This window comes from Cheilinus undulatus, linkage group 6 (assembly GCF_018320785.1).
Source record: "Cheilinus undulatus linkage group 6, ASM1832078v1, whole genome shotgun sequence".
Taxonomy (NCBI): Eukaryota; Metazoa; Chordata; class Actinopteri; order Labriformes; family Labridae; genus Cheilinus; species Cheilinus undulatus.
Window position 1 is genome coordinate 32,382,367 of NC_054870.1, and position 284,996 is coordinate 32,667,362.

General features: G+C 38.5%; 6 protein-coding genes and 1 long non-coding RNA gene across 16 annotated transcripts; 2 read left to right on the plus strand and 5 right to left on the minus strand.

Moving 5' to 3' along the window:
• Window positions 1–26,855: 26,855 nt before the first annotated feature.
• Window positions 26,856–27,903, minus strand: tex36 (testis expressed 36). The gene is made up of 4 exons (XM_041790370.1): window positions 27,853–27,903; window positions 27,614–27,754; window positions 27,386–27,457; window positions 26,856–27,279 (listed from the first exon to the last, which is right to left on the minus strand). Exons 1-4 carry the CDS (start codon window positions 27,901–27,903, stop codon window positions 26,956–26,958), a joined length of 588 nt encoding a protein of 195 aa, XP_041646304.1. The 3' UTR covers window positions 26,856–26,955.
• Window positions 27,904–28,285: 382 nt separating this feature from the next.
• si:ch1073-143l10.2 (uncharacterized protein LOC565165 homolog) lies at window positions 28,286–36,941 on the minus strand. Its single transcript, XM_041789809.1, has 7 exons — window positions 36,645–36,941; window positions 36,496–36,559; window positions 36,327–36,411; window positions 35,647–35,720; window positions 32,684–32,935; window positions 32,471–32,592; window positions 28,286–29,048 (listed from the first exon to the last, which is right to left on the minus strand). Exons 1-7 carry the CDS (start codon window positions 36,730–36,732, stop codon window positions 28,975–28,977), a joined length of 759 nt encoding a protein of 252 aa, XP_041645743.1. The 5' UTR covers window positions 36,733–36,941; the 3' UTR covers window positions 28,286–28,974.
• Window positions 36,942–38,162: 1,221 nt separating this feature from the next.
• On the plus strand, window positions 38,163–53,370 carry edrf1 (erythroid differentiation regulatory factor 1). The gene is made up of 25 exons (XM_041789999.1): window positions 38,163–38,640; window positions 39,194–39,402; window positions 39,685–39,751; window positions 39,847–39,972; window positions 40,063–40,187; window positions 40,272–40,416; window positions 40,571–40,672; window positions 40,760–40,881; window positions 42,775–42,886; window positions 43,031–43,178; window positions 43,261–43,372; window positions 43,821–43,932; window positions 44,014–44,289; window positions 44,398–44,469; window positions 44,566–44,713; window positions 45,133–45,324; window positions 45,643–45,843; window positions 46,004–46,222; window positions 46,408–46,634; window positions 48,298–48,456; window positions 48,662–48,811; window positions 48,988–49,141; window positions 49,224–49,339; window positions 49,435–49,607; window positions 52,535–53,370. Exons 1-25 carry the CDS (start codon window positions 38,542–38,544, stop codon window positions 52,698–52,700), a joined length of 3,732 nt encoding a protein of 1,243 aa, XP_041645933.1. The 5' UTR covers window positions 38,163–38,541; the 3' UTR covers window positions 52,701–53,370.
• A 3,815-nt stretch (window positions 53,371–57,185) lies between these two features.
• dhx32b (DEAH (Asp-Glu-Ala-His) box polypeptide 32b) lies at window positions 57,186–71,030 on the minus strand. Of its 5 annotated transcripts, none has more exons than XM_041790295.1 (12): window positions 70,906–71,030; window positions 68,613–68,926; window positions 68,079–68,272; window positions 66,344–66,719; window positions 65,301–65,537; window positions 64,934–65,027; window positions 64,697–64,846; window positions 63,774–63,965; window positions 61,215–61,355; window positions 60,910–61,100; window positions 58,100–58,290; window positions 57,186–57,590 (listed from the first exon to the last, which is right to left on the minus strand). In XM_041790295.1, the coding sequence occupies exons 1-12, from the start codon at window positions 70,922–70,924 to the stop codon at window positions 57,416–57,418; spliced, it is 2,274 nt and encodes a 757-aa protein (XP_041646229.1). In that variant the 5' UTR covers window positions 70,925–71,030; the 3' UTR covers window positions 57,186–57,415. The 5 variants fall into 5 exon arrangements, with proteins under 5 accessions (XP_041646229.1, XP_041646231.1, XP_041646228.1 ...); XM_041790297.1 differs by having other exon boundaries at window positions 68,613–68,742; window positions 70,906–71,017; XM_041790294.1 differs by having other exon boundaries at window positions 68,613–69,066; window positions 70,906–71,008.
• Window positions 71,031–72,664: 1,634 nt separating this feature from the next.
• Window positions 72,665–239,496, minus strand: adam12b (ADAM metallopeptidase domain 12b). Of its 6 annotated transcripts, none has more exons than XM_041789975.1 (30): window positions 239,426–239,496; window positions 236,461–236,560; window positions 235,718–235,824; window positions 234,307–234,389; window positions 226,913–227,008; window positions 224,134–225,232; window positions 220,192–220,355; window positions 210,859–211,039; window positions 172,576–172,694; window positions 168,141–168,214; window positions 139,803–139,881; window positions 135,573–135,649; window positions 134,562–134,751; window positions 131,354–131,419; window positions 130,564–130,635; window positions 129,963–130,132; window positions 128,022–128,106; window positions 124,546–124,694; window positions 106,921–107,098; window positions 101,421–101,510; window positions 97,761–97,956; window positions 97,534–97,642; window positions 96,877–97,075; window positions 92,700–92,777; window positions 89,950–90,058; window positions 89,453–89,591; window positions 86,922–87,030; window positions 84,226–84,477; window positions 76,285–76,460; window positions 72,665–74,449 (listed from the first exon to the last, which is right to left on the minus strand). In XM_041789975.1, exons 5-30 carry the CDS (start codon window positions 226,970–226,972, stop codon window positions 74,383–74,385), a joined length of 4,287 nt encoding a protein of 1,428 aa, XP_041645909.1. In that variant the 5' UTR covers window positions 226,973–227,008; window positions 234,307–234,389; window positions 235,718–235,824; window positions 236,461–236,560; window positions 239,426–239,496; the 3' UTR covers window positions 72,665–74,382. The 6 variants fall into 6 exon arrangements, with proteins under 6 accessions (XP_041645909.1, XP_041645907.1, XP_041645908.1 ...); XM_041789973.1 differs by having other exon boundaries at window positions 89,453–89,639; XM_041789974.1 differs by lacking the exons at window positions 235,718–235,824; window positions 236,461–236,560; window positions 239,426–239,496 and having other exon boundaries at window positions 89,453–89,639; window positions 234,307–234,408.
• Window positions 206,547–209,180, minus strand: LOC121511335. Its single transcript, XR_005992037.1, has 3 exons — window positions 209,055–209,180; window positions 207,118–207,181; window positions 206,547–206,588 (listed from the first exon to the last, which is right to left on the minus strand). It is a non-coding gene; the product is annotated as an uncharacterized LOC121511335 (long non-coding RNA).
• Window positions 239,497–277,540: 38,044 nt separating the features above from the next.
• LOC121510772 (indoleamine 2,3-dioxygenase 2-like) lies at window positions 277,541–282,137 on the plus strand. The gene is made up of 10 exons (XM_041788991.1): window positions 277,541–277,633; window positions 278,332–278,427; window positions 278,529–278,648; window positions 280,356–280,474; window positions 280,627–280,641; window positions 280,766–280,865; window positions 281,010–281,127; window positions 281,244–281,295; window positions 281,472–281,620; window positions 281,776–282,137. The coding sequence occupies exons 1-10, from the start codon at window positions 277,544–277,546 to the stop codon at window positions 282,135–282,137; spliced, it is 1,221 nt and encodes a 406-aa protein (XP_041644925.1). The 5' UTR covers window positions 277,541–277,543.
• Window positions 282,138–284,996: the final 2,859 nt, after the last annotated feature.

Genomic DNA, 284,996 nt, shown 5'->3' on the forward strand with positions numbered 1-284,996 from the left:
GAGATAATCTCAGAGCTGCCATAAAAAAGAAAGCAATCATTTTTCCAGAAAAACATTCTGACTCCAGATAATCAGCTAATAAAATGAGCTGATGCTCCTTCCAGAGCTATTAGAAGTAGCACTCAGACAGCATGCCTGCATACTGAAAGTGTACTGCACTACTCCAGACTGAAACATCCTATTAGCCTGCACATTCACAGAGCCATTAGCATTTAAATATGCAGGAGTTGTGCGCCTTTCAAAATGCCATTTTTACTCTGCTACAAGAAGAGTTCTTCAGTTGTCATAAACAACTTTTTTTTCTTTATTCAAGGACCTTTTCAAATGTCAGGGCCAATCAAACACAACACGACAGGTCTCCGGGTGGGTTAAAAAAAAAAAAAAAAGAAAAAACAGCTCAGGGGGCAGAGAAGAAGCGCAGACTTATCATGCATATTCATGTGGTTGGAAGGTTCAATGACTGTGTCTCCGAGAAGAGCGAAGGCAAAACAGTTTATGTGGAGAAAAAAAGGTATGCTTTTATCGCTTTTCTCCCCCCACCTCACCATTTCCAAATGTCAATGTCTTAGACCAACAATGGGCAAAGCTCTACGTGCCCACAAGTGACTCCCTTTTTTTCTTTTTTTTTTTTACACCCTCTTTCTCTTTGTCAGCAAATTTGGAGAGAAAAGTTTTCTCTGCGAAGCGGTGCTCAGCAGAATGGCAAACAAACAGAACCATCTCTCCGCTGGCCAGGGCACACTTCAGCATTTTAGACATCTCTTTCACTTTACAGCTTGCCTAACATCAGCAGGATGGATCCTCCTGACACAAGTCTATGTCAGCTGGACTGGAAAAGGGGCTCTGCAGAGACACAATGGAACTCTTCCTCCTCCTCCTCCTGCTCCTTTTGCCACCTCCCCCCTGAGACACTGAGACAGGAGAGAGTGAGGAAGGAAGGGAAAGAGGAAATAAAACACAATACATATGCCTGTACTTTTAGTGTGTGTAATCTCTCTTCAGGAAACTTTGAACAGAGAGAACTGCATGCCCCACTGCTATTTTCATCTCTATCTGTCTCTCTGTTTTCTCCTTCACTCTCTGCCTCTCTTCATTAGTCTGTCTCTTCTCTCTGGCTACAGCAAGGCACAGTCATCCAGGGGGACATTATTAGCTGTCAGCATTAACAACCAGTGTAGCAGCAACAGCAGCAGCAGTGTCGGTTTCATAACAATGCTCATAGAAATGCCTCTCTTCTCAGCCCCAGCGAGAGGAGCAGGCAGTCAGGACAGCCTGCTGTGTGCAGATGGTGCTTTGTCTCTACTAGTTCCTGCAAAAAGTGACACGCAGACACAAGCGCGAGCACACATGATATACATGCACACAGAGTTGGAAGACGGAGCCACTATTCATTCCTTAATCCTCTGTGGTTTGCATGAAAGTTAACGGCAGCTCTGGCTGTGCCAAAGCAAAAAACAAAGGGGAGGTGAGTGGGAGAAGATCAACACTGTTTTTTTCCAACCTGGCAAACACACACTGGGTTTTCCATGTTAGAAAGATGGTGTTTAACATCCCTTCATCCATCCTCATCGCCCCCTCCTCCCAAATCACACACATCTATCTCTGGCATCAGGTCCATGCATGCAATTGAGAGCAATTAGGACTTCTCTGGATGAAAATGGGACTCCAAGTGTGATGGTTTACACCAGGTGGGAGGCTATTAGACAGCCAACTCCCCTGATCATAAATACTGTGACCAGTAAACATCCTCTTCTGGTCTCCCACTGCTGCTTCTGCAATCATATAATGACTTAATAATTTAGAGAAATGCTCATTAGAGTATTCACACACTCTTACTATATGAAGGCTACAGTCATTTAGGTGTACTTATTACATTAACAAAGCCTAGTTTAATTAGAGTGTCCCAGTAAGACTCTGTTTATACTGTCCTTTAAAACATATCTAAGTAATCTGAAACACAAGTGGGGCACCAAGAACTGTTGATCACACAAGTTAAAGATGGTTTTTGAGGGTGTCTAGTTTAACTCTGAGCACTGTTTTTACAACAGCAGATATTAAATTGCTAATATTTACCTTTTGCCTCTCTAAATAGTCATTAAAACAGATACAGATAAACTGCATGTAGTTTATTGACTCCAAACTGGGAAACTGTGAGGCCATGTAAAATCTCTCGAGATTCTCTCTCTTGGATACTTCACTGTGTTATCCACTTTCTCCCGTCAGTCTACTTATCTATCAGCATTTATTTTAGATTATTTGTGTTCTCATTCTTATGTGTAATGTATTTCTTATCTGTTAGGTGCTCTATAGAAACTGCCTATAGTGGGTAAAGTTGTTTCATTGATTGATTGATTGGCTGGCTGTTGCCTACACCACTTATGATGTAGAGGGTCAGTTTGCTCCATTCACAATTAGACACAAGCTTAAAGATACTGTGTCTGACAAGGGCCAGCTTTTTAAAGTATGGTCTAGGTCAGTGGTTCCCAAACTGGGGTCGAGACCCCCTGAGGGGTCGCAAGACACTGAGTGTGGGTCGTGAGATGCCTTCCAAGAAACAGAGAGTATTTTTAAATGGGTTTAAATTGTATATTTTGCACACTTCTGTGAACTATATGCATAAAATAGGTTAGATTAAAAACAAAAACATTTCGTTCTTTTGGTTATTTGTTGAAATTTATGCTGAAATCCAAGCAATGTTAAAAAACTCCTGCACACGACAGTTCTCAGATGTGCATGGCTGTGTTCAACTATGCAACAACCGATCTTCAGGACAGTGGGGGTCCCCGGTCTTCGTCACCATTGTTTTAGGGGTTGCAGGCTGAAAAGTTTGGGAACCTCTGGTCTAGGTCATTGGTTCCCAAACTGGGGTCTACCCCCAACCCCTGCCAAGGGTGGCTTCAAAGACATCAGAGAAAGTGGGGTGGGGTTTTGAGACTTTCTGTTCTTAAACTGTCTGTTAGATCTACTTTAACTTAAATCATGATGACACATTTATTGGATATTTTTAGAGAAGTTCCTTATGTAAGATCCAGTCTTAAAGTATCACCATTTTTTTCATAAGGGGTTGGTGAATTATCACGATATTCAGCATTTTGCTGATTACCTGTATCAGCATTTTATTTTACCAATCACTGATAAAATCAATAATTTTAAAGTGCACTATTCTGACTCCTCTGCAATGTGTGTCTTCCCATTGGCTTTATTTTCATTCTCCATAGTCATGAAAGGGGTCTGGCTAGAGACCATACATCTCAGACAGCCCCTCTTTCAGACCGTTCATGTGACACACCATTTGTCAGAACAGAAATACCAGGTAACCTGCAATTTCCACATACAGCAGGTGCGCTGTGATCCGCCAGCCCTCTCTGGCCAATCAGAGCAGTTCCACAGCCCGACCTCAGTCCGGCACTGACATGTCCCTGAATCGCCACTCCACTGCACTTCACTGGGAATATGCTGCAGGTCTGTGTTCAGCAGCTGGCCACTGCCAAACCACATCAATTCCTGTTGATCAGCAAGCTCAAAACAGGAAGTTGTAAGCATATGATATCCGGTTCTTTCATAATACAACACAATGCACAGACTGGACTCCCGATTGTAAATCATCATTATATCAACTAGGGCTGTCAATACTACATCTACAGTCCCATTCGAATTTCATTTATTATTTTTTTTACAGACATCGAATTATATTTGACTATTTATGCACATTTTTTATTTATATGTATTTAAAGCATTCAGTTGCTTTAATCACTGACCCTCCAATATTACATTACAGATTTCAATGAAAAATAATGAGCTAAAAGCAGAAGTAGTTCATGTTCATTTTTATGTACTTTTTTAGTACAAACACAAACACCTGCACCATTTAGAGGCCTTTAACAGGTATTTTGGCACTGATGGTTAACTGTAAAACAAACAAATGGGTAACAAAATGGGTAACAACAAAAATAACTTAAATTGTGCTGCTTATGGCGGTGATGACATCATGTTTATAATGAACAAAACAATTAGCCTAAAAAATGTTGGTACTATCTTGTCCCTACATGTTTTTACCTAAAACACAAGGCAATCCACGTCTTCTGAATCAAGAATAGAGCTTTTTTTTGTTCACTATAGTCCCAGCCTTGGAGAAAACACTCTTTGCCCTGACGGAGGTGCCCAGGATGCACAGGTAATGGCGTGCCAGCTGGGACAGGAGAGGATACCTGGACCAGAATGTTTTTAACCTCGACAGTGGGTTATTGTCGTTGGGCGTTGTGGTTTTACTCTCGTGCATCAGCATCTCTTGATGTACGAAGCCTCACTTGCCAAATTACCCCCAGCGTGTGCACCACCTTGTCGAAAAACATCCCAAATGTCCCAAATGGCTTCCATTGCTGTGCCTCTGTGTTTTGGTGTGAAAACTTTATTGTTCATGATGTCACGTGACAAACATTTGGTTCCTACACCTACATATGAGTGAAGCAGAGGCCAAGGAGAGAGGGGAGAGACACGCTTTTGAATATTGATGAGTTTTTAAATATTCAAATTATATTCCAGCCCCGAAATTTGTTCCAACAGCCTTAATATCAACATTACGTCTCATCCTGCAGCGAGAGCAAAGGTTCACCGGGAGCTCAGTGGGTCACAGAGCTACAACGGCGCCATCGACGAGGACAAATTAACTTTTGAGAACATTTAGCGAAAGAATTTTACATAAAACCACACATCCTTTAAGCAAGCATTAACCTTTTAATTTCCTAATGTGCTCACCCAACGGCTGAAGCAATCATATTATGGACTCAAACTGGAATGAATGATAACACCAAAAGGTAAAATAGTCTGCTGTTGACATACTATTCCTGCATGAGCTTGCAGCTCTCCCGTGAGCTTTGCCCGCTGCGGAGTGCGACGCAGACGTTCTATGTGGAAATTAAAAAAACAAACAAAAGATTAAACATCTGTTTAGGGTAAATTTAGGAAGTTTAGGGGTTAAAGTGAGGGTTAGGAATCCAAAAGTTAAAATTTAAAAACCTGACCTGCAAAATCTGATTACAAAACATTTAATGAAGCTGGGTAAACAGTCTGCTTTCAGGAAAAAAAATCTAAAGCAAGTCACTGTTTATGTAACATTATCTTAAATGGGTCTATACATCATTCCAAATTAGACCACTGATCTTTTTCTGTTTAAGAAAATTTCACTTAGTCTTTAAAGTCTGTGATGTGGTCATTTCATGAATGTAAGTGCCAGACCTTGTTTATGAAAAAGTTTTTTGTTTTTTTTTTTAATCTAAATATGGAAATACGTTTTACCATCAAATTAAGGCACTTCCATTCTGACAGAGACAGTGTCTTACATAGACAATCTGCAAAAGGGGGCGCATGAGATGTACAGTCTGCAGCCAGACAGTCTTGATAGTCACACCAAACGTCCCACCTATAACACTGGCTAGAAATGTACACATGTACTACCAAACCAACACTGACGCTTTGGCGCCACAGACACAGTCAGCATATGGCATCACTTCCTGTTTTACTGTTGCTATTGTGTCGATTTGTGTTGTTTCACGTGTTAGAAGAGCTACTACCAAACTGAACTACTAAACTGAACTACTTAAAATCAGTATCTTTATCAGCCTAAAAACCAAATCAGCATTGACCTGCAATTATTTACTACCTCTGCCAAGGAGGTTATGTGATCAGCAGGGTTTGTTAGTTTGTTTGTTAGTTTGTTAGCAACATAACTCAAAAAGTTATTGAGGAATTTTGCTGAAATTTTCAGGAAATGTCAAAAATGGCATAAGAAAGAACTGATTAGATTTTGGGAGTGATCCAGATCACCGTCTGGATCCAGGATTTTTTTTTAAAGGATTCTTTACTATTGGGAGATGGAGCTAATGGCGGAGGTCTGCGCTCTACGAGTGCTTTTCTAGTTTCTAGAATTACTACCCAGGCTTTTCTTCTTTTAAGTTATAAATAACTGAATAAACGGGTTAAAAAAGCAACAGTTTCAGCATGTAGCATAGGGAAGCTTTTCTTTGTTGTTGCCACAAAGGCGACATAATATGAAAACTGAATTTCTGAAGGGGTCTCAATTTTGTTTCAAGCATTAGCATGCTGTCACCCCACAACCACCATTCCTGTAGTGATGATGTATTTTGCCTTGATGTCGTCCTCAGCAATGCCTGTAGATAATTAGTCTCATTTACTAGCGAAAATGGGAAACGCATGCTACACATTCCTTTTCCATGGTTTCAAACTTACTGCTACACTTAATAATTAAAAAAAAATACCGTATCAGTTACCAGCATAAACATTATACTTGCAGTACTTTCTTGTTGGATACCTCTTCATTTTGGCTCAAGGAGAAAAGTCCATAAAGACCAAAAGACTGTGATTAACTTTGATCAAAGCTTTATCTTAATTTCCTTCTCTACAGCAAAGACAGAACTCTGTAAGCATGAATATCTACACAACTCAGTGCCACTGTGCATGTATTCCCTCAAGAAAAATAGTGAAATAACGCAGCAATCACAAAATTATAAAAAGAAATTTTAAAAAATAAAACTTGTTTATCACTTTGGACTTCAGATTTGGCAACAAAGTAGGGATATGATTCCTTATTTTTATGTTTGATTTACTCAATTAAAAACCTTGGACTATAATTTGCCTGCTCTCTGGTTGGTATGCCAGTTGAACCTGTAAAATACATAATTTGAGATTGGCAGCATTCACAAACAAGCTTGTCTGATGCCAACATGGCAACCATGGAGATGGTGAGTTTAAAAAAATGACTTCTGCTAATTTTAATAAATAACTAAGCAAGTATCTATTTCTCTAAAACTATATAGTGGTATTACACATCAAGGCAGACAGAGAAGTACAAAGAAGCAGAGAGCTTCAGAGGGTCCAGTGTCTTTTAGTGCAAACACACCTTATCAGTGAGGAGGATCAGACACCTGCTGCTGTCTGCTGCCAACCACATCCAAGCTCCCAAAACTATCCTTCAAAACCACAAGCAAAAATGACCAACTCAGACACAACAAAGCAAGTCTAAACATGCCAGAAACAGGTGCAGGAAATGTGTGGAGAGATCCAATTACAGAGAGCACAGAGAAGATTTTAAGATGTCTGTTCTTTGAGACAAAACTATCACCAAGCAGTATGACACAGTCAAACAGTGGCTTAAATAATGGCATTTATATCGTAAGAATGGCATGCAACCTGAGATCTCCATATCATCATAGCATCTCGCTCTGTTGATTTTGTCAGCCATTTCCAGCTTGTTCATTTTACATCATGCCCTGTCTCCTGTGACACCCACCCCCTCCTCCTTTGAGGTGCATATGTGAACAACAACCTAAGGATGATTTCAGGTTCAGCCTAGCAAAAATGACATAAGGACTTGATAACATTTCTGAGCAGTTCTTCTGTAAGGCTGACATTTTTAAAATCTTAATGGGTGATTTGACTTTAAAAACCCCAAATGAAGAAATACAAATAACCAAGAGTCAGTCAAAAGAAGATTATTTGCACACACATCCTGTGGTGTAAATCCTCAATCCTCCTCCTTGTGTCATTTCACAAACCAATACGTCTAAGAGACATCAGGCTGTGCATTTTCGGCCTCTTTGCAGATGGCACAGTGTAATTTCACACCCATTACCTCCTCTCCACAATGCACAGCACAATCACATGACAGTAAAATCCTCTCAAACCGACTCCTATGGGAACTCTTAGGAGACGTTAGCGGCCCCACCATTATGGGAATTCTCAGAAGAGTTCACAAGAGCTATTTCAGCAGCGTCCAAATTACCGTGTTAAATGGAGTATTAGGCTCCGAGAATATGATTAACCAATTGTAATTACTTTGCTTCTGTGACTTCAAAACAAGCAGGCAGTGACTAGTTCAGACTCTTTTTTGTTGTTGTGTTTCTTGTAAGTCATGTAGACAAAGAAGAATACGTGGGAGGAATAAAAGGCAGTAGTTTCCCAGAAAAACCTGTCACAATACCAGATTTTTAAGTTTGATAAAAAATATTTTGATACTGAGGCAAAAAAAAGTCCTAGGCACCTTATATTGGGCAAGTTTTAGCCACAATCATGCAATTCAGATCTAAAATCAGTGAGTTATGTTTAAAATGATGATCTCAATATCTATCAAAATAATCATAACAATGATTTTTGCCATGACTGATATGTAAAGTTAGTAAAGTCAATCTATAATTGAACAGTTTTTGTTTATCTGATGATATGACACTTTCTCTGTTCCTTGTGTTTCTTTACAAATAAAGTACTTTTTAATTCTTAAGCTGTGATGTTAGTGATTCAACAGTGAGAGAGATAGCTCTCTGCTGGTAAAACATACTGCAACATGTGATTTTGTCAAATCAGTTTGAACTGTCCCTATTTATATTGATTTCTAACTGTATTGTGAGGTACTGTTATATCTCTACCAAATAATGCAGGCAAACTCCTGCATACTGTCTGCACAAACACACTGTGATTGTATGCATCTGTAGAGTTTAGACAGTGTGCTCTCTCTTTGGCTTACATCATTTTCAGACTGGGTGCATGTTCTTTCTGCATGCAGCTGCTGCACATGCCTTCTCTGGCTTGCTCCATCACAGCTTTTATACCAGGCACATATGTGCTGGTCTGCATGTGTCTGTCTTCATGAGTTTACTACATTAGATCTCCCAAGTCACTTTATTTATCATGCTGTTTTTTTTATTTGCACTTTGTGTATTTAATTGTTTAATTTTTAAAAATCCTTTTTTTATTATGACCATTTTCTCTTCATAAAACAGTTATTTTTCTGAAATTTCTATTATTGGCCTCTGGTAGTCTGTGTTGCTGTCTTTACTTTGTAAAACATGATGTATTATGTTTTTTTTTAACTATTATTATTTTTCATTGTCATTATATATTTTTTCTTCTTCACCTCTCCCTGTCCCGTGTGTCCTACTTTTATGTCACTAATCCGTTTCTTTTGTTTCTCATCAATAAAAGACAAAATAAGGAAGATCTCCAAAGTGACTTGATTTATTTTATAGCTGAACTGAGATAGGACAAAGTCAGAATAAAAGTATTCTGTGTGAACACGGTGAGTTTCTTTATCTTGCCTTTGGTTTTTTTATTATTATAGAAACAGAAAGTTTCTCCAAATTGCTTGTTCACATTGTCCTTTACAGTATGAAGTTTTCTCTGTCAGGCAAGGGTGGGAAAAAAATACTAGGGGGCTTGCTGGAAAAAGTCTGTAGGGAAAAATTTGGTTGTTTGTGTTCATACATGCAGCTCACTGAGGAAAAAAACATCTGGGAATTTTCAGGCGCTTTGTGCATGTGTGAATTGTGCTTCTGACTGAAGAATACCACAGTAAGAGACAGCACCTGAGCCTTCAAAACCCAATGTCTCTCCTTGCTCTCACTCCCCTGCTCTCATCTTGTGACTATCAGTGTGTCATAATACAGCAGAAACACACAAACGAGTCCCTACACCAGCATGTAGCACAGCAGATCAGCCGAGTACAACAGTGCCTTCTACAAGTACAAATCATGTTCGTAATCACAGCACACAGACTCCACCAGTCACCAGGGAATATCTGTTGAGGCAAATGAGACTTCTGATTTCCAATACAAACACATGTATCAACACATGTATCAACACTGATAGCTACTACCATCAAGCACAAGCCGTATGCACGATTAGCATGAATATTAAAGCAGTGGTTTTGCATTTTCTTGGCATTTTCCTCCTCAGCGGTATGTCAGAAGGCCTAAAAGGAGCTGCCATGTATATTGTGATGCTGCCTGTGATGCATCTGCCTTTGGAGGCTGGCTTTCATATCTGAACACACAAAGACATGAGGAGAAGTTCAACCCCCTAGAGAAATGAGAAAGGAAGAAGCAAAAAGAGAGAGTGGTGGAAAAAAGAAAATCCAAGTAAGAAATGACAAAGTAATAAGTATGCATCAGGTGCATGATCAGATATATATTTGCGGGGAAGAACCTCCATAATCTCAGGCTCAAAGAAGCTCCCTTGAGATGATCAGATATCCTAATAAACATGGCGTTCCAGGGTGCGGGCCACGGCCTCCACATCCTGCACAAAGGCCTTTCTCTGCGGGCAAGCTCCACTCTAAGTTCCCCTGCCTGTTGTGACAATGCCCACGGGGGGAGAGCAGATGTCCGTTGCCAGCAGCACATCTGCATACAGCCTCAATCCCCACCCCTTCACTGGCCAGACAATGGAGCCGCCCTCCTCCTCCTCCTTCTCCTCCTCCACTTGAAGCTTTCCTCCAAATGCAGTAAGATAAAAAAGAAAGAAGGAGCGAGTTGCCTTTTTCTGAGAAGCAAGCAATGCCCCTTCTTCCTGTCAAAACTGTGAATTCCAAGGATTATCCTCCTGTTTAAAAATGTTGCAGGTGCTCATATGGAAGCCTGATTGGATCACTAATTAAGCATTCATTAATTAGTAGGCTACAGATGACAAGTGAAGTTCAAACTGGATATGTTTGGTTGCACACATGCTGGAAAGAAATGTTGCAGCTGCACAAAAAAGCACGTGTACCAAACTTTTCATCAAACTCTTTAAGTTAACCCCACTCTGGTTTGTCGTTTTAATGCATTAGAATTAGCCGATCAATATACACAAAAGTGCTCATCATTGGTTGATCTTCCCCACTACTTTATACCCTCTATCATTTCTTAACAAAAGGTATTCCAACATCACTAAGAAGTGGAGTATCGGCTTATGTCTACACCCACCCTCCCTGTCCCTCCTTGCTGATGGCGCAGGGACACATGGACAGCGACGCGAGTACAGCTTTCAAAACTACACCCCGGTGGAGCACACACTGAAACATTTCACACCACCTTTTCAATAATCTTGAATCCTACCTCGACTGGATGTTTACTGTGAGTTCAAACGTCGGCTTTAGGGGCTCCAGAAATAGCATCGCCGGCTACGCATTTCAAATTCGCTTGTTATCTCGGATTTAGATAATGATCCACCTTTGGATGACATAAAAACTTAATCCTGAACGCAACGGGACAGTCTCCGGCGCTGTGAAACGGTGCCTGGTGTCGGTTTTAACGGGGGAAGTAGCCGCAGCTCTCGGTGTGTCTGGTTATCCTGCTGTTTACTTGTACGCTTCATAAACACTCCTATTCTTTTCCTCCTGCCAGAATTGAGAGGTGTGTATCAGTTTGCTTTTCCTTTTTTTCTCTCGCTTTTTGAGTGAGGCGGAGCCTTTGCCCACTTCTCCCTTCACACACACGCATACACACACACAGAAACACGCGGGCCCGCGCGCGCACACAGCACAGATGAGAGACACTTTGATGGAGATGGGACAGTGAGAATTTTCGAGAAAAGCGAGCTGTGATATGTCGTTAAGGCTACATTATGGTTTTAAACCACTTGTAATTGTACGTGTCCGCCATTCCTTTAGAAAAGGTTTTCAGAATATTTTTGTAAGAGTTAACAGGATAGGCTCGTCCTGATGTCATTGTACCTCAATTCAACAACGCTAGAGGTCATTTTAATTTTTGCTCTTTACAAACTAAGAAATTACTAAATCACGTTGCGACAATAATATCAAGTTCTTCATGCGACAAAACACCTGAAATACTCAGTTTTCTAAAGTCAGCTGCTAACTTATGCAAGCTGATGCTAAAAAGTAAGGCACAACACAACACTGTTAGCAAACTTACTTTGATAGTTAGCTGCCAGTCAGCTACTTTTTTCTTGGTATTGTTCTTAATTTATATGCTCTCCACGTTAAAGGGAACATAAATTTGACAATGGCTTTCACCTTAGCTAAAGTAGCCTAACCCACAATTTCCACATAGGACGACTGCGCTGCATACCAAAGCGCGCGGGGTTGGTCTGACCGAAGGCAAGCAACTTTGCCCACTGAAAGTGAGTCCAGAGCGCTGACCCTGATCAGCAGGAAGAGATCACGGGAGAACTGCGAGTTCACACAGGAATAGTACGTCAACAGCGGACGATTTTACCTTTTGGGGTTAATTTATCATCCTTCCAGATATAAGTCCATGATATTATTGCTTCTGCCATTGGGTGAGCACATTAGGAAGTTAAAAGGTTAATGTTTGCTTCAAGGATCTATGGTTTAATATAAATTCTTTGGCTAAATGTCCTCAAAAGTTAACTTGTCCTCATCAATGGCACTGTTGTAGCTCTCTGTTCCACTGACCTCTCGGTGACCCTTTGCTCTCGCTGCAGGATGAGATGTAATGTTATAGTGACGATTTACAATCAGGAGTCCATGCATTGAGTCGTATTTTGAAAGAACCGGATATTCTACGCTTGTGACTTCCTCTTCTGAAGCTTTCCAATCAATGGGTATTGACACAGTTTGGCAGCAGCCGGCGCTGAAAATAGATCTGCAGCGTATCTCGAACGAGATACTGGTTCGTGGCACTTTCGCTGTATGTGGAAATTGGAGGTAACACTCTTGTCATGACAGCATTTTAGCAAGAAAAGGCTAGTGGAAAGAGCAAGAAATAGGGATAAGAGAGCGCAGAATGACATGCTGGAAAGCGGTTTTGTTGCACATATGGGACGTGTCCAAACCGCCAGGCCATCTGCACTCCAAAAAGGCTATTTTAACTCCTGTAACTTAAGGTGCATTCCAGTAAATCTTAGAACATGGAAATTCCAAGTTGCCAGTTGGATACATCATTGCAAATGCCTCCTAGAGTTGGAATTCCAAATCGGAAGCTCTGAAGAACTTCAGCACTGGAGTTATCCACTCATAACACAGTCAACTTAGATTTGAAGGTATTCCAAATTTATACACAACAAAATCTGCAGTTTTAGAGTGGGTGACTCTAGTCAGTCGTCCTGCAATCGTTAGGTTCTGGATTTGATCCTCAGCTCCTGAAGTCACATGACAATGTGTCCTTCGGCGAGAAACTAAATCCCAATTTGCACCCACTGCTTTGTCTGTGGCGTGCAAATGGGTATGGATTTTTATGAAAGTATGGAGCATATGAATAGTGTCAGCCAATTCTTCATTGCAACCTCTGCCATCAATAACAGCAAAAACATTGACTCTCACAGTATTAAATTTGACTCTTTTTCTGAGTTTATATAACACAAAAAAGTAAGGTGTCTTATAGCAACATTGCAGCAAAGACAGATGCAGAGCTAGATTATGCCTTGAGTAGGAAATCTGCACTCCCCCATTTAGTGTTAACCATCTCCTACCACAGGCAAGAAGTGAACAACTTAATGGAAACCCCCAGCAGTTGGTGAAGTGGTGCAGTGCTGAACATCAAAAACAATAATCCACCACAAACAAGAGAAAAGGGAATACCAGCACTAACCACTGTACAACATGCAACATCTAAATAAGGGCTGGGCAATTACTCAAAATGTATATTGAATTATAATATGGCCTGAATATGGCAGAAGATTCTTTAACCTGAAATGTGTATCAAAATACAAGTTTAAAACTTTTGCAAAACTTTTTTGCTGTGGAGATATTATGCACTTCACATCACCATTCAAGTGTAATTTTTTTTAGAATATTTTATAAAAAAAATCCAGTTTCTTCTTTTTTGTAGATGTTTTTCTTTATTAAAATGAGAATTACATAAAAAGTGATCATTCTCTTAAAAAAAAACAATTCATATTGAATTTGCAATATCAGTTTAAATAATGGCAGTTAGATATTTAGAGTGTTTTATTGCTTGTGTTTGTTGAAAAATATCTAAGAGGAACTAAAAAATAACTGATATTAAATTTCAATCACATTGTTAGGGGAAAAATGTTTTTTGTGTTATTTTACTTAATTGCTCAGGCCTAATCTAAATACATCAAAACATATCTATAACACATCTAAACACACTGCCCAATGACATGATGGAACAACCCCTGAAATGGCAGTGGGTGGAGTTTAGATCAAATGACACCACAGAATTGAATCAAAACTGTCATCACTAAAGCCCATCTAACTCAGAATGAAGTTGAAGTTACACTTTTGGGAGTTAAAATTAACTCTGAAATGTTAAACACTAAATATTCAACACTCCATTTTTGCTGTGTAGACTTTACTAAATCACTTTAAATAGTGCATTTGTACTCACGACTAATGTAAAGTTAAGAACCGCAAAACTAGAAATACCTTCAAATCAAAAGCACCATATAGGCTAAGATGACCTGTTAAGAAAAACAAACTCTAAAGTCAATCCATTATGCCAATCTTTGACCTTCTTTTTCAAAATTACACTTAACCTTTGGTTCTCTGTAAAAGAATGCAAAAATCACATGGTCTGCATTCATTTACACAATATCCCTCGCTTTCACACAAGCATCAAGACACAATAGACACCTGAAAGACAGGTAATCTGTGTGTTACGACTCCCAGGGTCAGTCCAAGTATTTCTTGATCCATTCACCTCCTAGGCCTATTGTTGAATTCAAAAGGTCCTCAGCAAAGCACAACTACACAAAAGGAAAACTTAAAGTAATTTAACTGACAGGCAGTTCAGGTAATGGCCTCAGTGTATCTTCTATTCATTAATCCAATTGACCAAATCACTATTTTAGAGTTTCAAAGTTTTTAAAACCTCTACGATCAGTTGACTAAACTCTTTACCATTTGCTTCTACTATCCCTTCTATATAGCTCATTCCTCAATATCCTGTTAAGAAAATATTATCCTAAGATTTTTATTCATCACCTTTGATAGAAATGTAAATTAACATGAGATTTTCACAGATCTGAAACCTGAAAATGCTAGTTTCACCATGGTTCTATAAATAAACTAAATGATGGCCTACGCAACCACCATCAGGGTATTTCTACTTTTGAAAGAAGGTTAACATACTCTGTTTGTTTCAAGTTGATTTCTAGTTTTGAGGGCTCAAGTGTAAATTGGCTACCTTTAGGCTGATAATTAAATGGATAAATGGTTGAACGAACAACTGATTTTAAACATTTTATGCCGACAGTGGAAGGAAAAAGTGTAATTAGACCTTTAGGGAAATAAAATATTACTCAGTTAACTGAATGAATAAAAAGATTTTCAAAAATCTAACAGTTTTGCTGTGTAGTCAAGTTTTATAATGGAGTTATGTTGTGTTTAGGGGTCATTGCAGTCATCCTCTTTATTTTAAAAATTCTGCCTATGGCTCTGGCTACAGTTTTTCTATGCATTCATGAAAACGTGTGGATAGATAGACAGACATTTAGTTAGGTTTGAGGCTCAGTTTCATGTTTACTTGTACTAAAGCCACAGGTGCACATAGCAACAACTGCAGCTGTGCTCTGGTGTCATGCCTGAAACACGCAATCTATATTCTCCCCTTTTAATTCACACAGTAGTGCTGGCCAGATGGCAGAAAGCGTCTTTGGATTTCCTGTTCACTTGAGTCTCTGCATACTTTTCTGGCAATTCCAGCAAAATTATAGTCTTCAAATGGAGCTTCCCACAAGGACAAATAAATCACTGTTAACGATGGCAGAATCATTTACATATCCCCTACTCTGTATATTGTCATAGGTTCTGTACATGTTCCCCGTGTGTGTGTGGTCCCAGGCCTGGGGGCTCTTGGCCCTGTCCACGGCATCTTCCCCTGTGGTCATTTTGTCATCAGCACAATGTAACTACCGGGCATGAACCCAAACTCTCCAAAGACCAACACCAGCCAACTTGGGACACCAACTGAAGCATATGTTTGCAGTGGCAGCAGAGTGCATGGTTGGCAGGATGAGGAAAAGACACAGGGAGCAGTGGGAATCACGGCTGTGAGGTTGAAGTTCCAAACTTGATATAAAAGGAAGAATTTCTGTCTTCTAAATAAAAAATCTGCAATTCAAATTCACCTCAGCTACTACTAAGCAGATGCATCAAAACCTAAAGAGGGAACACAATGAGAATGAAGCAATAGTCTAATTAATGATGCAAACTGATAGGTAAGATGATGCAACTTAGTTCATTACATTTGAGGTTGAATGTTTTTTGAAATAAAACAATTGTTTTAAAAGCAGCTTTCTTGATAGAAGCACAATTTTACAGAAGATTGTTCTTTATTAAGAGAAAAATAATAACTTAAAAATAGTTTTGGTAATTTAAGAGTATTAATCAGCTTTATTTGCTCAAATAGAATAATGTTATATACATCAGGAATAACAGGGTAACTGTTAAGATAGCATTTGATACGATACAACAGGACAGTGGTCATCAACTGATGGCCCAAGGGCCACATCAGGCCCTCCACTTCTTTTCATTCGGCCCCAGAAAAAAATGTATATTCAGAAAATATGAGGAGGAATTTGAGGCCTCTTTAAAAAAAAAAAAAAAACAACTCCTTACAGCTATTAAAACAACCATTATAACAATTGAGATTGACACAGTTTCAAAGTTAATGACTTAATTATTCGCCTGTTTTTCAGAGATCCACCTGTCAGCTATTTTCAGCAAATATGATGCATGTTACCTAGTAACTCAATTCTTGATTAAAGAGCTTTTTGGTAGTGCAATTTTCCGGTTTTGTTTTTTCACCAATCACTTCACAGCATGCTAGAATCAAACCCAGTGATGAAAACATGACAGCCCCAGAAATTTTCAGTTCAAATATCTTAATTGACCCTTGTGGCTGGCAGCAATATGGGGCCTGATCTCACTGTGAGAGGCTACAAATTATGTAAGAGGCTAAAAATAAAGATATGTAAACACAAATATCTTAATTAGAACAAAATATTACTTTAAATCTTAATTTTCATAAGAAGTCTGACCCCAAAAGTGTCTATCAAGGAAAAAGCTGTCCCTTGTTCAAATGTAATTGGTGACCCTTAGAATAGGATATATCACCCATGAAATTAATAATATCCCAATACAGTGATTCTTTGATGATTGATATACAATTAGGTCCTGATAATAGAGGTACTCTGAATAAAAGGCTGTAATTTCTAAATGGTAAATGCCGTGTTTTTGTGAAAGCTCTTTAATTAAATTTGAAAGTCTACACATAAGTCACATATTGATTGATTTACTTTGAATCCTTAGTAATGGTAATTAGAAGCAGAATTGTTGGGGAAGCACAATATTGGAATTTTTGCTGATATTCAATATGCAATACAAAGAAATGTGAGACCTACAACTTTAGTCTTTACAACACACTTCAAAGTTTAAGGAATGAGGAGAACAAAAAAAGCTGATATAAGTCTCTTGGTCTGCCTAAAACTCCACAAATGTATTACTACACAGAGCAGATATTTATAGCTGATACAGGCTTATATTAACAGCTGGTACATTAGTTGTAAATATCAGCAGAATTTCCATTCCTGCTGATACTGATAAACTTATTTAATCTCTGCAGATACTCATGCCAGTGATATCCTGCATCCCTAAAAATTATAAAGAAAATGTTGCTGTTCAAATACTTATGGACCTAACTGTATTGCAAGACAATTAAATGACACATCACAATATCTTCTTAACTGCAAAAATACAATATACCACTACAAGATAAGTTTCTGGTTTAATGTATTCATCCACTGCTCTGTGGGGGGTATCTTGTACCTTTTTCTTAAAGCCATTCAGCATTATTGCATTGAATTTTTCTTCTTTTATCCCGCTGGGATCATCTCCTTTTACCAATTAACTTCTGTTCATGACAGGTCATAAATATGTGCTGTCATACTGGTGAGGAACAGTGTTTGGAACATAAAAATTATGTGTGTTATGTCAGTATTAATGCAATAATGATTAATTCCATTCTTGATGCGTTAGTTCTTTTAAAAAATCACAATTAATCTCATGCTTTATTGTAAGTTTTGGGACATTTAGTTAAGCCCCAGCGTCTCACTACAGCCACAGTCATGTAAGATAATAGACCACTGCTTCTTAATGTCTCACTTTACCTAAAAGAAAAAAACTCATAGATGGAGCAGTGGACAAGACAAAAGTCATCTGCACTTAATGTTATCAAACATTTACCTTTATAATGTTCATGGTGTTTCAGTTCATGCCATAATCTTTGATCTACCGGAGTTCCATATTTTTTATTGCTCTTGGTTTAAGACAGTAAATAAGTTCAAAATAAAACAAAAACAATTTTGAACGCAAAACTGTGTTTTTCAAAATGGGACAAAAAAGGGACATTAATCACAATTAACTGCAGAAATCCTGAAATTAATCATGATCAATAAATGTACTTTTTTTGATTAAATGTTGATATTGCCCTGGCAATTTCATAATTGGTTAATACAAGTAAGGGTGATGATAAATTGCTGTATGTATATTTTGCCCTATCACTAATATCATAAGACTTACCCCTTGCTTCTTTATTTCTTTGTACCCAAACCACCATCATGAATCTGACTGTAATAAATCACTATCATACTGAAATGGATTCAAATATTTACCACTCTCAGAAGGGATCCCTTAACCCCCTTGTTTTTGTTTACGCACTAGCTGTTGGACAGTAAATGCACACACACACCACTGATCTCCTCACTGTACACTGGGTATTTGAGAGGATCAGTAGTGTGCAACTGCATATTTCTGCAGAGACACATTATTTCTTCCCTCAGTTCCTCCTGGCAGAGATCTGAGTGTTTGACCTTTTTAAAATGCAAAGCGATTCTTCTACTCCAGAGAGTGAACGGCAGGCTCATGATTGTGCCACTAAATTTGAGGGACTTAATGCAGTAACTCACAGAGAGGGAGAGCTGTTCTGCACCTGCTGAAGTCAAGACTTTGTTACGGGGATACAATAACATCTCTGAGGGTTATGTTAATCTTTAAAGACGGGTTATTCTTATGCTCCTCTGTTCTTTTTTTCCTTTCTTCCTCATTTGAATGAATATTTCACTGCAACCTTGAATCAGTCTCTCATGCTTGAATCACCTTATTGAATAGCATTTTCTTTTCCTTCAGTCATACACTTTAAAGTCTACTATCAAAATAAACTGTGATTAATCCTTGTTCACTCTTTCTAACCATTTATCTCTTTCTTATTCTGTCAAACAATCCATTACAATTCCAAACAACCTTTAGATTACCCAGCTACCTCTAATATGACCTCACTCGTAATTTCATATTTCACATCACATCATATCTTTCCTTCTATTTGAGAAAAGGAAATGCAGCTAATTTAACTTACTTATGATCAGCAGAAGCTAAAAACTAGACATCCTGTTAAATTGAGAATTTAACAACTTACGACACATAGTACATGTGGGATATTGTAATGAGCGGCTCATGGGATTGTAATTTACATTTGATAATAATGTCAGACTGTTAACAGTGTTTTCTATTGTACTGCATGTACCTCCTCCACTCAGTATGCCTACAGTACAAGCAGCAGAATTTCTTTTAACTTTGCATTTAAAACGGCATAATATGATCCAAACAAAGGCACACAATAATGCCACTCTGACCACACTCACATCTAATTATACTCCACCGCATAAAGGACTGTGACTCATTCATAGCAGCCTTTAAAAGACATTCATTGGCTTGTATTTATGTCTCAAACAGAATGCAAATGAGGCAGATTTACCCCTTTAAAGGGAGAAATAGTGTGAAAACAGTTAATTAGACTTGTTGTGAGGTCTATGGGTGTTTTTGCTTCCTTCATATCAAGAGACAGAAAACGAAGTGTATGAGGGAGATGCAGTTTTTAAGGCTGATGGCAAAAGTTGTCAATATGGTGTGTAATGGAGGTTAAATTAGGAAGTTAAGCTGAAAACAAGAGCAGTCACTGTGTTGTGAGCACAGAAAAATGGAAGAAATCGAATAAAGCAAAAGTGTCACTTTGTTTCAGCTGCACTTGTCTTCTCCAATTTTAGGCCATGTCTATTGCAGCTAACTAGCAAGCATATTTTTCATCAGCTTCATGAAACTATGACCCCCTTTCGGTCAAGTGAAAGTGACAGCGTAAAGAAGCGGATTGATGGGATGTGTGGTCCAGCCTGCTTTGTAAATTATAACAGATTTATCTCCTTTACCTAATGAGATTAAAATGCTGTGGAGCTCTGGTTGTGAAGGATGAGACTACATGAAACTAAGAGGTGGAGCTTCTTAAGTAGTGATGAAATACCTAGTAATCTTGTGCAAATGTGGCAAGACAAACTGAGCCACAGTTTGAAAGCAAAACTAAGAAGTGTCAAGAGAAGTGTCCACTCTTGTAGTCTCATGACAGCGTCTGTATTGTCCTTTACTCTAAAAACAGCACAAGAAATCAAAAAGCATGATCCAAACCAGATTAAGGACATATATAAAATCATTAATTCAAAAGTGGCAATATTTAACCAATAAACCTTATTTTACTGATATTTCTCATAATACTATTTAATCACAGCTACACTCTTACAAACTGATACAGTCCGAAATACAATTTTCTTCTCATAAAGTATGCATGATAAATCCATCTATCCTTGAATAAACTATTCCTCTTTCTCTCTCGGGTGGGTTACTTAAACAGACTGCTGCTTGTAGGTCTTTGTTTAGAACCAGCCTAATGTAATTACACTCACCACCTACACACAAATTAGCATGCAAACTGTGTCGGAGGTTTGAAAAAACACCGCAAGGAATGTTATTTAGTACAAGGATAGGTCTGACTTCTGAGTTAGTGTTTCCGCAATGCACAGCTCCTTCCATGCCTCGATGCCAGGCTGACAGACGTTACAGTAAGCAGGCCAGAGCAGGACTCAGTTTAAACACACGTGTGCGGTGCAAAGGCACACACAAATACACAGCCCCAAAGAGCTCAGTGTAGCTGAGCTTTAGCATGGGAGCTCTTATCTCCACTGAACAAACTCCTCGAGTGATGGGGAATGTTCTCAGGATGTTATCTTGTCCTCTGTGGAAATGAGATAGCCAGCCACCTTTATCACCACGCTCAGACTCTGGAGGGGCCCTGACCATTACTGGAACAAGGACCACTCAGCTGCCAGGGGACACAAACCAACTGGACATCTGAAAAAAGAGGGACTTCCAGGGAATTATAAGTAATGAGTGAAATGACTGACAGGAGATTGGAGAGGTCTTACAGTTCAGTATATTAACCCAGGCAAATTATGAAGACAAATCTTTGACTACAGTTGATTAAGAATATTTGAACAAAACATAACATTACTTATTAAGGTTAGTACAAAAGATGGATATAGCTATAATGCTTCTTGACTCACTTGATACTGGTATCAAAGCGCACATGCCAAATATCTTTATTTATATTTTACATTTTAAAAAATACATTGTTGTCATTAGACTTCCCTGGCAATTTGACTCACTTGTCAATACTTCATGTCATCTCCGAGAGACATTATAAAATAAATAGGAACAGGACTTTCTATAAAAGCCAGCAGTCAGCCAAACAGCCAACTACTCACTTCATTACAGCCAGCTACTTTTTTTCGATATCACTGATTTAATAAAATAGACTAACAAGTTGTGACTCACTTTTCCTATACATTTAGAATTTAAACAATACTTAAAGTATTTTCTGATTAAACATGTTTCTTTGCAACTTAAACATAAAAGCAATTCTTGTTGAGAAATCACCCATATATTTTCATGTGTGGCTGATATGTAAGGTTTGTGATAGGTTTGACTCTAAAAGTCTTCATTTCACAAGTGTTTATAGCAGTAAACAACTAAATTTTCTCATGAAAACTATTAGCACTCATACTTGTACTAACCATGTGAAAAGTATTAGTTAATCCCTGTTATCTTTTTGCATAATTGAATTCCCGATACAAATTGTTGCCTAAACATTGACCAGATTGCGAGGAATTTAAGTCCTGGATGCTCAATTTTCCTTTTATGTCTCACATTGTCTAATAAACTGACAACTGCCTCACAATCTGAACAATCTGAACTGAAGAAGACTTTTGGAGGAAAAGCAAAACACGTTCAAGAAGACAGTGAATAGAGACTAGACGCTGTACACAGCACTGCCAATTTAGACACTGTTTTTGGTGTTATTTCCTAAACGTGCCTCTGCACATTGCAAATGTACAGTATGTCTGTCTATTTTGAATGTTTATATAATTACATTACATTAAAACGTGTGTGTGTGTGAGAACTGTCTGTGTAAGCAAGCGTCTGTGTTAACGAAGGTATGCATGTATGTATTTATGTGGTTAATCATGTGTTTGTTCTTATTAGCCTAGTTTCTTCTATACAGTTAGTTTTAGCTTGTGGTTGCTTATTTAGCTGTTTCAGTATTTATGGAGACCTCTGTACTTTGTTTCGTTCCTGCTCATGTAATCACAGGTGGATTGGAATGAAATTAAAGAGTCCTTGAATCCTTAAAGAGCATCAATAAAGGCCAGTTTCCCTCTTGAGGAAGACTTGGACACACTGCAATACTATTAAAAATCTGTACAAATATGGACAATTTAAAGTGATTTGACAAAATAAATGGCAATACTTCATTTTCACCAGCAGAGAGTGTTATCTGCCGATAGCTTCTCTTGACAGACTTGGCACAAACAAGTGAAGATTGTCAAGTTTCGAATGCCTGTTGTTCATAATTTTGCTGTCAAATAAAATAATCATGGATGTCAAACACTTACACTGCATCAATAGCGATTAATCTCAGTATTTTTGTGGTTAATCACAATTAATATCCCCGTTTTGTTGCATTTTGAAATCCCACAATTTTGCATTCAAAACTGTTTTTGTTTCATTTTAAGCTCGTCTTAAACTCAAAATACCTTCCTGGTACCTGCTTTTGTTTTAAAAGAAATAAGGAGCTTTGTGTGGATCAAAGATTAGGGCATGATTTTAGCATAGAAAAAGGAATCTGATATTGATGGGGGAGGAAAATAGGGAAAAATAAAAGGGAAATGTTTGATAAAACAAGGCGCAGATGACTTTTGAATTGTCTACTGAACTGTTCTGACCATATTTTTAAAATTGAAACAAGATATTAAGCAGCTGTTGTGGCTGAAATTGCAGTGGCTTAATCAAAGTGTAGCTACTTAGGGGGACAAAAAACAAGATTAATTATGATTTTAAAAATAATTTATACAATCTAGGGATGTACCATTTTGGATTTTAGCCAATATCGGATATGCTGACATTAACAACTTAATTTTAGTTGGTACAGGTATCATTATCTTAGCGTAGTTCAGTCCTTAAACCTCAGTCCTCAAACACACATTAATAAGGAATGATGAACAAAGAAAATGACTTAGACGTCTGTTGATCCAGTCTGAACTCCACTTACTTATTTGTTGATACTGCCTATATTTACAGTTGATATAGGCAGATTTTCACAGCCAAAAGATTGGTTGTAAATATCAGCCAACATTTTTATATCTGTCTATGATGATATTCAACTTTTTAGGCTAATATCTGCCAATACCAATATCATGCAGATAATACCTTGCATCCTTAACACACTCATTATGGACCTTATCAAGACAAATGCAATGATGCTGACAGCCCTACAAATAATCTATCATTTACTCAGTTAACTTAAATCTCTTGTCTTTCTAAACATTTAAAAATCACCCTTAATAAACATTGAAGAAAAGTCATACTGCAAGCTTTGACATCTTATAAAACAGCATATCAGAGAAAATAATAAAGAAACAGGGGAATAAGCAGTAATAGGCAAAAGAATATTCAAATGTAATAAAGATGTTGAGATGTATATTTTAACTGCAGCATCTCTGTGGCAACTCTCCTTTCAAGTAATATCTTTAATGAATAGGTAATGGAGAAAATGCAAGATGCACAGCTTCATAACATCAGAACAGATGCCAAAACTGACAAGAGGAAACAAAAAAAACGGTTTGATTTGGTTTGACTGAAAATGCATTTTGTGTTCACACAGAGTATGTCATAAAAATTCAGCAGCCCTTTGAAAATAGAACACAGAAACGTGCGCAAAAACAGGCCAGTACAATGTACTACGGCAACACAAATCTTCCTTCTGTTGCTGTCATTTTGACTGTCTGGCAAATCCACCTCTTGTTTTCAAAGCCTTTTTTTTCCCTCTAACAGGTGCAAAACCTCTCAACACAACACATCAAAGAGACATGTGCACCTGCGAATAAATCACAGCAAACGGTAAAAATCCAGACTAGGGCCTCCTAACACCAAAGAGGTAGGATTCAAAGTGTCTGATTTAATATTCATGAAGTGCAGGGCTTCGGTGGTTGAACGCTTGTTTACTGAGATGTGTCTTTTGTCATTGGGAGAAGGTTTGATATTCCACCAAGTGACTCTATTTACATACATTTGTGTTTTTACCTCTATAAGACATAACATACATATCATCCTTTACATGGGACATAAAGTACATCATAGCAGGGGAATGGTTAATAAAAACCTGAGCTCCCCTGTGAAGTTTTGAAAGCTGCACTTCTATTTTGATATACTTAATGAGACCTGCTGTGAAGCTTTTTACAGGGTTGTTCAAGTTGTGGCAGGTCAAAAGAAAACCTCACCCACATGGGACAGAGGTGACAACCAGTCCAAACCAGACAGGGCCAACTGTCAAACACAGCTAGAGGTTTTTTCATTTCTTAACACCTCTCTTACATTTGTCAACACCCCTGCACCTCTTTCAAAAGCATTTTAGACTCATTTTGGTCCAAAAGCAACCAAAAATGTTGTGCAGTTTTATTAATCAGGCTTCTCTCTTGTGACAAGGTAAGTATAGGGTTAAATAGCTGATTATCTGCAAGTTTCCATGCCTGCACCTGCATTTTTTCTTGCGTAACAAGAGGTATGGTCGTTACAAACCCCGCCCCAGGTTGGTGTCAGTTTTGCACCTGCAGGCTGCAATATGCGAGTTAATCTAAGTGAGGGCAGCAGATTCAGGTGCTCATCTCGCTCAATAAAAATTGCAAGATGTGCATTGCCTTTTGAAAGTGAAGCAAACCCCTACAAGGTTAGCGCCGTGTGTGAATCAACTAATTGCAATGGCTGAAAGTGAAGCTTGTGAGAAAAACTCATCTCCCCAGTGGGTACTTAAAGGAAGAAAGCAGCTGGTCATAACATACTCTTGAGAAATCATCAGCTATCACAGAGAGTGGTTGGGGATACTCTTCTCCTAAGTGCCTTTTCTGTGAGCAGTGTTCTCTTTGACTGGCTCCCACGCTTTCTTCTCCTCTCATCTACAGACAACACACACATCCTCCATCCCTTTCATCCCCAGGGGTGAAACATAACCATGCACTATGACTCAAATTTAGCTTAATTTATTTCACATGCTCTTGTTTAATGTCTTCGTGCTGTTAAGCATTTAATAAAAGCAGCTCATTTTCATTTTCTAATTATTTCAAACCACATTTTTCCCAACATACCCAGTGCAGATTGGTTGTTAGCTTTTTGATTTTTCACACAACTAGACTGTTCAGTAACTCACTGAATCCTTAAAACAACAGATAACTTATGCAGGCCTGCTGCCCTCTGCTGGCAAACCTGTGAACTATATGATGTCCATACACTTGTCACATAATTGACATCATTATCTATTTTTTATAACTATCTTTTGTATTTTAGAGTCCATTATCAACATTTATATTGGGCCTATTTTTCCCAGCCTGGAAATATTAAACCCAGTTTTACAGCAGTTAATATTTCTTTGATATTGTTCCAATGTACTAGGTTAATTTGCTGAGAAATACATTTTTGACATATTAACATTGCTCTCAATCTACTATTAAAATGAAATCAAAAATTCATTTTCTTTAAGAGCAACCAGTCATACTTCTATGAGAACCCGTTAAAGATAAACTGCTACAGCGTCTTTTCGACTTTGAAAACTTTATCAAAAATTGGTTACTTTTATCAGTGCATAAAGTTTTGTCCCTTGACTCTTTGTAAATCCTGTTTTTTAAAAAAAAAACAACAAAAAAAAAACAACAAATTAAATAAGAAATACGGGCCTTAAAGCCTACCTGACCTCTTTTTCCGCTTCTTTTTCTGCTTGAAGCCTTCACGAAGGACAGGTAGCACTTAGCAAAAACAACCGTTAGTAGCAGAAAAGCTACTAGCATAACAGCTACTAGCATAGAAGACACTGCTATTCGGCAGTTATCGTTCGTCATGTTGCATTATGGGAAATGCAGGTATTGGGTTTACACCGGGAGAGATACTTTAACCTGAATGATGGTCTTATTTTTCCAAAAATGTGTGTGTGTGTGTATATATATATATATATATATATATATTTTTTTTTTTTTTATTTTATTTTTTTTTTTTTAAGCATTCATAGGTGCTTAGCCATCAGAAAAGTGTTCTTTATCATCATACTAAGGTGTCATCAAAAGTTAGATTTCATACAATTTTTCTTACAGAATAGGTACACTATTTATCATTCACATTTAATAGTAATTTTTCTTTTACGTTCAAAGACTCAGTTAACTTGTCACCAGAAGTAATATTCAACCAGCTAGGCTACCCAAGATGTATTGCCTGTACCTGGCCTGTTTTCTCAGGTCTCAAAAAATAATTTTGCTAAGGTTTGAGATGTAACATAACCTTGGGGACTCAATTTCAAAAAAATTGTTGAAATTGAGTCCCCAAGGCTTTTTTTTTTTTTAAAAAGGGAACCACTTGATCGCAGTGCAACTTAAAATTCCTTCAGTGTTGGCTTGTTCATGCCAAGTAATTAATTTAATTCACTGAACTAAAAACTTGAGTCAGAGTATAAGCATTCAAATGCATCTGACAAGCTAAATACAACTTACTCAGTCTCAAAATTGCACCCTTAAGTTCCCTTTTTATGTGGTAAAATATGATATACTTTAAAATGACATTACATGGGTTGTAAAAAGTCCAATTAACAGTGATAAGAAACTATTCTTATTGTCTATTTACACAGCTCTCAAAATGCTTCAAACTTCTCAAAAGACAAAATGCTATCTGAAGTTTCTTATTCATTTTTATTATATCAAGAAGGTTCTACGGACATTCTATGTGCTATGCCCACCTAACAATGCCATCCAGAGCATTAAATTAGTACTTCAGAGCTTGGCAGGTGCTGCACTGGTTGTCTCTCCCGGTACTTGCAGTGTCCCTGAGAAGGGGCTCAAGTCATGTCTCCCAAACCAGATATAATGCTGCCCTGCCTGTGCCAGGGCTGACTCTGCAGACTTCTGCTTGTGGTTTCTAGGGAACATTCTGTTGTTGCTTGGACCATCGACTTCCTTTTTCCCCATAAAGTCAGCGTTGTAAACAGTGGTGGTTCTCCCCATTTCTTCTGTGTTGCTGTGAACCCCATCATGGCACAGGCAGAAGTTGGAGTTGAACTGTCTGCGATCAAAAGAGCACTTTCTGCGTCCTACACTCTAAAAGTGACAGGATAACATGGAAAAGATATCAATTTAAAGGAGTAATGTAGTGATTGATCTGATGATTTCCAGCAGCTCTGAACTGTCTACAATACATACTCACTTGAGTGGAAATTGAGATGTTGTCCTTTAATGCATGCTTGTCATAGTCTGAGTATAGAAAATCTCTTAAACCCTGTAAAGACATGCATAGGACAGCTTAAAAGTGATGTGAGATAAATGAGGGGGTACTTTCTTGTTTGGTTAGAGGTGCAATGAAGTCTGAGGCCATAACTACACAATTAGAAAGCAGGTCATACCAAACACTACATTATCTAATGTGCACACTCACCTGCTGAGTCCTCCACTTAGGAAAGCGCTCCAAGTTTAAAGCCTGAGGTAAAGAAGATTTTACCTGACTCAGCATGATCCCTGTGCTTGTACAAGTTTCACGATTCTTTGGCTGATTTTCTGGTAGAGCTGGGGGAGCAAACTGAGAGAGAAAATGCCAGAAAAAAGCCAGTTACAGGTTAGAGTTGAAACACTGATTTTTCAAGATCTGATATTGTAATTAGATCAACTTCTTTTTACCCATTTTGCATCATTCCTCACTGAGTAATGCCGTTTTCCACCTTTCATCATGTTGATACACTTGGACAAGTTCATGCAGTGGTTTCACTAGCTCTTGACACACACTGTCTAGCTTTACAACAATGCAAACACTGTTTCTATGGAAACATGCTGCCAACAAACAACTTGAAATGTGATCTCAATCAGGCAAAGAGCTGGGCAGAACTCTGACTGTCAAAGAAAAATGTGTGGCTTGAACAAAAGCAGAATTAGTCAAAGAAGTACTTTTGTTTGATTACAAGTTCCAGGTAGGTTTATTATACACTACGGGATCCAAAAGTGCTATGAAATTAATGTGTTCCCACTTCTGTATTTGAGGATTTAAAAAGAAAATCAAGTCCAGAAAGTTTTCCAACATGAAACCCACAGAGTTACAATTCACTAACAACAAAAATAGTTCATAAGTGACTTTATTTTTCACAGAAATCTCATAGAAAAACAAAAATACTACTCGTACACAATGACATACACATCTTCTTCTGGGATAGAGACATGTTCATCATCAAAGATGGTTAAAATGTGTTTAAAAGTAAGTTTTAAGACCACCTTCCTTTAATTATCTCAATACAAGTTCTGATCTAGTACATACAAATGTGGCTTATTTACATGATTTTCTTTGCAAATAAACAAAAAAAAAGTTGAAATACAACTGTAGTCATTTTTACTCATGAAGTTTAAAGGATGTTTTGTAGGTAGGCAGGGATTGTTCAACTCAAACTCCTGAGTTTGAAGACAAAGTCCAGGAGAAATCAAGATTGTAACTAACTTTACTTGACTTGGGAACTTTGAGTTAAAGCACAAAATGTCAAATTAGCCAGCATTGTCAAAAAAAATCAAAGTAAATTATATATAGACATAATTTGACAGAATCTCCAGTTAACTACTTGAACGATAAAAAAAACAAGTTTAAAAAAAAAACACATTTTTCATAATACTTCAAGTTATCAGGTCTGCTACTAGGTTGTCAGTCTTACATCTCATACAAGCTTTTAGTTTTAGTTTTTCACCTACAGGCACCAAGGAAATGGACATGGAGGTAATCCATGTGCTAAGAGCTGATGTCTGCAGAAGCCCATGGGAACATTAGACTTGTGTCACAGTTGAGACATGGTCACTTTCTGATTGTGTCCGACGAATCTCTGTTGTATTGTTGATCCCTGAGGACAATTGAGAATGCATTAAGGTTTAGCAATATGTTTTAGGTTTAGCGCAGCACTTAATTCTACCATCTACAAGTACATCTCAAAAAATTAGAATATCATGAAGAAGTTCAATATTTTTTGTCACTCATTTCTGAAAGTGAACCCCATATATTATATAGACTCATTACACATAGAGTGAAATATTTCAAGCCTTATTTCTTGAAATTTTAATGATTATGGCTTTCGGATAATGACAACCCAAAATTCAGTGTCTCAGAAAATTAGAATATTGTGAAAAAGTTCAATATTGGAAAGTCATGATGTCACACCCTAATCAGCTAATTAACTCCAAACACCTGCAAAGGTTTCCTGAGCCTTAAAATGGTCTTTCAGTCTGGGTCAGCAGGCTACACAATCATGGGGAAGACTGCAGACTTGACAGATGTCCAGAGGACAGTCATTGACGCCCTCCACAAGGAGGGTAAGCCACAGAAGGTCATTGCTAAAGAAGCTGGTTGTTCACAGAGTGCTGTATCCAAGCATATTCATAGAAAGTTGAGTGGAAAGAAAAACAGTGGTAGGAAAAGGTGCACCGGCATAAGGGAGAACTGCAGCCTTGAGAGGATTGACAAACAAAATCCATTCAAGAATTTGGGGGAGCAGCGTGCCGGTAGTCGAGTGGTTAAGGCACACACCATATATGCAGGCGACCCGGGTTCAAATCCGGCCTGTGGCACTATTGTGTGTGTATATGTGGCATGTCTCTCCCCGCTCTATCCCCTGTTTCTGACTCTATCCACTGTCCTATCAAATAAAGGCAAAAAGGCCAAAAATAAATCTTAAAAAAAAAAAAGAAAAGACTTTGGGGGAGCTTCTCAAGGAGTGGACTGAGGCTGGAGTCAGTGCATCAAGAGCCACTACGCACAGATGAATCCTAGACATGGGCTACAAATGTCACATTCCTCGTGTCAAGTCACTCCTGAACCAGAGACAATGTCAGAAGCGTCTTACCTGGGCTGTGGAGAAAAAGAACTGGACTGTTGTGGTCCAAAGTCCTCTTTTCAAATGAAAGTAAAATTTGCATGTCATTTGGAAATCAAGGTCCCAGAGTCTGGAGGAAGAGTAGAGAGGCACAGAATCCACATTGCTTGAAGTCCAGTGTGAAGTTTCCACAGTCAGTGATGATTTGGGCTGCCATGGCATCTGCTGGTGTTGGTCCACTGTGTTTTCTGAAGTCCACAGTCAACGCAGCCATCTACCAGGACATTTGAGAGCACTTCATGCTTCCTTCTGCTGACAAGCTTTATGGAGATGCTGATTTCATTTTCCAGCAGGACTTAGCACCTGCCCACACTGCCAAAGGTACCAAAAGCTGGCTCAGTGACCATGGTGTTGTGCTTGATTGGCCAGCAAACTGGCCTGACCTGAACCCTATAGCGAATCTATGGGGTATTGTCAAGAGGAAGATGAGAGACACCAGACCCAACAATGCAGATGACCTGAAGGCCGCTATCAAAGCAACCTGGGCTTCCATTATATCTGAGCAGTGCCACAGGCTGATCGCCTTCATGCCACACCGCATTGATACAGTAATTCATGCAAAAGGAGGCCCAACCAAGTATTGAAGGCATAGAAATGAATATACTTTTCAGAAGACTGACATTTCTGTTTGAAATATCCTTTTTTTTTATTGATCTTGTGTAATTTTCTAATTTTCTGAGACACTGAATTTTTGGTTTTCATTATGTGTAAGCCATAATCATCAACATTTCAAGGCTTGAAATATTTCACTCTATGTGTAATGAGTCTATATAATATAAATAAATAAATAATAAATTAAATAAAATATATAATAAATTAAATAAATTAAAATGCTGATATTTTGGTGGTCAAAGGTGAAAGTCTTACACCATGTGGAAAAAAAAAAAAAAGTTTAATAAGCCAACTTTAAGTCTACCGATCCCTTAAGCCAGAACTGACTGTTATGTAAGAAAGGCAAATGCCAAGTTACCAAAGCTGACTCTGGCTAAGTCATTATCAGGCTAACAAACTAGTTTACTGTAGTGCTCCTCTGAATAACAATGTTTTTTGTGGCAGCTTTTCAAAGTTGTTAATTAGAATGGAGAAACTACAAAACTACAAAAGCATGGCAATCTTGTCTCTGTGGGGAGCGTGAACATCAACTGAGTGACACAAACTCAGTTTATTACAACAACTTTAGGACTTATAAGGATTTGCTCCCTTTCTCAATACAGTCTAGCTGCGGACCGTTCATCTCTGATAGCCACTCCCGTTCATCTGAGATACTGTACATCTCAGTAAAGAAATATAATTTAAACTTTCAAATAAAATTGGATTTAACTTCTATTTAGGATAAGGGTAAGGGTTAAGGTAATGGTTAGGATATCAAAAGTTTAAAGCCTGGCCTGAACCAGATTACAAAACATTTAATAAAGCGAGTAAACACTCTGATTACAGGAAAAAGCTCATCTTCAATGAATGTACAGACAGAATGTACAACACTTTCATCTACATAACTACGTAAGCTTTAATGTAGCTGCGTTTGCCTAAGCTCTTGTTGCTACAGCTAACAGCTACATTGGTTTCTGTACTAGCATTATGTAGCTAGTGTACCTATGTTAGCTTTAGCTAAGGTTAACAAAGCTAAAGCGAGCCACTGTTTGTGTTACTGCTTCTCAAATGCGTCTATACATAATTCAATCCCCAATAAGACCTCTGACCTTTTTCTGTATTCTATTCATGAAATGTTGCTTTGACTGTATTGTTTGCAATGTGGTTATTTTATAAATGTAACTGCCAGACTTTGTTTATAAATAAAGTAGAATTTTAAATTAAAAATTAAAACTGGAAATACATTGTACCAGCAAGTTATGGCACTTCCTTTCTGAGATAAACAGTGTCTTGGATGACATGGTGTGCAGCTAGACCCCTCTCCCCTTTTTGGAGCAAGCCCTTAAGTGGCCACAAAAGGAACTGTAGCTTTTGGTACACCTTTCTAAGGCCTGAAGGCTGTTGCTTGGTCAAAAGTCAAAGGATGCTGTGAATGTAATCCCCCACTATGCCTGAAAATACTTCTGGGTTATTTAATATTTTTTCACAGCTGCACTGATGTATTTAAACTGCCACTTCACTAGCTGATAGAGACACACACTGCAAGCCACTAATTCTGTTTTTATGAAGGCTTAGTTGGCCTTCATCAGTGCCTCTAGAGCTTGGTTGATTATGACAATTCAAGCTAAAGAGCCCTTTGGTTTGACCTTATGAACAGAACCTTTTGATTAAAGGGTAGTGTTGATGAAGGCCAATGGTAGAGTCAGTGGGTGTAGCAGTAAAGGGAAGTAATTGTGGTAAATTAAGAGGCAGCCATTTGTCGACAGCTACAATGTTATGGATTGATATTTCGAAGCGATACTTACAGCGAATGGCAGTGGGAAGCATTTCTGTCTGACCACTCCAAGTGTTCGTCACTATGGGAACATACTCTTTTCCAATTTCAATTCGAAGCTGCTTCTTCAGCTGTTTTGCCAAACGTTGCCATCTGGAGAAGCCCATCAATCACCAACTATTTAAAGTATTCAGTTCTCTGGTTGTGTTATAATTCAAAGTAAGGACATGGTCACTTCTCTCACCTTTCTTGTGTGTCATTGTATTTGTTCAGTCGGTCTGCCTCCACCCGCTTCTCCTCCATCCAGCGTTGTACGAGTTCTTCTTTCTCTCTCTGTGCCTGTGCCAATGCTTTTTTAAGTCCTCTCACCTCAGTGTGCAGATCTGCCAACTCTTTGGATTGACGCTCAATTGTGTGCTCTAATTCTGAAAGAGCCGCCCTTTGGGTGTTACTTCTTCTTGCCAGAGTAAGAGCCTCTTGGCGGTAGAGGGACACACTGAAAAAGCCAAGAATGCAATGGTGTTGATCCGACATTCTCAAACTTTCATGTGTCCATCACAAGTTATTTGAAGACATTGAGGAACGCCAAGAAATTTTCCCTGGATTGCAACAAGTATGGAAAATAAACATTATCATATTAACATTTTTGCCACTGTCGGCATACAGGGAGATTTTGTCAATTTCCTGGTACACAACAGTTCTAGATCCTAAAATACGGGCTGACAAAAATATCTCAAAGTAGGATTATGTAAGGGACTAAATGAAAACGTGGATGGAGATGGAAATAGAATCTTACACAGAATTTCAATATACGTAGATCATTCCTCATTTTGAGGAATGTGCCAATCCGATCATGGTATAAGGTATGGGTCTGATCCCCATTTAAATAGCTTGATCAGGGACTGGTTTTCCATGAGGCTGATCAATATACAGTTGTCAGTTTACTGCCATCCTATGCAGATATGCGGGGCATTTCTGTCACAGCACAGTGCAGTGCTACAAGCTAAAATCATCCATGGATCTCACACCAGCAACTGGATCTCAACTGCCATAAATTCCTTATCAGTTAACTAAAGGGGAATTAATTTAAATGACAATGCTAACAACATAAAAAGTAACAGACAATTGGAGTTCACAACTCCTACTGATTCAACAACAGTTCGCTGTGATAGCAGAGAACGTGGGGTAGATTGTACCAACAATTACAACTTGTATGCATTATTTAGAGTTTCTATGTACAGGTGCACCTCAATAAATTAGAATATTGTGGAAGTTAATTTATCTCAGTGGTTCAATTCAGAAAATAAAACTCATTTCATATAGAGTCATTACAGAGTGATACTTTTAAAACATTTTCTTATAATTTTAATGATTATGACTTAACAGTTTATGAAAACTCTAAATTCACTATTTCAAAAAATAGAACATGGCATAGAAACAATTAAGAAAAGGATTTTTTAATACAGCAATGTTGGTCTTCTGAAAAGTATGTTAATTTATGCACTCTGGAAAGAAGAGAGCACTCGGTTGGGGCTATTTTGCTCTTTTTGCAAGACTGACTGCATCAGTGTGGTGTGACAAGGAGGTGATCAGCCCATGGCACTGCTGAGGTGTTATGGAAGCCCAGGTTGCTTTGATAGTAGCCTTCAGCTCATCTGCATTTTTGGGTTTGGCATCTTATCTTTCTTTTGACAATACCCCATATAGATTCTCTATGGGGTTCAGGTCTGGCAAGTTTGCCAGTCAATCAAACACAAGAATATCATGTCATGTAACCAGCTTTTGGTACTTGCCGTGTGGGCAGGTGCCAAGTCCTGCTGGAAAATGAAATTGGCATCTCCATGAAGCTTGTCACCAGAAGGAAGCATTAAGTGCACTGGTTATTGTCTACCTTGACTTTGGACTCCTGAAAACAAAGTGGACCAACAGCAGCAGATGACATGGCAGCCCAAATCATCACTGAGTGTGGAAACCTGATACTGGGCCACAAAAATCTTGGATTCTGTGCCTCTCTGATCCCCCTCCAAATGAAATGCAAAATTTACTTACATCTAAAAAGAGAACTCGGGAACCACTGAGCAACAGTCAAGTTCTTTTTCTCTTCAGCCTAGGTAAGATGCTTCTGATGGTGTCTCTGGTTCAGGGGGGCTTAACATGAGGAATGCCACATTAGTGGATAAATTCCTTGATATGTCTGTGCGTGGTGGCTCTTGATGATCTGACTCCAGCCTTAGTCCACTCCTTGAGAAGTTCCCCCCAAATTCTTGAATGGGTTTTTCTTGAAAATCTTATCAAGGCTGCCGTTATCCCTGTCATTTGTACATCTTTATCTACCACACTTTTTCCTTCCACTCAACTTTCTATGAATATGCTTGGATACAGCACTCTGTGAACAGCCAGCTTCTTGAGCAGTAATCTTTCGTGGCTTACCCTCCTTGTGGAGGGTGTCAATGACCATCTTCTGGACAACTGTCAATTTAGCAGTCTTTCCCATGACTGCATAGCCTGTTGATCCAGACTGAGAGAATGTTAAAAGGCTCAGTCAAGTCAATTAGCTGATTTGAGTGTGACACCATTAGTTTACAATACTACATTTTTTCCACAATATTCTAATTTTCTGAGATATTGAATTTTAGGGCTTTGTTAGCTGTAAGCCATAATCAGTACAATCAGAAGAAATAAACACTTTAAATATTTCAATGTGTGTAATGACTCTATTTATTAAATGAGTTTTACCTCCTGAACTGAAGTACTGAAATAAATGAACATTTTCCCAATATTCTACTTGAGATGCACCTGTACAAAGTTGGGAAAACCTGATAAGAATAAAACCTCATATAAATGATTCCCAGTCTTATTGTCACAGGTTATTTGTTAAACTTTGGCATTAGATCAGCATCTGTATTGGCAGATACTCACAGCCCAGGTATCTGATCAGACTATAAAGCTTAAAAAGTTGGAGCAGTTTCACATTACTTGTGTGCTTTTAAAAAAATTGAAGACTATCCCTGGCTTAAGAAAAACTATCACCCGCCCCTTAATATCCCAAGAGAGTATATCTAGGGCAAACTAAAACCACTAGGACACATACTATTATGACGGGTTTTTAACAATTATTTTCAGAAATAATCCTTTCATACACGTTTATTCCTCCTTTAGACTAACATCTTTGTTTGATGGAGCAAAACAACATTTAAGTTGAATTACCGGGCCTGTCTGTACTGCAGTTCAGCTTCTTTCAGGTACAGGACGGTGGTCAGGTCAGAGACAGTCTGAGACAGCTGGTGAGACAAAAAGCAAATGATGTATGGGTAGAATACAGAATAATGGGAGGATCTTACAAGATGCTTGAAATAGTATGATTATTTTAGAAGGTAAAAGAAAACTAAATAAATCTATCTGATAGTGCAGAGTATTTCATAGCATGCTCAGTGAATGGTGAATGGATGTGGGAAAAGTACAACAATAGCTTTTGATATGAAGAGGAAGCAGTTATGAGTAGTTTGAGTGCTTCTCAAACTTGTCCAGAGTCACAAACTAACAAATGCCTCTGGACCAACCTTTCACTTAGTGTTTGGTATGGCGTGAAGTTTGGTCAAACTGCACTGTAGCACCATTTTGGCTCATTTTGGGTTTTAAGAGCCTGAAATAATCATAATCCTTTGAGCATGCAAGAATTGGGGGAGAAACAAGCAAGTGGACTGGGCAGCGTCTAATTCCAAAAACCGTCTGAAGAAAAGCCAACAGTCTTAACCTTTGAAACAGTATTAAAGTATTTTTCCATCAGGTATGTGTGCGGATGCTGCTTTCTCCAACTCAATGATAGTCTTAGCTTATTTGCTAAGTCAGAGGGTACCGCTGTGATGTTTATTACTGTTTTGACCCACCTTTTCTTGCATGTGTTCACTTTCTCTCAGCTGAAGTTGAAGGAGTCTTGAGTCTTGCCCCACGTCAATTCCACCTCGTCCTAAACTGTAGATTCGATACAAATTCATTTTTTTCGACACACATAAGTTTGCAAATTGTGTGAGTTTTGTGAAACTCCGAATGTCTAACCTCTTACACAGAACGTCGTCCAAGATTTGTTGGCGGATTTCATAACGGTCTTCCAGTTCAGACACTAAAGGGAAAGAAACAGATGTATAGACTTGTGCGGAAAATTCTTCAATATTGCAATGGTTGAAATCTAAGAACATTCATTTTACAGCATGTGAAAACGCCGGCGAATGGGACTTTCTCCTTTTTGTCCCTCTGGTGCAGACTTGTGCGCACGTGATTCCTCCAGCTGGACATTGTAGTAAATAGTCCGATTCGTCTCGCGCTAATGGTCTCTGAAGTCCCGAAGCTGGCGTGTGTTGGATATCTCTCCTCGTACTTATTTGTTCACGCTTGGTCGAAGTAAAAGCCGTTGTTAAACCGTTATCAAAAACTTTTAAGGCACTCTATGTTCCGTCTGTCAGCTGCTGAATAATACCTCCAATCCGATCCCCTGAAAGTGGGCATAAAGGCGCCCCCTGCGAGACTAAATTGTATAATGTTGCCTAATAAAAACTGCTATGGAAATCAAACTAAGTTTTTAATGTGTTCCTCTTTAGCAATATTTTCCAGTTTGCAAATCAAATTTAAAGATAAAGTTTTCTCCTTTTTTTTTTTTTTTTACAAAGACACGGTGGTCAACAATTGCTTTCCATGAACATAACATTGTCTACTTGAAAATATATAGATAAAAGGTGTGACAGTTACAAGTATGGAAATCCATTTCCAAACAAGAAGACACCAAGTTTTTGCCAATTCTTTGGCAACAATTATGGAATTTTAAAAAGTGAGATTTAGCGTAATAGTCATAATTTTAGAAGTCAAGTGTAATATATGATGTATTAATTTAAAAAAAAATTTTAACAGAAGAAAAAGTTGAGATTGGGAGATAAAACGCAGCATTATAAGATAGTATACAGTTGTAAATTTGGTTAAGGCAAAAGTATGCAGACAAAAAAACGCAAAAGCCTGAGTTTAAAATTCTCAAATGAGCAGAGGGTATAAAAAATGTAATAAAAGTTTAAAATAACCAGATCAAAAGTCAAATTTATGAGTCGAAAAGTCTGGGACCCAGGTCATACTTATGGCAAAATTCACAAGTTTTTTTTATGTGGTGATTTTTACATCTTTCTAATTAAGATTTACATGTCTCCTAATTTTGACTATTCATTTACATTTAGACATAAAAATACATAATTAGGTTTTATTTGTATTTTTTGTTTTTAATTAGTGCTAGTCGTTTATATATTTATGGCGTTTATTATCTTCCATATTTAACCTTATAATAATATAATATAATAATTTCTCAAACGATATTTTAACCCCACAGTCTCAAGGCAACACCTTTTATAAACTTTTAACTACGCTACTCTTGGTAATGCAAGCCCTTATACTTTTTGGTAAATCCTTTCAAAATCAAACACCCTAGAACAAGAGAGAAGGTGCTGCACTTTTCTGGAAAGACGAAGGGCAGTCTTATTTTGAGAGTACTTCCGGGTAAAATATGGTGAGAATAGATATCGACATAGCGAAATGTGCTCTTTCTGGATTGTGCACAAGCTAATGCCCACGTTAGAAACTTAAAAAAACGACAGTAAATTCAAATGAAAAAAAAAAAGAATGAAATTAAGACTACTCTTGGAGTGGGTCTCACCGTGAACCCGGAAGTTGTTGTTGGATTACTAACGTGTGCTCTGACAACAACATTCAGGCTCTCTGCTGGTGGGAAGAGAAGAAGCAGTTGATTATTTAACTGCCTTAGTGAGGTCCGGACATAGATTAATATAGCAACAACATCCTCTTCGTACGTTACGTTTGGCTTAAATTAGATATCGTCTTTGTATTGTTATACTCTTTACAGCCTTAGGAACAAGCGCTGATTTTTCGGGGAGTTAGCCAGTCAAGCTAGCAAACAGCAGACATTTTCTAACTTTAATGATTTAACCGACGTGTCTCACGTGATGTGTCGCTAATCGATGGATAGCCATTGAGTTGTTAGCCATGGGTAGGTAGTCAGGTGGTTTATAATTGCCAGTGTTTGGTGGTCTTAGCCGTCCTGTGATCAGTATGAGCGCATCGGCTGGGGGCAGAGAGTCTGGGACCCCCTTGGATAAAGTGAAGGAGGATACCGGGGGTCCTACCTGTACAGGAGAGAACAACAAACATGTAAGTATCAAGACTGCACAGAGACAACTGAGTATCTATTATCAGGGGTGGAAAGATTGCAAAAAAGGGGCATAGTTACTTTGATGCAGTTTAACTTAAGTAGAAGTCAAGTTGCTCCTCTATGAATCCAGCCTTGTTAGAGTTAGTAGTACCTCTGTTAATTTCCTAAAGTACTGAAGAAATTAGTGTCAAAAAATTAAACAAAGTACAGTCTCTCTTTTTCAGAGAGCAACAAAGGAGAACTAATCTCACCCGTTTGTTTCATAGAATTAACACACCCACCACAGAAAGTTCAATTCAGTCACAGATGCTGCTCTTCACAAACTGTTGATGCACAGGCAAAGTTATTTACCATATAAGTTAACTGACCACCTTTAAGTTATGCATACAAACAAAACATGGCATCTGCTGCAGTTTTTTTTTTTTTTTTTAAGGAACAAAATAGATAAAACTCCAATGCCTCTGATTCTTAATTATGAAAAATAACTTAGATATAGATAATATAGAGACATAAAAGTATGTTGCTCTTGTTGTCTATATTGTTGTCTTGCAGGACTCTGCAATTTGCACGGGTAACACTGAAATTAAGAGTCGTGCTGTCGTCAAGTATTCGGCTGCTCCACCACCTACCAGCTATGCCCTGCTTCAGGAGAAGACTGACCTCAAGCTGCCGCCTGCCAACTGGTTGAGAGAAAACCCCCAGCTAGGCAGTGCTGGTACCACCATACTGGGGTCTAGCAGTAAGAGCAAACCTTTCTCCAGGTATAGTATCATAAGGAAAAAGAAAATCCTCTACTGACCTGTTGCTATGGTGTGAAACTGTGGTCCCTAAAAATTTAGCTCATTGAAGGGAAGATGCTGTTTGTTTTTGAGGTGAAATAGCAAACGTGTTACAGTCTGAATTGTACCATATGGTTTCACATAACTTGAGCTCTGAATTGATGATGATATATTGAAGCATCACAATGATGTATGTGGTTAAATAAAAAATACAGAGTTATTTGCATACACAGTCATGATGACGTTCCTTTACTCATTCTGCAGTTTTGGGATGGCGTATGACTTCATAGACTGCATCGGAGATGATGTGGACGTGGTGTCAGACTCAGAGGTTTGTGAAGCTGTCAGGGTTAAGCTTTCAAACACTCTCTTTTCCTCTGTAATGTGCACCTCAGTGATTTCTGTGTTGTTTTCTTTTGTATCTAGAACATCAAGAAGCTTCTGAAAATTCCCTACAGCAAGTCACACGTCAGTATGGCAGTTCATCGGGTGGGGAGGACGCTGCTTTTGGACGAGCTGGACATTCAAGAACTCTTCATGAGATCCTCTCAGGTACAGCAGGGCTCTCCAGCCATTTTTATTAAGATAACCTTCAATCATGTAGTTATGTAATGAATGCTCCCTGCTGTTTGTGTGTTGTAGACAGGAGACTGGACATGGCTGAAAGATTTTTACCAGCGACTGATAGATCAGAAGTGGCAGAGGAAAAAGAAAAGTAAAGAGCACTGGTATCAGAAAGCAATTCTGTCAAAGTTCCTTTACTACAGGTGAGTACTTGGTGTAGACTGCTTGTGGAAGCAAGGGTACGTCTTTTCTTCTTTATCACTTTATATCCTCTTTATCATTTCCAGTGTTAATGGGGATGGGGCTGCAGAGCCTGTATCAGACAGTCTGAATGAAGGTGAGGAGGAGGACAGGGCAGAGGAGTTCAGTTCCTCATGGCCAACCACCTTCACCAGTACGTCTGATGCAGAAGAACCAGACACTCCTAAGCAGGTACAGCATTTTGACGTTTTAGCAATTTTTCAGAACTGCTGGATGGGAATGGCAGACCTGCAGCAGAATAAACATAACTGTAGTTTGGCTACTTGTCTAACATGTGTGACATTTTTGGTGTGCACTGACTGTGCTGCTTACATCACATGTGCAGGAAAGTGTTTCCATGGACAGCAAGTTTGCTCTTGGCCAGGTGACATCTGTACCTAAAGAGCAAAACATGCCTATGCTCTTCAACGAAGGGGAGAACAGTCAGGTAAAAAAAGAACATTCCAAGCCGCATCACTAAGTTAAGCCTGATGACTTGGATGTACTGTTTTAAATGATATCATGTGTTTGACAGGGATTGAGGAATGACTTTGTGCGAAACATCATGTGGACATTTGAGGACATCCACATGTTGGTTGGGTCCAATATGCCTATTTTTGGAGGAGGTCGCTATCCTGCCGTCAGTCTGAGACTCAGGTTGGAATCCTAACCATTTCCTTCAATGTAGCTTATAAAGTTAACACTTCTTTAGAGAGAAATTAGTGCTGTAAATGTGCAGTTTTAACTGTATAACACCTAATGATTCTGTTGCCTTCTTGTGTCTCTTTTAATGCTCAGTGTCTGTGTCAGAGAGATAATGCTTATTAGTCTATAGCAAGAGTGTCCAAACTATGGCTTGGGGGCCAATTTTGGTTTTTGGTTGCCCTGCAGCAAATCCTAAAAAAGAAAATGAGATATGGCCCACATTAGATCATAAAGCTTTTGCTTAAAGGGATACTTTAAATGGATGAATTGTACTACTTAGTTTCAGCACAAGGCATGGCTAATGTGCTCATTCTGTAAGCAAACATTTTGTCAAGAAGAATTTATTGATATGTGTTTTGTGATGAAATTGAGACAACACTGTAAATGGTAAACATACTGGCAACCAAAATTATAACAGTCGCTTGTCTTGCCCTGATAGCTTACAGCAGCAAATAGCAGTACGGATAGCATTCCAAGGGTGGAGCCAGTAGTAGCCAGGGCTGACCAGGGCCCCTAAAATTTGATTGGCCTACACAAAATCCTTCAAACAATTGCCTATTTGCCTTGTCAGCCATATCCAATTAGCCAGTATCTTAGCATGTCAGACTGGTTTTACTAACTTTAATTTTTCAAGGTAAAGTATATGAAAGTGACCCCAACATACTTATATTTTTTCTATATATGGCCATCAGTGGAAAACATTTGGACACCCCTGGTCTATAATGTCTGGTGTATGTTCTTGGAATTTAAACTTTTTTCCTGATGAAAAAAAAAAGTATTTTGCAGTTTTGTTTTAATAAAAGCAATCTGATCTCAAAATGGTAGGGCTGTAGCCAACCAAAGAAAAACTTGGTCATCTAAAACCGCACCAGATCGTCAATTAATCATTTGGTTGTGGGACAGACAAACAAGAAAATAAAAACTTGGATTTTGGTTGAACATGAGGTCATCGACCAATTAATTGACCAATCGACTTGAGGCTGTCAGCCGTACAAAATGGTGGCCTGCACTAGGTTGAACTGGCTGTGTGTAGGTAAATCAAGGATGCACAATATTATCATGTGAGATAAATTTCAGCACTGTGTGTCATCAGGTTGTTACAGTGCTGTTTGTAGCTCTCAAATAGGCAAATGAAGTTTGGCTACAATGTTACTTTTGAAAACAGATTTTGTATAAAGAAGGCATGAAATCTAGTGTTTTTTGTTGTTATTATTCCTCAGTTGTTATCTATATTTGCAAAATTTTAAGGGTATGATATAGTATTGGCAGATATTGGCTTAAAAAGGTGAATCATCTGTATCGGCAGAAATGTAAATTTCTGCTAATATTTTTATAAACAACATTTTGGTTATAAAAATCTGGCTATATAAACTGTTAATTTTGGCCATACAAACAAATAATTGAGTGGAGATTTGGGGAGGACCAACTGATATATGTTGACTTAAGTCTTTTTCTTTATTCATCATCATTCTTCAAACTTTGAAGAGTTTTTTTAAGGACTGCAATTTGTTGGTTTAACTAGCTACAAACCTTAAATTGCGTGTTTAGAGGAATAAAGTTGTTGCTCTGAACTACATTTAAAAGTCAGTATTTATATCGGTATCGACTAAAAATAATTTGTAAATATCGGCATTTCGGATAGTAGCAAAACCTCAATATTGTGCATCCCTATTTTTAAATATCACAACATCACATCAGTTACAAACTAGTTTCATTTTAGCACAGACTTTACAATGTAACTGAATACAGAGCTTGTACAGAGCAGGTGCATCATTGTCAGACATTGGCTCCACTACAGTCTTTATTTTTTCCTAACATCCATCTTTTTTAATATTTGTATTTCAGGGACAACAACAAACCAATTAACATTCTGACAGGTATCGACTACTGGCTTGACAATCTGATGTGTAATGTCCCAGAGCTTGTCATGTGCTTTCACGTCAATGGAATCGTCCAGGTAAATCCCCACTATGTTGCAGCATGTATTGGTATAATAGATAATACCTGTTACAATTTTTAACAGTCAACCATATTCTGTATTTTTAAATATATATATAAGTAATGTAATTCTGTTTTCTGTTTTTTTGCTTTTTGTTGGCAGAAATACGAGATGATAAAAACAGAGGACATCCCTCACCTGGAGAACTCCACTTTCTCTACGAGGGTGGTGAAAGACATTGCTCAGAATATCCTCTCCTTCCTAAAGTCCAACTGCACCAAAGAGGGTCACACCTACTGGCTTTTCAAAGGTGGGAGAGGAGTGGAATGGCTTTAAAACTTTAATAAAAGATTGTCTGTCTTAATGTTTTGATGGTATTTTTAATTCCACAGCAAGTGGGAGTGACATTGTGAAGCTTTATGATCTAACCACTCTGTGTGAAGAGGCTGAAGAAGAAAAATGTCAGAATCCCTTCACGCTTCCTGTAGCTGTGTTACTTTATAAGTGAGTATCTGGGATATAGTTAGGGTAAGGGCTTGTTTGTGCTTCAACGTTGAAGGTTCAGGGGTAAACATATCTTGATTTTTTCTTTTGAGCTTTGACTTGCAAAAAGAGAGTTTGTGAAATAGTTTGGCTAATATATGTATATATAGTTAGTGTTGGTCCAATCTTTGCATTTGTAGTCAAACAAGGTTGGTATATAATGCTGAAATGTTAAAAATTTGACAACAATTGGGGCAATCCAAGTATTAAAAAGCCTGTGAAGTCAAAGTAGCTGTTTACACAGTACTAGTGTGTTTTTAGTTTCATAATGAAATATTTTATAAGGCCAGCTATATTCAACTTACTCTTGTCTATTCAGAAGATTTTTTATATTGATTGATGCTTAAATGAGATTAAAAAAAAGTGTAAAACTCTAATGTTCTTGGTCTCTTTTTATTTTGTGGTGCAGAGTCGCTAGCAACTTGATGCTGAAAGCGAGACAAAACAGAAAGCACTATGGCACAATCAGAACATTACTTTTAAACTGCGTCAAACTTCTGGATCAGGAGAGGCATCCCCAGGTAGGTCTATCATTTAACGACCAAATGACTGATGAACAGCTCTGACTGATTCTGATATCAGTCCTTCTCTTTTCTGTTCAGATCATCGCCTCTGCTCACTACATGCTCTCAGAGCTATTCCAGCTTGATGAGCCTCCTCAGGAAGATGGAGGGGAGTCGCTTCGGGCCGGGGGTTCTGAGGACAGCTACAGTGATGAAGACAGGGAGGAAGAGGAGGAGCTGATGGAGGACAGTGATGATGACAGCTCTGATGACTCTTGCTCCAGATCTCAAGATGACAGTAAAGCTGTGGCAGTGATCCGCTCTGTAGGGGAGCTGTCAGTACCAGAGAAATACAAATCAACTCACCAGATCAGAGTGAGTCTATGACCATTTTTTTTACCCAGACCTTAAGGGCACAGAGTTAAATTTCACGAATAATGTATAAAGGCTAAAGAATAGTCTTCCTAATCTCTGTCTTTGCAGCCAAGTGGCCCTTTCCCTGTTTCTCAAGATAAAGAGGAGAGATGTCGACACGTCTTGAGCTACGTACTGAAGGTGAGTCCCTGAATAATGTGTGTGTTAAGAGCACAAACAAAGTAAATCTTTTATTGCCACCTATTATATTAACATAAGCTGTTTTACACCACACAGGGGCTGAAAGCAGTGGATGGAAGTATCAAGAAGGAGAGTGATCTCCCTGCTGCAGACCCAAACACACCCATTCCTCTCAAATATGAGGACAGAAGTGCAGCTGGAGCCTGTGCTGCTGAGACGGGCATCTCACTGCTTCTGGAAAGAGGTCAGTCAGAAAACCAGGTTAAACCAATTTAAGCAGATCTTCATAGTGTCTCAGTAATGCTAGGTGGAAGAAAGGGATCCTATGACCTCTTGAAATTCCCTTTGATCATGGACTGTAGCAAAAAAACAGCACCACCTTTGTCATTGCAGAGTCATATTTTGATATAATGGGATTTTCTGTCTGGTCTTTAACTAGTCATGGTACTCTAAGTACTATTAAATCTTTGCACTTCTCTATGTATTCTAATACAGTCTGAAGAAAAGTGTATAAGGTTCAACACGTTTACAGCCCCAAATTGCATGTAAAATGTTCCTGTTCCTGACATTCTAACAGAAATCCTGTCTGCTAGAATATTTTCCATGTTTCAGCTCCACCATTGTCTGTCTTTTCGGGTTTTACAATGTTTTGTATGTCACCAGTGGGGCCTTTACAGGCGGACCAGAAGCACCCGACTCGCTCAGGGATGATCCCCGGCTCTTGGCAGCACCGAATGAAGCTGCAGCTCTTCCTCAAAGCCTCCAAGGCGTACTATGTCCTATCTGACGCAGCCACTAACCTGCACAAGTACGGACGAGCCCTGCGTTACATCAAACTATCTCTACAGAGCTACGGTAGGTTTTTTAGCTCTGCAATTCACTATTAATATCAACTAGCGATATTAATAGTTATCTTAATAGAAATCTTAAATCAAAGGGGGTTTCAATGGTTTTGCAATTCATCACAAATTGTTTGGGTATCAATTGCACACAGTGCTCCAGTGTTTTAGAAACCGAGGTTGTAATAATAAAAAATAACAAGAAAATAATGACTTTGACATTATTTTTTGGGCTAACAAAACTTTAACTTTGATACAGATTAGAAACTTGCCTTTTGGTGATGAAACACAATAACTCACCTTACTTTCCTTCTCTCTCTGTTGTTTCCTGCAGATGCTTATTGTTCAGTGAGCGGCACTCTGCATCCACAGGTGCTGCAGTTTCACAGCCAGTGCCTCTCTCTGTGCGGGGACATCCAGCTGATGTTGGCCCAGAATGGAAACAACAGGGCTGCTTACCAGGAGGAGTACAGCTACCAGACCAAAGAGGACCAGGAGATCTTGCACAGCCTGCACAGAGAGAGCAGCTGCCAGGGTCGGTAACTAAAGACAGACAATGATGATGATATTCATGCACTGATGAGGTCTTGTCTTATGTATAGGAATTATGGGTATTTGGCTTTAATGGAAGTTATTTCTGGGTATTAACGTTGTTTTAATAGTTCTTTATCATGCTTTTACTCTCCACCCACTAGCCTTTAACATGGCGACAGACCTGGCCATGGATCCGGAGTACCAGCTCTTTGTTAGCAGTAAATGCTATGAGGCAGCGTATGAACTGCTTGTCTCTGAAGCTTTGGCAGATCATGACTCTGATCAGCTGGCCCAGGTGCTAAAAAGGCTGGGGAACATCCGCAATGAGATGGGAGTCTATTACATGAACCAGGCGGCAGCCATGCAGACTGAGAAAGAAGGTATACTTGAATAATAGATTTATCTAAGTGAGTTCTAGCCACCACAATAGCAAATCAAAAACATTTATTTTTAATGTGTCGACACAACCTCTGGTGTGTATTTGTGTTGGAGGCTTTGCAGTGAAAAATAGTGACAGAAAAACTGTCCCCTTGAGAAAAACATGTTCCTCTCTTCTACCTTCTAGTGAAGAAGTCTGTGTCAGTAGCAGAGCAAGAGATGTGGAAAAAGAGTTTCGCCTTCTTTGAGAAAGGCATGAAGGACTTTGAAGCCATCGAGGACAGAACCAACACGGCCTTATTGCTGTGTAACACTGGCAGGCTGATGAGAATCTGTGCTCAGGCTCACTGTGCCGTCTCTGCCGACCAGAGCAGAGGGGAGTTCTCACCTGAGGAGACACTCTACTACAACAAGGTGACATGATAAACTCTTATCTTGAATTTACTAATGTCTGCAAGCAAAACCAAACTATCTCTCAAATGTTTGATGTTAATCATTAATCCATGCTGCTACATCTTCATCCTTTTGTGGTTTCTTGTAGGTACATATTTTCTGTTTTGCTTTTTAGGAAAGTCATCTATTTTACATTAAGAAACATATCTAGCAACATATCAGTTTAATTGTTATTTAATTGGAACAGCAAAATAAACATGGAAAATAAAAAACATGCAGTTAGTCTGAAACCTACTGTACAGCCTGGCTCTTCGCTGAGATAGGTTGATACTGTTAAAGCTCTGTGGGCCATGCAGTAAGATAGGTAAGATGATGTCTCCATGTTGGCATGGTGGGTAGGGAGAGCTAGCATGGAGTTATGGGGCACAGGGATGCTAGAGATCACTGTTCAGCCCTCTGGAGGGGTCGTGGGACTAACTTGACAAAACACCAATGAAGGAGGGTTCCTACAAGTAGTAATGGTTTAGGGATTTCTGCACTGAGTGCTAATTATTTTTGTAGGGCACAAGTGTCTGGGTTTATTCAGAATTCTAGACTTTTTCCTCCAACTTAAACTCACTAAGATTTACTTTTGGGCTGTGTATACCTTTATTTATTTATGGGGGAGGCCAGTTAAAAGAAGGAAATAAATGGCAAGGAGCCACAAGCCAGATTCCGACCAGCTAGGCTATCCATGCCCCCTTCTAGCTTAAGCTTAAATAAGTGAAAAATTATTTGGAGGGTTTTAGTTTATATACTAGTTTAAAATATAAAGGGGTAAATGGATTAAAGAATACAAATATGAAAAGAAATGTAATTAAAAAGTGGTTGAGATCCCAAACATTAACACAAATGATATTGTAGTGTTACAATTTGGTTCTAAAAGTTATTTTTTTCTTCCTTTATGTATGAAAATAGATATGTGTTTTTGGACAATATACCTGTAACTACCCATACACTCCTGTAAGATGGAATGGAGGCAAACAAAACGTCTACTCCAGTCTCATAGCGACTTCCACTTCTCCTTCAGTATCATTAAACTGAGTTCCTGTCCGATCTCTGCACAGCTGTTATATTTGTAGTTGTCTTTTTCTGTGCCTAGGCGAGTTGTTTGTAACCAACTCACTCAATCTTTTCTAAAAAGCTCCTCCTTTTTTTTTTTTTTTTTTTTAAAGTATTCTCCTTCCTAGAGGTTTGCTGAACTGGCTTGAACTGCTGGACACTGCTTTGTCCACTTCCTGTATAAGTTTATTTTTGACTTTGAAGGAAAATGACTAGAAAATGCTTCAATTATAAAAATTAGGGTTAATACGATATCAGTGCTTTTTTTTTAATTCTTATTGTACAAGTCTCCTAGTATGTCAACATCTTCTCACATTTGACCATGAAATCAGAGAGAGAGAGTTTCCAACAGGTCCCTTTTTCCTGCCTTGTAAAAGTGTTTGCAGCATAAAACTGATTGAACACAACAGATAACTATTGATAAGTGAAACTTGTTCATGCCAAATAATTTGGCCGATGGCAGATGTTTGTAAACAGGGCCGTTATTAGCCAATACCTCTGTAAAACCAATCCATCCTTGCGTCCCTAAACATGCCCGTCCAATACAAAATTAACCCATGTTCTTGCTTATTTTCCACAATAGGCAATAGACTACTACCTAAGGGCAATGAAATCCCTTGCAAGCCGAGAGTGTCACCCAGCAGTCTGGGACAGTGTGAACTGGGAACTCTCCACCACTTATTTCACTCTGGCTACACTCCTGCAGGACTACGCCCCACTGTCCAGGAAAGCACAGGAGCAGGTGGGTTTGAGCTCTAATATTCCACATAATAATTACCTTTAAGCCTCTCAGAATGTTTGATAATTTTACATTTCTCTTTCAAGTAAATACTACATTTTCTCGCGATAAAGCCAGCTGATTACCCGATCATCTGCAAAACCTATGTGAGTTGCATTACCAGTGTTTACATCGGTTACACTTAAACATGATCAAACTTTTAAATCAGATTGAGCGTGAGGTTACCGAGGCGATGATGAAGTCCCTGCGATACTGTGACCTGCAGACTGAGTCGGCTCGTCAGCCACTCTACCAATACAGAGCTGCCACTATCCACCACCGGCTGGCCTCCATGTACCACAGCTGCTTCCGTAATCAGGTGAGAAACCATGTGAAAGCAGTGAATGACAGAAATTCTTCCTTAAGCTCATAACATCATTAAACCATGTCATTTACTGTTAGAATAAAGAACCAGTCACTTGAACACTGCTAATGGCTGGACTTCATACTTACAGCAGTATATTGTGTGTGTGTTTGTGTCTAATTGTGTGACAGGTTGGGGATGAACATTTGAGGAAGCAGCATCGCAGTCTGGCAGAGCTTCACTACAGTAAGGCTGTATGTCTGTTCCTCAGCCTTAAAGATGCTCCCTGTGAGCTGCTGCGCACGCTACTGGAGAGGGTGGCCTTTGCTGAGTTTACTATGGCAGGTGGGAAGCTGTTGATCTTGATTGGTAATGTGGTGTTGTCATAAGTGAAACACTGATGAACATGCATGATGTTTTTCCACAGGTCAGAGCAGCAGCGCAGCAAAGCTGAAGAGTCTGACTGGAGCGTTGGAGATCATGACAGAAACTCGCTTTGCTTTCCAGATAATTCACAAAGAGCTGCTGGAGGAACAGATAGAGGTAGATATCTCTCATGTCTATTCAGCCTCACAAAGCTCCCTGTTCTTTGCCTTTTCTCCACACTTAAACGTCTCCAATCACTTGTTGTTCTTCAGCCAAGTGAACAACAGCCTGCTGAAGCAGCAGAGTCTCCTGATGTGACCAGCGGCCCGGCCTCAGGACTCAACCTCCAGGAAGTGATGAAGCTGATCGGGGTGTTTGAACCAAGTTTCTCTTTCTTGCTCCTGCAGTTGGTCAAAATGATGACCACGATAAAACGGAAACCAAGGTGAGCAAAATCTTAAATCTTTAATGCAGTTCTTTTCAAGTGACCTCAATCTGGCACTTTTTTCTTCATAAAAGTTCATTTCAATATGAAAAAAGCTTAAAGGAACATCAAACAAGACATTTTTAAGAAAATGATGCAATTCTATGCAATGCTGTGTTTAAAAAGAAAAAAACATACTTCAAAGATAAAAGAGGTGCACTGTAAACACTCACATGTTAAGCTTTAGGCTTTTAGTTGGTTTTCTTTCTTTCAAAGTAATGATTGCTCTTTGGGCAATTTAACAGAATAAATGGAGGAAGGAGACAAGGCAGCAAAGATGATGGTCTGGGCACTATTGTTTCTGTAATCATTATCGAACAATCAACAACTTGTGATTTCAAAACTTCATGAAAATTTGACAATGTTGTAAATTTCACTTGAGGGAGGTGTTCATATGGCCTCGTCCTCTCATGAACACAATAATACAGAAGGCCGAGATTAGATGATTTGAGCAGGTGAGGGGGAATATATGGAACATAGAGGTCAGAAATGTAACAAGGAGCAAGGCCATGTGGTGCTTTATATGTGAGTAATAGGATTTTTTAGTTGATTCTTCACTTGAAGCCAATGGAGAGATGCAAGAGTGGGTGTGATGTGGGACCGGTGGCTGGAGCTGGTTAACAGTCTGGCTGCAGCATTTTGAACTGATTGTAGGCGGTTTAGGGAAGACTGCATCAGGCATGTGTATAGAGAATTACAACTAGACAATTTCCACGAGCGGAAATCGCAAGAGGGACTGGGGGGGGGGGGGGGGGTGCAGGTGCAGGTGCAGGTGTCATCTCAAGATCATTCCTGACAATAGACCCGACTTGTCATTACAAGGTCATGTCCAAGTCCAGGCTGAAGCAACATGTAGCTGCACAATGGCACGGTGAAATGGTTAAGAAACACTGTACATGTCAGGAGGCTTCATTCATGTGTTTTAGTCATGTGTTGCCTGATTAGCTGAGGCTGATCACCTGGCACCTTAGCTTCAGCTGTCTTCTTGATATACCTGGTGCTGTTGGCCCTCCCTATGAAATAGAGTCCTTTAATTGGATTTTATACAGACATGTAGTTCCCGTCAAGGTCTTGATGAGAGCAGGTGCAGAAGAGATGAATTTGATCATTTCCAGCTCTATTTGAACACATTAAAAACTTTTATTGAGAAAGGATTGTGGGTTCTTATTTTGACTGATGTCACCAAAGTCAAGAGAACACACAAGCACACACGCATGTGCGCTTCGCGCGCTAACACCCACACAAATGCACCATCTCTCCCATTCACTTCATATGGGATATATATGTGTGGCTGTCTTTGGCAACTGACGTCGCCAAAGACTTGATGGTGGACTGTGTGTGGATGAGAAACCACCTACAGTGTCCCACCATCCTGTTAAAGCATTGTTTAAATGGGTTGCTTTATTGGAACAGCTCCATGTGCGGAGGCATGATCAGAGCTCATTGAGGGCAGTATGTGTGTTAATCAGTGATGACATCATCATCAATGATCACAGAGAGCAGTTACACCTATGAGAGAAGAGAACAGTTTTGGGTGATTTTGCTTGTGAACACAGTCTCTTTCCCCTCTCCGTGTGCAACAACCGTACATGCTATCATGAAACAGATTTAGGCGTGAGCATCTGTAGGCCTTGAACTATCAGTGATGTTATTTTGGTGTTGATTGTGCAAAAAATGAGGCCGGGGGGGTGAGCTAAAAACGGGCATCTTTCTGACTCTGAAGGCAAAATTATCTGATTCGGTAACATTGCAGCAGATGAGAGAAGTGTCAGCGTACTTGGGACAGTTGGTCCTCTCACACCAAAACTGCAAATGATTTGGCTTTGGTTCTTGATTTGACAGTAGCGGGACAAGATTTCCTCCGTTTTGATATATACTTTATGTGTGTGGTGTTAGATTTGTGGCTGTAGTCAGTAGTTGTTCGCAAAATTGTCAGCTGATGTGTCAGCTCTACCAGCCTCTGGGGTGATGACATCACCCACTCTAGCAGGGGGATTTTTAAGCATTTTCAGTCAACTCAGTAACTAAAACTAGAAGATCCGAGCACATTTCTCCAATTTTATCTTCCCTACATTGGCTCCCAGTATGTTTTAGAATTGATTTTAAGATTTTACCGGTAACTTTAAAGCTCTTAATGGCCTGGCTCCTATCTTCATTTTAGATCTTTTAATTCCTTACGAGCCAGCACGTACCCTGAGATCCTCAGCCAGGGGTCTTCTAGTTGTCCCGGGGACCCAGCTGAAATCTAAAGGGGACAGGGCTTTTTCGGTCAGGGCACCGGGGCTCTGGAACTCCCTGCCTGAGGAAATCAGATTAGCTGAGTCAGTGACTTTTAAATCTCTTCTTAAGACATACTTTTATCAAAGAGCCTTTCTGGATTTCTCTTAAATTTTAACTTCTCTTATTTACCTGATTTTATCTGAGTTTGACATGTCTAGATCTTTTTACCTGTACCCACTTTGCTGCCTGACTACTGGTATTTTATTTGCATTTTAATTCCTTTATTGCATTGTGTTGCTCTTTCTTGTGAAGCACTTTGTAACTTTTGTTTTGAAAAGTGCTCTATAAATAAATAAATAAATAAATAAATAAATAATAACACACAGGAGTTTGGAAGACTCGAAAACCGTAAACCCCATCATCATAACAAGGACATTCCTGAAGACAGGACAAAAATACCTGTGTTTTAAAGTTTGAATGATCTCTGTAGGTGAAAGTATGGCGAAGCACTAGGGGTGGTAAAAAACCACCAACTAGTTTTCTTTCCAGAGTCCATGAAACCTACTTCTGCCATGTTCATCTGACAGCGGCGGGACGTGTCCTGGTGGTAAAGTGACAAGAACACCCTCTGTTCTCCTTCCTGATCAGTATTTTTCTGTTTATTGCAGCAATAAGGACGAGGAGTTGTTGAAAACCTACAAGAATGTTTACTCCAAGCTGCTGAGAGCTGAGAAGAATGCTCCTCTCCTCAGTCGTGTCTCGCACTACATCGAGCTTCTGGAGCAGCTGACTCCACAAACACAAAGTGACGACAAAGCTGCACAGTCGTCATAGTAACAAAATCAAGACCGTCCATACTTCCACAATTGGCTCTCTCTGGGGAACACCTGGATGCCATCATTACCAACAGGTCCATGCTCAGGCAACACACAGAATGACAGTTTGAAAGCTAATTCACCTCCTGCGCCTTTAAACAAATCATTTTCTAACATTTGCATTACAGGTTTTGAATTGTACATTTTTGTTAAAAGACTTGTATATTCAGAAGATATTTAATTTTCTTATTGCTTAGACCTGTATTGTCACATGTAAAGCTCCTATGTGTCAGATTCATTGTACACAGTTGCAGACATCACCTGGGTTGCCTCATTTTTTTACACACAGCAAGAGAAAACCGGTACAATCACACAGAACTTCTACTCATAGGGGATTTATAATGAGAAATAAATCATTAAGCACATTCTTAAAGAGATTATTGCATTTAGTAATTGGTGTTTTTGATATTCAATAATACCAAAAAGCTGTGAATAAAACAGATTTGTCTGAGGGCTTACAGGATGAACTAAGCTTAAAGACCATGTTTGCTTTCAAAGAAAAAATGTGCAATAGTTTGGCAACATTCAGTGCAAACTCAGACTTGTGTGTCCACGTTGCTGTATGTGTTGATGTGAGTTTATATCGGCATGGTTTGCTGTGACATGAGAATAAAAAGTTTTTAAGTATGTGTACTGCCTTTTCAATGTTTTTGCTGAACAGATATGTACATCTCTCAGGCATGTTAAGTTAAAAAGGTTTTCATCAGATCTTTGCGCTTCAAATATACAGTTGATGAAACATAAAGGACTTTTATCAATTTAACTCGGTAACTATGTGACAAATGTAGAGCTAACATGCAGATACAATGCTGTGAAAAAGAACCTTCCCCCTTTCTGATTTCTTTTTTGTATACTTGTCACACTTAAATGTTTCAGATCATCTAATAGATTTTAATATTAGAGAAAGATAAACTGAGTAAAAAAAAAATGCATTTTTGAAAAGATAATTTCATTTATTAAGGGACAACACACCCGAACCTACCTGGCAGTGAGACTTTCACAACGCTGCGGAGGAAATTTGGCCCACTAATCTTTGAAAACATTTTTTAATTTAGCCACATTGAAGGGGTTTAGAACGGCCTGTTTTAGGTCATGCCACAACATCTAAATAGGACTCAAGTCTGGACTGTACAAATATGCACAAAAAAAACAGGAAGGGGGCAAAATTTTTATTCACAGCTCTAATTCCATGAAATGTTAAAGGTGCCGTGTACAAAATACTGTATTGTATTAAGAATAAAAGTTAAAAAATAAAAATCACAAATAAATGGCACTAACTTTACCTAACAAACTTTAGGGAATGGAAAGAATTTAAAAAAATTTGAATGGGGAAAAAATACTTTCTCCATGAGATTGTAAGGAGGCATTTTTATCAAAACACTGGAGAAATGGACTGTCTTTACTTCTGGACTATGAATAAAAATAACACATTGAGGCCCTTTTTGAATATAAAGCAAAAACAAAGCCTGACAGTGGGTAAGACAACTCTAAACTATGTTGTGGCTTTTTTTACTCACTGCATTGCTCTGGGTGACATTTGAAGTGCAGTTTTCAATGTGAATTGGGTCACTCCACTGTTACTGAACTGTATCCACACCAGATGGAGCTGCAGGCAGAGGACAAACTGAACCTCATTAATCAGGCTGTACCCTTGCTGCTTTGGGTGACTGACCGGTGGACACTGACTGGAGATAAAATGTAAAAATGAGGAGCAGAAGTCACACTCATTTAAATACTTAGCCCAGAAATTGATAAACCTAGTAAAAGTGGAATGCCAAGAGTCATCTATGAGGACATTATTAACATTAAGCTACCTTCTTTTAAATTCCATTGGAGACATATATAAGTAATTTTCCCTTGATAAAAAGTACTTCTCAATTTCTATTTTATTTTCAAAAATTACCACTATATATAATTTCTTTCTTTTTTCAAAGAACTTGTTACTTAATTACTTATAAGCTTGTTTTCATCAATATTTGCAAAAATAATGCTGAAAAGTTACACCTGGCTGTTAGTTACATTGCTCTTAGGGGACATGAACCATAAAAACTTCAAAAATAATGTTTTTAATGTTATCTAAATTTAGAAATGTTATTTCTGTGGTAATTTTGTACTTGCAGAAGTTAATACATGCAGTCTCCATTCACAAACATTTGTGAAACAAAATGGGTCGTTCTGAAGAGCTCAGTGACTTCAAGCGTGGTATTGTGATGGTTTCCGCCTTTGCAATAAGACAATCCGTGGAATTTAATCCCTGCTGGGTATTCCACATTCAACTGTAAATGATATTATGACAAAGTGGAAGCATTTAGGAACAACAGCAACTCAGCCACGGATCAGAAGACCACGTAAAATCCCAATGCAGGGTAATGACTGCTCAGGCCTATGGTGTGTAAAAGTCACCAACGCTCTGCTGATTCCATAGCTGAAGAGTTCCGAACTCCCACTGGCATTAATGAAAACACCAAAACTATGCAGCAAGGCCAAGCAGCTGCATGCAATCCTCACATCACTAAGTCCAGTGCCAAGCGTCCGATAGAGTGGTGTAAAGCACACAGACACTGGACTGTGGAGCAGGGGAAATATGTTCTGTGGAGTGAACACATTTTCACTCTTCTCTGTTTGGCAGTCAAATTGGAGAGTCTGGGTTCGGCAGATGCCGGGAGAACGTTACCTGCCTGACTGTGAAGTTAAGTGGAGGAGGGGATAATAGTATGAGGCTGTTTTTCAGGTTTTGGAGCTAGGCCCCTTATCTCCAGTGAAAAGTGTTTTCTTAATGCTTCAGTATACCAAGACACTTTGGACAATGCTATGTTTCCAACTTTGTGGTGTTACAGCCCCGGTCTAGGGAAACCTAGACATAACATGATATTGCCCCAATTCTCCATCCACTCCCAAGAGAGCCAGCAGCACAGTTCCTCAAAAGTTAAACAGTGGTCTATTTGCTAACAAACCGTACAACCAAAGATCCACCCAAGTAACATAAAATCCGCCCCCCGCCCCCCTCCTCCCCTTTACCAAACTGGGGTATTCAAATGTCAGTTAACTCAAAGTGTGGTGTAGCAAATCTCAATCTAAGCAACACACAATTTAAGTTTAACAAACGGTCGGCTGCTACATCATTTTAAGCAACTTAACACTATGAAAGTTGAAATCTAAAAGGTAGTAAAATGTTTCGCCTTTAACAGTTTAAGCACAAAGCACACTACAGTTGGAAGTCTGAAGCTTAAAGGTATTATAGTTAAGTTCTGGATACTATGACTGACTTCTGAGATACTCACTTAATGGTCAAAATTATACACAACACACAGAAGCTACAATTCACAGGCTGCTTTGTTGGAAGTGGCTGGAGTAGAGAGGAAGAGCAGGCTGCAGCAGCAGGTATTTGTAGACTTGCTGGAGTTCCTCAGGTGGCAGCAATCTCTGCAGCAGCCAATCAGCCTCAGCACCAGGACCTAATCAAAGTCACCAACTTAAATCTGACAGGCACACTCACTGAGACAGCCACAGTCATTGACAGCCACACCCACTACTCACACTCTGCAGGAGTGTAGGCAAAGCCACATTTACCAACAAGTACAACAAAACATAACACAGGGTCATTATAATGGCAACTGTTTGAGGAAGGTCCTTTTCTATTCCAACATGACTGTGCCCTAGTGCACAACGCAAGGACTATAAAGACATGGTTTGATATATAAAAATAGGTATTTTTATTTAATTGACATTACTTTGTAGAAATGTGTTTACACTTTGACAGTAAAGAGGGATTTTTTGGGCAAAAAAGGCAAATTATATTGACAATAATTTATTTATAAAATCAATAAAAGGGTAAATGTCCAAGGGGGTGAATACTTTTAATAGCTACTGTACTTTCCAACCCTGGGTACTGATACATGGTCAGTCAGGGTCTCTGTGCAGTAGAGGATTAGGGCCACAATTTGCTTTCTTTTCTTGAACTGTAACTTTTTTCCAACTTTAACTTTAATTAATTGTGGCCCTGGTGCTCTCCTGTAAAAAAACAGAGGACATTCTGTCCTTTTTTTTTAAGATATATTTTTGGGTTTTTTAGTGCCTTTATTCGACAGAGGAGGACAGTGGATAGAGTCAGAAATGGGACAAGAGTGGGGAGAAACATGCAGCAAAGGACCACAGGCTGGATTGAACCCGGGCCGCCCACGTACATGGGTCGCACCTTAGACCGCTAGGATATCTGCACACCCGACATTCTGTACTTTTTAAAACAAGGTTTCAGGTCTCCTTGAATCTGTATACATATAACATTTGCAAGAAAAACAATCATTTTTTGTACACAAAATGTCTTTATTGTCACAATTTGATTAAGTAGGGTTGAAATTTGAAAAGTTAAAAGTGTGACTTTTTCTAAAACAGACTTTTTGTTGAGAAAGATTTAGCAAAAACATAAGTGATTGGACAATGAAAATTAACATTAGAACAACAGTAACTGTTTATTTTTATACAATAGTGCACTTTTAACGAATATAAACACAAGACATGTTGTAATACTAAAACTGAGGGATAATGGGCAACAGATGGAAGGGACGAGCTGGTTAAAAAATGAATGGATAAATGGATAAGCTGTGCAACTATCCAGACTATGTGCTATTTTGAATTTTTGCTTCATGAGTACCACTGAAACAATGGTTCAGTCAGTCACTGAATGACACAGCGGTCGTATGTCTGCTCCTCCCGTGGTTCTTCTTTAGAGGTTGGATGTTCCTCCTCTTGGTACCGAGCTGCTCCATGCGTTAAAATGTTTTGGAGAATGTCTTTGCTCTCACTAGTTGGAAGATTGTAGAAAAAATACTGTGGTGCCATCTCAATGAACCTTGCAGGGAAAAAGGACAGTATACAGTTATAGGTATGAGCAGTAAAAAATAAAATGATGCTGAAACAAAAGGACACCCTTTTGTTTTCTGCTTGCAAACTTGTTTTCAATTTGGGTTGGTTTTGAGTGGCACCCATTGTTGTTTAGAGAAGATTTACAGTATTTAAAGAGACTTACAGTATCTGCTGCTGACATTCTGTGATCTGCATTAAAACAAGTCCCATAGTTTAGCATGTGAAACCTAAGAGAGCATGACAAAGTCTGCACAGCTTTCTCTTCTTCATTAATCTGGTGCTCCCACATTCCCAGGGATCTATGCACTCCATAATCCCCCCCAACCAGCTGATACTCACAGACAGGATTATGATACCTCCCTCACAACCAGCATGAACTCGGTATTTACATCTGCTCCAAATGGGAGAGGGAATGTGTCTGTCTGATTACTTTAAGCTCCGTCAGTCCACATAAAAAGACTGCATGTGAAAAATGTTAACAATGCTGAGACTTACTGGCTTGCTGTGATGTGAGATACGGTGCGGAGGCAGTTGTCCTCAGAGAACGAGTGCTCGTGGAACAGCACCCACTCCGGCAGGCCCAGTTTAGGACTCTTTGCTCCGTATCCTGACAGAGGATGGATGGATGCTACGTGCTTATGGGTTAAAATAAAGTAATTCCCAGATCCATCAACGTCCCGAGCCACCTGAAGGAAATCACATCAAGGAAAAGTCAGCTGAGTTATGTTATTTCATCCATTTAGCTTTATTTCAGGAAGTCCCATTGAGGCTGAAACTATATTTCAGAAGACAGACCTGGCTGAGGTTTGTAGCCCTCCAAAATCACCAAAATTAAATATTCTAACATGAGAAAGTCATATAAAATGTAAGCTCCTAAATGAAGAGTGGCATGCCAAGAAAAACAACTACATCACTTTTTCACTCTGATCTTAAATTTTCACAGTGATGTCAGTGACTCTAATTTTAGGTCTTATTTACATGTCAAGATGCATTATAGAAAACAATTTTAGTTTTCCTCAAATCTGTTAAACATGAGGTACAATGAGCATGGAATTAGAAGACTGTATCTGGTAACCAGGGAAACCCCAAGACTAAACTTGGAAGTAGGCCACACTTTAATTTTCCTTAAAGCTCCTGTAAGGAGTTTTTATCTGGTTATGAAACATAAAACCCTTCATGAGCTACAACAGCAAATGAGATCATCAGTAAGTCTGATCATTTCTTTCTAACTTTTTTAAATGACTGAAGTTGCTTCTTGGGAGTGGGTGAAAAATTGATTAAGAACATAAATACAGCCACAGTTTAAAGCATAACCATCTACATTTTCCTATCTTAGATGGCACACAATCTTAGTGAACACACAGGTACAGAGTGCAAAGAGTCTGAATTATGTGACTTGATTATACACTACTTATAAAAAGCATTCACCCTGCTGGATATTGTATCCTGTTATTGATTTTATAAATCAATCGTGGTCAATATGACTTTGGTTTTCTGACAAAAAGACTACAAAAAAGCCTCTTTAATGTGAAAGTGAAAACAGATTTCTACAAAGTAATGCCAATTACACAAAAATATGTAATGTAAATTAGTGACTGTATAAATATTCACCCAAGACACCTATGACTACTCTGAAGGAGTTAGAAGCTTCAGCAGCTGAAATGAGAGAGACTCTGCATACAACAACTGTTACCCGGGTTTTGGAGAGAGGTGAAGAGAAAGACTCTGTTGAAGAAAACTCAACAAATCTCAACTAGAGTTCACCAAAAGGCAAGTGGAAGACAGTTCTTTAGTCTGATGAGACCAAAATGGTGATTTTTGGAAATCATTTGAGGCACTATGTTTGGTGGACACCAAACACTGCACATCACCAAAAGTACTCTCCTCACTGTGAAGCATGATGATAGCAGCATCATGCAGTGGGAATGCTTCTCAGCAGCCAACCCTGGAAGGCTCATAAAGATAGAGGGTAAAATGAATGTGGCAAAATATAATTTGAAAAATCCAGGAGGAAAATCTTAAAAAATGATGTTATTCAGTCTGCAAGAGAACTATGGCTTGGGAGAAAATTGTTTTCCAGCAAGACAATGACCCGAAGCATACAGCAAAAGCTACACAAAAATGGTTCAAACGGGACATATTTGACAATTTTAAGATAAGTTTATATAGGTCTCAGAGGTCCCCAAAACATGCCTGTTAAGTCTGTTGCAGAAAAAAACCCTCCAGTATAAGATTTTTGCATGTCTAAAACCACCTCTGTTTCAGCCCTGCTCAGAACGAGCTGTTTCTGTGTCTGTTGCCTTAAATGTTAATGAGCTGTCTGACTCCGCCCCTCTCAGGAAATGAATGTGGCTCTCCTGATCCTCCTCTTGGCTGGCAACTGAGAGGAACTTTCTTCCAAGCAGGAGGGCCAACTGAACCTGGGGGCAGTGCTAACTCCCCACGACATCATGAGGGAAAAACCTGACAACGGCTTGTTTAAGCACACATTTTCTTAAAGGTGGAGAAAGAAAGGGGGGGAGGGAAAGGATTTTTCTGGTACTTGAGGGGATTGTGGACAGGCCAGGGGCACATATTTTTGTTAGAAAAGCCTGAAAAAGTGATTTTTGCATAATATGTCCCCTTAAAAGACAGCAAGGTGAATGCTCTGGAGTGGATGAGTCAAAGCTCGGACCCAATTCCAATAGAAAATTTATGGCTGAACTTGAAGATCTGCCCTCATGCAACCTGCAGAGCTTGAGCAGTTTTGCAAAGAAGAATGGAGTAAATTTCAGTGTCTTCATGCACATGCCAGATTGAGATGTATCCACACAGACTCAGAGCTGTGATTGCATCCAAAGGTGCAGCTACTAAATACTGACTTGAAGAGGGTGAATATTTATGCAGCCACTTATTTTACCAAACATATTTTATTGAATTGACATTACCTTGTAGAAATCTGCTTTTAGTTTGACATTAAAAGTTTTTTTGGTCAAAAAAGGCAAATTATATCGACCATGGTTGATTTATAAAATCAGAAAAATGGTACAACATCCAATGGCTGATCAATCATTTGAAGAAGCTAAAATACAGAAAGAACTTCAAATGAAACAGCTGTGAATTCTTAAAATGATACTAAGTTGATATGTTTTCACCCTGAATAAAAGCTCTTTGATCAAAATCAAGAAACTAAAGTTGCATTATAATAACCAACAATGAAAGCACATCCTGCCTATTGAAGCAGTTAAATGTTTGAGTTCTTTGTAGGCTGAAATAACTCTATTGTGTTTTGTGTAAAGAAATTAAAGAGAGTTCTGTTTTCTGACCTGCATGAAGAAACCTGCCAGCAGAGCTCTCTTAATGTTGAGGGTGTTGCTGCGTGAACCAAAAGCAGGAACTGAGACAGGCAGCTCAATCCTCTTCAGAGTGTCTGAGAGCTCAGTGCGAAGAGCGTCAGCCATTAGCAAAGCCGAGTGGTTCAGATAGAAATCTTGACACCACTTCTTCACATCACAGTCTGAAAAAAAGAGATTAGTAATGAACAGAGCCCACGATGAAGGATGCAGACATTCACCTCCATATCTCTGTGTGAATTTGTTTGTCTCCATGAAAAAAACATCTCAAGACTCACATGGATCTTCCTGGCAATGTTTAAAGGCTTTGAAGATATTGATCAGGGTGAAGTGGTCGCCCTCTGGGTGCTGGAACTTCATATGGCACTGTGCTGCCTCTGGCTTCAGGTCAACAGAGGGAACCAGGAAACAAGTTGGTGCTAAAAAAAACCCCCACAACAAACAAGAAAAAAAAGACTTAGCAAACAACCCCAAGACAGGGACATAGAAGAGATAATTTGAGGGGTTAGGTTCACAGAAAGGACATCTCAAACTTTATTTGTAGCTTCTTTTTAAACACTTTCAGAAGAGGGAAAACACTCAAAGGGCTGATAAACAAAAACAACAACTGTTCCCCTTCTCCCCTTTAAAACAGAGGGGGAAAAATACTACAAACTGCATTTAAAGACAATCTATAAGGAACTCTTGTTAAAAATTTCCTATTGTCCAATTACACTGCATTTTCATGAATGCAGGGAAACTAATGAACCACAGATATGTCCATATATAGTCAACTTAAGTAAATACTAGAGAACTCAGAAAGATAAGTTCCAAAGCAGCAGCTATCTCTTTTTCAATTACCATGTATGGTTGCACCTTTCATAGTGGAAAAACCCAGATCTTCACCTCTCAGTATGACTGATTGTGCACTCAACATCTCTATGTTAACCCCATCTCAATCTTCTGCAACCATTGATTCCTAATGATGCATCTCCATATGTGATACTGGCTCCACTCAGCTCAGCTCAGTTTTGGTACCGGGCACTTAATTTTCAACTACAGCATCTCATAGTTCCTCCTCCTCATAAGTGAGATGGTCATTGCATGGCTCTGCGAAACTGCTGTAATGTCCACCAACGAAACCAATGGAGGATATCAAGGTGATGGTGCACCTGAAACTCTACTCAATTTGTCACAGCAAGGAGACACATTTTATGGCTAAAAGCAGCAAGAGAAAACAGTCACCAAAGGAGAGTTTCAGGAGTTATACAGTAGTATGAACATGAGGATGAGATGTGTTTGATTTTTGCGTTTGATATCCCACTTGTGACACCCTTAGTGGTGATACTCTCTTACTACCCAGCGGAAGTGTCTTACACAACATTTTAGTATCAGCTCAGCTTGCAGGACTTTCCAGAGGTGATACAAAAAAGCACTAGTTACCAGCAGGGACTGTCCCAGGGTTACGACTTTGGATGGGCCCATGTAATTTTGACTAGGTCAGTTAATTTCAAAAGCTAGGACTGTTTTTCCTTCCAATAGGCTACTATATTCCATAGTTTTTTGTAAAGAAAATGCTAGAGATGTTCCTCTAAAACATTTAGGCTTCGATAGAGCCAGCCTTTTTTTTTAGTGCCGGACCACCCGAGTAATTTATTCATGTATTCTGGTGCAAGAAAAACATGCTCTCTGAATGCCTTACACAGAAAATATGATCCTTTTTATTTCTGCTATGCTAAAGACACATAAATCAATGTTCAGAACATGATTCTTTATACATTTGTGAAAGCAGATCCTTCTGTTTTGAAGGTAGAGATGAATTTGTCTGTTGTTTAAAAAAAAAAAAAAAAAAAAGCTGCGCACTGTGCTGTCTGTCTGAGCTCGGATCATCAGCACCAGTTTCTTCTTTTAAGGCAATCAACAACAATCAGATCAGACAAGTTCTTTTTTTTTTTCGGTTTGGTTGGTTTTTGTCTGGTCATTAAGAAGCGTCTATCTAGTTTTGAAATCAGATGTGAATCTCTCATCAGGAGTCCTGCAAGTCACTTTGGGCTGGAACAATGAGGGACAAGTGTTGAAAAACCTTGTGAAGCTGTCTGACTTTCACGTGGTGACAGCTGAGTCCTTGTCCTTGACATGTAGCTCTTGTTCTGTCCCTCACTGATCCATTTGCTGCTGAGCTGTACAAGTGCACTCATGCTAGTTTTACAAGCCTAGACAGGGTAAGATGGCACAATATGGCAGCTATGACTTCACATTTAATAGATGCATAATTATAATACCTTCATTTTATAAAAGGGGAAAACTGTATTAAAGGTGTTGAATAGCACTCAAATACCAAATAGGAATTAATAAAGGTAACAGAAAGGAAAGCATATTATCTCCCAATAATTTGGGGTAGACCAGCTGTACAAGTGGGGTCCACCCATAATGCCACATCTGGGTACGAGTTATAATCCCTAATGGAATAAAACAAACAAACAAACAAACAAACAAAAAAACTCGACTGGGGTTGAGCCAAGTTGAGCCACTAATGCAAATTGGAAAAGCACCATTAAGTTTGTATTTCTGTAATTTAGTTAGTGCATCACCTTTTCTTCTTCCAGGTTACTGTTTTCTAAGTCATATTGATGCTAAAATTGTTTTTTCTTTGGTGGAACATATTTCCATGTGGGATTAGTGTCAGAGCTGTTCATCATATTGAGGAACCAAATTTAACATCTGGCCAGGGACTGCAGATGGAAACTAGCTTTTTGGGTAACTATCATATTCACAAAAATGCTGATTAATATGCACTGTCCCTGTAAAATAAATAATTAAATAAAACTTAAAATTGTCATGTATTTTGCACACGTTACCTGTTAGCATGGCGGCTATGATGACCACCTCGCTGACACAGTCAAACTCACAGGAGGCGAGCAGAGTTTTGGCCATCTGAGGCTCCAGGGGGAACTCTGACATGATGATGCCCATCTCAGACAGATTTCCATCATTATCCAGAGCTGCCAGGTAGTCCAGCTCCTCCAACGCCTGCATGAGACCTTCGGGATCTGGAGGAGAAATCTTGGTTTAAAATTCAAGGCCACTAAGAATCAAGGACAAATGAGCATCTAGTATTTAGATTATTAATTACAAATAACCTTTGACTACACACGTTAGGATTATTTTGATGCTTTAAACTATAATCCCAAATGTTGACCCACTGGGACAATCCCCCCTCCCACACTGTACACTGGCACCCGGGTGGGCACGCTCTGAGTAAAAAGGCAGCAGAAGATTAGGATTTTATAATCCTCACCAACATCTGCCATGCATCACTATGCAAAATGAAGAGCCTCTCATGATACAAATTAGATTTTCTGTTCTGCTTTGCAGCAAACATGTTTTTATTTGGATGAACAGAGCAGGGAAACAAAGAGACTTGGACACTCACACACCAACATTATCTTGTTCTCTGATCAACTAATGGGAGGCTCAGTGTGTGGGAGTATACGATTGTGTGTGTTTTTGTAAGTGGGGGTGAATAAATCCAGGGAAACAAAAGCACACGGAAGCAGGTCAGCTCTAAAAGGATTCTGGCAGAACATGAGCTGTCAGTTCAGCTGAGGCACGGCTCACTACCCTCCAATAAAAAAAAACAAAAAACGTCCTGTCTGTCTGAACACAATTGAGCGAACTGAATGAACCCTGAATTTGTCTCATTATCACAGAGTATGTGGCTAAAATGAATCACATTGGAAATATTGTCTTTGTTTATTTGGTCACTTTACGTAAATCTCACCTGGTCTGTCCATGAAGTCACACTGACGCAGTCCAGCGATCTCCATCCTCTTCAAGAAGAGCACCGTCGATGTGATGTCAGACTCTACAATATGAGGGCGGATCTCAGCAGGAAGCTGTCTGTCCCCCGGGTAAAGACAAAAACACTTCCCTACAAGAGCCAAAGATCATTTCTTAGACAGGATGACAGCAGAGGAAGGAATTTGTCAGTGTGAAGTTTGATTTTGTATCCTCTCACCTGTAGGACCTGCCAGCTGTCTGCGGCTCTGAGCCTGACCTGAGCTGATCGGCTGAATGATGACTGAGTTTGTCCTGATCCTGGGGTTGTAAACCTGTCACAACATCACAGTTACTTCACACAAAAATAATACAACTCCACTCACCTTTTCATGCATAAGAAATGTCTGACAATAATTGAATTTCTGATAAACAAATGTAGTCTGAGAAACACGAAAAAATTAAGTTAAAAAAAAAGTAAGTAAAAAGCGAATTCTACAATATGATTTCATACATGACCCATTAAATCAGTATGTCAACTTATTAGTGCGTTTCAAGATTTATACACTAGTTTTTTTTTAAAATAACATTAGATAAGGCTGACTTACATATCTTTTCTCAAGTCCTGCATCTATGACAAAGCTTATTGAGTTAACAGCCCAGAAAAAGTCCTCATTTGGGCTGGATGTGAGGAATACTCTACGACTACGGCAGGTATCCTCCTCCCCTTGGATCGGTAGACTCCCAGACTGGCCAGGATGCAGAGCAACAGGCAGGAGCTCCCCCAGAACAGCAGGTAATCCGTGCCCCTCGTGACACAGGATGTCATGAGCCAAATTTATTTCCTAAAGGAGAACAAAGAGAAAGGTGCAGTTGGATACAATAAGATATGATTCACTGTGATACAATAAGGTACTATGCAAACTGTATGAAAGGATATAAAGATACAGCATACAATACCATAGGTTATCACTAGGGCTGGACAATCAATAGAAATTTAGATCAAATCAATATATGGCCTGCTGCAATATTCAAATGGCAGAAGGAACAATGTTTCTTTATCTTGGAATGTGTCAAAATACCAAACTTTTTTGCAGAATGTTACACCCTACACATCATGCAATCATTTAAGGGTATATTTTTAAGAAAAGTTCACAAAAAAATCATATTTTTCTTCATTTTACTATACGGTTTTCTTAATCAAAATGAGAATGATAATAAATAATAAGATATTTTTTCAAAATTGTTCAGCCCTTGTTTAATCTAATATTATTTTGCTCAAAATGTAGAATGATTTATTTCTTGTTTGTTGAAAAACGCATAAAAACTTTCAAGCCACAGTTATAAGGTATCTGTGGTTATGATGCAATGCACTGCAAAATGATAAAGTAAAATTCCAAACTTTAACATAATACAGAGATCGATAGGGTATGAAACAGTTTAATTAGCTGAACACTATAAGATATGAAACCATACTATATGATTATAAAGGATGGGATGCCATCGGATTCATGTGGAAAGACTATGACTGGATGCACTACTATATGATGCATTATGTAACTAATGACAAAACACAATGTACACCAAATATATGATGCAATACAATAAAAATATCACAGTATATTCCCTCAGTCTTGTTTTACCCTCTCACCTGTGCCGTCACCAGGAACACAACCACATCCCCATCTTCTCCAGAATGGTGGATCTCAAGCACCAGACGAAGAGCGGCACAGAAGTAGCCGTCACCTGTGCTGCTGTACACCACCTCACCAGCACCCGGGCTCTCCAGGTGAATCAGAGGAACCGCAGACCCGGTGAAGTGTTTCAGCTGCTTGGGGCTGGGTTCAGCAGCAGTGAGGAGGACCACACGTAGCTCTGGTCTCTGCAGGGCAATGTCTTTCAGCAGACCCTGGAGAACATCTGTGGCTACAGTCCTCTGGTGAGCCTGGTCCACGACCACCACACCGTAGCGCTCGAGCAAAGGGTCTGACATCATCTCTCTCAGGAGCATGTCATCTGTGCAGAACCTGGGGAGGGGCAAATAATGCTTTAATGCCGCTCGCATTTCAAACTTCACTTTCATATAGGCTACTGAAATACACTTATTATTCCTTTTTTGTAACATGCTTTTCATTTTCACTTTTTAAATTTATCTGTATTTTGGTCGTTATCCCTCCTTTTTTGTCATTTTCTTTTTTCCATGTTTCTACTTCATATATTCAATTTTCATCATTCACCTTTTAAAGTATTTTTCTTTTTCCATCTTGTTTTATCTATCCTATGATTTTTTTTTTCTTTATTGTTTTTTTTTTTTCTGTTTCGTTTAACTGGATCACCTCTTTTTTGTTTTTTCAGTTCAATATTTTTTGTCTGTTTTGTTTGTCCCCTGGCTGTTTTTCTTTCCTCTTGTCCCTCTTTTTCTTGTTTTTGTTTAATCTGTAAGTCCTTCCTCATCTTTTTATTTTTTTGTCTATTATTTATTTTTTATCTCTGCATTGATCGTTTCCTCCTAAGTTTTGTTTTTCTTCTTTATTCCACCTTTTTTTCTCTTTTTCTCTGTTCTGTTTGTCCCCTTGCCATTTTTGTTTCCTTGTCCTTTCTTGTGCTTTTTTTAATTTCTAAGTCCTTCCCTATTTTTGATTTTTCTTTATGATTCTGTATTCTTGCTTTTTTTGTTAATCTCTGCTCCCCCCCATTTTCTCTTTCCGTTTGTATTTTCTTTTTATTTGTTTTCTTCTGCTTTGACATATCCTCCCTGTGTTTTCTTTTGTTTTTACTCTTTCATTTATTTTTCATTGCTTTATTGATGATATCTCTTACTTTTTCATCCTCCAATATCATTCACTGGTATCAAATCTACATAGAATAAAATAAAGAAATCTGAATATCCTGAAGTAAATTGTCAGATCTCTTTTTTCTGATGGTAAACCTCAAGGGTGAAGAAAAGGAACAATAAATCCAGGAGATTCATTCAGCACACCACAGAATGGCACCTTAATGAAAAACGCTCTGTCAACTCATCAGCCCGGTCCCTATTAGAGTAATTTACTTTGATAATTAGAGCTGGGAGTGGATGCTGTCCTACTCGCTGGCAGCCTGTTCATCTTATCCGCCTCTCCTCAATGTGCTGAGCTTTCTTTGTTCCCAAGCTGACTTATGAGGCACCCACATGAGGGAGGGAGACATATGGGCAGACTGGGAGCCGGGCAGCTGTGGAGGAGCCCCCTGAAAAGACCCCTGAGCCTATTGTTCACTTCTCTCTTGAGAATGAAAAAAGGCGGGGTGATTTAGCGCTGCGTGTCATGACTGTGCTTTATTAAACCCTGCAACAGAAGCAATACTCACATAGAGAAACACTAACTTTTGGAGGTATTTCTTTAATTTACCTGAGGACTGTATCGTTGGCAAAACATGTTTCCAAAGGGATGCTGTAGCCGACCTCATGGCCGATGTTGACATCCATCTCGTCAGCCACTCTTAAGGCCAGATCCACTGCCTGCTGTGAGTGAATCTGGGTACAAACCACCATGCCGTGCTGGAACTGGACTGACAGGCAGAATTCAGCACACCACTGAGGAATCTGGTGGGAAAGAACAGCAAGAGGCACAATGCCTAATCACCAAGTCTGCAGGCATGTGTAACATCACATCTCCCTTATAAGCTCCATCTATGCTTTTCATTTAACAGAATAGTAGCTAATAATATGATGTTGTACATTTATTGCCTTGTACAAGTTATAATTGCTGTCCTTCTTTACTCTTCTTGCTTGTATAATACTTCTTTGTCAATTAAAAAGCACAAATAGAGATGCTAATTATCTTTTTATGATAGCATTAAATGTTTTTAAATGAACTAGTGTGAAAGATACAACCTGTCACATAAAGTTCAATCGTAACTGTCAAATCCCGTTCATTACTCACTTGAGAACTCCTCCCAGTTTCAGCAGAGCCACTGACAACAACGAACTGTCCTTTGGCCAAAGTGTCCATGAATTCAGATTTTGCCTTCCACACTGGCAGCTCTTTTCTTTCTCTGAGCAAGTTGTAAAACCTGGAGGAATATGGCAGTCCATCAAACTGATTAAGCTCCAAAATGTCATCATATTCTTTGTCTCCCTGAGTCAAACCCTCCGAAGCTGAGCAGCAGGCTGATGCCCCCTCAAAAAAGTCCTCTTCAGTTAAGCTGGTGGTGTCCTGCGCCATCTCCACTGAGCTCCCAGTCCGTATGGTTGAGACTTCATTTACAGATCCACAGAAATTGAAGAGTGCAAATCTCCAGCTCTCAGTAAACTGTTGGACAGACACACTGCTCCTCTGCCAGTGAAGCCAAATGAAAGGCTCGCCAGGCGGCCAGCCCAGTGTTGTCATGTGGCCACTAATCCCATAGAAGTGCAGTCATCAACAGATGACTCACACCCACACAGATGTAAGAACAGACATAGATGGGCAGACGCTCACAGGGGTCTGCTGTTTACAATGGGGACTGGCTCAGATATTAGACACAAGCTGTACAAAACCTAAAACACACTTATCCATCAACTGGTTTTAATTAAGTAATTGGGAAAATGCTTGTTTGTGGTAAACTCCTAAATCTATCTTTGACAAAAAAGTGAAAAAAGAGTAAGTGAAAAGAAAGTTCTGTATGTTGAGAAAAAAAGATGTCTATTTCCTTAGTTTTCAGATAGTTCTGAAATAATTAAGTAAGAAAATGTTATTCAGCTTATGAAGTGATGGGAAAAAACAGTTTTATTTAAAAAATGGCTGGAATTTGTTTCTCAAAGTTTAAAACCAAAGACAACATTTTTTTGGTATTACACAGACACCTGAGCAAGATATTTACATCATATCTGACATTATTTCTCCCTTTTAACTGTTATAAGTGTATAAGAGAGCATTCTGTGTTTATGACCCAAATATATGGAACTTACTCCACCTGGGCATTAAATTTGTCAGCTGCCTTAATGTAAAAAAACAAAACAAACTGAAGACATATCTATTTAATCTGGCTTTTAATATGGTGTATTTTTTGTTACCTGTTTAAATTGTCTACCTTTCTTTTATCATTGTTTTATCTTGAGTTTTTATTTTGTTTTACTTTAACCAATTTAATGTATTTCACTGACTTTTTAATAATAATAATGTTTATTTATATAGCATATTATATGTTATATATCATATAGCATATTTAAAAATATGTTAGTCTCTTAACTGTATTAGTTGTATTTTATAACCTCGTTCTTGATAATCTTGTCTCTTTTGCTTTTATTGCTGTCTGCTGTTCTTTGTTAAGCAGTTCAAGCTGAATGTTTATTATGTATGAAAAATGCTATACTAATAAATTTTAGTTGCATTTATCTTAATACTTTGTATAACCTTTATTTAAAATCTCTTCATGCATTTTGAGACTCATTGAATCATCCCTTTTATTAACCACAGTTGTGTTTCCTGCTGACAGTAAGACAAAAATGTATTTAAAAAAAAAAAAAAAACAGAAAAGAGAATGCCAGTATTTTTTACTATAATATATAAACTAAGCTTTATTGATGCATTTTAAGATGAAACAATATGGAAAAAAGTATGTGATATCATAAAGTAGCAGAATGAAAGGTCTTATTTTTCTACGAAGTGGCCTTAAAGTAGTTGTACTACAGTCTAGAAGTACTACTTTTGCACTGCAGTTAAAACTAAAAGTTGAACAACCGACAATCACATTTTAAGAAACAAAAATGCAAAATTCATTTCAGAATCCTTATAATGTTTCATTCTGATTATAGAGCTTTGATGTGAGTCAATAATCCCTTTACTGTTGCAGCTGACCAAGTGTGACCACCTCAAGTGTGATTAAATCTGAATTAAAAAAGAAAAAAAAAGCAACAAGCTAGCCTACAACCTGTTTAGAGGAATAGGCTGTGAAATTATGATTTTTTAAAAAACGTACAAAATTTGAGACCTTAAAACAGCGGACACCCACCTGAAATTGAGGTATGTGGTTATAATGACATGAAATTACATTTCTTCTTAATAAACTGTTCAGTTTCTGACTTTTCTGGATTATAAATCTACACTGTCTGACTGCACTGAAAGTATGGCAAGTAGCTACAGCTCAATGAAAGCAGACGCTGCTCAAACGCAAATCTACGTCATTTAAAAGAAAAAATAAATAACACATTAAAATGTAGTAAAACATTTTCTCCAGCCAAAAGTTGAAACTTACCGAACATTTTTGTTCGCATTGAGCCCAAATGTTGCGCTGCAACTATTTCCAGACGGTACTTGTACACACCTGTTTTAGTCCGGGATAATCACTGTTAGCTTTTGTATTCTTTAGCACATCTTAATGCTAAACGAAGCATGCTTTATAACAGCAAACCTTTAAACATAACAACGGCAAAGTAGTTAAATATGATGATTCAACTACTGGGTAGGTAAGAAACAGCAAGGTTGATAAATTTAATATTTCCTAAAAATGTCCAAATAATTTTCGTCTCACTTTTTCGATTCCAACCAGTTGTCTTTGCGCGCCACCTAGTGGCCACAACCACTTTGAGAAGTTTCAATATATCAGCCTTCCAGTAATCCCCCGAGATTTAAAAGCTCAGTGGTACTTTAGTAACAGAAGACACTCTTTTGATGATTTGATTCCCTGCTTCCCTTCCTTGCATCAGTTTATCATGAAAGAAGGCTAACTTCAATTTTATCCTTTTGAACCATGTGTAAAATTGTTGAGTTAAGTTTCTCCCTCTGATGTAAATCCACTGGCTTTTATTTCTTTCCTACCCCAAATATGGTGTAAAGGTTTACATCAGATAGGATTTTTTTTAATTCAGCATAGTAGGTTAATCAAGTGAAGAGGAACGTGAGTGGTGGGGGCTTGTGCAGACCAGTGCTGTCCACCAGGTGGCAGTGTTCAACAATCTTCACAGGCAGCTGTTTCAGTTCTTCAGTGTACAGAAAATCTGACATTAATGCAATGTAATACTTTTGAAGACCCTCTCAGTATATTCTGTCCCCATTACATTTTCAATTTCTAACCATTTACATTGGTGATATATTTATGTGCATGTTTGGTGCAGATGGGAAGGCTGTCTTTGAGGTGCTAGAAGTGCTATATTAACAGACTCTGTGCTAGTATTACACCAGGTTAAGCTTTGCTGCAAAGCTGGTTTTTATTTTCAAATTACTGCATCAATATAACATGACATGGAGCCAATCAGTCTGTGGCACTGCTGGATTGTCATGAACTTTTACATAATATTCTATCTTTTTTAAATGCACCTGTAGTTAATTGGCTAGCTAGGGGAGATTTAAAGACGCACTGACAGCTCAACAGGCCAGAGAAAAAAAAAGCATGCAGCATGCACACTGAGGGTGGATCTGATGGAGTTTAATCAGAATCTCACTTGTGCTTTAAAGTAAATGTTAAACAAAAACAGAAAAAATAGCCTACAACTTTTTCCATTTAAGACTTTTCAATAGCCTTAATATTTGATGATTGATTTATAAACTTTTAAGACCCTGCAGACCCTTCATAGGGAAAATGCTCTGTTTTCTTTGACCATTTAAAAAGTTGTATTTGAGAAAAGGACAGGAAAAGACTTGTTTTTTCCAACCTTTGTGTATTCATCCCATTTTTAAGTATTTCTTGTAGTTGTTTGTCTGCAGTAGGATAATGACGAAAGCTGCTTCTAAATAGAGAATACTTTAAATGATCAAAGTCCTTGTTTGGTGGCTTTGTTACAGGCTCAGTTACATTTTGCAGATTAAGCTTTAGGCTCACTCATATCAAAAGCCAAAAAACAACAAAGTGAGTAACTTATTCATAAACATCAAAGGGTTCAAAATTTATACCCTTGTGAACTCATACTGACCTCTTCAGCAAAACGGCTGTGAAAACATTTCTCATCTATTTTTTAAGTTTTATGTTTTTAAACTTCAAATTCCAAGAGAGAATGAAATGAAAACAACGTGTTATAAACAGTCATAAAGGATCTTTTATTTGACCCTGATTTCTTTCAATCAGTTTCAGTTTTTTTCTCTTAAACACTGGTCTCTGAAAGATTCAACCTAGAAGTTAAAGGTTGAATCTTTTCACAGGTAAACCTTGGGTTTAGCCTCAAAGCAGTTCTCAGTTCTTTGCTGTGCATGTAAAAAAAAGAACAAAAAGAGAAATTGTGACAGACAATATTTACACTTTACAATGGCTTTAAACATGTTACAGACATAGAAATAAACACAGTACATTAGGGCTTACAAATGGAATAAACATTTAACAATTAATCGACACAGCACTGACAAATATTTTCAATCGGAGAGCTGTTACACCAACTGTCGGACAAATCTGAGCACGTCCAAAATATGACACGCGAGGCAGCGTTTTACCGACTTCCATCATTCTGCACATGTGAGGGGACCAGGGCTGTGTTTTGGATATGCTCTAAATATGACATAAATTATCAAAAATGAAAACTGACACGGGGAAAAAAAAAACTCTGCTGTAATATTCAAATCCCTCCTATATGTCAACAACAATGAAAGAAACTGCTAAAATAAAAGTGCAACTCTTGAGCTCTGAATCTGGTAATAGATGCCATCATACATTTATCTCAAGAAAAAGACAAAAAGGAGAAATACAAAATCATATTGGAATGTTATGAAGGCAGAAAAAAAACAAAGAAGACAGGAGAGAAATGGTAAAACATCTTGTTAGAAGCACAGCCGAGGGGGAGCTTGGCAAAGCTCACAACGCTGAAGTCATTCTCCTTGGCTCGCACACTTAGAAATAAAGTGAGCGTAAATGTAAAACATACAAACACCAGAGTTATTATTGAATCATTTGGTGTTGGTGTAATTCTCTGGAACACAATCAGTCTGTCGAAACTGTGGAGACTCTGCAGCATCTGCCAGCTATCAGGAGAGCATGTTGGGCGTCCAACACGTGCCACGAGCAGTGTGTCAGAGCCTCAGAGTCTGAAATGTGTGAAATATTTCTGCAAACGTGAACTTAAAAGGGAATAAAAGAGTCTGGCGGTGAGACTTTAAAGTCAAGCTGATCATATTAATGCCACATTAAAGATGTAATAAGCGGCTTTTGTATAAGAGCACTGCATTTAAACCATAAAAAGACTTGAATATATCTACTTAGTAGAACCTTGGCAGCATGGATAGAAAAGATGTATTTGGTATTGAATACATACATGATAGAAAATCTAAATAAACTCCCATCTACAGCCCATCAGGTGTGCTGCCAACTTAATGAGTTGTGCTCCATTTCCCTTTATCACCACTTGAATCCAAACTTACTTTTTTGGTGCTTTAATGGTTTAAGCAACTTCACTGGCTATAAAAACATAGATTTCAGCATTTCATTTGAGGAAATAAAAGTATAAAAATCATTAAAATTGCAAAAGAAAACATCCAAAACACGAGTCTTTCTTTTCTAAACTTCTCACTCTCAATCAGAGTGCTCTGTGCACGCATTGTCAAAATCCAAGTTAAATAGTTAAATAGATAAATAGTTCATTGGTACCTGAGTGAGGACAACAAAGCACCTTTTTAGGGGTGTAGCACCGAGATGTGGCATTACCTCCCCATCATGAGAGACTCTGTCTTGTGTCCAAAATCCCACAGAGTCTCAGTTATTAGTGCAAATCAAAAAGTCTCCACCTGTTTGCAGATCTACTCATCCACAGCATTAGGAATTAGGAGCCCCGTAGTCCTTGTGAATCTTTGGTGGTCTGTACGGTAACACTGGCACAGGTCTGGAATGAAAAAAACAAGAATGAAAGCTCCATATTAGTTACTCTATGATTTTGTTACACTTCTAACCAATACAAATCAGAATTAAGTGCTTATTTCAGGGGAGAAGCACAAAAAATATCCTATGACAATAATCCTCCCCTTTCTCCTATTATTAATCACAAGCTACGTTGGATTTTGAAACACAACACCTCTTACTGATTGAAAAAATCATTCAAGATCAACATAATTTGGCTTTTTTGACATTTTATTAAACTAAAAAAAACTTTTTAATGTCAGTGGCATTAGAATGCACATGGGTCCTGGATTATTCTTGCATTTCAGTGGATGCATCTGTCCATTTACGTCTTCGTTTTCTTTAGTGCACTCCCTTGAAAATTGTCCTCATTTTGTGTTTTGTAAGAAGTTTGAAGTGGAAACAGATTTCTACAAAGTAATGTTGACCAAAAGAAGTAAGTAATGTTAAATAAGTCACTGCATAAATATTCATCCCCTTTAAAGTGACAGAAGTCTAGCCAATTGGTACTAGTAGTCTCACAATCAGTGAAAAGGGGATCATTTGAGTGCAGTCAATGCGTCTCAGGTGACTATAATATGTAGACACCTGTCTCTGGAAGGTCCAGTCACTGGTAATAAGTATTCCTGGCTACCATTACACCATGAGGAAAAAAGAACACCCCAAGACACTCAGAGAAAAGGTTATTGAACAGTATAAGTCAGCTTGATGGATACAAAAAAATACCTCTGGGGCACCAAACATCCCCCAGAGTTCAGCTAAATCCATCATCAAGAAATGGAAGGAAGGGTTAGGGTTACATGTGTAAATCTCCTCAAAAACTGAGTGACCGTGCAAGAAGGAGACTAGTGGGGGAGACCACCAAGACACCTATGACTACTCTGAAGGAGCTTCAGCAGCTGAGATGACAGAGAATCTGCATACAACAATTGCTGCTCAGGTTCTTCACCAGTCAAAGCTTTATGGGAGAGTGGCAAAGAGAGAGCCACTCTTGAAAAAAATCTCAGATTAAATTTTGACTAGGGTTTGTGAAAAGGCATGTGGGAGACTCCACACTCAAGTGGAAGAAAGATCTTTGGGTTCATGAGGCCAAAATTATGCTTTTTGGCCATCATTTGAGACACTATGTTTGATGGCCTTAAGGGGGTGAATATCTATGTAGTCACTTATTTCACCTCAGATTTCTTTTGTTTTTCATTGGCATTACTTAGTAGAAATTGGTTTTCACTTTGACATTAAAGAGTTTTTTGTAATTTTTTGGTCAAAAAAGCCAAATTATATCAACCATGACTGATTTATACAATCACTAAAACGGTTATACATCTAAGGGGAGAAAACTTTTCATAGGCACTGTATGTAATCTGGATATGTCCTGATCTCACATAAAACTCACATATAGAGCAAATTTAAATGGCTACTTTGTCTTATCCATCTAATATTACAAAGCAAAGCACAAACAGAACCTGTCCTAAAAAAGAAAAAATGGTTTGAATTGTACACTTAACTCCTTTTCAGGATATCAACTACTAAAGAGCCACATTAAAACAACTAGAACAGCATCCCCAAAGAAGTGTAAAATAAAATAAAAATTGTTTTGACAAGGAAATGCACTTGCAGGATTCCCAGATGTAAAGTTAGATGATCATTAATCAAGGTTTGACAGAAAAAAAACTTTAATATATAAAAAACCTTGTTTCTTGACAAGGCACTCTGAAAGCCTCAAATCTACCTCAGTACAGGTCCTATCAAGTCTAAAAGCCAACAGCAATACCAAGAAAAGGGCTTAGAAGAAACTTGTGATTCCTGTCACGTTGTACCAACCTGCTGGGTAAAGGGATGGTGGGTGGGGGTCTGGGCACAGTGGGGATTGGTATGGGGAGGGGTCCAGTCCCAGGGAAGTGGACTCCTGCTGCTGAAGGACGGTGAACCAGCCGAGAGCTCCTCCCTAGGGGGTCTGCAGGTAGGGGTTTCTGGGGTGGACTGGGCTTGTCAAAGTCCTGATTAAGAAAAAACAGCAGTCAGTCACTTCATATGTCCTCATTTTAACATGTTTATAAAATGAGGTTTATGGTTTGTTGTATTTTGTTCAGCTGTGAAGTCCTGTACTAAAAATCTCAGTCTTTCCTGAAAAGACCAGTGGGATCAATATTTATCAGACTTTCATTTTTTTTCAGGATGCGATCACTCCACTAGGCATGCAATGAAGCATTACTGAAAATCCCTGTTTGAGAGTTGAAATTCATTTAAAAATCACCACACAGGACATTACTGTTATCTCAAGACACTGTGAACAGAAACCGGAATTATCCAGGACCTTCTGCATCCTTTAAATATGCATTAGCATTTAGCAGCTATCAGCTGACAAAAACAGACACGTTTCACTAGAGGGCACTGTGTTATCAGCTTCTCCTCTGAATCCCACTGCTGACATGAGATGAATCCCAACCATCCCAACCTCCTCCTCCTCCTCCTCAGCCTCTCCACCACCTCTGTGGCAGTGTTGTGTGTGTAGAAGGTTATCGGGATGAGGTGCCATCATGTGTTACTAATCTACAGTGAGGAGGAGGCGAGCAGTGATAAACACCTGCTGCCAGAAGCACTGCTACCTGTCCTCAGACATGTTCAAAACCTGCCCTCTAACACACATCAGGACCACCATGCACACTCAAGGAAAAACATTAAAACACTTTAAGTGGGAGGGGAAAAAAGTCTTCAAATACTTCTCCCAACCTTCTATCAAAACTGAGATAGCTAGCAGGTTTGAGACATAGAGTCCTGATGTGGATGAGTTCAGCATCTCTCAGTTACAAACATTCAATACATATGAGACTCAGAGGCACAGACAAAGTTCAGTCTGGAGCAACAGGTCTTGTGGCTCTGCATCACTGATGATTTCTGGAAGAAAAAGGCTCAATTCCGATGTCTTGTTTCAAGCTAACCTTGGGAATCCGAGATCTTGAGAAGAGCTCTTATAGCACGAGATCTCATGAGACAACACAAGATTTCTTGTTAGGTTGAAAAATGTCCCGTGAGATTTACAGTCTGCATAGATGATCCCAAACAAGCTTCCATAAAATTGTCCAATGGAAGTGAAAATGGCCCTTGTATGGCACTTTGAATTCATTTGTATAGCAGCCAGTAAAGAAACAGAGCACAACTCATCCTATGTGACCTGTTTGAATCAGTGTTGCCCCCCCCTCCCATCACCTACCTCCTTCCCCTTGGCAATATTATTGCAAATTCAATATCCATTTCCACTACTTTGCAGATGTCACCCATCCCTCACCAACTGCTTATCTGAAATAAAATTCTGGTTAACTGCAAACTTCCAAAAATCAAACAGCGACAAAACAGAAATCTTCCTCATTGGTACAAAATCTACATTATCCAAAGTCGACAGTCTTTCCCTCGCAATAGACAGCTCTGTTCCCCCCTCCCCTCAGGTTAAGAATCATCCTTGACAGCTAATAATCATTTTAATCTCACATCAATAATATTACCTGCATATTTCTGTCCACGCAACATCAATTGCCTCTTCCCCTCCCTCACCCTCCATGCCACTTCAATCCTTGTTCACAGCCTTGTTACCTCCCATATAGACTATTCTCTCCTCTTTGGGCTCCCTTACAAATCCCTCCATAGGCTTCAACTGGTTAAGAACTCAGCGCTCGCATCATCACCAAAACCCCCTCCTTTCACCACATCACCCACTCCAGAATAGAATTCAAAATCCTCCAGTATGCATTCATGGCCATCCACAATTTCGCCCCTCTTTATCCGTCTGATCTCCACATCACCACCTCCTCCCACTCCTTCAGATCCTTCTCCTCCATCCACCTCACTGTGTCCTCTGCCTGCCTCAGCACCAGGGGAAGCTTTCAGCCACTCTGCACCCCAACTCTGGAACTCACTACCAGCGGACATCCTAAAATATTGTCTCTCCTCCTCTTTCAAATCCAGACTCAAAACTCACCTGTTCAGGAAAGCCTATTCACTGTAATTGCACTGTTCCATTTATACTGTTGGAAGCTTTTATCTGTTTATTTTTATTGTATCTGTCTTGTTTCTGTAAAGTGTCCTTGAGTGCTGGGAAAGGCACTTATAAATAAAATGCATTATAATTATTTTAATGGTTAACACAAGTCACAATGTATTTTGGATCTCTGTTTTTAGGTCACAGTTGGGTAACAGGTTAAAAAAGAGAAAGAGCAACAAGGCTATCTAATTTATTTAGAACTGACATTAATGCCAAGTACCAAGGATTGTTGGTACAGCATGTTCTGTATCAAAAATTAAACTTAAAAAAGGAAGAACTGAAAACAAATTCATAAAAATAAAAAGCCACACAGAAATGATAAACATTTCTGATGGTGTGTGACTGCTCGACCAAAGTGAGGCAGATGAACTGTGATGGTTCAGGATGAATACTAACGCTGTTACAGGTGTAACATGTTTATTTTGTCAGATTGATGCAAATCATCTGACTTTGAAACAAGGTACTGTTACATTCCTAGAAATGACTGAACAATAACCATAAATGGCCACAGTATTGAGATGTTTCATACTCTTCAAGTGTAAAGAAAACCATAAATTGTGACATTTAAGCAGTTGGATGAACAGTTGTCTCTAAAAATAGATTTAACTTAATAGATCAGAAAATATCCCCCATTTGAAGCACAGTATTAAGCTGTTCAAGTGAACATCAGCACCCATAAGTCCTGGCAATGTAATATTCATTAACCTTTATGAGTGACGGGAAATCTTGGCTTTAAAAAACTGTTTGTGCATCGTCAAAATGTATAAATCCCTCTGCATACATCAGCCTGAAGCTCTTCAGCTGCCATTAAAATCTAAAAGTTTCCCCACAGAGGCTGAGATGTTAGGATGCTTTTATTAAATTGAGCTCTGCTAACAACCCAGTGGGTCAATTTGACCTGAATGGGCACAGCTCTTGATACTTCAGAGTTCTGGGTACTATAACATACAAAGGGCACTTTCAATCAAAATATGAGTTTGTGTGAATACTTACTGAAATGGACAGTTTTTTAGACTATTTGACGTGCAGAGTACCACCCACTGCAACCTTTAAATAAAATGTAATGTTGACATTTGAATGGCAACATTACTGTGGTTCAGGGAGTGACAAACTTCTTACAAAACACAAAATGAGGACAATTTTCAAGGGAGTGCACTAAAGAAAACGAAGACGTAAATGGACAGATGCATCCACTGAAATGCAAGAATAATCCAGGACCCATGTGCATTCTAATGCCGCTCTTGGCAGGAAACCTCCTGCTGTAACAGGAGTCTTGGTGGTGTTCACATGTCTTAATTCTAAATGAAGGATTGCATCGTCCTCTGTGGTTTGAGAAAGATCTATGAGCCTCCAGCTTACTGGCACCTTTCAAAACCCACCGGAGGAAGTGAAAAATGCATCGCTCTCATGCCAAAAAATAAAACTATCTTTCTTCCAAGTTTTTGAAAAGATGACATCTCAGAAAAAGCAGGATTTTTACTCCTCAGCAGTATGTGTCGACTGACACGTGTTGCAGTAAGTGTTAACACGGTCAGAGCTTATTTGCGTCACATTTATTTTAACTCAACAGCTATAATACTATGTGTTCTCCTCAACTGAAGTAACTATAACAAGCAGATAAGTTGAGAAATTTCTGCTCCCTCACTGTCTCTCTTTCATGAATTGTCTTATTGTATTAAACGCAGGACAGGCTTTTTTCCCTTGGAATTACCATCACATCAATGTGGTGCAGCAGGCACAGGAAAAAGTCTTATAAAATGAGACATATTGGCACAGACAGCAGGGGAGGTTAAGTCAAGTATTACAATAAGCTTGTAATACACTTTGTATTTAAGGGCTGATGTCCTGTATGTCCTTTTTGGCCTCTTATTAAATCCCAGCAGAATCCTCTCTGCTGTTTCTGACCTACAGCCTGTGCGTGCAGTCTCTGCTTGCTCCATCTGTCTCATTACAGTGGAATGAGTGGGCAGATTTTAGCAGGTAGTGAGGCTTCAATGTTTTGGCAGGCCAGTAAGCAGCATATTTGTAAAGCAAAACCGGGGCCTTTCAGATAAAGTGTGTTTCTAGTAAGCACACATTCATATTAATCAATGGGGATGTGATCTAATACGAGACATGTTAGCTGATTTTTCCACAAACTTATAGGTGGATCAAATATTCAGAATTTAAAATTATTTAAAAGTTCCAATACTACAATGTTACAGTACTTTTCATATGCTTAAACTATGCTTTTACAGAGGGAGTTCTGAGATCTCATCAGCAATATTTACTCCATCAAGAGAAAGTACCTGTTCTGTAGGAAATGACACTTGTGTGGCAAATGATCAGTGATGTTATGTTTTCCCTTTTGACTGTAAAAACAAACAAACATTTGTCCAATAAATTACCTCTTTTGCCACATATAGAAAATCTTCTCTGAATAAAGTTAGGCATAGCAGCTTGACAGTGTTAAATTTATGTTGAATAAAGACGACAGACATCAGTCTGCCCATTTGCAAATGGGCCAAAGTCTACCATCAGGGCAGATACTGGCCAATAAAAATACTCAACCCATGCATTGGTGAATCCCTATACATTATTATAGTTTATAAAGTTAGATTCTCAATACACGTTCACCAGTATTTAAACAAGCAGTTACAGAAACTTGAGCTAGTGCTCGCTTACTCCCTTATTTAAACAGATAGACAGAAAAACCAGTCAGGGTGACAGGATAGCTCTAAGGGATGCTGAGTGTTGTGGTAAAAATCATAATAATTCATATGCCTTTAATGATACTCTACATTTTAATATAACTGTTTCACCTAGGCTTAATTCTCTTGCACACGTTACTCCGCCTATTGTGTGATATCATTATTAACATTTATACATTTTTAGCAGAGCTCTACTTTGCAAAATTTTAGAATACACTCCTCCACACTAATTAAAATGCTAATGACAGTAGGGGGGCATGGACCATACAACACCCACGCCATGCCACCTTATTCCCTACCAAACACATCCACACCAAACCAGTCTAAAACACATCCACACACCCACCGGGGCCTGTCATGACCATGGTGTCATGGTATGGCACGGTATGGCAAATAATCTTACATTCAAATGTCTGTAGTCAGCAGCACAGTCAGTAGTCTTTATTCAGAGAGAGTATGAAAGCAGAGACTTTGAGAAGTGAGATAAGCTCAACTTTGGGCTTTGCTACGGCTTATTTGCCGTCTGTTTTCAGAGCTGATGTGTTGTATTACACCGGACTCTTAGAATAAAACCACAGAAAAGACTCTATGGGTCTAAGTCTTTTCTTTCTTTGAGTTTTGCCTCCACACTGAGAAGACTCATGGTTGAGGAGAGACAAAACTCCTCCTTTTCTTTGTTGCTTCATGAAATATGAAAAACTGGCATCTTTGTTCTTCAAATGATCATTTAAATTATATAATCTGATAAAATGAGAGGAGGAATGTCTCTTTGGAGGAGCTACTTATAACTAAAAACATCCAGAAGTTTACAAGTTGGCCCCATTAGACATTTCTTTTTAAATGAAGCCTCTCAAGTCAGAAGTTTTGAGAAGAAAACAACGACTCTTAGACTGTAATTCCAACAGAGTCCCAACATTTTTGTTGTTTGTTGTTGTTGTTTACTAAAATGAATCAACCTGATGAAGGTGTGAGTAAGGTAAAGTTTTAAAGCAGCAAATCTCCGAATTGTGCTGAGAAGTGTGCTGTCGTGTTTTGCGCCGTGATCGTTGACTTCTCTTGCATTCATCTCTTCAGGAGCTCGAAACGTTTTGTTCATTAAAATAAAGTCATACTTTATTAATCCCTGAAGGGAAATTCACAGTTTACACTATTCACAGTTTAAATAACTGTTTTGGAAATTTATCTGTTTTTTGCAGTTGCATCATTCATTGTAATGAGCTTTACTTATCTGCTGTCTTTCTGCTGTCTCAAACTTGGAGCGATCACTGACCACAGCGTTTTCTATTTTGCTCTGTAGTGTTTGACTGCTGTGAGAGCAGAATTTGATTCTGAGCACAGTTGAGACTGTTTTGATGTTTGATTTTGACCACAGATTTAGAGGTTTTGTGAAAATAGCTTGAAAACAGGAATTTAATATCAATGTTTAGAGAAGAGGAAGGAGGAGTTTTAAACTGTGTCTAAACAATTGTGAAAAACTGTAAACAGGTCTTCTCCCTGGTTTTGGTAAATTCATCCATTAAACAGAAACAGTGGTTTGTTGTTTAGAAACAGAGTCCTAGTTAAATTTAAAAAAAAAACGTGTAAGGAACAGAATTGGGCAAAGCTGAGCAGTGTGCGTGGTCTCTAGTTAACCTGGAAATATCTAGTAGGGCCACAACATTATAGGGGTTGGAGGATGGAGTTCTTGGGTGATTGAACCATCAGCTATAGGCATAGAACAATTGTGGACAATCACATGTAAGTAGCAACAAACAGGAATGAGACACAGCAACAGGACTACAACTGTAGCAGCAGTTCACACTTCATTATGTCGCAGTAGTTCATATAACATCCACTGTTTCCATGACAGTGATGGCAGCTGGCATGACAAGAAACAAACCACTGCAAATATAAAAAAGAAGAATTTCTATGGCTTTGAAGACTGCTGGAAACAGTTGATGTAATGTAAATACTTGACTAAAAACACATGAATTAATGTAGATATTACAGAGGGAAAATTCAGTTTATAGTAGCTTTAAGTGTTGCTGCTGCTTGCCTGAAGTATTAACCTTTAGATATGAAACATTAGATTTCTACATGCCTCCTGCTAAGTCCTTCATGCTCTGACTTTACATCTGGAGCTGTGTGACGCTCCTAATCCAGCAGAGAGAGAGTATCACATCACAGAGTCAGTGCCTCTTTTTCTTTAGTGTCTGAATGCCACGCATCTATAAATTTTCTGTGTTCCTTCATGTGGCTTCCCCAATATCGACTTCTAAAACAACTGTCCTTGCTGCTCTAATTCGGGAAGGCACCAGGATTCAGATCCAGCACTGAATCCAGCAGACAGATGGATTTACTATCTCCACAGCATCCAATAGTGCTGGCTCAGCAGAAAGCAGAGACTAACTCAGGATCACAGAGAGGGAGATGCATTGAATTTTACAGTTGATATGTGAGCCAGTGAGCTGACTGCAGTGCAGCAAAGCAATGATTTCTGTGATCAAATTCTTTGCTACAATCTTTACAACATCCACATAGGTGGCTGTAAGACCACAAACTATCATGAACATATACCATGTACTTTGCATGTTGATTTCTGTAGAGTGAAACTATGATTATTAGTAGCTGACTGAAATCTTAGATGTTACTGTGTCTTTAAAAACACTCTGTGTAATTAGAATCCACAAGTCTAAATGTTTACTGTGACCTGTTTTAATCAAATTTCAAGTGTCATCAGGTTTATTTTCTTACTTTATTTAAATGAAATAAAACTGATGGCTGCCTTGAATAAACCACCATAAAGACTCATGGTGTGGTTTATACACTGGTGAAGAGTAATGTACAGTAAAATAAACACAACATGAATTTAATGGCCTAACTGCATACGGTTCATTAAAACTCCCATTTTAAAGCAAAATAGTTTACAACAAAGACAAAGCCATTAACTTTCTGGAATATGTGTTTGATTTAGTCACAGTGGAGATCCAAACAAGTCATGTTAGCACAACATTAGTGCTTTGAATAAAACATTAACCAACACTTGTGCAAACAAACCTGGTCTTCTCTGTATGATGGCTGCTGGCGTGGCAGACTGAGAAAAGGCTGGACCTCAGGTGGTGAGAGAGACCTGTGCGCAGGTAGCACCCTGTGGTGGACTGGGAGAGGAGGCAAGGTGGGCTGGCCCACACTCAGAGACACAGGCATGGGGTGGCTGATGTGTAACGGCTGGTAGAGGGGCAGGCGGCGCAGGCTGTGAGAGTGGAAGTTGTGTGGAGGGAGAAGAGGCTCCGCACTCAGGAGAGACGGCTGTGAAGAGGATGATAAGAAGTTTATTCCAACAGCTTTGTGTCATTAGTTATGGCAGTAGTTAGCAGGCCTTTGTAACTGCTGAAGTTTTGACTTCTAACAGCAGAAAACACAGAACTTAGCAATAGCATAATCATTTATTTTGTGTTCCTGTATCTGAGTAAGGAAGGACAGCATGTGAGTGAGACAGCGAGAGAAACACACTGACTCTGAAACAAGAGTAGCTATCAATTCAGCTATCGTAATGTAATACAGTACATGTAATACAGTAATACCCATGCTTTTCCTACTGTGAGATGTAAATGTCTTCAGTAAAAATGGATTTTAAATTCAGATATTGCTAATATTTTCTGTTCCACTCTCACCAAGGTTATTATCATTATTTAAAAATAACAAAATAACTAAAAATAAAATCTTTGTAGTTGTAGTTAACTAAAACTGAGCTGAAAACAAGGCTTCATAAAAAAAGATAAAAATAAATTCATATTTTTTTGAGTGCCTACAAAACTAGCTGAAGTAATCTAAAACTAAAGATAAAATATCGTTGGTTAAAGTCTTTGATAAAAGCACACTGACTGGCAATTCCTTTATGCTTAATCTCAGGTACAGTGATTTACATTTTAAATGAGGTGGTTCACTGCAGGAGTTAGAAAAGGGTTCTTTTATAAACAATACACACATTTTTAAGACACTGGGCCACCTGCTACATTGCCTTATGGACTTATGTGGGAGTGAAATTAGGTGTGTTTGCACACATAAGTGAACAGCATGTATTTATGATTTCAACAGTATATCTCCAACAGTCATATTAACCTTAACCTCCACCATTAAAATAAACATGTTGGAGCGCTCAAATCTCTCCCAAAGGGACAGTGAAATGGCCTGATTTGATTGGTCAAGGCTTTTTGGGTCTCACCCCTGACAAGTCAGGCTGCTTGATTATTACAACAATCATAATCATGATTTTTCAGTCCAGTCAAGTATTGCAGATAATACGTCCCAGCTAAAGTCATCTACAGGCCTCTGTTTCACAACACAAATTCAGATGGGAACAGAAACATTTTTTATTGTATTTCTCAATATCAGTAGCAGCTACAGTAAATTTTACAGTTTGGGAACAAACTTTAGATTTTTACCTTTCTCAAGACACCTTATTTGTGCTTGCATTCAAACACAACATTTAATTTAATCTGAGCATTCCTGGATAGGTGTTTATCAGGGTAAGACATTAATAACTGGATTCACTAGAAAAGTATCATCATGCAGATGCTTAAGTTCTCCGAAATTTTCTTTAAATGTTGTGTCTTACCTTTACATCCTATTCAGACAAAAAAAGAAACAATTACATGATGTATATCTACATGTTTATGCACCTTACATTTGTCCAGTTCTAACAGGACCGGGATCAATTCATACATGTGCAGAGCAGGATTCAAACATGTTCAGCAGACCACTGAGAGGTATTTCTTCTTTTTTTTCTTACACCTACTTCAGATTGATTAAAAAATAACCACATCATTTAATGGCCATTTAAAGAGTTGTAAGTTGCTCTGGTACTGAGCAAATATTCCTAAAAGGGTGTAAAAAGAGAAACTAAACTCCAGTCAGGAGTCTCTCATTAGTTTGACAGAGGTGATGTCAGAGTTGGTCATAAAACTAGAAAACAACATTATTAGATTTGACGTTGTGAAATAGTAAAAGTCAGGGTCTGGCCACATGTCCTGGCCAGCTGCGATTCCTCCGCTCCAGAACAAACTAGTAACACCTAAAACGGCCACAAAGGATTTGACTGCTGGCCAGCACGCACACACATCTACACAAACAACGCAGATGTATTCATAGAGGGCTGCTGTGATGCTGACTGACATCTGGACATCAGCAGACCTCTGATAGGGTGACCATAATAGGAACAGACAGCATGTGTCAAAACGTCACTCTGCTGGACTGACTACTATTACACAGCCAAAGATGCACACAATTTTCTATATGAATATGAACAAATTTCTATTTGTGGTCATGTTTTCAAACAAACACATCAACATCTTCTTTCCTCCTCTGCCTGAATCAATCAAAGCTGCTCCTTTCTTATAAGATGAATAATAAAGCAGCATCCCTGGTCTGATTAAACCGGAGCAGTCTCTCAATTTATGTTTCTCTGCTTCTTGACAACAACAGCACCGTAATTAATATTTACAAGATATAGTGAGGCTGAATCAATTACCCAGCTTGCAGTCATCTTGTTTTGTCAACAAGCCTGGAGGCATGACGACTCTAAACTGGCTGCAGGTTAGTGAAAGGCTCTAATAGAGTGTGATTACAAAAGAAATCGAATCAAATGGGCGGCGACAGAATCTGGTACATAAACACATAAGATAGAACACCAGATGCATACAAACATGAAATACATACTGATGCACAAACAAGAGACATATGCATCGACTCACCTTATAAATGTTGGCAGTAGAGGGTTTAGGTGGGGGCTTGCGCTGTGGTGTGGGTCTGTACAAAGACTGAGACCTGATGGGGCTGGTCGGCCTGTTTGCCTCAATGGATCTATAAACACAATAAAAGTACTGCATAGTCAAGTCTACAGTTTTCTCTCTGACTGTTTCAGATGTATTTAGTTTGAACTGCAGCCTTAAAAAGTGCCTCGCTGTGTTATCAAAACTTTAAATTGCAGAAGAAAATGAATATGTTAGTTAAAAAAACAAAGGCCTGCTTTTCCCCTGTGGTTAGAAATATTCCTCGGATAGTTAAGAATTTAAAAGCCTCAGAAAAAACATGGTTTCACAGAATTTGAGTTTCATTTGTAATGAGTGCTGGTGGGCTGCTTGTTTATGTTACCACATGACTGTCAATCAAATGTGATCAAACCAAACCAACAGGGTCTTGACGAAGCACGAGTTTAAAATGTTAGACTATAAATAATAAGTCAGGGTGTTTTTCCCTGAACTTAAACTCTGATAAATGCTTGTTTAGTCATAAATAATTAACAATGGAGGAACACGTAACAACAACATTTTAAAGGGATTCAAACCCCCAAAATATAATTGTTGTATGGTGGATTTATGATGAACTATTTACAGATAATTTATGGAATTATATACTATATTGCTGATAATAAAATTCAACTATAGCTTTAAGTTAGTATTGTTCAGACCAACAGCTCATGTTTGTAATGGTTACAAATGTTTATCACAGTAGCAGTAAGTAGTCTGTGACTGGCTGGGAAATAATATTTTTTTCCCCTAAATTTCTGTAGTTAAAGGGATATTTCGTGATTTCTGAAGTTGGGTCATATGAGGTACTTGGCTTTGGTAGTGGAATTAGCCTCCAGTGATTTCTGTGAAAGTTGGTCCTCATATGACCCAAATTAAAAAAAATAACAAAATATCTCTTTTCAAAATCTTCACATTTTGAAATTCCCCTATTTTGAAAGAAAATAAGGAATTTGTACAGATTGAAGATTATTACAAGGAAAAATGGACTTGTTATGGATTGAGAAGGAAGTAAGGGAACACTGAACAGAAACAATGTTTGATATCACAATGTGTAGATAATTTTGATGACTGTGCTGTTTGTGAGTTTTTAAAGTAAATTTAAACATTAAGGAGCAGTATTTTTTACATCACTGTGCCTTTAGGGAGATGTTGCAGTGGCTTAACTAAAGTGTGCTAAAAGGGACAATAAATCATATCATTAATCACAAGTTAGTACTTTACAGCTCTAATTGGATCTCAACGCTGCAATTATCATCAGAAAATTTCTACAAATTTGAATACGATCACAACACTTTCCAAAAAAAGTGATTTTTATCACAGTTTAATAGATTTTCCTGGTGTGGTGGCAATTAATATCACAAATTACTCAGTCCTGAAGGCTTCCAAGTGTCATTTAGCCAGATGAAGGGAGACAAGAATCTGGAGGAGTCTTGTACTATGCTAAGAGGCTAGTGGAGCCCCTTCAACATAATAAAAATTCCTTGTGTTGTCAAAAACATGCTTCAAAGACTGAAATGGTGGCATACTATCAACAGAATAAACACTGTGGTGCACTGAGTGATGATAAGCCTAGCAGCCCTAGAATTTAATATGACTTGTTCTCACTAGTAAAGACCTGCAAGTAATCTGTTGAACCTTTCTCCATCTACATGCCAGAGCTCATCTGAGGCTTTTAAAGTTGGGGCAGAGAGGGACAGGGAACACATCAAACTACATTTTTGTTAAGTTTCCTGAAAATAATAATTTCTTGGGTGCCAACTATAGGGAAAAAATCAAAAACATGAAACCAAAGTTGAGCAGGGTTTGTACTGATAATAATGATTCAATAATAATTTTATTTCCTGTTTGACTTTGTGCTTGACTGACAGATTTTGTGCGAACTGCTGTGCAATTAAAAGTTATTATTGGGTGCGGGTTTGGCTCAGTGGGCAGAGCAGGCACCCATATATAGAGGCTACAATCTTCATAATCTTGGTCGCGGGATCAATTCCCAGTCACAGCACTGTTTGGTGCATCTCTCTTCCCCATTCTCTCCATATGTGTCCTGTCTCTCTTCAGATGTCCTGTCTAAATAAATGCAAGAAGCCCCCCCCAAAAAATATCTATTAAAAAATTGCCATCTAAACAGCCCTAGAATATTTTCTTTATTTCATGAAACTTTAAGCGGCACATTTAAAGGTTTACCAAGTCTGTACACCAGTATAAACACATGGAAAATAAATATTTTTGCTGTAAAAGAAAATAAGGCATTTCAGTCAAACTTAAAGGTTACTCTACACTAAGAAAAAAAATTAGGTTGTTGGCTGGCAATTCACATAAACAAATTAAGTAACTTTAGAAACAGACAATAGTTGCAACAACTAGCTAGTTTAATGTTAGGTCATGCTCTAAGTTTCTCTAAGCAGACTCACTAAAGTTATCTGAGCTTTTATCAAAGGTTTTAGGCTCTTTATTTAGTAAGAGAGGATTTTCACCTGAGTTTCTCCAGGGTGTTCTTCTTATTGGTGAAGAGAAGGCGCAGCAGAGTCTTCCTCTTCAGAAAGACGATCACCATGGTTATCAGGAGGCTGACCAGGGTAACCAGGATTGCCACAGTAATGACCACACTGTCGGCTGATGCCATATATGACAACACGCACATTAATACACACACACGCACATCTAGCGCACAGAACAATGAGAGAACATGATGCAGAGACCGTTACAGCTAGGCCACGGTCAGCAGCACAGTTAAGTCATATTTCCCTGCCTAAACTAAGGACTAGAAGGAACTCTCTAATCTACAGACTGTGCTGTGTTATACATTGGTAGCTTTGGTGTTCTGGAAAAGCTATTCTTCTGTCAAAACCAAACATCAATTCACTTTGTAAGAAAGACTTGTACAAGGAGCAGCTGGAACACTGTTCTGTCTTTCTGAGTCAGCTGTCCGTGTCTGCATGAGTGCAAATAGAAACTAAACCATCCATATTACCTGCCAGTCGCATTGGCCCGCTGTCAATGCTCCCACCAAAGCCTGCTTTTTCACAGAACGGAGGAGCCCAGTGGGCCTCACAGTGACAGTTCTTCTTGTTGTTGCACACCTGTAGACACAAACATGTTACTTCTTCTATTCTGCATCCAGCAGCATCAAAAGGCATCTATGTTTGTGACAGCCAAAATCCTGATATACATTATACATCAGGGTATCCATTAACAAAACTGAATTGGTTTGTTTTGTATAAATAAAACACTAGTTTAGTTATTCTGTGCATAAACACATTGGGCTCTGCATGTATGTGTCTAGTTATAATAGATAAAACATGTGTATGGGGAGAGTCCATCCCATAAAGCCTTGGGTTTCCAGCATAGAAGTTTGATCCAGGAGGATTCCCTGGAGAAGTAACTAAGTCCAGCTGTCAGATGGAGGGAGGGAGGAGGGAGGTGCAGAGGGAGTAGAGCAGCTGTGGGGGATTTACATTTAGCACAGGCGTACAGTCAAGTGCCTCCTCTGCCTCTAGGCTATGGACACTCCTTCACACTGGGTGATGGGGTTAAGAGGCACTTGGGGGCTCAGGGGAGGTATGATTTCAAGGAGTTTGGGGGTTACTGAAGCAAACACGATGTCTTCATTTTGTCACAGGGACCAGGTAACACTATCCGTCAGTCTTATGTAGAATTGACAGAAAATGTGAATGTAGGAATGTGAAAATATACTGCAGTTAAATCACAGGCCAATATTAAACTCCACCTTCAGTCTGATCCCATGTGTTTGTTAAAATGGGAAAGATCACTTTATAATATGATCACATATTACTTGAAAATTTCTCAATGATTATTGTATGCCAGGTTTAAAAGTTTTAAAATCCATGTAAAGTGAAATTTAAAAAAAGTATCTAAACACACAAGATATGCTGGAATAAGGTTATAAACTGTCGTAAACATGTGAAAACACTAAGATCTATGTGAGCTCTAATTTTGGATTTAGACTGAAGGTTTTCCACCATTTTCATACCTCAGTTTAATTTGGGCAGGCAAATGTAGTGCCCCATGATGTCACTGGGCGCTATAGGAACTACCCTGTCCCATCTATATAGTCTGATGTTAGCTGTCACTGCACAACAGCCCACATAATGCTGTGCTTTAGTTCATTGTGAGGTTTATTTGCCAAATCCCTACTTAGCTGCCCTACCCGTGGTTTACGGATCATTAAAAGTATCATGACAGAGATTTGTGACAGACAACAGTCTCTGCTCTGCCACAGAGCCAGGCAGCTGCACTCAGCACAGTTCAGCGTAAGGTCAGGGGGTAGGCTGTTAGCTAGCGTGCTTGTCGATTTTCCCTTGAATTAGGCAAAACAGGAACAAACACCTTACCTGCTGAACTTGTGTTTTAATTCATATTTTACTTGTCTTTAGTCCTGGATGATTAAGAGAAGTTGACTGTGGCTTTGTCTCTCTCAAAGCAGCAACAATTCAATCCCTATCTGTCTGATATAGACATGTTCTGTTCCTCCCAATTTAGTCACAACAAAAGTCTCCAATACAGTCATCACTGAAGAATTTTATTTTGAAGAGCAACATCAGGAAATGAAGTGTTTTCAGTAGCAAATTAACAACAAAGACACCTCATAAAAGAGAGAGATCTAACTTTACATAACTCAGAAAATGAAACATTAGAAAATACAGGACAAGAAAATGAAACTGAGCCTTTTTACATCTAGACTGTCTGTTTGTCATGACATAAATGTGATTTTTTTCTCTGTTGGCTGAAAAAGAGAACTGTAACATAGCAGACAGATGATTCTTAAAGTGCAGTTGTAGCTTTTTAATTTTACTTAGAGAGAATCATCTTTCTTGTGAGTGGTCGTGACTTCAGCACCTTTAACCGACATACTCATGCCTCTTTTTTTAAGATTTGAAGCTCAATTTCATATACTTAGAGATGTTTTTCATGACTGACTTCTTCTTTCAGATTATTTTGTATCAAAGCGAGCCAATAAGATGATAACTCCAATCTTTTATCTATTGTTCAGGTTTACAGCGTTGCTGTTGTTGTTGTTGTTTTGTTTTGTTTTTTTTTTTACTGATGGAGTCATTTGTTCCAGGAGGCTGTTAGTAACAGGCTTGAGAGTTTCATAATTTCCCAGTTTTAAAATCAGACTTGATTTCTCATGTCAAATAATCTTGAAGTCATATAATTACCAGAGAGAATCAGAGGCAACCATGAGATAGTTTAGCCCCATGTCAGTATTTAAATCTAAAAACTTCCCAACAAAGTAAATAAAACATGATAAATCTGATCATGCTCTCTGATAAATTATTGATAAGAGCTGCTGGGAGAGAAAGGTGTTCATTTCCTTTATAATGCAGCACAACACCTGCTGTGATCTCTTCCTGCAGTGTTCTACTGTATCTCTCACTGTAAAGTCAGGGGATGATTTATGATGCACAGATGACTATGGGTAGAGCATAAATGATGCTATTAAACTAGATTGATTTATCCTCAGTGGGACATAAAGATTAATCACAGTGAACGTTACCAGCTGTTGTAACACAAAAGCTTTACTGTTTCTCAGCTTTGTCAAAAATTATAGCAATTATAGAGCAACAAGAGAGACCTAAAGCTGCTCAAATACTCAAAAATTGATAAATTTGGAGTTCTTACAGGACAGTTTCACTGTTTCACAGGCTGTGGTGCATAATTTACAAGTAAATATTGAGCTTGTAGATACTTTGTACTCACCCCACGTCCACTGCACTTCCCAGAGCACTCATGCACACCAAACACGCTGACATTCTGGCACTGCCGATTCAGGCACACCTATAAAAGAACATCAAGAAGAATTTCTCAGAAGTGAAGAACTCAAAGGCCAATGGGGATTATTACAAAAATAAAGTTATTAGAGAAGTGTGGAATAAGATTAAAAATGTCAATCATGCATGTATCCTTTTAATTTAAACATAAACTGATGAAGGCAGGCAGGCGGGCTGAAGCACGTAACAATCCTTAAAATAGTTTATAAGGTGAACATGCCAAAGGTGCATCCTCTATATCAACAACAATACTTGAACTGAAAAAAGGCAGCTGTTGCTTTTATGCAGCAAATCAAGCCTGTATAGCAAAAGCAGTTCGTGCGCTCACCTTTGTCTAACTGTGTTTTCTGTGTGCGTCATGTGCTGCCAGTTTAAGAACTTGATTTGCATAGAAAATAGAAAACCTTTTCTCAGAAAAACAAAGGCCAATGTCAAAGACCCACCTCCAGGCAATCCCAATTTCCACATAATGAGCAGAGCTAAATCTAGCTGTGTAGAGCAAACAGCCAGGAGACAGGCTAACCTGGCAGACGACCAGTTTGTTCACAAAGCTGAAAGTCCTTTTAGCACCAAGGGCAATTCCCCTGAGGTAACTGAAAGAGCTTATGAAGACTAGACAGACCTTAAGAACCTAAAGTTTAGTTGTATACTCTGCACCTGCCTGTATGCTTCACCAGGGCATGAGCTTCAACTTTTAAGGTGAACAACAGCTGAATGCAACAAGATAAATGCCTTCCAGGAGAAGATGCTTGAAAATGTTTGCTGTAATTTTGGCTTAACTCCTTAACACAACATTTAACACATTTGATGTGTGACATTGTTTTACAACATTTTGCACTAACCAGTGATTTTCTAGCATATCTTTGCCTTCAGACATATGGCCAAATTTCAGAGACAGATGGTCAGAGCTCAAGGCTTGTGAATCCATTGCTGCAGATAGGTTGCCTCTAATCTAACTAGAAGAGAAGGATCCACAAACGGGCAAATGTGGCTTCACCAGTTCCTTACTGTGTGCCAAAACTTGTGCAATATAATCAGTACTGCAGGAAATATCAGGGAAGCACAATGTCAAACCACTTTGTGGCAAATGCATGTTGTGAACAAAATTTTACTGAGTAGTGTATTGACAGAAAAGAGGCTAGTGGCCACAGCAAATAAAAAAGCATTGTAGCAACTTTTCTGTAGGGTAAAAAAACAAAAAAACAAAAACAAAAAAAACCAATGTTAATTTATGTTCAATTATTCAGTAAGCAGCGGAGGACTTTGATGACCTGGCCTGTATGAGATGATCATAACATGCTCTCATAACTGCCTTACTTATAATGTCTGACCTAAAACAGATCTTAAAACCACATGGAAAGATGATTAAAGATAAATGTGCTCTAGTTTAAAGCTTGGGGCCTCTCACCTCCCAGAAAAATGACCTGATGTGATTAGGGAGGTTTTGAGGGCAGCATTTAAAAAGAGAAACATTACGAAGAACATTTAATAAAATAACTGGCTGCGGTAAGGTTCTTGTCCATTTGCACAGCCGGAGGCATGATGTTTTTCTGTGCATATGGATCACGGATTCCCTCAGTTAAATGTGTTAGCCCTTACTTTTTGTAAGGACATGCTATCTGTCTCTGTCATGGTCTTGAACTGCAGAGCTCAGCTCTCAAAAGAATACTACAGCAAACTTGTACAGTACTCAGCACCTTGGGGTCTGTAGAGGCAAAAAATACAGTTGCATTCTGTGATTAAACAATAATAAAAAACAGCTTGAAAGAAACGTCTCCATGTGAATGGTCAGAAAACAGCATGGCTGGACTATAAATGACAGGGACATACAATCCCAATGAGAACCTTTGAGTTTTGTCAATTTTAGTGCCACTTAAGACAAATCTGTGAATTTTGTCTCTCTGCTGCTCTTGTTAAGCAGTGCTAGTGACAAAATAACAAACCCTTACTGCCTTTTACAGTAAAATGTTTGAGTCATTGGGAAAATTTGCTGTGAAGATTTTAACAAAATAAGTCAGTTTCTTCAGCGTGCTGTAAAGCATCTCAACTGAGATCTACAGTGCTTAACAAATTTATTAGACCACCCTAACCTTAACCAAAGTAAGGTTTATGCCACAGCTGCCCTAAATTAACAGCATTGGTTATTACCAAAATCATTTTTTATGTTTTTGCAATGGTTAATACACCAATATGTAGAACCCAAATTATATTTTTAATACTAAAATGTAATTATTATTGTTTTCCATGAATTTTCAAATTTATTGATTTACAAAAAAACCCTGAAAAAACAGTAAAGCACATTAATATTTCTTGATTAATATTTCAAATTATAGTTATTTACTTGCATTCCTGAAGAGAAAAATCAGTTTTAGTGGTTGAATGTTTTGCTTGATTCATTTCTGACTTCTCAGAGAAGCCCAGGCTCAAATTTGGGTGGATTCAGTTTGAAATCCCTCATTCCTGTTCAAAATGGTAAAACGTGGAGAGCTCACTGAAAATGAAAGAGTTCGCATTAAAGCACTTCATGATGCTGGATGGTCTTTGAGACAAATATGACAGGTGGTCTAATAAATTTGTTAAGCACTGTACCTCACAGCAGTGTCGAAAATTACATAATTTTACAACATTTTATGTGATCATCAGTCCGATCTTAGAGAAGAAAAAACAGTATGACAACTGCTGCCTTAAAAGTAGGGAGAGATTTGATTAAGTCCTTGGACAATTAAGAATACTGTGCTGCTCTTTTTATTGATTTATTGAAAGCCCTTGATCCTGGTGACCCTTTTATTTTAAAAAACAGGCTGCACTGTGTTGGTTTGTCAGAACAATCTGTTTGTTGGTTTACAAACTATTCATCAAACAAAACGCAATGTGTGGGACCGCTGTTACTTGCACTTTATGTTAACAGCATAGGACATAATGTTTCCAATGCAAACTGTCATTTATATGCTGATGACGCTGTCATTTATCGCTCTGCTCGTACAAAGCATCAGGATCTCTATCACTTTAGAGATAAAGAAAAACTCAAACTCAAAGAAAAAGGAGCCAAACCCTCCTTCTACCACTATGTCTCAGGGTGATGTGATTGAGTCTGTATCATCTTATAAATATCTTGGATTCTTGACCAATGAGTCACTGTAATTTAAGCTTCATATTGAGCAACATTTACAGATGTTAAAGTTGCAGCTTGGTTTTTCATATTAGGAATGAGTCTTGTTTTTTTGTTGCTGAGAAAAGACGTGCAGCTGCCACGTCTATGTACCTCTGATTGACTGTGATGATATCTCATGTATGCACTCATCTTCTTAATGCCTTAAACCTTTGGATAATATGTACCCTGGGGCACTGAGGTTCATTATTAATCTGAAGTCCTTAAGACATTGTATTCTGTATGATTGAGGTGGGTGGCCTCCAAAGACCTCATGTAGACAAAAACAGTGACATATCCTTATGTATAAAGCAAAGCTTAAACTGCTTCACTTGTGATTTTATTCATGTGAAAAGTGCTGGGAGGTATAGTTTTCCCTCTGTGACTCAGTAACAGGACTTATTTTCGCTTTCTGTGCCCAAACTGCATCTTGAAATGGGTAAAAGGAGTTTCGGGTACGTTGCTCCTGCAGCTTGGAACCTACTGCAGGAAAATCTGTGTCTGGTGAGCTGGTCTCTTTAAGTCTTTACAAAAGTAGATTAAAGATGTTGAAGGAAGATGGATCAGGTTGTTAATGTTTTGACTAATGACTTTGAGCTCTGTGATCAGGATTTGATTAATCTGTGTTTTAACAGCTTTTAAAATGTTATGTCTGTAAATTTGTTGATTGTGCTGTCCTCAATGAGTTTTTTCTTGTTTAAATAAATCAAAATGGTGAATATATTGTAAATATTTCCACTAACTGCCTCATCTGCTTCAGTACATCATAAAGAGGCATCACTATTGATTTGTGTGTGTCAAATAATGATACTGATGATTTCTGATACTTAAATGATTTTTTTACTCCACCTGAGCATAGCTGAAATCCGATTATCCCTGTTACAAGCATTGGACCACAGAATATGATTTATACACAACCTTAGTCTCTTAAGATTTAAATGGTGACTAAATCTCTTACCATGCCATCTCCACACTTTGTACCAGCCAGAACCAGCCCAGGATCTGGCATGTCATCACCTAGGTAAACATGTGTCCCTCGACAGAGAATACGCCCTCCTTCTTGTAGAGGGATGTTGGTTTCAATGGAAACAGCGTTTGTTCCAATCACTGGTCGATTGGCACCTCCCTGGCACTGAATTTTACCACACTTTGCATCCCTACACACAAACAGAAACAAGCATCCGCACACACATAGATTAAAACAGAATTAAACACTTAATTAAAAAAGCCTGTCAGTCACAGACAAAGACGAGTAAGTGTAGAGTAAGATGAAAGACTATTCAAGAGCCAAATGCTTCAGTCCTGCGGCCATTAGAGCAATTACATCAATTAATAAAGAGCTTGATTACAGAATTCACCCAAAGGGAGAAGATCTTTAGAACAATTAACCAACAAGTAAAGCATGAAATGAATTATGAGGACTTTCTTTAAATGTTATTAGCTGATATCATTTTTAAAACGACAATTTTCACCCTGGTAAACTTTTGTTTGAAGATCTCTTGTCAGGTTCCACAAGGTAATGATGATTGCTACTGACACTATCTAAGCTTATCAGGTTGTTTTTGCACAGTGATTTCACTGTACCTCTATCGCTTCACTGCAGCTGCAGCCTTACCTTGCATCACATTTGGCAAAGGAGCCTTTGGAGTCCTTCCCACAATTCCCATAAGGATCCCCTGCTGAGTTGACTCTCTCAAAGCATATCCCAGGGGCAGGCTTGGCTCCTTCACACAAAGACATACAAGGGAATTTAAATAATAAACAACAACATGAGTTGAAGCATTCCCTTGTAAAAGTGAATTTTTGCTGCAAAATCCAAGTTTTGAGTAGGTTTTAATTTACCCGGTCCCCATAGGGTGATGCATTGTTGTTCGTGAGTCTGGCAGATGCCGTTGTAGCAGTACCCTTCAACGTTGTGGCAGGCGTGCCCGTCATGCAGATAAACGTTGGCGGGGCAGTGAGGGTTGGCTCCAGTGCAGAACTCTGGCAGGTCACAGGAGTTACTGGACTCTCGACAGAGGGTGCCAGCAGGTTTCAGCTGTGAACACAAACAGTTCCATGGTTTCAAACATGAAATTTGAAGCAGTGCTGACTTCATTATATCTGTTAGGGTCCAGGTTTTCTGAATTTGTGGACTTTCTGTAAGGTCTCGATTTGAACGTGACAAAAATGTTACAAACAGGGCTGCAAATATGAGATACAAAATGAAATACTGTGGACATATTGTGAAAACTAAGCAAGGAAATGTGCTTTGTTCTCTACACAGGAGGCTTTCAGAATGTATTTTAGATTAAGCATCAAGACTGATTGCACCTACTTTTTGTGCATACTTTAATGAGAAAAAATACTCAGAACATACAAAAGGCAATAGTTAATATTTCATTATCTAACATGCTGTCATATCTTGTTCACTGTGATGATTGTATGAATTTGTTTTTTTATTTTTTTGTTGTCTCTTTAGAGCTACAGTATAAAATTGAATTTATCTGCTCTTTATGAAGCATCTTCTGCCACCACTCTGTGAATAAAGTTATTCTGGGTAAACGTGGCTCTTTGCATATTCAGAAGACTACAAAAGCGCTTAACAAAAAACCCAGGATTAAGGATTTTGATACGATACTAGTCAAAATCTAACAATGTCATTCCTGTTCCAATGTCACGGCAACAAAAATGACCTTCTGGAAACCCAGAACGGATTCATTTTTCCCAACCTGTGAAAAAAAGGTTCATGAACAGCTAACAAATACAATATGAAAAACTGTTTAAAGTAAAATGGCAAATTAAATACGATTAATTATAAAATGTAAAGGGCCTACCTAAAATCAAAGATTTCCCCTGAATTATCATGAATAAAATTGAAGAAGTGCATGCAGATTGCATTATTCCGCTGTCTGTAATAAAGGTTTTCTAATTTAGTTTTTTTATGAGTGTTAGCATTCGTGCAGGGCTGTGAGGCTGTCATCAATCAGCAGCTTGGGATATAAAGGAAAACTTTTAGGGACCAGGAGACATCACTGTCTCTCCTTCTCTGCTCTTTATCTGTATGAGACACTAATATTAAAAATGCATCTTTCTGAGAAGCTAGACAGACTAAACAAATGTAAAAGCTAGCCAGTGAATTAAGCAGAGGACAGAGGCAAAGCAGAGGGGCATGCTGCAGTCAGGAAGAGGCCTGTCTCATGCATTAATCAAACAAATACCAAAGGTTCCTTCATGTCCAGACAAAGGTGTCAGCATTTTGCTTTAGAGCGTCACTGCTGCAAAACATCAGTGAATAAAATCTTCTCTGTATACATTCTAAGAAATGAAATAGTGATGTTCATATTATGCAACTTTGTTGTGTTAAAATTACTATAACTTTTTAGGTTTTTAGAGAAAACCTAACTGGGTTTCACTGGAATAACTTAATAGTAAGAGATTTCAAGGCTAAAAAACACAGTTGATTAAAACGAACATAACCATTTCACTTAAATCCAACACGTACGCAATGATACTCTACTATGACGCATTCTCAGACATGCGCATTAACTACAGAGCAAAACAACCATCGCCACCTGCACGCCATGTAGCAGCACAAGTGGTGTAACAGTATTTTTTAAATCACATATTCCTTGTTTGTATACGGTTATAGCTATAGATATCAAATGTAGCCAACACTTGGTTGTTACTCACATTATTTGAGTTTTGACAAATCTGCAGTTTTCCCAGAATGCCTTTGGGCACTAAACCTTTATGCACTCAGTTTGCTGCTGTCTTGGCCAGGACACCCTTGAAAAAGAGATTTTTAATCTCAAAGAGGATTTCTCCTGGTTAAATAAAGGTTAAATAAAATATTTGAATAAAGTGCACCGAGTGGAGTTGCTGTCTCAATTAAGGAGGTCCCACCTACAGGAGACAATGTTATTGTTGTTAATGTCACTGAATGGAAGATGGCACACTGGCATTTGTGAAACTTCACCTACTAATTTAGTGGATGGCTAACAGTCATTACTGCAAATGACTGCACAAGTTGGTCCACCTTAGATGAAATGGTAATACAAATAAACATTTGTGGAATCCAAGCAAATTTTTTTTTGTGCAACTGCTAAAATTCATAAAATTAGAAGGATCAACAAAACATTTTTATCAGTGAACCGTGCAGCCCTGCAACTTATACTGTATTTATTTAATTTTTTCATTTAACCAGTACAACTGAGGTGTTGTATTAACACAAACCTACCACATGAATAATATTCATCTGTGTTAAGTTAGATGAACTCAATCATATTAAGTTAACTAATGTAGTGTCAGTAAATCCAACATAATGTTGTTGTGGTTATGCAATGTAGTAATATCATGTAGCTTTAAATTAAGATAATTAAGTCAGATTTACTTCATTTTACTTTGTTCACATTACTCGTGTTTTGCTTTTCCATTTTAAACAACACAGTTATGTGGAACCAGTTGACATAACTTAGTTAAGTAAAATCAACATTTCATTTCTTAGTGTGTAACTGCTCTGTTTTAACAACAGGCACTTGCTCACATTTGATCGTTCAGCGCTTCATGCCATCTCTCACCGAATATATGAGATAGGAATGTTTTTGTTTTTTCTTCAAAACTATACTGAACACAAAAATAATGGATATTTTATCGTTTAAAGCAGGGTTTTCCCAACCATTTTTCCTTGGAGCCCCCCTATATGTACCTAAGAAAAAAACATTTCTTTCCCAGGTTGGGAACCAATGGTTTGAAGCATGTAGTATCAAAAAAGAATCAAAGTATCAAAATGTTGACAACACTACTTAGGGGACTGTTCATATTTCAAAAGGAAATATAAAATTGCCAGCTTATTTTCATTTTCAATATAAGGTAACAAAAATCCTTATTAGTACAAAAACATGATGAAAAAAGTTCTAGTTAGAATATATACAATCACTGATATGTCAAGCTTTGAGAAATGAAATACATATTTTTGTGTAACAGAGAAAATGACTCATTTGCCTTCCAACTGAGTTTTTACCGCAGAAGGAACACCAAGTACAGAAACATTAAGCTGGCTAAATAGTTTGAGTCATTTTCAATATATCTTCCTTTTCAAAGAGATGACACATCTGAGAAACCTAGAATGAGATTTCCACGTCAAAGCATAAAACACTAATAACTCTGTGAATGTTATGCAATCCAATTTAAGAATATGCCCTGAATTGAAACAAACCTATTTAGGTAAAATCTGCAAAGTTTGAATGAACTGACCTGAAACGTTAAATTAAATATAAGGCCAAAGTACTGTGACTCTTTCACTTATTTTGTAAAGAAAATTAACGAAGTTTTGGGAAGTGTCTGTGCTTGAAAGGTGATTATCTCAGCAGAGTAAAGCTTTGTGTAATGTTCAAAGGACCAATGACAATGCTACTGCAGAACGTTTTTGAGAATAGGAGAACTGGAATCATAGTGGGAAAGAAGGATCTAAAAAGAAGGAGAATGTATAAGATGGAGGAAGATGCGCAGAAAAAGTAGTACCTGGCATTCTTCGCAACACTGTCCATGGGCGCACACTGCGTCTCCCTTCAGTGTGCATGTGGTGGCATTACAGCATGGGTTCATACATTCCTGGGGAAAAAAAAGGAAAAGAAAACAAAAAGATTAAACACATATGGACCTGATCGCTGCTGTCAGCTGCTCTATGTCAGATCAAGACTTCCAGGTCAAAGGAGTGCACTTCCTGTCCGGGGATTCCTGCCTTCCTCAACCTGACCTGGAGACCTTTGAGTGGAGACATATGAACTGCAGCTCACATGTTCTAGATTTGGAAAATATCACGAGAGCTTTGTATAGAGGTGTGTGTTTAATGCTATGACCCATGGGGAAGTCAAAAGGAGTGGGAGCAAAGATAGAAATCAGATGCTGCAATTAGAGGAGTGTTATAATCCCCAACCGTGATTTGATGTAGGTGGAGTGGCAGAGTTGACTATTACAATGTGGAGGACTAAAGCAGAAGCAGAGTTTAAAAAGCCCTTGAGAGGTGAAGATTGCAGCCACTTCACCTCAATGACAAGATCAACTGTCTGCTGACAAGAAGGGAGACGATATATAAGGAGAGGATGAAGAAGGAGTGGTGCTTTAAAGGACTTCAGGGAGGACTTGTGATATTTATCTTTCATTTGATGCCCAAACACATCAGTGTTGTTTTCCAAGTGGCGTCTTGCATCACACTTTTGAGCAGAAAAAACTCCCAGCAGCATTTATTTTCCCTCAACGTGGCTGCCTCGACTGTGGGGCTCTGAGGTATGACGAGTTGTGTTAAAGGCTGGGAACTGAAGGCAGTCTTATTGTCGAATTTCTAATTTTCAGTGCATGTGTGGTTTTATGAGTCTGACTGTTTACCTCTTGGCCCTGATGTTTTGTTTAGAGAGGAGAGAAAACATTGCTTTAATCACTTCTTATAAGTGGGCTGGCACATAAAACAAACAGACCATTTGAGGGGATGTAGAGTTTATGGCAGGTTATGATCGTTGGTGGTCAAACACAGTGACTCCACTTAAGTACTACCCACAGTTGTCTCATATTCATGGGATAAAAAGTCATAAAATCCCCTCAGATATATTGCTGAGTCATTCAGGTCTTAACAGAAAAAACTTTTAAAAACTTTGTCAAGACACAACGCTCCAGTTAAGACTGATTGCCATCACATTATCACTATGTTGTGTCCTATGTCTGGCATATGTTGAGATATGGACACCTGAAGGTCTACTGTAGCATCTGGTCCCAAGATATACAGCTCAACAGTGCCCGCCCACTCTTTTAGCAGCCCCTAGGTCAGAAAACTTGCCCATTCCAAGCTCCCATAGCCATTTCATAAAATCATATTTACAACACTTTTAATGTAGAACCAAGCTATCTAGCTACCTGAGTGCGCATGACTATTAAGCATTGATTCAGCCTTTGAAAACAGAAAGGGGCAGATGAACTTGTACATATTTCGAAAAGGAATGAACTACGTTTTCCACCATCCACTGCAATTCACTTTATTCATTATCTTACTTATAGCGTTTGCATTTTAAATGATTATGTTGTAATATACTTTAGTTTTTTTCATACTGCTGCAGCATGTATTGGCGTCATAGTAACCAGAGACCCCACCAATCAGAGATGCTGCTGTTACACTCAAGGGTTGTGGGTGTTGTATTTTTTGGCTGAGATTGTGAATAAACTAAGTTTTGCTGACTTGATATCTTCTGAAATTTTGTCTTCAACATTATATATATCTATATATCTATATCATTATTTCACTCTGAGGTACCTCATAGTAAGTCTAATTTGGATACTTCTGAAAATATGGCTAATAATCAATCTGCTATGGACAAAATGCATGGTATTTTCACACTGTTGGGCCCTATTAGCAGCAGATCCTTGATGAAGTGCAAGTTGTATGTTGGGGCATCCATAGAGTGGTCTTGGTTGCACAGCATTTATATACACCTTGAGCATGTTATATACATTCACGCCTTCATCCTCCATTTCTCTGTGCTCCAGCTCTGCTGCTAACATTCCTACTGCAGTGTCTTTTAGATAGTGGAAAGGGGTCAGCATGGGCACCCAGACTGGTCTGAGACTAAGCAGCTCCCTACACAGCAAACTACAATGTGCTGTGTGTTTTGACTTTTTTTTTTTGGAACAAACACAAGCTTTTTCAGCAGTCTCATTGTCTCAGTTTAACTGTAGCACACAGGCTAGCCTTCATTCCCAATGTGCATGACTGAGCATGGCTTCTCATGACCCTGCTGTCACTTTTTCCTTTCTCTGACCACTGTGGAAGATTCTCACCACAGAAACAGGAGAACCCACAACTGAATCCCGTGTGGTGACTGATGTGTGTAAGCATGTGTAGTCTTCAAACTTCTCTCTCTCACGTCACTTTAAACTGCAAACCAGCTGTGACCAAATGAACTGATCTCTAAAGAAATTATCTTGCTTTTTTGGGGGAAAATCTTCTAGTCTTAACATTTTGATTATGATATCAATGTTTTAAGCCTCAGGCTTTAGCTACCGGTAATGAAAATTCATTATTTCTAATCTCAAAAAGGTAATTATGATTTGGATCTGTGAGTTTTACTTATTAATAAAACGACCTGAAAGTATTAAAAGGTAAACTAAATTATTTAAAAGAAGGATTCAAACGGACCTGGATCCAACAATTGAACAATCATGTGGAAACAAAATGTGTGTCAAATACGCTAAAACAAGTCTTTTAATCCTGTTTTACTATAATCATTATAATCAGAAGCTCTACCAATACATGGTTTATTGTTGGAGCATCTGGAGTAACTGCCATGCAGGTGTATTCCTAAATCTAAACAGCTGTTCTGCTCATATTTAATGTTTATTGACATAAAACGCTAAAATTTCTTGATGTTTTCATGTGCTTGTTCTATACATCTGATCCTCGTGCGACACAAATATTTTGCCATGACAACAGACACTGCTCCAGGTGTGGATGGGAAGGTGAGAAATCTAACAGATGGATGCTTCAAACACATTAGTAGCCAGCTAGTGCAGAAGATCTGTGGCCTGTGTTTACAATCACTCTCTTTGCTCCTGAGTTATGTTGCCAAATAATGGTCAGAACAGTTCTTCTGTAGAACATAATGATGATCTTTATGCCTTTCATTTCATCTGATCCCCCATTTAAGGAGGGGTCATACTCAGTGAATGAGTTTTGTTTGAGCAGCAAATTCTTATTTTCATCTTTGCGTCTAACAAAGTTTTTACAAACTTTAAGACTTAAGGTGGATTCACAGACACTGCTCGCTAACACTCCGCCACTGTTTAAAAAGGAACAATGGCGTCATATCTGAATTGCTGGTATCTAATTCAGCTGAGAATTCAGACTGTAAATCAAATAACAGGATAAGGGATTTGCAATCTGAAATCTCTGATTAAAACTGGAGAGTATTTTGTGCTGATGCTCACACTAGGTCTGTAAGTACACGTCTGAAGTTGTTACAGTTTAAATGGTCAATGCTGACTCGTGACGTCAGCAAATCTACATAAACAAAACAAAAATATACCAGATATCTGCATAAAATGTATTGAAAGTATAGGAACGTTATTTTATTGCATATGGCAGTGTAGGAAAACTAAATTGCCTGGGGTAATTTTTGTGCCCCATGAACAGACAAAAACGCAGCTGTAACTTCATTTTCCTGCTTTCCTTTTCACTCACGCCAAAGAAGCTAAAACAAGAGCAACATTGTGACTTTGATAATAAAAAGACCAGACATGAACTAGTGGAATAATCCAATATTTTGCATGAGGCCTTTAAAAACGTGCGACTGCCAGCTGTTTAATTACAAGAAAGGCAAAGAAGAGTTTCTTCTTCTTCTACAGCACATTTTCAGTAAATTTGAACAGTGGGACGATGCCGCGCATGTCAGAGTAGTTTTATTCAGATTAAATGTGTGATACATGGGCACGCACTTCTGAATCTGATTGCATCTTTAAGCGTTCACGTGAACAGAGATGTTCAAATCTCCAACCTGAATAAATTTAATCAGATTGCGAAAAAAATACTCCTGTAACCGGAGCTAGTGCTGAACTGATTACCTGTTTGACAAGCATTGTATGATTTGTTTGTGTATACTTGTTTTTGTGTATTGTTTTGGTGATTAAAACAGCATCTTTGTATCTTTGTATGCTAAAGCTGTATCTCATGGTGCTAAAAGTCTCATAAAAATTTTGATGGGAAAAAGGGAATGACAGTATCCATTACTGTTAAGTCCCATGCACATTATTAGCCTGCACTTGTGTGCATGAGCAATAATACCTTGCTGAGCATGCTTCCATCAGTGCCAGGGCAAAGGAATTTTAATGTACTTTACCATGATACAGAGCACTCACACCGTCAAACAAACTGGAGGTCAACTGTACAGATTGCCAAGTGTAAGTGCACCCTTAGATATTACATTCACAGAGAAGGAATGGATGACACAAAGGGATGAAAAATATACAATAACTCTTTGGTTTCACCATCATTATGTTATTATAAATTAAATGTTTAGTGATTAGAGAGGTTTAATGTAAAAACAAACAATCTGTAAATTTGTGGAGGGTGTTTTTCTTTATTTTCTTTACAAGTGTTCACCAGGAAATCATCAAGATTGAGAAATTTGAGTAATACCCTCCTAATCAAATATCTATTTGGTTAAGTCTTCATAAGATAAACCACTGCCCTGGCTGCAACAATTAACTCATGCTTAATAAACGTAATTCTCAGTGTTCTTCTGTCTGTGTGTGTTTGGGTGGATACATGTATCAGAGCGCGTGCACCAGTGTTTGGGTGGCACAGCCAAGAAAAGCTTATTTCAGCCTTGGCTCGATTAGTCTTTTGTTTGTTTCCTTTGTCACACAGTTGGACAGTGGTTTGATGAATGGGCCTTCAACAAGGATATGACATCACCGTGGCAGCCTGTCAGAGCGCTGTTCAGCACATGTTCAACGGGGAAAGTGATGTAAATAAAACTCTTGCATAGGAGGCCTCTAGTGGACTGTTTAGATGCTTGTTGTAGAGCAGCTTTTGAAACTTTGAAAGCACAAATAACATCAGTGTCTGGGGAAAGTTAAACTCTAGGTTTGATGTGACTTGTTTGGGGTCTGATGACCCGTGGAGACTCTCTGTGGTTCTGGATGACTGCTTACAGGACAGTCACCATTGTTTTATTTGGACAATGGGATTTGCAAAGAGAGCCCAAAGTTAGAAAGAGGACAGTTCCTTTTTTTCTCCTGATATTTTAATCAAAGTAATGCCTTTCTTTTAAGTATCAACATATTAATTTTTAATGAGTTTCTGAGGAAGATAAAGCCTGATTTTTTGGGCATTTTTAGGACAGAAACATATGCACATTTATCCCAAACAACTACTGCAATATTTGTTTTGCAAAGGACAAGGGTTGTCTGTGAATCTAAAGTCTTTAGAGCATGATAAACTTCCCTAAAGAGAGTGAGATTTTGTCATAAATATTACCTCTGGCTCCCCGCAATCACATTCTTCTCCCTCCTCCACGTAGCCATTACCGCACTTCTGTCCACCATAGAGCACCTTGACCTCTGGCATGTTGTACAAACACATGCCCACACCTTTCTCCAGACTGGCAGCGAGGTCCTTCTTACTGCATGTGCTGAACACAGTTGGAAATGGATACCTAAAAGAAGAATAGAAGTACAAAAATGACAGAAATGGAGAGACTCGCTATTAAAAATTCCAACAATTTATCCGAGACCCAGAAAAAAAAATCCTATTCATGTGAGTCGTTATTGTTCAGGAACCCCAATGATCCAGAGGAGGGTGGATTCAATAGTTTCTGCTGAGCCAGGACACAGACAGAGCGTTCATTGGAAGCTTTGTTCAATCTGCCCATTGAAAAGGCCGTTTCACAGAAATTTAATGGTCTGCTGACACTGTATGAGCTCCAGTTCAACAGATTTTCAATCCTAGTCAATATACTAGTACAAGAGAGCCATCACATATCCAGTGAAACATTTCTCTGGCAGTCACACTTTCAAGAGGCAAACCTCGGTAAGACAAGGACAATTTAAGCATGTCACTGAGAATGTTGCAGATAACTACAGGGCTGGGTAATGTCTTTCTGGAGACGGAGAAAAGGACAGGATTTTTGTTTTGAATTGAGAATATATTATAATTTAAAAGATGAAACTGAGTGATATGCCAGGACTCATCGTAATATTGTGTCAAGTCTCTGGTAAATTGATAAGTGATTTCTAAGAAATAATGTGATAATTTTTGATTCAAGTTGCTTGATAACTTAGGATTTTTTAAGTAATACAGTGGGTCCCTCCCAAATAACTGTAAGTTTTTTTTTAGGTTTAGGGGTTAGGGGTGGTGTAAACTATCCCCTAAATATTTACCTGTACTACTATAAAATAACTAGGTAAATAGGGCCCTCTAAACCAAGTGCTACCATGATTTCTTCATCTGTTTTCACCTAGACAAAACTACCTTTTTTACTTTAAAAAATATTGGCTATTTTGAAAGTCTCACTAGGTTTGGGTTTTATTTTTCATCTGTGAACTCTACTGATAAAAACATCTTGCGTGGCTCACTATTGTAAACTCTAAAGCAGTGGTCATCATCAAGGGGCCAGCTTTTTTCTTGACTACCTCTTTGGGGGCTGGACTTTCAAATGAACTGATTAAAACATTTCGGTGTCATTGACAAATTATTGTCAAAATATTTTTTTCTTTCTTTGAAATGTACGCAATTTTTAGCCTTTAGCATTGAGAACACCTACATTGCAGCCAGCCACATGGGGGCAATTACGCTTTTTTAACCACATTTCTCCGGGACTGTTGGGCTGCCCCATCACTAGGTGTGATACTCACATGCTGTGTATTGATTGGTGAAAAATCTGTTCAGGAAACAGATCATTGGTTTTGATTCTTATACAGGGATATTACACTCCCAAAGACCCTGGCATGGAAAGTTGATGCATAAAAATGCAGCTTTAATCAGCTGATTAGTATGTGTTAATCAAGGATCATGTTTAATAATGGCTGGTAGGTGGATTTATGTAAAACATATCAAACATTGAGCCATTCCTGAATAAACTGTTGAAATCTTTATAGTTTTTCTTATAAAACTACCAGGAGTGGAGGGAAAGCTGTGGCAGGCCTGAAGTGGCCCTTGGTCCGCCAGTTAATAACCACTGGTCCAGAGGGTCTGGTTTGTTTTAGGGTTCTTCCTAATTAGCTCAAATCACTAAGAAACAGTTAACTTGACATTTTTGCTTCAAACTTACAAATTAACTTAATTTTTTTGCAGACGTGTGCAAAAATGCACCAGAATACAGATATAGCTTTAAAGCTCAACATTTATTGGGAAGTCCGTTTTTTTTTTTTCACCTGATTTGGTATGAGACTATCTCTAATTCATTTTTTGCTCCATTTATTGATAAATGAACCAGGTTAGAAGTTAGAATATCCAGTTGTTTACAACTAAAAGTAGAGACTTTAAATGTGAGTCCAAACACATTTTTATAAACTGTTTTGCACTTTGCCCCACACTCCAAAACACAAAAACATACCACAGGCCAAAACTACAACATCACAGTGTTTGATAGTAACATAACCAAGCCTCCTCTTCCTGCCAGCTAACAAACAAAACCAGCCCTGACAAAAAGGACCGACAGAGAAAAGCAGGCTTTTGGGTGTAAAATGAGGCTCTCTCAGCTCACACAGTCATAGTGGGATTCATCGTCTTGCTTCAAAGAGACGATGTGGAGGATGGAGGGTGGCAGGCAGGGAGCAGTGGCTAGTAGAAAGGATTGGCAGTATGGCACAGAGAGAGGCAGCTGGCATTCGATGTTTGAAAAGCTTGACTTCAGACAGAAACATGTCGCACACGTACTTATGCGGCGATAGACTGACTGGGGTCTTCAAACGCAGCGGGGCGTGGAGACTGCCTGCAAAGCTTGCTGCTTGAAAGGACACATTTGTGAAAATTCAAGTGTACACAGAATATATCTGTGGAGCCTGGCAATGGACAGAGGTTTGTGTGTTTGTGTTTGTGTGGAGACGTGTTTTGCCTTTGCCTAAGGGGGATTTGGCTGTTGCCCTTGCATGGATATTTCACCGCTCTGAGGGGACATAACGGTGGAGGCATTCAATAGGAAAGAAAGCAGAAATCAGAGAACACAGATTTCCCAACAACACAAAACATCCCCTTCTAACAGACACCCTGGGGTAAAAACCACTGCGTCCACTTCACTCAGTTCACCTTTGGTTGCTTTCATCCCTCGCTGCCCAAAAGCAAATCTACCTGTGTCTGTTTGCCCTTGTCAGCACCCATAGTCAACTTGTTAGTCTTTTTACCACCTCAAAACAAAGAACAGATCTGTGTGGAGACCCAAGCACTGAATCTAGCACAGACTGAATATGCAGATCAAACTATGGCAAGGAGAGGGCTGTGCCCTTGGTAAACAGCATGGGCTACCACTGATAACACACAGGCTGAATTTGAGTTCTGCAGGAGAGTCTGTTTTCAATAAACATGCATTAATGGTAAAGGTACGGATGTTTGTCAGTTAGAGATTACCTGAGGAAATTCAGATTTCTTAGGTCAAATAATAACCATATGTAAAGAATAAGCAAGCTACAGTGGAACCATATGTTATAAAATAACAAGGTTAAAGGTATTTAAAGGTGGATTACGCCCCTTTTACAGACTGATGTCTCTCTGAAATTCTGAACGTCCCTAATGATAAAACAAAGACATCATTTATAGTTGAGGTTTATTTCTGCTATGATCACTGATACATCCCAGTAAGTAGTAACCAAAATGTAAATGTTAAAATCTACCTGAGACCAGGGTTGCCCATAAGGGGGGGATAAAGGGGAGATACCAACTCTTATAAAAGAGGCAAAAATTATTTTATTCATCTATGCTGTGGTACAATATAGCCCTATAACACGTAAACCCCCCTTATTAGAACAGAATTACTTTTGTATTGGGAATTTTAACAATGCAGATGGGCACACTACTTTTAACGATTAGGAAAATAATGTTAGACTACTGAGATAAATCATGATGTGCAAAAATGTCAGGTTGCCAAATAATAAAGAAGATCAATCCAAGAAAACTGTAATGAAAAAGAACTGAATAATTGTGAAAAGAGAAGAAAATTGGTTAATAGCAAAAACGGCTAAAAAAGTGTCAAAAATTGGCTAAAACTGGGAAAAATTGGGTTAAAAGCAGCATTAATGAGTTAAAAGTGGCAAAAAGAAGTGGGGAAATAGGAGAACAGCAGCAACCATTGGTCATAAGTGGCAAATAAGGACAAAAGCAGCAACAATTGGTCAAAAGTGACAAAAAGAAGTAGCAAAAGTAGCAACAATTGGTCAAAAGTGACAAAAAGAAGTAGCAAAAGCAGCAACTATTGGTTAAAAGTGGCACAAATCAGCAAATAAGTGCTAAAAGCGAAAAAGCTTAAAGTGGCAAATAAGGGAAAAAGTTTAAAAAGTTTCAAAGTGGTAAAAAAAGTGGCAAAAAGGGGTTAAAAATGGAAATAAAAGGCAAATAAGGGCAAAAAGTAGTAAAAATTAGTTAAAAGTAGCAGTAGTATTTTTTTTTTTAATGTATTGTTGTAATCTGGCACTGAAATGTATCATTTATTATGACGTGTGTCGCTGACCTCTTGGCCAGGTCACCCTTGTAAAAGAGGCCTCGACCCCACTGGGTTTTATAAGGTTAAATAAAAAATAAAAATAAAATTAGAAGCGGCAAAAATAGAATATGAAGTCGTCAAGTGGGTTCAAAAGTGTCATGAATTAATAACATCGAAACCCAAGGATAGTTTCAAACACCTTTCAGCTCCAAAATGAATCAACTGTTAGCCAGGATGCTAGCACCAATGCTACTGATCCAACACACATGCATTGAAATCATCATAAATCACAACTGGGGAGAGCCCATTCACTGGGTTTTTCAGGGGCGGTTAAAGTTTAAAAACGATGAAAATGGGGGAGCGGGTGGCCTGGTGGTTGGGGGCGGTCCCCATGTGCGCGGGCGGCCTGGGTTCGGGTCCGGCCTGGGGCCCTTTGCCACGTGTCTCTCCCCCGCTCTTGACCCTGTTTCCGGCTCTGTCCACTGTCCTCCTCTATCTGGTGGAGGCACAAAAATGCCCAAAAATAAATCTTAAAAAAAAAAAAAAAAAAACAGATGAAAATGATGACTGTAGTGGCATTTCTCCAAAATTAAATTACGGATCTGAAAAACAAAAACAAAAAAAATGCATGCAGTGTGCACAGAACCTTATACGCAGATAGCTATGAGATTCACACAGCTAGACTCACCAGATGTTTTCTCGTTTTTAGGGTTATTTTAGGTCCTATAAATATGGCATGTCATCTGAAAATCAACATCTGTGAATGTGTGATAAATCTTTAGACAGAGGTAGATTTCCAGGTTAAATGTGACTAAATGTGGCCTAAAATGTCATATCAATGGAAAATTTCTTAATGGAATTGTACAAAATTCCCACTGGTTTCAGGATGTTAAATAAGAATGACAAAACATCCACCAAAGATGAGTGACCTTCCAATGAAACAAAAAGTATTTCAGTTTCACTGCTGGACTTTTTAATAAGTGACCTTTAAAGCCAATTAGAAAAAGCCATCCACAAGTGAGTGATTAAGACCAACTCTATCATTTATATTCTCAACTACTTGAAGTAGAGGGCACCTCAACCAGCCATAACAGGAGCCAAGAAATCATATTAAATGATTCACCCTTAACTGATGTCCAAAGTGGCCAATGATTATGTATGAGTGAGTGCTCTGATAATTGAGCTGTAGCCTCTAATTTGCGGCTGACATCCCCTCCAGGTAACAGGTGTCCACTTCATCTTGGTAACAGATGCAGTGTCAAGCAAGGTGGGTGTCCAGGGATGCTGCAGGAATATTTTATGTCTCTGTCATTGAGTGCCAGTGAGATTATTATCAACAATGAGCAAATACAGTGGAAGAGTTACTGCCAGGAGACAGATGAGGACAAATCAAGGGTAGTAAGTTTTTCAGTGCTGAATGTCTGTAAAAGGGTTTAATTGATATAATTGGGAAAAGACTTCTTGAGTTGTTTAGTTTTTAAGTGATGCATAGGCAGACTGTGGAAATCTGGGAAACAGTAAAGTACAAGGAGAATAGCATTGCCCTGTATTAGCAATATGAAAAAGCACCTTTAAATGTGGTTTCAAAGCTTCATTTTCTCATCTTCCGTGAAATATTCATGACAAGATGTGAAAAAGCGAAGATAAAGTTTTTAGTTACCCTCCCACAAGACTTTAATCATAAAAAACAGAGCTAATTAAATTCTTCAGGCTCTGTGGTTGTGTGTTTTTCAGATGAGTCACAAGATTGCACCTATTGCAAGCCAATGAGAAGAGGTCTACGTAAACGAAATACAGGGAAAGAAAGTTATGGGAAATAATCAAAACTATACCTTCCAGAAAATTGTGTTTCTTGCAGGAACCTTTCCCTCAGAGTAAAAAGCTGATGAGAAAATCAATTTTTCAACACCTTTAATGTATTTCTTGCACCTTCACTCTTACCTCAAAATAAATAAAAAGGGCTATAGTAGACAACTTTGTTCACAACTAGAGGAAAAGAAGTCTCAGTGTTTCATAAACCAATAGTTCCAGCAATGAATAACAAAAAACAGCTCAAATTTACAGATCCACCCCCCTGGTGTCCCACACTGAAGGTGTGTATTATCACAGCTGAGACCACCCTCTCTGCTGTCCAGGAAATTAACCAGGCAGAGAGTGTAGGTTTCCCTGGATAATACAAGCAAAAAGCTCTGCACCATCTCCAGGTGTGGCTTCATGGAGTGGAACTAGCCTGGCAGAGAACAGCAGCTATAGAGCACTTATGAAGTCTTTTTGTCTCCTTTGTCACAGCATTGATTTAAATTCTGTTAAATATGTTTTACATCTATGTACGTGCTAAAGTCTACAGAGATGTGTTCACCAAAACAAGTTTCACTGCTGTCAGCCCTCTGTTCTCTACGTGTCTGTTCAAGATGATGTCTGCACTTCCTGCTTTATCTTTAACTCAAAGTAAAATGTTTAAGGCATAGAAGAAATTGGAAGAAAAACATGAGAAAACTTCTCAAAGAATGTAGAACAGCTACAAAACACCCTAAGCTGGCAGACTCTCCTGCTGTTAAATACAAGCGACTTACAGCTTACTTCCTCAAGGAACATGCTGTCCTGCTGTTTACCTGTTAAATGAAAGGTAAAGGGCTTTGTCCTTGGACAACTTTGAAAGAAATCCATGACAAAAAACAGCAAAAAATCATAAAGGTGAAGAAAAACTCACAGTATGCTCTCCTGCAATACACAAAGACTAACATCACCTACTGTGTAAGAACATACCATCTGTCCAGGGTCAGTGAGAGCAGAACAAAGCTTTTAAAGATTAAAGTATCAAAGAGAGCATATAAAAAGTTTTTCTAATTTACTGCTGATATAACAATAAATCTGCAAGCACATATTTAAACACATGAGTTCATCTACTTCAAAGGGGTTTTACCCTCCTCTCCTCTTGTTGGCAGACAGACCCACTGATGAACTTTAATATCAGCAGTAGTTAGCGATTAAATGGTGTACCATTCAAATTAAGTACTGTATTTTAATGGGGATTCATGAAAGACAGAATACAAAGAATGCCAGTTAGAACATTTCTTTATGTGCCATTTATAAGAGCAGGTGTCATAAAGTCAAGGATGGGAATCGAGAACTGGTTTAATCCATCAACATCATGTACATTTAATCTTAACGATTCCCTCATTGATGCCTTACTTCTACATGACTTGAAAAACACGGTCACGGAGCAAGAACAGAGACGTTAGGGAAGTAAACAAAGGCAGTCACAAAAACAGGCTGAAGTGTGGCTTCATATAACTGAAAAAGTGACGCAGCATACGTCAGTCAAACAGTGATTTCATGCAAGGCATGCATCTTTTATACAAAAGAGCTGTTAATTTTGAACAAGATTTCAATTTATTTTATATGTCCTGAGATCCTAGAGGCTAGTTTTATATTCGTTTAAAGGTTTGATCTTTTAAAAAATGAGCAGTAGAATTGTGTTGTAATTCAAGTCTAGACATTAAAGATACAGAGAGCAGTTTGTTCTGACAGACATTTCCAATAAAAACAGGAATTTGGTGTTTTTTAGCATGTTCTCCTCCAAAACACTTGATTTTAGCTATAAAAACTGTTTATTATAGCCAGTAATTAAAGTGTGCTTGTTGATGATTCCCATTTAAGGTAGCAGACATCTTGTTCAGTCTTCAGAGAGATTTTAATAGTGAAAAACTTTATAGTCTACCTTTTCCAAAAAGAAAATTTACAGGAAGGAATGAGGGAATAATAAAGGGAATAAGGGAACTGATAAAGACTTGAATCCTTAGGAAGAAGCGATAATAGCATTGATATCAATAAAACCTTAACAATTCCCATTCCTACATAAAGCGCTTCAAAAATATGAAATAATTTAAAAAGTAATTACAAGCCAAAAATTACAGAAGAAGAAGGAAGAAGATAGATCAAATAAAAGCAGGTTCAAATAAATGGGACAGGACTTTACAACACCGAAAACACAATCACAAGAACTGTAAACTGGACTCTAAGAAGGATAGTAAGCTGGAGTTTTCAATAAGACATCCAAGGTGGAGCAGATACAGAGCAAAGACCAGAGGTCCTAGAACAGAACTCTGAGGGACAAAACAAGATAGGAAATCTAAATGTTTAGTGGTCAGAAGTGAAGCAGGGGAGCTTGAGGAAACAAATGCTGAATTTCAAGTTAAGCAACTAGACAGCATCTTTGTCAAATATGCTCATAAATGCCAGAGTCATTCACTCACTTAATCTGTTATACAAGTTATCTTTCGATAAAAACTCCTCCAGAGCTACTAAAGACATATGATGCCATCTTAACATCAAATACTACAAGGAAACTGAGGGGCCAGCACTCAAAAATATAATTTTAAGTTCTTTTAACCCTGTGTCAGGACATAGTCAAGACTTAAGAAAGCGTTTAGACAAGCGTTCTTCTGAGAGCGGAGAGAACATCTTTTATACAGGAAGCCTTAAATAGATATTTTCACAGAAATGCACCAAAATATATTTTGATGCACTTTGATGGAAATTTCTATCTAAAGCTACTTTTCAAGGAGAGTTGTGTCAGGACTCTATTTTGATGTATATATTTACTTTTGTTAATATTAAAATGATTATTATTATATGTGTGTTTATATGCAGGTATAGTCAGATGCTATATTTTTGAATTGTTTTATGTTTTCTGGGAAGTTGTTTATGTCTTATTGTGAAGGTTTTACCTGCAACCCCGTAACAAACTTCCTGCATATAAGATGTTCTTTCCACTATTTGTTCACAAAGCTGAAGACTGCTTGTTCAAATACAATCATGGTGTCATGTGTAACGCCTTGTCCAGAATTAAATAACTTAAAAGGACATTTTTGAGTGCTGATCCTTTAGTTTTCTTGTAGGTCTTTTTTGGTCGTGCACCTTAAGAAGTTGGATTGTTCGACTGTGTTCCCATTTTGCCCTGTTTTGTAATATTACCCATAATAAAAGTTAAATCTATCACATGTGAAAAATCTCTGAAATTTCTAATTTGACACACAGACCTAGTATCCTACTTTTACTGGGAGGCAAAGACTTGTAAAAAAGTGAAGAGGAGCAAGAGATTAGAATAGATCTTTTTCTTTGTACCTCACAAGATGATCTTGAGCTGTGCCCTTACAGCGTACCAATATGCAAAGATAAAGTCTCTTGTGCATGAAGCAGTCCCTCCTGGATCTCTGACCATATGTGCACTCAGTGCAGATGATTCGTGTCGGTTTGATCATCTCAGCATGTGAGGGCAGTGAGGTCAGAGGAGGAGGAAACAGCCTGCAGAGGGGAGGGAAACGGGTCTTCAGACAGTCGAGCCAATGGTCACATGATGTCTACGAGAAGCTCTCTCACATGTGGGCTGTCTGACTGACATCGAGCCGTCTCTCTCCAACTCTAAGCTGCACTACAGACTGACATGCATTTGGTCCAAGCTAAGCAGAGGAGACACGTCTGACCTTTGAAGAAGATATTAGTCTGCAACCTGCTCAAAAGCCTGTCATTAAATATCAGGAGGAAAAGCAAAAAACAAGAAACATATTTTGCAGACATTTCCCAAGTAGCAACCAGTCTAACTTTCTCCTCTTTTCCTCTGTAAAAGAACTCGAGATAATGACATTTTTGCACCTTTCACCTGACTTACTTTGTCATTTTGACAGGAAAATAACAAGACTTACATGCTGCCCCGCATTGTGTTGACCTCTTGGCCTTGAAGTCCAACAAAGCTACCTGCCGAGCTTCATCTCTCTGCCCAGAATCACATACAAGCACAGGAAAGCCTTTTGAAATTTATTTCACTGAGCTTTCTCTCCACATTCACATGATGCAAGCGTTAGCTCAACTTCTAAAACATACCTCCACTTTAAAATGCCAAAGCAAACCTCTGTTCTTCCCCTGTCCCTCAGATTTCTGCTCATTGTTATGACACAAATCTCTCTTGGCCATTCTTCATGGCTCACATGCCTGTCATAGGTGCCATGTGTAGCTGAATAATTCATTCACTGTTATCTTTCTCCAGTTTGTTTCTCACTTACACCTGTATCTCTTTCATATTTGTTTCTTATTCTGCTCTACCACTGAGGGAGATAAAGACAAATAAAAGCCCTGCATCCTCGCTCTGCTTGTCTATCCAGGCATAAAGCACCTCTCTGCAGATCTCTCTCCATGCGCCCTGGCCCTGATTACAGCTGGCAGCGTCACCGATAATCACGTCATTTCGATGCAGGCTGTCCTCTCCTCCATTAGCAAGTCGAAGCCGAGAAACCCAAACAGTCAAACGGGCTTCACTGCCTTACAATACTGTGTTTAATATTCAAGCAGGTTTTTAAAGAATGAAAATACATAATGTACCTGTGGTGAGGGAGATGAGTTCAGGGAAAGACTGAAATTACTGATTTGTTAAAAGGAATCCTACATGATCAGACAAGTTCATCTAGATATTTGTATCTTTCTAATGTATATTAAACTAAAAACTCTCTAGATATCTGCATTTTAAGTAAATTTGAGTTTATAAACTAACCAGGATGACGCCAGCGCTGGTAGTGTGACATCACCGTTCCGCAGCGCTTCCTATGAGCGTTCCTCTCCGGTCCTATGCAGTAACCGCTGTTTTAGACAGTTTTTTCTGCTTGCAGCTGTGGCTGTCATAACAGCTTTCATATCAGACACGAGTTTGCTGTGCGTTAGTTTTGTCTCCCTGCTGTCAAAGGTCTGTCATTCCTCCTGTTTTACCTCAATAAAACTCCCTACAAATGACTAGACTCAGTGTATAGTGGAAGCGTGCCAGGAGCTTTTCAAAATAAAAGCATTATGTACATACGAAGGGAGTTTCTCCAAAGAAATGCTAAAGTGGACTTTTACTTTCAAAAGTGTAAACCAGAAGTGCTTTCATACTGTTTACCTTTACCTGAACCGCGAGGAAACAGAAAGCTTCATAAAGAGCAGACTTTTGGAGAACAACTATATTGGACACATTTTAGCTGGTGGCCTTCATCTGGTTCATCAAGAAACAGATTTCAAACATATTCTACAGATGTGGACATAAATATTTGCTATAAGAAGGTAAATATGGCTCTGTACTTATCATTTTCCTGTCTAGATGGACAGAAAACTGCTCATGGTGCAAATAAAAAATAGAAGCCTCAAATTTTAAAATTCTCTGTGTGTGAGGCGTGCAGCCTCTCTGAGATGCAGCCCTAACACTGGCTGCCAGTCTGAAACAGCGGTTACTGCAAAGGAATGGCGAGGAGCGCTGCAGAACTGTGACGTCACACTGCCAGCACGGACCAAAACATGGCAGCACCCTGGTGCGTTTATAAACTCAGATGTACTCAAAATGCAGATATCTAGTGAGTTTTTTAGTTCAATATACATGCAAGAGGTACAAAAACCTTTCCAACAAGATGAACTTGTCTGATCATGCAGGGTTCCTTTTAACAGGAAGCTAGGGGAGTTAAGGGGGAGGCAGAGAGGGAGTAAAAATGGGATGCTGAGAAGAGAAGAGGGGGACATAGAGAGAAAAGGGGGGCTGCAGATAAAAGAGAAGAGAGTGATATTACAAACAAGAGAATATAAATGCAGGGGGAAAGAAGGAGATGCAGATAGAGAGGGAAGAGGGAGATGCAGAAAGAGAGAAAATGGACATTAAAGGGAAAACAACAAGATAGTGATGTAGAAAAAAGAAAATGAGAAATGCAGGAAAAAAAGGAGAAGCAGAGAGAGAGATAGGAGAGAGAGATGCAGAGAGAAAGAAAAGAGAGAAGCAGGAACGGATATGACAGTAATGCCACTTACATTGGTAACACTGTGCACAGATTTCGCAGTAAGAGCCATGTTCTGTAAAACACTAAACAATGTTATATTAGAATTATCAAACAAGATGATAACAAAAGGAAAGGACCTATTTTGATAATTATAGAATTTATAGTGCAGCAGTTTTTAGATTCAGGTAAGCATGTCTAATAATGATAGTATATATCAGGCTGATGACGGTTGGATGATAACTGTTAATGATATCTGAAAAACTGATACAAAAAAAATGTGTCAACCTGTGACAAACATGAACTAAAGTTGGAGTCGAGGGGAAACACTGAATTATTTTGTTGTCTTAAAACATGAATCCACTGAAACTTCCTTACAGAGTATCAATTTAAAAGCGATAAAGATAAAAAAAAATCCTACGAGCTGTATGACTGATCAATGTCATAAAAATCAATGAACTCCACTATAATTTTCTTTGTCAGTTACTGCAGAGGTAGAGAATGCACTGAACAATGAAAAATATGAAAGTACTGATAATTCAATAAGGGAACACTGCAGTGTTTCACACAGGGTTATGCTGTACCTTGGTGGTGAAGAATACACTCCATGTTGTCAAAGTTTGTTTAACTTTAATCTGCACGTTGCAACTTCTTTCCATTCTCTTCATTTTTCACTTAAACACACGTACTCTGTTTTGCCCACGCACATGTCTCTCCTCCCACGGCGTCCCGTCACTCACCCCATTCTGCAGCTCTGTTTCTCTGTATTAATGCCCTTTGGACAATATTTTTTAGCAGTACACATAATTACCTGCATTATAACAAGTTGCACTAGAAACTCTGTTATTACATCAGGTGATCCACATGTGGGGAGGCTCACTGATGATGACGCATATCACAACAATCCTGCTTTATTGCAAGAAAACATATAAAGCAAAGGCACAAGAATCTTCAGTATTAATAGACATCAAATCTCAATCAAAGACTTTATTGGAGAGGCAGTGAACCTCTTTCGCTCTATCAATTCAATTCAATTCAATTTGCTTCAATGGCATTGTGCAAATTTATAATAAAAAAAAGAAAAAAGGTATTATTATTGATATCAATAACTTGGTTTAACTTTAAATTAAGGTTGAAGGTGCAAAAAAATATTATTTTTCGTATGCAGAAAGTCCATTTTTTACAGCAGTGATTTGGTGTTTGAGGTTCTTCTTTGGTCACAACAGCTCACATAATGTGGTGCAACATTTGCACACCCAGCAGATGTTCATTGTTCATGCTGGTGAAAAGCGGAAGAAGCTGCTTCTGATATCATTATATAAAGGACAGGAGTTTAGATAGTGCAGCTCTATTTCACCTCCAATGTATGCACAGTTTTTCCTCTTTAGGAATCCAGCTTTGTCTGTGGCATCCTCTTTTGATGGTGAGGTTGTGCTCACTGTCTGTACATGGTCGAACATTTCCTCAGATGTGAATCAGTCACCAGTAGCATCCCAGTTTGCTTTGTTTTCTGTTTTTTTTTTTTTTTTAATTGTTGCTTATTGCCCATGAGTTGGATAGTATACCTTTTTGTTGTTGAATAATTTGGTTTAAGCTTGTTGGTTTTGTGTCTGAGGACTCTGCAGATGATCTCTCTCTCTCTCTTTCTTGCACATGCTTACAATGGTGATCATGTAAAGTCTGGTAGTTATACCACAGCCATGAATGAACCTGAGTAGTTTGCCAGAGTATGTGAGAGAAGAACTGCATTGATACTTGGAGCCTGTGATTAAATCAGAACTAAAAAATGTCAGTTTTCAACTGTTTATGGACTTTCCTGAACACTTCACTTGGCAAACAGAGAAGCAATTTCAGAATAAAAGGTCACTGATCTCCTCTCTCAACTATTAATACGTCTTATCTCATAATTATGTAGCAGTGAGCGCTGAAAAGGAGTGACTGGGCTTCATTAACCTTTTTTTTTTAAGTCAATAACACAGTGAGTCATTCAGACTCTTTTAGATCTTAACAGTCATGTCTCTAAACTTTCAGCATGACATCACTGGATGTCTTTGGCTGGTGATGAGCTAGCAAGAAGTGCTCATGTTGGTACTCTGTGTGCATATTTAAAAACTACACAATGTAAATCCAGAATTGCTGAAAGTGTGTTATACTTTCTCTGTCTGAAATAAATGTTGTAGTATGAGAACTGCAAGATGAGCTCACTGTTGCAAGTGGCTGCACAAACAAGCATGTTTTTTCAAACAGGCCCCATTTCTTCCTCTTTTCTGTTTGTACAGTAAAAGGTCATTTGAGTTTCTCTGGGACAATTCTGGCACATAGGTTATATTATTCATGTATTTTCTAGCAGAATTTGTGGCATTTTCAACAAGAGTCTGCTGATCTTGAAGTCTTTATCTAATTTAATGTCAGTGTTTAACAGAGAGAAACACAAAAATGAAGCAGTAAAATCACACATCTACAGGGACTTTTTCAGATTATAATGTTTCTGCTCAAATTTTCAGATTATTAGTAACTGAATGGACTGCTGCACTTCAAATAGATTTATTTGTGTTTCCTTTTTTGCACATTCTGTTTTCCTGCACGTCATGCTTGATTTCTTCTGTTTGTTCAACTAAATTACATTTCCCTGGCTTTTGTTGCCGTGTCTTTGATCCATGCAGCCACATCTTCTTCCTTAGATCACATGAAGGTGCACAACAAAGTGGAGCTTGACTCACATGTTGGAAAACTCCTGGCAAAGTCATCTATCAACTCATAGCTCAATCCTCATAAATATGCATCAGACAAGAGGCACCGCAGTTTAAAGTACTTCACGTGTTCCCTCTGACCAACAGCAAATTGTCAGCTTCTTCCTGAGTGGATGAGAGCTGTTTAAGATGTGGGCACATTCCAAAAAACCCAAGGACATTTGTTTTTGTCTTGTCTGCAGAAAGATTTATGCACAGTTTTTGATCCCTAACCATTTCACAGGCAAGCCTCCCACTAACTAAGTCACAGTTGTGGTGGTCTCTATGCTTGCTTGGTGACTGGTTCCCTTCAAGTGGAAAAAGACCACACCACCATGTCATAAACACTGACTGGAGGATGTAATGGCACACCCTAAACTTAAGAATTTCATAACATCTGGCAAACTTTCTGCCTGTATTCTCAAAATTGGATAAATTCCCATTAACAGGCTGGGCTTGATGTCAGTATGCGTGTGTTGGGTGGGTGTCTGTGAACAGATTCTTTGTTTAGTTGTACTCTCAAACAGTGACAATCTGTGAGAATGTCTTCAAGTCTTTTGTCTCTGTCTTCTTCTGCCTCCTGGCCACATTCATCTGGGGCTTCCTAAAATCAGACAAACCACACTGGAGCCAGACCAAGGGTGGAATCCGGTCTAGCGCTCTGTGCTGGCTTTATCTGCTTGCTGTTTGTTAACAGTCACTGAGTCCATCATTTGCAGCAGCACCGTTATCTCAGCAACTCAGGCGACACGAGCAGAATACCGGAGCAGCTGCTTTAGTCTGAGGCCAAAGCGTGTGAGTTTTCGAGCTCTCTCACACACAACACCACTAGAACAATGCAGAATGACCCAAACTGCAAAACTAGTTGAGCGTAATCATTTTTTTAGGATAGTTCAGGTGCAAAAGAAGTAGAGTTATCTTAATAGTGAAGCTTTTTGAATGAAAGACCTTTGTGAAGAGATTTTTAGAAACTCCAAACCAATGTGGCGACAAATGAGAGATAAAGTTACACCTGTGATTTAGCTAACAGTTTAAATCTCAGGCTATTCAACCATCACTGCTGCTGAAGCGGCTTACTTGCTGATTAAAGTTTGATCATGCAGAATTCATGGTTGGGGTAGTTTGTCCAACCTGAAACATCTTAAGCCCAGTTCTGATCAGAGATTTGTTGACACAGCCAGTCCATTTTAGACTTGGGGTTGCAGCTTTCTGAACGGAGTCATTGCAGCTCGATCAAGCCATCTATGATGAGTTTGTTAATCAAATCACAAACAGCTGTTTTCTGGATGTTTCAAGCTCATAAATGTAAAATGGAAGATGGATAACTTATTTTGATAGGCTTTAAATGCCAAGAAATATTTGTTCGAAGTAGAATATATCACGAGATAACATCATGCTGTGATTTTTTTAGATAAAAATATCTATCCTTTTTTTTTACCTTAAACATTGAAACTTCAGCCTGATAAACCCATCTGTCCATCCATCAGCTGCTCACATAAGCTGTGCTGTACTTACTAATACATGAGAAATTCAAGGCTGTAGCAGCTCCATTTGTCCATCGAAATATATTATCATCCACAGATATCTTGTTACAACAAGACTGAGCTAGAAAAGCATTTTTGTGTTTGTACATATGCCGTGAAATTGCATTACCATGCTACAATGATGATGATGGGGGGAATTAGTGATGAATCACCCTCGTGCACCCTCATACAGCTTTATTTTACACATTATCATGATGATAAAAACAGAAAAACAGCAAATGTATAGTACTGATCTTCTTGTAGAACAGTCAGTGACATGAAATGCATATTTGTGTGTTCAAATCTATTATTTCCTTTTGAAAAGAACAAATCAGTCCTATGAAAAACAACTTTGTTTGGATACATTTTCAATATATTTGAATAATGTAATTAGTTTCATATTCTGGTATCCCAAACTCTAAAAATGTCTGGTAGTGTAACCGTCCGAGTTAATAAACAGATTACCGACGGAAATAAAAATGGTATCTTAATTGTGAGAAATTCAAATTGGAATAGTTCGGCATGATTTGATGGCTGAGATCTTTGAAATAATCTTATCTTATCAAAATCAAAAATTTATTTTAAAATGAAGTGATAAAAACAGATGGTAGCAAAATTTATCATTTATTTTACTCCAGCTGACACTCACGGCCAATCAAAGAGGTTTGTAGATCATTTTCAAGTAAAGATTAAAAAACTTTTTTTCAGTCACAGGTGGGCGGGTACACTTTCACTGTCAGGTGGTACTACCAATTTAAAATGGCACAAAAGGTACCTAACCATATAACTGTTAATTTTATTTCAAGATATATGTGTCCATTTTCTTACAAGAACAAAAGTAACACCATGTGCCTTTGCATTTGCCTGTTGAAATGAAATTAGTTGCAAATGTCAGGTGGCACAACCTAATTTCAGGTGGTACAACTACATAAAGGGCAAATATATAAAATAAATAATATTGAAAAATAAAAAAATACTTTATATCTAATCAGCTAAATGAGATATAACATAAAAATAATTAGATCACTAAGAATTTTGTTTAGGTGAGGGGGTACACTTTCCATGGCAGGTGGTAAAACCAAGGTAAAACAGCTTAATTTTATTTTATTATAAATTTCTTCATTTTATTTTGAAAATTTATGTATCCACTTTCTAACAAGAAAAAAATAGCAACATATGTCAAAGTATCTGCCTGTCTAATTTTTAATTAGTTTCAAATGTCAGGTGGCACAACTGCAAATGAGGAAAGCCTTATAGGTCACTCACCCAGAGGGAGATTTATTATGCAGTTACTTAAACAAAACCAAACAGTGCCTTTGAACTAACATTTATATCACACTGATCTTTACTTTTTAATGTGAAGCTCTGAGATCAGCATTGTTTGTATATAAAGTGCTCTGTAACAGTAAAAGAGGATTAAGCAATCTTACCCTGTGGAGGGGGTCATGATGCAGCCTCCTCGATCAACAGTCATCCTGCAGCCACAGCCTCGCTCTGGGGTGTCGTGGTTCATGCCAAAATTGTGTCCAAGTTCATGTGCCAAAGTCACAGCTGCCCCTAGTGGGTTCTCAGAGTGATCCTGAAAACAACAATAGAACATTTTCATTATATTTAGTATAGTTTTTTAAACCTTGTGTGTAGTTAATCAAGTATTGAGATTAAATAAGTAATGCTGCTGTCAAAAATTCCCCTTCAAAAAATGTAAACGATAATGTTCATAGAAAGCCACATTTTAACAGCAGATTCCCAAAACAGTTCAGTACCTGTCCAATCTGCCCCCTCGTACCTCTTCTATTACTCATTCTCCTCATGGAGGCCTGAATTCATCTGCCATTCTATTACCCCTGCAGACCCAATCATACCTGCTGCTAGGGGAAACAGCTACTGCAGTAAAGCTCCATAAAGTTGGTGCTGTGTGACTCGCCACTGAATTGATAAGCAAGACACCTGCCCTTCATGAGGCAGACAGAGATGGAGAATGGGAAGGAGGCAGAAGATTCAGTTATACCTTGTTCTGCAGACAGACAGTTTGAGAGGGGGACTGGGAGGAAGTGGACAGTGATGTGGCAACTCTGGAAGCTGATGGACAGAATGACAAAACCCGATCCACTTCCAGTTAAACCAGCTGTGACCATTTTATGATTTCTCTAAATAATTTTTGGCAAAGTTCTAGTTTTTTGAATTTTTATTAACACTAACTTTTATAAAAATTTAAGTAGGCAGCGATGAACTAAAATGTTAAAATAAAAGTTTTTATTTATTTTAGGGTTACTTTTCTGACAAACAACACTAGAACACCAAACATTCAACATATTTATGCTGTATTTTGCATACATCTTTCATAATCACATGTTTAAACATGTTATGGTTATTGTGACAGATATTTGAAAGATTGGCATTTTTGGTTCCAGCACCAGCTTGCACAGAAAGACTGAAACTACTCTAAGATGTGACATGGCCCTTACATGGCAGTGTTGGGGGGCCTCATATCAGAGTCTGCTTAGGGCCTCACTTTGGTCAGGGATAGGCTTAATGAGGCAATCTATGGAGTTCCTCCCTCTAGTAGAGAAATAGCCCAGCACTTAACCCAGTACAAAACAATGGATCGTCATTTATGTACCATCAACATCAAACTAACAAAATGTTATCACACTTCATCGATGAAGGTTCGACATGGTGGTGCAAGAACACAGCCATACTATCAGTTTGTAGATGTTTTTTTGTACTTTCCTAATAAGGTTTTAATATTATTCTTATCTGATTTTCTCCCTCAAAAAGAAGCAAACAAATTGTTTAAAATCTTAAACTGTCTCTTTAATTTCAGTCATTTTTTTCTGCTCCTTACTTTAGCATAATTCCCCCAATCACTGCACGTCTGTCAAGGTGTATTAGCTAATTACTGCAGTTGTTTTCCTCCAGATTTAAACTTTGACATATCTGCAGGTTTCACAGAGAGAAATATAGCTGCTATCTTATATCCCCAAAGAAGCCTGCAAACATATCTCTAAGTACAAAAAATATATGACTGGGAATGTCAATGCAACTATTGGCCTAGTTGCAGCCAAGAGACTTATGTTCAAGCTAAATGACAATGCAAATGGCCCAATAGTGTGTGTCATAAAAAGTCTGTTTTGGGGGCATGATGCAGCCTTTCATACTACAACGGGAAATCCCAGAGAAGGAGGTCACCAATGCTCAATTGTTTATCTTACTGTGGTCTTCAGGCACTCTCTGCTATGTACATGAGAAAATTGCATGCTTCCTTTGAGAAGGGGGATCACAAGTAAAAGTTGAGGGAAAGCCAAGTTTTTTTCTGCTCTGATTACCAAGCATTATCGGGGGAAATACACCCTGCTTTTTAACAAGAAAGATGGGAAAACGCCCCTCTTCTTCTGTCATGTTTATCAGTGTATGTCTGAGTGTATGTGTGCAAGTTTTTTGTTGACTGCCTCCACACAACAAAGTGTAATATCAGAGTCAGCAGAAATGGATGAAACTGTTGGAAGTCACAGTCATTACTTTGAAGCCGCTGCTGTGGTGGCGGTGGTGAACAGTTGATAGTGTAGGTTACAAGAAATACTCCTATAGTCTTTCTGATATCATTTCCAGCCATGTGAGAAAATAACTCCTGCAAGAGAATAGCTTTTAAAAGTTAGTCGTCAGAGTTCAAACCAAAGGCTCACGTGAGTTTATTTGAAAGTAGAAATATCATTCTTTATATCCAGACAAAAGCATGCGTACAACATAAAGGATTTGGGCCTGATTAACACACATGGTAGTGTCTTTTTCGAGAAATGGTTCATGTCATATGGCCGCCCTCTAACTGGTTACACCACCCTTTCATCTCAGTCCAAACCATCTGCCATCTGTAAATAATGGGGAAGACGAACATCTGGAGAAGCCTCTGAGCAGCCGCAGCCAGCAGAAAACATATCTGTTAATGGGGAATACACATCTGGGCCTGGGTGTAATGGCACTGGGCTGATAACCACTTAGTGACTTGGCATGAGTGTTGAGAAGGCGGAGAAGCCCAGCAGGCAGCTAATTTATTATGTGAAATAAATGAGTGTACTGCTGGTGGTGCTCAATTTTTGGGCATGCAAATGTGTTTTTTGTGAATGCTGGGGCTCTTGATTTACCTCATGCCTACAAAAAGTGTTAACAATGTCCAAAAAAAGCCAGATTTAAAGGTACCACAAGGAACTTAAAGATGTATCTATTATGGTGTCTCCTGTGGACAAAATGATTTCTGTAATCCCGTTGTGGATTTCTTCCTGTTCGTGTTGGAGTGTTTTCAATAATAATATCTCATCATGCATTTATTAAATAATCAAACATATCATTCATTAAAAACCTTAGCTATATTAACTGATTATTTAAAAGTCTGTTTCTGCAACATTCACCTTATCACTTCCTCTAACACCCACCTGGCAGTAGCTTTTACACTACCAGAAAAAAACAATATGAATATAATCAATCTTGTTGCTGATTGTCTAGATCTCTTTTGTAGGTCATGAAGAGGCACCGATGTTTTTTCTATTCTGTTTCATAATAAGATTAAAAAAAAAACTCCTTACAGGAGATTTAATCACTGCAAGATTTCAAATAATCTCATAAAGGTGTGAATATCTACAGTCTAATCTTTTCTTTCAATAAATTTCATTGTGCACAATGGTGTTTGCAGTGGATGAGTGCATAAAAGTCGACAGAGTGCCAGCATAAATATCATCATGTTTAAAAGCATAACTTCCGGCCAGAAGTGTCTGTATAACAGTGAACACCTTTCACGTCTGGACTGTGTTAGCCTCTCAGATCAGAACAATGTCCACTTTGATACGATCAAGCTACACAGCGGAAGGAGAAGGGTGGAGGAGCAGTGGGAGCAGTCAGAAGGTTTTATACTCACCATGACAATGCCTCCAGACTGCTCAGCTGTGCACATGCTCATTATTGGCGCCATGCCAATGGTGGTGCCCTGGAAGTAGACGCCGCTGCAGAGGACAGAAGAAGGGTAGAGAGGAGAAAGATTTAAGCGGAGAAATGTACCACTAATCTGTAAGGAAGGATTTACAGTTGATCTTGATGATGCCACCTTCAATAAAACTTCAGCTTAAGCCTGGGCAATGGCCTAAATATCATAAGGTATTTCTCTTGCTGTTTATGGTAATGGTATTGCATGGCAGTATTACAAAATTAAAGGAGATAGTGCACTCTAATGCATTGGATCCCAACCTGGGGTCCGGGACCCCCCCCAGGGGATGCAACAGATCTTAGGGGGGACGCTAGGCTCGTCTACTCTGAGGCTGCCAAAATTATTACTATACATATGTATATTTTAAAAATATTTTTATTAATAACTTAATTCTGTTATGTTATATTCCATATTAACTTAAAATTACATAGTTTTTATTTATTTATATAAACATAAATATACACACCCACATATACATACATACATACATATATATATATATTTTAAATTACAAAAATATCACAATACATCGCCTTGCTCATAGTATTGCAATATATCGCAATATATCATATAGCTTCTGTTTGTTTGAGTTCATGATGAAGGCTTGAAGCCATAACGCATTCAAGTATTTTTTTAAGGTCTACACATGACCAAGCCGTAAAAATAAAGGCATTTTACTGCTTGAAGAGAGTGCCTTGGAGTTTTTCTTCCTGTTTGTTATTCTGGACTTTTATTGCAAAGAACTTGGCAGAAGTTTTGCCGGTCAAACTATTGACACAGGATTATTGCCCACCACTTCAGCTGATTTTCCAAACTCTGAAAAAGGTTTAAATTTGGCCTTTTCCAAGGGATTATTTTTCTTGTTCATTAAACTAAAATTTAAATTCAAATTAGCCTAAAGGTAAGACAACACTGAAAACTGTCCATATAAAGCAAAATACAACACTGTCCAAAACCATAGCATATTTAACTGCTATTTGAGACATTCTTCAGTAACAAAATTGACAGCTATTCTACATGCCTCAGAGGCTTGTTATGTTCTCTGTGACAGGGATTACTATTTGGCTAAAAATGTCAAATTAGTTTTCTATATTCATTAAAATCATATAAATATATATTGGCAGATACTGAACACAGCTGGTCAGGAGCAGACATACTGTAATACTTCAACTGAAATGGTGATGTGACTTAACAGTAACACTGAAACTTTCTATCCACTGTTTGTGATGTAGATTTAACTTAACTTGATAGCACTGCATGAATCAAAATGAACCTAAACTTTCAAAAAATTAAGCAGAAGTGACAGATGGATGCAACCGATCTACATAGAGATCAGCGTAAAATAATTACCATATAGTTTGTAATATAATTTGCCCTGGTCTTTAAGAAGCAGTTTTTTGGAGTCTCCCAAGGGTAAAAGGTTTAAACTGCTCTTTTGCATGATGGTTTCAATTTCAGCTTAGTCCACAGAGTGCAGTCTCTGCACAGCTGTGCTGGTCTTTTAGTGCCATCTGTTTTGACCTTATGGAGTTTGCACATCTAGTAACTACAGTACAGTAGTTATGCTCTCAGCCTCCAGTGATTGTTTTGAGACAGATTCGCAGCCAGAGAGTCTCTCTGAAGTAATGACACAGCATGTCTTAACACTTTATATTGGTATGAATGCCACCCCAGTCTACAAGCTACAACCAACCTTTTAGATGAAAACACAGGTATCAAATGTGTGGCTTATTCACCGGATTTTATTGTATTTCCTATTATAAAATTATAATCACAAATATAATGTATAAATGACTTTGAATGGTGCGCTAAGTAACTGTTGTAATATGCAAATTAATGTGTTCTTTTCTTTGTTGTATTCAATTAAATTTCCACCTTATAAGCTGAGCGTTATCATGAGGTCTCTGAGGCAGCAATTTGACTTTCCTCCAGTCCAGGAACTCGTGCAGGGTGGTGAAGGGATCCTGGGTGATGGGACATTTATCAGAGTCACTCCACACCTCCAGACCCACCAGGGCCACCCGGATGTCAAGGGCTCTGTAGAACTAGAAGGGAGCATGTGGATAAGCAGACAGTAAAAAGGGAAAGGAATAATTGAGCTTAGATTACAAGAATGATTCTACAGATCTGTGAAACAACACTGCAGCATTTTACTTCGTTAATTCATTCAGTTTTACATTTTATTTTAATATACAAGCTTTAAATCCTCATCTGTGTGCACAAGTATGTTTTTTTATACATGATCAGCGCATGTGTTCTCCACTATCCAAGCTTTCTTATATAAATCCATCTGCCTACATATTTGCTCGTAATAGATCCTCAACCCTGGCAGAGGTTTGAGACAGACTAAAAGCAGCTGTTTTAGTAGGACATTAATACATCACACAGTCATCCCATTAATCTCTGCTGCCAGCCATATTTCTATTTTAAAAAAAGTGATTTATCCCCCCTGCTCAGCAGGGAGAGGATGTTTTACCTTGTCCACATAATTGGCTATTTCTGCCAGTCTCTGTTTCACCTTCTCCACATCTCTCCCCTGTTTCTGGAACTAAAAGAAAAAGGACATGTTAAAAACGGCAGTGATGAGAACACGCTCACAAGTAGCAGTGTTGCATGAACACCCAAACGATACTGTAGTTAGTCTTCATGAGATCTAAAAAGAATGAAAGAACACAGATCACCCTCAAAGGCAATATGTTTAACTGTGTGTTAGGCAGCTTGTCAAGCTGTGACCATCTGGATATAGAAAAATCTCCTGGTGTTAGAGAGACAAATGGCATGGCTGCAGGAAGAGTCTATATTGGCAGACCTGACAGCCTGTAAAGCTTTGGATCCAAACTGCAGACCCTTTCTTCACCTCTCTGTATATCCACCTGCACTGGCGCTGGAGCCTGACAACATTTTGGATCTCTTGTGCCTTTTTTCCCACCATTTCCTTTCCTTCTATTCAGTTCTGTGGTATTAGCAGAGCACTGCCAGGAGGAAACCCCCCTGTGAGCTCGTCAGTGCTTACAGGAGACTCTTCTGTATCCACACGGCTTTTTCCTGTTTCCTGTCTGGGCCGCTGGGGAATCATTCAGCACTTCCCGTCAAAACCAAGCCTCTGCCACAAGACCACAGTGCTCGTTGCACACTGACCTAATTCTGCAGCTCCAGTGGGACATGCTCTGCTGTTACTACAGCTTGCTCTCCTCTACCATGAAAGCTTGTTGGGTATTCAGTGTGTGGTTTTTGTTTTGTAAAATTGTTGATTCGTGCAGCCTTACCTCTCTGTTGTCTGCAACGATGATTAACTCCACATACTTGGTTGTCTTCTGAGCATGTCTTTTATGCTGAGAAAAGAAAGAAAAAAAGCTGCACATCACGTTTGATCAAAAATGATTTTGAAGAGCTCTCAACCAATTGATCCTCCAAAAGATGCGTCTTCTTCTTAAACTGCATGCTTGAAAACTACCAGAAGCACTCAAATGTACTACTTTTTCTGAGCCCTTCTTAAAAGCCACCCAGATAAACCTTACACTAGTGAAAACTTCTAAGTACCTGTTTTTGGTCTTTTGACTAAAGTGTGATAAGAAAACCAATGTTAGTTTGGTGTCTGTGCGGTAAAATCTCAGCTTCAGCTAGCATCTTGTTATCTGGTTAGATTATCAAGGTAAATACCTTTAGAAGAGGGAAACAGACTCTCAAATTGGATCCGTTCAGAGAAAACTTGGCTGTCATTGCCTACAATGTATGGTGTACTTTTTAAAATGAAAGAAAAATCCTTTGTTTTATCAATGCAAAATCTTAAGCTATGTACTGGATGTTTGTGGCTTGGCTTTAAGTTGCATAAGCTCTTTTTAAAAACATGTCACTTATAGACTTAAAGCTCCTGCAATTACTTCTACATTTCTTGTTAAAAAGACATGACATATCCATGTATAGAACAACACCAACACAGGGCTAGGAATGGGCGGTAAGGGGGTAAAACAGTACCCCTGGTATCAAAAAATAGCAATGGTATTGCTTTAATTACTGTCATGAAGATGGTGCTGCATAATGAGTGCACTTTTATGATAAAAGAATTGAGAGTTTGTGTCCATTTCCACCCACAGCACCACTGTCTGTGTGTGAAGATGCTTTAAAAGTTATTAAGAAAGTCTGGTAAATGATGTCTGGCTAATTTGGCAAATGATGATGATGTGCATACATACTGGAGTATATACCCCTGCACACCATGGCATGGCTGGCACTGCAGTATGGTCTCCTCTGGTTAAATCAGTTAAACAGGTGCTGTGTCATGTGTGCCGCTCTCTGCAGAAGCAACACCTTACAAAGTTAAAACCACGATTTTTTAAAAAAAGTTTACACTAATCTTTATTGCTTTAATGTGAAATACTGCCCCCAGGATTAACAAAGGTATATCAACATTTGAACTGTATCCGTAGGCTTCAGGAGAACTGGCATAATACAGGGGAAATTACATCTCTGTCTATAGCTGGGTTTCCATTACAGTTTTCCACAAAATAAAAGCAATATTTCTTAAATTTTGACTTAGTACAATTGCGCTTTGAATGTGTTTCCATTGAAGGGAGTTTTGGGCATGAGCCTTGCAATTCTCGTAAAATCTCATCTCACAATACTCGCTGAGCTGGACGCTCAAAACGTGTTGCATGTTGGTACGGTTATGATTACATCCTTGATGATTTTGAACAAAAGACGAAGGCAACGGATGATAGTTCAGAGGCAAAGTCGGTATGCATGGCAAAAGCCACTTATAAAGGTACAAGTATGATGTTAAGAAAAGTCTTGTCTCTTCTTCTGCCCTCACGTACCACACCATGTTGTCTCAGAGTACCTGGTCATGTGACACAACACCATACGTTATGTCTTGTGAAATGTAAATGTCGAAAAAGTGTTACCATTGCACTTTTGGGATGTTTTTCTACATCGAAATGCCTGAAATACCTCCTCATGAGAGTGTAAAAACTTGTAAGCAATATTTGAGAGGTTTTTCAAAATTCAGGTGTTTAGATTTCCAGTTTTTTTAATGCACTATTTAGATTTTGCGCAATTCTAAGGGTAAATGCAGCTTTTGTCTGCATCCATTTTAAACGTAGTGCATAAATAAGCCTCATCTCGTAAATGTTTTTTGCAGTTATGAAATCAGATGAGGATCTCAGCAGAAGCAGTGTCTATCACTGTGGATAAGATCAATAAAGAAAAGATGGACAAACATCACTGAGAAGTTGTCTTACATTTACATGGGTAAAAGGTGACTCACTTTCCTTTACCCTTTCTTTTCCATCTACAGAATTCAGTACAGATCCATTGGTGGTTGAGCATTGAACATGGTATGGCGAGTTTGACACCAAGACCAGCAGGAGCAAATCCACAAGGTTTTGAAGGTTGGGAATAAACCCTATCTACAGTCACCTAAGCCAGTCTGAAATTGCCTGATTTGATCAGTCAAGACTTCAAGTCTTGTATCAAAATATCAGATATGAATAGCCCAAATTAAAGTAGAATTAACCTTTACAATATTTTCTATGAAACTGCACAATACTTTTTCTGGACCCTTTGGGTCCTGCCCCTGACAAAATCCATATTCTGCAAGTAAATTCAAAGAAAACACTAAAACTTAGAGACACTAAACTAAAACTAAGCATTTTCACAAACTAACAAACCAGTGTTAAAACTTATTAAAAACAGGTAATGTTAAGCCCAAACATTTTCAAATGTATTCTAATATTTTTCCAGCTTCTGCCTGACAGTCCCTGAAAATACTCTTTACAATCAGACCCATCCTGGTGGACCTCAGAAGGAGTTTCCTGTATTTAACAGTATTCTAACCATTCCTCCTCACTTCCATCACATCCCAAGTCCGTCTGCCATCTTGCATTATTTCTTTGAGATAAAAATGTAAATAACCTACCCAGAGTTATTCACTATTTACATTTCACAGTTGAGGAAAGCCGGAGTACCACATCAAAATATGTAGGCATTTAAAATGTTATTCATTTGCCTCTTTGCCAATGTTCTGATTGTAATGGCAGAGCTGATTCTCTTCTAAAAATGCAAAGCTCATTTATTACTCAGGGGTCATTAGTTACTGTATGTTGGTAAATATGACTTCCTGACTCATGCAGGTTTGTAATGCTTGGGAATAGTGGCAGATGGATGCTCCACCTGCTACATGTAAGTGCTTGGCCAAACCTGCATGGGCCCTCAACTTTGGGCTCAAATGCAGATAAAATGTGTCAAGCCCAAGGCATCGCCCTCTGGGAACTTATCCAAATTGGTCAGCTTTCCACATTACTCATATTTGGTGAAATGCCCATTTTTCCTTTGTAAAATAAAAGCTTGTGTATCTTTTCACAGGAGGCTGACAACTGAAAACTAAAAAAAAAAATCTAAAATGTAGCTTTTAACTTTAAATCCACTGGCTTTAACACATGCCTTATGATCAAAAAAACAACATGATACTTCTCTCACCCTGGAGTGGAAGGACTGGAAGGGGCTTTTGATGTGGTTTTCAGGGGCAATTGAGGACATATTGAAGCCATGGCCACAGGCTCCTGGGGTCAGACTGAGTTCTTCCCCTCGGTAGATGAAGTGAGCACAGTTGTCACTGCCAGACACCGGCTCTATGATGAATGTTCTGTTCTCGAGCGCGATGAAGCCTCTGCAGAGACAGAAGCGCAAATCTGAAAACAAAGCCTCAAAGCGTAGCCAATCTATGAAATGTGGAATTTGATCGAATGTGGCTCTCTCTAATGGAATATTTGACATCTGAGGAAGGCTTTTTTTCTACTTTAACTGAAGCCAAATGAAACAATTGGTGTTTTTTTTACAGTTGGGCTTCAGGGCCAAGCCACAGGGATTCTTTTGACATCAGCCTTGTAAGAACTAAATCTGCTCATGGATCTACTCACAAAATCTCCTTAAAACTTACAAATGAGTTCAGAATTTTTACATATCAGCCTTCTTAATTTCTGGAGTCTCATCAAAATCCTCACATCTCCTGCTTTAGACCAATAACATTTAACTTTCAGGTAAATAACATTAATGTCAGTGAAACAAACTGTTATTGACTCAAATCAAAGGTCACATTGGCCAGCAAAGCTTTAATTTTTGCTCCCAAAAATGCTGATTCATAAGAGAGAGAGAATGATGATGCCTGTGTTAGGATTTGCTGATGTCCAAATCCCAAATCATCCAGCTGTGGTTGTTCACCAGCAACAACAAGATGCCAATTACTGCCCAAACAAGTGCAGATATTTGCTGAATGTCTCCGTGGACAAAGACAATGAGGCATGACATTTTCTACTATTCCTACGGGTCACACACCAACTCACTGACAGCGCGCTTAAGGGGCTTAGGAGGGATGGGCAGCTCTACAGAGTGACTATAAGTAAATATAAACATTGCAGTGGTAAATAGCAGTTAAAGGGCAGTGCTAACATGCCTCCTGAATACAGAATAAATGATGGTCATGTTTCTTACCGAAGGCCTGAGCAGGTGCTGAGAGAGACATCAGAGTTTGGATGCGCTTGCACTTTGCCGTGGTAGTAGCAGTTCTTCTAAAAGAGAAAAAAGAGCCCTGTTTTTAAAAAAACAATCTTCACACAATGTTCCGAAGATTAGGACATGCATTGCAACGTAAGCCTCCCACACTAGATAATATAATTAAACATTTATTGTATTAAAAGACAGTGACTCCAGCATCTTATCTGATATTAAAAGAGAGTGCAAGATTCAGCAAAACTGTCTTTCATATCATCACTGTCAGTACAAACCATCCAGAAGCAGAGAAACTGACACAGATGGGAGTTGACAGTAATATAGTAATTGTTTTTCTTTTCTCATTCCACCAGAGAGGTCTCGTATGAAGAAAAGAGGGATCTTGAGACACAATGGAAACACTTCTGTCTGGGAACAAGAGGAGTAGAGGAGATGACTGTCCCTAAGACAGTATACAGACCTCCATTTACTGTTTGGAAGCACATCATTAGTCACTTCACACACCTTTTCTTGTTCTGAATACTGAAACGGAGGAAGATATACTTTGGGGTGAAATCTGGGTTAGGATTTTTTGGGAAAAAAGGCTTTCTTTATTCCAACTAGCTCAGTTTGACAATTACAGTAGAAAAGACTGATCCAGGTGGTGATGAAACGGCGATTCATTACATTATGTTTAAAAATAGAGTAGCTACAAAGGCTCTGTGCTGAGGCTATGCCTGACCTAGATTACTTCACCTTTCATATGAGAAAACATCAATCAGTAATAGTGATTGTCTCCCTCAGTTATCCTCAGTGTGACTGTGCTTTTAAAGAAAGTGAAATATTTAGTCATGTAAGATCATCTTAAGAAGATTTTCCTGAAGCTACACAAAAGCAGAGCACAGATGGAATACATCTGTTACCCTTTAATTCTGTTTTATCCCCTCTAAAGTGACTTAAAGGGAGGAGATTCATCTTTTTAAAGTATGAGACAGTTTTATAATATGTTGTATATATTGTACCATTTCTTTTCTCACCCTTTCAGATAAATATAAGTGAATACTCAATTTTCATTTGCATAAGAATCAGCCAATCAAATATGAAAGCTTTAAATTAGGGATTTTCACAAAATATTATACACAAAAACTTTTGTTGTGTGCTTTTTTACACCACAAAAATATACTTTTAGGAAGATAATTTTACTTCTGGTTGACAATTAAGGATGAATTAGAGGAGTTTACTTAAACAATGGAGCAAAGGAGCAAAACACTTTTTTGATCCATTTTGTTATTAGATAACTCAGAGAACAGCAGAGTTTATTTACAGTCCTTGCCTTTCCACAGCGGCAGCAGACACAGGAAGCGTGCTGCTGTGTGAGGCTCATCAAAGACAATACAGTTCATCTATTTAGCAGCCTGATGCGGTGCTTGTAACTTGTTCCCACTCAAAATTAAACGGTGCATATGAGAGAAAGGCTGGGGGTTGGGATGCGTTTTGCATAAGTATGCAGTAAATAGACTTGTCATTCATCACAAAATTAGAAAACATTTCTCCTCTGAGCTGTGAACAAACTGTCAAACTGTCCTCACACTCATCCTATTAAACAGTGATTTTCACCTTAGCTGAAATTGGAGTGAAGCTCTAAGTCAGGGTATTTTTTCAGAATTGCAAACCTACTGTGATGCAGAGAAACTTTCCTTTTACTATTCTTAGCCATATAGCTACATAAACTGATTTCAGTCATGACAAATCTATTATAAAAGTTGCACTGATTTATAATACAGTTTGATTTAGGTGTTACCGAAAGAAACATGCTGTTTCTGTGAAGCTGAGTAGCTCTTTTTTTTTTTTTAGCATCATCTGAGTTTGCCAAGTGGAGTCTACAATTCTGCTAGCTACCAGTGCTGGAGTTGAGCTCTTAACCTATGCAATAGTTGTGCTGCCCACCACCACCAGTCTTTAACTTGGAAATCTTTTAAACAGGGATGCACAATATTCGATATTTGCTGATATCCAATATACTGATATTACTCATACTTACAAATTCATTTTAGCTGATACCAATATCGATACAGATGGCGAGGTAGGCAAGGCAAGTTCATTTGTACAGCACATTTCAGAAACAAGGCATTCAAAGTGTTCCAGACAAGACAACAAAAACACAATGACAATAGGAAACAAAAAACACAACTGAAGCAGCTAAAGATAAAGATAAAAACATGGATCACAACATGACGTCCGTGGTGGATTTGTCATTTTCTTACAGCTACCTGACCCCATCTCAATTCAGTGGTTCAGGACTCAGGTGCAATTCGATTATTCTCTTGAAACATCTTTCACAGAGCTTTGTTTTTCTTCCCCTAGCCTAACTGCGCATTAAAGTTAACACTCTGCCTTGTCAAAGACTGCTGGATAACTGCCTTAATACTATATAAATGGTTCAGACTAGGGATGCATAATATTACAGATATCTGATATGCCAACTTTTAAAAAATAATTTGAGCCAATACTGATATTAAATCTAGTTTGTTTTTACAGCTGATGGAGGCAGATTTTTATGGCCTCTCCAGGTATCCTCCCAGCTGACCCCTCCAAAATGCACACGGTCATCCCTGGCATTGTGGAGGGGTCGGCCAGGTCCTGGGCACCCAGTATGCAGTGAGCCGGATCAGGCCCAGGAAGGCATGCCAGGTGCTCGTAGAAGCATTGCTGCCATTCCCGTATCATGCACCTGACCCTTCTCATTCCCGCTCTCCTGAACACATCAGCATCAGACAAATGGTCTTGCCAGTGATACCCAAAAATGCACCGAAGAGAAGCTGTCACAAAGCAGTCCAGGCTGTGCCTCTGGCCTCAGTCAATGTCCAGGTCTCACAAGAACATAGTAAGACCGGAAGGACCAAGGACCCAAAGACTCTGACTTTAATCTGCATGCTCACATACCAGGGAGACCACACTGTCTTGCTCCCATACAGTGTAAGTCTGCTGTTGATCTCAGCCTTGCAGTCATCAGATCAATGGATTACGCTGCCAAGGTAGGTGAACTGTTCTAAAACTTCCACTCTCTCACCATCCACAGACATAGATATGATGGCAGCATCCAAGGCAGAGAGAAGTGTAATACACAAAATCACTTTTTAGGCTAATATCTGGTGATATTGATATAAAATGGCTAGTATCGTGCATCCCTAGTTCAGACCTAAAACTTCAGTCCTTAAAACACTTCAGGGTTTTAGAATGGACAAAGAAATGAACTTAAGTCCTAAGAACACACTATATAAGGGATATAAGGGATGGAGATGAACAAAGAAAAAGACCTCAACCATCTTTAGCTATCTAAATCAGTTTTTATGCTAGTATCTGTCGATGCCAATATGAGGCTGATAATATAGGTATCTTTCGTAAATCAAATCAGTACTTCACAAGGTTTTTTTTACTTAACAGTATCATTTTGTTAATGCAGGATTATGGCCTGATAAGCTGTGAAAAAGTGGTGCCGCCAGGTCTGTGTCACTGTACAACCCAGCATTTTGTAACTGTGAAACAGCTGTCTGTTATATACAATGAATGGAGACCAACTTTAATCGCAGGTCTTGTGCAGTGGGTGAAGGTGGTGGCTGCATTTGCCACATCTCAGACTTTTCAACTACCATATTGGTTGCACCAATACAGAGTATGCAGCCAAATTTTTAAATGAAAAAATATCTTTTTAAGTTATCTTTTAAAACTAATTTCACTTTGTTTGAAATTCTAAATGAACATTAGTGTTTTCTTCCTCTTTTTGAAAAAAGCAGCTGTCTGTGTGCTCTGCACAGCAAGCATACACAAAGAAAGAAATAGTCTGAAATAGATGAGCTGCTAATAGGGGATTCAAAAATAAAACCCTGATGGCAGAGTTGGCTAAAAAAAAATCCAGCATAAAACACAGCTTATCATCAAGTAGGCCACAGACCAATGCTCAGTAACTGCTTCCAGAAACACACAATTATGCCATATTGTGAATACTGGAAAAACAATAAAAACAGGAAATCAGTGTCTAATTTCAATCCAAAAACATATTTAACCGTTGCCTTAATAAAGCAGATGTTAAAACTGATACACAGTATGCAAAAAACAAAACATCTCTCTTTGTGATAGTTTGTAGGAGTCACTTTTTACAGAGTAACAGTGAGCCACCACCACACGTCAACATAAATGTCCATAAATGTCAAAAGCATTTCAGTGCCACTGTACCGTGTTTTTGTGAGCACCAGTGACTGCACTTCCATCCTCCCGGTAATGTGTCTCTGTGTAATGGCTTGCAAAAAGACCCCTACAAGAGAACAGAGAAAGAAAGAAACAAAAATATTAAATGTCCAGATTTTTCAGAATTGTGCATCTAAATTAAGTTGAACAAGTCTGCAGAAAACTGAGCCCCTGGTGTGATACTTCATGTTGATTCAGCATCGCTTATAAGGATTTTTGGGGATCAAATGGATAAAATGCTTAGTTTTAAAGGCTAGGAGGGACTTGATTTTCTGTGAATTCATTACGTGATTTGTACATGTCCTTGAATTCCCCGGCATCCTGCATGGCTGAGTAGAGTCCCTACTGATTTAATTATATGGTGCATGTCCCTCTCTCTACATTTATGTGTGTATGTGGAGACATTTTAAACTGTGTCCCAGAGTGCGTACGCTTTTTTATTCCTAAGGCCACGAGCAGATGGACACAGCGAGCCCCACCCCCGAGCACTGGTAGAGGAGTAGCAGGAACACCCATCTTTTGCAGCTGCATAATCACACTGACATCAGACATGATGATCTTAGGATGTGTGTGTGTCTATTTTGTGCGTGTTTGCAAGAGAAGAGAGGATCAGAAAGTCATGAAGCACAAGAAAGTGAAATACATTGAAAAGGTGCCAAAATTTTCAGCAACTTTGTATAGGATTTAAACATTTCTGTCTGGGATATAAAAAAAACCTCAGAATAACACGGTCAAAAGGTGAATGTGATGAAAAACAGTCACTTTAAATCCACTAAGGCTAAGAACATAACTGTTCCTAAGAAAACAAACTGTCAAAACAAAAACTTTAAGAATAGGTCCATGTGTTTTTTCTTGACAAAAAAATAAGGTATTTATAATGACAGAGGGAGAGGGGACTTAAAAACTAGAAGGCAGTGTTTGTCTAAATCAGTGAGACTCATTCATTTCTCACAGTGCTTTGCAATTCTACACAGCCTGCATCAAACAAACTAGAAAACGAAGTGTAAATGGAGCCAATAATGTAAACTTGTTCATACTTCAGGACTATTTCAATCATCACCATGTTTTAAGTTCAATTTCTTTGACCTGTTTCAGAAAGGATCACTCCTCCATGCCAACAGCCTGACTGCACTTAACTTTGTTAAATACTTATTATCGCTGTAATGTGCCTTATGATGCCATTAGCAAGCTCTAAACCAAATCTGATAAGCCAGCGGCAAGTAATCACTTTAAAGAGGACGGTACGTCTCATTAAAAATGGATGACACATCACAGCAGCATATGCTTAATGAAAAATCCCTCAAATATGAATCTTTATACCCTGCAAGAACATTGTTACAAATGCAGCTGATAAACATGTTTTTGTGAAGGAGGGCAAATTCAAAATGCTCTAATTCAGGATGTGAGTACAGTAAAGAAGGGATTTGTGTCATGTGAGCGATAATTCCAAGCAAATGCTCTCGTGCCGTACTTTTGGGAGAGCCAGCTTGGCCCCTGGTACTAGAACACATGCTGTATTAAAGCTGCAGGTTTTACACGATGGACTCTGCCTCTAATCAACTTTTTGGCAAGATTACACAGAGTTTATGAGGGCGATGAATGTTTACAGTGTGTTTGAAGAGAGTTTCCTCCGCCCTCATTGGTTACCTTCAAGCCCTGTGGTTGTGGTACTGTGTACGTTACCGCTGATGATCAGATGCTCTTGTAGCCATTTCTATTCTGTCTTTTCATGTTTTTCTCTTTGCCTTTCTTACCACTGCAGAATAAATCTGAACCTTTGGGCTGACAACACCACCATAAAATTTAGATTTTAGTTTCTCCAGGGCACATTCAAAAACAGGTTAGAATTTCAGATTTTCATTGAACATCCATGGAGAATGTCATCCCACTGCACCTAGAGCGTGTCCTCATATTTTTTTCACAAAAGATGTATTTCAGAATGTCAGAGAATTTCCTCATTTCTCAGCAACAAATACTCACCTCCATTTCTATTTTTGTAAAGTAGAACATGCTGCCAATCAAATGCAATTTAGATGGAATCACACACCAACATTTGGATAGGGAATTGGTCTAAAAATCCCTTCATTTCCCACCAGAAATACGATGTTTTATTCAAATGCCGTTTCCAGTTTTCTTAAACGATGTTAAAAATGACTGCTGACAGAATTTATGAATAAAACTGAAATGTATAACTTGTGATGAATTTGCAAAATTCCTTTCTTGTCACTCAACATAAAGAGAATGATATAATCATAAAGAACAACAAGAGCACAGATCAGTGGACCAGGTTGTTCAGGTACTCTTGAGCGTCTTTGACAAGGTGGGTCTCCTCTGGCAAGAACAAAGCAGAGTCAGCTTCATAGCAAGATGATGCTTACTGATGAAGAATATGCTCTATGTGTCCTTCAGGAACAGCATAAGTGATAGCCAGCAACTCTAACTCAGTGAATAACTTCACTCAGGGTGCAAGAATTAATATAAGAGAAAGAGCATGTCAACCCCAACGAGCTCACTGTACTACAGGCAACATACAAACTGCTGACATCTGGCAAAAACATATCTCCAAAATCACCGCTTGTCAGGGAATAAATAAACACTGTGTTTTTCAATTAATTTAACACTGAATGGTCATAGTCAGCTTTTTTAGACACTTTTTATTACTTTAAAATTTGTTGAAACCCACTGACAGATGTAAAAGGTGAATCGAATATACTGTTTGGGTTTTTTCTGATAATCATGCTAAATATACAGTGCTTAACAAATTTATTAGACCACCACCCAAAGTAAGGTTTATGCCACAGCTGCCCTAAATTAACAGAATTGGTAATTACCAAAATCATTTTTTATGTGTCTGCAATGGTCAATACACCAATATAAAGAAGCTCTTTAACCCAAATGATATTTTTAATGCTAAAATATAATTATTATTGTTATCCATTAATTTTCAAATTTACTGATTTACAAAAAAACTGAAAAAATAGTAAAGCACATTAATATTTCTTGATTAATGTGTCAAATGATAGTTATTTACTTGCATTCCTGAACAGAAAAATTAGCTTTAGTGGTTGAATGTTATGCTTGATTCATTTCTGGATGGTCTCTGAGACAAATAGGAAAAGACATAAAGTGTTCTCACAGTGTGGTCAAGTATGCTTTGGAGTCAATTGTCGAGACTGGTACTTACAAAATGTGCCAAGGAAGAGGCAGGAAACCAAAGTTAACTGAAGCAGATGTCAGACACCTCAAGATTTGAAGTACTAGAGACAGAAGGAAGACCACTGCTGATCTTCAGGCAGAGATGAATGCTTCTAGATCAGAGTCTGTGAAAGTCTCCAGAATGACCATAAGCAGACAACTGACGGAACAAGGCTTAAAAGGAAGAATAGCTGCTAAGAAGCCATTATTGAGGCCTGCAAACATCCAGAAACGCCTCAGATTTGCCAGGGAGCACAAACCCTGGACTGGCATTTGCAATTATAAAATCCACTTAGTGCCTAAAAAATACAACACAATTACTGTACATTCCACCCTTGCCAGAAACATATGACAACAGGCATCCGCTATCGTTGTTATCAATCAAGTAGGTTGGTGAATCAAACTCATGCCGAGGCCTGTCGGGAAAAGAGTAAAAACATCTTTACCACCAAGAAGCTTTCAGTATGGTTCTTTTGCCCTCTTTAAATCATCAATAGCTGGATAGCTCAGTGGTTTACATCACTGACTTTAAAGAGCTTGGGGATCCAGTCTTGGCACAATCAGTGTATAGTGTGGACCCTTGGGCAAGGTCCTTGATGCCTTGAATGTCTGTCTATTTCTCAGATGTATGTAATTTTGGATAAAATCATCTCTTAAATGACTTTGTAACATTATAATAAAAATGTTGATGAAACCTACCATTTTTACCACCATATCTGAGCATATCACCTTACCAGTCACCATTGTTTAGAGGCTAACAGTAAAACTTAAAGGGATGTTTCGGGTTTTTGAAGTTGGGTCATATGAGGTACTTGGTTACAGTAGAGGCGTTAGCCTCCAGTGATTTCTGTGAAAGTTGATCTTGTGGTTATTACAAGCTCAGAGGGATCCGTGGTGTAGTGGCTATAAATAGGAACGTTTTATCCGAGTAGTTTAACTAGTTTTACGTAAAAACTGTTATCCTCTGATCAGCTGTGTGGGTCTGCGGGTTTCTACAGGGATAGTAACACCACACCAAACTAAAACAAAGATAATATGAGAGATTTCGACTTGAGTGATGATGAATGTTCCCATTTACAGTCACTATGCTGCAGATCCCTCTGAGTTCATAATAATCACAGGAGCAACTTTCACAGAAATCACTGGAGGCTAATGCCAGTACTATAGCCCAGTATCTCATCTCATTTTTGACCCAACTTCAAAAATCCTGAAATATCCCTTTAACCCGACCTGTAGCTACTTCCTTGTTCTCCTTAAATGACGTTGATTGGTCAGTGCATTCTCGACCAAGCTGGGACTCTGCAAGATGGGCCTGTTGACCTGGAATCCTGTCAATCCAGTGGCAATTAAGGGTGAAGTTTAAAAGTAAGCAGCAGCAACCTCTGAACTGACAAAAGTTGTCTTTTCTAATGCTCTACCTACATACTGATGTGGTAAAAACATGGTATCGCTCTCTTTTTACATTTATATATACCTGTATAATTGCTTGTGTCAATAACCTTTGATTCAGTGCTCCTTAGCGTGTGTTGCGATTCATTAGACACAGCCTAACGTCTAATTAAAGACTCACTGATGGTCGCCCAGGTTAATTGTGATGAATGAGGGGCTCGTTTATAGCACCTTGGGGAGGCAGACGGTACTGTGATTTGTCATAAAAAATAATCTCCCTCCACGTTTCCTAAGCAACATACAAACTACTTTTTTCAGAATCAATCAGATTTCTTTGAAAATGTATTTATAGTCTGAATTATTGATTACAAGATCATCCTTTTCTTTACTGTCTGAACATAATTAGGAGCATGATTTACAATAGAAATAAAACTTTGTCAAACTCAGACCCTTTAGCGCCATGTTTTTGTTCCCTTTTCATATCTCGACATGAGTGGATTGTGGACATACAGTTTCAGCGAACGGCTAAGAAGAGATATGGAGCACAATGCAGGGACCACACAGGCAACGACACAGCAGAAAAACTCATTACATTGGACCATACAAAACCTCTTATCCTTTTTCTGCTGCATAAAACCTGCCAGATACGGCGGCTGTTGTATCTGAAATTTATTGCGAACAGAATTGTCATTGAACGATCCTGATGTGATGAATTTTACTTGAAAAGAACTAATCAAACCCAGCTGAAATAAACTACCACAGCGTAATCGATAAGGCTGAAGCCAAATATGTATAGTGTTGTTTGCATGAAAACAGTTGTTTTAATTCTATCCTCTTCTCATGCATCCACTGAGTACAATGTTCTTTTAAGTGTGTAGACTCATTTACATATATGCGACTCCATGCTTCATGTAATAATTCTCCATTACGCAAAGCCCCTCAAGCATGAAACCATTTGAGAGAAATATGGCTTCTTTTGCAGTCTCTCTACTTCCTTTGAAGACTGCTAACTTCAGTGATTTCTTTTAATCCCCTCTACCCCACAAGCCTTACCCTAAGCCTTCCTATAGCTGCTACTTATGGTCCTGTATGCCTTGAAAAAGAGGAGAAGGACAGAGAGATATGGAAGAGAGAAGGAAATGAAGAGGTGTGGTTGACAAGTCTAATTCTATTTCCACATGCGGATGCGTTCCAAATTGATTTACATACAGCTCAGTGTCCCTTCAGCTTAGTTTTGGTTATAGCGGGTGCACTGGAGTGAGCAAAGCCAGAGGAAACCACAGAGAGAGGGAGATGAGAGTGGGAGGGGAAGCGGGAGTAAAGCAGCAAATCCCATGTATGACAGAATTACAGCGCCGTCCCCCAGTCCACTTCACTGGTTCTGAATAACAACAAGAACACTGGTGCTTCACAACGATGAAGTTGTGGCAAGAGTAATTTATTTAACAAATGAATTAAATTAGCATTCAATTAGAAATCTAACCTTTTCACTGTAGCAGGCTTCAAGTGTGCTTTTGTCCAAGATCTTAGTTGAGCTAGGCTGCATCCCTGACACTGAAGGTGTCAAGCAAAGCTAGCATTTCTGCAAGACTGTGACTAAGTTAAACACATAACATTTTTTTAACCAGCTTCTGAACGCAGTAAGCTAATGTGTCCACACTGGCCAAGTAAGCACGCTTTATGTTAGCAATACTGAAAATTGGAGGCATTTTCATGCTAAGGCAGAAGTTCAAAAGTTAAAAGCCGGTAGTTGTTGATAATTGATAATCCACTATGGTATGCTTCAAAACTTTCCTGCAGGAACAATAGTTGACATTGTCCATGACTATGTCCATGTTTAAGGTCTATGGCCTTAGACAGCTCTTTAGGTAAACTGGTTTACATTTTGGATTACACTGCAATATATGGAAGTCACATTAAATAAAAAGTGTATTTTTGTTGCTTTGATAAGAATGATGACTGTTTAAGTTAAAACAAATATGGTTATTACAGCTTAACTTTACAAGGAACCAAAATTTGGTAAACTTTCATTGGCCCACCATACAGCTAGGTCACAAAAAGCTCTCCCCTTTATTCCCCCTTATTGGCACTCTTGGTGGGGTCAAGCAAGGGGCTGCCTCTCCAAGAGCTTTCGGGTCAACCCCATTTCCAACCCTTAGCCCTCATCTTAGCCCTTCACCTTGGTTCTGCGCGTTCACTTCAGGTGAAGGGGTGTCCCAATTGTCTTTTGAATTGAGGGCTAGGGCTAAGGGCCCTTGAAATGAAGATTTTCCATGACCACACTTGAAACCAAGGGGTATGATGAATTTCCCACCATACAGTGCATTCACTTGCAAAATGGCACAATGGACAATGAAGGAGGCGTGTAAATGTAAATATTTTTGGCATTTATAAATGATTATCAATAAAATAGTTTAGGTTTTCTCATATATTTGATCTAAACTACAAAAGATGGGAGGTGATTGTTGTTTCAGTATGTATTCTTGAAAGTGAGGGCTGTTAACTGTATAAATAAATGGAGAAGATCAACACGGAGATCCATAGTGTGAACGAGATGATCGAAGCTTAATTGCTGCTGTTTATCAGACATGCATGATAATGAACAGCAATCAAGTGGTGCCTCATTTCTTAAGGGAAGGTTTTCACCCCTACCCCTTACCACTTGGTTTCAAGGGGCAAAGGGAAGGGGTAGACGAAGGGGAAGGGCTAAGGAGAAGGGTTAAGAGGTAGAAATGGGATTGGCCTTTAGTCTCTGTGCACTGGAGGTGTAATTTAACTAACAGACTACATTGCTTCCCCAATTCTGCTTTGAATCTCCTTTTAATTTTATTGTGGACATTCTCATATTTACCAGTTAACACTGAACACAAGGCATAGTTGAAGCTAATGTGAAAGTTAGTAGTTCGATGTATTGGGAGTAAAACATAAATAAAGGAGAAATTTAAAAACTGAACAAAAAATGGAGCAAAAAAAAAAGTAGCACAGATGTTGTCATAGCTGTGAAGACATTCACATTGATTTAGAAATAAATTTGTAGGCATTACTAAAGTCAGACTTGTTTATCCTCTTGAAACAATCAATAGCTGCACCAAATATTTGTTCAATCCAACAAACAGATGTGGAACATTTCAATGAAAAAAATATAATAACAGAATAAAGGGATCACCAAAAGTATAAGGTCACATTTTGCAATGCATGAGCTAACTATAAAGATTCTTTGAGATTCTTTACCTTTCAACCAACGTATCGACTGTCTGACTCCTGCTGCTAGCGTGACTAAAAAGTCGTATTAATGAGAGAGCAGACTAAAATGGTCCAATATTAACGCTCCAGCTGGCAGAAGACCGATATCAAACAAGCAGGCTAATGGGCCAATCCTATTTAAATATTGACTGACCAAAGCAAAGATAGCTCCTTAATGAGTCAAGATCCCTCTTTGCTTAGAAACAATCCACAGAGCGGCTTGTTCACTTTTAAATCATTCTGCAGCAAGTTCACATCAGGTCTGGATGACGACACTACACATCAGAGGAGAAAGGCAAGCAAGACAAAAATGGTCGTTTCTACCAGTTGTTTTTAGAGATTACAGACCCAGAAGGGCCCTGCAGATACATATGTACCACTGACTCAGTCAGTGACTCAAACAACTTAAAAGCCGCAGTGACAAGCAGGAGTTGTACGACTCGCTTTATAGTTGACATTTCACATCAAAACCAAATAAAAACCTGCCTCTTTGTTGTTCAATCATCAAGAGGGTAAACTAATTTAAACAACAATCTCTGTCTGTGTCCCTAACCTCAGGCTTCAAAGCAGTGTGTGTAATGTGGTGCCGAAGGCGAGCAAAGTCATCACATCAGTAAAACATACCAGAGAGAGAGAAACAAGCCTCTCAGTGCAAGAAAGCAGCAGTGAAGGATGAATCATGGTAGACTGATACTTACATTATCCTGTCTTTGAAATAAACCAAATAAAAATGGCATTTGGAGAAAAAAAGCTTGACACGTATTCAAAAGACTTTTTCTGATGGGGCCACATCACTGACCGTGTGATCTTCTTTGTAACTGCTTGACTTGATACCAGTGGAGACTGAACCCCACGGAGGGTAACATATAGGTGTTGACAGGATGTAATGAGGGGAAATGATAGCATATGACAGTGAGGTCATACAATTATTCCCCTTGAGTGTTTCTGATGGTCAGAAATCCCTCTGAAAGTAGACTTTTTGATCATGCTGTTCTACATCAGGTAACTATGTTGGACTGTACTGATTTCCTGATCATTTTGCAGAACAAACTTAAGAGTGACTGTTTGGATGTCAAAGATGCATAAGGGAATGATTGTGGATCAATCAGTTGTCATTTTCTAGCATTCAAGAGTCTGTAACTTCTGTAACTGCTGAAGGTTTATTCAATATCAGTAACTAAACTTGCACAAAAAGTCAGGGAGTTTGTGTTTGGTAGATTATTTCTTTGTTGTAACAATGCTTCTTGGCAATAAATCTTTAAACGGGAAGCTTGTTTATTTCCCTTTTAAATGGTGCCGCATTTGTAAAGAACATGCATTTGTAGGATGAGCAGCAGAGTTGAGTATGTTGGTAGTGCCCATGAAAAATTTACCAAACTTTACTTTTTGTGCTAGCTCTAGATACTCTTTTTGTAAAGAGGAACACTTTGAAAATCAATTGCAGGCTAAATCAAATCACACAACAGCATTGGGATGTCATTTTATCCTAAACAGTGTTCCCCTCAGCTTTCTGTTACGAGTGGTTTGTTAAAGTAGATAAGATTAGTTGGGATAGTAAGGGTTAATAAATTATGATCCTGTGTGTGCATACAAACTTCATACCACCCCTATATGAGTCTGGGCCCCAGTTGGGCAGCCCAGTGAAAAGTCTGGATCTGCTCCTGCATTTGCAGGCACTTGTGTTTTCTCTGATCAGCAGCAGGACTGAGGGCTCTGTTGATGGGAGGGAGTGGATATCCAAAAGGACAGAGACACAACTATCACCAAAGTCAAAGTCAAACACCTTCCCATAGATGTATGATCATTTTTTCTTCATCGATGAGAGAAGCTGATAGAGACAGCACTGCAATCTCTCATTAACGTCTGCCATCGATAATCAATCCTCCCTCCACTATAAACAGGCAAATAATCCATCAAATCATCAAAAACAGCTGATTTTCTTAGAATAAAATCATGGTATTTTGAAAATGAATGTTTTGGTCTACACAATCTATAGCCCACTTTATTTTGTGCTGTAGGAGCAGAATGTTTTACTTGTTTTACTTGCATGTCTTATTTAACATATTAAAATACTGTCAGAGGAGTAAAAGCTGTCTTAACATGATGAAAATATTTCAGGTGCTGGGCCACCACCTCAAAAGAACAGCAGTGGAAACACTGTGAAATATCCCAAGTCCTTAACTAAAAAAGCCCAGTCTGAATTCTCCAAATGTTTTTCTAAATGTTCCTGCACCAATTAGGGTGGTTCAATGATGGAAATTTTGAATGGGACAGAAATAACAAGATCCTGATGGGTGAGAAAATATATTTTCTTTCCACTTCTCCTTTAAAGCCAAAACTGAAAGGGACAGTGTTATTATTGCATAAGATAGAGTACAAAGGAGGAATCAATAGAGAATGATTACACACCAGTTGTCAGACATTTGTCCAGCATGTGAAAGTCCGGAATTTACAGATCACTGGAGTCTGTCTTTCCTCTGGATACGCCCTCTCTCAGTAGGGTTTCATTTTCATTTTATAGCACAAAGATGGTAACCTTATCTTTTATGCTTCCAGATATTTCTTCCTTTACTACCCATTACTTTTTATTACCGTAAAGTATTTAAAAGTCTCAAAGAATTCGGGTAAAAATACAAGCTGCAGGTGCAAAAAACACAAAGAGCAAAAATACGGTGGAAAAAAAGCCCCAAACCTCTACATGCTTATAATGGAGTCAAAGGGACGTGGGTCAGAAACTTTGTAATTTGCACTGAGGATTAATCAATGTCAATATTTCCTTTAGTTGTGAACTAAACAAGTAATAACTGCCAACAGTGGTGAGGTACAGCAGAGCTGTTAATGAATGAACTGTTTCATAGCTGCCGGCCTACATGTCCGGAATATTTAACACCATAAAACCATTCCCACACGGCAACATATTTTTCCTCATAACTGTATAAAGAGCATGATGTCATACTCCCCCTGCACCCTTAAAAAGGAATAGTTAGTCAAATCAGCAGGAGGTTAAATGCACTCATCTACAGTTCAGTAGAGAGAAGCCTGTGGATGAATCATGCCCAGTGGTCAACTGCTATGAGGCAAGCTTGACTCGTCCAGCTTGTATTAATTTAGCCCCTAGCATTTTGTGTCTTCTCCAGAAACTTTGCTAAATACTTCAAGAGCTAAATATTAGACAGTAAGTGTAAAATGTGTGGCAAAGGGAGTGTTTGATAACTTTCTTTTCAACTAACAAAGCAGCTCAGGAGACACCCGGGGTACTGGATGATGATGGTATGAGCTCTAAATGCCCACAAGCAACATCAGCACCTCTAATAAGCAGTGAACCATAAAGTCTTTATATGGCACGCTGTAGTGCTGTAGCACTAAATGAAGTTTCAATTTCAATTATCATTTTGGCTTCTCGCAATTATTAAAACAATATAACTGATATGAAGCAATTACTGAAAAACATGGCTAATTAATTCTTATACTTTTAATACATCATTTTTTATATTTTATAACATATCATGATATCATTTTGTCAGTATCAAGAGTGTTTCAGTCCAATAATAAATGTGATGTAGATGTTGTAAACCAACCAGTTAACTTCTTTGATATTCACAATCTCAATAACAATCAAAATAATCATAATTAGGACTTTGTTAATTAGGACATGGTAAATGTGGGAAATAGTTGCAAGTTTAAGCATTTTTTTTTTATTTCTACTCACTAACCAACAGGAATATTTCAAAAAGTCTCCATACATCTTAGATAGAGGCCCGATGTTAACTGTATTTAATTTAATCTGAGACGACTTGTAAAGGAGATTATGATGCTGATGATGTCATTTACCCCTATCAGATAAATAGTGAATAAGCATGACTGTTTTTATTAAAGAGGGGGTATTATACTTTTTTTACTCTGATTTCAAAACATAAAGTCACAATGTTGGGTGTCCATACTTCACGTCTGCAGATTTTCAAACCACAAGATAAACGTATGTGGCAGAAATCTTGGAATTAGAGTGTAAACTGATGAAAACGATTCGTTGGGAATCTCTCCAAGATCCTCCTGAGACAAGATTTCGATGGAGCAAACTGATGAGGTCATTGCAATAGGATCTCCTGACTGGTTTGTCCGTGCTGCCGGCAAAGTGGAACAGACCGCCCCCACCATGCCTTTTAGCCATTTAACACAGTAGTTACACACTTACCAAACAGATACGTCCTGCTCTATCCTTCGCCGCTGCTGGTTTTCTTCCCCCTCTGTCTCCAAACTATCAACATCAGACTCCAGGTCTAACACGTACGGATGTATATCAAAATTCGCCATATTTTACTCAGTCGGATCGGTTCGTTTAGAGTTTACAAGTGCTAGCATAGCAATATAGCCACATTGATTGGGGCAGCACAAAACACTGAGTCCTGCCGCACCAATCGGAGGAAAGCAGGTCTGTGGGGGGGGGGGGTGTTAAAGAGACAGCAGCGAAAAAGACGCATTTCAGACGGAGGTTAAATGAGGGCTTTTCAGGATGCCAGTGTGAGAAACATGAGGAGTTTTTTGAGCTGTAAACCATGTGAAACTACTACTTGGGTATCAGAGAGATGGTGTAAAGCCTTGAATAAAAAGGCATAACACCCCCTCTTTAAGGTGACAATGTGTTTAGTTAAGGAACATCACAGCTATTTTTACAGATTCAAGGCTTGTGTCCATTAACAGTATTTTTGTGTTAGCAATGCCCTAAACACCATTAAATCAGCAGCATTTTTGGGTGTGTTTCTATTCAAAGTTTTGGAGTTTATAGAGTTTGAAAGACGCACGCCCGGTCGTGGAGACGAGTCGGAGTGTAACAGAGAAAGCAAATTGTAGCAAGAATACTCACAATGCTGGGAGGAATAGAGGAACATTCACCCTCTGCCATGAGTTCCAGTTGTCCAGTGAGACCATGGGTAAGACTGTCAGTGCATCTGTTGGCACCCATAGCAAAGCCAGTGCTTTGTCCCACCATGTTTCCACCCCTTTGGGGATGGAGTAATCGGCGAATGCCGTGGTGGGGGGCACATAGAGATGGATCTAGGAATTTTTTTAAGGATTCTTCACTATTGGGAGATAGGGCTAATGGCGGAGGTCTGCGTGCTCTGAGTGCTTTTCTAGTTGAATCTCTGTTTTTTAAGGGGAGAAAGATTTAAACTCTCCTCCCATTTGACAATTACATTTCATTAAGCCAAATCCACAGCATGCAGTTTCTGTTCAGCTGTGTTGCTCTTTTAGCACCATCTGTTTTCGTTGTATGGAATACTAGGTATAATACGGTAGTTGAGCTCTCAGCCTGCAGTGATGAGACAGACTCACAGCCCACGAGTCGCTCTGCCGTTCTCCTCCTGTCACCTGCTGTCCTCACTGAGGAGTGTTCTCAGTCAGACCAGCGCGCCACAGTTTATTTACTTAACAGTATTCTTCCTGTTTTCTTTATATGCACAATTACGACCTAACAAGAGGAGAAAGCCGTTCAAAGTGATGCCAATCCCAGCCAGTGTGTGATTTCTGTCATTGTGTATGTCAGCACGTTCTGAGCAGAGAGGATAAAGTTGCAGCTTGCAATACACAATGAATAACGATCATTTTTCAGTCTAATAGGTCTCGTGCAGCATGTGACGGTGGCTGTAAACATGTGTGTCTTAGCAATTTACACTGGTGGTATTAAGCATTTCTGGTGTTTATGTCCCAGCCAACTTTTTAGATGAAAAATAGGTATTGAAAGTGCAGGTTATACACTGATTTTACAGTAATTTCAGAGCGATTAAAGTTGTGAGGAAAAGGAAATTGTCATGCAGAACTTCTGCTTCCCCTTGTAGTGCATCTTGCTTTGAATGCCTTATATTTGCTTCAAAACCAAGAAATTTTAAATTAAAAGAAAAAAGTAAGGATTGTCGTCATGGCACTGGTAGCTGTTTTAGACCTGGAAATTGTCCTTTCTCAAAAAAAAAAAAAATCAGAAAGCAAACAAACAAACAAAAAGAACACTGAAGTGTAAATGCACGATTAACCATGTGCAAAAAGAGAGAATATTACTAACTGGTAAATAGTTGTGTCATGTTGCCCTTCAAGGTGAGGTAAAAAAATGTCTGGGTTGTCACTGAAGGTCCTGCTTAGCTTCTCTTCCACCAGGACAAAACCTGGTGACAGAAGTATCAGCCCTTCTTGATTCTTGTTGGTCACTGAGAGAAAAGTAATATAGATCAACCCAACAGTTTTCCAAAAGCTGATGTTTTCCAAATGAGAGCACTGTGAATGCAGCTGACAGCTTTTTCCAGCCTGAGACACAGAGCTCAATCACTGAACAGCATTGATTTTGTATTTAAAAACATACAGGTCCTACTAATTTAACATTTCAATTCTGCATTGGTTTATTTGATGTTTTCATATGATCCTGACTACCTCAATACCAGTCATCATTTTCCCTTATAGATAATTATTTAGCAGTCCAACAATACCAGAAAAATTAAAGCTTAGAACAAAGGTAATCTTCACGATTTTGCATGAGAAAAAAATCATAAGTAACATCTCTGCTTTCATGAATGAAAGTAAGATAAACAAAACAACTTCAAGCTAAAATATCACCTGTCACATGATTCCTGGAAATCCATCCTAATCATAAATTCTCCAAAATGAACCATTAAAAAAATGTTGAAGACATATCATACAGGAAATTGATTCTTCAGCCCGATCTGCACAAGTGCCAAGCAGATAACAAACAGCTGTTGAACCCTCTCCAATGATTTTTTACACACTGAAGCTGATATATGGACCACAAGGCCGTGCAAATCTTCATTAAAAGTTCATGAGAAAGAAGAATTCCAAACAACCTTTGGAAACAGTTTCTGTATGCGAGCCTTGTACTGAGATGAACTGTTTTTTGCCTTTGCTGCTTCAATATTCTAATCCACAACAAGCTGCACACCGGAACTAATGAGTGACTTGGGATCTTCAAGGGAGGTGGCCTATTATTATTCATTGAAAAAGAGTAAACAAATGGCATAAATGTTAATGTCAGAGGGTTCCTATCGGGCCAATTAATCTATGGTTCCTCCCCTGGGCGGCCTCATTGTTCAGCCATATTTTTATGTCTTCAGGGGAAATATGCAATTAAGAGCCGAGCAGGGAAATATTAAAGATCTTTTTGTCTCTTATTTCCCTCCCCTTCTCTTTTATTTCCTTCTTACACTTTAATTCCTCTCCTCTTGAAAAAAACATTTAACAACTGGTGCATATCAACATGAATCAATTCCTGCCATCACACATTAGTGCCAATCCACTCTCTCCCCCGTTTCTCTTTAAGAAATCTTCAAAGTTAAAAAAAAATAGACTTGAGCATCACTTCTATGAGACAACTGCTTTTTATAACACATCGCCTCTGTGGTGACAGCACACATTCCAGACCATCAGCTCTCCAGGAGCAGACTCCATGGAGCTTCCTTTCCCTCCTCTTAAAAAACACCGCATGTCATTAAACCCACTCTTTACACCTTCATGGATGCTGCACTGATTCACCAATAAGATAATAGCACACAATCTGTCATTCTCCACTCCATTACCCTGCAAACATGGTGAAGATGGAAACTTTCACTTTGCTCTGTTGTATCATTCTTACATGAGGATCAGGGTGAGCGATCTGTCATTGACTGTGATGAGGAGTAACGTGATTGTCATGGCAGCTGGGTATTGAGCAGGAGATGTCAATTACTGGAGTGACTACGGCTGGTAGAACAACAAAATGCTTTTAGTTAATCAGAGCCAAGATTTGGGGTTTCTAGCTGTTCAGACGCTTTTCTCTGATAGCTGTGGATGGGATGAGCAGTTTGGAGTACGTCAGTGCTTGTCAAGATATAAAACCTTACTAACGACATTGCTGGGCAAATCATTTTCCCATCATATTCTGAATATGAACTGTGTTTAGTGGCCTAGTCAAAAGTCAAGGAAACGGTCTAAGTCACACACTATTTAATTAAGATGAGTCAGCATCAGTTGATAAATGATGGGAACTGGTCAAAGAAAGCAGTGTTAGCAGTGCTAGCATAGCCAGCCTTCTAGCACCCTTGCAGTATCAATATCCACATTCCTTTGCTAAATGTCATCACTCGATGCTTTGGTTGTATGAGAGTAGAGGATGACAGATATTGTTTTGTTAGGGCCGGTATTGATACTGATTATTAGTGGTTCATGAGACTGATAAATCCAGAAGTGATATGTGTTTGTTATGGTGAACAAAATGTACTTTATGTGGCAAAAGTAAGACAGCATGTAAAAAAAATAAAAAAAATAAAATAAAATAAAAAAAAATCAAGGAAAATAATTTAGCCCTCCACCAGGAAATGACCAGGAGGCATCCTTTACAGATACCCAAACCACCTCAACTGGTTCCTTTCAGGTAAAGGAGCAGTGGCGCCACTTTGAGATCCCTCCGGATGTCCGAGCTTCTCACCCTGTCTCTAAGACCAAGCCCAGACACCCTTCTGAAGAATCTCATAACATGATCCATTCTACCCTTAATCGTGAACAAGACCCAGAGATGCTTGAACTCAACGACACTGTGAGATATCCACTGTTTTCTATAGAGAAAGGTCTTCCAACTAGAAGGGAACCCCGAGGTAGACACAGGACTCACTGGTGGGATTATTTATCTCAGCTGGCCCGGGAAAGTCCCTGAATCCCCCAGGAAGAGCTGGAAAATGTTGCTTGGGAAGGGATGTATGGGCTGACCTGCTTAGCCTGCTGCCACCACAACCTGGTCCCCGACAAGTGGAAGTAGCTTCCTTGTCTACCTTTTCTGGCTAGATGTGTAGGAGAAGGTGTGCAGTAGTATGTATTTTGTGGTATTGATTGCCTAATGCCTGGCATATTGGTTAATCAAATGGTATGGAGGAATTTTCTCATCCTAATTGCAGCATGGAGGTCGACCTATAGTTTCTGCATACTTCCTTTCCTCCATTTCTATTGGTTCCTGACTGGTGTTCCTCATTTCCTGCCCCCGTCTGACATTCATGTGTCATAAGGACTGCATGAGTGCAAACAACCAATTATAAAAGCATCTCTATCAGTAACAACCAATGATCCTCCTCTCTTTTGTGGCAGCATCCGACTAAGAGTAAAGGTCCTTCATTCAGAGTACATCATTGTTTTGATCTGTTTACTTCAAATGTAAAAAGTTCTGATGGTACATGAGTGTTTTGTATTTGGATTAATTTTAAAATCTTGTTAGTTAACTGAGTTTAACATTTTGACTAAATGTATGGACTTAAATGATGACTGACTTACTATCACTTGTTGTCTTAAAAATATTACTGGTTTACAGCTGCCTGCTTTTTGTCCGCTTTTTTGTCTTCTTAAATGTCATCAACTTTGTCCCTTTGTTCCCAAACCTCAACAATTAACTTTAGGGAGGAAAAATCAATGCACCCAACATGGAGATGAACAAAACTGTGAAAATAATAAGCAATATAAAACCTTAAGATTGAACTTCAGCCCTTAACCAAATAAATCCTGTTACATCATGTTAAACATGGAGCAAAAATTAGCAGTATTCTTGTGGATTTCCTGTTTTTGTTCTGAGATAATTTATTTATAATGTTCAGTGTACGTTATCATCTTCTCAAACAAATCATCAGCAGTATATTACTGTACACCCCATCGGCTCTTGTGTTTATAAACACGCAGCTTGTGGATTCATTGTGCTGCTCCAATTTTGTTATTGAATTCAACATGGACCCAGCTCAGCAAAAACTTCCCCTCCATTGGTGATGTCACATGATGCACTTCCTCTCATTACCTTGTTTTCCAAGGGGAACATCTGGATTTATTGCTGACACAAACTTCCTGTAACATGCGTGTGTATATAGGACTACCTTTTGTGTGTATGTTTGCATTGTGTGTGCATGTCCTCACGCTGTATGTAAGCAACCCTGACCTTTAGAGCAGATGAATGAATGCTGTCTATTCACTGATAAAAGCTGATGGTCATATTTGGCTGAAATCTGTTGTATGTAAGCTAAAATCGATGGAGGGTGTTATGCAGGCATGGTGGCAAACGTTTTATGTAGATGAATTAGGCTGTAATGGAGGCAAACATATAACATACATGATAATGTCCTTTAAAAAGCTGCAAACCAGTTGCTTAAGCTCTAAAGCAGCAGCAGTCTCAATAATCCCCATAATCTGTGTGTAGCATCACCTGTAAAGGCTGATAGCACTGTGAAAGATATTGCTGGCATTAACCAAATCAGATAAACGCCAGCAGGAGTGTGAAACAGCTGCTGAGCAGAACACTTCTTATTTCTCATGGGTCCACTACAAATGACCGCTTCTGTGCATCCTGCTGAGTTACAAAGGAGGATGGAAATTACACACAAAGCAATTTCTACTTGGAAAAGTATTTCTCATGAAAACCTTCTATGGCTGAAGGTTTGTAGAGGTTGTGTATGAAATGTTATTATGATACACTCTGCTGTTGTGAATGCTCTGGCCTTGGAGCTGTAATTCAATGACAAACAGCACACTAATGGCTGTATCCTGTCACAGACGAATGCATGAAATTGCATTATAACAAACCACAACGCACCTGCATTTTATTATCTAGAAAGGTCTGCCTATGCACCAAGAGGTAATGTAATCATTCATGTACCAAGCAGTATAATCCAGTATTTTACAGGAGTATTTCCTGCTGATGCAGATAAATGATGCCCAGGATAAATACAGATACTCTGTACCATCAACATCTTTAGCTTTTTACCACCATATGAAAAAACCTCCAACCTGGAAAATGCATTTTCTACGCACATCTCTTACACCATACTGATTATACCAGTCTTATTCAAATAAAAAGCATGTGTAGGGCTGCAAATGCATCACTTCTGCAACCTGAATTGAAGGTTTTTACTCTAAAGTGTTCAGAAATGAAACTGAAAATTGCTTACACTTACAAAATCCTCATCCCTCTACCTGCGAGCAGCCTTCCCAATTGACCCCCCTGCAATCTGTACAGTTTATGCAAGGTTAAAAGCTGTTAAGATGAGAAGACACTCAGCTTAATGTTCCCTTACATGACTGTGAAATTAACAGAGAAAAACATTTAACATAACATGGCCATATTGTGTACAGCCCTCCTCTTTACTGCTATAGGTCCCTTTAAGTAGGTCTGTAGCTGTGAACAAATAATGATGCCATATGCTGATATACTGCTTCAGTGCATATGCATATGTAAATGTTTCATTGAAGGTGGAATTAGGGCAACAAATGGAGCGCATACTTTCTCAGCTAAATGATTCCTCAAAATGTACTACTGTATCTGCTGTAGATAAAAAAAAACTGGTCCATGCAACATAATAACACAAAAATGTAAGTAGTGCCAAAGTAAATCCTGTTTTCCAGGTCAGGAGTTTGGATTCAACTTAAACTATTATCTGGTAAAAAAAAAAAAAGGGTTAAAAGGCTTAACAGGGATTGTCCCTAGAGATCTCAGAGTCTTGAAAATCAATCACACTTTAAGGGAATGAGGAAGGCAAAGAGAGAAAGTGAACCTAAGATAGGGAGAGTCTTAAAGAGAAAAACCGAAGACTATAAGAGACTTTGAGCAAGCTTGGCTCTGATGCCTGGCTCTGATCCCACCAGTCAAAAAACCACCACTCTAATCTTTTTTGCCCTGAAACACCTGAGACTCCACTTTCTTTTTTTGTCTTATTGTCCTTCAAGAGCAGGCAACTTTCCCCAAGGGCGTTCTGCTATCCACAAACTCTTTAGCCAGCTAATTAAAGATGGCAGGAGGCAAAATGTGATTACTGTGTGCTCTCAGCTTAACAAAAACTACAACTACAATGTCAATGGGGGAAAGAAATCAATAGTCAAACAGAGAGGATGTGTAAAAAAAAGCTCATACTTTACTCGTGTGCTCATCTTAACAGGGAAGATGTTTGTGATAGTTTCCACAGCACATATTGACCAAGTGTTAGAGGACAGTTGGAGGACTGCAGAAGCATTTTTTCTCAGCATGACACAAAGGCAACAGGAGGAAAAGGACAGAGCCACTGAGGATACCTTTTTAAAACATAAAAGTCCATGTTAGTGTTAATGTTGTTGACTAAATAAAACTAAATACGTTTTCCAACAACCTTATTTACCACATGAAAGGCAGAATGATAATGAGCTAGAAATAGATCTTTGATAAAAACTGAAGAACAGGTTCTTTGCAGATGACATCACAGAGCAGTAGAGAACACCCTTAGTGGTGGTTTCTACATAGAGAGAGACTACCAAACAGGCCATGTTTTGAGCTTTTTTATGACTATACCAAGTGTCAAAGTGTGAAATATAAACATTCTTAATTCTTCAGCTACTTTTGTGTCCTGAAAGTAGTGAAATATCCAGGCAAAAACAATATATATATATCTTTTAAAGTCACAGAGAAACAGCAGCAGGCAGGTCTAAAGTCTGAATCCATTGTTTCCATAAAGCGGTCCTGTTTTGTTCAGTAGAGTTTTGCACATTAAACTCTGATTTCTCCTGTGTTTCCTCAGCTGAGGTCCATCTCACCAGCCTCCTGCCTTACTCGTTCGGACAGGAAATCCATCTCTTTTTAGAGATCCAGATCTTTTGGCTTAGCTCAGCTCAGATGGTTGTTCAAGTCCCAAACAGCTCCAAATTTGGCAACAGTATGGCTTTTTAAATGTGGATTAAATAACGACAAAGGACAGAGGAAAGGAAACTGTCTCTCAAACAGTAGCTGGCTACAGCTGCTAATGTAAAAGTGTGGTTTTGTAGTGCAGGCTAGTTCATGAATGGCTCATCATTACTCTGTCTCCTACCCCACAAGGATCATTTGGTTGGTAGTACATCACCATTTCAAGTAAAAGCATGTTAGTGAGAAAATGAGTATTTATTTTAAATATGTTAAAAAGTGCGTAGCTCAGTACAAGACTCCACAAGACCCTGATCTCCCTTCACCTGGCTAAATGACGCTGGGAAGCCTGCAGAACTGAATAAATTGTGATACTGAATGCCTCCACACCAGGTTAATCTGTGGTAAACATTACTTCTTTGTAAAGTGCGGGAATCGTATTCAATATGTAGAAATTTTCTGATCATAACTGCAGAGTAGAGATCCGTTTAGAGATGTTAAAGGTCACATATCTTACCCTTTAGAGAAAAGTCTATATTGGTCTTAGAGGTCCCCAAAACATGCCTGTGAATTCCCAATTCTTGGGGGCACTGTGGACATATTTTTGCTAGAAAAGCCTGAAAAAGTATATTTTGCATAATATGTGACATCCCTATTCATTACTAGGGGCTGTCCCCAACGACCTGACCCCCAACTAATCAAGTAAGTTCAAAGAGAATAATGTTTTGACTAAATGAAAAAATTTGGGAGGATTTTTTAATGAATAAAACTGGACTGAAATGCTTTGAGTTTTCGTTGACTTAATGTTGACTAAAACATGAAGGAGTGAAAACGTTGCTTAAGCTAATGAACCTTTTAATCTAAAGACTAAGACTAAATTCAAAATAACTGCCATAATTAACATTGGTCCATGTACAGGACACAAGTGTTCTCTTCCATGCAGTAAAGTACCAAGAGGTAGAGAGTACCTGAAAAACACAATGAGGCTAACTGCTTGTAGGTGACTGGTGTTTGACCTTGTAATAATGAGACAATTAATTGTGACAAGCATAACAAAATGCCTTGGCACCCAAAGTGAAGTCACACAGAGACTTGGCACCAAAGTGCAAGTACACATGTGCTGGCAACAAACAGCAGCCTGAGGTCCAACGTTCCCCACCGGTGGCTTTGACAGGGTCTCGGGTTGCATGGTGACAGGAGTGCTGCTCAGCAAAAACACAAACATGTGTGAGGCGAGCGTGGGAGGGAGAGACAGGGATAGAAAGAAAAACCTGGATATAGACAGAGAAACAGTGTGACGTGACAGGAAGAGAGCATGAAAACAACTTGTCCACAGACATGCAGGAACAGAGGAAGCGGGAGTGATGGAAGTCTTGGTGCAGGAGGGAGCAGAAAAGGAGGAAGGGCTACTCATGAAGTTTGCTGCTCAGCATCAGGAATCAATCCATTCCCCGAGCAGGTCTTTAGGTCAGCACAGGTTTGTAAAGACCACACTGAAACCTATCATTACTGCTGAGGTATACAAACTGTATGAAAGGTTTTGGAGCTGACTTCTGAAAAGTGAGCAGGTAATGGCTTTCCACACAAATAGAGCTGCTGAAAGATGAAGTCTATACATACATATATCATACATCCTCTATAGCGCAAAGCATCTTGAAAGACATTGGCATCGTTAGCTGTGCTTCTGACACGGGTTGCATCTTCTTACACACTCAAAACATGCAGAGGATGTTGCTATGGGGATTTTTTTCTGGTCAAATCCATACTGACATTGTTTGGATGTGGCCATGTGGTCAAAAAAGGCCCTTTCCTCTTTTCTTCCTGCCACAGAAGAATTAAAGGAAATGTTCTCACTGGGAAACACATGGGTTTGTGCAGAAAGCTAGTAAAGACTATGAGCACATCCAGCTCATTGTGTTTCAAGAAGACGAGGTGAGAAAAGAGATTTTAAGCATTGAATTGTATGCTTGAACAGGGTTGAAGTGGCTCACAGTGATAAAACACCTTGTACATCTTCAATCTAAAAGAATGGAAAGAAGCATATCATACAGTTCCAAAGGCCATATATTTAATCATGTTTCTATTCTTTAATAGATATGAAAGTTGGATTTAAAGAAACTGGCAAATTTCTCATGTGAGCAACCCACGGTCAGCTCTGCTGCTCATCCTATAAATGCATGTTCCTTACAAATGTGGCACCATTTAAAAGGGAAATTAACAGGCTTTCCAACGATGTTGCCAAGAAGTATTTTTACAACAAAGAAATAATTTATCAAACAAAAACCTCCTTACATTTTTTTAGAGAGATTAAAAAGTTAAAATGCTGGTAAAATCTTGTAATGTTTAATGTATTTTAAGTGCATTAAGATTACCAGGTGGGTGTAAAAAACAGCACTGTCACTGATTAGGTTGAGCTAGAGGTAACAGAGGGGTTTCTTTCCTCCTTTTCTTTTAACAACCATTGATTGGTAGGTGTGTGGGTGTCATTACAGTTGACCGAGGTTTTCTCCGGCTGACTACAGCCCTTCAAATGTGTTGGTAACAGCATGTAAGCATAGGAGAAGGCCTTACAGGCTGTTGTAGTGTAGCAGAAAATATGCATCATTACACTATTTTGAATAATGGCCTTTAAAGTCTTGCCAGAGTGTAAACTAAATGCATGAAATACTTCTCAGGTGTTATGTAAATGAAATAAATTATTAATTTTATCATGCTGGTGTAGGCATATTTTTTCATTTGTATTTCCATTTGGAATAATAAAGACAGCTTCATGACAAGTTGGTGAATCAAAATTCACAGAATGCAGGAAATAAATTACTTGAAGCTTGAAATGTCACCTGGGAGACCTAGACCTATATTCAGGGATTTAATGACGCTTGTGCATACACACATAAGCCTTACGATCATCATTCATTTCCCCCAAAAGGCCCACAAATCACTTTTAACATTTAAGCACATAACATATATAATGTAATTAAATTACCTTGGTTTAACTGAGATCCAAAAAGAAGATCAATGTCCTAAGTCAGAATTAAAAATACCAACAAAAAGAAATGTCGTTTGCATGTTTTTGTGTCCTTCCTTGATTTATTTTGCCTCTGAATACATGTGATAGGTACTGAAAGGTCAAAGAGGATGCTCTTTATGGTGTTTTTAAAAGTACTGTTAAAAAAGTCTTTTATTTTGTTATAGTTAAGCTAAATTTCTTCCCCCTCCTGTAGCCCTCCACCCCTCATGTACTGGCAGTAGGCAACCACTCCTGACAGATAAACCGAGGGAAACACTAGAGCTAATTTGGCTTATTCTAAGTAGGCTGGAAACTTGGCTTGGAGGTCAGAATAATTTTAGATGTAGAAAACTTCTGTAAAAGGGCCAAAGTTGTACATCTTTGAAGCTTCTTTCCTCACACATTGACACCTTGGATCTCCAGACAGTGCTATTGAAGCCTTAAATCAAGACTAATGTAGAATGTCCCATTAGACCGCCATTAATCATTTGAAGCTGGATAATTGAGCCATTGATCAATGTTGTACATCAAAGCAGCCACTGCAGGAACAAGTCTATGCCTGTCCAGTTCAGTTTGCACAGTACGGCACATCAAGCCTTAAATATTGTATATGACAAGAGTAATCCTGCTGCTCTACAGTGAAAGAAACATGACAGATCAGTGCCAAAACTTTTTTAAAACCATGCTGGATATCAAAGTTTACATAAAATGTTATATTGCAGGTAAAATCAAGCAACTCTGGGCATATGATCAAAACAACCACGTATAAAACAAGTTAAAGGAGTACGAGGTGTCCAAAGGCAAAGAGAAGCTGACTTTAAATACACACTTGAATTACATACCGACACGATGGACACTGAGCCCACACATACTCAAAACACACACAGTGGACCCACTGATTTCTCTCAGTAGATCTGTACTTGTCTCTCTGTAGCCAAGTTCTCCTGGAGCTGGGCCAAGCAGCTTTAAAACGGCAGTTTATTAATTGGATCTGGTAGCCTGTTTATATTAGTGAGGACTGAGATCATTTCACACTGGCCTTGGAACAGGTGTGCTCTGCAGCGGTGCCAAATGAGGAAGCTGCAAGGACTCAGCAGATTCAACAAAAAACGGATGAGCCTTCATGGATAACCTGCTATAAATCAGCAAAAAAGCAGCGTGCGCTGGCCTCTCTGCATCAAGATCTATTCTCCTTAAGAGGAATTAAAGTCCAATAACTTCAAACACTCATATCCTCCTTCCCTGCTCGGTCCAAGGATTATTTGAAATATAGCTTTTAGGATCTCAAATTTGATCATTTTCTGGGCACTGCACTATGTACAAAACTGAAGGTGTATTAGATTTAATTGCAAACATTTCCATTTTAGCCTTTAAGTGACTTAATGATTTAGACAAGAACTACAAAAATTAGCTTAGTCAGTTGAAATCCCTTTGTAATAATACACAGCTGTTGGAACATGTACCTTTTTCTTTACTTAGAATTGAAAGAAATAGTGCAATGTCAGTCTGCAGAGTGGCCATGCCCCCGTTTGGGTGAAAGCAATCTCTGTGTTTGAATGGCAGATGATTGGGAAACAACTAGCAAAGTTATTAAATGCTATTGTGTTGTCTTTTTTTAGCTTAAAATAACTAAATAGCAATAATTTACCATGTTTTTCTTTATCCTTAATTGACAGGGGAGAGTAAAAGAAGAGCTCTGTGTTTTTGGGCCGAATCCTGAGAGGATTACAGCGGTCAAATGTGGGGTCATTACTGTGTTTCTGACCTGACTATGAGTTAGTGATCACTCTGTACTAACAGGAGCTTTGGTCTGCTTGACTGCACGCAGATTTTTCCCACCTTCACCAATGTAATAATGAAGTTTAAAAAGTTAAAAATAAACTCATTTTAAAAACACATACATAAGGTCAACATATGGGGCCGTTCGTCCAGTTTGACTGTCTTAACAGACCCTCTTGTATATGCTTAAAACTTTAACAACTATAAGATGCCAATCACTATTCTGAGATGTCATGTTTTATGCATAGCCCACTAAGTATTGGATATGGACCCTAAATAACTGTTGAACAATTGTACAGTTTTCATATTTTTAGCTTTTAAATTGCGTATGCCCCAAACTTTCCCATTGATCTCCATTTATTTTGATGAAACATTTTCACCAAGAAAGGGGCAGAGCCAATATCTTTTGGGGAAAACACACAAATGGGTTGAAGTTATTTACAGTCACAAATTTTTTTGATCAACTGGTCAGATTCCAGATGAGCCGTCTTGCAAACCTTCAAGTTGACAGGCTTGTTTCCAGCCAGAGAGTAACTGAACCAATCAGTGTCATTCAAAGTGAAAGAGGCAGCAGCTATGGGTGCGGTTTAGTTGAAGCAACTACAAGCCTGTAAACTATGGCAGCCTGTGAGGACACTGGCATGGATGCAGCGATAGCAGCGGTTTTATCAAAACTAGTCAACATTTCTTGATTTAACCGGTGTTATGACAACAGGTAGCAGAAATTGACAAAACACCAGAACAAAATATTTTCTTGGTGGAAAAGATGATTTTACTCTTGTCCTGTCTGGCTATGGCAATAGATTAATTTCCCATCTGGCTCCACTGATGCTTAAGAATCATGTATGGATTTGACAACAGCTGCCTGTCCAGCTCAAGTTATTTAGAAAACATGTCATGTTTTGTCACGCTGATTGGCCTGAACTGAATGTAACAAACATAATGATCATCCAGTAACCGCCCAAGTCTTTTCTTTAAAAGCTCTTGCCCTTACCAGACATATATACATATATGTATGGGCTGCTCAGATGTAAGTGAAATATATCCCACGCCCATGTGAAACAGTCTCTGTGGCATGTTAGGTGAAATCATTTAATAGTACAACCAAATTTCCCACACAAGTGAAACCTGACCACTACCCACTGAGAGCTATAAACATAAACCTATTTTAGCCTGCAACATTAAACAAGGCCGGGAATTTAAAAAAAAGCTGCTCTGAGTAATCTGAAGATATCCAAAGTGACAGCATGCATCAGAGACTGAAATCAGTGAGGATGCTTTGGGGAGTGAAGAGAAATTTTTGTCATAAAAAATGATCTTGTCAAACACAATGCCTAACTGTCATGTCTTACCATTTTTTTGAAAATCAAATCAACTATCAGGCATATCTCAGAAAAACTGGACTGGTACAACTAAACGGTCTGCAAATGGTGTGCCTATTGTTAATTGTTAAAGGACAGAAAATATTTAAGCATTGTCAGGTACAGAATTTTTCTGCAAATCACAGAGAAAAACTTTATCATCTCTACATCATTAGTTGTTTCCTTTCACACAACCTCATTTTCCCTTCTGCCCCAGACTGAATGCTAACAGCCTGGACATAACGGACCCATGCTGAGGTCAGAGACCACCTGTTCTGGGTTGGCTGAACTGGTGAAGCGACAGAGGACACATCTGGCCTGACAGGGAACAGGCCGGATGGGAATGGCAGCGAGCTCTCGGGCTTCAGGCTGGTGACGGATGACTCACAGCTGACGCCGAGGTCACGGTAGGTTACATGGCGAACGGGGAACAAAAGGGTCAGTGGGGACACAGTTTTTCTAAAGCATGTGTCATTTCTGGACAGGGCTTTTATATTTAAGGATATTTCTGTACTTTCTTTGGCAGGTTATTTGAATTGCAGCAGTTTGGGTCAGGGAGGATATCTGGAGATGTGTGTAAGGAAGGGATTCAGAGGGTAACTCCTAATACACTGACCATGCTAACAATAATATCATGTAAATAATTATTGTAAGTCACAGTAAGTCACAATAATAATAATACTTCATGATTCAGGATGACTTCTGACTTTTTTTTTACCACCCTTTGTTATCCATATTGGAATATAAAAAATGGGATGATGTGTTTAATGTGTTATTTATCCCCAACAATATTATTTGTCTTAACAGCCTCGTAAAATTTTTGAAAAAATATGTTAAGATAGTAGTAGTTGGCCCAGAATGTCAGATGTACAACTGAGACTGAATATCAATAACAATAATTTCTTTGGGTCTCAGTTTCCACAGTGGAGGTTGTTTTTCATTTTCACTCACTGTGATTCTTCATTTTAAATACTGAAAACAGTGCAGACATCTCTGCATTCAGACTTGTATTGGTCAAAGAGTAACAAATGTTGGAGGTCTGAAAAGTCACAAACCAAGTCTATCATTCTTATGTCAATATCCATGTCCCAAAGCGGCCGAGTAAAAGATTGTGTCTACATTCTTGTTTGACAAAGGGATATTGGTCAAAACTAGATTTCAGACAGTAATGCCATCTCTTTCTAAAATTACAGTTCCTCCAGACATGTAGCCTGCCTCACCGCAATCTCCCTTCCCTACATGTGAAAGTTTGTACGTCTGTTTGTGTTTATCTAAATATTTATGAACTCCAAATGATCCCCACCCCTTGTTTCACAGTTCACTGTGTTATTTTCCGTAGACTGGAGGGGATAGGAAGGATGAGAGGAGAGGGAAAGCAAAGGAAAGGGAGGGTAAGAATGTCCTCGGAGCTCTTTTCTGCCTTATTCTTTATCAGCTTTCATCTCTCGGCCCTTCAGAGAGACTCAGCCATAAAAGAGTCCAATCACTAGGGGATATATTATTTTCTCCCAACTTGAATACTCTACATATAAGCTCGGACCCAAACAACTTCTTCTCCAATGCATATATAAGTCATGTTATCCAGCTAGCAGCTCAGGTTCCTTTCTTTGCTGTGTGCTTCATTTAATAAATATAATGTTTCCTCTGTCCTGGTGCTCATGATGAGAAAGCAAAGGGGGTTCTTAATGAACCACAGGAAAACTCACTCATTCTTCTCCAGCAACAGGATCAGCTGTTCACCTTCCGCACGTACCAGCAGCTGCAGTGACGCAGGATAACTCTGAAAGACAAAAAGATGATGGGAGTGATGAGGTGGTGCCCGGATCTCACCCATCCTGCCTGAGGATCAACCTTCCATTGAAGCTTCACCTCGCTTTGACACACAGCACAAGCTCTGTACAAGGCAGGATGTGGCAAGGCACAATAGTGTCAGAGGAACAGGAAGACAGCTTCCTCATCCTACACTTTAAGTCTGTGCATGACACAAAAGTTGGCACATTAAACTTGTTTTAAAAAGTTTTCCAAGCAGTCTGGCATTTTAAAGTGATAATCCTTGTCATTTCAGTCAAAGAATATCCCCTTTTTGATATGATTTATATGCAATGCTTGTGCAGTTTATTCAAATTCCCAATAGCCTTTCTATAAAGGGGTTTAAATTAGATTCAAATTACCCTATAACTAACAGGGATTCAAAGACATTTAATTCGGCAAAACTTTATCTCATTAATGATACTCTCACTCTTCATTGATCGATCTTTTAAAAGAGCATAAAATCATGCCCTCTTTGGCAGAAAGATCTAATTGCAGTGCAGGAATAACTGTGATGACTATGTGATGCGACTATTCCAGTGCCACTGATTTATGGCTGAGAGAACTTGGGATGATTTGATTCTAAATCAAATCTCAAAATAGCAATTTTCCCAAAAAACGCCCGAGGATGACTTGACATTTTTTTGGAAAAAAAGATGTCAGAGGGAAGAAATGCCATGAGCAGCGGCATGGAAGCAAAGAGTATTCATGCCCAAGGCTAAATCTGCTATTAGACCAGCTTTATAACACGAGCATAGATCAAACAGAAACTGTCTGACATGTCCACAGTGGGGGACAGTTTAAGATCGTTACATTGTCACTTGATTCTTCAGAAAAAATGCTTTCTCTTTCATAGAAATGTCTTTGGTGTGCTGAGTGACAGCTCTGTACTACAGTGAGCATGTCTAGGTTTGTTTGTGAGTGTGCCTGGAAGTATATCTGTGTGCAGAGAGTGGATGTCACTCTAATGACTGTGCAATACTTTACGACTGCTTGATAACCTTTTACTGGCACACAGAGCTGCTACATAAATCTGTTACCCGCAGAGGTTTAAGTCTTCCAGCAGTAAGACAATCACCAGCTGCCCTGGCGGTCAGTTTAATTTGGAAGGGGTCAGGTTGTAGATAGCCTATTGTGAGATCAATGTATTTCCTCAGTAATAATGCCTCATGTCAGCTGGAACTTGTGGTTGAGCATATCTGATGTGGCTTTGAAAGGAAGGTGGGGAGGCCCTAAAGCTCAGAGTTGCATTTTTCCTCACGCCTATGGTAATGTTAGTTAAAAACAATACATTTAATTAACATCTATGCCCTTTTCTGATTTAAAAAAGTACAAGGGTGGGAAAAAAATGTGTGGTGCTATTTTCACATATTCACTCTTGACAAACTGTCAGGAGGCGGGATTTGATGTACAGAAAACTAATCAAATTGTCAGATAAAGCAACAGAGTGTGACATTATGATGATGATTTTTGCACCAATATCAATGCTACGTAACCTTGCAAAGCAGATGGATACGCCTGTTTCCGTGTTTCTCACTGGCGGCTCCATCTTGCAAATCTACCGTCTGAACTGTTTGGGCCCGGTTAGAAAGTGACAGGACCAATCAGCGACGAGGGGCAGTACTTTTGGGTGTGGTGGAGTCGTGACGTAAGCAAGCAGCAAAAAGAGGCCTGTGCAAGTATGGTAGAGGAAATTAGCATGGATGCTGCTAAAGCGCCAGTTTTATCAGAACTTGACAAAATTTATTCATTAAAATAAGAACAAAGAACAGCATTGAGTTGTTTCTTTCCAAAAACGCCAAAAGTCGTGTACTTACATGTCTACAGTCGCCATGGTTCATGTTACCCAGTTCTCTATGGAGTTTACTCCTTTGGTATAGGGGCGTATCTCAGTAGTGGCTACCTCACATGTTTTGTTGCTCTGATTGGCCCATAAAGATGCAACACATGTGTGCACTACATCACTACATCAGTGGTTCTCAACTGGTTAAGTCTCAGGACCCACCACTGACTCTTCACTGAGAAATTGCGACCCATATCTCAGGTATTTTTTGACCAATTTGGTTTATTTGATAAAAAATATACTGTTTAGACATGGAACAGCACAACACACATGACAATTTTTTTGGGTGCAACTTTCAATTTCAGGAACACATTTGCGACCCACTTTTGGGTACTGACCCACCAGTTGAAAACCACGGCACTACATCACAGCATATGCATTTTAGGTGGTGATGGCAGCGTTTCAAAATTCCATTCTGTGGCAGAGATATTTTCATTGATGACAGTACTGATACCCATTTACTGTATGGAGCTATTATTGTTGCAAACGTGTACAAAGATCTCAGAAGCGTGTACAGGTCTGCAAGATTTGAACCCCAGACAAGGTGAATGAAAGTCTGCAATACTGTCACTCATCCATCATCAGCGGAGTAATGTGATTTAGATGTCAGCATTGGTTGGTGCCATTTAGCTCCGTGCCAGACTGACAATCTTTCTCTTCCCCTGTAATTTATATAAATATAAATGTTACAGACCACTCTGCTGATCTTATTGCTAACATCACCCGGCTCATACAGCGCCATAATGGGGATTTCTGTTAAATACAACACAATGAACCCCTGTCTTGTAGAGATGGCAATTCAACCACCGCTGTGATTCGATTTTGGAGATAAGGAAGTCATTATTTTCTTCACTCTTTCAATGAAAATATGAATAATAACAATAACAGTATAATACGATAACATTTCTCCTTCCACACTGATGTTATATAGAGCCCTTACTAAGTCTTACCTGCTGCCTCCTGTGTGATGCCGATGTGATGAGAAAGGCAGCCTTGCCTGTGAGCCTGCGCTGAGGGCAACAGACCCAACCTTTACGCTTACAGATCTAAGTACACGCTTACGGATCTGAGTGCAAATCATGCGTGGTACAAGTGTTGCAAAAGTCATGAGTGTATGACAGCCAATTGAGAGGCAGATTCTGAACCAAAATGAACTAAGTTCACATTTACAAATTGGTCTACATATTTGCAGATTAGTGCACGCATTTGTGGATCTTTGTACAAATTTGCAAAACTTTGCACACATTTGCAAATCTTTACACGGACTTGCAGATCTGTACACACATTTGTGGATTTATGCGTAGATCTTTGTACGGATTTGCAAATACATTTGCAACAATAATAGCTCCATATTACTGCTCCCCACTAATGCATACTGATGGACAGAAAACATAATGAAGCTGTCCACCAGTTGCAAACAGTTGTCTGATATAAATGTCACTCCTTTCCACTTGCTTGTGAATTTTTCGGAATATTTCCTGCAAAATGGACTTCAGCTAGGATAGCGCTTTTCTAGTTGTCTGGCAACTGAAGGTAATGCCACCAACAAAGCAGTGGGAGCAAAGTGGGGTTAAGTATCTTGCCCAAGGACATATCAACATGTGACTGCAGGAGCTGGGGATCAAACCCATGACCTTTTGTTTGCAAGAAGACCGACTCCACCTACTGAACTACAGTCGCCCAGCTGTGCAATGCTGTCACATCAACTTGCCCTGACTTCACATGCAAAATACACTTAGAGGCTGGCAGGATAATTGCCAATAAAAATAGGCTGAAAAATTCAACAGTTTGGGGTCATACATACAACTCCTGAAAAACTTTTTTTGCCGTGATTGTAGCAATCACAGGGCCCTACTAAAAGGTATTGATGTCCCTGCTCTCAAGAAAAAAATCTAATTTCCTTGTTTTTCTGAACAGCTAAGCATTTCCTACATTGTGGCAGAGGAGTCACTCTGCATTTGAATTATATAGGAAGCAATGCTTCTCCCTGCCTGGAATCAAAAGTCCGACGAGACCAAAGAGGGCTGTTGTAACTATGGACAAGAAATGTATACACTGTTTAATGTGACACATCTTATTCTGCTGGTAATAAATGATACAATGCTGTGTCATGCTTTCACATCTTATTCACAGCATCAAGTTTTTATCCTTCAGACTTGCAAATTTGTCACAACACTGACAAGTTTCAGGAATAAACATATAGAAGCTTCACCAGAGGGCAAACTCATATTCAACAAACAGGGAGGGGTATCATTTTAACAGTGGGAGGGAGCTGGGAGGAAAGAAACCACAATAGGGAACCATTAGAGGGTAAACAGAGCCAAAACACGGACTTTACTGAAGAAAATCAAGCAAGCGGGGAAACAAGCAACAAGGGATGGAATCATATACTGTGTTTATGCCAAACAAAAAACAGGCATGAGTACTGGGCTGAGCTCTTGGAAACCAGCTTATATGTATGCACTGAATGAGTGCTGCAAAGTATTTACCCCAGACATGAGCTCGCAGACAGGTCTGCGCTCCTGGCCCTTTAGTAGCAGAGGTACAGTGGTACCACGGTCCCGATTCATTGATTCTTCTTGCATTTCAGCCTTGCTGGTTACACTTTCTGTAAGAAAAAGAAAAAAACAGGGTCATTAAAGCAGTTTAAAAACTTTAATGATACACTGGAGCTCCACATCCCAAGCATCAGACAATGTTTATCTGGTTTGTTTTGTGGTTTTGGCATGCAGATAAGAGGGTCAGGGATATCTCAGCTCTTCTGTATTGTTCTAAATAATTTAAGCATACCAAATATGTCTCAGACAGATTAAAAAAAAAACTCTGCAACAAAGGAGAGGATGCCTCAGACACAATGCACGGGACAACTTAAGACTGTGGATTGCATTACGAAGAAAGGGTAAAAGCTATCTCTTGTTCCTGAGAGAAGACATACTGTCCCCAAGAGGGCTTCAGCAACAGGGCCACAGCCACAGACAGAGCATCAATAATAGATGCTCTCCCACAGTTGAGAAACTCTTCTTCCCGATAAATCCAAACTGGAATGAAGTTAAAGACAAAAACAACTGGCAGTGTGAAATTGTCCTTTCCACTCGTTATTTCTTTAACTCTTTCCCTTCATGTGGTAGTTCAGAAACTGTCCCTTTAGTCTGCAGCTTCTCTTCCTTTCAAGTTTCTCTCCAATGCATCATATTACTCATTTTTAAACCATTACTAAAGAGAAATTAGCAAAGTTTGTGGCCAATTATGCTGATTAGCTCTTTAAAGACTGCTCATTGGGGAGGCAAACAGCGTGGGATGTACTGCATATATAGCATAGGATGAAATAAAACAAACCAGATCAGTGGCTGCAAGCAGAATGTGGGAATCACAGTCACAGTTCCCTCTACTCCTTCAGCTCTACTCCCTTTTCTGAGGCTGTCCCTAATGCTCCCACAGCCTCACTGAGCATGTCTGTATTGTAGCGGGCCCAGCAGGCTTCCTATGAAGCCCAATAAATGTTACAAACCCAGAGAGGAACTGTGGAGATGAGAGGGAGCGCAGGAGGGGAGGGGAGAGGTTGTTTGAGGTTTCATACTCTTACTATCACCAAAGAAAGATTAAAAGAGCATGTTGTGTCTCTGTTTACTGTAAGGTCTAGGTCTGTTTCTCTAATCTCTTGAGATCCGCACATAAAGCATCTGTTTTTCTGTATGTGCACATGTGGGATGATGCAGGGTACAACAAGGGTTCAGAAGTAGTAAGAGCAGCGATGATGCAGTCTGTGTGATGTGTTTTGTTTGCCCTGTCTCCTTCTTTCCTCACAGACGGAGATGCCTTCATTTTCAAGAGGTCTGCCTCTTCAAAGTCAGATCTTTCTCTTTGCCAGCAATGGCTCCTTCGCCACCACAACTGCACATCTTGAGGCTTCAAACAGTTTGTGACAGGGGTTGCCCTGAGCTCTCAGTGTGGCCTTGACTCTCTATTTATCCACAGTGGGTAATAAGTTAACAAGGGTATAAAAGGAACCTCCTGTAATTAACAGGGTATTGGAACATGTGTCGCTGGTAGTTTTGTTGGTTTTAGTGGTGCATGAAAACCAAGGCAGACTGACGGAGCAGCAAGACTGAGACCCCAGGCTGTGGCTTGAGTGCCATTAAAAAGGAGCAATAAAAGGAGAGTCAAGCAGACATGTTGTTAATAAGGCTTTTTTCATTTCTACTGGTGTCCCTTTCAGTGTTTAGATCTGTCAAATACTAGGTACAAAAAATGCAACAGGGAAACTAAAGCAGGTGCACATGCAAAACAAAGTAGTTCATACATTTCATTAGGTTACAGCTGAGGGTCAAAGTATCTATAGTTGTCCAGAGTGGTTGCACTTGGCAAAAAATCCTGACATCAGAGGAAAGCAGGCAAAACAACAATGAATTTCAAACCGCTGGACTAACTTTTCCTCAAAGGCATTCATTCACTGGTGTTGCAGAAAGAAATACAAATCATGCTGACTGTCTCACTTCTGCACATTTGAAGCATGAAGCAAGCTTATTGGATTGTTTGTGTCAGAAGATTGTTTTTTAAAAGTTGCAGCAGCAAGCAACTCCAATTCCAATATTTTGAAAACTGCTCAATAGTCAAAGGACCACGATTTTGAAGCACACTGACCCCTTTAATGTGGAAATTAATGGGCATGTGTAAAAGAGAGTTGTGTGAAGATTATGGTTTAAAGGCAGCATCTGGCAGCGCTCCCCAAAAAGAAGCATACTCTTCAAACGGCAAAAGAATATGGCATTCATGATCGTTCTCATGAGCTTTATCCTCTTTGGGAAACTTTGAAATTCAAACCAAAACTGGGTTAATCCCACATGTTTTCTGGAGAGTATCTTGATTGCTAAGCCAACCACAGTTGTATCCCCATATTGGACACGAGGGAAAATCATGCGCGGGTCACACATCTTAAAAACACAAATCTGTACAGAAGCCAAAAACATCTCTTATCCCTGACCCGTCTCCTAATGTCACAAAAACCAGAGCTCCTTTTCCAAAATCACACAAGGATCATTCTCTTTGTCATGCAGTACTTATTTTCTGGTAGAAACATTGCCTGGTGTCCACTTTTGTCAGCAGGGAGCTAACATACCCAACAATAAAAAGGAATAAAATGAGCCTTAATTACTTTTATCAAACAGTGGGCGCTGCTGGACACAGGAGTTAATCCACCTCATTTTGTACCTGGAGCATGTTACCTGCTGAGCATGACTTCCATACAAATTTCTGCATTTACTCTTTCTTCTTTTTAAAGAGGAACACATATTTTGGCGTTCATTAAAGCAAGTACATGCCATTGACTGTATACTAAGGTGGATTAAGTGGCAGCTACCAAGGAGAGATAAACCCATTAACAGAAGGGGTACTGGCCAAACGTAATAGTTAAAATACATCACAAATGTATTGTCAACAAACACAGAATTTGTTGCAATAGATTCCACCAAAGAGTTCATTTTTTGAAGAGTTTACTGATAGTTATTTAATTAAAAAAAGAATTGATGTGCATGTTTGACAGCTATTCTGACAAATGTGGCTCCTTGCAATGTCCTCTTCTATATTAGCTGAGGAATGGGGGGGGGGGGGAGAGAAAATGTTACAAAAACAGTCATTTAATTTACCATAACAGTGAGTGTCTGCTTCAAACTAGCACAAGAGGCTGTTCTGCGGAGTACTTTACCGACTTGAAGGATCTTATCTGTAAATTTTAGTATTTTTTGGTGAATATTGAGTGTAGTGTCAAAACCCCAAATCCACCACAGACATTACATAGAAATTACTGATGGAATCTGATTGGGATCAGTGCTATACCGTGTGTGAATGTAAAGTTATGACCTATTCAGAAAAAAAAAACAATTTACTGAAACAAGGCTGTATGTTGATTTGTGGATGACCATTTTAACACTAAATGTGTCTGTGACTTCCAGCACTTCTGCAGCCAGCCTTAAGTGGACACTTGAGGAACTTCAGTAGGGCTGGGTGATTATGGCAAAAATCAAAGTCACGATTAATTGAACTTTTTACCTCGATTTATGGTTATTTATTGAAACATTTGAACTCAAAACACACATCAGCTGAAATGAAAATGCTTTTTGTAAAAAGTCATATTTTTCTAAGAAAAGGGGAAAAAATTGAAACAATTGCCAAGGCGGGTTGATGTCGGTTAGAGGCTTTACATGTTGGTTTCGATTATTTTTCGATTAATTGCCCAGCCTAAACTTCAGTTTGTTTTTTTTGCACATCTGCATTGGCTTCATTTTCAACTGTGGAGCTTTCCACTCTGGTTCCACCAGTGAGCTCCCTTCTGCAATTCAAAGCAGCAATGTGATACTGTATGTCAGTGCATGTCACAGGGTTATTTTGGCTTCATTTTTGTACATCAGAATATGACAGAGGTGTGTTGTCCATATTCATATGTAGTCTATTATGAATGCATATATAATTTGCTAAAGCTGCATATTTGCTACACTATCTGCATTCCCTTTAGTCTATATTACTACTAGAGTGCAAATCTTTCATTTCATGGCTAACACCTCATCTGCTCTATCAGCAATATTAATATGGTGTCTGTCTCTTGAGATGAATAGGAGAATTGTGTAAGGAAGGTCAAAACAAGAGGAAGAAGGACATGTGATAATCTATAGGCAAGGTGTTTGAGAGGAGTACAAGAGCACTGACATAACAGTGGGGCTTCAGAGACCTCCTGCAATTTGATTTTCCAAAAGCAACATTTGCATACAAATTATGAACTAGGAGTTTCATGAAAATGTTGCTCCCTGACTATTTCAGTGCAGGAGTTGAAACGAAACTTTTTAATCAATCTAAAGTTAATCCTTCACATTGGGAACAGCAGCATTCTACTCAGTGACCACTATGATGTTTAACTCAGGCTGTTGGTTAACATCATGATGTATGATCTGACGCTCTGGTGTGGCTGCATAAATAGAGTTTTTTTTTTTTTTTTTCTTTTTTTTTTTTAATTTATCCTTACCTTGATTTTCAGATAGATAATCATGTGAATTAGTGTTAAAGCCATATCAACTGAACTGATCCTGTTTATTTGTGATAAATAACTTGAAGTATAAAATGAGTATGAAATGATAACCTTTTGTCTTAGTTGCTCTTCATCAGACCTGATCCCACACAGAGGACCCCAGAGATATGACTTTTATAATAACAGCGGAACAGCAGATAAGAACTCTGATTATGGATTTAATAATAGCGAGGATTTAACGTTCAATACCTGGGTGGCAGCTGCAAAACCAGCAATTAAAGTCTCACATCAAACCCTGTGATGTGTCTGTGAATGCCCTCTAACAGAGAAATCTCAGCCAACACTGAAGGACTCACTGAAGGAGCCTCTTCAAACAGAGAAAAGGAAGATGAAGGTTCCACCATTATACACAAGGACAAATGTCTTTAAATAAAACGATCTTGTGCCAAAAATGCTGACAACTAAGCAAAACACAGCAGGGGTGAGTTCAAATGTTGGAATTGGATTCGACGGAAATCTGGCTCTAACCCAGAACCATTTCTGAGAGTGCCTACTGTATTGATCATACTTATTGATCATGGAGTGGCAGTGTATTGAGCCAAGCTCAAGAGAGTGCATGAATAAGAGATAGGTGTTATTATCGGTTTGGATGTTTTTTCTTTAAGTTTCTCTTTTGTGTAACATTCACAAATGCATGTAATGACAATAGAAGTGGACATATTTGAGAGGTTACAGAATTCAAATATGTGTCAAAGATTAAAAGCCTCACAACTAGTGTTACTGAAGGGATACAGATCGTCAAATATCATACAACGTGTCAACACTATAACTGCTTTATATGTGTGTATGTCATTTTTTTGTCACATCTAATGGCTTTGGGGCTCTTTAGCTTCCCTTTGTTCTCATGATCAGAAATTGTCAGCTGCACAGCCATGATGTGACTCTCCTTTCATCACATCCCAAAGGTGCTCTATGGGATTGAGATCTGGTGACTGTGGAGGCAATTGGAGTACAGTGAACTCACTGTCAAGTTCAAGAGAAGAGTTTAAGATGATTTGAGCTCTGTGACATAGTGGATAGTCATGGTCAACAACAGTTCTCAGGTAGGCTGTGGTGTTTAAACGATGCTAAATTGGTACTTAGGGGCCCACTGTGTGCCAAGTAAATGTCCTCTACAGTATTACACCGCCATCAGCCTGAACCATCGATAATAAGCAGGATGGATCCATGCTTTCATGTCATTTACACCCTTCTATCTGAATGTCGCAGCTAAAATCAAGGATCATACCAAGCAACGTTTTTGCAATCGTCTATTGTCCAATCTTGACGAGTCCTCAGTTTCTTGTTCTTAGCTGACAAGTGTGGCACCCAGTGTGGTCTTCTGCTGCTGCGGTCCATCTGCTTTAAGGTTCAACATATTTTGCCTTCATAGATGGTATTCTGCATACCTCCGATGTCATGAATGGTTATTTGAGTTACTGTTGCCTCTCTATCATCTCCTCTGACCTTTGACATCAACAATGCATTTTCATCCACACTACTGCTGCTCACTGGGTATTTCCTTTTCTCAGACCATTCTCTGAAAACCCAAGAGATGGTTGTGCGTGAAAATCCCAGTAGGTCAACAGTTTTTGGAATACTCAGATCAGCCTGTCTGGCACCAACAACCATGCCACGTTCAAAGTAATTTAAATCCCCTTTCCTCCCCATTCTGATGCTCAGTTTGAACTTCAGTTAGTCGTCTTGACCACACCTACATCCCTAAATGCATTGAGTTGCTGCCATGTGATATTTCTGAAAAATCAGAGATGCTCCAATTGAGAAAGTTGATGCTGATTAAAACGTCAATTTAGCTGATTGCAGATGTGTTTTTTATGACTTCATTTGGTGTAGAACTCCCACAGAGCAGACGTGTCCTCTCACAAACAAGATTTTGTCCAAAAGGTAATTTCTTCTGAGCAATAAAAGCCTCTTCTTTGAAACAGAATCTAGGTATACTGGATAACAGCATTAAATTGATACACAACAGACACACATCTGTCACTGACATTGGTTCATGCAATGTTATTTGCTGCTGATACCAATGTTGTACTGATGTGTCAATGCATCCCAACAAAGCCTTAATTGAACATACTTCTAAAACAAGTACAAAGCTTAAAGTCTCTCAGACTGACGGGTGTTACTAATACTGTAAAATGAGGGGAAAGTGATAAAGGGAAGGGAAATAGATGTAGCACTGACAGCTCAGTTTCAGTTAAGATATATGTGTCTTTGGTGCTTTCCAAATTCGGATCTGGATGCTTCAATTGTTTTCACTTGGAAATCTATGAGAAAAGATGCCAAAATATTTCATCTTTTGGGTCAAAGTGAAACAAAGGATCTCTTCAAACATAACTGGAGCTATCTGTATATATCCAATTACTGATTCCGTATGAAAACACCACTGACCTAAATACAGCAAGGATGCTATACCTACATTGGGCCCTTAGAAAAAAGAGACCTTAACAAAGAGAATGGCAAATGAGGTTGCTTTGAGATCGAGTATGGCTCATGACAACCTTAACAGAGTAGTTCTTGGAAGAGAAAATGACATCAAACCACTCCTGCAACATCAACAAGACAGTGATACCTGTGAGGGTAACTTAAGATTTACTGAATTAGCTTTAAGTCAGTACTACTCTTGTTTTTTTTACTTTGAGTTACACCCACTGCACTATGATGGTAAGAGAGCAGTTAAATTATACAAAAACATTATACAATCCTGTGACTTTGGTGGACATTTGCTTTTTTCATGAGAGATAAAAATGAATCTTTTCCTTTAGAACAGGAGTATGATGATTTCTATGAAAATGATAATGATTTAGCTGAGCCCTGTTATAATAGAATATATGAAGAGTCACACATAAGTTTTTTGAAGTCAACTGAACATAAATCATTTAGCTTTGAGAATGACATTGATCCAGATGCAAATTTTTACAAAGATTGGAACTCTGGTTCCAAATACTATATGGAAAATCAGTTTAATGAACTTAGTCTTGATGGTTTTTCAATTATACACTTTAATAGCCGAAGCCTCTATGCAAATTTTGCTCAAATCAAAGAAAATGTACAATCATTGAAACGTAGGTTTCAAGTCATTGCCATTAGTGAACCTTGGTTGACGAATGAAAAGGGTTCTAATTTTATGTTAGCAGGATACAATCATTTTAGTGAAAACCGGGGTGGTGGAGTGGCCTTGTTTGTACAGAAAGATTTTCAGTGTAGAGTGGTTGACAGTACAGTTGTGGATGATATCATGGAGAGTCTGACCATTGAAATTCATTTCACTAATCTGAACAGTATTATTTTGAGTTGCATATACAGGACACCTGGCTCTCGCATCGATTCATTTGTTAACTCCATGGTTGACGTTTTAGGTAAGGTATGCGATAAGAAACAACTTTTTGTTTGTGGTGATTTCAATATTGATTTAATGAAATGGAATGAACATAAAATGACAACAGAATTTTGTAATACAATGTTTAGTTTGGGTCTCTGGCCCCTAATTGACAAACCGAGTCGAATAACCAAAGACAGCGCTACACTTATTGACAATATCTTTACAAATACTCAACATCAAGCAACAAGTGGTTTGCTCATAAGTGATGTCAGTGATCATCTTCCTGTTTTTGTAGTTGTGCATAATTTAATTGCTAAATGTTCGGTTGATGAAAATAAAAGTAAACCTCCCTGCAAATTAATGAGATTGAGAACACCAGAGAGAACTGAAGCCTTAAAGATGGATCTTAGAAATTATAACTGGGATGAGGTGTATGTTGATGATCCAGACCTAGCATATGATGCATTTTTGTTTGCATTCTTAAAATTATATAATAAACATTGTCCTATCAAAATGTGTAGGGTGAAAGATCAATATAAAGGAAAACCATGGATGACAAGAGGTCTGCAAAAGGCATGTAATAAGAAAAATCAACTGTACAAGAAGTTTTTACAACAGAGAACTAGTGATAGTGAAGAAAAATATAAGCGTTATAAGAACAAACTAACTACCATTATGAGGACTCAAAAAAAGGAATACTTCAGTAAAATATTGGAGGACAGTAAAAATAACATACAAAGAACTTGGAAAGTAATCAATCATATCATTCAGAATAAAAGTTATACATCAGAACTTCCACATAATTTCATAAATAAAACTAATAATAGAGTGGACGATTTACAAAATATTGTTGATGAGTTCAACAACTACTTTGTAGATGTTGGTGCTGCTTTGGCAAGACAGATTATTGCATCTGATGACAAAAAACATATGTTTAATAATTTGATAAACACTAATGCTTGTTCTATGTTTCTAAGTGGGGTACTTGAAACTGATATTATTGAAATTATAAGAAAATTAAAAAATAAGAAATCAATCGACATACATTCAATTGATACAGTAATCATTAAAGATGTTATTGATTATATTGTTAGACCTTTGACTTATGTATGTAATCTGTCTTTCCAAAAAGGAATCTTTCCTAACAACATGAAGTTAGCAAAGGTGATCCCAATTTATAAAAATGGAGATAAACACTGTATGGAAAATTACAGACCGATATCACTTCTGCCACAATTTTCTAAAATTTTAGAGAAGTTGTTTGTGAAACAATTAAATCAGTTTATTCATAAAAATAAATTATTAAGTGAAAACCAGTATGGATTCAGAGAAAGCAGAACTACTGCTTTTGCAGTAATGCAAATGGTTGAAGAAATAGCAAATGCCAATGAAAGATGAGTGTTCTATTGGCCTGTATATTGATCTGCAGAAGGCTTTTGATACCATTGATCACAGACGGTTATTAAAAAAATTAAAGATGTATGGGATACGAGGGGTTGTTCATTCTTGGCTGGAAAGTTATTTAGGTAATAGACATCAGTGTGTACAAATTAATGATACTGTATCAGCATTTAGAAAGATTACCTGTGGTGTACCACAAGGATCAGTGATTGGTCCAATACTGTTCATTCTTTATATCAATGACATCTGCAATGTGACTGATTTCTTTAGATACGTAATATTTGCAGATGATACAAACTTATTTTGCTCTGGTAAGAATTTAAAAGAACTTTTGTGTGGTGTAGAAAGGGAGCTGGGAAATCTCAAAACTTGGTTTGATGTCAATAAGTTATCTTTAAATATTAAGAAAACAAAATTTATGGTTTTTGGGAATCTAAAGGAAAGTGATGGTAATATTAAACTAAAAATCTGTAATGATGACATTGAAAGAGTTTTTGAGACCAAATTCCTTGGGGTTGTGATCGACCAAAAGTTAACATGGAAACAACATATTGAATACATTAAAGGGAAAATTTCAAAGTCAGTTGCAATTCTATATAAATCTAGAAATGTATTAAATTCTAAGGCCTTGCATTTAATCTATCACTCATTAATTGTTCCCTATATATCTTATTGTGTGGAATTGTGGGGATCCACCTTTAAATCGACCATAAATTCTATAATAAAACTACAAAAAAGAGCCATACGCATCATCAATAAGGCTGATTACTATGCTCATACGGATCCACTTTTTCTAAATTCTCATGTTATGAAATTTTATGATTTGTTTTATTATAAAATAATGCAAATGATGTTCAGAGCAAAGTCAAAAATGCTCCCTGACTCAGTACAGAGGTTCTTTTCAATTCAGGAGAGTCCGTATAATCTCAGAGGTGTTTGTAAATTTATTGTGCAAAAAGCTAAAAAAGGTATGAAAAGGAGATGTGCTTCTATTGTTGGAGTTAAATTCTGGAATGATGCCAGTATAAATGTAAAAACATGTAATTCTCTTTTGGTTTTCAAGAAAATGGTTTGTAAAGCTATCTTTGAAGCGTATAAGTGTGACTGATTATCTGTTGTTGTTTCTTTGCATTGCTGGAAGTTAGTAGCTTAAAAAGTTAAAAATGTAGGATAGGCTTTTATAAGCAGTATGCTTCTGCCTATGCCTTTTCATTCATTATTCAACACATGACTATTGATTTTGTTTGAAATTTCTATACTGTGCAAAATGTTTGGTGTTGTGTTATGATTGAATAAACTAAACTAACTAAAAGAAAAACAAAGAAACATGAACACTATCTTTTGGACCACATTACAGGTTGTCATAATGACACTAGTCATAGAACTCTGCACTAAGAGAAAGGCTGGGTTTCCTTTCAAAACAAATGCTCATCCTTGCAGCACATCAAAGAGAGCAGCTCCACTGTTAAAAGGATCTGCATATGCATTAAAAAAGCTTGATTGCTGACATAGCTCATCTTGAATGTGATGTTCCTGAACCAATAGAGGACGTGCATTGTCTAGAAAAATAGTAGTACATCTGTGCCTCTCTGAAGTGCTTGCCACTTTGCAGCATGTATCAAGTGATGTTTGACGCTTGAAGCAACTTAAATGAAAGAGCTCTTTCAACTGACAAAATAAGTCTTCCAGTGAGACATCCACACAGTCTTCTTTTCTCTATAGAGTAAATTTATGTTGTCTTTTTCATCTTGGTGTTTCATCTTTAGTGTATAATGAGCTGGATAGTATATAAACTATGTTAGTTCATTTCAACAGCATCATATGGAAATAAAGTCTCTATAACAAGACACTGGAGCAGTAATTTCCAGGATTTTGTGATGCTAAAATTGATTAACTGTATAATAGGTAATCAAAAAAGATGGTTGTTCACCATTTGACTTTTTGAGCTTCTTAATGACAGTGAGAGACCAAGCAGAGAGACAGAGAGAGAAAGTGCATTTGAGAGGCGCACACAGAAACAATGAGTCCCCAAGCCTTTGGCAAGAGCTGAGAAGTTGAGAAGTCCCTTGCTGCCTCGTTTCAACAATCCCTCCCTGTATCCACTCCCTTATTGCTGACTTTCCCCTGCAGTGACACACTGGAGCAATTAGCGCTGAAGTTGAGGAGGTGTTAATCCTGGATGAGGGACCCCCCCAGATCCATTCCAAACAGCCAAGCCCATTATTGGCCCGTTAGTGTAAACTCTGAGGTCAGCGGCTCACAGTGAAATAATGGAAATCAGAGACTTCTCAGGGTGGTTTAGTGAGATTTGCCTGTGTGTCCCACTCCCATCCTGTGGGAGCAGCAGTGGAAAAGCCAATTCCCATCTTGTCCTGCACAGATTTAAGCATTATGTCTCAGAGCTATGGGGATTTCAGCTGGGAGGATTTGGGGATTAACAGAAACTTATCACACACGCTGGGTCACCTAGCAGGCATTTGTGGGGGAGACACTGCTCCAATGAATATGGATTTTTAGCCACGGTACTAACACGTCTCTCTGGAGGGCAATGCCAGTCAGTGGGTCTGATTGGTTCGATTTGCCCACCTTTTGTGCCCCATAGTAACTTTTGTACAAGTTGAAATTCCTAACAGGCATTCACATTATCCAAAAGATGAATGTCTGACTTTGGTTTACTTTCCACACTATCAGAGTGAGTTTCAAATTAGGAGTAAGTCAGCAGCTTTTCATTTGAAGTTTAGCCCTGACATTCAAGTCTCTCTCTCTGACATATTTTTGACATTTATGATCGTCGCCTGTTTGTGCTGGCCGATAAAAAGAGTTTCAATTTTTATTATGATTTTAGCTTCCAGTGATCATGAAATGATCCAACTATTACTGTGCCACATGCTGAGCAGCTGAGAGAGCTAACGAAGATGACATAAAGGCATTTGATCTTCTGCAAAAAAGACGAAGACCTAAGTCAAATGAAACTACTTTGGTTTTGAAGAGTCGGACCTGAAGCAACGAGAAATAGAAGGGATACATGATATTGGATTTTTGCAAATATCTGAAATGCCAGTATTTTTTTACTCATTTTAGCTGACATTAACACTGACATTTACACACCTTTATTATTGTAAAAAAAAACATCAAGTGTCTCCAGTTCAAAGAGAGGCAACAGATGAGAGAGAAGTAGGGAAGTAGTTGGTAGTTGTTTTACATATATGGCCAATATATTGGCTGTAAATATCGGCAGAAATTTTCATATCTGCTGATACCTAGATTTAACTTTTTAAGTTACTACGTGCAGATACCAAAATCAAAATGATACTGATAATGTGTATCCCTAAAACATAGCTTACAGTATTTGCCACACATTTGTGGCTGCTCTTCAAGGCAAGATGTTTTTATTTGTCAATTCATGCCCACGTGCAGATGTTGTAGAATCAGTGAGTAACTGGATTTAATAACAGTCATCTCCATTTCAATCTAAATACACATGTAGACAAAATTGTCAGAACTCCTCCGTTAAAGAAGGAAAAGCTCACAATGGTCACTAAAATAACCTGAAACAGAAAAAAGTAATAACTAGAAAAACACTCAGAGAGCGCAGACCTCCGCCATTAGCCCTATCTCCCAATAGTGAAGAATCCTTTAAAAACATTCCTGGACCCAGACGGTGATCCGGATGACTAAAATCTAATTCCCCAATTACTCCCTCACTGGTGGGGTGGAGACACAGTGAGGCAAAGCATTGGCTTCACTTCATGTGGACTGTCATGGCGGAAGCACCCATGATCTCACCAGACGACTAGAAGTCACAGCAGAGGGTGAACATTCCACTATTCCTCCCAGCATTGTGAGTATTCTCGCTACAGTTCGCTGTCTTTCTCTCTGTTACACTCCGACTCGTTTCCTCGACCGGGCGTGTGCCCTTTAAAGTCTATAAAGTCTAAATCTTTGAATAAGTTACTCATGTCCTCCATCTACTGGTGTAAAGTGGTAACAGCGCAGAGCTCCGCCATTAGCCCTACCTCCCTAGTACAAAATCATAAAAAAAATTCCTGGATCCAGACGGTGATCCGGATCACTCCCAAAATCTAATCAGTTCTTTATTATGCCATTTCTGACATTTCCTGAAAATGTCATGAAAATCTGTCCATGACTTTTTGAGTTATGTTGCTAACAAACAAACAAACGAACAAACAAACCCACTCAATCACATTACCTCCTTGGCAGAAGTAATAAATACAAGTTTACTGAAAATTAACTAATGAAAATGAGACATTGCTTTTGAATTGGGGTTCCACAGAATCATTTAAAAAAAAAAAAACTAATGAAACCGGCCTGGACAAAATGATGGTACACCAGAGGTGTCAAAAGTATTCACATTCATTACTCTGGTAGAAGTATAGATACTAGGGTTTAAAAAGACTTCTGTAGAAGTTGAAGTATCAACTGAAGCTTCTTACTCAAATAAAAGTATAAAAGTACTGGTTTCAAAACTACTTTAACTGTAAAAGTACAAGTAATGTAAAGGGGAAAAAAATCCATAAAGGACAAAAGCTTAGGCCGCGCCACAGGGGCCAATTACATTATACCATTCCATTCCATTATACCATACCATTCCATTCTATTCTACCATTCCATTCAATTCCATTCCATTCTATTCTACCATTCCATTTCATTCTACCATTCCATTCTACCATTCCATTCCATTCTACCATTCCATTCTATTCTACCAATCCATTTCATTCTACCATCCCATTCCATTATACTTTCCATTCCATTCCATTCTACCATTCCATTTCATTCTACCATTCCATTCCATTCAACTTTCCATTTCAATCCATTCTACCATTCCATTCTACCATTCCATTTCATTCTACTTTCCATTCCATTCTTCCATTCCATTCTACCAGTCCATTCCATTCAACCATTCCATTCTATCCCATTATACTTTCCATTCCATTCTAACATTCTATTCTATTCTACCATTCCATTCCATTCCATTATAATTTCCATTCCATTCTACCATTCCATTCCATTCTACCATTCCATTGCATTCCATTCTACCATAGTGCACTAACCCATCTCCCCCCCAAAAAACATTTTTCTAAAGGCCATAATGACTATAATGTTATATTAAAATGTTAATCTAGAAAAATTTGGGATGCACATGTTTCAGCCGTATTTATGCCCATTGATAATGAATGCATTTTAGTACAATGCAAATACCTTCAAGAACCATACACAGTATGTGTAATACTATCTTCCTTGCTGGTGCTTGGTTGAGACATTTCGCTCCAGTTCTCTTGAGTCTCTGCCATGGACATCTTCGTACTAGGCTACATTCGTCTGCTATTTCCTTGCTGGAGTGTGACGTGATTTGTGTCATGTCTGAAGGTGCAATGGATAGTGTACAAACCAATAGGGTGTCATCCAACCACAATCAAATTCACTCTATCTGGATGCCGCAATTTATCTGGATAGTTTTTTGGGTTTTTTTTACTTGTGTTTTTTTGAACGATGCCAAGCCGGAATGGAAACAAGCTGAAATGAAATAGGAATAACAAGGCTATTTTCAAAATGTAAGGAGTGGAAAGTACAGATAATGGCATGAAAATGTAAGGAGTAGAAGTAAAAAGTAGGCTTAAAAATAATTACTCCAGTAAAGTACAGATACCCAAAATTTCTATTTAAGTAAGGTAACGAAGTATTTGTACTTTGTTACTTGACACCCCTGTGGTGGTACACTTAACTTAATATCTTGTTGCACATCCTTTTGAGACAATCACTGCAATCAAGCAATTTCTGCAACTCTCAAAGAGACTTCTCCACCTGTCCATAGGTATTCTGGCCCACCCCTCGTGAGCAAACTGCTCCAGATGTCTCAGGTGTGAAGGGTACCTTCTCCAGACTGCATGTTTCAGCTCCTCCCAAAGATGCTCAATGGGATTTAGATCAGGGCTCATAGAAGGTCACTTGAGAATAATCCAATGTTTTGTTCTCAGCCATTCTTGAGTGTTTTTAGCTCTGTGTTTTTGGTCATTGTCCTGTTGAAGGACCCATGACCTGTGACCAAGCTTTCTGACACTGGGCAGCACATTTCAATCCAGAATGCCTTGATAGTCTAGAGATTTCATTGTTGCCTGCAAAGATTCCTGACACCCTGTGCCAGATGCAGCAAAGCAGTCCCAGAACATAACTGAGCCTCCTACATGTTTCACAGCAGGTGCAGTGTTCTTTTCTTAGTATGCTTTGTTACCTCCGCCAAGGAGGTTATGTGATCAGGTGGGTTTGTTTGTTCGTTTGTTAGTTTGTTCATTTGTTAGCAACATAACTCATAAAGTTGTGGACGGATTTTGATGAAATTTCAGGAAATGTCAGGGATGGCATAAGGAAGAACTGATTAAATTTTGGGAGTGATCTGGATCACCGTCTGGATTCAGGAATGTTTTTTACGGATTCTCTACTATTGGGAGATAGGGCTAATGGCGGAGGTCTCCACTGTTACCACTTACCAAAATACTCACAATGCTGGGAGGAATGGAAGAATATTCACCCTCTGCCATGACTTCCAGTCGTCCAGTGAGACCATGGGTGGGACTGTCAGTGCATCTGTTGGCACCAGCAGGCAATGCTTCCACTATGACAGTCCACCCGTAGCGAAGCCAATGCTTTGCCTCACTGTCTTTCCACTAGGGGTGCAACGATACAGGTAACCCACGGTACGGTCCGTACCTCGGTTTGTGGGCCACAGTTTTCGGGCCACGGTTTTCGGTTCAGTTTCGGTACGTTCAGTACATGTTTTTTGCATTTTTCTCCCAGAAGTATCTTTTTATTTTGCTTGTCAGTAAAAACTGCATTTCTCAGTAAACAAATTCCAGTATCACTGGTGTACTGAATATATAACACTTTTTTTCAATTTTGGAAAAAAATAGATAGGTGGATAATATGTCCTTTATTCAGTTATAAGTCACAATCACCAAGTATTCAGGTCTACTTAGAAATGTCTAAACTAACTCTTCTTTTATTGAATAGGCTATCAATGCTTAAACGCTGTTTATCTTGTCTAACTCTGACTCAGACTGTACATTTGAATGCTCAAATCAAACCTTTCATTCCAATAGTCTACCACACTGATGTGCTTAACAAATTTATTAGACCACCTTTCATATTTGTCTTAAAGACCACCCAGCATCATGAAGTGCTTTAATGCGGACTCTTTCATTTTCAGTCAGCTCTCCACGTTTTACCGTTTTGAACAGGAATGAGGAATTTCAAACTAAATTCACCTTTTTATACCCAAATTTGAGCTGGCTCACTGGGCTTCTCTGAGAAGTCAGAAATTAATCAAGTGTAACATTCAAGCACTAAAACTGATTTTTCTCTTCAGGAATGCAAGTAAATAACTATAATTTGACATATTAATCAGGAAATATTAATGTACTTTACTATTGTTTCTTTTTTTTTGTAAATCAGTACATTTGAAAATTCATGGATAACAATAATCATTATATTTTAGCATTAAAAATATCATTTGGGTTCAAGAGCTTCTACATATTGGTGTATTAACCATTGCAGAAACATAAAAAATGATTTTGGTAATTAACTTCTACAGTGGTACAGCCAGCTGTCCCTGCCAACTCCAGTTTTTACAAACATAGATGATACTTGGGTGGGCCATTCAGGTATTTTTACAGCCACCCAAGTACATCTGTCAATCATTCATCTGCCCAGGTTATGTTACTATCTCCTACAGGGGACATAACAAGATCACATCAAAAATACAAGATAATGCAGGAATCACAGTGATCATAAGTGAAAAGTTAATACAGTTGTTTCCATTACTGCATGAGATGGGATACAACTTCATGAAGTGTCAAATCTGTTCTTTAATACATTAAACACAAAAATTGAACAAAAATGTGTTTTTTTCAGGGTTTTGCAAACAATGCAAGGGAGAAAATTCAAATAATCACATTAAAACCCACAAATACACAAAGTATCATGTCAAGATCAGAGGTCTTTACCACAGCGAGCTAAGCACAAAGAACCCGGGCCTTTAAGAGCTTTCTGCACAAAGGTGTTCATTTCAAGAAAGACTTGCTCAATGAAACATCCTTTCTTTCCATCAAAAGCTTCCATGGTACAATGGCCTATGGTTTAAGAGCATGGCTGGACTCAAATCTCACAGTGAATGCACTAACATGGAGGTACGGTGACCCGACTGTTCTGAGATTACTGAGGTGGGACGACCTGGTGACTCAGCCCGATGTGGAGCAGCATGAGGCTTTAAGGCGAGGTCTGCTGCATATCAGTCTACTTTCGTTTTCTGTATCGACTTTCATCCAAGCATAGCAAGACATTTTATAAAGGAGATGAAAGAAAATGAAAAGAAACCACTTTTTGATAGAATTCATGTTTAGGAGATATTTTGTGCAAGCAAAATATCACTTATTTCTCCTGTGTCATCTATTCCATATGTGGACAATTTAATGTGTGCACCATTCGCAAATTTGGGAACTGTTTTAAACAAGCGTAAGCAAATAACCTGATGATTACAAATATACATTTTGTCTCCTATTTTACATCCAATCATTCTTCTTTCTTCGCTTCAAAACATATCAGAGAAAATTACCTATCACACAAAAATATTTGCACTTTACAGGAAGCATGACATATTCAATCACTGCAGTAAATGGATAAAAGGGAGGTGAGTGGCTGCCTTTGCACCTGTCTGTCTCGTATCTCTCTGAAGGCTGGCAGAGATAGAGGGAAAATGAGGCCACCCTTATCCATCACAGCAACGACTGACTGCTGTCTGTCAGGTGGTGGTCTGCTGCTCTATTGTTATTTGACACCACTACAGCTCAAACTTTAAGACAACACGTCTTTCACTTCCTGTTCCCTCCCTCATCATCTTGTTCTTGGTCATGACCTCAGGATTTGCTAAGAGCATTACTCCATATATGCACATTGGTACCCCAGATTATCACACAGCAGCAAGCATCCCGTCTCATAACATCGGCTTATCTATTATCTCCGTGATCCCGTCATCCTCGGGAAGAGTGGCACGTGGGGAAACCAGGAGGACGCTAAATCACACTGATGGCTATAATGGCCAATGATGCTTAACAGAGGGAAACGTTTCTGACTTTGTCGGTCCTTTCGTCATGGCTAACAAATCAATGTTGGCCTGCCCTCAAAATGTCAAGCGACAGTCACCCAAAGGGTTTGAAAGACCAGGCCGAGGTTATTTCCTAAATGGCAGCCATACATCAGCGTTTACACCTCTGACTGAATTGATGGGTGTGAGTTACATCCCGGGAAAGGATGCTGAAATGTAGGCAGTGCAGCTAAGAAACCAAAAGGGACTGTTTGAATTACTGAGTATTTCAGGGATGCTCAGAGCAGGTTTTTATTCTTCTCTCCTCTGGTTTGTTTAGACAACAGACATTCTAATCTTTCTAATTAATTCTGTCTGATGCTGCGCCCTGACCAGATAATATCCTCAAATCTAATCCAGGTCATTTGGTTCAGTCTCTAATTATTTATTGAGCTTTCTCTACCCAGGAAAAAAAAAAAGATCAGAACTCTGAAAATCAGTTGATATGCAGAGGAGAGATGGAGATCCAGAGACACAGAGTATCAAATAAAGATGCATCGAAGTTTTACAAATGAAGCCTGCTTGATTCTTCCCCCAATGGGACATATTTCATTTTTGCCTACAGCCTTGTAAATGTAATGAGCTGACAGCCAATACAAACATTGATTGCCTGATTTTTAACTTTGAAGACTCTTAACCATGGACTGTTTCTTTTTCTAAAATTCAATTAAACAAACATTTCGTACAGCCGTTATTCTGTTTAATTAAGACTGAAAAAATATGATACTTATTTCTGATTCATTCTAAACAGTCAGCCATTACATTTACATTTGAAGTACTTTTCTGATCTTCAAATAATTCACTTTAAATGCTACAATTGAATACGTTCCAAGATCTGTCCCTTTTCATCCGTGGTACTCAACAACAGACTCTTTACTCTCTCAGAAAACTGTGTTTAAGAGGCTATGGAAAGAATTTTATTTAGATTGCCTTCCTTGAAACTGCCAGTTAACTTTTACAATGATTTCTTTTGTTTTATTTTTCTATAATAACACTCAGTAGTGCAATATCACTGGCTTCAAGGCCAGGATATCCTCAGCATGACAGTTTCAAAATTCCCCCAGAAAAACTACTTACACAGTTTTTGAACCCACTCCAGGTTGTTTATTGCAGCTGAGACTTGGCACACTTGGTTTTTGGGGGTGTGGACTTCGGCTGATATGGGCTTCAAATCTGTTGCAGTTGAACAAGCTGATGGCAGCAGCCCAGGTTTGGCTGATTCTGGCAGGGCATTCATCACAAAGCTGGCTAAAGTCGGGCTACCAGTTGCCGCTGTGGAGTCATGCCATTTTGGCTTATCTTGAACCCTTGCAATCACTGAGCACTCAACATACAAGTGCACCATCAGCTGCCTTCTGCAAAAGGCACCCTGCTGATAAATACCTGGTATTTTTCTCTGCCACTGAATACATTTTTTTGGTTCTAAGAAATACATATGACTTCTGATAGTCGTGACACTATAGTGAGAGTTATCAGAACTGAATTGGACGCTACAATTATAGTGTGTGCTCCACGCAGCAGCATAGAGTAGCAGGAGTCAGATTTACCATCATGGTTGTGATTCACAATCAAAAGGACAGCTGACATTTACAGAGGATCTAAACTTGAGATGGATGCTTTAATATGCATTCAAACAGATGGACCATCCACCTGGACAGCACAGGAGAAACAGATATGAGAAAGGATCACAGGGCTTCCTTTGTGCAGAGGTGATATTACATTAGGTTGTGAAGCTGATACTTCCATTAACAGAAGACAGCAACATTTTAAAATATTCTGTTTTAGAAAGACATGTAATGATACACTCAACTTGATGATGTTAAGATTAACAAGATCATGTTCAGGATACATATTCCTCATTCTTCAAGGATACATGAGTTTTATCAGTAGTAGATGGATCTGTATATAGAAACAACGGCAGTGCATTCTACTGCATAATTATCACCTGCTGCTGCCATACTTTTACAGATGTAAGAGACTGCCAACGACTTAATGTCAAAGCAAAAATGTGGTAAATTGTGTAACCTGTTGGCTGCAATCATTGACAAAAAAGTTGCATGGAGATTCTTGATCAATTGGAAGATTTGCCAGCATGTTCACTTAAATACATGTTAAACCTATCACACTGTTAATGCTTAGGGTATTCTTAAAGTGCCAAATCCACAAAGGATAGATTGTGCCCACTAATTGCACCATGATTTGTGGAAATTAACCATCCTATTTTAGCGCCTTATCCAGAAAAAGGATTTCGCTCACAAAGTTTGGCAGATGTATGCTAATTATACCTGTCACTGCAACTAGCCATGTGGCAAATTAGTGGCTGTGTGCAAAGAACACAGCACAAACAATGATGGCAGAGTGAGACTGAAATGGAAAATCAGGATTTTCTGAAAATTCTCAGAACTCCTTACTGACAAGAGGCAAAGAAATGCATCTAAACTCCAGTCAAGATATCTCACTAATACAAAGATCAACCCTAAATGGTGAAAAAAAGAACAAGGTCCTTGTTTTGCTTCACAGTCAGGGCCTTTCTGTGCAGAGTTTGCATGTGTGGGTTCTCTCCAGGTACTCTGGCTTCCTTCCACTACCAAAGACATGCTCGTTAGGTTAATTTGTGACTCTTTATTTGGCCATAGGTGTGAGTGTGAGCATGCCTGGTTGTCTGTCTCTATATGCCAGCCCTGTGATTGACTGGTGACAAGTCCAGGGTGTACCCCGCCTCTCGACCAATGACAGCTGGGATAGGCTCCCAGCCCCCCGCGACTCCCAACGGGATAAGCGGTATAGAAAATGGATGAATGTATGTATGTGTATGCTCGTGGAAGCCCAAAGTATAACATGGCTTTGGATATTTTTCTAAAGCGGCAAAAATGCACAAACCCACAATACACACATGTAATGTCATGTAATAATCTGCCATCAAATCAGTGCCAAAGATTCACATGAGACAAGAGCCACAATCTCACACTACCGAAATTGGATGTTTTCCAAGCTGGAGCATAGGTTAATAAATGTGGAGATGCCCATGGTGCAGTGACCCATTAAGTACTGTACTTTTCAGCACCTGCTTATTAATCACAACATTATATTAATTCTGGCAATAATCTCAATGAAGTTTTAAGCAAGACAGATGTGACTATAATGAAGTTTATCTACTAGCACACAATAGTAAAGTAATCACAGCCATTGAAACTACCATAAAAAAGGCTCACAAAAACATAAATCATGGACCAAATCCACAATACAAAACAATTCCCACATGAATGATAAACTACTGCAGTAACCCCATTAAACAACAATTTAAAAGTAATGGACAAGAGGCCTGAATATTAACAAGAAACAAATTATGATCGACTATTTAACAACATAGCACTAGATCAAATCACATGCAGTCAAATTCAGCTGATTTACCATCAACAAATATGGCCACATAGCAAATTTAGACTAATGCTGTTTCTATTTAATAGCAATCTGGTACCAGAATGGTACCGAAACCAACATATCTAGCACCTACTATACCAGTAAATGCCTCAGAGAGGGAGAGAGGGAAAAGGCGACTGACGGCTAAAAGGATGAGCAGGGTTAGTATTCCATTATTGCTGTGAGTGCAATAATAAAAGTCCCAGCTCCTCAAGACTCAAGCTATGTCTGCTTGTTGCTCGCTGCTAACGAGCTGAAATAAGGGCATTAGCCCCCAAGTTAACTTTGATACTGCAACTGACAATTAAGTCAGTGCATCCTGGCGTTTGTCAGGACTCCACAGCAGGAAGTTTAACAATTACTGTTACTCTGAGAAAAGATTGTAAGGAGGTGAGATGGCTCACTCCTCATAAAACTCCAAACTGCAAAACAACACAATGTTTGCATACAGCATGACAACAAGCATCCAACCAGTCGTTGACGACCAAATCTATCTGCAGCAAATGTTGTCACTAAATTTTGTTGATAACGTTGATGATTCATTGCATCCCTACTTGTAACCATGCACTCGATGAACGGGTCTGATTACATCCTGGTTCCAAAAATTTAGGCCAGTTCAGTGAGGCAACATGGTGTAATCGTGCTAGCCCAGGAGTCACAGACCAAAAAATGACTGTTCTGAAACACAGGATGTTACAATGGAGACACTGCAGTTGTTCTCAATTGTGTTAGCTGAGGCAATGGAGGAAACCCGTAACATTGCTAGATTTTTTTAAACCACAGTTTTGTGGTTTGAAAAAGAAAGAACTCTTACTGGTAAATACACAGATTGCAATAGCATTAAATAACACCACTGTAATTGCCTGCTGCGATTAGTGCAAGTCCCTGTGAGTTAGATGGTATTTGCCATGAGGCTTTTTAGCATATAGGAGGAAAATGTTTTAACCAAGTTTTTGAATATTCCCTTATTTACATAAATGTAAATGCAACAGGCACAGGATGTCTGCCTGGTAGAGCAGTTTGCGTTGATTTCACCATTTGCATATGCTTGTGGACTGCACGCTATCTTTTCCTCTCATTTGTAAAGGCTGAACACCCACAAAAGCAGTGCAAGCTAGTCCCGAAATGCCTTACTGACTACTACTTTTTTCACGTTAAAAACAAGTGTCGACATCAGAACAAGCATTTATAATACTGGAATAATAGCAAACACTACATGTGTCATTAAAATAATTTTCCCCCCAAAATGAAGTCAAATACAGGCTCTTTTTTTGTTGATAAGTTCTCCAGTCTCATTTGGCTTAAATTGCAGAATGTCCCCACACTGGACTTGTAGTGTGCAGCTTTGGAACAAGTCCTTTAGGAAATATTCTCCCAAACTTTCTCATTATGCAGTTGTTTGGAAAAAAAAACATCTCCTGGAGCCTGGAGTAACACATTATCTTCACTTCACCTAGTTTGCTGTATGTGTGTATTTAAATGTGATAGTGCAGAGAAGCTGATCCCTGCCCAAGGTGAAATCCCAACACAGAGATCAGATGAGGATAAAAGCAGCAGGACCAAAAATGACAGCTAGACATGTGTCAGCATAACATATATTTTTCTGTTCACTGGGATGAGGCAATGCTGCAAAATCTTGAACCACTAGGAGAAAATCTGTGTTTGTGTTGGATGTGCAATTGTAAAAATAAATAAATAAATAAATACAGGCATGTAAAGAAAAATGGCAATATCCTGGTCAGAAAGAAGCATCCAAATCACATCTGTTTATCTTCTGATGAGTCAAAAATGACTTATAGTCACAGGTCTGATTTCTGTACCCCATGTAGTAAGATAGACCGATTCAGATAATGTATCAGAGGTGAGGGAGAGTGCCTCCAGGACAACCTCTCTGCTTTATTCTAGCTCACAAATTACAGCATGACATCAAGACACTGCCTCCACCAAGATGTAAGATGCTGTGAAAACGTTTCATAAAGAAGCCTGACGTCCTACTGACATCAAAAGGGTAGTATGTGGTACCCTTTTTCAACACACATAAACTTTTCCTTTGCTTTAAGAGCCCTAACAACCCCATACTTGAAATGTATCTTTCCTTTTATTTGGCCCCTGGGCTTATTTTCAGGGATCCCTTGCTGAAATTTGTGAGGTACTATAAGTTACGCTACCTCTGGCTTTATGTGTGTCAGCATTAAATTAGCAACAGTGGGGACTAGCCTTAATTATTCAAGAAAAATACCTTAAATGCAATCACATTAGTTAGACTTTCATTTTTTTCTTCATAGGACTTCTGAGAATCGTGCAGCAGCAACGTTAAGACTACTAGATAAGATATCTAAAGTATTTTTTGATATATTTCATAACCCGGGGGTGTTGTACTTTGCTTACAAAAGCAGTAAAATTCATTCACATGAACGCAGATGACTAGGTTTATAATATAAAAGATCCACTCAAGGGTTCCCATGATCTGTCATTTTGTGGTTGCATAGCTGCACACACTGACACACAAGCATTTGAATAATGGCACGTGCTTTGTCCCATAAACACAATACCCAGTTCTTATCATTTAGAAGATTAAGTTTAGCAGCTGAATAATCAAAACATCCTGTTAGGCTCATGTTTACAACCTAAAGATAAGGCAGCATCCCCTTGAATGTTAAACTCATCTGTCCATTCTGACACTTCCCATCATTGTTCCGTCTTGGCAGAAAGAAGGGTCTGAAAAAAACACTGGTTCCTCTCTTTAGTGAGAAGATATTTATAGAGAAAAGTCGTAGACTAAGTCTTTGACATATAGGAAATTAACTCCGACAATAAATAAATAAAAAAGCTGACAGTGCTATCCGTATCCTGAAATAACATGAATGAAATATTCTAACCCAGCTCTCCAGCATTTGCAGCACTACATGAAAAATAGCCAAAATCCCTAAACAAAGACATTTCAAGAGTTGCGTTTCCTTCTCACCTTCTTGTATATTGTAAACCGTGTTGTCAGCATTTTCGGTCGCCGTGGAAAGGCACCAGACTCGGAGGGCGAGGATCAGAAAAGTAAAGTTCTTCCGCCGTCTCCAGGCTCTCATGATGCCCGGGCTTGGTGGGGTGAAGCCGGGGGAAGGCGCTCCGGTCAGACTGCGTAATGTATGCAGCAAGACCAGACACTTCAGGGATGTTCACCTCACTGACAGGATGAAAATACAAGTCAAAGCAGTGATTTGGTGGTGGGGAAACCGGGTTTAAAAAGCAAAATAAAAAGGTTCACCACCAAGACACTGAAAAGGTGCGGCAGACTGTCATTTCCAATGGGAAGCTGTCAAAAACTTTTCCTTCCTTAGACGGGCAACGCTCCGGGAAATAACGTACCACCTCATGTGTCAGCTTGTATTTGTGTGTAAATGAGTTGCTCAGGTGGTGGGGATACGGTTGGTAGCAGCAGGAAAAACAGAATGAGGGGATATTGGAGAATACAGACGCGGACTTACCATCATCTCTGTACCAGAGCGTCCACACTTTGCCATGTGCGCTTGAGATTCCGCTGGGTCCTAAAGCCAGACAGTTAACAGACCCATTTACTGTATTTGTAAAACAACATGGACCTCATTTATCTTCACCAGTTCTCTCTTTTTATAATTAGGACGAAGGGCAGACTGGACAACTTTAAAGCGGGAGCCAAAGTCGAACAGTGAACCGGAAAACTATATCATCATGTACGCCTGCAACAGGGCCATGCTAGCTAGCATAGCATACTTATTAGCATCAACACAAAGAGTCCAGGAAACTTTCTGTTGTATCATAAAGATATCTTTGAAATACACTCTTCTCCCGAATAACACATCTGACAAAATTCTGACGCATCCCTACAAGACTGAAAAAGATGCTGGTTAGTTTAAAATATATTGTGTTTGTGGTCAGGATAGGTCAACACTACAAAATAGACCGCCCAATATGGCTACATCACCATGTTAACTATGTGTTCTAGTTCTGCCAAATCAGTCTGGAGTAACATTTATGAATATAATTATATGATTTCATTATTTGAATCTTTACCATAAATGATACACTAATTTGGATAACATTTGGAATAACTGAATTATTTCAATTGACATTGAAAGATGTTGAACCCCTTTAATAACATTATTAAACATGTTATATTAAAATAGCTGTTAAAGATAAGTTCTATCAAGAAATTTCAGTAAATTTAAATTTACTTAACAATCTGAATGTACATAAGCCTTTATCAAGTTCTATTAACATTTGAAGGGCTTAAAGTAGGCTATATTAGACTGAACATCCCCAAAAGTCCAATTAAATCCATCATCAAGAAATGGAGGGTATATGGCACATGTAAATCTGCCTTGATCTGGCTGTTCTCACAAACTGTGCAAAAAGGAGAGCAGTGAGAGAGGCCACCAAGACACCTATGACTACACTGGAGTTACAACCTTCAGCAGCTGACATGGGAGAGACTCTTCATACAACGGCTGTTGCCTGGGTTCTTCACCAGTTAATGTTTTATGGGAGAGAGGCAAAGATAAAGCCACTGTTGAAGAAAACTTGTATTACATATTTACTAGAGTTCACTGAAAGCCATGTGGGAGACTTCATGGTCAAGTGGAAGGTCTGATGAGACCAAAATGCTGCTTTTTGGCCATCAGACAGACGCTATGTTTGGCAGCATCATGCTGTGGGGATGCTCCTCGGCAGCTGGCCCTGGAAGGCTAGCAAATGTAGAGGGTAAAATGGATGTCACAAAATAGAGGAAAATCCTGGAAGAAAATTTTAATTAGTCTGCAAGAGAACTACAGGTTGAGAGATTATTTATTTTCCAGCAAGACAATGACCCAAAGCATACAGCGAAAGCTACACAGAAATGGTTTAAAGATAAAAAGTAGAATGTTCTGGAGTGGTTGAATCAAAGTCCAGACCTCAATTGAGAATTTGTGTTTGAACTTGAAAGAGCTGTTCCTGCCCCATCTCCGTGCAACCTGACAGAGCTTGAGCAATTTTGCAAAGAATTATGGAGGAAAATTGCAATGTCCCAAGATACAAGCCTGATTGAGACCTATCCACACAGAATCAGGGCTGTGAAAAAGTAAGTAGATAGTAAACTATTTCAAAGGGAAAAAGCCAGGACACAATAGCCTCAAACAGGACTGCCCCAACTTGAGTTCAAACCCAGGACCTCCTGACTAATAGACAGCAGCGCTGACCTGGTACTTTGGGGTGCTTGCTTGTTTGGGTTGATTTTTCTACTGCATTGCAGTACTTCAAAATCATCATCCTCAATTCAGGGAGAACTCCAAACACTGCATTTCCACATGGGATTTGAACTCAGCAGAACCCACTAGCTGTGGGGCAGCAGTGCTTACCACCAAACACGTGCTTGCTTTAGTTTATGCACTTTCCAGTATGGTAGCATTTCAGAATTATAAGTGACATTGCAGTGGGGAAATACAGGACACACTTGCCCTACAATGGCAGGCCCCAATCAGGACTCTCATGCTCAACTTTCTGGCCATGAGGCAACAGTACTTACCACCACACTAGAGTGCTGCAATAAGGTATGTGCTAGTTATAGAAAATGTACTGTATATTTATCACAATTATATGGAATCACAAGACTGAGATTCCAGCCCATAACTATCAGCAGCAATGCTAACCACTGCACTAATGTTCCATCTTAAAGTGCTTCCATGTTGGGGTTTATGTACTAACTAGTGCATTACAGTAGTTCAAAACCATTGCCCATGCCTCAGTGGAATAAAGGTAAAATACTTGAGCTCTACTCATCATTCAAACCCTGAATCAGCTGTTAAGCTGCAGAGCTAACATGCAGCCCTTAAGGGCTTGCTTGAAAGGGTTCATGTATTTACAGACAGGTTTTCTTTTAAAAAGAAAAATAACCAAAAATCTGTTTTCTCCAGCACAGTCCCTGCATTGAGAAAACATGGTGCAACAGCATCACTCCCATTCTATCAAATCAGCTCCTTTATGCTAATTTATCGCAACATTTCAAAGCATCTAAGATTTAACTTTGATGAGACTGAGGTTTCAGCTCAAAGTGCAGTTTTCAATCACTTAGTGCTAAGCTTTGCAATAAAACTATGTGAATTTTACACGCTGTCTTCATTGTGGCCCCATCTGTGCTGTGCCTGGGCCTGCTGGTTAAGTCTAATTTTTTCAGTGAATACGCTGTAGGCTTAGAAGTCACAGATGTCCCAGTACAGACATCACCTGAGAAATGTCAGAGTTTTGCCCAAGCTGACTTTGATTCTGTTATGACCTGAAAAACTACAATGTTAGTTAATCTCAATGTCTTTATTTTTTAATTTAAGAGTCTTATTGAAACACAATTACTCTTCTCTGATCTCTCTCTCTGATTTTCTATTGTTAACATGCAGTGTAACAGCTGATTTGTTTATGCATTTATGAGCTCTTTGTACCTCCTGGCATGCTGCTTACTCACTTTGAGGGTCAACATTTTTATTGCAGCTGGGAACCTGATTTAACATGATACAAGAACATAGAACCACTGCTGGAGAGAAACTCCCAGGATGCTCAGCGTGTGAAACACTTATAATCTGTGGCTCTGCCTTAATGTACACAATTAGCCCTACAAGCTCAGCTCCTTTCTTTAGCAGACATATCATCTTCATCCTCAGAGCATTTGAGTCAGTCAAGGCCATTTGGAAGCCAGTCGCCAGGCCTCAGAAGGCATAGTCCACATTATGTGGAGATAGCAATGTGACATACAGACACATGAAGCCTCACAGAGAGCCAGGCTGACTGACAGGAGCCTTTCGCCTTGTATATAACTGCCTGTCAGTCTGCTGCTCATCGTCTGGAACCAGCCGACATGGCAGGAGAGGAGTTCTCCCATGGGGATTTCTCCTTTCAGCAACCTCTGTAAACAATAGGCCTACTGTTTACCACACACAACGTTATTACATTATCCCACATCAAGCTGTATTTAACTAGAACTTTGTGTTTTATTTTGGGTTTAAAACACTGTCAGTATTTACTCCAGAGCAACCCACTCAACAAAAACAGTGTGTATTTATTGAGTGTGTTTGTCTAAGACCTGCAGCACATGTCCTTCTCTTGTTCACTTTTCATCCCAGCAGGCTCTGTTTAAATGCCACAGAGATGCCAGTCCAGTCACCTTTACAGGCTAAATGTGGACTGCGGTCTGAGGCTGTGCTCTAGAGTCTCCTCTCTTATTACAATGTCATCTCTGGTTCGGAGCACATGTGACAAAGGCCCTCTTTCACAAGGCACCGTATGTCTCCTGAGTTCGATTAGCTTGGAATTCCACTGTTCCGGATGGGAGGCTCCAGAGGCCTCGAGGCAGACGTGAAGTCAGTGACGAAACACGGTCCTCCCTCCTCACTCTCTTTGAAAAACACCTTTAGTACAGTGCCAATGTCAGAGTCAAGGTGCTTCGCTTTAAGCATTGAGACTCCGTTTCCTGGAAAATGATGCCACTTGTACAGGGAATGTCCTTGGAATGCTTTTATTTCATTTTTAGATACATTAATGGAAAATGATATGGTAGATAAGAAAGCAAATCATTAGGAGAGAAGGGACAGAAATGAGAGGAATGCTGTGATTAATGTGTAATGCATTTAATCACTGGGTGCACATTTAAGCATGGGAGACAAATGACAAACTCATTGCCCTATTATATCAACTTACAGATGCTCAGAGTTTAGTAATTATGGATGTAAATATTTGGCTTCGTCAACGTCTGCAAAATAAGATTGTCAAAGCTTTTGTCACTTTTTTGATTCCACCTGATTCTAAATACACTGTCTCTAAAATCTTAATGGACGATAGTAACGCAATGTGCCAAAAGCTTTAACAAAACATCTTTTCATATAAGGCAGATTAAGAGAGGAATGAATCCATCAGAAAAATGTATGTTTACTCTTGCACAAAGGTTGGCAAAGTCAGTACTTATGATTTGTTGCATTTCTTTGCATTACAAAGCAGGTCATGCAAAGATATATAAGGGAATTATCACAGGAACTTAGTTTAAATTAAATCAAAAGACAGACACATAAGCATGATTTGCGTAGATTAAAATGAATACAAATTACTACATGGAATACAAGGAGAATAGTTGGTGTGTTTCATTTATCTCTGCAGGATCTGATCCAGTAGTCTCTGCAAAACAGAAGAAAATATTACTGTTATCTTCCCTCCCAAACAAACAAATCAAAAACACATCTATCTCTTACATTCCCCCTCCTTCAATCTCTTAAGAGCAGCCCTGAATCATGCAGGAGCAACTCCTGCTGCTAAATTGGCTTCCACTTCTATCAGCCTTGTTCCTGAGGTGTGCAGCCAAGGTGGGGAAGGGAATAATTCAGATTTTGCAATTCAAACAGACACCCTACTATGCAATCATTCACCTCTTACAGTAGCACCCAACAGCTGGAATCTAATTTCAGCCAGCTTTCAAAAACCAACCGGCCCTTAACCCTGTGCTATCAGATCCCACAGTGAGTCCCCCCTGCGCTCTGAGAATGTTGGAGAATTTCTGCGTCCAAACTGCACACGACTCATAGTTTCTCATGGAGAAACATGCAATTTTGCTCCCAATTTCATCATCGTCAAACCTGGCTAATAGCTTCATACGAAAGGACCTGGTAGGTCACTAATCCCGCCACCTCTATTTCCCCAGAATAGAAAATGTTCCCATAAAAAGTAATAAGGCTTTACTATAACCTTCATATTTAAACTGCGTGGTATGGATAAACTGTAGTCACTTAATTTTGGATGCCTGTGCAGGGGTGTTACCAGGGAGGGGTCTGGGGTGGCATGGCTCCCAATTAACTTTCACATGATGTCACACTCATGAACTGATGGCAGACAAGTTGGCAGTCTTGGTTGCCGCCTACATGTTTAAGGAAAATAAGTTGTTTTTTCAGTTGGATGCCTGAGTTATACTTCACCTGAAAGCCATCAGAGAGAAAACCCAGAGAGGAGCAAATGTTGGATTTTTATCAGACATGGTGCTCTCTGTCTCTGTAGGCTAAAAGATAGTAGCACTAAAGCTAAAACTGCCATCAAATATTGTGCTAATCTGATGAAAATATGGACTTCGTTCCCTCCTTGCACCATTTCTGTTAATTTTTGCTAAATAAAAAAAATAAAAAAATAAAAAATGACCCCTTTTAAACTGACATTACAGCGCCAGAACACTGACTGTCAGCTGACAGTGATCCCGATATGATTAACGTTAGTTTTGAATGCTATTATTAGCAAATTATCACTCACCTATATTTTGATGAAGAATTTCTTGCCTTTCACTTCCCAAACAGCAGCATTATTGACCCAACACATGGTAAAGACGTAAAACTGTCTGTACTTCTGTCGACTTTTATCCTAGCAGCAGTGTAAGAGAAATTTATCTCCACACCTTAAGATATACCAGTATGTAAACATCACCAAAGCTAACTTCTGGCTGGTATTTTTCTGATTTTAGTGAATTAGATAATGTCCCTTTGCTGTATAAGGGTCCAAAGTCCCCAAAACATGTCCCAGTTTGAACTTAAGCTCTTTCATATGATAGAGTTCTAATTCTTTGTCTATTTTAAATCAAGAGAAGGATAGGTAGAGACACAAATCATACTGGATTACTCTGTGTATGAATAGTGCTTTGTAAGTTGCCATGCCTTGTCTTTTCAGGAACCAAAGGCTGACATTAATACAGTCTATGTTGTGAACTTTTACCCTTCTTGCTTAAGTCAATGCTCCTCTTGGGCTGACCTGTTAAAAAAGTTTGGATATGTCTCTAGGTGGGCAGAAAAATAGTTCCTGTTTCCCCTAACTATCAAGGAGCTGATCAGCTTTGTTCAAGTTGAATCAAAATTCATTGAAAACCTCTTGCACTTTTCCTTGTTGACATACACGCACTGAAGCTGCCATGACGGTGACATTGTGTGAAAGCACTGAACGCATCTCTTAATATCTTACTGAGGTGACGGTGAAGTCACTGTGAGATTCGAGAGGGAGAGAGACTGAGGGCATGCCACAAGAGAAGCTGAGTGGATCTGTCTGACACAGCATGCCCTAAATATATCATTCATTTATTTACCCTTCATTGTCAGAGGATGAGGGTGCTGCCTGTTAAAGCAGGTAGTAGACTTAATGTTAAGTATGGGCTTTTAGCAAAGCTAACATAATATTTGGTTTCTACGGCTCTGGAAGTAACACAGTGGCGTAAAGAGTGGAGGACAGTGAATGAATGGCATGAATTTTTCAAGTTTCCTCATATGAGTTTAAAAAAACAAAATTCAGAAACTTTACAGATTAAACAAAAACTACTAGCTAATGACAGAACAAAACACTGACGGCATATTAATCTCAGCTGCAGTCCAGTGTGATGAATGGCACAAGATGTTTTTAGCAGTGGAACACTGACATCTGCTGGCTGATCATTCAATTACACATCATCTAATTTCCCCACGTTCTCTGGAACAGTGTTCCCCAGCCATTTTTCTTGGAGCCCCCCCAGCATGTTCCTAACAAAAGTGGAGCCCCCTAGGACCCAGAAGAGAAAAAAAAGTGACACACTGCCATCAAAAATATATACACTTTTTAGCGTTTCTCCAATAACCCCCCCAAAAGGCCTCTACATGCTTTTCTTTATCAAAAGACCTTTGTATAAAGTACTTAATAACTGCTTTATCATGATTTTAGTCAATATTAAAAATTCTATTTTTGGCAGCCTCACAGCAGACAAAACCTTGTGCTCCTCCTTAGATCTTTCACACATGTACAAGAAAAGTCTATGACAATTACAACATCAGCCTGGTATATTTGTTGTACCTGGGTTACACACAAAACAAGAAAAAATACAACACTATATTTCTTCTGGAAATGAAACCATGAAGATATAATTTTCCTCACCCTGTCCTACAGAGCTGAGATGCCTGAGCACAGACAGGTTTGCTTGGAAATTGGTTTGCAAATTGGGAATTGGATTTTGAGGTTCCAAACTTTACTTAAAGATCAACAAGTAAAGAAACAGGTCTTGGCAAATCATAGATTTATTTTTAGTTAGGGCTGTCAAATGATTAAATTTTTTTAATCATGATAAATCTCAGTATTTCTGTAGTTAATTATGATAAATCACTTTTTTGTTGCTTTTTAAATTCTACTCTTTGGCATTTGAAACCGTTTCTGTTTGATTTTAGATTGGTCTTAAACCAGGGGTAATGAACTTCCTCTGTAGATATAGACCTGCTTTTATTTGAAAAGAAAAAAATGATTTTTGGGTAGATTGAAGATTATGATATTAACTTAACCATGGAAAAAAAGAGCTTGCTAATGATGGAAAGGAAATAAGGGAACAGTAAAAAGATAAAGGTAAATAGGGGCTCTCAACATTCTGAATTTTTTCTTTTTAATTTATCAAAGCATTTTGGGTAGCTCTGTGAATGAATGGAGCTTTATGGTGCTAAGTTGCCAAGCCTTATCTTTCAGAAACCAATGGTTGACGTCAGTGAGACTAAGTCTGTATCTTATAAAGACTGTTGCCCTCTGCCAAAGTAACATTGTGCCATTAACAGGCAGCCTGGCACTCAATGATAATGACATAGACACCTTCCTCCTTTTGAAAGTGATGGTATTGTTAGATAGACTTCTAGAATACCACTTTAAGGTGGAAAGTTAACATGTTGTTGCTTTAGGGCAATTTGTCTGAAAATACTTCAATATTCCACTTTAACAACAGAAATACATTAAAAGAAAATAATGGTATTTTGAGCCATTTCTCACCTGCTGGGTGACAAACGAGTATGGCTAGTCCATAATTCCCAACATCTACACCTCTAACTAAAATACCTCTCCAGAGAAACATTCAAATCTCTGCTACAGTGTTTAACAGCATGAGATGCATTCACAGCCAACTTAAAGAGCAGTGTTAAAAATAAGTTTTATGCTCTGTGATTTTTCTTTTGCTTTGATATTTCTGCAAGTCTGTGTTTCCCCTTCTCTTGAACACATAATCAAAGTCCTAGAATCTACCTTTTTAAAGACTTCAGCTCGCAGTCTGTTGGTTTGTGATACAGCTCTCTTTTTCTCCTCTTCCTTTCTCTTTGTCACCTCTGGCAGCTTGTTGTAAATCCTGCATGCACAAGAAAGGCATAATCATACAGGGGGGGCAGAGGAATCTGGGATCAGAAGTGTGAGGGTGGCTGAGCCGTGCCAGCGGGTTGGCATATGAGAGACAAGGTATTATCTAGTGAGGCCACAGCCGGTGAAAAACCTGGATGCACTGATAAACAGGTCGCGCACAGACTCCTTTTTCACTCCCACAACTACAGCCAATTTGTTAAGAGATCCTCCGAGTCTGATAATGTCCCGTTTGTGAAAAAAATTACAATGGGCAGCCATCATTTGATCAGGTGTGCCTTTCCAGATAAGGGAAGAAAAAAGAAAGAGGGAAAGAGATAAGGTTTACAAAGGGTCCCTCATATCTCCTGTCGAGACATTTGGCTGTCAAAAATCTATTGTATACATACAGCATGTAGGTGTGAGAGTCTGTATTGTGTTTGTGCACAGACCTGCATGCATGACAGGTATGACAAACAAGCTTGATGGATTGTGCTGAATCAAAACAAAAAGGGAGGAGAGACGCCGTCTGGAGAACTCACCGCCTGGACCTCAGCTGCATCTCTCTGCCGGATATAGACCTCTCTCTAGGCTTGAAAAGGTTATCTAGGACATGCACACAAATACACACAAACACATAATAATAACAAATCAGTATTAATATGTAAATGAATCCTGGATATGTTAATGAACACTGAGGGGTTGTGTGTGATCTCTCTTTTCAGGACACATAACCCACATAAACAAACACAAAAAGCCATATCCAGCCTGACTAGTCCAACTACTTTGTCTCTCACAGATTGAACTGGAATTGGCAGAGTTCTTCAGCTAAAAGCGTCAACACTTTGTTCATAATTACACTCTTCTGTGAGCTGTTTAAGGTTCCTAGTAAGTCCATGACTCCTTCATAACCTTTAAAACTTAAGTGAAGCCCTTCAACCACCTGAAGTATAAGGTAATTTTACTTTAACAATGTGCTACCAAATGGTTGAGCAGTTGAGTGGTGAAAAGGTAGAAAGAGAAGAACTCTCAAATAACAGAACCTCTTCAGGTATACCTCAAATCATGAGTAAAAACCATTTACAGGAAACTGAACAGTCAGTAGACAAAATGTCCTTTCTAATCTGGCTAAAGCAGTAGCATACAGACCAGCACTGGATGGGTTTCAGCTTTCATCGCTGCTGCTCTGCCCAGATTAAAAGACATTAAAGGACATTTTGTGTGCTCACTGTTCCATTTTCCTGAGCAGTAAAGTGTCACATCTGTTGGCTTTGTGACGAAGTAGAACTGGTGTAAAAACTGTCTATGATACAAAAAGTGTTAATGTCGACAACAGATCCAGATTTCAGGCTTTGGTGGTCCAGCAGTCAAAAGACTGCATGGGTGGAATCAGGTAGACTACCCGTGGTTACTATTTACTCTCTAACAGGCAGGCAAATAGAGTTAAAGGGATATTTCTGTATTTTTTGAAGTTGAGTTGTATGAGGTACGTAGCAGTAGTAGTGGCATTAGCCTCCAGTGATTTCAGTGAGCATTGCTCCTTTAAGAAGGACTACAGTGTAACAGATGGGTACAGCTTTCCCTGAATTTAGGATTTTTTTCAGTGAAAATGGGCCACAAAACATTGGCTCAAATGTCCGCACTATCAAAAAATTTCAAACCATTTTAAACCTAGAAAGCCCTGTCACTGTTTTGCAATGCAAGAACACGTGACTGGTAGAAAAATCTGCCTAGCAAAATAGTGAAAAACACAGAGGCTTCTGGGTAAAAAATAAAATGCTTCAAAAGTTATTGTGTATGTTTGAGCCAGGGGGCTCTTGGCGACCCTGATATCTGCCTGGACAGTACCCTAGGCCAGGGGTTCTCATTTTTCAGCCTGCAACCCCCAAAATAAAGGTGCCAGAGACTCGGGACCGCCACTGTACCTGAGGGTGGTTGAAGCATAGTTAACACAGCTGTGCACATTGAGCAATAGTCATGTGCAGATTTACATTTTAAGAAGCTTTTACTTTGATAAGAGGATGTATCTCACCAAATGGCCATATTTATTTTTTATCTACTAATTTTATGCACACATTTGTATAAAAATGGGTAAAATATACCAATTGAAACCATTTAAAAATATCCTTTTTTTGGAAGGCATCTGGCAACCCCCTCACCCCCAAGGGTGTCCTGACCCTAGGTTAAGAACCACTGCCCTTCACTGCCCTGCATATTCACTACATCCACCCCCTTACTCTGCCCTAAAGGTTTCAACTTTGTTACTTTTTCAACAGATTATTTTCCCACACCCCTGGTAATGTGCAAAGACATCCAGAGCACAACCAGGGCTCAGTCAGTCATTTCCCATTTGGAGTTTGTTTAAGCATTTATCATGGCAGCATAACATAGTTTGTCATCAGGCTCCATCTTAATCACTCTTTGCAGATTTATTTTACATGCAGAATTGAGGAGTAGTGAGATAACATCTCAACCCTACGCTGGTGGATGCTGGGATCGGAGGTGGGTTGCAGTGAGAGCACAGTGCTGATCCAGGGCAGAGTGGGCAATTACAGAGCAGAGGAAGAAACCAGAAATCTTGCAGCTCAAATAGACCACTAAGTTAGGAGGATGTGAGTCGTGTGATTTGATTAAGATGCATGCCAGGTGTGAATCATTGGGGTTGAGATTACTGACTGAACTTACTCGCAGGCTTCGATACATTTGTGTCAATCCTCCTTCCCCCCTGATTGACCTCATTACACGCCTTACTTCAGCCTCAATTTTTGGCACAAACATGCCTAAAAGTTCTGCACAGTACTGTATAGTTAAATATGGATCAGAATAATAGGTCTCCTTAAATTAAAGAATTTTCAAAGTTCATTTACTAAGAGTGTCCCTCTGCACACTGGAACAACCAAAATGCATGAACATGTCCGTGTAGAAAATCAATTGAATTCTTTGATTACAAGGTTGAATCATTTGAATTATTCTCCCAAATCTAAAAGAGAATCTGACAGTTGAGTTAAAATTGTAGGGAGAAATGGAACAAAGCCATGCCAGAGTTTATCATTCAGGCAGATCCAGCATCTGTGAAAAATGTAAAGGTTGTGACACTCAATATTCAGCAGTATCACCTGCACAGAAAAGCAGTCTACTCCTTTATGAAGGTAAAAATAAATCACTGCAACTATCTGGAAATGCACTTTTTGACACAAAGTATGCAGACAAAGAGAGTCAAATATCTGTTAATATATTACTTGGTTGGATTCTTGAAAAGTATACTGCGGCTATGCAAACACAGGTGGAATTTATACATTAATAGAAAACATTTTTGGCTTAAAAAGTTTAAAATATTGCCTTTTCATTATCAGTATCAGTATGCTGCCTGCTGCCACCTCTAATTCCTAGCTCTACATTTTCAAGTGACCCTGAGCCATTGATTTCTATTTTTTGCTTTTATTTTTGTGAATATATTTGCAGGATGCTAGGCTATAATGCTTTCTTTTTCCTATATGACAAATATTTGTTAGTTGTATTCTAACTTTGTTTCACTTATGGCTGGCTGTGTCACTGTTTTACTTTATATTGGATATTTTTTTCTTTCTTTTAAGGCAAATGCAAAACATCTTGGAGCTCATTTTATTCTAGTCTCTACTTGAGTGTACTCCCTGCATGCAGAGCCTTAGAAGAAAATGCTTTCACTGATCTGTAATACTAGATAACGGCCACCAGAGAGCAAAGTTGGATAATTGCCACTACACTATAAAGGGGAATGAAATGCAGTATGCAATATCCTCCCTTTTTCCACAGGCCAGCTGAGGTTACTGAGGTTAACAGGCATAATTAGAGAACAGAGTACAGAGAAAAACATGATTCAGTTTGAAATGCTGTATTTACTTTTTCTTTTTAGCATACTTCTGGGGCTAAAATGCTGCTCTTTCTCCAGGAGCTCATACAACCCCTGAAGGAGCTTTAATCCCAACAGTCCAAGGTTTGTGAAATGATGGAACCGCATATCAAAGATAGCGAGGGATCGGTTTTGAAGACAAGAACCTGCCTTTTTTAATTCCATGAGTTTATTTCAAAGAGACTGACTTTTTTGCTGTATTTCTAGCCTGAGTGCCCCAATTTCTGCCCCATAATCCTCCATTTCATGACCTAAAAGTCCTAGTGTGTTGCTGTCATCATGCCTGAGAGCAGAGCAAACCATTCTGATTGGCTGCCAAGTGACCAGGAGACATGAAATCGTATTTTATTTAGGGGGTTACCTCTGCCAAGCCAGGTTACTCCGCTGCTCTTACCGCTAAGTGGATCCGGTGTGGTGCACTTTCTCCTTTGTCTGCCTCCCTCCTCCCTCTGGTCCTGCACTAGGTCTGGATTGGACTCCTGCAGCGCTCTCCTCCTCATAGCCCTCTGCTCCAACCTCCTCACCCGACCTTGAGATCGACTGATGAAGTCTGGCCTGAAGAGCTCCAAAGCCTCCTGGGGTGGAGACAGAGATTGAAAGGTGGACACAGTAAGCTTCTTGTTGGCGGGACAAGAACAGTAAAACTCAGACACTAATCCTGTAAAAAGAGGGAGAGAAAAAATCTTTACTGGATTAGAATCTATTCTGAAATATCCTTAATCTATTCCTTAACCTTGGAGAATCCTCTTCACAACCTTGTAATAGCTAGGAGGTGCAGGCAACATGGTAATATTATGCTCAGCTTTAGTGGGGATAAAGGTAAGAGAGCTTTTCTCACAGGGGGAATCTGAATCCTTTAGAAAAGCCTCACAAACCTCGCCGGATCTTTCGCCTCCGTACTATGCTGAGATAAAACTTCTTACATTAACTCAGTTGAAAGAAAAACTGGATCAAATAAAAAGAGGAAGGCGGAAGGAATGAAAAAGTAAATTATGTAATTATTAAAGATTTCTCCTCTACTTGGCAGAGGCTGTGACAAACACAGACTGAAGCAAAAATCTCCTCAAGTGTAAAAATCTCTCCTCCAGAGATACCGCTGCTGTTGTGAAAATGTTTATTCCAAGAGTAACCACATCAAGATTCTCTCTATGTGTGTGGGGGGAATTTTAATTGAAATAGTCCATCATTCCTTTGGTTTTAAAGGTCTCATGAAAAATAAACTGAATCTTTCTATGGTGTACGTGATTGCAAAACTTAGCGGTGCCCTCTGGTGTCAGGTGGGAAAAACACAGCCATTGTTAAATCTGTTGGTTTACAAATCTACGTACTGTATATGCGCAACCTTTAGAATCTGTGCCCATTCATTTATAACCTTTGCCAGCTGGTTTGTGAACTGCAGGCATAGTTTTGGCAAGGAAAATGGATATTTAAGAAGATGGTACACTATATGGACAAAAGTATTCAGCCACCTGACCATTACAAAGAAAAAGACTGTAAAGACGTAATCAGATACATGTATACAATATGGAGTTGCCCCCTCATTTTACAGCTATAACAGCCTTCACTCTTCTTTCAAGATTTTAGATTGTTTTTGTGGGAATTTTTGCCCATTCATTCTGCAGAGGTAAGGCACCGATGTTGGACAAGAAGGCCTGGCTCAGACCTCTCTGATCACTCTGGACTTACTATGAAATTTAACCTTAATAGAAGTCCCAAAACACCTTATGGAGGCTGAATACTGGTTTATTAAATAGTAGTACATTCAAAACTGAAATGACCAGGGAATTAAAAATGTACATGGAACATAATTATAATAGAAAAGTTAACCCTGCAATTTTGTGGGATGCAGCAAAAGCATTTGTTAGAGGCAAAATTATTGCTAAGAGTACTATGCTAAAGAAGATGAGAGCTAAAAGGCTATCAGATTTGCAGGAACTGTTAAAGAACCTGGAGCAACTTCATTCTATGAACAACAAATCTATACGTGAACAAATGAGGCCTGTTAAACAAGAAATAGATAAAATTCTTAGAGAAGAAATTGAAAAAAAAGCTAAGATTCATGAAACAACGATGTTACGAGGCAGGGCCTAAAGCATCCAAGCTGCTTACATGGAGGCAGGCTGAAAATGCAATTCATAAAATTAAGGATCCAATAACAGACAAGATGACCACGAAGGTAGAGGAAATCCAGAAGGTGTTTGAAAAATACTACACATTATTATATACACAACCAGGAAAAGCAGACAGACTAACAATTCAGATGTTTCTCTCATCATTAGACCTTCCCTCTATAGGTAAAGACCAAAACGATACACTAATTTTTGAAATCTCAACTGAAGAGATTGATCGTGGAATTTCAAACCTCAGCGCCAATAAATCACCAGGCTGTGATGGATTTCCTCCAGAATGGTATAAGTGCATGACAGAATCCCTGCTCCCTTTATTAAAGGACTCTATTAATTATTATGTTATATTCTAAGGGGTGGGGCCATCCCACCGTCATGGAGTGAGCCGTTTATTTCAGTCATACCAAAGGAGGGAAGGGGCAAAACAGACTGCAAAGGATATAGACCAATTAGTGTCTTAAACATCGACTATAAACTGTATGAAGCCATATTAGCCAAGTAATTGAGTACAATAATGCCTTTCTTGATAGTGAGGATCAGACGGGTTTTATAAGCAATAGGCAAACACACGATAACATAAGAGGAGCCATCCATACAATAGATCACATTTCTGAAGAAGCATCAAGTGCAGTCCTTCTCAGCCTTGATGCTGAGAAGGCCTTTGATTGAGTTGGAGGGGATTTCTTATTTCAAGTTATGGAAAGATTTGGGTTTATTGATGTATTACAATGTATGAGAATGCTCTACTCCTCTCCAACAGTGAGGATAAAAATTGATGGATGTTTTACAGACAAGAATAATGCTACATGTATGCAGACAGGGCTGCCCGCTGAGCCTGCTACTTTTCAATTTTTCATTGACACCTTGCTCAAGCTGTCAGAGAAAAGAATGCTCTAGAAGGTATAACTATAGGAGATGTTGAAAATAAAATTTCTCTCTATGCAGACGATGTCCTAGTGACAATTAAAAATCCTGAATGTGGAGTCCCACTGCTAATGAATATTCTGGAAAAGTATGGTAGTTACTCTGGGTACACACTCAATATTAAAAAAAAAACAAAAAAAAAAAACGGTATTAACCTTTAATTTTGCTCCTTCAAATCAACTGATGCAAAGGCATCGATTCAACTGGCATCAACCACATATTCAATATTTGGGTGTTTTGTTGACAAAAAAACTTTCTCAGATATATGATGTTAATTATAAACTGATAAATAAGAAAATTTATGATGACTTGGACAGGTGGGGCCCGCTTCCTCTCGACCTTGGCAGCAGAATCCGGACTATCAAAATGAACTTTCTCCCAAGACTGTTGTATTTGTTTACAGCTCTTCCAATAGATGTTCCTCTAAAACAATTCAGGGAGTGGGATAAACGTATCAAGATTCATCTGGAATAATAGATGACCAAGAGTAAGATAATCAACGCTGCAGCAGCCGGGAGGGAGGGGAGGCATGGCCCTACCTTGTCTTAGAGACTACCACTTGTCAGCCCAGCTGAGGCCTTTAGTATGTTGGTGTAACCCAGCTTATGAAACTAAATGGAAAGACATTGAGTTATCTTTAATAGAAATTCCCATCCAGTCAGTCCTAGGTTGTCCTAGTAGAATCAGTGAAGTATTCCAGTTACAAAATCATTGTGTTAGTGTATCTCTGAAAATGTGGTCAGAGGTGGTAAAGAGATTTAAGCTCCACAGAGAGGTCAGGATGCTGAGTTGGCCTGTGTTCCATCTGCACTTCCTCCCAGCATTACAGGACCATAAGTACAAGCAATGGGCTAAAGGAGGAATCACCTCCTTCTGTAGGATAATAAAAAACAGAAATATGATTAATTTTGAGGATATGAGTAAATCTTATGGACTGGCTAAAGAAGATTTTTATCGCTACCTGCAGATCCGCCACTTCTTCTTGAAAGAAATAAAGACACCTGATTTGGCTGACGACCCAGGAATAATACAGATATTTACTGACGCTTATGATTCAAAAAGTCTTAAGGGTGTTACTGGTAAATTTTACAAAAGCTTCACATTGAACAATAGGAATACAACAGACTATATTAAACAGCCATGAGAAAAAGAAGCTAAGGTAATCATTTCAGAAGAAATATGGCTTCAAATTTGGGAAATTCCGTCCTCCACCACACTCGTTATTCTGTCTTGATTTCTGCTGGAAAAACCTAATACGATTCTTTATTACCCCAAAACAGAAATCAAAGTTAAGTGGGTCACAGTTCTCTTGCTGGAGGGGATGTGGGATGGTTTCTGCAGACTATTTTCATATTTTTTGGTCCTGCCCATGTCTTAGTACCTTTTGGAATGATGTGAAGCAGTTAACTGTAAAAATCTTGGACATAATGTTTGATATTTCCTTCACCCCTCTGTTCCTTGGAAAAATACCTGATTGCCTTGTAGAAGTGATTCATATCTTTTGAAGATATGTATGGTTGCAAGTAAGAAGGCAATTACCAAGTGCTGGCTTCAAAAGAATCCACCAACTGTAAAACTTCTTGTAAACATTATAGACTCTATTTGCATGATGGAGAAAATGACTTTTACATTGCGTCTTCAAAAGGAAAAAGGAGAGAAATTTTGAGAAAAATGGGATTGAAATAAATGAAAAAGTCTCACTTTTCATTTAAGACTGTCAGACTGTGCTCTTTTATGCCGTACCTGTGTTTTTTATGTCTACTTTTATAATTTTGAGAATTGTACCTACCTGTGTCCTCACCTGTTTTATGTTCACTTATTGTGGAAAATTTAAAAATAAAAGTATCTAAAAAGAAAAAGAAGGCCTGGCTCACAATCTCCATTCCAGTCCATCCCAAAGGGGCTAGATGGGGATGAGGTCAGGGCTCTAAGCAGGCCAGTTGAGTTCTTCCATACCAAACTCATCAAACCATGTCTTTATAGTCCTTACTCTGTGCACTGGGGCACAGTCATGCTGGAACAGAAAAGGGCCTTCCCCAAACTGTTGCCACATAGTTGGAAGCATAGCATTGTTCAAAATGTCTTAATATGCTGAAGTATTAAGATTGTCCTTCACTGGAGGTAAGGGACTTAGGCCAAACCCTGAAAAACAGCCCCATACTATTATCACTCCTACACCAAACTTCACAGTAGGCACAACACAGTCAGGCAGATAACGTTCTCACCCATTTGACTGTCAAACAGAGAAGTGTGAAATGTCACTGCATAGAACCCTTTCCACTGCACCACAGTCCAGTGTCGCTCTGCTTAACAAAACTCCATCCCTTAGGCTTGCATGCAGCTGCTTGGCCATGGAAACCCAATAATGAAGCTCTGCCACACAGTTTTTGTGCTTACATAAATGAAAGTGAAGTTCCGAACTCTCCAGCTATGGAATCAGCAGAGGGTTGTCAACTTGTACACACCATGTGCCTTAGGCATAGTTTAGTGTGTGGTCTTCTGCTTTGTGGCTGATTGCTGTTGTGAGCTACAGCCCTGTAACCCCATCAATGTTTTCCTCTCTGTTGCTCACATTGACATTAAAGAAGAACAAGGAAAGACTGACAGGTACCAGCAGTGGCAGACAGGGATATTTTCTCAATATTCTTTCACTTTTCTTACTCTACAGAGCTTGTTTAACAAAGTGGAGATGGTGTGTGTTAATAATATCCATATCCATCTTTTAAATATTATGCTCCAGCTTGTGTTGACAGTGTTGTTAAATAATCAAAAGAAGAAGGACAAGTGCTGTCAAAAATATTCATTTGGAACAGCAATTATCGCTTTCATACCTCAAGGACAATCCTTTCTTAAAGTTTTTCCTCATTAAAGCTCTTTTTTGCTGGTTAGGAAAGAAGCTGAAATTAATGTTGATGCTTCTTCATGACCTACATAAGCAAACAAGACAATCAGCATTGAACTGACTGTTTTGTCACAGATTTTTTGCCTGAAACCTCTACAGCAGGGTAGGTGTTAACCAAAAGGATTATCAGTACCTTGCAGAAACAGACTCTTTCTTTCCATTTCCAAAGTAAATATTCCTGATAAGCAAACCATTTCACTGTTTATGTAAGAGACAACAGGGTGAATAAAAATGTAGGAAAATTTTAACTGAAAGAGCCTGTAGTAAGTTTGTAACTGGTTATGAAACAGGATGAAAGTAAAACTGATACCTTGTGACCTGTTTTGCTTTTGTAGATCATAACTAGACATGGTGAATTATTTCTAAAATGTTATTGTAACTTCTTGAAACCATTAATGGTGACAACAAAATTGACTACACACTGCTTAAACTGTTTTTTCACATTTTGCATGACAAATATTCTCAAAAAGTGAAATAATTAGGAAGGGGATGCTTGTAGCCTACTGTGCTCCCTGAATGTTCTCACCTGTGTTCTCAAATGGATGAATGCTATGTGCACATTTCTCCTAGTTAGCATAGAGAAATGTCTCTTTTATGCCCATATGAGGGCATGAGACTGCAGGGCTGTGGGCAAACCCAGAAGGTACACAGGAGTAAGAAGAAAAGAAGTGAGATGTCTGTCATGTCCAAATAAATAAAAAGTGTAAAAACAATCCTGCGCTAGACTTCAAGTTTAAGAATATGAATAATTCTAAAGTGGATTTAGTGCTGCTTGAAAACATTAAAAAGGCAAAGTTAGTCATATATTTAATGTGGATATTAAATTTGTGCTACAAATGTATACTTGGATAATATCACTGAGATAGCACTGCCATCAGAAACATGCATTGCGCCATAATAAGAAAAGGATGCATGTTTGAAGGCAGCATTTCTATTTGAAATGAGTGTTTAATTTAAAAAAATCTTCACTGAAGTGCTAAATTTACATTCAGAATTTAACATATGCAGTTAATATCAAAACCTGCATTGCTAACAGTTTAATGTATCTAATTCATGTAATTGTACATAATACTAAAAAAATATAGACAGACAGACAGACAGTCAGAGAGAGAGAGAGATAGATAGATAGATAGATAGATGGAAAAAGTAAATTAAAAAAATCTAAAATTACATGTTACTGTGTCTTTCTTAATCTAGCATATTTGAGTGCTGATAAAGTGCAAAATTAATCATTTTTTTCTTTTATATCAGCACTCAAATTCACATTAGAGGGCTTGAGTGTTTTTAGATTTTGTTCTTGCCTAAAAAAAATCACAAATAAAAAACCTCTTAAAAACTTTGTAAGTCAGTCTGTGACTGAGGTCCACTCTCCCTGATTTCTGGCTTCACAGCAGCCTTATTCTGAGACTGTATTATGTGAACAATTCATCAATAATACTGGAACTAAAGAGACAATAATCTAATACAGTAAAAGAGTATTAACATGACTCTGCTACATAACTCTTTTACTCTTCCTTGTCTTGTGACAGTTCACTAAACTTCTGCTTTTTTCTCTAAAAATTCTGGATCCAGGAATTTTTATTTTCAAGAATATTTTCCATTAAAGAGCTGCCACAGCGCTGTGTCAAGTTATTGCTACTGAAAACCAAAAATAATGTCTCGCACTTTGCCCTATTTCACTTCTTACCCTATCTTACTTGCTTCTGTTTTCCATTGTTTGTTTTTATATTGTCTTTTATCACTACTGGTTGGTGATTATTAATACTTAACATGGTGAGGTTTAATTATAAGCCCTTTTTGGGTTTCCTTACCTCACCTGCACAAATTCACGTAAGTACTTTCCTTGTGAAAGCTGTGTATACAAAATGTATTTTTTTTTTCTTGTGCAAAAAAAAAAAAAAAAAAAAAAAAAAAAAAAATTCCTGCTACTTTAGCTTACCACCAAAACATTTATCTGGCAAAACTTAAGTTGACTTTTATTTTGAAGGAATATTAGGCTACTTACAGGAAATGCCTGAGTTTAAAACAGTAAACTTATGATTGTCAGACAGTGGATCTGTTTTAAAGAAGTCAGGGGTGAAATTTCAATCAGTCTGTTGTATTGCAAAAACAAGCATTTTTTTTCCCAAATTCCTAGTAAAAATTGTGGACATTTTCGGGGACGGCACAACCCAGGAATCTTAAAAAAGGGACTCTCTCTGGAAATCAGGGACATTTGGTCACCCTAAGCTATGTAGGTAAATATAAAGTAAACTAAGCTATGTTAGCTACATTAGATTATTCTAGGTTTGCTAAAGCTAGACCTGTTTAAGAATTATTTATGCAAACGGTGGCTCACTTTAGCTTTGTAGCTTTATCTCAAGCCAATGTAGCTACATTGGCTTACATTGTTATGTTAACTAAGTAACAAGCAAAGCTATGCTAGCTTAAGCTAGCATAGCTAAAGCAAGCCACCGTTCGAATAACTGCTTCAAAAATTGATCTATCCATAATTTCGTTCTGGATTTTCTCTGTTTTATTTATGACATTCTGCTGAGTCCTCAATGTTAGTAACGTGGTTATTTCATGAGTGTAACTGCCATATTTTGTTTATGAATAAAGTTGAACAAAAAAAGTTAGAAATGTTGTACCAGCAAATTACTTTCCTTCCTTTGTGACAGATGTGGTGTCTCGCTGTAGTGGTCTGCAACACGGAGCGCTGCGGTCTGCAGCCACACTCCTCTTGACCTGTCTACAAATAGAGGGTAAAATTTTCTCACAGGAGCTCTAACTTAAAGATATACTTCAACATTTTGGCAAATTTGCCCATTGCCATAATTCCTATAGTGTTAGTAATAGGTTTGTTACCTTCAGTTGTCGGTGCAAGCTATTTTTAGATCAGGGCTGCTAAGTTCGGACCTGCTGTGTCAACTCAATGTAAGCAGACGGTATTCCGGCTTTCCCTCACCAAACTCATCAAATACACAATCCAACAACTCCAAAACGCTCTCGTGGACAAGTTGTGACCTGTACATTCACCACGACCTGTACATTCATTATATGCATACTCTGAACATTGTTTATTTAACTGCAGTCATTTCTGGGGGGTTTCCGGTGTTTGCATTTATGCCTTTAGTGTGCTTTAAATCATTAACAGGTTTCTACCACAATGAATAGCAATATAGAGAAAATCAATCTCAACACTAATTGTCTTGAAAGCTTTTGTAGGTCACATAGAAGCATCTAAGTTAATTTCAGTCAATATCCCAACCAACAAATTCCACAAAATGTTCCTGTGTTGGTACAAATATTAGATAGCTCGCTCTGCTGCATACGTTTTGGTCTTACATTTTCACCCCAGTTACAGGTCAGATAATGTTGCCGTCTATGGGTTTTTGATGGAAATTTCACAGCGCTTTTGGTCATATCTTGTGGCCCTCATCCCAAAGATGTTTCAGTTGTTATTGATGCCATCACTACAGAGTGACAGGTTACGACCTCCCCTTCAATATCATGACTTAAAATGGCATGAAACGAGTTCCTAAATCAGGTCACATGATAACAGCTGATCCATCTGAATGACAACTTCAATCTGCCAATGAAGGACACAACATGGGTCTTAAAAACTACAGGAGCACAGCATTCGGAGTGAGTGTAGCTTGTGCTGCAACGCTGATTTTTTTTTTTCAAAGGGTCAAGGTAAGGTTTGCTTTGAAGTTTCTTTTTAACTTCTTGTTTCCTTTCTAAGTTTTTTTATGTAAAAGAAAGATAAAGGTAAAAGAAATTTGGCTCTTACTTTGAGGCTAAGAGTTTTGGGTTTTTCTTCCAGAGAGTCAGCCTTTGAAACAGAAAAGGTATTCTCCAAAATGAAGACTTTCTGAGGCTTTGTTGAACTGTCTTGTCCTTGTCGCTCCTCTCTCTTGTCACTCGGTGTTTGCTTGCTGCAGGATCTGGAGTCCCCTTGAGAGAAAAGAGAAAAAAAATGATTGTAAGGCAAAGAGAGAGGTAGGTTTCTAGGGTAAGAATAATTTGAAGTGATAGGGTGTTTTGCAGATTAACATTACTAAGATGTATCCACAACCCCTGAAATTGGGCTTTAATGATCTGGATGAGCATGAAAACAAGCAAAACTTGATCTGGCCCTACCATATAAGAGAAAAAGACTTCAAGGAACATGAATGTGGCCTATGAATAATGTAAAAGATGACACTGCATTCACTTTGCCCCTGTAACCCCATTCCTCTACCTTTGAAGAATGTATACCTCCAATGAATACCCTGCCATGACCATGTGGTGTAGAGATAAAGCATCATGGCGTGCTCTGAAAAGCGCACACCAAAGATGTAATGTCACTGGTCAAGTTATTGCCTCTGGATATTTCTCACCCTTTAGGCATCAGAATAAATGCAGAACCCAGTGAAGCACAACAAAAGCATAAAGAGGAAAACACGGAGAGAAAAAAACTGTTGGATGGTGCAGGAAATAAATGTTGTAATGTAATGAGAGGCGAGAGTGAGTAAATAATTAAAAAGTGTGGTGTTGCAGTTGTTTTCCTGAGACAGGCAGTGTAACAGGGAAGGCAGGCAGGTATGACTCTGACACTGCTTCAGGCAGTGACATCACATTTTCTGAGTCCTTTTGCCTGTCAAATCCACTGCCAGTGCTGGATGGGTCTGCTCACTGCACCAATGATTCAGGAGATGTAATTTTCTCTCTGCACGCAGCTTATAGTTCTCTGCAAAATCAAAATCAATACATTGCTTTTATTATTGCTGCTATTCTAACTTAATATTAACAAATTGATACAACATACTGAAGGCATTATTACTCTCTCTGAGCTTAATGCAAAAACCAAAATTACTCCCTTATCTCTGGAGTGTCTGACTGAGATGTGACAAAGCTATTGTTTTGCAAGCAACAAGTAAGGCTCAAGAAATTTACTTGGGACTTGACTATGGATTTAAGACCAAGTACCTGAACACTGACTTTCAAGACCTAAACAAGTCATTAGGTCTCTTCCCTAAATGAGGTAATGTTGTAATGTTTTCCTAAACATGCCCCTTAACTCCAGTGTCACAGTTTCAAGCCCCACCAACTCAGCTAGTTAGCTCTCCAAGCTGTCTGGATGACATTACCTTGAAACAAATATTTGACTAAACTTCCTATTCTTGGCACAGCTTCAAAAATCAAACAAATCGACTGTTTCAACTAATTGATTCATAACCATTTTTAAATAACAAATCACAAGGCTCAAGTCCAAGTGAAGTCACAAGTCATTGGTATTTCAAGTGGAACAGTTGGACGTTTGAAGATCAGACACTATTATAGTTCCACGTAATATTGGCCATCAGAAATTAACAGGTTGCATCCGTGAGACCAAAGTCTTTGGGTTCTGGGGGGTAATGGTTACAAAAGTGAAACTGAAACTGATGAAAGGACACCACTCAGAGTGGAACCTGCAGCTTAATCTGACTCAATGCTGGAAACCTTACCCACCTCAGACATGAAAAGGATTAAGTGATTTCTCAAGTCAAGTTGTACGTTTTGTATTTTATTGTCAAGTCAAGTCTGAGATCATCAAATTTGTAACTCAACACCAATTCAAGTGACTTAAGCCCAGTCCTCTGCCATCCGATACAAAAAGTCACAGCCTGTTTGATTAACTTATCATTAAGGATATAAATGACAACAAGAAGCAGCCGGGCTACTTGGTCTTTTATTTTTGTTTTTAGATTTTGGATTTGTCAAAAAATATGTACACATAAATGCTAAAATCAGTAAACTCTGGGGACAAGCTGCCATATTTTGCTATCACTTGGTCACTTGACTGAGCCAGAATAGACGCTCTGTATCTACTTTTTATGATAAGCTAAGATATTATAAGTCAACTTTCTGTACCTTTACAAGCAGCGTAAGGACGTGTATCCATATATTAGCAAGAAAGTGATCTCTATTGACAGACTTTTCTTGATGTAGAATTCACCCAGGGGTCTAGTTCCAGAGTTCCAGTATCTGCTTTCAGTCTGAGCTAAATCCTCCTGAGATGTTAGTGTTTGTTTGGAATGCATTTTTAGTTTCTCCCACTTGTTTGGGATAAGTATGACATGGTTAGTTAAAACATCAGCCTTGTCTTTTGACAGGAACTTCATGGAAATGTTCCTTTCTAAAATCCATACAAATTCACTAAAATCTTAAAGAAATAACCTAAAATTTCTGTGAAAAATTGTAGAATATTTTTAAAGTATCTCATAAAAAGTACCCAACAATTTATTCAGAAAGTCCTCAAATGATTCAGTGAAGCTTTATTATATAGGCTTAAAAATTCTGATGACAAATCATCCCATAATGACATGTAAATTCCTGAAAAAGATTACAAGTCCCCAAATTTGAAAGTAAATCCCCTCTAAACTGTGTTGCTATTTCCCCCAAAATGTACCAATATAACCCCTAAAAATAATTTTCCCAAATATCCATGAAAAGGCCTAAAACTTTCCAAACACATTTCCCCAACCAACCAAAACAGCTTTCTCAAATTCAAGTTTAAAAACTCAAGGCGAATTTCATCACAACTTCCAATGAAATTCCCAAAAATAAAAAATCTAACTCCAAAACGTCCGTGAAAACACTTGAAAATTTCCAAGCAAATTCCCTGAAGAATCTAAACACTGAATTCTTACAACATTTTAAGCAAATTACTTAAACTTTGATGGACATCTTACAACTTCTACAGCCAAACTTATTACTATGAAAGCCAAAATGTAATGTCCTCATATTTACTTGCAGGTTCTAAAGAGGATATTGACCAGTTACACATCAGCAGGCTCTGGGGTCTTGAGGAGAAACAGATCCAAAAAAAGGCTGATTGCTATCTGCACAATACCACCATTTTTCCCACTTCCAAGACTAGAAAGAAAGTACACAAGATACATCCTAAAACTGCTGAATCTTTTCTTTAATATGTCCGAAAATCAAGCTTAATTTAGACCAAGTATGCAATGTAACTTCCATTGCTGGTGCTTTTGAACTAGCATGTAGCTGTAATTAGCAGGGGCACACATCTGGGGGCAAATGGGGAAAGACTATGCAGCACTCTCATTTAGTAGATGCCGCTTGGGACCCACAGAGTATGCCTGAATAAGGACTCCCAAAAGTCGTGCTACACTCCTGGTGATCTTCATCACCTAAAAAAACACTCTGCTATGTACAATTAAATATGAAGCTCCCCATTGGTAAAAAAAACCAAACTATATTTCTTAAAACAGCTCACATAACCTTGATGTTATGTTGTGTACCAGGGGACCCAGAGAAACATCATTTAAAATCATGCAAATTCAGACTATCTTTAGATTTGTGCAACCTGCTGTTAATTTATACAGTGGCAGATGCTAACTTAAGAATTCATACAGAAGTGTTGTTGTTCAGAGAGGAATAAATTAGAGACTATATTTAAGCTTGTAGATGTACTGAGTGTTTTTGTGTTAGATGGGGTTTATTTTAAGACATATGAATGTACAGTAGGAGATGTGAGGTTGATAGGTGGGGTTTTATTTACAATGCATGAGGGGCAGAGCGAAACAATGAAACTTCACATCCTCTAAGACCAACCTGGGGACTCATTTTACTTGTGCCTCTGAAATAAAATCTACAATAGCTCATAAATATACAGAAAACTGAAAGGAATATACACATCAACTGGTGTGGGGATTTTCTAAAGAAGGTGATTCTGGGAAATTCATACCTGACTGGGTATTGAAAGTTTGCTCCTTGTGCCTGAAATTGCTCCGGACAGAGAAAGCTGCCTCATCAGCATTCCCCTTCTGCCTTTCAGCCTTTGTGTTTGAGTGGCTTGAGCCTCTGAATGACAATAATCCTGAAGTAGCGCCGTAGTGTTGTGTGTCCGCCTTGCTGTTCACACCGTGAGCAGGTGCTGTTTTCTCACCCTTGTCACTCCTGTGCTTTGGTAAAGGACCTCTGCGGTGGCCCAAATTACTCTCTTGGTTATTGTGTTTATAACCTCCAAATTTGGCTGATCTGGGTCTCCCATAACCCAAATTTGTTTTGGCTGTTTTGTTAGTTGAAGGAGATCTGCAGTAGGATGAGCCACTGAGGCGAACAGAAAAGGTTGACCTGAACAAAATGGGTTGACTTGCTTGTCTCTCCTCCAGTCCCTCCAGGGAAATGCAAAGTGACTTGTCCAAAAACAAAACAGAGCTAGCTGACTTCAGAGGCACCTCCAGATGGACACACGATCTGAAGGAGGGCTTTGAGGACAGATCCATTAGAGAGCTGCCCGTCACGTCCTGCTTCCTGCTTCCTTCTGAATGCTTCAGTCGGCACTGAGTGAGTTGTGCCTTCCTTTTTCCTCGATCTCTCAATGACAAGCCATCAGCTGGTGAGTAAGCTTGTCTGAGGTCATTTGAGGTTACAATGGCAGGGCTCTGTCTGCACACATCTGGCTGGGATTCCGGGACTCTCATTCTGCTCAATTCTATGGGTAAGATTCCTCCTCCAAACGCCTCTTTCATAGCAGAAAATACCCTCAATGGCTGTCTTTGAGAAGATGGGTACACAGTTTCCTGAAAGGTGGAGGATGATGGCAGAACCTTCCTGGTGGTGATGGTGACAGAAGAAAAAGCCGTCTTTGGACTCCTTCCCACCACATCTGGGACACTTGCAGACCTGGACAGGCTGGAAACGCTACCGTAAGATCCTCTATCTGCAGTGTGAGAGTGTGTTATTCCTCGATGAGAAACGCTCTTTTTCTGTTCTGGCCCCCGCCACACGCCCCATGACAGCACATTCTTGTGCAGTGAAGCAGCAATATCCTTACTTGAGGCCTGAAAAAGAAAAAGACAAAGCTTCATATCAGAATCCAGCTTTAAGTGTGAAGCTGAAAGATTCTCAATTCAGAATTAAACCAAGAAAGACCACAAAGATTTTGGCTGCTGTGAAGCGTTTTGACAAACTAATTATCTGCTCTCCTCTCCATGACTTGTTTCTTGATCTCTTGCTGTTGCCATGGCAATGTGAAACTTGATGGGCAACACTTAGGGACAAGTGATCAGAATTAACAACCCAGGTTTCCCTCTGAATCAAATAAAAGGCAGATTTTCTGACATTAAATTTTCTATCCAGTTTCAAAAATCAAACTGTAAAGCCACAGTAGACACTCAGAGTCTCCCTCTTCTCCTGCTGCTTTTGTACACAGGGTAGCTTGCTTGTTAACATTTTTCATTTTCTCAAGTTTGAAGGGCAGACCAATCTTTCTCAAGCAGCGCTCTTGTGTTGGCTCTCATTCCTAGGACCCAAATACCAGGAGAGTTCTTCAAAAAAGATTTGGCCTTAATAAGGATTTTCATTTCTGCCTTAAATTGTAAACCAGAGTAATGAAAACTTGAGGACACCACATTACTAGATAACCTTTTCAGCATCATTTAATTATGTAATAAAGCAGGATTTGGCTAAACGCTAAGGCTTGAAGGCTTTGAAATATTTATTTTTCTCTTCTAGAGAGGAGGGCTATGTAGTTATCTCTCTCAAATATTCAGGATACTCACCATTAGACATGTATTTTGTCCAAAGAAACTCATGGGGCTGGAATATGAAGCCAATGCTGAGGTGACAAACGCTGCAGTTTGTTATAAGACTGCCTGAGGCAGGCTCTCAAAATGAGTCAGTACCTCAGACATGAGTCATTACCATACCAGAAATCAGGGGTGCACTCAGGATGTTTGAGTGGGAGGGGCAAAATGGTAAAGGGGCACCGGCTGAATGTGGTGGGACATGAGGTGACAAAGTTGAAAGACAGTTGTGATCAAGTTAACTCAATATTACCTTAATACCTGGAAACTTAAGGCACTTCATTATTTTATCCACTATTAAACGTGTCATAGTGGGCAACTCATCAAAATCTGCCCATTTAGAGGGCACTAAAAGGAAAAATCATAAAATAATGTCTTTTAAGAGGGCAATTTATCAATTTTGTACATTAAGAGGGTACCAAAGAGAGTTTTTTTTGTCAAATTAAACACATTTAGAGTGCTACAAAAATGCAACCAAAGGGGCACTCCTGTCGCCTTTCTGCATCAGACTGAGTTCCAGAGATCCTGTGTGGAGATGGGACAAAGTACCAGAAGGACAAACGTCACTGTAGCCCTCCACCAAACTGGGCTTATGGCAGGGTGGCTGGACGGAAGCCTCTTCTCAGTGCAAAACACATGAAAACCCACTTGGCTTTTATTTGGAGAATTTTGTAAACTCCAATTGGGCTTTCGTGTGTTTTGCACTGATAAGAGGCTTCTGTCTAGCCACCCTGCAATTAGCCCAGATTGGTGGAAGACTGCAAGGACTGCTCCTTCTGCAGGTTCTTTGTCACCTCTCTTAGTTAGGACCCCCCCAGATTTCAAGAGAACCATTAACATCTTGTGTATCAAGAAGCAAAACTCCTTATCACACAGGTGAGAGGTATATCCACACAGGGTTTGCACCAACAGTGCTAAGTAACAGGAGCTCTTTACCTCATTGATGCTGGGTGTTGATAAGCTAGGGGATGTCCAATTGCAGAAATCCCCTGACATCAACCAGCTTTCCTTTACGGTTTCATCTGCACTGAACTGGAAAAGAAAAAAAAAATGGTGCATTACAGTGCTGCTGCATCTGATTCTAAGTATGCCATACATGAAGATTTTAAAACAGAAAAGACCTTAAAAAGCATAATTATCACTCATCACAAAAGTACATCCATCTTATCACTGAAAATATGATTCCTACTAAGACATCAGAATCATATTATTCTCTTTACTTTATCATCCCATCATTTATTCTACCCTGCAAGCCAATTTCACCCCCACCTCTGCAAAAATCTCCCTCTCAGCTGATGATGACTCTCCTAACATGATTTTGAGCCTTGCTTGCGTGGCACATTTTTGGATGATTCCTTAATACCAAACATTAGCTTTAATGTTTAGCACTTTTGTTTCTGAAAGCATAGGAAAAGGCTTATCGAATCTTAATTCACTTTCGCAGTCATGATACATTGCTTTAAATCCAGTTGGTAAGAAGCCTTATTCAGTCAGCTGGAGAGATTATAACAAATGGAGGCACAATTCACTCTAAATAAACTTGTCAGGAACACAGAGCATTCATTTCCACTTACACAGTGTCACAATGAAACCTTGCAAATTGAAGTTATGTTGTTGGTCTGTAAGGATGTTTACATGAATGGTGCAGTGCATACAATACAAGAAAAGTAATTATGTTTACCCCGTGTGCTCCTCTTTGAGGTGAATCACATGGGAATGAGAATGCAGGCTTGAACAACAACACTGAAATAGAAAGTTATACATTTGCAGTTTCACCCTATTTTTCCTTGATTTTTTTCTACTGAGACAGAAAGTGTAATTGGAGGAACAACAGCATTCTTAAAATGTTGCACTCTATAAAAGAGGGGTGAAAAGGAGGTTGTTTGTGAGAGTGAAAAGGACCCTAAAGGAATACTAGCCCTGAAGGGGGAATTAAACAAGGTGTCAAGAACAACCCCCCCAAACAATGGAGACAAAGACTCTAAAACTTCAGATGGATATTTTAAACATCCATCTGTCCATTGTAGGAAAGAGAATGCAAATAGAACTGCATATAAGCTTGTCCTTATTACCACAGGCGGGCGACGATTTCAAGGACAAACCAGAGTAAATGAGTTTGAAAACATAACCAATGCAGATGCCAAAGAGAATGGGGACTCACTGAATTGTTTAAGAATGGAAATGATGCAAATCATATGCAACTGTGTGGCCTTCACAGTCATCAGAACATAACTGAAGACATTTGGGATGACATGCAAGACAGCTCTCATTCCTCTACAGGGAATATCATGATGGAAGAGTGGCGCTTGTGCCTTCAGTTCTGTTTAGAGACGTGCAGAATCAATGACAGGATGAGCTGTTCTGGAGATTTTCTATACAGTACTGAAGTACAAGAATAGTCTCCTTTTGTACAGTTTTACAGCACAAACGTAAGTCTTCTTATACAAATTCTGAAAGTTGGGTGGCACTTTAGCTTAGTTAGTAGAGCTGGGGGCCCAAATAGAGAGACTACAGTCCTTAACTCTTTGGCTGCAGGTTTTTCTCAAGTTTTTAGCATTTTGATTTAAAGAAAAGCAACAGTGAATTTATTATATGACTAAAAAATGATTACACATAAAACAGTAAAGGTCAAAAGGATGTTTCTCAAACTTCTTGTCACTAAATCCAATAAAAGGCCAGCTACATGAACAAATTCATACTTTTAAAATCCCACTAGGGACACTTTCATAATACTTTTCTGCTTTGATTTTACATACATCACATTTCATAGATTGTGTGTTAGGATGGACGGAGCAACATTCACCTAGGAGTGAAGCCAAATTATTTAGAACTCCCCTGAAGATGGGCTTGATTAAAAGACATAAATGTCTAAAGAGGTCTGGCTGCAGACTGTGCATGTCCGACTCACACAGACCATTCATCAGAGATGCTGCATAACTCAGAAAGGAAGTGCTACAATTTGCTAGTACAACCTATTTCCAGTTTTATATATATATTTTTAAACTTTGCTCATTTTAACAAAGTCTGGCAGTTACATTCATGAAACAACCACACTGCAAACATTACAAATGAAGAAACATTTCATACATTAAATAGAAAAAGACAAGAGGTCCAATTTGTGATTAAATCATGTAAAGACTCATTTCAGAAGTAGTATCACAAACGGTGGTTCACTTTAGCTTGGTTAGCTTTAGCTAATGTTATCATAGCTAAGCTAGCTATGTAATAAACATTACTACATAAGCCAATGTAGCTTAGTAAGCTTTAGCAACATGAGCTTTTGCAAATGTAGCTAAAGCCAATGTAGCTATGTAGATTACGTACCTTTGTAGCTTACATAAGTGCTTTGTGAGCTTAGCTTTAGTTTCATTAGCTATGTAGCTGGGTAGCTCTATTTAAAGCTTAGTTAGCTTTAGCAACATGAGCTTTAGCAAACTTAGCTAAAGCTTAGTTAGCTACACATCTATGCAGTTTATGTACAGTGCTTAACAAATTTATTAGACCACCTGTCATAGTTGTCTCAAAGACCATCCAGCATCATGAAGTGCTTTAATGCGGACTCTTTCATTTTCAGTCAGCTCTCCGGGTTTTACCATTTTGAACAGGAATGAGGGATTTCAAACTGAATTCACTCAAATTTGAACCGGCTCACTAGGCTTCTCTGAGAAGTCAGAAATGAATCAAGCATAACATTCTAGCACTAAAACTAATTTTTCTGTTCAGGAATGCAAATAAATAACTACCATTTGACATATTAATCAAGAAATATTAATGTGCTTTACTATTTTTTCAGTTTTTTTTTGTAAATCAGTACATTTGAAAATTTATGGATAACAATAACAATCATATTTTAGCATTAAAAATATCATTTGGGTTAAAGAGCTTCGACATATTGGTGTATTAACCACTGCAGAAACATAAAAAAATGATTTTGGTAATTAGCAATGCTGTTAATTTAGGGCAGCTGTGGCATAAACCTTACTTTGGTTAGGGTTAGGGTGGTCTAATAAATTTGTTAAGCATTGTACCTGCTTTGTAAGCTTAGATTTTGCTATGATGTAGCTCTGTAAGCTATGTAGCTCCATTAGCTATGTAGCTCCATTATCTATGTAGCTTACACAGCTAACAGAGCTATGTAAGCTACGCTTGCAGCCTGTTTACTTGGCTTTATTTAATGTTTTGCAATCAGGTTTTATAGGTAAAATTTTTGACTTTTATCTTTGGGTATCCTAACTGTTACCTTAACCCTTATCCTAACCCTAAATGGATTTTGAAAGTTTTAGCGTGCTTTTCTGTTCTGTGAACCTCCGCCTCCTATCAACAGATATGATATGGTTTAAAATTTCAAATTAAAACGCGATAATATTTGTATTGTCTCATTTTATTTTGACACAATATTCATAAGCATCACTGAGGACAAATGTGCTGGTTCCCGTGTCTGTTGAACAGTGTTGGCATGTTGAATTACATTTACTTGGATTTTAAGTATAAAATGAGCACAGCCATTGGCTCATTTCCCACTTGAAACACCCGCTCTTTTTACTTTCTTATTCTTTATTGTACCTTTTCATGACCCCCCCCCCCCCCACACACACACACACACACACTTTTTTCCTAGGCATTGTCAGCTAAGTTAACATTAGCTATCAACAGCTACATACACTACACACTTTTGTGGCATCTCAGTGTACTCCACCTAACTTGTATGCTTGTGTGTAGGGTGGCTGTTGGGCAAAAAGGGGAGCAGCAGGGATATCAGGTTGTGGACAGATCATACAACAGGACAAGCAATCAAGCTGGAGAGAATTGGGTGAGAAAAGGGAGCAAGAAAAGCCCAAATAAGCAACTACACTTTAGAAACAAGCTCAAGAAACCAAAAACTGACTGATAGTATTTGTGAGAGACTTTACTAAAAAACAATCCTAAAGTCACTTACAATAAGTGGACAGGGCAACAAGTAATGCCTGGAGAGGTATTTGACTCTTTATAGGTAAGGGCATCTTCTTATTGGTCAATTGTGGGTGAGTGGGTGTAAGTGGGTGCACATGTAACTGTTGTCTGTAGGGTGGTTGCGGGTGTGTGGGTGTGAGGGAATGACTCTAATTGTCTATATTACGCAAAAGGTGGGGGTGGGTGGGTTTGAGGGAATGTTTTTAATTTGTCCATGTACAGCACTTTGAGTTACATGTCATGTATGAAAAGCGCTTTATAAATAAAGTTTGATTGATTGATTGAATTGTTATATACTTTGCCCTGCTGCTACCTTATCTCCTCTCTCCCACTGGCCTGTTTTCAAATTATTAAAATTGCTTAAAATCTGACAAGAACACGAAAGAAGAGACAACCATTGCAACCTCCTGGGTTGACGTTTGTTTAGCTCTATATGGACAATAAAATCCATTCTGCAGGCTGCAATGGATGTTTTTATTATTCTTAAGACACTTACAGTGAGCTCTTTCTACTTCCACATCATCTGTGCTGCTTAGAGAATGAAATGGACCTTTAATTTGCAGACACATTTTTTTTTTAAGAGCATGCAGTACTCAGGCCCAGCTGCATTCACATCTCCCACATACCATGCCCTCATCCAGTGGTTCTTAAATGGTGTAGCAAGGTTTAAAAGTCTAGGTGTGCCTTGGGAATTTGCACAACCATACATTATTACCACGACTATGCAACTAATAATGTTACTATCACATGATTTAAAGGGGTTGTTTTGCATGGATGTGCCTTGAGATTTTGGCTTGGTCTCAGGTGTGCCTTAGGCAAAAAAAAAAAAGCTGAAAACCACAGCCCTAGTTCACATGAATCGTTCCAAAAACCACCTCTTCAAGCTGACTCAGGCCTGTTGCCTGAGTACAGTATGCTTGAATTCATAATGACCAAATGTAACCAGACTTTTAGTTTAAGTGTAATCGGATCTGGGCCAGAGTTCCTTATGTGGAAGCAAATGTGTATTTAGGGTAGCGGAAAAAGCATGACTGTGGTTTCACCAGGCAACTCCCTACTGTGCCTATCATGGCTCTAAAATTGCTTCAACAGCTACTTCACTTTTGTGCAACAGTAGGAGACACAGATGCCCTTGTCCATATGAATATAATGTTGGTGTTACACACAGACATCAGTGTCAGGAGTGCTGCCTCAATTAGGTGCTGAGATCAGTTAGGGGATTCAGTGCTTTGATCCAATTGGATGTAAATTGGTGTTTTGAAGCTGACCACCCTTGGGTTCCTACCTAAGCTAAGTCCCAATACACAAAGCTACTGCCCCCTGTTTTAGCTAATGCTCCTGTCTAAAAGCCGTTGGACACATGAAAGAGCTGCACTAGATTGCACTAAGTGACATGTTCCTTTATTTGGACAAATGTGAGCGTTGTAGTTTATTGACTAAATCCCTAAAGTGCAGCCCTGCATCATTAAACACTTGCTAGTTTAGCCAAGCATGCACACTGGCTATCTTAACCAACTGGAATCAGTCTTCAGCTGATGCAAATTTTTCTACCATGTTGTACTATAATCTACAGAGTGAAGTTGTTTGAGCAAATTGCTAGTCTTTGAAAGAATACAAAGGTGTGTATTTGTGATTAAAATGAAAGATTCATGAAAAATTCATGAAAGACTGATGAAAAATGCTTGATTTTGAAAACTCCTGATAGGCTAGAGACCTTCAAAAGTCGTTGCAGACAAACACTTCCGCCTTTTGTCTTGTCATGAGATTTGTTGACAAAAAAACGTAGAAAATATCAAACCTTACAATTTCAAACAACACAGCCACCAATGCATTTCTCTGTGAGAGGCAGGGAAAACATACAAAGGGTGCATGGGAGAGAAAAAAAAATAGAGATGGTGCGTTTGTGAGGCAGACAGATAGAGTGACGGCACACAGATGATGAACAGGGTTTGTACTTGGCTGATGTGACCGTATGCGGCATACATGGAAACCGGTGATGGAGTAAACCTTTGTGCATGTGACAGTGCCAGCAGCAGAGAGCGGGCTGTGGGACCTACAGCTGGTTAGGAAGCAGACAGGCTGTGCAGAGCAGTGGGTGTATGAGAGATAAACCCATCAGCACAGCTGGCGTTGAAAGGAGGCTCACTGAGGAAACTCTGGGACAAAATGCTCATATTCAGACGTGTCAAGTCATTCAGTAGTCTTCTTACCCTGCATGTATACTTTATGCTCAAAATGCTTCTGTGTACCTCTATTTTAGCTGTTTAAATCAGAAGGAAACTGACCTGAAGGAACAACGCAAGGCTTTTCTTTTAATGAAAAATATGCATCTGTATTTCTTTTTCAATCCTGCACTCAGTGCCAGGTTTATTTCTTTCTGAACACGTCGTTAAAGAGCATTACATCTTGGATTACAAATATAACTCACATGCTGCAGAGTTTACTCTTTGTTTATTATTTGTAGCTGTTACACGCTGCTTTCTGTATTAGAGCAATTTGTCAGGCTGAGTCGAGCGTGCTGTAATGGTCCTGACTATGGGTCACTGGAATTTGGTCACATGGGACTTAATCTGTTTGAATTCACAGTAGGAAAACATACCAGTGTGGCTTCAGCAGAGTTATTTTGCTCTTATTCGACATTTATTCTCACCTGAGACTGCTAGAACAAACATTGAACATTACATAGATAAAGAGAGCTGCAATTTATGAGCAAGAGCTGGAAAGTCTGCCTGGTTTTAGAGGATTATAATGGTTCTCCTTTGAACTAAAACATCAGTACCCATATGGACACAAGCCATAATGCAGCATTTATTATCCTGGAGTGTTGTGTTACAAAATCAATTATTTATTATTTTATATCACCTGAAAATAAAACTATCGATTGTCAGTTTGTGAGTTTCTGAGCAGGATTACAGAAGAAATACTGACCTGATTTTTTTCAAGGCTGCGGCATGCACATTATTAATCTTGTACCTTCAGTTAAGTAAAATACCGTATTCCCTAATCCATCCCATAAATGCCAGTGTTGTTAAACCTATAATGATTCAATTATCCAAGTCCACCTGTCCATCCCAATACTTCAAGAATGCTTTTCAGGTTTTCTTTAAACTTTGCACAAATGTCAACTCTGTTCTTAATGTATATGGGCAAATACGAGCGATTTCATCAATCGTATCCCAAATGTCTTACATTTTTCAATCACTGATCCCATCTTTAATGATAAATGGGGCATTATGAACATGAAAATTGAACAAAAAATGTAACTGAACGTAGAGATGAAGACACTTCCTTCAAAATAAAAACACATTATAGACTTTTTGCCATTTATTTTGTTTCCAGGCACACATCTGTGACCCACCAAAAATGGCTTTACCACTCACATTTGGGTCCTTACTGAAGAATCAGGGCTCCAGACCAGGGGTTCACAACTGGTTGGTCAGGATCCAAAACTGAGAAGATATACCTAGAAAAAAAAAAGAGGAAAAAAAGTCTGTGATTTGCTATAAATTTGAAGGACATATCACCATCTCCCAAACTAAAACTGAATTTGGGGTACATTTTTAGTTTCTCCCTCTTTTTTGGATCAGTTGAATTTGATAAGTTTGAAAGCTTAGCCTTGTCTTTGAACGGGAATACATGTTGACAAAAATTATGTCCACAAATCTCCTAAAGCTGTTGTTTCTGCAGAAAATACACCACTGTATAAAAGTTCTGAATTTCTTGGAAATTTTCCTTTCCAAAGTCCACACCAGCACTGACCATGGTTAGCAAGTTTGTGGAGGCATATCACCACATTGTGGTAGTTCTAATTTGGGAACTGAACTAGACAGGACTCTGGATTCTATATATGTAAATGAATTGCTTTCACATCATACATAGTAAATAAATGCAGCCTGCTCAAATGGAACTAGCAAAGACCTTCAACATTAATTTGGTTCATACATATTCTGTATGAAACATTACAACTGGATTGGAACAGTGTGCCTTTAACTTAAAAAGATGAGTGGGATGTCATTTGGACAAGCCTTTTATTGATGTCTGAGTATGCATCCAGCATAGCTGTATGTGTTTAGTCTCTCGAATGAGCTTTGACTGAAGGGAGAGCTTTTACTTATTTTGGTTGATAGTATTATTTCTCTGATCTTTACTTCTTTCCCCTTTTGTACCCCAGTTTGTATCATCACTTACTTCTCATTATCCGAATATGTCTGTTAAATGTAAATGTTTGTAAAACAATAAAGAAACAATGGGGAAAAGTGGGACATGGACCAAGGACAACATATCAATTTTTGGACTGTTTCCATTTAGAAACAACAACAAAAATATTCTATTTTTTTTTGTCGGAGAAGTGTTTGCTGTTCAGTATCTAATCTTATCTAAAATTTGAAAATGAACATGGCATTTACTTTTAATTTTTAATTTATTCCATTCACATCAATATCAAATGTGTAAATGACTCCAAATTTCTCAGTACATGATACACACAGCAATGGTGATGATGATATTGTAAAATCCCACATTTTTTCCTCGTAATTTTTACAGAGAAGAGAATATATGAAGACGTTTACATTAGTTAGGTTTCCAGATTTCCTTATCAAAGTAGACTGGGCTATAAGCTTGGGAGGAGGTCAGCATTCTAAGAGATCCCCTCCAGGAATACACAACATGCATAATTTCTCAAGAGTAAAGCTTGTTTACTGCTGGCTGAGGCCAAATGTTACAGAAAAAAGCACAGTAATCTACCGTCTAAATTCTTACGAGGTTATGGCACATGTTTTGGAGCTTTCTTACCTGATAAAGCAGTGTCAAAGGCTCTGACGTCCACTCTTACCCTTTCGTCCACTCTTGCTCCTCTCTTATATCCACTTCTTTCAACAGAGTTCACTCTCTCCTGCACTCTATGGGAGTACAACAGAGAATGCTCAGTGGTATTTCCTCAAGCCCCAGTGGAAACTCCTCTCAGCTGACAGGGGATCAGCGAGCAAAAGCAAAACTCATCGACCTAGTCAGTATGCTCATACAAATGACCCTGTGAGCTTACGTTAACTTGAAAGCTAAGAGCTGAATACGCTCTGTTAATGAATGAGAAGACTGTGTCCTTGGTAGAATTTTAACAGTGATTGCCTCAGTGGAAACACTTCAGTAGGTCTTGAAATTTCCCATTTAATTTATTCCCTCTCTCATGCCTCTGGACTGGTTTAGCTATGCTGGTTAGAAAAAAAAAAAAAAAAACCCGACAGGAACCTCTAGAGCTTCCAGCAGTACCCAAGGCCTATTCCATATGAGCTGATTCCTCCAGGTAGGTAGCATATTGAGCTTGTCTACCCCTCTCCTCTCCTCCTCCATCCCCAGAGCATGGGCTCAGGTAGCAGAACAGGTGACTGGCTCTCAGGTTTCACGACTTGCATAATGGGTCCCGCTGCACAAGTTATTAATGGATTCGGAGGCTTCAACAGCTCCTGCAGTTTCCATACTGACACAGCAAAGTAAAAAAACATATATAGATAAATAAAAATAAGGCAGTTTGCTCCTACTTTTACTCTTTCCAGTGCTTACTCAAACACACATCTTCCAGAGATTTTCACTCAAAGCTTCTTTGAAAGCACGCATACATCTTCTTGGAATAGGGTCAGCCTGGATGTGGACAAAAGAATAGAAAGAGTAAAAGCAAAACTATAAATAAATGTCTAGATATGCTGAGTATTCAACCTGCTGTTTCTTAAACCTAGCCAGAGTAGTGGGACATTGAAATTCACACTAAGGCGCAGGAAGTTTACACTTTGTGGATGATGAATTACTCAGTTAGTCAACTAAAACACTAAAAACACTGATGTATATTTCCCTTTTGTCATGACTCATGACCTGATGGTTATGCTAATACTGAATGTACCAAGGTAACGCTTAGTGACTTAAATTTCTAATAATTAATCTGATTTATATGCTTCTATTCATATGAATAGCTGAGGATATAGTGGGAGTACACAGTAATTGGTCTATATAGTTGCAGGAGACATGTTATAAGAATAGCAGTATATAAAAGGCTATAAGATGATTTCTTTCATGGTGCTTTTTAGATTAAGTATCAAGGGCATAGCTATCTACCATTTCATTTTATCATGGATCAGCTCAGCACTGATGCATCTAAACTGATAAACATATAACATGTAAATTCCACCGCCAGGGGGCTGATGGCAGAGAACACAGTATTTGTGGTCCATCCCACCTAAGCAGCACAAAACATAGAGGACACACAGCAACAGAATGGTAGCTTCCATTAGAAGTTCACAACAGTAGTATTTTACAGGACATCCAGTGTTTCCATGACAGCAATGCACATTTGGTGTCTGTTACAGTAAAGTCATACTGGACCCCTAAGCAAGAAAAAGCCAGTTTACAACTCTAAAAGTGAAGGATTTCTCTGGGGTGGAAAATTGATGGAAATACTCAAGTACACACATCTAATAGGTTTTCATGATATCTTAATCAATTTAGACATTTTGGGCCAAAAAAATGCTATAAAGCTAAAAAAAATAAATATTTAAAATTGAATCAACAAATTTGACAGTCCTTAAATTGCTGGAAACCTTTACTTGCACCAAGATTTTTTTAAATTTACCATTTAGTTTGACTGCATGACCCCACTGTGGTGATTCTACACAGACTTGGTGCATCAAGATGAATCAAGTCTTTTTTAAAAATCATCAGTCTTCCTATTTTATGCTTTTATACCATCCTTTTTTCCATTTCAAAAAATGTTATATGAACAGATATCACAATACCTCTGGAAAGCTGCTTTTTCACTTCAATATTCTAGTCTACGAGAGCAAAGAAAATACCTGAGACAAAAAGTGATATCTGGCTTTCTTGCTGTGCCTCAAGGTTAGTGCAAGTAAGTCTAGCCTGAGCTAATCCTATTAAAATTCTCATGTTGTGCAGTATGTCTACCCTAAGTCTTCCAGCAATGTCCCTTTTCATTTGACTGCCACTGTTTCAAGTTTCATGGGGAATTTGTTCAATCAATAGTATGCTCCGCAGCAAAGTATGTTCATTACACAAAGTCAAAGCAATTTCTTTTCTCTTTTACTCCCAAGGATCCTCTTAGCTACATCAAAACCACCACCAGTGTACTGTACTCAATGACTGTGACTGTTCTAAAGCTCTCATCAGTCCTGTCATATTGCAAGTTCAAGTGTAAGTGTACACCGGTTATGAATAGTTTTAGTTATAGTTATGAATAATTTATCATTCAGGGTTAAAGGCTGCTGAGGTTCTGAAAGCAGGGTCACCTGGAAGTGCTTGGGAGTTCATGGAAACATGGAAGAAAAATTATAATAATCTTTTTGACATTTTCATATGTTTTTTAATGTAATTTACTACTACATATCGAAAACCTATGCATTCTTTCTGGATGCAGTATATTTTATATTGAAAAAAAAACATGCATCCCACTAGTCAATCAAAATTAAGCAGCTAAAAATAGAAATTATAAGAGTATTTACAAAAAGACATGGATTAAAATAAATGAAGACTATTAATAACTAATAAGGAAATATTTGAAGAAGTTGTATGCTTGATTTTTTTTAGTAATTTTTCCTCATTGCTGTGCACAATTTGTTGAAGAAATTTTGCAGGAAAGGCTGCCCCGGTAGAGCCTTATGCTTATGCTTTGTGCTTTATATGGGTCCTTGACATGGAATTTTTGAGAAGCCATGATCCAGCTTCTTCCAGTCACATAAAGTGGTGGCATATTCTCTTGTCCTCAGTGATTTGACAGAGAACAAGTAAACACAAGAATTATGACATGCCAGGAGTTAGCCTAATAACTACTCAAATTTAAAATTTAGGAAAAAGAAACTAAAGTGAAAAGTTAACTTTGAAAGTAAACTTTCATTATTTCTTTCTTTCATTTGCGTAATGACGCTCTGGTGACGTCAGTAATAACAGCCGTTACTTTATTCAAACTAAGTAGTTTCCTAGCACTAGATGTCTGGGAGAAGATATACAGTTGTACACGTTGCTTGTGAAGGGTTAAAACAATCACAGCTAGTTTTCTAACTGTCCATAAATACTAGAGAAGAAGATAAACAAGTAGTCCAAAAATAATCAATGAAATAGGATACAAAAGGTAAACTGTAATCTGCTCTTTAAATATGGCGTTATATTACTAATCATGGACAAACGACAGGTAGCTGGTTGTGTCCTTGGCAGCTTTCAAGGAACGTGAATTACAGCAAAGAAAGATTAAAACTACGAGGAAATGCTGTTTAACCATTGAAAGAGGACTAGAAGAATCAGCAAAGCGGAAGAAGAGCGGCATCAATGCGGTAAGTAAAATAGCTAATGTTGTTCCTTTCATTATTGTTTGGCTAACTTTCAAACAGACCACGTTTAGGACGAGTGCCCATGCTAACCGAGATAACTACTAGCTTCCCCCATGACTACCTCCTTGTTCAGTTCGTCAGTGAAAAGTCTTTATATGGCTTAATTTAATGTACTTACAGTATATTCAGTCGTGTTGTAAGCCTTGCTTGTTGAAGTAAACGGTAGGGGTGCTGCGCACAGGCCTATGTGTCACCAGTTAAAACGGTCACTTGTTAAACCGCAACACCACGACCAAACTTGAGTGAGTTTTGAGCAGCAACCTTATAATAAACATGGACTGAATTTGCTCAACAGTTAAAGTGCTCATTATAATCTAGCTTTTGCTCTTTGTTTATGGACTTGGAAAATCCACAGTCTTTCTATGGTAAATTTGACATGAAATAGATTGTTGATCAGCAGAAATGTACTGAATTGATAATATTCCAACAGGCTAAATGGTCAGCTTCATTACTATTTAAATATTAATTAAAGTTATTTATTCTTTTCTTCCTGTAGCTGTAAATGCACCATGGCTAAATGTTTTTCTTCTTTAAATTCTAGTATATTTTTAATTTCCAACTTTGAGTGATGTTTTAGGGAATGAATACGACACCTTAGGCAGAAAAATTTAAAGGGACAATGTAAATCAAGGTGTCATTTTTTTCAGACATTTTCTGTCTTTCCCATTTCTCTGGCTTTTTCCTACACACTGAATAAATTGTCAGAATTTTATGTGTTTATATGTCAAAGTCCTGTCCAGACTGTGCCTGTTCTACACTAAATACATGTCTATATTTTATGATAAACGTTGACACTGTTGGCAAGCAAAAGTAAAATTTCCATTCACAGTTGTTTGTAATCAGTAGAGACAAAGAAGTTAAGCTAACTATCTCTTTTAAATCTTTTGTTTTGATTTTGCTATTTGGTTCAAAGGAGAGGCAGCTGATTGTTCATTTGTTTGCCTGATTTTAGAGTTATGTTGTAAGGAACACAGTGACAGCTGCATGACTGTATGTGCACTTGCACTTGTATGATGGAAAATGCTGAATATGTCTCTGTTCAAAGCTTTGATCAAATACAAGATTGGACATGATCTTTTTTTGCTATATGTTTACTCTTTAATTTTTAATCTAAACTCAACATTAATGCTGTCATATTTTTGGATCAAGCTTCTTTAAGACCAGAAATTTAAGCTGTTAAGTTTCTTACACCTTCACTTTTAATTTCTCTGCAAAACATTCGCTCTTCACCTGGAGGCTGTCACCATTTGATTGTTCTTCCAAAATGTAACAGTAAGTCGACAGTTTTAAAAAAGTTACTGCAAAACAAGTGGAATCTGAATGGTCTGTATTGCAGGGCTGTCACACAGTTTAATGTGAACCTGCAGTATCCCCAGAGCTCAGTAATTATGCTGTCATCTTTGAACGAGAATCCCCTCAGACGACGCTGGCTGCTGTTTGACAGTGTAGACAAGAAGTACAAACATTTCCCTACTGGCACTGATCAGTGGACATAACTTAGTGTTTGTATTGGATTTTGAGTGTGCTCATACATGAGAATGAGTTTTATTATCTTCATACATACTTGATATTGATTCCCTGAAGGGACAAAATACAGCAATGAAATTCAGGTGTTTAGAAGAGAAAATAAAAGACGAGCACATCCACACTCAAGCACACTGCGTGAAGACCTGACATATCGCACATACAGGCTAACAATATTACATTCACTAAGAGGTGAGAGAAAAGAATATAAAACTTAAAATATCATAAAAAGTAGTAGTCAGACAAATGTTGTTATAAAGATTAGGTAGTAAAAAGACAATAACTTGATCCTGGTGTGTAATCAGTGGTTGTTTAAGGGAAAAAGATCAAGAGAGATTTGGTTCTCTTTTCATAACATGCTGTATCTCTTTCAGACTTTCACCTGTACAGAAGTATAACGTGCCCCTGATTTTTCATTCTTTGTAATAATTTTGAGTTAATCCTATCCTGTAGTCATAGAATAATGTTGATGACTCATCCTGCATTAATGTGACGTATACTGAGTTGTCATGCAGTGCATTTTTTTAAATCTCCTGCTCTTGTCATTGGTCTAATGCAGTTATACAAGTTTCCACTACTGTTTTCTCTTACAGACGGATTTGTGTTACAGTCTGCAGAATTTAACTTGACTGTCCAGTGTACCCGATGACTGGTGTACAGTAGCAAATTGCACTGGGACTGAGATTTTGCCACACTCATTATTTACTGCTGAATATCTTTGACTTCCGGTTTGTTATAGTTATAAAACTAACGCATCTAGTATGGATCCCTTTCCACTTCAGAGTCACAGTTGCTTTCCCGAAATCAACATTTTGTTTGGCACTCTGTCTCCCTCTAGCAAAATATTGATTAGAGCAACTGTTTCTTTGCAGTTTGTAGCCCCCAACCCCCCCAAGCATTTGTCAGGACTCTCCAGGGATCTCTGTGTAATTGCGAACATGTACATGAGTGGAGGAAGGTGGTCAGCACTCATTAACAAATCAGATTGCTTTACTTTCCTAAAAAAAAAAAGAAAGATAAAACTTAAACTGCATTCATAGCGGTAGACGAACATTGTGATGGGATGTGATGGTACACACCCGTGTTTGAATTGCATCACAACTACTGCTGAAGTACATTTTTTTTCTACATTTCATGCTCCTCTACAGTAAGGGATTTCTACTTTCCTCTGAAATGAAACATTGCATTTAAAAATAGTTGACAAAGCTATCATAAAGCCCTTTTCACACCGCCACGCGATAACTACCCTGAAAACCGCCTCCCTGCCGGAGCAGTCCCCCGAAATGCCCAGCGTTTTTTAAAGCAGCTGCTGCTGCCGCAGTACGAGTCAGCAATGACGTAGAGGTGCTTCGGTGAACGTCACAGCAGAGCCCACCCACAAGTCCATCACACACCCCTCCCCAAAAACACGGTAGAGTACCTCACAATCTCTGCATATTAACATGTATAATGTGCTGTAAAACGAAGGGAAAAATATGGTTCCGTCATCAACATAATTCCCCCTAGAGAATATGTTTCAGTGGTTGGTTCCACAAATTTTCTTCTAGTTGTCTTTATACGAAGGTAGAGCCGTGTTGTAGAGCTCAGGATACTCAGGATACACCAACATTATGAGCTCCTCCATTGTTTGCTTGGACCCACAAAGACTGCTTTTTCTGGGTTCTCTCCCTCCTTCAAAGTGGTTGGCTGCTGCCAGGCGGCTGCCACCAGAAAGTTCAACACGCCGAACTCCGAGCGGCAGGGCAAAATCTGTGCGCGTTCAATTTTTCCATTCCCTATGCAGGGCTTGACGCTAACTTTTTTCCCAAGGAGCACATGTGCTCCTAAGTTGAAAAAGTTTTTTTTTTTCAAATTTTTAGGTGCAAATGAGAGTGAAACGCTCGCACTGTCGAGCCCTGCTATGTGTGTCTTTTCTGTCATTTTTTTGGTCCACTTTTCTGCGACTCTTGCTAAATGCTCAGGTGTCAAAAACTTAACATAAAAGTGTGCTGCTTCCCTCTTGGACAGCTGAAAGAAAACCAGCTGACCACCACATTGTATAGTGTTGCAATGCTGAAACCTGTGCCAAACCAAGGGTTGTACCACATGTGAGAATCAGGGCTGATGCAGGTACTGATGTTTGTTCTTTACTTCTTTGGTGAAACACTCCCACAATATATTTTCTCATGTTTAACCATGAAAACTGTTTAGAGTCTGTCCGGAAGGTCACTTTCTCTTCCCAATAATCAATTTCTTTTCTGAATTAGCTATTAAATATGCCAAATGCCAGCAGTGGATGGATAGGTCACAACAGATAAACGTCTACTGACACTGATTCGTGCCACATTATTTGCTGATGGCTGATGATGGTCACAAAGGTTGATATTGGTAGATAGGTACCAATTATAAACAGATGCATCTGTGTTGCTACTGTTTTTGATTTGCACAGACAGCTACATTCTGTGTTTTGAAGCATATCTGTTTCATTTTTTGAAATGCATTAGGAAGCCTATACTGTGGAATCCTACTATATAAACTTTAAAATAAATAGCAGCCATCATCGCAGGGTTTCACTTCTGTCATCCATACAGACAAGCTAAAGATAGCTATTTTTATACAAGGAAACATCACTGCAAAATGTGACAGTCCTGTATTTTGCACAGGTGTGGGGCTGCTTCTGCCAGAATGGATACAGACAAATTTTTGGTGCAACAATTTTCATTCAAATTTTCTTGGCAAACATTGCCTTTGGCAAAGGCTTAATTACGAGTTTTGCTTACCAAAGCAAGCAAGAATTTTGAAAATAATAGATGGCACTGTTACAAGCTGTAGGAAAGAAAACCCAAAAGACATGAAAATTAATCCTGCAAGGAGTCTGATGCATTTTCCAGTTTGAATGCATGCTTTCAGGAAGCTATTTCTAGCAGATTTAATACATTTAACTTTGATAAAGGGGAAACATTCTGGGGGATACATAGCAGTAAATGTCAATCATTTTGTGTCCATCTCATAGTATTTTTGATGGAACAATATTCACACACTGGAAAGCAGAGCAGCAGGAATCTTTTTGTTCACTGACAGGCAGGTTGGAGAAATAGCATGAGGCATCACCGGCCTGACAACCCTGGAGAGACAAACACATGCACGATTAGGCAATTAAATAACATGCTGAATGCTTTAACTTCAGGTCAGCATAGTGAATCTTCCAAAGGTAAAACCCCAGCAGAATATCACCATGCTTTTGACAGCTTTAAATCATTAGCTTATTACACAGTACACACATTTGTTGAAAATAATATTAAGTCAAAGTTATTTACTGCTTTGTCATTTTTATGATCACAGTCATTTGACAAATGTACAGTGTCTGCCATTTATAATACAAATTACATTGTTTGATCTATTTTGTCTGCAAATTTTATGATAATTTGTAGAAAACAGCACTGTAGCATCAGAGACAGTGAAGGAGCTTCACAGTAAACCTAAAATTTATTTCTATTCTATTCTATTCTATTCTATTCTATTCTATTCATTTCTATTCTATTCTATTCTATTCTATTCTATTCTATCATTAGCTCGTGCTACAATAATTGCTTTGACTCGGCAGATTAGACATGCTACACCTCATCTTTGCTGGGAGGGTGAGTGGCTGTTGTTAACACAGATGAAAAGCGTGACACTGTGAGCCGCTGACAGGATTGGCTGTCATGGCGGCTCAAATCACAGGGTATATACATGTGTTTAAATCACAGAGATGGAGACTACTCGTTACACTCCTCACCTGTGACTGTCGTGCCTGCAGCATATGGGAGGAAGAAGGCTCTCTCTCTTTACACATTCACAACACTCCAATCTCTGCTTCTATGCTGTTTGTAATGCAGTGATGCTCCACTTGTGCTGTATTTTGTAAAGGGTTGGTTTGCATTGTAATGCATCTTTCATGAGAAGAATTTCAGATGCACAATCTGTTCTTCTCTTTTGCCTGTTGTTATGCTTCTTTGTTCTGCAGAATGTAGTTTTGCATTGGAGTGTTGTTATCTTAATTTTAAAAACTCCATTTGTGTGTTTGTGTGGAGAGTCCACAAACGCCTTGAGTATGAAGTGAGAGTTGGTTGTTAAACTCTCAAACGTCCCATCTGCGCTGATGCTGACTTACACAACAGAAGTGATCCTTTTTATTATATGTCATTGGAGATGAACCATACATGAGAGCTCTGTGGTAAGGCTTAAATAAAGTAAACTCCTTTTCAAAAATCTTAAAAACGATGTAATATCTTACTGTTAAAAATGTCAAAAAGTTTGCATCATATTTAGGATGTAATTCTTTTCTAGTTCTGAGACATGAAGGGTTTAATGTTTATGGAGACACGCAAACAGTTCAGACAAGGGGATGTACGATCCTGGATTTTTTATATCCAGTATATGCAGATATCAATATATATGCTGATACAGACCCTTTTTATTGTAAAGAACACCAAGTGTTTCTTGTGAAAAGAGAAGCTCAGTCAAGCAGAGCTGAAAGAGGAGCGGGGAGGTAGACAGTCTGGCTCCCTTGGCTGTGTGGTGCTGTAGGCAACCATCTAAACCTGATGTTGCAGTTGTGCATTTTGCTGATATGTAAGGCTGATACATGATTTATACTGCTGATATATAAAAGGAGTCTTGTCCCAACGTGACCACATCCTGTCCTCCATCCTGAGTTGGAGATGCTTGTTAATAACTTAATAAAACTCTGAAAGAGCAGAATATCGGCTCAAACAGCTGTAAAAACACAAGTAGATCAACCACTGCTACACTTTCTGTGATACATGGTCATGTAGTGAGGGCTACAGTGATAATTGGTCGTGTGATTGTAGTCGCTCACCCTTTAGATTTTCAGGATACTGTCTCTCTCAAGATTGTCAAAAGAAGTTTGTGCAGATTGTCCAAATAACGGTTCCTTACACCCTGACAGTTTAGAAAAAAGCAGTGGTTCCATATAGGTGAGTTAGAGCGCTTTTTAAGGATGAAATCTTCTTGTTTCATTTCAGCCACTAATCCCTGCTCTGCTGGGAAGCAGGAGGGGCTAAATGAATGTAGATCTAGTCAAATGCAATTCACCTGATTCCTCTGCGTCAGCAGATCACTGATATATGCCATCTCTTCACCATCTATGCTGGTTGTATCAAGCACCCCTATAGCTGATTATCTATTATTGTCTCTGACATTTCCTTTTTGCTGTCTAGTGTGGGATTCCGTCTCTTTTCAGTGATCCAAACCATTTGGCGCGGCTCAGCAAAAAGAGTCAGCTCTTTCAGCTCCCAAACGGCTCTTCATTCAGGTACCAGTTTGGCTTCATTTGACCTGCCAACTTTAGCAATGTTATGACCTATGATTGATATTTGGGCAGGTATTTTACTCCAACTGTGCTCAATTTTTAAAATTTATGAAAATATCATGTAATTATTTTTCAAAATCTACTGTCCATATATATGTATAAATAGTTATAATGATATAAAACGGCTCTCAAACGAGCTCCAGCTTTTATCCTTCACATAAAAGAGCCGGGTCGTTCAACCAGCTCATTCATGAACGACCCAGCTCTATTGCTGTTATTTATAAATGCATGTATGATCAAGGTAGACTGCAAAAACGGAATTGCCCTTTGGGATCAATAAAGTTGCCTGAGTCTGAATCTGAATCATATCAGCAGACATTTTCATGCTGATAATATAGTGCATCCCTAGTTCAGACCAAAAGTTTATGAGTTGAAACTCTCGAATGTTTGCAACAGGTCACTTGGCATCATTCGAAAAGCCTGTCAAATCACAGCACTGCAACTGAAGGAGATGATGTGCAGCAATTATTCACAGTCCCTGAGTTTAAAGAGATTTATTTCTACCTGCTGAGAATAATTTTTTTTCACTGACAATACTAGCTTCTACAGCCTTGAATTTCTCATGTATTAGTGAGTGTAGTGCCATATGCAATACTTAAAGTATGTGCAATTAAGGGGACTGGAGTGTTTATCAGGTTGAAGTTTATGTATGAAAAGTTAAAAAAAGTAGACAGATGTAATAATTTCCAAAATTCAGAGCTTGGTTTTGTCTAACAGAATATTTTAGTTTGAACAAATATTGAATATAGCCAATCATAACAACATTTCTGTCAAATTTTCATGCTTCCAACATCAATGTTGCCAAACTGAATAGCCAGAAACAGCATCAGCCAGCCTGATTTGAACAGCAACAGCTCGGTTCAGACAGCTGCAACCATCACCAGAGACTTTCTAAAATGGCCACGTTATGAGTGGCATCTTTAGTCTGAACTTCACATAAAACCTACCTCCATGTATAAATAAATAAATAAATAAATAAGTATCAATGAATAAAAGTACATCTTTATTTTAATAAATACATGAATCACACATCACCTTATTAAAAGGCATGTTTTCCTCAGTTAATCAGTTATTGTGATGTATCACTACGTAATTGTCTTGCAACAGCTGAGCTATCTCAGAATCACTGTATTGTGATATTTTCATCATTGTGAGCCACATTTTGTGTGTCTTATCATGAACTGCCCTGTGTTTCCCATCCCCAGTGTTGATATTGTAAGATTAAGTTTTGGAGTCAGTGCCAGGCCTGTAGCTGTCCAAAACCATCTGAATACTAGATAACAGAAAGACTGCACACTGCTGCCAAGGCTGCAAGACTCCTGGATTTGTTGTTGTAATATCAGAGCATGTAAAGAGAAAAAAAGCATTGTAGGAAAACACAGAAAGGGCCAAATTAAATTAAATACATACTGTATCTGTATTCCCATCATTCATGTTCCAGCTTACAAGATTTAACTAAAATCTGTCTCAACATTTTTTTAGATACCCATCTTACAAGTAAAATGAGAAAGATAAAAGAGAGAGCAAACATAACCTTAGTGGCAGAAGTAATTACACTGAAGGTGTAAGAGAGACAGGAGGGCTCCTAATCAGTTTGTCAGCATTAATAAGACTTGGTGCCTGCCGAGAAGAAGTAATCTACTGGAAACTGATGTGACTGATGAACCTCCAAATACACCACCAGGCCAGTGAATTCATCACATTACACAGTACATTATCACAGTGTTATTATGGTGATAGCAGAGGTTAAAGTACAGAACGTGTCTGTCAGAACTCTGGCAGTAAATCTGTCTTATTGCTACACTTTAGGATAATTTATGTTACCACTACTGGCACCTGATTATGTAGCTTGATCAGTTTTTTCATACTTACTCCTTTGCAGAACCTAAATCTACAACCCCAATTCCAGAAAAGTTGGGACGCACTGTAAAATGTTGATTGAAAACAGAATGCAGTGATTTACAAATCTCGTAAGCACATCTTATTCACAATATAACATAAAAGCATCAGATGTTGAAACTGAGGCATTTTACAATTTAATGAAAAATATTAGCTTATTTTGAATTTAATGGCAGCAAAACATCTTTCAAAAAAAGTAGGGACAAGTGGTACTAATGATGACAGCTGGGGAAGCATTTTGTAAATTATTGGGTTAAGTGGTAACTGGTCTCTAACATAGCTGGGTATAAAGGGAGCATTATAGAGAGGCAGAGTCTCTCAGAAGTACATTTGGTCAGAGGTCCAAAAATCAGTGGAATACTGAAAAATATTATTCACTGTGAAATTAGCAAGACTTTGAATATGCCACCATTTATACTCCATAATATCATCAAAGATTCATAAAATCTAGAGGATCTCTGTGTGCAAGGGACAAGGCAGAAGGTAGATATTGGATGCCTGTAATATTCAGGCCCTCAGACGGCCCTGCATTAAAGACAAGCATGATTCTGCACTGGAAATCACTGCATGGGCTTAGATACACTTCCAGGAATCATTGTCCATCAACACAGTTCGCTGTGCGATTTACAAATGCAAGTTAAAGCTGAAGAAGCCATATTTGAACACAATCCAGAAAAGCAGCCTAGAGAGAAGAGGGACTACGCACCTTGAAGCCTGCATCTCTGATGGTATGGGGTTGTATTAGTACCTCTTGCATGGTAGCTTGCATCTGAAGAGACACTGTCAATGCTGAAAAGTATAGAGGTTTTAAAGAACCAAATGCGCCCATCCAGACAATGTATTTTTCAGGGAAGGCCTTGAATATTTGAGGAAGACAGTGCTAAACCAAATACACATCTATCACAACAGCGTGGCTTCACAGCAGAAGAGTCTCGGACTGAACTGGCCTGCCAGCAGTCCAGACCTTTCACCAACAGAACACATTTGGCGCATCATAAGACAAAAATGGGGCAAAGGAGGCTCAGGACCGTTGAGCAGGTAAAATCATACATCAGACAAGAATGGGACAACATTTCTCTCCCAAATGCAACTGGTCTCCTTACTTCCCAGATGTTTACAGACTGTTGTCAAAAGGGATGCTACACAATGGTAAACATGGCCCTGTCCCTGCTTTTTTGAAAAATGTTTGCGCCGTCAAATTCAAAATGAGCTAAAACTTTTATGAAATGGTAAAATTTCTCACTTTCAACATCTGATTTGTGTTTATGTTCTATTGTAAATAAAATATTGCTTTATAAATTCATTTCATTCTGTTTTCATTTGCATTTTACACAGTGTCCCAACTTTTTTAGAATTGGGGATGTAGAATTATCTGATTCAACAGATTCATTCGGGAAGCGCATTTTTAAACAGAATGCAAGATAGAAAAATTTTATTTTGATGGGCCTTTTAAATCCCTGTTGTGAAGGTTGTTCAAAGTGGTAATGTTTAAATGATATCCTTCCATATTCAATGCCAAAATGATTTTCTCTCTTGTGATACTATTGTTATTCATGCAATTCATTGAGCCTGACCTGAATGAGATAAAGGTGTACTTGGGGGAATTAGGATTGAATTTGAAGACTAAATGACATTGTGTTACTCAGAATAGCACTGGTAAAATTGCATTCCTATTTATTAGATTATTTATGGTTTTTTAAAAAAATGCAGCCATTATTGCTATAATGGGAATTTGCTAATCATGATTGCTTAAACCCTCATAATGTAGGTCACAGCGACAGAGGTTTCACAAATTAAAAGATCGCTGAGTGTGCAGAATGACATGATAAACATGCAGTTAAGGGACCATCTGCCCATATGGTGGGCAATTATATCACAGTTTAGGCTCTGTAATGGTGATTGAGAGTGAGAGAGCATTAGAAAAATACACTGTGCATGACAGGTAAATGACCCGTGTGGTCAGTGTGTTTTACAAGATGTGATCCACTGTAGGTACAGCATTTTTCTGACATGAAATTCTCTATTTAGTCTATAATTTTTGTATTCTTTGGCCTTTGTTAGAGCATATCATAATGATAACATATCATGACTGAGAGCTTCACGCTCATACTGAAAGGCCTGTTGTGTATGTATTCAGTTTTACTGAATGAACTCATTAGAATCAAAGTGTCGTGGCAAATCCTGACAATTGTTTTGCACAGGGAACACTTACCTTGGTTCTGGCAGTGTCACACAATAAAGCCATCTGCAGCCCACATGTCAGAGAGCAGCGGCCAACATGGTGGCAGACAATCCGTGAGGGAGGAAGGGTTGGAGCTGGAGCCGAGGTCTAAACATACTGGAATCAATTTGCAAGAACTGGACGAACAAAACAGCCATAAACACATTTCTGTGTGTATGTGCATGCTATAAATGTGGAATATGTGTGCACGCTAGCAGTTCCATTTCCTCTATGTATATGCTGGAGGAGCCTTTAGATAGATTCACTGACTGTGAAGGTCTCTAAGTTATTCATGGCCTGCAGGGGGCCATCATTCTTATACATTTCACTGCACCGTTTGCTTCCATTTAACATCGCTCAAGTGAGGTAATGACAAAAGTCAATATGTAAAAAGGAACACGGAAGCACTGCAGGACCAGGAACATTGATTCACACATTCTTCACATAGTTCAAGTAAAGTAATGTTATCCAAGCATTTGTAAGAGGTATTTATTACATTCTGGGACAGATAACAACCCATAAAGATAAGTGACTGATCACCCATGCCATGTTGAAACTGACTTGTCTTGTTCGAGGTGATTTTTCTTGGATACAAGCGGTCAATTAGTCAGATGACATTTTTTCAAACGCAGCACATTTGTTTCTCCAACACTTTATTGTGAAGGGACAACATTCTCCCACAATATCAAGAAACAACACACGAAGAGGACACAGAGCCACACGCACTAAAAGCTATCAAACAGCAAATGACGGACAATCTGTCGAAACTTGCGTATGTCTCATTTGTCTGGGAATTAAAACAAGAAGACAGCTGAGGAGTCTCCGACAGCAATCTATTCCTCGGACAATATTCCTCCACCACTTGTATGAGCCAAATGTTTATTTACAGCTTGCTGTCGACTCGGACTGCATGAATAAATTCATGCGAATGTTTTGGACTGCATGAAGTGCAAGAATCAACTTGTACATCTTCCATGCATGAGTTTGAGTTATTGATTTGTAGATGAAAATCATGTCCTGGATTCTCATCTGCCCATGATCCAATTACATGTGAATAAACTACCTGCATTATTTATATCTTACCCTTTTCTTTACCTCTCATTTACTCTTACTTGTTTTTAAATTCTGTCTTCTTTTAAAGTATGTCTTGTCTTATCTGTCATTAATCCTTTTTTTTCCCCGCTAGGTGTGACGTGCTACCTGTTAGTGATGATTGATGCTAGCCTTGTGAGCCTGATAAAAAGTCAGACAGCAGGGCCTGGTCCACTCTACAAGGCTTTTTGCCAAAGTTGTGAGAGCTGGCACATATCAGTGTTTTGTTATGCAGCCCCACAGGGCTGCTGTTTCCTCCAAAGAAAAAAGATTTGCCTCTCCCTTTAATGATACTTTAATGGCACTGATCTCTGGCTTTTTTAATGGGTCAGAGTTCTCATTGTCCATGCATACAGGTTATCTTTGTTTGCTGTGGCTCACTTTCTTTGAAAAACTTTTCTTATATTTGCCTAAAGACACCCAAAAAGCACAATTAAGCAGAAAAGCAAAACCTGTTAACAGAATCTGGGGATTATGTGATGGTGTCACTAAATTTGGAAAGCTGCGTTGCGGTTATCAGATGTAATCTTTTGCTGAGTTCAAAACTTGAGACCAAATGATACTAAGTGCATATTAATGAGGTTTCAGAACTTGAGCAAATAAGATCAAACATCTGGTAAATATAATCCTAAAAGTGAGATTTACTTAAATGCAAAGACCTAGGTGACTAACAGAGAAAATGGAAAAATTGTCATTGCATTATCTTTTTCTCTCTACAATACATATTGAGCTATGAAAGAATACATTACCCCTAAGAAAGCAGTGAGTTTCTTTAAGCTTAAATATGTCAGAGTTACCTTTAGATTCACACAATCATTATTGATCATCATGATCTAATTGCTGTATGCATTTTTTAATTTGATGTTTTTTATATAATAATACATGTATGTATGTATTTTTTTTTTTAATCTGATTTCCGATGATATAGTTCAGTATTGTGACAAGTGTAATACTACCAATAAAGACTCTTTTAGATTCAGCTGTAGTTGCATGAAATATGCTTCTCCTTGATCCAAAATAAATCCTTAAAAAAATCTTTTTTCACTACTTAAACGGCACAAATTAATCTGAGGGTGGCTGATAGCTAGAATAGGCTTCATCTGACTACATCAAAGTAGTGTGAGAAAAAGGCCGAAACACTCTGCCCCCTCATTCAACAGGATGAATGAACAAAGTGGAAAAGCACGACTTGATTCCATATTTTTTTTTTATTTTTATTTTTCAATATGATACATTCAGACTTTTGAAATGTGTGTGATATTTTGTAAAATCAGTAAAACTGTGATCTATGTGCAGGACTGGTAGATGTCTTACTTAAGCACCTTTTTCCAAGACCAATAGAAAACCTCTCTTTTGCCATATCTCCTTTGGCCCCCAGCATCCCCCCAACTTTGTTCTGATGTTTGAGCTGACTAAGCTGTTTGTGGATCTCTCTATGCAGATATGCAGCTCAACATTTACTTAGATTTTACAAATTTGTTAATAGTCAACAAGAAAAACATTTTGTGTAGTCTGTATACTTGGTTTTGCTGTTGCAGTGACACGATGCTCCTAAGTGGGCAGGGCTGTCTTCTTCCCTCATGTAGTAGCAAGACTAAAGGGGTTTAAGTGAAACAACATTTATGAAACATGTTTGGGTCTGTTTATGACTCATAAACAAACTGGATATTAGCACAGAACTGAGAACACTAACTGATTTACAAAATGTCCAAATTTTTACCTTTAAACCCCCCACCCCCCACCCCAAAGGTCATTTATACAGGATATACTCTAAAGGTTTATCTGTTTGGAAACTTCCTCTGTGCTTTAGTGTAGTTTTTCTCTGTTTATACTGCAGCAGCTATGTACAGTTTTGAAAGTCAGCCAAAAATCTAGTTGTGTGATGTTTGCTTTATCACAGCCAGCAGCCATTAGATAGAACAGTTTCGAAGCACACAGGGAGGAAAACTTATTTTTCACACAGTGGATTACAATCAATGCTTCACTGTGACTTCTGGATGCATTAATCAAATACTCTTAGTGTGTCAGGGGAGTTTATTCAAGGGCAACTATTAAGTCTGCATTTATCAGCTGATGCACAATCTCTGGCTGTCCACCTGCATTTCTTATACACAGAAGTTTAGGATGTGAGCAGTATACAAAAGACTTATGGAGAAAAAATAAATCTATATTCATTGTTTTCTTCTTAGGATAATGTGCACCATAGCATTGCTTTTTTTGTTTGTCTGCATCTGCAGATTGCTGCCTATTTAATTTTTATAAGATATCAAAATCTATAGATGCTACTTCTACTTTAATTTGTTGCTATAATAACATATTTTTGTTTTGAAACATGTGGTATCAAAAAGTTTCAACATATTTAAGATTTTGAAAACCTTGCTCTGCTCAACATAGAGCCCCTTGTTCATATTTTCAGTTAATACAACCTTAACTTCCACTGCTACATGGATGACAGCCAGCTCAATCTATCCACCAAACCTAGCTCCACTCTCCCACCCTCCTCCCTCTCTAAATATTTACAGGGAATCAAATCCTGGTTCACACACATCTTCCTCAAACTCAACAGTGATAAAACTGAAGTTCTACTTATTGGCACTAAATCCACCGTAGCCAAATCTGACAGTTATGCCTCACAATTGATTGTTCCTCAGTTTCTCCTTACCCTCAGGTCAAGAATATGGATGTTATTCTTGACATGACGCTTTCTTTTCAATCACACATCAACAATTTTACCAGGTCTGCATAATTCCAGCTACACAACATTAACTGCCTTCATCTATCCCTCACATCCCCTTAATGTAATCCAAAAATTCTGATGCTGATCAGAAAGAAATTTCATTCTGAGTAAGATTTGTGGTTTATCCATCCATCCATTATTTACACTGCTTATACCATTTAGGGTTGCGGGGGGCTGGAGCTTGTCTCAGCTGTCATTGTCATTGGTCCCCAGTCAATTGCAGTGATTTGTGGTTTATGCTGACCATTATTCTGATCGTGTTCCTGGTTGTGGAAAAACTGTTGTTACTGCACATGTCTGCCTCTCTCTTTCACTGTATTTGTCTGAAGGTCAAAGCACACCTGGTTATCCTCCTTTTTACTGACTGCAGGACAAGTTTGTACAACAGAGCTTCCAGGTTATTTAGGGAGAAAACTAGAAAAAACATTTAGTACATGATGTAAGCTCATTTTGAGATCCAAAAAATTCAGACATCCAAAGTTAGAGATGGAAGAGAAGGGTTAGGTGATATCACACGGGATGTCACACTTCAGAGAACAACTTTGATAATAAACGGCCATTAAAAGTTTCACGTTCTTCACTTGTCATACTCTGCACGAGCATTAATATGCGTACAGTTCTAACAGGTAAGAGCACATTTTTCATTTTTGTTAAGTCAAAAGAACAACTTCCTCTGCTGCTGTTTAAGGCCGATTTAACTGGTGAGACAGCTCTGTCCATGTTGAAATGTTTTCATTCTGATTGATGCATGTGTCCACACAATATAATTAGATCAGGTAGTTTATCACCAATGTAAACAGTGAAGTTGAGGCAGAGTGAAGGAATGTTGCACATGTTACCACAGCTATTGGGTAGGTTCTGATAATGTAAAGGTTATCATCATAACAGCTTTACACAGCATAAGCATTCAAGAACAAGAAAGCTACGTGCACGGCTGATGGCACTGTTGAGAGGACTACATAAACAAACACACTTAACCTTTTCCACAGCTCTTGCCTCAGTGTCCCCCTGAGCAATGTTAAGCTGATTATCCCATTAGAAATATGTAGTACTGGACATGTTGGTTTAAATGAAACACCTCGACCTCCACAAGCATGGGATAAGGAAAGAGTCTAAATTTGTCCTCCATGTTTCTATGACTGTTGTTAATTAAGGATTTAGAGATTTTATTGGGTACTTTAAGGTGTTTATGGGATTAGATGCTGACTACATGAGTGATGGTGAGACCAACTAGAACCTGAGATCCCCAAGTGGAAAGAAGCAACTTAACACTTTATCTTTATTTCAATCTCAATAGATATATCATATTTTAGTATTTACTTTCACTTAAATGATACTTTGTTGATTAGAAATTATATCATTTATAGAAATTGAGTAATATTTGAAATGAGCAAAATGTGCTTTAAAAGATAATTAGGGTCACATATGCAGCAGTATGGTTAATGTGTCCTAGGTCTTTTTATGTTGGTCACTGTTACCTATGGCTTGAATCACACATTTCAGGTTGAGCATTTGTTCCTGGACTTAAAGGTGGAACCACGGAGAAAATGTAGAAAAAGTAATGTGTTAGTAATGAAACATTGCTCGAGTAATGATAGCCACTGAGAGTACTCAAGTGCTCGTAGCCATCCCAAGTGTAAAAAAATATCAACAATAATAGTGGAGGCATTTACAGCAGCTGTGTTCTCTGTAACTCTTGAAGGATTTGTGAATTATCCAACAAATTAATAAAATGAGTGAACTGGAACTGAAAATCTCTCTACTGACTTCCTCTCCCCTCTCCGCTTTATAGGTAGGTGCACATTTTTTACATTTTTTTTTACATTTTTTATATCAGCTTCAAATATTGCTATTATTTCCTGTAAAGTAATATGTATGGCTGAGGCTTAGTCATCTCAATCACACACTGGCCATATTAAATTAGGCATGAAGTTAGCACGCTACGCTATCTGCATGTGCGTGAGAGAGACACAGCGTGAATGCACAAACCCATACAGATAAACAGATCCTACTTGGATTTAAGGTGGAGAGGAAAAAATGTTTCACTTGACATGTTTCCAGGCTTCGTCTCCAGTAGCTTGAGTGTCCGAGGCTCAGTAACACAGTGTAGAGCAGTGATCATTAACTGGCCGCCCGGGGGCCACATCAGGCCCACCACAGCTTCCCATGCGGCCCCCAGAAGATTTTTAAAATCATAAAATGTGCAGAGGAAAAATATGTTGTATTTGGGGTAAGGTATTTCAAAAAATCTCAGTAGGCTTTAAATGTTGCCTTAATGTGTGATCCATTTAACAGAAATCTCCCCTCAGTCATTATTAGTAAATATGATGCGTGATAAAGACATACTCATGAATCAGTTCTTGATTAAAGCGGCTGTTTTCCATGTCAACTTCCCACTTTAGGCACTTTGGGAGTTCAATTTTTTTCTGCCAGAGAACCACAACAATAGACTGGTTTGTTGACTGTTTCTCCACCAATCACAACACAGCATTTTTGCATCAAACCCTGCAATGGCAACATGCTAGCCTCAGAAATATATAGCCAAAATGTCACAGTCGCCTCTACTGGCAGCTGCAGTTCAGAGGATTGGCACTGATCTCGCTGCTAAAGGCAAAATAACTAACATGTTTGAAGGACAAAAAAGAACTAAACAGTTGGATGTTAATTGGGCCAAAATATTTAGTTAAAGTTGGTTTCTGGAAAATGCTCCCTTCAGTGTCTTTTAAGTAAACACTGGCCCTTGTACAAATGTAGTTGAAGACCCATGGTGTAGAGTGTTCATCTGGACCACAGTCTGTGCATGCAGCACGGCTTAAGTGCACATGCGGGTTTACTGCTGAGCATTAAAATGTGAAGTTGGTGGGGCGAATTAGACTATGGCAGAACGTCATGGTCAAGGTAATTAATGGGAAACACTGGGGTCCCAACATTAAAAACAACTTTAAAAATTCCAGGCAGACTGCTGGGTATGGTCAAAGTTTGTGTAAAACTGTTGGTTCAGTGTTGAATGATGTGATAACTTGTACAAAGTGAGGACTCTTACAAAGCCCCAGTCAGTCCTGGCTGATCACAGCCATCCTCTGTTCTCAGAATTCAAGTTGCTTCCATCTGGCCCCATACTTAAAACTATTTTATTCCAGCTGCCATTGGCTTTGGATTCAAGGAGTTATTATGACCTTCTTTTATGGTTTTATTGTATTGTATTAGGGATGCACTATAATTATCGGTACAGATAAATTATCGACCGATATTGCATATAATAAAAATTAACTGGCATTTGTTTTCTTTGTCCCGAGACTACACATTCCGAAACAGTAGGTGGCGCCGCGGTACATGACCCGCTGTTAAGCAGCAGAGATGAAGAGGAAGCAGCCTCAGTGTTAAGAGGCTAATAGAGGTTAACAACATGGTGGTACAGGCAAGGTAATAACACAGTGTTTGCAAAATTTGCCCCGCAAAGATCCTGAAGAGTGGAAAACAGTCCTTGAGTTTTAACACAATGGATCTTATAAGTCCCTTAAAAGTCACCATCCTAACAATGTTAAAACGAAGCAGCAGTAGCCACTAGCCTTAGCCGCGGGCATTAGGACTGAGCTAAAGGTTAATACCAGGCAGAGTGCTGATTCAGCAGGCATTGGAAACTGCAGAAAGTTTGCCAGAGCCAAAAGGTAATGCTAATATTTACAAAATCTCACAGTCTCCTGATCCACCACTGCTTTCATAGACGTATCCCTGTCTGCTCTGATGATGTGGTTTTATTCAGTCTGATCCACGTTAGGAACAGAAGTTTAGCCACAGACCACAGTGTACTTATTCAAACTATTTCTGATATGACTTATGTCAGTGCATATTTTTAATCTTTATGTTAAACTTCAGCTCTCTTTATTTCTTACTTATGCAGCAAAAAACAACCCCCCAAACATCTCCATTTGTTAAGCATGACAGCCTGTTATCATTTGGTTTTATGTCTGATTTGACAGAAGTCAGCTGAATTCTTCCTTAGTTAATTGAGATGTCAGAATTGACAACTTGTCAAGATGCTTTAATTCATTTCAAGGGAAAAGAGGAAAAACATGTCATTTATTTGTGTATGTTGTACTTTGTTTGGTACACAAATGTTTAACTAAAATAATAACAGCTGTAAAGTCAGAATTGTTCTTTGTTTTCTGATGTAAACAGGAGTGATGTCAGTAAGAATTGGTTATAAATATCTTTGCTCACTAAATATGAACCCCTTTTTACTCCCAGGTGTGCATAAATACATCAAATAAACTTTAAAACCAATAACAATTAAAAAAAAATTGGTTCTTAACGGTTATCGGCCATCAGGAGAAGGAAATTATTGGCTATTAGTATCGCTTCAAAAAAATACTTATCGTGCATCACTCATTTTTATTCCTTATTGCTTTGTTATTATTTATAGTTCTTTTTATTTGTTGACCTGATAGATAGCTGTGTTTGATGAATTATTTAACTGCTGTCTGCAAAGCAAATTGCCTTCTACAGGGATGAAAAAGGACAACCTTGATCCTTGAACCTATATGGTATATAAATTGAGTTTGGGAATATCTGCATATTGGATATCAGCAAAAATCCAATATTATTCATTCCAAAAACACATCACTATCTGGCACTAAAAATAAAATAATTTTATCCCACATTACAACAATAGTACCATGTGTATCTTACCATATTTCCCAATGGCATTTTAAAATATTTATTTTCTTTAAATATTTTTACTGTATTACCATGTGTAGCTGCTGTACACCAAATATTACCGACAGCTTTAGAATAACACACATGGCAACATTTTGTCAATGAGGCTTGTTGAGAGTTACAGTAACCTAGAAACCTAAACTACCTGGAGCTGATCTGACTTCACCCTGTCAGACTGATCAATTGTTAACATGACTTACAGTATATGTCACTGTTTCTTGTCTACTACAACTGTGCTCTCTTCCTCTCCAAATTCTAACCAATTTTATTTAACTGTAGTAACTCCACACATCCATCATTACAGCAGCAGCACTGGCAAACTCCACACTGTCACTGACTGGTTTGCTTCCAGTAGTGCCGTCAGCTCTGGACTCCCTGACAGTCCAGTTGAAATATAGATTTCGCTCAGAGGGACAGAGAAGGGAAGTCTTCTCTGTTTATCCCAGCATCAGTCCTGTACTAATACAGAGGAGCAACCTGCCATGATGCTTAATGGAAACCCCACACCCCCTCAGCTCCCCCTATAGCTTTGACTAATGATCCCCCTTGTGCTCTATCTGTGGGTGGTTTAGTGGGTGTTGTGTGTCCATTCGTGTGTGGTGATACGTGGAAACCATAAATACAAAGACAAATGACCAAACCACAAATGGTCTTGTTCGTTTAGTCTCTGTTTTCCTTCTCTGTTGACATGTCCCTTACATTAGAGGTATGACCACATACTAAATGGGTCCTTACTCATCTTTTGTGGCATCTTCAGGTATGATGGATCATAAGGGAGAGTGATAAAATGGCTGTCATAATGTGTCATACCTCTCATACCTCAGCAGTGATTGTTTACACATATGGGATGAAGATATATTTATAATAAATCACTATTAGAGGGCCTTACAACAAAATAATCTTAACTAAGTGTTGCATAATGCAGAATATATTTCTTAATTTTTAATGAATGCTTTGCCTAGAGCCATAAATTATTTTAAAGAGGATATTTAAAAGTATTCATTATTGATGCAGTACAGAAAAACAAGATCAAGAAGTGTTGCTGTGGGATATGTAAGTTGTTTTGTTAATTCTCATAGAGCTTTTATGTGATAGCGAAGGATAATCAGTTTCTTTGACAAGTTTTATTAATAACTGTTCATAGCCTCTATAATAGTGTGCCTTCATCGAGCCAATAAAAGACAAGTACAAAAGGGTAGAGAATAGCTAGCTTTAACAGTGTTATGGCCTATTGGAAGCTGCAGTTGTTAGCTTTTCTGCTAGCTAGCTAACTACCTATTACTCATTGACAGCTAGTTAACACGACGCGCCAACTATTGTAAGTATTGTATTTCTTCAATATCAAGGACATAGCCCTTCCTGATCTGAGATGATATAAAGACAGTAAAAGTTGTCACTGTGTCTCACACTGGTTTGACTTCACTTTTCTGGATTAAAAAAAATATGACAAAGAATTTTGCCTAGGTGATTATTAAAGCCTTTAGCCTAGACTTAGCGCCAGTATAAAATAACAACACTGACATTGACTGGTGAAATCACTAATAACACAAAATAATTTAACAGCGGTCGGTGGAAATTATCTCCTCTAATGGAAAACAACAGCGTTATTAATTTTGGAGAACAAACTGCTGACACCAAATTCTGCTCCTCATCATCCTCTGTTATCATGTCTCTCAGAACTATCACGTTGACAGCCATATTTTACAGAGAACTTTACACCTAGTAGGAGGTAGGTGTAAGTTTTAAGTTATAATTTAAGCTTACATTGAAACTATCTCAGCTGGTGCAACACCTTAAATGTTAGTAGGGTGTAAACTCCATCATACGGCCGTTCAAACCAGGCTAAGTTTGAACATACGAACAGCTGGTGTAACCCAGAAGACATTGCCTTCTCTCTTTTCTGTTCTCTATCTGTCTGTAACAGACACTACCATTTTTATGTACAGTTGAAACCAGAAGTTTACATACACTATATAAAAAGGCACATAAACTTTTTTTTTCTCACCGTCTAACATTAAATTAGATGTAACTTTTCCTGTTTTTGGTCAGTTAGGGTTACCAAAATTATTTCTATTTGCTAAATGCCAGAATAATGAGAGAGATCATTTTTTAGACATTTTTTTTATTATTTGCTTGAGAGTCAGAAGTTTACATACATTTCATTAGTATTTGGTAGCATTGCCTTTAAACTGTATGACTTGGGTCAAACGTTTTGGATATGCTTCCACAAGCTTCTCACAATAGTTTGCAGGAATTTTGGCCCCTTCCTCCTGGCAGAACTGGTGTAACTGAGCCAAGTTTTTAGGCCGCCTTGCTCGCACATGCCTTTTCAGCTCTGCCCATAAATTTTCAGTGGGATTGAGATCAGGGCTTTGTGATGGCCACTCCAAAACACTGACTTAGTTATCCTTAAGCCACTTTGGCAGTATGCTTAGGGTCATTGTCTACTTGGAAAACCCATTTGCGCCCAAGCTTGAACTTCCTGACTGATGTCTTGCAATGTTGCTTCAGTATTTCCACATAATGTTCTTTCCTCATGATGCCATCTATTTTGTGAAGTGCACCAGTCCCTCCTGCAGCAAAACAACCCCACAACATGATGCTGCCACCCCCATGTTTCACAGTTGGGATGGTGTTCTCAGGCTTGCAAGCTTCCCCCTTTTTTCTCCAAATGTAACGATGGTCATTATGGCCAAAAAGTTAAATTTTAGTTTTGTCAGACCGCAGAACATGTCTCCAAAAATTAAGGTCTTTGTCCCCGTGTGCATTTGCAAACTGTAATCTGGCTTTTTAATGTCTCTTTTGGAGTAATGGCTTCTTCCTGGGAGAGTGGCCTTTCAGCCCATGTCGGTACAGGACTCATTTGACTGTTGATAATGACACACTCTTACCAGCTTCAGCCAGCATCTTCACAAGGTCTTTTGCTTTTGTTCATGGGTTGAGATGCACTTTTCGGACCAAAGCACGTTCATCTCTGGGACACAGAACCCGTCTCCTTCCTGAGCGGTATGATGGCTGGACATTCCCAAGGTGTTTATACCTGCGTATAATTGTTTGAACAGATGAACGTGGCACCTTCAGGCATCTGGAAATTGCACCCAAGGATGAACCAGACTTTTGCAAGTCCACATTTCTCTTCCTGATATCTGGGCTGATTTCTTTTGATTTTCCCATGATGTTACCCAAAGAAGCAGTGTGTTTCAGGTGTGCCTTAAAATACATCCACAGGTGTGCCTCTAATTAACTCAGATGTTGTCAATAAACCTATCAGAGGCTTCCAAAGACATGACATCATCATCTGGGCTTTCCCAAATTGTTTAAAGGCATAGTAATCTTAGTGTATGTAAACTTCTGACTCTCAAGAAAATAATAAAAAATTGTCTAAAAAAATCATTTTCTCATTATTCTGGCATTTAGCAAATAGAAATAATTTTGGTAATCCTAATTGACCAAAAACGGGAAAAGTTTAATCTGATTTAATGTTAGACAGTGAGAAAAAAAGTTTATGTGCCTTTTTATATAGTGTATGTAAACTTCTGGCTTCAACTGTAGATGTTAATGTTATGCTAAAGGGACTTAATAACTTGTATTTGCTGACCGGTGAATTAAACGGCCATGCGAGTAGGCTATGACAAAGGACAGAGCAGAGATACAAAAGAGTAACCAAACTCTGTCCTTTTGCCACATCCTACCTAACTACTGGCTTATGTGAAGTTAATGGCACAGAAAGCCAAATGTCAATGTCCCAAATATACTGAAAATTCTCTAAAAGGCGCCTATGCTCAAGTCTGCCAAGTCAGCTCAGGTGTTATGTGTTGGTGTTAGCCTCCAGTGGCCAATTTAGAAACTGCAGCATTTGGTGTTTCCTTATTGGAGGCATATTTTGGGGGTCTCAAGTATGTCAGTAATACATAATTAAATAAACATGACACTAGCCCTTGACATCAGTGTAATTTAGAGACAAATTATAAGATCTGTCTGGCTCTAAATTGGATCGATTGGCTCAATTATTCACTGCTGAGTCACGCAAGGTCCCCATGTGAAAAGGCCAAAGCCAGTGTTCTTACATGATTAACAACTTTGTAAACCAATTTTTCACAATCCACACTTATTATTTTAACAATAAAGTTATGTATCAAACAGATTAAATCTATTAAAAAAGATCCAGATATAAAAAACACCCCTTATACTAAGGCATGTGTTTGTCATGGTTGATGATAGCAATTAAAGTGTATTCCACACACAGTCAGATGTTTAATACCTAGACTGAAGAAAATCTCTTATTTGACCCAATTTAGCCCCAATTAACTGATCCTGTGCATGCAGAAAAGGTCAGATTCTAAATTTCAGATTGTGTTAGATCTCTCAGGGTTTCTTGAAAGACAAAGATCGCAAAACTTAGCCAATTAGTACAGGAGCTGCAGAGTAAGATGGATTAAAATAAAACTCTTGTATGTCCAGAAAGTATCAGTCCACTTTAAATTGAACTCCACAGCATTAATAACAGGATGGGTTAATGTTAAGTCAACATCATTAGTCTATCTGTGGGTAAAAAAACTGAAACATTTGTGCAACATAAAAAAGAACTAAAATGAAGGAAAGGCCTGTCACAGATAGCTAAAATTTGGAATTTGGATGCTGCAGAGATTGACTTGTGTCATTGACCACAAGTAGACATACTACAGTACCTATTGTTTTTATACAGTTGATAGTGAGGCTGAAGAGAGGGTTTAAAATTTTCTAACTCATTAGCATTATATTTATGAATTTAATTTATTAATAAATACTCATTTTCACCTCTCAAAGAAATTCTAAAGAACCTGATCTATTGGCATGATAAAAGGGCAAATTACTCCCGTTCCTGCATATTGAAATTATAAGGTAGATGCAGTCCTGTAATAGAATGCAATGTTGAGATACGTGCCAACCATAAAATGTTATTTAAGTCCTCCCTCTGCCTGTTGACCTCTTTCTTCTACGGTATACCTGCTGTTACATAAAATCAACCCTTATGACCCATTCACTGTGACCCTAAACTTAATCAACTTAATCAACTGTAACCTGCAGTAGCTCTGAGAACACTTGAGGCCTTATCAGTAGACATGAAACATGCCTTTAGCTTCCTAGTGGTGATCTAATTGTGTATCCGATATGTTTTGACAATGACTCCATTATTTGTATTTATTTATTTATTTTTTAACAGTGATATATATATATATATATATATATATATATATATATATATATATATATATATATATATATATTTTTTTTTTTTTTTTTCTTTTTTTTTTGCATACCTCTTAGTCATCTTAGTTATTGACTACTCAGAGTAGCAGCTGTGGCTCCCTCTCTCTCCTTCTTTTTCTCCCTTGCACTAAAACCACACTCTAAAGAAGTGGTGAACACATTCACATTTTTTTTTTCTGCTGAACACTGAAGTATCTGACTGATAAAACACATCAGTGCTGGTGTGATTTCTGACATTTGCACCAAACTGATACAAATCTGCATTTTACGACTGTTAATTAGCTCAAATGGACATCTGCTTGGAAAAATCTTTTCTGGATAGGTGGGGCTTATGTGACACAGAAACCTACTATCAGTAGGTTTGTATGTCACAAACTCTATATAAAGGGTAGAATGTTGAATAACATAAAGGAAGACCTTAAAAGATGGTCTGCTCTGCTTCTGTCTATATGGGGTAGGGCAGAAGAGCCAAAGATGAATGTCCTTCTAAGATTGAATTTTTTAGTGTCCTCTATTCCTTTGTTTATTCAGAAATCTTGGTTTGATAATGACAACAGAATGTTCTCATTTTTTCTATGGAACAACAAGAAGCCTAGAATTAATCGGAAAAAAATTATCTCTACCAAGAGACAAAGGAGGTCTTGGAATCCCTGATGTTTATTTGTATTATCTTGCATTTAATGCCAGGTTTTCACTTATTTGGGGCTATAAAAAGAGTAGAGACAAAGAAGGTTGGGACTGGCTGGAAGAACATCTTGTAAAGGAGAAGAACAAATTTGTGTTTTTATCTTCACTTTGGTACACCCCTACTCCACCTAAAAAGTTGGACAACTATGTTATTAACTTCTCATGTGACATAAGCAGAAAAATTCATAAAAGAATGGACGTTACAAGTTCAGCTCTTCCATCCTCCCTGATATGGTATAACAATGCTTTTAAAGCTGTGGGGAGTCCACTGGTCAATATGGTATGGTGCCATCACAATATCACAGAAATTTCTCAAATTGTAGAGAACAGAGAGATTCTGTCCTTTGAGGAACTTAAAGAAGACATAACTTGAATACAAATAGTTTTTTACAGTATCCCCAGTTAAAGTCAATTGTTTCCAAATTTCCAAAAGAATATTTTGATTATAATTATGACATTGACAAAAAAAATCAGATTTTTATCATCAGAGGATCAGTCTCAGGTTTAAATAAGTTGCTGCTTCATTCCTCCTTAAACCTAAGCTCAAAGACAGAGTCACAATGGGAACTTGATTTAGGGGTCAAATTTACTTCTGCAGGGTGGGAAAACATGTGGCGTGACATTAAAACAACCTCAAAATCAGTCAAAGGTAGAATAATACAGCTGAAAATTCTTCACAGAGCTTATATTACTCCCTCTAGACTTAAAAGAATAGACCCAAGTGCTTCAAATCTTTGTTGGCATGAATGTGGACAAGTGGGAAATTTGATTCATATGTTATGGCTCTGCCCTGCAGTCAAGTTATTTTGGACAGAAGTCTGTAAGTTAATTTCAGTAATCGCTAGTGTAAATATTGCTCCATGTCCATCTGTTTGTCTGTTGGGTCACAGGGTTGTACAATTAAAAACAAGACAAGAAAGGAAGACAGTTGGTTTAGCCTTCTTGGCTGCCAGAAGAATGATTTTGTCAAACTGGAAAATTCACAAACCAAAATGCTTCTGTATAGAAACATGGATATTTGAGTTTCTTAATCTTCTAGGTATGGAGCAAATAACAGACACTAAATGACACTAAGTTTAGGTCTGAAACCATTTGAAAGCAGGTGTGTGGGTACATATCATCATCACCAATATTGATTTATATAGGACATTGATTGTATAGGACAATTTGAACCTTTTGACAATCAGTTGAATATTTATTCAAGTATGAGCTTGCACTGATCTCCCTTATATGTGGTGTTGTTGTGAATGTGTTAATGTCGTCTGTTTGTATTTGTCAAGGTCTGGACTTGTATGTATTGTTGTCATATATAAATATTAAAAGTATGGATATAAAAAAAAAGAACTAAAATGAAGGAAAGGCCTGTCACAGATAGCTAAAATTTGGAATTTGGATGCTGCAGAGATTGACTTGTGTCATTGACCACAAGTAGACATACTACAGTATCTATTGTTTTTATACAGTTGATAGTGAGGCTGAAGAGAGGGTTTAAAATTTTCTAACTCATTAGCATTATATTTATGAATTTAATTTATTAATAAATACTCATTTTCACCTCTCAAAGAAATTCTAAAGAACCTGATCTATTGGCATGATAAAAGGGCAAATTACTCCCGTTCCTGCATATTGAAATTATAAGGTAGATGCAGTCCTATAATAGAATGCAATGTTGAGATACGTGCCAACCATAAAATGTTATTTAAGTCCTCCCTCTGCCTGTTGACCTCGTTCTTCTACTGTATACCTGCTGTTACATAAAATCAACCCTTATGACCCATTCACTGTGACCCTAAACTTAATCAACTGTAACCTGCAGTAGCACTGAGAACACTTGAGGCCTTATCAGCAGACATGAAACATGCCTTTAGCTTCCCAGCGGTGATCTAATTGTGCGTCAGATATGTTTTCACAATGACTCCATTATTTTTATTTTTTTCAACCGTTTTTTCATTTAGGCTTTTTTTTTGTTTTTTTGGCATACATCTTAGTAATTTAAATGAGTGATTGACTACTCAGAGTAGCAGCTGTGGCTCCCTCTCTCTCCTTCTCTTTCTCCCTTGCACTGAAACCACACTCTAAAGAAGTGGTGAACACTTTCCCATTTTTTTTCAGCTGAACACTGAAGTATCTGACTGATAAAACACATTAATGCTGATGATATTTCTGACATTTGCACCAACTTGATAAAAATCTGCATTTTATGGCTTTTAATTAGCTCAAACAGATGTCTGCTTTGAAAAATCTTTTCTGGGGCTTATGTGACGCAGAAACCTACTAATGGTAGGTGTCTACATCACAAGCTCTATACCAAAGGTAGAATGTTACCGCCTCTAACTGACTTTACCATTCAGAGACCACTCCCATCCTCTCCTGCCTGCATCTGTACTGCCTCGGCTCCGGCGTTAGCAACGCCTGTGCTGGAGCCAGTGGCCCAAACAGGTAGAGCTCAGGACCGCCATGGTCCGCCACCACTCCACAGCCTGCTTCAGGGGACTCTGGAGTGGAAAAATTTTCCACCTCAAAAGATCGCTCTAAGGCAGCAGTGCTGCAGGACTCTGTATCACTTTCTGGCAAGGGGAGCCACTGTAACTTTCTCTTCATCTGGAAAACCCTGTCCTTAAAAAACAAACAAAAAAAACAAACAAAAAACAAAAAAAAAAACAGAAACATCCTTTCCCCCTCCATCCTCTCAGTACCAAATTGCTCTCTTTATGTACATTTTTTAAAATCTTGAAGTGGGCGCAGTTAGCCCTGAGCTGGGGCTTCACTTACACTTTAAACACCATGATTTACCCATTTATTACATGGATATCAACCACAGAACATAATAGATCAAGGCCAAAGTTTGTATTCACAGTTGCATAGCTGAGACTGGACTGAAAATTTGTGCACTCTCGCTCTAACTTGGCACTCTGCCATGACACATGAACTTGTGCTAATAACCAAAATATTCAAGGGCTCAGGAGTGGATATATCCAGTGTTTCCTTTTTCTTTTTCAAGGAGTGAAAAAGCCAAAGATTCACCTTCACTGCTTAATTCTCTTTGTAGTATGATACTGTTTTGCAAATTTTGCAATTAATAGACAAATTAACAAATCAGACTCAATATTTTATAGGATAAAGAAACTACAGACATCCAAAGATAACAGACTCTACTCCCCAGTTTGTAAACAAACGCATTGAATCGAGTACAGCACTCTTTTGGCAGTATTTTAATCCAGAAGATTGAGATAAAAAATCATTGTAGCAGATCAGCACAATGTTGGCCACAACAATACTGATTATACTGATCAATTTTAGATCATGGGTACCGATCACAATAAATTGTTTATCTGAAATGATTTAAGGTTTGTTTAAAAACATATATCTTGCTGCTCATCATATTCCCTGTTTTAGTTTTTTTTTTAAATTCAACTTTAGTCGTAAACAAAGTCTGGCAGTTTAGTTCATTAAAAAACTAAAATGCAAACGCTTACGGACAAAGAAACATTTCATGAATAAAATAGAGCTAAAGGTCAGAGATTTAATCCAGGATTGGATTGTGTATGGACCCATTTTAGAAGTAGTTCATATAACACTGGCTTGATTAAGCTTTGTTAACTTTAGGTAAAGCTATCATAGCTACATAATTAACATTGCTACATAAGCCAATATAGTTAAGTTAGCATTAGTAGTGTGAGCTTTTGCAAACATAGCTAAAGCTAACATAGCTATGTATATACTGTCTCTATGTAGCTTGCATAGCTGCTTTTTTGAGCTAAGCTTTAGCTACGTTAGCTACATAGCTTGGTTATCTATAACTAGGTTAGCTTATGTGACGCATGACACAAGCTTTAGTAAAAGTAAATTAGCAAGCTAATTTAGCCAGGTAGATAACCTGAAGACATAGCTGACATAACTGCCTTGTGAGCTTAGCTTTGGCTACATTAGCTATGTAGCTCAATTTTTTACTTGGCTTATGCAGCTAATGGAGCTACGTAAGATATGCTTGCTGTGTTAGAATGTTTTTCATGGAGGACAAGCTTTTTCCTGTAAGCAGACTGTGTACATTATTAAACATTTTGTAATAAGCTTTTGCAGGTCAGGCTTTTAACTTAAAGCTTGAGTATGTAACATTAGATGAGAGCTGTGTAGAATTAACTCTACTCCCCGTCCCTTCCTGTTCTTCTCCGTGTTTGAACTCCGTAGCTTCGCCCCTCTTCTCACATACCTCATTGTGAATGTGCATGTCCGATGAATCAAATAATGACGGTGGCAATGCTCTCGTGGAATGATTTTGCTACGCTTTTACACTGAAATCAATGGGCGAATTCCAGGCAAAAAAACACTTTGTTTCAGCACAAACAAATTCTACACAGGACCGAACACCGCTGGTAACCCTGCAGCATGAGGAGGCGTTGCAGAAGTGTGTTATTCTGTTAGATGGCTTTAATAACAAAACGGGTTGTGTTTTTTTGTGGGCATACGATACTAGAAATACATTGCTTACTACAGCTTTAAACTTTTGGTATCCTAACAGTTACCTTAACCTTTACCATAGCCCTAAACAGAAGTTCAATCTGATTTTATTTTGAAAGTTTTAGTGTGTATTTCAGTTTAGAGATGTACAGCATCTGTGAGAGTGGATGTCATTTAAAATTCCATTATTTGTACAGCCCTATATGTAGGCATTGTCAGAGTAAAGTGGCATAATAACGGGTGCAATGCGCATCCACATCCAGCACAAGCAGGACATTTACCTGCAAGGAAACCTAGAAACTGGTGATGGTAGCACTAGTAAAGGTCGCCATGCTCTGCCAAAGAGAAAATCACATTTTTACCAAAAGACATATTTTTGAGATATAAGTCAGCTGCTAGCGCCCCTAGTGTTACTGCGAACTGAAAAAATTTGTACCATTACATTTATACCCAGAATTGTTCCTGTGAAGGCAGCAGGAATTATTCATATTTGTGAGCCAGTGGCCAGGGATGATGACATATCATGTGACGGGTGCACAAGCAGAACAGTATTTGTGTACACAGTAAAACTGCTCTTTTTTTCTGCCCTTTGTTCTTGTCCACTCATTTATGAATACTGTGAATATGCCCAATCACACATAACATTGATTTAAAGGCATAAAACGGTCGTTAGACTCTGCTGATTTCTATGGCCTCAGCCTGCCAGACAGGGAAAACTTAATGCTGTGAGGGACCATATGTCAATAAGCAACATAGGGAGATTTAGAGGGTTGGCTGTCCTAAACTTGTCTGTCCTGGATATCTGGAGTGCTTGTGTGAAAATAGCTTGAGTGAGAAACCAGGAATGAAAGATGAGGTATGAAGACAATGTACAAATCTACAAGATGAACTACAGCCCTCAGTATTCCCCTTCCCTTCCTCAGAGTGTAACACTGCACCGTTGCTGTCCTGATTTCAAGTCTCCTTTTAGCAATTTATCCACTTCTCTCCTTGCAGAGTAAATTGACTGTCCCTGTGCACCCCCTGTGTCTGATGACTGGGTAGGTGGTCTTAAAATTAATTTGAGCACTGCAGCTTTCATCCCTCCTGCTCCTCTCTCCTTGCTGTCTCTTCCTCCTGCCGCTTCACAGGGTTAAACGGTTTTAAAAGATTGCTGGCAGTGGCAGTAAAGCATGCTGACAATGGGTGGTAGACATCAGGGATTGCATGAAAGGCAAGGGAAGCCGATTGCTATGTTAACATTGGTGTGATGCAGCTGTTTAAAAGAAGTTCAGATTCTGGCCTTTACTCTGGATCAAATCAGCAAGAAAATACCAACGCCTCTTGCAAACAGAGTATAAATTAGCAGCTATTTAAACCAGATTACTCATTATAGTTTTTTAGCAGTTTTTAATGTCTGATAGGATAGGTTTGATTTTATAATATATACTGTGTTGTGACAAGATCAAATGAAAACGAGATGTCTCGTTGAGGTGAAAAAGCTAGTCCCTGTATGCGCGCAGACTAGCTCATAGTGTCTGTATCTGTGACTTTGTAACTTTGATTCAGCCACTGCTTTGTCATGTCCACCTTTCGTCTCACTGTCTGTCAGTCATTCATCCATCAGCTGCCGGCGGTGAGTATCATCAGTCAGAAGCTTAACGTGTAGTGCAACGGGCCGTTGTATACTGCAGCAGTAAACTTAGCAAAACTCAGTCTGAATGCCATAGAGTCCACTGTTAGCTCCAAAAAGTGAAGTTTTAACTCCAGTTAAACGCACCATGCCTGTTGTCTGACAGCAAACAGCGCAGAGACACACACTTGCTTGCCGGCGCACCCACATTAGCACACACCCTCATCTGTGTGTCATGTCCAACATTGTCAAAGCTCATATAAGAAAAAAGACCACAAAATGATGAAATAATCTATTTCTCTCAATTACTGTAAAAAACACACAAACGTATTATTGACAGAAATATTTCTTTTGAGTGTTTTGAATATGGATGTACTTAAGAGGATAAGGAATAGTTTGATTTTACTGATGCAGCTCTTTATATTTCAGTCTGTTGTAAATAGTTTTAAAATTTTTAAAATAATCTAAATGCTTTTATTATTATTATTATAATTGTAGCAATGAGTGCATAGTGTAGTAAAATAAAGATATGGTAGACTATTAAAATGACAGGTCTGATTTGAAGAGCATTAAAATGTACTGTTTGACTCAGAGTTTGACAAGACAGCTGTATTTAAGCATCGATAGCCTATTCAGTACAAGAGGAGTTTAAACATTTCTGAATAGACCTGAATGCTTGGCAATTATGATTTAAGGGACATATAAAGGACATATATTCCAATCATACATTTTTTCCAAAATTAAAAAAAAAAGTGTAAAATCTCATCTCGTCTTGTGCCTCATGGGCCCAAATCTCGTCTTGTGAGATAAGCATCTCGTCACAGCCCTACTGTGTTGTAATGTCATTTTAAGAGGAATCTATATCCATAAAAGCTGAGACAATAGGCCTATATCACAATTCTATTAGGATTTGATTTTTATTGTGATTTATACACACAGAATCAATTAATGACATTTTACTTTCCTTTCCTATACCAATACCAATGTCAAGTCACACAATAGAAGAGGGTTAACAGGAGTAATATTTCCAAAATCAATGCACATCCCATGTCAGTCTGTCAGTCTTCACTTTTTCATTTTCTATTTGTTTCGGGTTTTTTTTTTTTTTTTTTTATGGTTAACTTTTCAGTCTATGATGACAACTTAAGGAATTTGCTTTTTAGGATGTTTTCCATTAATGTAATTTTTTCTGGCAGGATGATTATGAATAACAACCTGGGAGAAACACCAGAATATGCTTTTTAATAGGCCTACTGTGCTGTAGAAGGAAAATCACTTCTTTGTAATAGATACTAATGAGTTGATTTGTTGGAAAACTGTAGTATCTCCGGTGTCTCATCAACCAATGAGGGTTGGGGACTTTTGTGCATGACACATACATGAAATACCATATATCAGTTTCTTTGAGATAAGTTAAGAATTTTAAAAATTTCCATTACAACATGCAATACTTTGTTGAGTCATTTTTTTGCCAAAACAGTCTGGCTGTAGACCACAGCTCAGTTACATAAGTTACATAAGTTACGCAAGTAGCGTAAGTTTTGTAGCTATACTAGCTACGTAAGTTACATAGCTAACGTAGCTAATGAGTTAAACATAGCTATGTTACCTACGCAGCTAATGTTACCTATATAGCTCATGTTGCTAACGCTAATGTAGCTACATTGGCATATTAAGTAACATTAGCTACTTAGTAAGCGTAGGTTTGTTAGCTTTGTCTAAAGCAATCAAAGCTAACATGAGCCACTGTTTGTCTGACTATTTCTAAAATGGGTCCATACACAATTTAATCCCAGATTAGACCTTTGACCTTTATTGTGTTTGATATATGAAACGTGCTTTGTGTTTAATGTTTCCATTGTGGTACTGTCATGAATGTAATAGCCAGACTCCAATTTTTCCCTACTTTTAAGTACCATTGATCTAACCTTAAACAGGATTTTTTTGTTCTTTAATTTGCAAAAACTTAATTAGTTCTAAACTAAGGTTAGCTACAGATGCTTCAGCTATTACATCCCCATTGCTGTGTTTCTTATAGACAACCTCTAAGTTTATGTAATTCATTCTTATCAACATCTGCTCACTTCCTTTCTCCAGGAAGAATTTCTAGTTATGTGATAATAAGCCAAATGACCCAGATCACTGGCATCTTATCATAAAGACACATAAAGATATAAAAATTGTTGATAAGTGGGTGTGCCTAACAGTAAAAGACTTCTGTAAAGCCTGCTCTCATTGAAACCTCACCCTACACTACAGAGAAACCCTTTGTATCTTCCTGGTGCAGAATTATGAAATACAGTTTACACTGTAAGAAGTTCAGTCTAGAACGACTTTATGTTCAAGTGGGGATTGAAAGAAGCTCAGCACATACTTGCTGTATTTCTTTTTCTTTGTACCTATCCGTTTGTTATGCATCCTGCTCACTAGGGGATGGGAAAAACACTTCAGTCAGGAGTTCTTTGTCAAGAAACACATTATTTGTGGATATGAATACTTTTCTTTGATAACAGTTAGTAATTTGTACTTACTGCCTTTATTTATGTTATGGGTTATGAAAGCCTGAGGCAAGGAGGGAAACAGCAAAAAACCCAGAGCAGAACAGGCATCAGTGACAACAGAATAACGTTGATTAAGTCAGAGACAGAATAAAGGAGGAGCTGGGGTGGAGGAGGCAAAAAGTGGCTTGCAGAGGGAGCAGAAAAGTGTAACCAAGCTAGCGCAGTTTAGATATGGCAGCATGAGTGTTGTTAGCCAATAGTGTGCTTAGAGCGAATCAGCTGGCCGTCAACTGATGAGGGCTTGTGTGATATCAGCTGATCTCAAATATATGACTCTATGGCCTGCCTTAACTAAGGTTAAACGCTTGATTTAAATAATGAAAAAAAAAATGGGAATCAAGACAAGACACAGGGAATTTATATGAAAAATAACTAAAACTACAGCAAACAAAACAAAGGAAACATTGAATCAAAGCCCGAAAACCCCACTTCCCCTAAAGGAGAAAATATGTGTCTTGATTCTCTTCCCACAGTCACAAATAATCCATTGGTCATTATTGTCTCCTCTGTCCTACCCCTCTACCCTTGGCCTTGGTTTTGGATCTGCAGCATGCGAGCTCTTCAGCCACACAGGGACTGAGAAGCAGCATCTGGAGAGCATAGTAGAGGTAGAGAGAAAGAAAACAGGACAACACACTTAAACAAACATGCTAACACGAAGGCACCTAACACCTCCGCTTTAAAAATAGAGCTAACTTTTTAAAAAGGAATATACATATATTGAACTTCAGAGGACACATCCACATCCCTTTATAGTCAAACCTTCACAGTTTCACCTACCATCAATAAATGCATCCCCAAACCCACTCACTCAGCTGCAAAATGTAAACAAACCACCTAACATCTCCACCATTTCTGTGTTGACACCTCAACATGTGAAAAGACAATATACAAAGCGTGAAACGAGACAAGTTTATCATGTTACAAGCTTGAGAGATTGTAGAGATGTCAGCCCACTCTTCACAGATCCCCAAACGAACCCACATATCACCGTGATGGCTAAAACAACCACCTGCCAGACTATCAGCCATTTTTTTCCCCATATTTCGTCAACATGATTAAAATTTTTCTAATTTGGGATTCCAAAGTCACTGTTTACATGGATGCCAGACATCAAGACGTGTATATTTATGCATCAGGCATTTGGTCAGGGGCAGCTGTCAACCCTGGTGCCCTGATATTTGAGAAATAAACACTGCAAAAGGGCCCTCTTGAATTCCCCTGTGGTTAAAAAAAACATGATGAGGTGACATCCAGGGTGCATTTTCAGTGGGCAAGATGTGATGAAGTGCCTTGAAAGGGTTCTATTCAAGTGGACAAAACTGTCCATCTAGGGTTGTGGTTCTCAGCTGGTGGGTCCGGACCCAATATTGAGTGGGTCATGGATGCAAAATATTTTACCTAAAAGGCAGAGAGGTGCTTTTCAAAGATGTTTGATTTGCTGGGACTCTGCTCTGTACTGTGTTGTGTAGCATTTGAGGCCTTTTTACATTGTTCTTGTACTTTGGATTTTCTGCCTGCCTTTGGGATTTGTATGCCTCCCATTCCATTGCTTGAATGTTTAACAACACCAACTGTGAATTGCAGATTTGAAAAAGCAGGCCAGAAAACTGTCCAAAAAATGTTCTTTTATACATGCAACAAACAAGTCATTGTTTTTTTTGTTTTTTTGTTTTCATTTTTTTTCATTCTCTTCTGGTACAGAATACATTACATTTTGGCAAAGGCTTGAAATGAAGGACAGGGAAGAGGACCTGTCTGTTATGATTGTCTTTACATCATCATTTACTGATAGTTTATAGACCTTTACTCTCTACAAATGCTGGAACAGGAAGCAGTGTACAGTGATGCAGTATAGACAAAGCTTACAATCTGTGTAACGTAATCAGTATTATCAACACGCCCAGTGGCTCATTGAGTCACTATGAATTTCCTGACAATGACCCTCTCTGTTCCAACATCTGCTTCCTTTAAGGACTTTGTTAAGGGGGATTGGCAGGGTTAATTATTTGTTAGGTTCAGCTGACACATTTAGTTCTCTTGTGGAGACACATATTGTTGTCTGAACAAGGTCAGTGTTGCAGAGAGGACGAGGACACACTGATTTGTCCCCATTTGATCTTTCCTTTAGCACAGTTATCTCTGGAAAACCTGTTTTGTTGCCCTATTTTTATTGCTGACACATTCATTTATGCTCATGTCACATTTGTTGGAGTTTTGCTGCAGATAAGATGTGATTCTTAACTGCAGCGTGAAATTGGGTATGTTTCTCCTAAATATTATACTGTCATACCGTTGTCAACCACAAAAACAACTAGAGAAATGTAATTTATTATGGTTGTTTTGGAAGCACTTTATCCTTACTTAATAAGTTTTAAGGACAATTTGAATTTGGGTTACTTGGGTTTGGAAAAATGTAAACTCAGATTGGTCCTTTTGTAATAACTATGGACATTTTGAATAAAAAAGTAGTCATAGGTAATATATTTTTATGATGTAGCAAATCAGGGCTGTCAGTATTAATACTATCATTAAGTTGAGATTAATGCTAGAAATTAAAAAGACATTTTTTTAAATTGTATTAATCACATGCTATTATGTTCCCTTAGGCACACAATAGTTACTACTGTAGTGGGGCAGCAGCTATGAATAAAAGGCTTAATCTGAGTTGATAAAAATTATTATTTATTTTCAACATATTTGGCAATCTGATACAATGGACTGTTTCATGCATCCATTGCATAAATGTGTTTCACATTCAATAGGAAAACTTCCCATACAAAGCGTTTGGGAAGGGCAGGACTTTTCTAAAAATTCTTGGAGGTTGATTGGACAAATGTTGTCTTACATTCATGACAGGCCAATCAGTATATTTGTATATTTGGATGATTTGGTTAAACACTAACTAAGGCAAGCCTACTTATAAATATTATGCTCCATTTTTAAGTTTGTTCTGCTAAATGCTACTAGGCTACATATTACACACTGCACTTGGAATGTCTCATGTAACTTAAAACACTCACAGACAGCTCAGTGAGCAAGTCAAAAGTCATCAGTCTTCATTGTCAATCAATAACAAGTTCCTTTTTCTGTGGTTAAGTTAATGTCAGAATTCCTGAGTTCCTTTTACTCTTTTGTCAAAATAAAAAAGGCCTGCATCCAAACAGGTAGTTTTGACCCTTAGTTCAAGACAAAAATCTAATTAAAAGTTTTGATTGATGGCAGCCCTACAAGGGCACAAAATGTCTCTTCTTAGTTACATACAAGAAGAAAACATTGTGTGTTTTGCATTTTTTGATGCTGCATTTCATAGAAGAAGCACTTCAAAACCTCTATGTCTAAGTTATGCTTTCAGACCACACTGTTATATCAGCACAGCACTCATTTGATAACAAATCTTCTAGTGAGGATCATAAAGTAAATTTCTTTGCATTCATGTAAATAAAAAAAATCCTGATTTGTAGGCCTGTAGTTTCAAATTGTCAGTGTTGATTTAAATATTTTTTTGAAATGTAAAATTATAAAATCTTAAATATTAGATTAAAACTACTTAAAATGTTAACTATTGAAATTCAGCAATAAATCTTAGAGAAACAAGGAAGTGATGATGAGCAAAGGGGGAGTAATCTACAACCATTTCCCACAAAGCCTCTTGTTTTGGTGTTACATAACACATTGAAGTGTCAGTACTGAGTGTCAGTATCAGTACTCAGCATAATCAGCTTTGTCAATTTTCCAACACTTGCACAGAATTTTGTGCATTTGGTATTTGTCTCAGTGACCCACTCTAGTGTAATCATCACTATGAGAATCATACAACGTGATATTGCACTCATCTGTTCAGCAGAATGTGAACAAGGACTCATGTTTCTGTCTATTTTCTGCAGCTTTCATTTTTACTTTTACAATCGGGAAATTACCATTTTTCCCTGTGAACCTTGTGACATTACAACACATGAAATCTGATTGGCTCTTTGCCCTCTGAAGGTGTGCTTAAAAGAGATGTAAAACAGGTCAGAAAATATTGCTCAGAGGGTAGTCAGAGCCAATAAATATCTGAGTAATAGATGCACAGAGCAATTCTCTGTTCAAAGCTACCACTGCAGACGAGCACAGAGCAGAGAGTATGGACACAACCAGAAGAGATGCACTGCAGGCTGACTTTGAGACATTTGATTTTTCTGAGGATCTTGGATTTCTGCTTGAAGAACCACTGGTAAGTCTCATTTCATCTTCTCAGCAACTCCCCTTTTTAAGTGTTTTTGACAACTAAAACAGGTTGGGCTGAAAATATGCCAGTACAATATCAACTCTGTAGAGAGACAGTTTATGATAACTCTTTGTAAGGCTCTTGTCTTGATATTGACATAGTGCCTCCTGGCTGACACAAATAGTTACTGTTGTTTCTGAGTGAGATGATGAAGAGTTATTGATCCAGAAATAGATGATCTCTCTATATTTTTATTGAGCTGTTCTTATGACTGAGCCAACATTCTGTCAGGCCACCAATAGGTTGGAATTCACACATCAAATCAGCCTACTCATGTTAAAAAAATCAAACAACATCCTATGAATTATACACCTATAATCACCATTAACTTTATAATTTAATTTTTAAACTAAAAAAACTGTGTGAAGTGCAGCCCACTTGTCTGTTTATATAATGATTTCACTTTGGGTATTCCCAGTTTTCTGCTTTGGTATTTTTTTTTCTCTTGTCCTCTGCCTCCTCCTTTAAATTGCTTTCTGTGTGTGATTGATAGCTGCAGTCATTCCCTGACATGCAGGTCAGACTCCACAGTAAACATGAGCTAATGATGTGACTGATTATACTCTACAAGAAAATCCCCCGATACAATATAGAATAATAACTCAAACAAATTAGCAGGTAATTGTATTCTTATTATCATCTAGACTCACCTTCCCGACTATTATCGAGCATGGATGGACCTGGCCAATAATCTCGATCATCTGATAGAGACTCGTAAATTGAGGGATCTGGTTCATAAGGTAGGAATGAGCTCACGCGTATGAAGTGTAGTTGGTGTTGAAAACCAATGTGTTTAAATGTGAGTGCTGAAATATGAACAGAAAATGTTTTCCCTCTTCAGATGCCTGTATTGAGTACCCATCTATTGAGTAATCATCAGGAGTTGAGGCTGGCTCATCTAGCTCTGGGATTCATCAGCATGGGATATGTGTGGCAGGAAGGACAACATGCACCTGCTGAGGTAAACACACACTGCACTGGAAGGAGGAATAGTAACCAAAAAAACACATCAATCAGTGATTAATTAGCAATCAAATAACTGCAAATAACACAAAACTGAGAACACATGCTAGTGGCTCTGTGAAGTTATGCTGCTGTGATGCTTTAGGGCCTGTGTCTAATGTGTTTTTTGCAATGGTAAAACCCATTATCTACACAAAACTAATGCATTTCAGCAGTGTATGATCTTTTTGGCATTGCACTCACAATTGTAAATAGTTTAACGTTTGAACACTACACTCTTCAGTTTTACTTCTCCCTCAACAACCAATCAAAAACAAGAGGGTTTGGGACTCCTGATATCAACTTTGTCAACGGTAGTGGTGGAGAAGAACTAATCTGTGTACCATGTTGCTTTACACAAACACATGTCACTTTAACTGTTATTGTCTGGACAGAATGTTAATTATAAATACTTACTGTCCCTTCATGAAATTCTTTGTTTAGTTTTTATTTTTTATGTTGTCACTTTAATTATATTGAATTTTAACACCTTTCTCCTGAAGCAGATATTTCAGGCCTAGAACTGATGCTAATGCCAAGCTAAGATTTCTTTACATGTTTTTGTTTGTTTTTTCTGCAAAATTTCTTTAAATTAAAGCAAGCACTGTGAATACAGAGCATTTTCAAACAGATCTAATGGCCTAAGAAGCAAAAATACCATCAGTCAGCTTTCAGTGCCTAGTACCCAAAAGTGCTGATGAGAGATGCTTTGAAATTCTGATTTTGGATGTCATCACTGGGTATAGGCCCTTAAATCACTGGATATAGTCCCTTACTAAAAAGCCAAATATATGCAGCTGATGTTTATGTGATTATTCCATCAAATTTTGGTTAAATTCAAGAGTCTGTGAAATTAAAATTGTTTGCTGCTAAATACAGTCAGAGTCATGGTCAAAGTGGAGTGAATACCAAAACAGGAAATCAATTTTGAAAGTAACAGTCAAACAAACATTTTCACAAACAGTTAAAATATTTCACTTCAAACTAAAAACTTTGGCGCAAATGGCCTAACATTTAGGTTGGCCCCATGTAAGTGGGTGGCCCAGGTTCAAGTCTGGCCTGTGACTCCTTTCCTGCATGTTTCACCCCCACTCTCTAAACATTGTTTTCAACTCTATCCAGTATCCTTACTAAAATAAAGGCATAAAAGCCACCAAATATATATATATATATATATATATATATATATATATATATATATAAAGTTACAAACTTTTTTTTTTTTTTTAAAGGTTTATTTTGGGCATTTTTGTGCCTTTATTTGATAGAGGAGGATAGTGGATAGAGTCAGAACCAGGGATGAGAGCTGGGGAGAGACATGCGGTAAAGGGCCTCAGGCTGGATTTGAGCCCGGGCCGTCCACGTACATGGGGCGCGCCTTAACCACTCGGCCACCTGCGCCCCAAAAAAAGTCACAAACTTAAGTGGAAGCTTTGAATTTGTATTTATATTTGGAAAACCAAATTTGTATCATTGTATTTAGTGAGCAAAAGATATCTGACAGGATAACTGTAAACTTTGAATAGAGGAAAGGTAAAGGGAATCTTTAAAAACAGTTTAAAGCCATGCATCAAACTAAAAGTCATTACCATTACTAGTGATGCAAATATAGTATGGCTATAAACCTCAGAATAGTGAGTTAAACACTTCTGTGGTTGTTTAACAGATTCTCCCTAAAGCCCTGGCCTTGCCTTTTTGGCTGGTATCTTGCAGACTCGGTCTTCCACCCATCCTGACCTACGCAGATTCAGTTTTAGCCAACTGGAAATTAAGGGATCCCACAGGGTGAGTGAAGATAATCTGTTGATTTAATGTTCTCAGTCAAAAGACACAGTTTTTAATAGGAACAGACATAGCTGTCAAATTACATACAAATATAGCTTTGTATCTGTGTCCAAATCAACAGCTTTTAACACTTTCTTTCAATTTCATTCCAGGGAGATGGAAATCGGGTGAGTAATACGAAAAAGGAATTATATCTTCTCTGTTTTGCTTAGCTGCATTTTCACTTGACTTGTGTTTGTCCCCTCTTCACATAATACTCAACTCATTTATTTTTCTGTTTTTTGAAAACAGGAACATGGATTTAATATTTTCCTTTCCTGGCGGAGAGAGTTGCAGGGGATTTTTCATAGTGTCTCAGTTAGTAGAGATGGCTGCCAGTTCAGGCGTAACGGTTAGTACTGGCTGCGGTCATTCTTCCTCTTTCTCATATTAACTCTTTAAGAACCTCAGCCTCTTGCCTTTTTTCCCATCTGCCTACACTTTGTCCTTTCTCCTATCATTTAGTGTTGAATATTAAACTTTCATCTCTACACAGGGGGCTCTGGAGGTGATGCATGCGATGAAAATCTCAGACATCATCAGCGTGCAAAAAGGTCTCAACAAAGTGACTCAGTCTTTGAAGAAGATGAAGGAAACTTTCAAGCTCATGCACAGTGAGTTTGAATTAAAACTTGCTCAATTTGAATTTAATCAATTTACATGCTGTGTGTTTTATGATGGCAGTGAAAATCAAAGTAATGAGAGAGACTGAACTGGTTCTTTTTTGCAGATCATGTGGATCCAACTGTGTTTCATGGAAAATTAAGAATATTTCTTTCAGGGTGAGTTTCAGGCAATATCCAATGTCCAAGTGATTAATAAATGTGAGTCATATGTAGTACAGTTACAAGTCATTGTTAGTCATCTATGTTAGTCTTAAAGGGTTGCATGTTCTTCTAGTTGAATGGCAATATATGGAAAAGAAGGTGATAGAATATGTTTGTCTGCCCTGCTTTAGGTGGCGAGACAACCCTTTGCTTCCAAATGGGCTGTTATATGAAGGTGTGAGCGATAAGCCAGTTTTTTTATCAGGAGGCAGTGCAGCCCAGAGTTCAGCCATCCAGTGCTTCGACGCTTTGCTATGCATCCAGCATGAGGATGAGACAGGTAAAGAGGCATTCGCTTCAACCTCTGACCCATCTGATGTTTCTCATGAATGAATCACTCTGTTAGTGCAGTCACTAGATTGCTCTGACAGAAAATGTTTCCAGGAAAAGGTTGTTATTTGCTTTCCTTTCTCTTCATTGATTCCTCCAATCTAGGTGCCTTCCTGACATGCATGAGAGATTGCATGCCTCCCGCCCACCGTCATCTGATAGAAACTCTCTCTGTCAGTCCATGTCTGCGAGACTTCATCCTGTCAAGCCCTGGCTCTGACCTCTGCCAGGCCTATGAATCCTGTGTCTCAGCGCTGGTAGATTTACGTAACTATCACCTGAACACTGTCACCAAGTACATCATTGTGCCTGGGAATCAAGCCCAGGCCATGGGCTGTCCGTTCAGAGGTGTTTGTACTGCACTGAACAAGACAGGAGCTGGAGGATCAGTCCTGATGGTCTTCCTCAAGAGTGTTCGTGACAGCACAAGAAAAGCACTGAATTTGAAGAAGAGGCCGTCAGAGTAGAGAGAACCTGACGTCTGACAACATGTGTTATGACTGTGTCGTAATTTATTTATTGTATTGTTGATTTGTATATTGTTATGGTTATTATCAACTTTTATGTTACATTTGTAAGTCTCTAGACTGGGTGTAACACATAAAATATGATCATAAGTAACTGTTTTTTATACACCATGAGATTGTATTTATGAAATGTTTACAGCAGTATCAAAAAAATGTACCAAATTATTTTTTTATTTCTGTGTTTTATTTTGCTGCTTTGTTGTGAAGTGCTGCGCCTAAGTTTTAGGCATGTAGGGCACGAAGGATTCATTGTGGGGCCCAATGTGCCAATCAAGCTAAACAGCATCTCTTCTGTCCTGGCCTTTTCACCCCTAGTACCACGCTCTGAGATGTCTGTGGTTGTCCAGCCCTTGGGTCATCTACAGCAGTGGTTCTCAACTGGTTGAGCCTTGGGACCCTCCATCAACTTCTCAGTGAAAACTGCAACCCTAATTTCTGATCTTTTTCGATTAATCAGGTTTATTTAATAAAAAAAATCCCAGTTTGGACCTCAAAAATGCAAAACATGCCACAAATCAAAGATGAGAGGCAAAAAAAAGAGCTTGTTTTGAATGAGTTTTGTTGACATTTTTGAAGCAATTTTATTTCCTGAAACAAATTCGCGACCCAGTGATAAGAGTTCTGTGACCCACTTTTGGGTCCTGACCCACCAGTTGAGAACCACTGATCTACAGCATACAAGGGGCCCATGGCAACCCTACTGCCCATCTGGACAGCACCCTAGGCCATGCTCACTTGGCACATCCACCCCTTACTTGATATTAAAGATCTGTACTTCTTTTATTTTCTCATCAGATTATTTTCTTATGTCCCTGGTAACATGCAAGGACATCCAGAGCATGGCTGGAGTTGTGTCAGTCCTCCTACCTGTTCATGGTGCTTTTATTTTGAAAGAAAATAAGAAACTTCATGTCAATCAAAGATTGTGACATGAACTTAATCAAAGAAAAATGAACTTTGTTGTGATTGAAAAAGAAATAAGGGAACAGTTAAAAGGTCAATCTTTGAGAGCACATGCTGCAGATGGCTTTGACTCAGATGTGAGTTTTTTTTTAAAGTGAAATGAATCATTATGAGCAGTAGTGTTCTTATTTTGTATCACTGTGGCTGCAGGGAACTGTTGCAGTGGCTCAACCAAAGTGTTGTTAAAGGGACAATAAAGCTTGCATAAATGGGATTTGAAAAATGAATGCTCTAATGATAGACTTTTATTAATCATATTTAATGCATTGATGCTGATAGCTTAAAAACATTTATTCCCCCACATATTCACTCAGAAATATAATGAATATACAGTCATGGATGAAAGTATTGGCACCCCTGGAATTTTTCCAGAAAATACACCATTTCTCCCAGAAATTGTTGCAATTACAAATGTTTTTGGTACACACGTGTTCTTTTCCTTTATGTGCATTGGAACAACACAAAAAGCAGAATAAAAAAGCCAAAATGGACATAATTTAACACAAAATTTAAAAAAATGGGCGAGACAAAATTGTTTGCCACATCAACTTAATATTTGGTTGCACACCCTTGGGAAAAATAACTGAAACCAATCGCTTCTTATAACCATCAACAAGCTTCTTACACCTCTCAGCTGGAATTTTGGATCACTTGTTTTGCAAATTGCTCCAGGTATCTCAGAATTGAAGGATGCCTTCTTGCAACAACAATTTTGAGATCTCTCCATAGATGTGGGATTTAGATCCGCACTCATTGCTGGCCACTTCAGAACTCTCCAGCGCTTTGTCTCCAACCATTTCTTAGTGCTTTTTGAGGTATGTTTCAGGTCACTGTCCTGCTGGAACACCCATGACCTCTGACGCAGACCCAGCTTTCTGACACTAGGCCCTACATTGCGGCCCAAAATTTTTTGAGTCTCCAGCTTTCATGATTCCTTGCACACAGTGCCAGAGGCAGCAAAACAACCCCAAAACATCTTTGAACCTCCACCATGTTTGACTGTAGGTACCACAGTTTTAAAAGGGTGCCAACAATTTTTTGAGTTTTGTGTTAAATTATGTCCATTATGGCTTTTTTATTCTGCTTTTTTGTGTCGTTCCAATGCACATAAAGGAAATAAACACGTGTGTACCAAAAACATTTGTAATTGCAACAATTTCTGGGAGAAATGGTGTATTTTCTTGAAAAATTCCAGGGGTGCCAATACTTTCATCCATGGCAGTATGAATAAATGAACAATGAATATTCTTTAACAGCATCATCTGATCATGGTGTGTTTATGTGTATTTTTCAACTGTTAGTGTCAAAGTAAAAAATAAATAATTGATTACATATAAAACCCACCAAAGGGAGACAAGCATTTTAATGAAACAACTAAGTTTGCTTGGTAATCCTAAAATTGAAAATGGGATTGCCTCACTGCTTGGCAATAAGAAGCAGATGGCAGAAGATGGAAATAAGAGTAGAAAGAACCATGAGCTGTGGAAAAATATTGTGAAAGGAAATGCTGAGGGAATCAGCTGATACAGGACATTAGTAAAATGAAGCACAGGAGAATCAGCTGAAGAGAATGAAAGAAGCAGACACAGTAGGGGTAAGCTGGGGAGAGGGATGGAAGGATGGATGGATAGATGGATGCATGGATGGATGGATGTGGGACCAGGTCACTCAGATTGATGGACTGGAACCCCCCACTCCCTTCCCAGTCTTGACTCGAAGGTTGTGTCTCTTCTCGCTATTGAAGACTAATCACATTAGAAAGGAATAGAGGGAGCTGAACTGCACTGCTGCTGAGCCCTGGTCATGGTCCAAGTCTGCTTCACTAAAGCACAAAAG

Excerpts from the sequence above, each read along its gene's own strand:
- tex36 (XM_041790370.1), bottom strand. The coding sequence starts at position 27,903 with ATGATGAAAGGTGGAAAACGGCATTACTCAGTGAGGAATGATGCAAAA. Across the intron at positions 27,755-27,852 it reads TGAGGAATGATGCAAAATGG|TTTGCTCCCCCAGCTCTACC; the intron begins GTAAAAAGAAGT and ends TTTCTCTCTCAG. Across the intron at positions 27,280-27,385 it reads ACATCTCAATTTCCACTCAA|AGTGTAGGACGCAGAAAGTG; the intron begins GTGAGTATGTAT and ends TGTCACTTTTAG.
- si:ch1073-143l10.2 (XM_041789809.1), bottom strand. The coding sequence starts at position 36,732 with ATGTCCAGCTGGAGGAATCACGTGCGCACAAGTCTGCACCAGAGGGAC. Across the intron at positions 35,721-36,326 it reads GTGAACACATGCAAGAAAAG|CTGTCTCAGACTGTCTCTGA; the intron begins GTGGGTCAAAAC and ends TTGTCTCACCAG. Across the intron at positions 29,049-32,470 it reads GCTTCCCACTGCCATTCGCT|GGATCAACAATACAACAGAG; the intron begins GTAAGTATCGCT and ends AATTGTCCTCAG.
- edrf1 (XM_041789999.1), top strand. The coding sequence starts at position 38,542 with ATGAGCGCATCGGCTGGGGGCAGAGAGTCTGGGACCCCCTTGGATAAA. Across the intron at positions 39,403-39,684 it reads AAGAGCAAACCTTTCTCCAG|TTTTGGGATGGCGTATGACT; the intron begins GTATAGTATCAT and ends CTCATTCTGCAG. Across the intron at positions 49,340-49,434 it reads TGCTGGAGGAACAGATAGAG|CCAAGTGAACAACAGCCTGC; the intron begins GTAGATATCTCT and ends GTTGTTCTTCAG.
- dhx32b (XM_041790294.1), bottom strand. The coding sequence starts at position 69,059 with ATGACAACACTGGGCTGGCCGCCTGGCGAGCCTTTCATTTGGCTTCAC. Across the intron at positions 61,356-63,773 it reads CATAGCCGCCATGCTAACAG|CACCAACTTGTTTCCTGGTT; the intron begins GTAACGTGTGCA and ends GGTTTTTTTTAG. Across the intron at positions 58,291-60,909 it reads TGGCAGGTTTCTTCATGCAG|GTGGCTCGGGACGTTGATGG; the intron begins GTCAGAAAACAG and ends GATTTCCTTCAG.
- adam12b (XM_041789973.1), bottom strand. The coding sequence starts at position 226,972 with ATGTCAGGGGATTTCTGCAATTGGACATCCCCTAGCTTATCAACACCC. Across the intron at positions 89,640-89,949 it reads CGGGCCAATGCGACTGGCAG|ATGTGCGTGTGTGTGTATTA; the intron begins GTAATATGGATG and ends TCTGTGCGCTAG. Across the intron at positions 74,450-76,284 it reads ACCATCCCTTTACCCAGCAG|ACCTGTGCCAGTGTTACCGT; the intron begins GTTGGTACAACG and ends TTTTCATTCCAG.
- LOC121510772 (XM_041788991.1), top strand. The coding sequence starts at position 277,544 with ATGGACACAACCAGAAGAGATGCACTGCAGGCTGACTTTGAGACATTT. Across the intron at positions 280,866-281,009 it reads CTGCCAGTTCAGGCGTAACG|GGGGCTCTGGAGGTGATGCA; the intron begins GTTAGTACTGGC and ends ATCTCTACACAG. Across the intron at positions 281,621-281,775 it reads CCAGCATGAGGATGAGACAG|GTGCCTTCCTGACATGCATG; the intron begins GTAAAGAGGCAT and ends CCTCCAATCTAG.